Source organism: Plectrocnemia conspersa, unplaced genomic scaffold (genome assembly GCF_051122295.1).
Source record: "Plectrocnemia conspersa isolate PC_06_02 unplaced genomic scaffold, ASM5112229v1 ptg000005l, whole genome shotgun sequence".
Lineage (NCBI taxonomy): Eukaryota > Metazoa > Arthropoda > Insecta > Trichoptera > Polycentropodidae > Plectrocnemia > Plectrocnemia conspersa.
Window position 1 is genome coordinate 23,293,118 of NW_028277169.1, and position 288,358 is coordinate 23,581,475.

At 32.2% G+C, this 288,358-nt stretch overlaps 13 protein-coding genes and 3 long non-coding RNA genes across 55 annotated transcripts in view; 7 read left to right on the forward strand and 9 right to left on the reverse strand.

Annotated features, from left to right (window-relative positions):
* Window positions 1-1,305: 1,305 nt before the first annotated feature.
* Window positions 1,306-5,738, reverse strand: Tbce (Tubulin-binding cofactor E). Its single transcript, XM_088185667.1, has 7 exons — window positions 5,288-5,738; window positions 5,111-5,220; window positions 4,373-4,552; window positions 3,836-4,256; window positions 3,548-3,679; window positions 1,792-1,951; window positions 1,306-1,708 (listed from the first exon to the last, which is right to left on the reverse strand). Exons 1-7 carry the CDS (start codon window positions 5,597-5,599, stop codon window positions 1,371-1,373), a joined length of 1,653 nt encoding a protein of 550 aa, XP_088041793.1. The 5' UTR covers window positions 5,600-5,738; the 3' UTR covers window positions 1,306-1,370.
* Window positions 5,739-9,140: 3,402 nt separating this feature from the next.
* Window positions 9,141-42,222, forward strand: ena (ENAH actin regulator enabled). 11 transcript variants are annotated; one of them, XM_088186698.1, is made up of 12 exons: window positions 9,159-9,277; window positions 34,159-34,536; window positions 34,621-34,786; window positions 34,851-35,131; window positions 35,207-35,539; window positions 35,678-35,756; window positions 35,847-35,897; window positions 35,973-36,116; window positions 40,344-40,514; window positions 40,580-40,801; window positions 41,861-41,978; window positions 42,053-42,222. In XM_088186698.1, exons 1-12 carry the CDS (start codon window positions 9,273-9,275, stop codon window positions 42,079-42,081), a joined length of 1,977 nt encoding a protein of 658 aa, XP_088042824.1. In that variant the 5' UTR covers window positions 9,159-9,272; the 3' UTR covers window positions 42,082-42,222. The 11 variants fall into 11 exon arrangements, with proteins under 11 accessions (XP_088042830.1, XP_088042835.1, XP_088042824.1 ...); XM_088186699.1 differs by having other exon boundaries at window positions 34,851-35,125; XM_088186702.1 differs by lacking the exon at window positions 9,159-9,277 and adding an exon at window positions 29,930-30,068.
* Window positions 9,163-13,562, reverse strand: LOC148235211 (uncharacterized). The gene is made up of 2 exons (XR_015809706.1): window positions 12,876-13,562; window positions 9,163-11,177 (listed from the first exon to the last, which is right to left on the reverse strand). It is a non-coding gene; the product is annotated as an uncharacterized LOC148235211 (long non-coding RNA).
* A 6,201-nt stretch (window positions 42,223-48,423) lies between the features above and the next one.
* On the reverse strand, window positions 48,424-77,886 carry LOC148235212 (uncharacterized). 4 transcript variants are annotated; one of them, XR_015809708.1, is made up of 11 exons: window positions 76,119-77,886; window positions 72,450-72,550; window positions 55,226-56,624; window positions 54,967-55,159; window positions 54,716-54,895; window positions 54,405-54,531; window positions 54,020-54,333; window positions 53,726-53,958; window positions 53,239-53,344; window positions 53,017-53,083; window positions 48,424-51,084 (listed from the first exon to the last, which is right to left on the reverse strand). XR_015809708.1 is itself a non-coding variant. In XM_088186711.1 (10 exons), exons 1-10 carry the CDS (start codon window positions 77,755-77,757, stop codon window positions 50,955-50,957), a joined length of 4,422 nt encoding a protein of 1,473 aa, XP_088042837.1. In that variant the 5' UTR covers window positions 77,758-77,886; the 3' UTR covers window positions 48,424-50,954. The 4 variants fall into 4 exon arrangements, 2 of the variants coding, with proteins under 2 accessions (XP_088042837.1, XP_088042836.1); XR_015809707.1 differs by having other exon boundaries at window positions 51,037-51,084; window positions 54,396-54,531; XM_088186711.1 differs by lacking the exon at window positions 53,017-53,083.
* Window positions 51,036-52,179, forward strand: LOC148235213 (uncharacterized). Its single transcript, XR_015809709.1, has 2 exons — window positions 51,036-51,168; window positions 51,694-52,179. It is a non-coding gene; the product is annotated as an uncharacterized LOC148235213 (long non-coding RNA).
* On the forward strand, window positions 68,274-122,289 carry LOC148235214 (uncharacterized). The gene is made up of 2 exons (XR_015809710.1): window positions 68,274-73,504; window positions 122,196-122,289. It is a non-coding gene; the product is annotated as an uncharacterized LOC148235214 (long non-coding RNA).
* LOC148235215 (WD repeat-containing protein 43) lies at window positions 80,878-88,130 on the forward strand. Its single transcript, XM_088186718.1, has 9 exons — window positions 80,878-81,110; window positions 84,980-85,348; window positions 85,419-85,594; window positions 85,669-85,956; window positions 86,073-86,232; window positions 86,297-86,622; window positions 86,797-86,925; window positions 87,543-87,778; window positions 87,856-88,130. The coding sequence occupies exons 1-9, from the start codon at window positions 80,931-80,933 to the stop codon at window positions 88,020-88,022; spliced, it is 2,031 nt and encodes a 676-aa protein (XP_088042844.1). The 5' UTR covers window positions 80,878-80,930; the 3' UTR covers window positions 88,023-88,130.
* On the reverse strand, window positions 90,528-129,700 carry LOC148235216 (uncharacterized). 5 transcript variants are annotated; one of them, XM_088186715.1, is made up of 19 exons: window positions 129,646-129,700; window positions 113,218-113,945; window positions 99,175-99,270; window positions 98,993-99,096; window positions 98,778-98,927; window positions 98,418-98,547; window positions 98,098-98,333; window positions 97,819-98,011; window positions 96,952-97,081; window positions 96,764-96,876; window positions 96,019-96,039; window positions 95,613-95,858; window positions 95,074-95,284; window positions 94,916-95,003; window positions 94,392-94,604; window positions 94,266-94,320; window positions 94,108-94,205; window positions 92,152-92,228; window positions 90,528-91,512 (listed from the first exon to the last, which is right to left on the reverse strand). In XM_088186715.1, the coding sequence occupies exons 2-18, from the start codon at window positions 113,869-113,871 to the stop codon at window positions 92,201-92,203; spliced, it is 2,766 nt and encodes a 921-aa protein (XP_088042841.1). In that variant the 5' UTR covers window positions 113,872-113,945; window positions 129,646-129,700; the 3' UTR covers window positions 90,528-91,512; window positions 92,152-92,200. The 5 variants fall into 5 exon arrangements, with proteins under 5 accessions (XP_088042841.1, XP_088042838.1, XP_088042839.1 ...); XM_088186712.1 differs by lacking the exon at window positions 92,152-92,228; XM_088186713.1 differs by lacking the exon at window positions 92,152-92,228 and having other exon boundaries at window positions 129,643-129,700.
* A 4,666-nt stretch (window positions 129,701-134,366) lies between these two features.
* Window positions 134,367-159,552, reverse strand: Alk (Anaplastic lymphoma kinase). 10 transcript variants are annotated; one of them, XM_088186047.1, is made up of 26 exons: window positions 158,890-159,552; window positions 155,559-156,264; window positions 154,831-154,919; window positions 154,654-154,769; window positions 153,209-153,413; window positions 153,062-153,143; window positions 152,914-152,986; window positions 151,846-152,152; window positions 151,614-151,780; window positions 151,362-151,552; window positions 150,673-150,832; window positions 150,454-150,601; window positions 148,671-148,844; window positions 147,736-148,087; window positions 145,535-145,677; window positions 145,348-145,459; window positions 144,806-144,898; window positions 144,524-144,731; window positions 143,193-143,408; window positions 142,949-143,116; window positions 142,028-142,341; window positions 141,858-141,964; window positions 141,633-141,719; window positions 138,349-138,539; window positions 137,223-137,661; window positions 134,367-136,443 (listed from the first exon to the last, which is right to left on the reverse strand). In XM_088186047.1, exons 1-26 carry the CDS (start codon window positions 159,073-159,075, stop codon window positions 135,676-135,678), a joined length of 5,802 nt encoding a protein of 1,933 aa, XP_088042173.1. In that variant the 5' UTR covers window positions 159,076-159,552; the 3' UTR covers window positions 134,367-135,675. The 10 variants fall into 10 exon arrangements, 6 of the variants coding, with proteins under 6 accessions (XP_088042173.1, XP_088042174.1, XP_088042171.1 ...); XM_088186048.1 differs by having other exon boundaries at window positions 137,223-137,427; window positions 144,806-144,922; XM_088186045.1 differs by having other exon boundaries at window positions 144,806-144,922.
* An 8,051-nt stretch (window positions 159,553-167,603) lies between these two features.
* Window positions 167,604-176,494, forward strand: LOC148235218 (uncharacterized). Of its 8 annotated transcripts, XM_088185663.1 has the most exons (21): window positions 167,665-167,703; window positions 168,146-168,212; window positions 168,370-168,407; window positions 168,496-168,648; window positions 168,712-168,784; window positions 169,325-169,395; window positions 169,510-169,567; window positions 169,875-170,036; window positions 170,105-170,154; window positions 170,902-170,979; window positions 171,042-171,215; window positions 171,285-171,625; window positions 171,985-172,063; window positions 172,258-172,397; window positions 172,464-172,604; window positions 172,681-172,853; window positions 172,933-173,062; window positions 173,633-173,808; window positions 174,111-174,189; window positions 174,250-174,417; window positions 175,101-176,494. In XM_088185663.1, exons 3-21 carry the CDS (start codon window positions 168,391-168,393, stop codon window positions 175,256-175,258), a joined length of 2,421 nt encoding a protein of 806 aa, XP_088041789.1. In that variant the 5' UTR covers window positions 167,665-167,703; window positions 168,146-168,212; window positions 168,370-168,390; the 3' UTR covers window positions 175,259-176,494. The 8 variants fall into 8 exon arrangements, 4 of the variants coding, with proteins under 4 accessions (XP_088041787.1, XP_088041789.1, XP_088041790.1 ...); XM_088185661.1 differs by lacking the exon at window positions 168,146-168,212 and having other exon boundaries at window positions 167,604-167,703; XR_015809523.1 differs by lacking the exon at window positions 168,146-168,212 and having other exon boundaries at window positions 167,613-167,703; window positions 173,633-173,755; window positions 175,101-175,139.
* Window positions 176,495-179,099: 2,605 nt separating this feature from the next.
* Window positions 179,100-186,222, reverse strand: Arp2 (Actin-related protein 2). Of its 3 annotated transcripts, none has more exons than XM_088185808.1 (11): window positions 186,108-186,222; window positions 184,049-184,159; window positions 183,918-183,932; window positions 182,571-182,642; window positions 182,358-182,501; window positions 180,758-180,860; window positions 180,435-180,691; window positions 180,221-180,346; window positions 179,979-180,131; window positions 179,789-179,917; window positions 179,100-179,698 (listed from the first exon to the last, which is right to left on the reverse strand). In XM_088185808.1, exons 1-11 carry the CDS (start codon window positions 186,153-186,155, stop codon window positions 179,657-179,659), a joined length of 1,200 nt encoding a protein of 399 aa, XP_088041934.1. In that variant the 5' UTR covers window positions 186,156-186,222; the 3' UTR covers window positions 179,100-179,656. The 3 variants fall into 3 exon arrangements, with proteins under 3 accessions (XP_088041934.1, XP_088041936.1, XP_088041935.1); XM_088185810.1 differs by having other exon boundaries at window positions 182,850-183,932; XM_088185809.1 differs by lacking the exon at window positions 183,918-183,932.
* Window positions 186,223-192,938: 6,716 nt separating this feature from the next.
* Window positions 192,939-197,463, forward strand: LOC148235220 (uncharacterized). Its single transcript, XM_088186071.1, has 3 exons — window positions 192,939-193,123; window positions 193,183-193,682; window positions 197,458-197,463. Exons 1-3 carry the CDS (start codon window positions 193,006-193,008, stop codon window positions 197,461-197,463), a joined length of 624 nt encoding a protein of 207 aa, XP_088042197.1. The 5' UTR covers window positions 192,939-193,005.
* Window positions 197,464-198,597: 1,134 nt separating this feature from the next.
* LOC148235221 (uncharacterized) lies at window positions 198,598-206,247 on the forward strand. 2 transcript variants are annotated; one of them, XM_088185704.1, is made up of 12 exons: window positions 198,598-198,815; window positions 199,669-200,129; window positions 200,246-200,295; window positions 200,447-200,574; window positions 200,651-200,922; window positions 202,104-202,267; window positions 202,337-202,574; window positions 204,549-204,828; window positions 204,943-205,111; window positions 205,569-205,660; window positions 205,734-205,910; window positions 205,978-206,247. In XM_088185704.1, the coding sequence occupies exons 1-12, from the start codon at window positions 198,725-198,727 to the stop codon at window positions 206,109-206,111; spliced, it is 2,256 nt and encodes a 751-aa protein (XP_088041830.1). In that variant the 5' UTR covers window positions 198,598-198,724; the 3' UTR covers window positions 206,112-206,247. The 2 variants fall into 2 exon arrangements, with proteins under 2 accessions (XP_088041830.1, XP_088041831.1); XM_088185705.1 differs by lacking the exons at window positions 204,549-204,828; window positions 204,943-205,111; window positions 205,569-205,660; window positions 205,734-205,910; window positions 205,978-206,247 and adding an exon at window positions 202,896-203,153.
* On the reverse strand, window positions 206,153-207,406 carry LOC148235222 (protein YIPF2). Its single transcript, XM_088185706.1, has 4 exons — window positions 207,258-207,406; window positions 207,002-207,186; window positions 206,737-206,937; window positions 206,153-206,677 (listed from the first exon to the last, which is right to left on the reverse strand). The coding sequence occupies exons 1-4, from the start codon at window positions 207,364-207,366 to the stop codon at window positions 206,312-206,314; spliced, it is 861 nt and encodes a 286-aa protein (XP_088041832.1). The 5' UTR covers window positions 207,367-207,406; the 3' UTR covers window positions 206,153-206,311.
* Window positions 207,407-208,108: 702 nt separating this feature from the next.
* On the reverse strand, window positions 208,109-209,122 carry LOC148235223 (uncharacterized). The gene is made up of 3 exons (XM_088185841.1): window positions 208,895-209,122; window positions 208,691-208,828; window positions 208,109-208,628 (listed from the first exon to the last, which is right to left on the reverse strand). The coding sequence occupies exons 1-3, from the start codon at window positions 209,027-209,029 to the stop codon at window positions 208,548-208,550; spliced, it is 354 nt and encodes a 117-aa protein (XP_088041967.1). The 5' UTR covers window positions 209,030-209,122; the 3' UTR covers window positions 208,109-208,547.
* A 512-nt stretch (window positions 209,123-209,634) lies between these two features.
* Window positions 209,635-288,358, reverse strand: part of osp (myosin phosphatase Rho interacting protein outspread) — a 312,881-nt gene continuing 234,157 nt past the window's right edge. The window contains exons 4-18 of one of the 4 annotated variants that reach the window (XM_088186721.1): window positions 252,430-252,618; window positions 249,283-249,358; window positions 246,501-246,650; window positions 232,508-232,642; window positions 219,626-219,828; window positions 219,296-219,556; window positions 215,750-219,231; window positions 215,477-215,678; window positions 215,013-215,338; window positions 214,759-214,935; window positions 214,544-214,687; window positions 214,365-214,455; window positions 213,893-213,989; window positions 212,091-212,204; window positions 209,635-210,755 (exon numbers count right to left, since the gene is read on the reverse strand). In XM_088186721.1, coding sequence (XP_088042847.1) covers window positions 210,646-210,755; window positions 212,091-212,204; window positions 213,893-213,989; window positions 214,365-214,455; window positions 214,544-214,687; window positions 214,759-214,935; window positions 215,013-215,338; window positions 215,477-215,678; window positions 215,750-219,231; window positions 219,296-219,556; window positions 219,626-219,828; window positions 232,508-232,642; window positions 246,501-246,650; window positions 249,283-249,358; window positions 252,430-252,618 — 5,757 coding nt within the window. In that variant the 3' untranslated portion in view covers window positions 209,635-210,645. Of the gene's footprint in view, window positions 210,756-212,090; window positions 212,205-213,892; window positions 213,990-214,364; window positions 214,456-214,543; window positions 214,700-214,758; window positions 214,936-215,012; window positions 215,339-215,476; window positions 215,679-215,749; window positions 219,232-219,295; window positions 219,557-219,625; window positions 219,829-232,507; window positions 232,643-246,500; window positions 246,651-249,282; window positions 249,359-252,429; window positions 252,619-288,358 lie in introns of all 4 variants that reach the window. The other 3 variants (XM_088186720.1, XM_088186723.1, XM_088186722.1) reach the window with 3 other exon arrangements.

Sequence of the window (288,358 nt, forward strand, 5' to 3'; positions counted from 1 at the left end):
AACAATTTTAGCACTTTAAGCTGTGGTTAAGCATTCCATTTTGTAAATGAGTTGTTTCAAACTAGCATTTGACACTTCGAACACGCGTGATTGTTGACAGCTGTCTGATTTACAGTGCTGCCAACATAAGAAACTCGAATAAAACCATTCTGTAAATTCTGACCAATTAATATAAATTCTGACCATGTTGTACTTATTCTAACCGATCTAATATAAATTCTGACCCGAAAAATATGAGTAATTTTGACGTTATTCAAAACCGCTTGAAAACTCCTGCATGTATAATACCATTTTCCCTTCCATTTAATTTGGCTAATGAAGCAGTAAATAAAATGAAGTATATACCTTTGTATCTATGAAACAGTATTGGAATTGTTTGGAAACATCTAAATTAAAGTTCATATTCCCAAAATATTATATAATTAGTGGTTTAAAATAGATTTAAATCAACTCACATATTTGTCTTTACTTTTACACAATTTAAAATTGGATTAATAATAATAATACTAAATATCCAATCAACCAATCCACCCCTCGTTCCATTGTGTTCTTTACTTCACAAACCGTGAAAATACACCTTGTTATCTTTTACCCCTAAATGAAGAGCCACATTTTAATCATAAACCTAATAATTGCTTTGAACCCTCATAAACTATTTACATATAAAATAAATTCATTATATTTATATCTTTACTTTGAATGAAACAATTTTATTTGTGTAATTATATTTATTATATTTTTCAATATTAACCCAGATATGCCCAAGAAATTTTGCTATTTTCAAATTAAAAAAAAACCGCACAGCTTCACCAGACGACAAACAACACTAGACTTAACAATATTCCGGTTTTTATTGTTTAGGAGTTATTACTAAACCCTTTTAATGAGTTCATTCACGTTTTGACTCATGTAAAAGTAATAAAAACGTCACAATTGTAAAAAACAGTGGCACGATTTTAGTGTCCTACCCATAGGACAGTGGGCATATCTGGGTTAAATTGCATTGTTATAGTTTAAAATATTGTTATATAAAAATAATAAATAGTTATTAAGAATTCTTTGCATAATTTTTAAAGCAACTGATAGATGTTTTATTAAATTCCATTAATAAAATGTTATGCAATTAGATAAATGTATAAATTTAATCATTTTAGCGGATTTAAAATTAAATTAATTTCATGTGAGACAATATTATATCATATTATACATAAATTAAATTTTAATATAAAAATATCAGTTGAATTAAAAATATTCAATCACAGATCGTCTTCTTATCGTACCAACTTTTAAACCTAAATCATCATCTTTTCTGTTTTTAAAAAAAAGTGCATTTTATATAATAAAAAGCAAATGCAAACATTCAAATCAAATTACCATTTGAAAATGATTGTGTTTCCGTTTGTAATGGAATAATAGTTAAGCTCCTTCATTTGGTTTTCTAGATGAACTTGAATTTCCGAACCGTCGTCTGGATTTGTATAAATAAATAGCAAATCCGGATTGATTGAAGAATTGGCCTCCTTCGATTTGGACGCGAAGAGTCTCTTGGCGAGTGCTATTAGCTTCTGGACAGTCATAGTGGCAGGGAGCTTCTTCTTGATGATCGTTCCGGATTTTTCGTCTTTTAAAAATATCTCCAATAAATTAGAATTAATGGCCCATGATTCTTTCTTGATAATCAATAGATTTTCATCGGGTAATCCATATTCTGTTAATGTAAAAAAATCAAGTATAATACAATTATAAAGAAGCTTTTATAAAATAATTCAAGATTATAATATCAGTACTCACTCTGTATAAGCTTATAAAAGTTAGAATTTTCTAGATAAAACTCCTTCTTAGGATCTTCGGAACCGCTTTGCAATTTTTGCCAGAGAAGTCCATATTTCTTCAAATAGTCATATTCAGACCCACGTCTTATTTCTCTACTTATTTCAGAGCCGTTCAACTCCTAAAGAAAAAAATAATAACAATTACAACAAAAAAAAAAATATCACTGAAATATCGGAAATACTGGTATTCAAATATAGTAGTACAAATATATTAATTGCATTTTTTGTTACCAAACAATAGTATCTAGAATGCTTATAAATAAAGGAGAATATAGATCAATTTGTAATTTCAAATTAAATTTGTATGTGTGCTATACTTCAAACATACAAAAAGTAAACAGCTGAGCGAAACGATTTAGGATTAGGATTTTTCCACTGATTGATAAGAAATAAATGCTTTGTAGAGCGTGGTGTGAGTTGTTTAAAAAAATTTATAACAAACGCGATATTTTCACAAGAGTAGAATGTCAAACTGTAATTTGTAGGCATTCTGGAAGTCTTAGTATGGAAGTAAAGTATGTACATAAATTGGTGATTTGCTGTGCGTTTGGAAAATAAATCAAAGACACAAAGTAAATGTATGAAATAAACTAATGTTTAATGTTCAAGTTTTTATAGATATGTTTTCATATAAAATGAGTCATTATTTAAAAAAAAGGGTAGAGCACACAACTTCTTGTTATATAAAAAATGTATAGAGTAGCATTAAATATTTTTATATCTACTTTAAACATTCATTATTATTATCACGAGAGAGGTTATATGGTGACCACATGTGTCACACCAAACCGCTTCCAAAAAAGAGATAAGGGATGACTCATCAATAAGTTTGTGTTACAGGAACTCCTTTCCACAAATGCCAAGGATAACAGATTCAAGTCACGGTTGCACAATAGAACATCCAGACATGCTCTTAGCAGTACACAGGGAGCCACGCCAATACGCCTTCCTGATGGTCGACATCACTAGTGACTGTGACTGTAGCCCCAGATGCTACATAACCAGAGGATACCTGCGACCGCATAATACTGAGAGTTTTTCGAAATTTATGAGCAAATTTCTAGAGTATTAAAATCCCTTATAATAATAAGTAACTAGCTCTGCACGGGAATCAAAAAAATTATTAATAAATATCCAATTGGTTAACAAATGGTAAGATTTCTCTATAAATATACTGAATACCAATGTTGTGATAGTTAGTAAAAAATATAATATGCTGATCAATGCCCATTTGGATTTTTTAACACAATGTAATTAAAATACCACTTCATTCAAATTCAGAAAAAGTCCCATCATAAAACATTTTGTGAAGAATTTTTCATTCATTTCTTATTAAATGTAGTAAAACATTTTTCATGAAAAAAGTCGACTGTCCCTATTGCCACACAAGCGAAACACTGCCATCTTTAGTTTATGCAACCTTGACAATTGATAAAAACCTTCGGAAAATAAAATTGTCAACTTGGCAAGCTTCTCAAAAATATAATACATTTTTAAGAGTTTAAACTTTTTTTTTAAGAATGATGATAGAACATCATCATGGAATGTATTTTTTCAATAGTGATTGATATTATTATATTTCTAAGCTTTTTCGTAATACCTCTGTGGAATATTAATTATGCTACTCAATCTAGAATATTAATGTAGTTTCTAAATAAGAGTTATGACAATACTATTTTCCTTGATACATAGTAATAATTAATTTAATAACATACCTTTAACTTAGCTAATCGCGCAATGATATGCTGAGACGCAGTATCATAATCGGCCATCGATATTAGCGGATTCTTCACTATGTACAGTTTAACTAGATTTTTTAATTTGTTCAATTCACTAATGGACCTCCACTGAAACATAAAAAATATAATTAATAAATAAATTAAATCAAATAACACAAAAAACTAGACTTTTAAAATATCAATCTGAGACAAGTTCTAATTATAGAATATATCATTGTCTAAGACTGATTTTATGAATCTCGTTTATTAAGTAAATATAATTACATCACTGATTGAATTCTGCTTTAAATACAATGTTTCCAGGCTTTCGTACAATTCTGACTTTTCATCTCTATACAAATTGTTGAATGTTATATTTTTAATACCACAGTCGTTCAGACTTAAGACCTTCAATTTTTTTAAGTTTCCCAGTTGCAAGATTTCATTCCAACTTTCCAAAGGATTACCATCCAAAACAAGAGTGGTCAGACAATCAGAGTAGATTTTATCGTGGAAAGGTGACATACGTTCGATTTTATTGTACGCCAAAATGAGATCTTCCACATATTGACATGTCAACGATATTCGTTGAACTTGATTCCATTCTAAGTCACAATGAGTTATTGAGAGAGTTTTCAAATTCAGGAAATATTTCGATAAAGCTACAGATTCTTCGATTGAAGATGGAATGCTTATCTGATTCTTGCTGAAAAATATAAATATTGTCGATTAAATAATATGTGATAAATCAATCAGTCAAGAGATTAGACTAAATATTTTATGATAAAGAAAGAAAGATTGGTAAATATTAACGATCGATACCTGAGATCTAAATTAGATAACAATGGCAGTTGAGCAGCAATTTCAGCGACTGTTTTCCAATCGGAGAGCAAATTTTTTGATAAATCTAATATTGTTAATGACGGACACAATGTTGCAAGATCCCCAGCGCTCCAAATGCATCTATCGGACACGCAGGCTTCCGCTAACTTATCAAGATAACTGTAACGAATATAAGAACATATTTGTTTATTTATTATATAGCGTGATATCAATGCACATACAAATAATAACTTATAACCATAATAAAATATAAATATGATATATACAGAGGAAATAAAAGATAAAAAGGTTAACACTTATACGCGAATTTGATGCACAAACTTAGAAATGTTTAATTACAGAAAAAAATATGTGAACTCAGTGAGTAATATATTAAATCATGCCAATCTGAATGACTACAGTTTTTTATTTATTCTAATTTTTGTAATAACTTTGGTAAAATCGTTACAATTTTTGAAGTAATCACTCAAGATCTGTGATTATAAGCCAACAAATATGCATTTATAATGGAAATATCTTATTAAATCTTTTTATATAATGATAGAATATAATGATTTTCAAAAAAAATATGAAAATCATTATATTCTATTACTATCAAACATATCATGTCTGACAGTTTTACGGGCGGGATGATAAAATGATAAAATTTTGTAAAAGCTAAACCAAAATAAATCATTGCTTTCAGTATGAAAAGATTAAATTATAAGTATAAAATACCCTTGTTTTAGTTGCACAGTATCAAATCCGACCATCTCAATAAAAGGCACTTTCATTTTCTTCTTCAACTCGTCGATGCCAGCTTGATAGACTGCAGCCGTTGATTCTTCCTGTAATATAGTCAACGTATTAAACTTCTAACACACATTTTTATAGTACAGTTTATTGATATAGTACCTCCTTCTCGCCGTAATACTTCTTTATCGCTTCGGCGCAAGTGCACGAAGGTTCTAGTTTTTGTGGGCGCACAAAGGAAGCGGAGAGCGGCTCCGGCGTGCTGAAGTATCTGACGCCCCTAGCGCAACCGTCGTGTTTGCCGCGCCCCACTTCGTCCCACTGGAGCCCCAACCAGACGCCCTCCTCGCCTTGGAGGTGCCCTACGAACCTGACGGTAGCTTTGGCACCTCCCACGCGCACCCGATCGCCTACGCTCACTGAGCGCCCCGACGGATCGCGCACCTCGGGCTCCGTTTGCGGAAACGAACGCATCTTAGTGAAATTTTCAAACTTTTCGACAGGCAACGGCGCAAAAGTCAGTCATAAAGGCGCAATCGCCGGAACCGATACGAGTTTCGAAAAAAATGACAGAAACGTCAAACCGGTATCGCTTGTATTGGCCCTAACGCGATAAAATACGGACATGCTCGGAATGAGTCATCTATTCATTGTGTATTTTTTTAATAACAAATAAATATAAACGTAATATTATTTAAATAAATATAAATCAGCTAATTATTTAAATAAATATAGAAAATTATAATTTTATTTTAATTATGTCTTAATTAATAAACAAAATATTAAAAATGATCATGCCTATTCGATTTTATAAGAAGCTACTCTAACTGAGAGTTTTTTTGTTATTCCTACGCTTTGCTTTTTTTGTACTTTTTTTCCGAAATTAATTATTTTATAATTATTTAGCTCATAAGAATAATAATAATGCCCTTCTTTACAAAAATTACGTAAAAATTAAAAATTTTGCGAATACATAATTAAATTATAGAATACTACATAGTCAACTTTACTAATCCGTAGCACCAACTATTTTATTTCATAAAAAAATGATTTTGATTTTGCCTTTAGATTGGAATGCGCTGCTTCTTTCAATTACAGAACTGCTTGCCCATCGTGAACCCAAGTTTCGTTACCTGTGATCATATGTGCTAAGAAGAAGTATTTAGTAAAATAACTGCTAGAATTGATCTTTGTCCATTTATGAATATAATTATCTACTGCGTGAAAAATACAAGTTAACTATTCGGTTATAACACATTTAAAGTAGAAAATTATTGAATTTATAGTAGAAAATATGTATGTATAATAATACTTATTATTAATATTATTAATTATTAAAGCTGCATGATTTCAAATTGTTTTGCTCAAAGAATATAAATATTACTTCATTATTGTCTTAATATCAGGGAATCCATTAGATATAATTTTTAAAATGTATTTAGCTAAATTTTATATCACACCCATTGTGACTTATTTTTTAAATATAATTTTATATATTTTTTATTGTTCATAGATATTTCAAGAAATAGTAAACATTTTTTGATTGCACCAAACAGACAATTTAAGACGGAAAATAAAAACAAATCGAAGAGCTAAGGCCCACTTTAATTAATATTTAAACGACAAACCGTTGACTTTTTCTTCCGATAAAAAAGCAATTTAACGATACTTGAAGAAATCTTTCTAAAGAAATAACGATAACTACGTAAGCAGCAAAGGAACAGAATGACGTTAATATGGAAACCATTCAGAGCAAACCAGATGCTCCAGAAATGTGGCCTATGAATATATTAACTCATAAAGCAAATGTTTTGATTAAAAGATATTCATTTCAAGTAAAAATAAATAAATAATATACTGTCATAAATTATAGAATGGCGAAGTTCTTCTAAATTGCTAAATTCATTATTTTTCTAAAAACTCTGTATATTGCTATTGTTACAACATATTTAGTGACTGAAATCACTGATTGGATAAAGTTGTTTATTTAGATTAGCAACATTTTTCTTTAGCGTTGACGCGCCATGTTTATGATAATGTAATCAAAGTATATTCGTCTTGACTAGGCTATTAATAAGTTATTGAGAAAAATATATAGAAAACGAAAAACTTTGTTTGGTCGTACTAGAACGGATAAATTCAACAATAAAATATTTCTCGTCTCAATCTTTTTCTCTTAGGTAAACATCGAATAAATTATATGAAAACATTAACGGTAATTTTTTAAAAGCTGTCGAGATGATCTCAAAATTTGCCTGTGTCATGTTTGAATATATACGTAGAATCGAAAGGTTGCATATTATATGTAGACGTATTGCTATTAAGGAAAAAAATACAAAATAAGATAATAAACAATTTATTTTTAGATATGTCAGTCATATTAGATTGCACGTCAACCAAATATTGTGTTGAACATTGCTTTTTTAGTGATAATATTTTTGTCATATAATGTACCTGATTAGGTAAAACATGTATTACACTGCTAACATGTTAATGCAAATTTGTGAGATTGCCGAATCTCCACCCGAAAAAAATAAGTTTTAACAAGAAAACAATCGTACATAAACAAATATCGCCTGTACTGCAACTTTAATTCTGAATTCGCTTCCGTTAGCACTTTATCAAGAATTTCTACCCAACATCCCTGATTTAAGAACTCTTACGTGCAGGGACGTCATTTTAGCCTTTTACATGGAATCGGGGGGGGGGGGGGGCAAAAATTGGCCAGTGGTCGTTTTTTTAATATTTCGAATTCATTCAAATTTGTAGTATTTCATTAAATGACACACATTTTTCTGGCAAAATTCAAGGGGAGCAAATAATGTCCCTGCTCACGTGGAGCTTCACCGACCATTTACAGAGATGGGGAAGACCAAGAAAGCTTTTTCTCTTTACGCCGACCCTGGTCAAGTTGTTTTGGGTGGAATACATAGTTAAACCATATCTTTGGAGACAATTAGATTCTTCAGGCGCAGACAGGGCTACGAGAACATCAAGTCAATACAATAATTAGCCAGACTGTATGTAGATTCAAACAAATTGTTGCACAAAAATAATTATTTGTTACAAAATAACTTTGTATTATATAAAAATAAATATCCTGACTCCGCGGTTAGTACGCAAGAGTATATTTCGACAAAAAATCGGCTCTGGTATTGGTCATGGCTAAACAAATCAGAGTTTAAAGATTTTCTGCTAATAATAAGTCACTAGGATCTTGCTCTTCAGCTATGAAAACCTTGAAAAATCACAAAGCACCACGTTCAAAAAAACGTGGACAACCAAGCAGAGCGAGGAAAATCAGTTCGAAGTCATTGAAAGAAGCTGTTTAAGAACAATATTCAGTCCAACCAAAGAAGCAGACGGTACGTACAGAACAAAAATGAATCACGAGTTAGAAACCCTTGCACAGTAAGAAACCATCGTACGCTTCTGCAGATCTCAAAGATTGCGATGGGCTGAAAACCCTGTGAAAATCTCAGAGAAAGCGTCCAAAGGGCAGACAAAGAAGGCGATGGATGGAGTGTGTGGATGAAGACTGCAAGACACTGGGCATAATAAATTGGAAGATGGAGGTAATGTATCAGAAAGGGTGGAGGATTTTAATTGACAAGGTAAAACCCAACCACTGATTGTAGCACCGTGGTAGAAGAAGCTCTAAATAATGTATTCCTTTATAAAATATATCAGTGGATTCACTCTTTCACCCCGTGTAACGTCTCCAGATATCATGGTGAACAAGCTCCAGGTGAAATAAAATTGATTAAAAACAGCGCTGCGCACAGATGTTGCATGAAATTTTTTCCACACGGCTTAAGGGTTATTATTATAAGGAAAAAATATGAATTTATGATTGTTCTTAATAAATACACAATAACGATTAAACAATAGTAATTCTATTTCCCGCACATATGAGATATTCGACCGCACATAAGAGATAATTTGACCGCAACCCAGGTAGGCGCAGGCGTCTTTATGGCCGAGAACGGGCGCGCTTCGGCCAAACGTCAAAGATGTCGGTGTGTGTCGGCGCCGTTGGCAGCCGTGGTCCGGAGCGAGCCGCAGCCGCAGCCGCAGCCATGGCGGGCCGCGGCCGCCGCCGACATTAGAGCCCCGCCCCCCGACGACATCCAGCACGGCCGCCGTCATGACGTGAGTTTTCGCATTCGTTACGGGGGGCGCGTAGCGGCGCGCCGCGCTCGGACGCACCCCACGCGCCGCCGCCGCCGCCCCACCCCATCCACCCCCTGTCGGGGCACCGCGGCCCCCGAAAACCGCCGCCCCCGTCGATCCGCGCCCCTTCTCTCTCATCGAAGCGCGGTCGGAGCCGCCCTTCCCACTTTCGCGACTCCGATCGAGCTTTCGGAGAGCTTTCGCTTCGACGGACGACGCCGCGATCGCCCACCCGAGCCCGAATATCACCCGAATACCAAATCTATTTACCCTCGACAAACGTCAGACACATCATGTTCATCACATTTGTTCAATGCGATTCTTATACGAATCGTACGAGGATTTCGATATCGATAAAAATATTTATTTTTTTAATATAAAAAAAATGTAAATCGACCATGTACTCTATTCTGCCCCAATATTAAATTCAAATATAGTTTTATCGATTCAGTTTGTTTACATATACACGTGTTTATGAATTGCACAATATGTTTATTTATTCGCCGTTTAAAATAGTGGGCGTATGTTCTTGTTTTCGAGCTCCCGATTTGGTTGAAGAGCGGTTGAGCGGTAGAGCGGTAAACCGGCAGACCTATTATAATATAATATTTAACATTGTTTACCTTATAGATATCAGCTGTTTAAACAATTCTGTGTGAATTACTAAACGCCACGTTTCCCAAACTCCTCGTGGCCATCGAAAACTTTTAAATTTAAATAATAAAATTGCAATTATAATATTTATTGTATGTAGTAAGTGAGTGATTTCCGATTAAACTCATCAAAAGGTGGTTAAATCATATCTATTCCCATTCTTTCGTTTCCAAAAACACGTCGTCTATATTCGATCGTTTTCCATTCGTCTGAAATTTGTCTTGCTTCCTCCATTCGCATCACGAACGATCAACAAGATATACCATAATGTCGCTATTCTTATCTTATAATTTATTCGTAGCTATAACGTTAATCAACATTTTGACAATGGTATAAATAGCTGTAAAAGCACTACCAGCTACACAGCTGGTAGTGGTTTGTGCATTTGCAGATAAATAAAATCATTTAATGCAGCAGGGTAAAACTGAATGATAGAAATCACTAATTTTACAGTTTAAAAATAAATACATTTTTGTATTTTTATAATTGTTTTTTTATTTTTCTTCTACGATGTACAAGATGAATAACAGTGGTGTCAAACACACGGCCCGCTTCTCAAAGCTAGAAGTTGGTTTTACCAATATGTATACATTTTCTAAAATAATTATTAATTTAAACAATTTAAAACAATACATACTATATTTTAAAACATTGCATCAAATAATTCAATTATATGTAATTTTGTGCACCATTTTCGGTCATTGGTATGCATATTACCAATTTTATACCTTTTTCCTACCTAAAACTACAACAAAGAAAAGCCATTATTTTAACATTACTTTATAAATTATATTTTTTAATTGCATACTATTTTACGTATATTGAAATAGTTTTGTTTTACATTTCAGATAATTAATCTGGTCCATTTTAAAATGTCACCCCAAATAATATGGATTTTTATTATTATCATGCTTTAAGAATTGTTTATGGCCTAAAGAAAATATTTAATAGTTTATGGCTTCAGAAAATTGAAATCAAATTCAGAACAGAGTATGTTTTAATTATTAAAATATTTTATAATTAAGACATACTCTCAGTAGCTTTAAGAAACATGCATCAATCTAAATATAACACCCAGAAAAACCGCGAGAAAACAAATTGATAAATTTGATATCTGTACTTCAGAAACATTTAAGAAAGCGAAAACATTGTGGAAGCCAGTTTTGTTATCTCGGAACATATAGTTAAATTTTGTTAAGAATGAATGCTGAAAACTGTAGATATACTTTTTCCGTAAAAAAGTAATGCAATTCAAAATATTTCAATGTCAATAAATTATATTGCATTAAACATCAATTAAATTGCAGCTAAATTAAGAGGAAATCTTAAATTAAAATTTCAAAACTATAGTCTATTTATTTTCAAGAGTCAGTGCGCAAGAACGTTGTTTAACGCGTAATCATAACATGCTTTTAAATTTCTGCCCTGTGATTGGTCGTTCGCCGTAAGATCAATCGTTTCATTGAGAACGACCAATCACAAGGCAGAAATTTAAGAGCACATTTTGATTACGCGTTAAACAGTGTTCTTGCGTACTGACTCTTGAAAATAAATAGACTATATATGACTTTTTCAAAGGCAGTTGATATAACTACAGATTTTACTGGACTGGCGCAAGTAGTTGTATTTATTCTTGTTTGCGATAAAAATCTTATTGTGACTAAAAAACTGTTTGATGTTTACTACCACAGTTTACAAAAAAATACAATCTTTCCTTATCAAAGCTAGCGCGTGTACCAAAATCTGGAAAGTGGAAAAATGGTTTGTTCAAAATTTCTGGGAATTATTTTTTCTTTAGAAATTGGCCTCACCAACATGAAAATAGGCAATTTTCCTGCATTCTAGTCTATATTTTTTTTTAAGAAAAAAAAATCCTAAATTTCTGCTCGTTCGTTAGTAGTGGTTTCTTGTTCACAAGGTACGGTTGTCAATAGCTAATGTCCCATTTCACTTGATTTTTAAAACATAAAAATGTTTTCTGCGAACACTGATAATAAGTTTTTAAGATCCAAAAAGTTAAGCAAATAATAAAATTAACGATAAATCATTTGAAAAGTGGTTTTTAAAATTAGACGCTACCCCCTTTTGGATGATCAATTAGGTTTTTGTTTATGTAAAACGGGAGATGATTACCCTGGTTATTTTGTTTGTTGCATCGTAGTTGTAATTGGGTTAGGAAGTGTGCTGTTAAAAATTGCGGTACAGTGACTATTTAATTAAACCCAAAGAAATTTGAATATATGTTAACAAATTCGCGTTCCGACCCCGCTATTTGCTTTTGGTATAATTTTAGTGTCGTCGCACATTCAATACGATCATTTATACCAGGATTGTGATGTCGCAATTTTATATTTATTGATCGTAGTGTATTCAAACTGAATTTCAGTCAATAGGAGAGTGCAAAAAAGTATCACTTCTCAGAATTGAAAAATTCACTTCAAAAGCAATAAAATCATGACGGCGACGTCGCGTTAATGCGTCGCAAGTTTCCATAAAATAGTAACCCTTATTTTTAGAACATAAAATATATACATATATATAATCCCGAAGAAGGTACATTTTAAACGAATGACGCATATATGAGATCCCCGGCGCTAAAGAGATAAAGTATTTATACAGGTTTAACATAAACTTTTTTAGCAGTTTAGCAGTTGTCAATTATAATTTTCCTGTTCAATGCGGAAAATCGAAAAGTTTCTCTCTGTTCGTCCTACTCAATCTTTTATTAACATAAATATAATAACAACATTGCTTATTACGTGGTATATATTATATTGATATTGAACCTCATACGTGTCTCCAGGCAGACGAGGTTTTTATTTTATTTTGAAGCTTAAAATTCCTCGCTTTGTTATACGTATTTCCGTCATAGCAAAAATTAGTTTTTAATAAAAGTCGAAATTTCTTGCTACGCTTCCCAAACAATTCGCAAAGTTTCTTTCAAAAAATAAACAATTCTTAATAATAAAAAAAAACACTACATTTCTATCGAACTTAGTCGTTTTCATAAAAAATCTTTAAATACTTAAATGTACGTATATACGTGTTAAATGCATAATAAGAAGTTATCACTTGTGTTTTTTTGCAGTTACACTACTTTATGTAGGTACCGTCAATTTATCACAAAAATATGTACAATTTATCAAAACATTATCTGATCAGTTTTCTAAATTAGTCTGAAAAGCCGAAAAACAGCACGCGAAAATGTAGTTAGAATTCAATATATCAAGTTTTTTAAATCAACATTTTACATTACAACATTAACAATTTTACAGAAATAAACGTAATTTCAAAATTATCACAAAACAAATTTTTGAAATGCATTAGTCGCCTTAGAAATGGCCAGTAACAATTAAAAAATATAGACATGTATATGCCAATAAATAATGAAAATGGCGTCCAAGTCGAATATCATATCAACATTGCAAAGAAAATATGTGTAACATGATTTTAATGAGATTGTGTATGAATAACAATTATGCACCAGTGAAGACTACTACCGTGTAAATATCAACAACTAGCTTAATAATTGAATCGTATTGAAAGTAAAAAATAATATTCTCACTGCGCTGCGCAACTAAATTCGCCTATGCTAAAACATTCCAAAAAATACCAAATATAAATTAGAAAAATATATTACTTGGTTCATACTGCATAAGCTTCTAGTTTACTTTTAAAATTAGATCTTTGCGACTCGTGCCGTTATACATTTTGCACACATGCTTACATCTGGACACTTGATTTACAAAAATGGCAGTTTAAAAAAAAATTTTCAAAAATTTCGCGCTACTCGGTAAATGGACTTCAACTTTTATTCGAATAAAATGGCGGTTCTGGAGTAAAAATCGCCACTTTATACTTGCGGGCTATTAATTAAAACATGGAAAGCTGATTTGTATTTTTGGTGTGTTTTTTATTTACAAGTGCCTAGGTTATACCGTACGATATGAGGAGAGTTCATAGTTATTTTTGCAAGTTTTTCAACTGTGTTTTATATGCTTTGTGGAAGTTTAAAAATTGGTTACCAATCCAATTCAAATCCTGCTTATAACAACAAAAAACACAATTCGTCAGCTGGGCCATAGACTCACCGCGTGCCTTGTCATTCGTATTGATTTTTACATTAGAACCGTGTTACACCCCCCTGTCTCGAGTTTGGCAGCTCTAGCTATTCACCTGTCATGCACGCGTTTCTCACCTTGATACGAATTGACCTTTCGTCAAAGTGTTACAAAATAAAGCGCGTTCACGTGACCGCGCCGGTTATGTCAATACTTCCACGTGCCGCGTGCTTTGCAAACTTTGAACTTACGCTTTCTTCGTGGGTGTAGTGTTTTACACTTTTGTTGATAGTAGTGGCAAATCATCATGCCTATCAACCTCGGTGTATTTAATTCGACGTATTGTCAGTGGTGAGATTAAAATCGAGCGTTAGACGCGACTAAGTTTGTCGCGTTTGGATTAGTTATGCCGTTTAATTCGCTGTTGAAAGACAGTCGAATAGTGAGTTGTCGAATGTCGAACGATAAAAATCGAGTCGTGTGAACCGTCCATAACGATAACAATGTGTTCTCTAATAAAATAACGCACATAATAATATAAAAATACGAGTATCCGGTTGTGAACCGTTCGTCGGTTTCGGCGTACGATCATTGTACCTGCTAATTTACAGGAAGTTGTGATTGGACTTGAATATATTGTATATGTAGGAAGTCTATATCAATTATCAATATTTATTACGTCATTTTGCATATTAACGACTTGTTCAGAATGCGAAATTTATTCGATTCGATTCTGGTGGCGTGTATCGTTGTTTTTATTTAAAAACAAGCGTACCATTTAGCTCAAACAAAAAGTTCATCGATGGCTGCTTTTTCTCTTCGTATAATCGTCACTAATACTTATATCTTTTTCCATTGTATCTCCTATGCAAAGTGGAAATGTCGCTTATTCTCGTTGTAGACTTAATTTAGCAATATTAGTCTTTCTCTTCACCCCTTGATGATTTTTATCACTGACAGTGAGTCCAATATATATTTTCTCTCGTGTTTACTGGTTTTATCGAGTATGAGTAATATTGATTGTGTTATTTAAAATGAGCATTACTCGAAATCGAGAAATTTAGAGCCGACAGTAAAGAACGTGTTGCTGCAGCTTGGAGCCAAATATATTATTTACAAAGTATACGTGTTCTGGCATTTGTTCCTTGAATTTTGAACGTGCTTATTTATTATTATTAATCAGGTGCAGGTATTATCGATCGCCAGATGCATAAACGTTAGGAGAGTACGTGCTGGATACTGGTAGATAAGTAGTCTAGCTCAAAACATATAGTTGAGCTATGACATCCAGGGGTAGAGGGGACAAATTCCCGGGACCTGTTCTCCTTGAAGGGCCCGACTATGAAAAAATCATAGCAAGAATATATTTATAAAAAAAGTAAAAACCGACTTCAAATAATGAATCTGAACTAAACTACCGTTGTTTGAGATGTATGTACTAATGTATTTCAGGTAAAAGTTCCTTCAGCCCTTTTTATACACACAATAAATAAAAGGAGCGAAACATTGCCTTCAAAAGTACCCACTTTCTAGGTAGTACTTTCATAATAAACAGTATTATTCAAAGGGACAGATTGTAGTTTTTTTTAACGCGGCTCCGTTTGTATTAAAATTTGTTTGCAAATTATTGTTGACTTTATTGCTTTTTTAACGTTTAAAAAATATTAGACATGAGAGGAAATATTCAACGAATGTAAAGTAGTAGCAGTAAATTTAGGTATTCTATCTGAATTTTCAGAGGAAGAAGCAAAGAAATAACGAAAAATCAAATACAGCACCGGCTGAATTTCGATATTACACTATGTTTTAAAAATATAGATTCTTACCGATATTACTATGGACTTATAATATAAGAGGACTGACCAAAGTATATTTAAACCGAATTTTGGTCACTAGGAAAGCGCAAAAACAATTATCACTTCTCAGATGGCAAAGATTCACGTCAAAAGCAAAAAATCGTGTCGGTGCCGTTGCAGTGGAAACGCTCGGTAACGGCTTTTGACGTGAATTTTTGACTTCTGAGGAGGGATAATTGATTTTTACGTTCTCCTATTGGTCAAAATTCGGTTTAGATGTGCTTTATTCAATTCTCATTCGTATTATTGTTATAACAAGTCAATATAAACGCTTGATAATCGAGCGTTTTCACCGCGATGGTACGATTTTATTGCTTTTGACCTGGACTAAAAATTCACTATATATGACAAAGCAGCAAAGAAAACACGACTAATTATTACATTTTTTTAATAATTTTTAATACATAATTAAAATATGATTTCAGAAAATATGTCGCAACGGTGTTTTATTTTTATATTTATTTGTAGCATAGAATGGGTTAACTATTATTATGTATATTATTATTTATACAAGTAATTATATTACGATGCTAAAAAATATATAAAATGACATTTTTATCATGAGGCCCGGAATCATTGTTTTTCAAGGGCCTGGGTTCGCTCTCGGCGGGCCTGATGACAACCTTTGTTGATATGGTGATACAAAGTTATCTCAATTAAGGACAGTAAACGCAGCGCTACCGTAGCTAATCACGTAGTTCAGCCTTACAGTAAATTTCTATAGCATAATTGTTTTTTGTATAAGGTCCTGAGATCCTACAATGAATAGCTCATTCTCGTTATATTTGCGACTGTGGTGCTTCCGTCAATTTCAATGTCAAGGTGTTCCCGTAGCACAAAAGCGCACCGGCCGGCGTTCTTCGCCCCCTTCGTTAATTCATTTTTTGTTGTCTGTGCAATATGCCGTTCGCATCAGATAAAACAGTCACGCGAGGTGAGTAAGCGCCACATCTTGATGACCAGATGTTTTCATAATACATACAATATGAATTCGATCGGGTGCCGACTGACCGCAATGTCATCCGACATCCGACTCCCAGAACATGACACGCGCGTGCCTCGCTGGTCATCTTCTTCGCATATTTGTCTCGGAATCCGAGGGTTTCGTGCTGCTGCTCCTTTTGCAGCTTTTCTAAAATAACTCTTCGGACGATTTTGACTCTCGGCACGCGAAATTCCCGGCGATGGCGAATGTGTGTGATTTTCAACAGCAGACACGCGCCACATTGAGATGGTGAGTTTCCTTTTTTAACTCGTTTTTTTGAAAAAACCGTCTCGGTCGGGCAGACACGGTAGAAATTACTGTTCTTGCAATCTGGAAGGCCATAGCCAGGAGCGCTGTATACGTTGCTCAAACTTATTTTCTCTGGAAAACTATTTTTTAAACCATTTTTGTATAGTTGATTTAGACCAGGGGTCTACAACCTTCCACAGCCTTTGGAAGTTGTTTCTAGTTTATAATATTCTTCAAGGAATTCTAAATTTATGTAATAATTTCAGAGTGTTTCTTAAACTTTAGTATATATAATAATCAAGTTGCACCTAAACATTCTTTTACTTATCACGAACAGCCGTAAGGGTAGACTACTCAAAAAAAAAATGTAATCCCAGACTATTCCTAGAGAAAAAAGAAGAATACTAAATAAAACTATATTTTCTATGACACACACAAATATAAAACAAATTAATACATATACTAACACAAAGACGAAAAAATACAAAGTAACACAAATAATATTGGGGCTGTTTTATTATTATTGCAAACCATATTTATATCCGGAGTAATTGTATGCAAACGAATGTCTTATTTCTGTATTTAGTCTTTGTTGCTGCGTACAGAGAGAAAGATATTTCACAGATATACGTTGATTCAAGCGACATTAAGTATTTAACAGCTAGTGTAGCAATTCCCGGATATTTTTTTAATGCCAAAAATACATAATATCAACTTATGTATATGTTATTTTTGATAAGGAGTCAGTCGATAAAATCTGTTTTCTTTCTTTTGCTGGCAATTAAGAGGCATTACAAGATTCTTCAAAATGATTTTGAATCCAAGATGATTGTTTTTTTTGGTCAGAAAAATATTCTAGAAATGTTAAATCTGATAAATGCTTAAGCAAATTAAATTTTTATTGAGTTGCGCATTGTTTCGTCCCAGTTGTCTGACTCATAAAATCGTAACCTTTCAAATCTTTTGCAAAACTCGAGTTGAAGAGCTGTAATTTTGACCAAAGTGGGGTACGCAAATCAATTCATCAAGTAATAAAAACACAGTGGGGATCTTATTCTTTAAACTCGCGTTAAAATCTGTGATCAAAAATGATCGTTCATCAATAGTGGGATCATACAAAGACCTTCGTTTCGACTAGAAAAAAAGGATTTCCCATAAATAACACGCAGGTGCATTGAATGAATATTTCTTTGTTACGAAACGGTCACGGGAAACAATATATCACCATAAGACAAAAGCATCGTAAGGTCACAACATTCCCGTTGCATAATTCTACCTCGGAGATGTCCATCAAGCAAATGTCACTTTCTAAAGGTGTATACATATTTCGTTGCTTTAAGAAGCGAGTGCAATTGCTGGATGATCACTGCATGAGTGTGATTAATCAGCAAGCTTTGCAGCCTTCAATATACAAGGCTGGTCTACAATGAGGACCAGGTAGGTAATCGATGGAACAGATTCGGCCCGCCCGCGGAAAAGATACGGTCATGGGCGCTCACATACGCCATACGAGCACCGCAGTAGAGAGGGATCAACCTCCGCTATACTGTCGCTGCCACACCAATCAGAACTCTAAGGATCTTCCACTGACTTCATCCCTCCGCCAGCTTATCTACCACCGCTCGGAAAATAATGGCCTCGCCAATTATAGTAACTCGCAATATGTAAATTTAACTAATAAAATTCTCACTAGTTTCCACATGCGTCTTACTGGCTGCGAAGTTACACTTCAAAGGGTTAAAACCCGAAAACGCCATTTTAAACATAAAATAAACGATAGATTGCCAGTTACGATGCATTCGAATACTCGTAGAAGAATCGATAGCAAAACTTTTCAGTACAGGGGTATGCACGATTTTTTTTCTTAGTATTTAGACAATCAATAGTGAATGAAGGGGGGTTTTGCGTGTGAAAGGCTAGGAGCACCTTAGATGTGATAACTCCATTTAGTTCAAAGAAGAATTTCCCCTTTTTAATTAGTAATAAAAATCTATATCAACTTATAATAAATTGTGAGCCCAAACAGTGGCTATTTTGGGAACCTATGATTAACGGAACGTTAGAGTAAAAAAACTTGTTAATTCACCATTCTTGATTTGTTAACGATTAGTGCTAATTGGCATCGATTAGAGTGCTTATTCAATTATGAGTGAAGTATAAATACATAATTTGATTTATATTCGTTTCTAATTCGGTGTTTTGTTTGCGAGTTGCACTAATTTGAGGTTGGAGAGAGCGCTGTCACTCGCAATATTTTGTCTCGCCATAAAATATTTAGTGCTCGAATCGAACTAACTATTTAAAGCCAGCACACATTTTATACAAAGTGCGCCCATATTTAGGTCGATCGCCTTCTCCCCACAATATAAGCACAACGCACTTCCGATCCATCAAAAATTCTAGTGCGCTGCGTACCACCACCACCTACGCCACGAAAGGCCCCATTAATTAATTCAGTGGCGGCTGCACACGCAGCAGTCTCTCTCACTATGCGGGGGGATCGATTCTGGGGGGCGGTAGCTTTTTCCGAATTTTCGACGTCTGAGTCACTCACACCCCCTGCGACGACGACAGGGGGCGGCGGCTCTAAAAGTAGACGGAGATGCAAGGTGCAGCACGTGCGCGCATGTGTGTATGTGCAGTCGGCCTGCTCCACATTCGCGCTTCTCATCCTTTGTGGCTGCGAGACTTGGCCCACATTCGGATCAGAGAGAGGGGATGAGAGTCACGAAGTTGCTCCGGATGATTTACACGTACTTCGTCAAAAGCGCGAGACGGATCTGCTGAAACTTTGCGATAAGCTTAACTATTGTTCAGGTAGACGATGCTGTTTCACGTTTCGTCAAAATTATCAGAGTGGTTACTTCAAAATGTAATGCTTATCTCATTTAGATAGCATTCATATACAAATCATAAAATAGAAAAATAAAAAATAAAATATTTTTTTTTCATGCATAGCAGAGAGCAGCATTGGAAATCATAACTTTAACTATAGATACACTATAGTTAAAGGATTCGGTGATCACTGCTCACATGGCAATTGGTCACGCGGATTATTGCTCACGCGAACATTGGTCGCAAGGCAACTGCTCAAAACGAAAATTGGTCACAAATTGATTGTAAAATTAACAGGATGCAAAAGTGAATACAAAATTAATTGATTAAATAATAATGTGAAAATTACGTACTTTTTATTTTTAAATCGAAAGCATATGAAAAATTTTAATTATGAAAACGTTGTGTAAGTTGTTGATTTGTTAAACTAAATATATCAATGAACGCTGATAGATATACACATGATTAAATAATAACTGATCGCTTAAAAAATAAATAAAAGCAAATTAATGCAATGTATTTAATTATTATATAGGGAATATAATGTGAGCGATCGATTTGTGACAACTGTGAGAAGTTGCCTTGTAACCAATGTTCGTATGAGCAGTTGCATTGTGAGCAATAGTCCGTTCACCAGAATATCTTGGTGAACGGATTATTGCTCACATAGCAACTGATCACACGAAATTGCTCATACGAACATCACGCATACGGAACATTTTTTTATCATGTTCGAATTACCGCCATCGCAAAAAAATTAATAAATATACTTATAGATATTTTACATACTCGTAAAACAGTTGTTTAAAATAATTAAATAATGTGATAAATTTGACCGCGCAACCAAAACTAACATAGTTTTGGGCGCTTAAGATAAATCAATAAGTTATCTTTAGCTGACATAAAAAGTGAGTAAAGAAAGTGCCGTCGCAATTCGGCCCATATCGGTCTTTGTTCTAGGCCTTTCGGCGCTCTTACGAAAATATATCGTCGAAATATGAACATTTTCTTACAGTATTTTAATAAAAATAAATGTATACATACATGCAAATGGAATCGAATGATCAGTTCTCGTTGAACATATAGTAGCTTTGGGATGATCCGCTTTAATTATCTCTTCTACTCGCGTGCCACGTTACGGACTACCGCCGCCGCTTCATCGCGATTTGTAAATAAGTGTTTTAATTAACAATTACCATTTTATTACAACTCAAGAAGTGATTATAAACGATAAACAAACAATTAAAACAAAATGTTGTAATGCACAGTATAATTATTTATTAAGGAAATTCAAATAGAAACGACGGAATATAATTTCATAAATCCAAATCCTACTATTAGTTCCTAATCGCAGTATTATTATTTTATTAATTTATTTAGCTTAATAGCTAATCTTTACATCTAACAAATTTAGTAAACATATATAAAAATATATAAAAAATACATAACAGAAAGAAAAAATGAAAATATACAATAATAAAGTCTTAATATTATAATTTATTTCTATATGTACGAAGGTGTTTTTTTATTCCATTTATGAAACCCGTTATATTTTTGCTGTTTCGGATTTCTCTTGGAAGACTATTATATAAATCAAAACCTCCGTACATAATTCCCCTAGCCGTACTCGTTTTCTTATACTTAATTTTCTTTAAATTTTCTCTATTTCTAGTATTATATTTATGTACATCTTTATTTCTTATTAAATATTTCAAGAAATACTTAATATTTCTTATTAAGTATTTCTTGAACATTCAACCATTCTAATCTATCAATCATACTTTTACAATTAGTTAATCTATTTTTATTTAAAATTACTCTCATTGCCCTATTTTGTAATTTTTGCAACATTTGTTTATCTAATTTATTTAACATATTTAATAGTGTTGCACAATAATTAAAATGGGGCAATATTATACTATTATAAATTTTTTTTTTTGTATTTATACTTAATATATTTCTTAATCTAGATAATAAACCTATTTTTCTACTAATTTTTTTTAATATGTAATTACAATGTTCTTTAAAATTTAATTTTGTATCAACAATTACTCCTAAATATTTTATATTATCCACTATTTCTATACTAGAGTTATTTATTACTATTTTGGTACTATTATCTAACACATTTTTATAATTAATAAACATACATTTAGTTTTATTCTCATTTAATTTAAGTACATTATTCTTTAACCATATTTCTAATATACTTAATTCATTATTTAAATTATTTACAATTTCTTTAATGTTATCACCTATGCAATACATTAATGTGTCATCCGCAAATAGATGAATTTTACATTTTTTCACGTTATTAACTATATCATTAATATACAAAACAAATAACAATGGTCCCAATTTAGACCCTTGTGGTACTCCATAAGACACTAATTTCTCTTCAGAATATACATTATTTATTTTAACTTTTTGTTTTCTTTTATATAAGTAATTATTAAACCATCTTAAAACTATATCACTTATACCTATACTCTCCAATTTCTTTAACATTATTTTTCTGTCTATTGTTTCGAAGGCTCTCTTGAAATCCAAGAAAACTGCTCCAATGATTTTGTTTGTATCCTTAGCCAATAGCCAATCATTTATCACTACTTGTAATGCAGTTTCAGTGGAATGCTTTTCTCTGAATCCCGATTGTTGTTCACATATTATGTTTTGAGAAGTAATAAATTCCTTTAATTGTTTGATTACTACTTCTTCTATTATTTTTTCTATACACGGTAGCATGTTGATTGGTCTCATTTCTTCAACTTTTTTACTATTTTTTATTTTAGGTATAGGTACAATAGTAGCAATCTTTAAATTTTCAGGCATTTCTCCTAAGGAGAGTGCTTTATTTATTAAATAATTTAATTTAGTTCCTATTATTTCCCATGTTTCTTTAATTATATTTATATCTAGTTCATCAGTACTAATTCCTTTTTAAAATTTACATATTATGTTATGAATTTCATCTAATGATACTGATTTAAATTTACTAAATTTTACAATTATTGCTTTATTATTATATTGTACTAAATTACTAATCCTTGGTATTGAATTCACAATTTCTTCTATGCTCTCAATGTAATATGTATTCATTTTTTCTGCTATTATATAAGGATCTTGATATATATTTCCATTAATTTCCATTTTTATTATGTCGTTGAGTTGGATTAATTAATTGTTTTATTGATTTCCACATCTTATTTGGATCATTTTGTATTTCATCTATCAATTTTTCATACCATTTCTTTTTAGCCATTCTTAATACTTTGACTGCCATATTTCTACATTGTGTGTATGTTTTCCATTTTTCATTAAAGACTTTATATTCTATTTGTTCTGTTTTTAATATTTGAAAAATTTTGCATGACTCATCTCTTTTCTTTATAGCATTTTTAACATCATCATTAAACCACGTTTAGTATACCAATGGTTACTAATTATTATCGCTAGTTACCTTCAATAGTTATTCATGTACTTTGATGTACTCTAGAATTAAACGGATTAATTTAAATGACAGACTTAGATTTTTGATATAACTGGTTGATACAGTTGTTGTGGCACTTAGTTTGTAGTGAAAATATACCGATATCACTTAATTATATAACATTATGGTCATAATATACTTTATTATTATGTTACGTATGAGGCGTGTACGTCAGTGGTCCCTTGGCTTTCGCAGTAATTAAGTTTAAATACATGTTGCTCTTGTAAAACCGCCATTTTTAATGCACGGAATTAAATTGTAAAAAATAGGTCGTGTAGGTACATGGAAGAAACTCTGGGTAAATTTTATACCGTTTATATTTTTTTATAGAATTATTCTAAACATTGAAAGCTGCTTTCTATAAACGTAAACTGTTGTGGAAATCTTTTACCCAGTTATTTTTTTCGTAAACGATTCGTATCAAATGCGAGGATCGCGATATCGTAGGTTTCAACATATTTTAACAGCTTATACCTGTCTCAATATACACCTCAATCTGGTTTGTCCGTTATACCTCGATTGTTCAGATAATGATTTTTAACGTCTCGATTGAAATTTTGAACAATCGGCCAATGCAGGAGTCGAAAACCAGTTTTTAAATAAAATGTCATGTCATAAAACGCTTATGGTTTTATGAACTTTTTCTTGGTTAAATAAAACATACTGAAAAAATTGCGACTCTGTTAACAGATGGCAATGCGGTTTATTTGAAGAGGACATGGAGAGGTAGCGTAGATGTCGAATGTTCTCACGTGAACCTTTCTTTATTCGTCAAATTTCTGTTTCTCTCCTGCGATCCTTGCGTGCGTGAGCTCGATCGCGCATGGTTAATCACTCATCGCCGTCGCTTTCTCCCGACTTTTTGTCGTTTTTGGCCATCGCCCGAGCGGAACCGGTGCTGCACTTTTCGGATGCTGTCGTAGGTACCTACCATCTCTGCGCCGGTTCCATTGTCGCTCGGTCGCGGAAGCCGTTAGCCATATTGTTTTTCGAGCTCCGGTCGCGGCTCGTTATCGCCAGGAAATCGCCCACTCGCTCCAGCTTCCATTGTGGATGGTGTACAGCCACCAGTTCTGATATGTGTGCACTTGGTTGCGTAATCCGAGGAGTAGCTCTCTGTTGCCACCTGCTCGCTGACAGTGCACCTGGAGCGAGCGGACAAACCCGAAATTGTACCATGTGTCGTCGGACGGCTTCGGAACGCGTTGTTGCGAAACACGACAATTAGCAATTGATCTGATTGGTGACCTTAGCTTGAAATTGATACGCGCTACAAAAGTTTCCGGTATGTACGTATGTATTTATCGACCTCGTTCCAGTGGTCTCTTCTATTTCGGCAATGCGATATCTTACGAAATTGATCTGATTGTATTGAATATAATCTGATCTTGCGCTATTTTTATGGCGATGGTGCGTCTTTGAGATGTTTTTTAAGTCTGATGCGTCTCGATTCCTCGATTTTAAGCTCGTCGGTGTCGTATTTACTTTCCAATGCATTCCGGTGATTTATCTTCAACGGCAGATTTAGGCCGCCCTAACAGTTCGCTTTAATATAAATGTTACATGATCGAGATATACATCTAATGCCGAAATTTCTGAAGAATACTTACTTTATATTACTAATCTATTTAAAATAAAATAAATTTGCTTGGGGGGGAGTTACGATTATTGTCAATCGTGTGACGAAACTTGTTTCTTTACATTCTGTCGGATGGAGTTGTTTTAACTAATGACATTATAGATAGAATCACAGACCGTATACGGACCTTCCCACAGCTATTTTACTGTTATTCTATTACTTTTTTTTATGTACATTTCTTAGATCGCAATTTAAAATATATTCATCAGGAGCGGGCGGGGAGATACTTTCCCTCTCGCACGCTCGCATGTTAAGTGACGAGAGCGAATGAGAGATAAGGGCATGCGGTCCGCATGCCTTTATCTCTCACTTAATAAATAATCTTGGTGGAAGTGAATTTAAAGACGGCCGTGTTCAGGATTCTATACTCTCGAAAATTATGAGAAAACCACGTCCCTTCCAGTCCTCGATCGTCTCGCGAATGCGATGATTTGAGGTGGAAACAGACTATTTATTATTGTCTGATAAATATATATTTAGATTTAACAATGGTCGAAAAAGTCCGAGTGTATTGTATTTGGTACTGAGCTTTGTATTTAGTACTATCGCATTATTTCAGTCATTTTTTAATGTTTTTAAACGCTTAATGGATGGATGAAAAAAAACTTTGTTTTTAGAAAGTAAAAGGCAATTGGTTTTTTAATTTTTTTTAAAAAAAAAGTCCTTGCGATCAATTTCGCCGCAACGATTATGGGTGGTCCCGACAATATATCCCTGCATTTTAAATAATCTACTTAACATTAATACATTTAGATATTTTAATAAATAAATAAAATATATAACTCACATTTTTAACATTATTATGAAATATACTTACCTAATCGCGATTTCATTAGCTTAAAATATAAGAAACTTGATCGAGCTTAATATATAATGGTGTATGTGTATGTATATACACCAACACCAACATATATACTTTTTGTGGCGATTAAGCAGAACCGATATCGCCGTGTACAGTTTTAGAAATTTATAAACTTTCCGCGCGTGTACATCCCCATAAACTATAAATATCTGACTGAAAGCAGCACAGAGGATTCGACGCCGCAGGAAGTTTACTATCAGCTCTCCGCATTGCAGCCGTGCGTCACGTTTGTTTTGATGGACGTGTGTATATATTATTTTATATTTGTCGTCACTGATTAAATTGCGCATGCGCCCGAGCGGCAAGCGGAAGTGATTCACTCGCGAAAGGATTCGCGACTCCGCCGCAACCAGCTCGCGGGACTGCGACCGGTTTATCAGCTCCGTTTTTGCAACGCGCTGTGGCGAGGACTCGTTGCCTTTCGCTGATTCAATGCGCTCGAATCGCTCCGCATATGGAGCGTGCGACGTCCGGTCCATCGCTTTGTGTTGCGATCGAATCCTTCGGCTGTCCTTCCGAGGACGAATTCCTCAAGAGGAAGAGACCGTGATACCAAAAACAGCATTCAAATGCATTGTTTAAGAGCAATCGTTTATAAGCCAAAAAAATATAAAATTACCTGATTAATTGCGGCCCAATAGTTGTGATGTCACCATGTGCTTACGTTCGTTAGAATTATAATTTTGAGAGCATTACCCGTGCATTAACACGATTAATATACACTTATGAGTTTTTTTATGAGATAATTATAAGCTTAAACCAGCTCGGGTTATCCCTCAAAAATATCTATACCGAAAATATTTTTTAAAATATGTCTTTTCGGTGTAATCATATCGGAATACATTTTTACCGGTAAAAATATAATTTAATTTGCAGGTGCTAGTAAAATTATATGATTTTTAACTTTTCCATGCGATATACAAATATTACAGTGGATGTATTTTTCAGTGCAGTTATATTTTCACTAGTGATGTCCAAATACATTTTCACCAGTAGATATATAGTTTTACTAGCGAAAATATAATTTAACTTATAGGTGCTGGTGAATTTATATGCTGCACTAAAATGTCTTTAACACTTAATTTGACAGTTGCGAGAAGTCCACTTGCTATTCAAACCCAAACTTGACCTAACGAAAGTTCTAAAACTAATTCAAGTTCGTTCATGACTGTATAGTCCTCGCAGCGTATCGTATTTCAGTCCTATTTCAGCTTATCTCCTGTTGGGCCATGTCTGTGTGTTTGCACGTCTGCCCTGTCTCTTCATTGGAGACCAGCCTTAAGTATTAAAGGCTGCAAAGCTTGCTGACGAATCATAATCATGCAAAGCGATTATTCCGCCAATTGTTGCACTCGTTTCTTAGAACAACGAAATATGTATACGCATCTAGAAAGTGACATCTGCTTGATGGACATCTTTCCGAAGTCGAATGGTGCAACGGGTAAATTGTTACCTTACGCTGCTTTTTGTCTTCTGGTGATATATTATTTCCCGTGACCGTTTCGCAACAAAGAAATAATCTATTAATCGTAGAATAGCGTGTTATTTATGTGAACCCTTTTTTTGTAAACGTAACGAGGGCTTTTGTGTGGTCCCATGCGTCACATTTTGTTGTCTAATTCATGCATATGATTACGAATGATATTTTAAGAATAAGACCCCACAAAACTTTCATTATGTCAAGTCCAAAATAAAATGTAAGCCAACTCATCTCTCAGCTCAAATAAGACATACAAAGAGACGTCGCACCTCGTCTGCGTTTCGATATTACACTATGCTATAAAAATATGATAGCTATACTTACCGATATTACTATGGACTGATCAAGGGCTGATCAAAGTATTTTGAACAATAAGAGGGCGCATAAACAATTACCACTTCTCAGAAGTCAAAAATTCACGTCAAAAGCAATAAAATTGTGTCGGAGCCGTCGCAGTGGGAATGCTCGGTAATGAGCGTTCCCACGGCGACGGCACGATTTTATTGCTTTTGACATGGATTTTTGACTTCTGAGAAGGGATAATTGTTTTTTGCGCTCTCCTATTTGGCAAAATTATGTTTATATGTTCCTCATTTAATTTTTAATTTTTATTATAAGAATCGTAGTATGAACGACTCGACTACCAAGCGCTTTTGACTTGAATTTTAGTAGAGCTACACAAAGGTTTAGATTTAGAATCTAAACTTCAATTTTTTAAAACGTAAGATCTTCTATGTTATAAACAAACCTCTTTTCTTATAACCCCTATCTACCAACTTGAGTAGGCCTCCCCTTTTCTGCTATGAATTTTTAAAAATAACATCATTTTACGTTTCTTTTTGCAAATATTGAAATGAGTCAGGGATTGTAGGTAATGGGTTTATTCTTGTCATCGTGCTGGTGGCATTTCTCCAGTAATTTTGAAAAATATTTTTCTTCCCATTGACTCATATTTAGCATCAGTCTCTAACAATCTGTAAACTTTTATGAATCATATATAACGAGTTATGTTGATGATTGGCTATCTATTTTTTGCTCATTTAATCGTGGTATTTCACATTTTTAGAAAACGTTACAGCACCACCAGGAATTCATTTCTTCTGAGTGCAAATTCTTTGGAAGAGAGATTCTTCAAAAGTCATTTGAATTCGTTGTGTAGACGTGAGGCCCTCATAGTATGAAGTAAATATCTTTTTATAGCCCATGTCCACACACAGTTGGATATATTTTATCGCACGGATATCCTGTCAGATTTGTGTTATGCAAACCCTTTAATATTTTTCATGTAAATATAGCTCAGAATATAATCTAACTGAGAAGTATTGCATTAATCATTTGGAAAATACATGTTTCAGATAAATAAATAAATACACCCATATGACTTTTGGTAGTTTTTACGATAACGTAATTTGTGTGCGTGTACCTGTGCGTGTCACAAAATTTAATTTACCGATTACAACGATACTAGCTTTTTAAACTTCGAAAGTAAACAATAATAGGATTTCATTTTAATAAAACATGTATGACTATATATTTATCAGAATCTAACCGGTGGTTTCAAAACAAATGGTTATATCTTGTAAGTAATTAATATGATATTTTTTACGTCACTGTTACGGAATGCGTTGGATATTTTTCTTATTAATTTATTCCATCGATTGCCTTCTCACATACACAACAGTAGTCGATATCGATGACATGATGATACACCTGAACTATGCATGAATCATGAATTTATAACAAGTGTGTCCTACTACACAAGATCATAAGCAAACTCGAAAGAAAATGTTCGTGCTAAATTAAATAAAAAATATTTACTTAGCTAATTTTATTTAACGTGGTACATGTGTAAAGTTCTACGATATTTTGCCAACACTGGAATTTGTCTATGTTTATTTTTGCTTTGACAATAGCTTTTAGGGGATTGTTCGAAGGACCGGCGAATATAGCGGATAGCTTTTCGACTTTATAAATCCTTGTTTCCGCCGAGAAAGTAGTTGGCCGTTTTTGGCTTAATGATAATATTGACGGCCATTGCTAGTTATTGTTGAGAGCTAAAAAAACTATATAACTTTCCGAAACCTTATATATGAATGTTTCGCGTGCAAAGTGTCGTTTTCACCCAAGCATATTATAGTGAAAGTTATTTATATGTAATTTTTGCTTTCATGGATAAAAGTTTACCTTTCGAACGATTGATTTTGAATGCGTATGCAATAATAGAGCAATAACACTAATTAATAATTGTTATGTCTTCATTTCGTGGTTAACTCGCATCATCTTTGGTATGCGGGTTCAATTAATCGGGTCTACGAAGAGATTTCTTCTCAAGTCGATCGAAACGAATGCGAATCCGGCGATGACTCCCTCTGGAAGTTTTCCCTTTTCTATCTCTCACGCACCACTCATCGAATTTTCCGATGACGCCATCGTTGATTAGGATTCCTTGTTTTTTGTGTTTACTTTTGTGTCACCGAGCATGCAGATAATGCACTGCCACAGGAATGCCTCAGTTTGAATCAACACTGCTGTCGACTGGTCGTGTTTTGGTTTTGATCTGAACTCGAGATATGGAGTTTTGTTCAAATATTGACCGAGACGTCGAGCTATTGATTCGTTCGACTTGTTGATATGCATAACGTTTGTTCAACGCGAAGTGGTATTGAGTTTTATTTAATTTTCTGTAAATATGGTGATTCAATTATTCAGCTTGGCATTATTTGTTTGAAATATTCTCGATTTTCTGTTGTATGTTATATTTTTATCAAAAAAAAAAATTTTGCTTTGTGAAGCAATACAGTTTTTGATATATTTTATATGTTTATATATGTATATATATACAGATAAATCAGTGCGGTGTTTAATAAGTTATCTTGTACTTTTTATTCTTTTTTTGAAGCTCAAAGAAAGAGTTATTTTGGCAATGAATTGCGCAGTATGATTAATCATGTGCTTAACTTTATTTTGTTCTGAGGTGATTAGCCCCTTAGATGATTTACTAAATACATCTTTATTTATTGGGCACTAAAATAGAAGTTATTTTAAATTCTCTGATTTGTGTATAATCCTTACTCCTAGTTTCTAAAGATTTGTTTCTTAGTGTGCCTAGTAAATAATATTTGTAAATAAATCGCTATTTCCTTATATAAAGGTATCTGAATTATTTAGATTTTTTCTGTCAAGAGTCAATCGCATTATTTAGCCATTTTGGGGAAACTACGTACTAATAATCGTACTTATTTGATCCTCTCAACTTTTTTAAGTTGAGAGGATCAACACAGTGGCGTGGCTAGGGTATGTGCCGCATAGGGCGATCCTTAAAATTGCCGCCCCCCCCCCCCATACATTTTTTGCAGGGTCATAAAATCATTATTTCTTAAAATAATAAATTGGTTATTATTAAGCTATTGTTATTCGTGGATTTATATATGTTTTAGTGCATTCAGAGTTAAGAACCACACTAGACGATCCCATCGCGAATATGCCGCCCCCAAGCAAGTGCCGCCCGGGGCGCCCCCTCCGCCCCTCCATAGCTACGCCACTGGATCAACATTTTTAGATTTGATGAAGCGTTTTTGCAACAATATTTGTTTTGTTATTATACGCAAATATACAAACGATTGCTTTTACCTGATCTTGTAGAAAAGGCAATTTTGTTTATTAGATATGTATTGTTTTTACCGCAGATTGATCGGTTGGAATAATCGTAAAAAAAGTTGTATTCAATCGCGAGATATTTAGACAGCGAACATCTAAAGCGCATAAAATGTCTAATTCAACCCGTCAGTTAAACAAAACGTGGCGCTTCTCAAACCTTGTATCGCTTATTATAACAGCCGGCCGATGTTGATGCTTCAAAAAATTCCTGCCTTATCATAGCGGACGACGCTGCTAACCGCTGCTGCTGCTAGCCAACACGGTGGCCACAAAACAAAAGCAATATATCAATTACTGAGCGGTTGTTTTCACAACCTGCGACACCCGAGCCTATGCAGAAACGCAGTTTATAAATGTAAAGCGTTTGCTCAGCTGCTCGTTTGCCTTTTAAGAGAAAGGCGTTATCGCGGATTACCTGGAAGCCTACGTAGGCTTCTATAATAAAAGTACGTCATTGTTTCATGTCACGATTTTTCTGGGAATAGACTGCAGATGTGCTTAAAAGTCGATGCTGTGATTTTTTTATAAATGGCTAATAGTTTAAAAACTGATCGTTCTCAAACGTGCGTTTATGAGTGGGATTGGTTACATCGAGAGCTTATGCTCCCACGCTCCTCCGCTTGTCTCTTCTTCACAAAAGCGTTATTTGTATAGCAGATAAAGAGCATAACCGATGTCTATATCTCGATTTTAACTGTACTTCTTTGTATATCTACAATTTTTAAAAAGCATATATGTACATACATGAACATATGTAATATATGCGTCTATAAAGATATACTTTGTGCTATGTTTAATTTGGAATTAAATAAATCATTGCCATAATAAAAAAATGTGTTTCAAGTTTTTTTATGTCATCAAATTTACGAAGAAAGCTTATCTTCAGATTAAATACTCGCTGATAAAATATCTTGTGTTAATAATTGATCAGTTTTTTTTCTTTCGATTGTTGCGTAAGTTTTTTTAGAATTGTGATTCAACGTTGTATAACATTTGATTATGTGGTTCTTGTAATTTTTAGTGCAAGCTAGCATCAATGGCGTATAATGTATGTATAAGATGTACATACATTATAATTACCATCTGTGCAATTTTATTTATAAACAAAGCGTTTATGTAGCACACGTGGTCATGTTTTATTAATGTGTAGACTAGAAAAAAGCAGAAAAATATCAGTATTCTGAAAACTCCACAAATTGAATTGTATCTCAATTTTTTTGGCAGTTAAAGAAAATCACATAAAAATGTTACTGATTAAATATATTTACATAATCTCAGGTTATCCCATAAGTCTGGTTTTAAATGAACAAAAAATTAAAACGTGTATAATAATTTTGCTGAATTATATATTCACTCTTTTTCTACAATTATTCTCCACTTGCTAATCAATATTTTTTATGTCTGATTTGAAAAATAATGTATTTTTGGAAGCAATGAATTCTTGTAAAATATTTTTTCTACCTAAAACTGTTCCAGGGATCTAAATAGATGATAGTCGTTTGTAGCAATGTCTGAAGAATACGGTGAGTGAGAAAGGCATTCCCAAGAAAGTCCATTGTTTTTTCTATCGTTTTCATGGATATTGAGGATGAGCGCTGTCTTAGTGTAAAATTAACTTTCTTTAATTCATAAGCGGAGGTATTTTTACGGTCTGAATCGATTTTAAACGAATTAGACATGATTTTATTGCTTTTGACGTGAATTTTTGACTTCTGAGAAGTGATAATTGTTTTTGCGCTCTCCTATTGACCAAAATTCGGTTTGAATATACTTGGACCAATGCTCTTATATCAAAAATGATTTGAATATACTCCGATAAATACTCTTATATATATGGAACAATATGCGGGTGTAACGCCTGTTTGTGCTTCTTCTTCCGTTTATTTCCCCCTGAGAGATAAATTGGCTTAATTTGTATTTTAGACTTGACCTAATGAAAGTTCTAAAACTATAACTAGGTTAGAATTTCATAGACATTTTAGAGCAGCATATAATTTCACTAGCGCCTATCAATTGAATTATATTTTCGCTAGTAGAAATATATATCTTCTGGTGAAAATGTATTTGGACTTCACTGAAATATACACATTCACTGTAACATTTATACATTGCATGTGAATAAATAATGATAATATTATTACGTATAGAGAGTTGAAATCATATAATTTTACAAGCACTTGCCAGATAAATTATATTTTCTCTGGTGAAAATGTATTCCGATATGATTTTACTGAAGTTACGTTATTCCCGAGAATTTACATTTTAGAATCAGGGACGTCATTCAAGCTGTTTCAGGGGGGGGGGCAAAAGTTGGCCAGTCAGTGATTGTTTTTTTTTTAATTTTTCGATTTCATTAAATTACATGCATTTTTCTGGCCAAGTTTGAGGGGGGGGGGCAAATGCCCCCTCTTGCCCCTCCCCAGATAACGTCCCTGTTTAAACCCGGTTTTTGTCGGCAAAAATACTGCCGTAGGCTATTAGAAAACTGATGTTTGCCTAAAATAAAGAGTAATCACAGTTTACTTGAGTATATATGTATGTATGTTCATATCAAAAATTGCGAACTCGACCGCAATCGAAGTGTTAACCGCGCCAGCATTGTTTCATAACAATTATACGTATGTATTTCGATGGCCCAAAACAATGTAATGTCGCACAACAGTCCGTGACGCTTTTTCACAGCAAAAAATCATCGCTCGTTTTCGTGGGACCGGCGGACTGCGCGGCCTATGCGTCGACGTCGCAAATCGGCGCGAAAGTGGTCACTGTACGCGCGGTCATCGCGCCGAACGGTCGCGCCGTATGGTCGCGCGCTCGTCTCGCTCCTCGGGTGCACCGTTGTTTTACGCTGTCGTCCGTTGTTTCGATCGTGCGCGGCGTCGCCTGTGATTCTTCGCAACCCTTTCGCTATCGATACTAGCGGCCCTAGTAGGACCTTCGTCTCAACCGCCGTTTCCTATCTGCGGCTCGCGTTATCGGCGCGGTTGCGATAACCCCGTCGCATTAAACCACCACCGTCGGTTTGTCGCCTCAGGTGCGCTCTGATTAGTCAAAGTCGGCCTTCCAATAACGTCAGTTTCGCTCCCCTCCAGTGATAACACTAAAAAGCGCTATGACTGCACGCCGTTCTGTGCTTTAAACTACTGCACCATGTACTCTACGCCGGAGCCCGACCCGGGCCCCAATCTCGGCGAACTCGAGGCCATGCTCGCCAGCGTCCAGCTGGAGATCCAGCAGGAGATCGAAAGCGTCAATCTGAGCGAGAACGATCTGCTCGGGAGGTTCGGACGGCGCTATAGCCAGCCCGCCAGGCTCTCCATCCCCGACGGAACCGAACTCCGGAGGGGCTCCGCCGGCTATGCCAACCCTCAATCGCCTCGCAAACAGCCGACTCTTTCCGGCTCCAAGAGTAGCTTGAACGGCGAAGGATCCCCCGACGCTCAGAATCAGTGGAAAGACTATTGGGCGAAGTAAAACATTGACATTCTAAAGCAGACGTCAATTGTCGTTGACAATATCGATACTGATCCGCTCTTGTTTTTACTCTGTTACAGTGAACAATCCATAAGTAGTGCTCGCGCGTCGGTGATGGTGTACGACGACGCGCTCAAGAAATGGGTACCTTCGGGGACTTCTTCGGGTCTCAGCAAGGTGCACATCTATCATCACACGCAGCACAACACGTTCAGAGTCGTCGGTCGGAAGCTACAAGATCATGAGGTACGAATAATCGAAATTTATTTCCGACTCGACAAACTCACTATTTTTTTATATCAAATTTCAGGTGGTCATAAATTGTGGAATTGTACGCGGATTAAAGTACAACCAGGCAACGGCCACATTCCACCAATGGCGGGACTCGCGGCAAGTGTACGGCTTGAACTTCTCCTGCCGAGAAGACGCAGACGGCTTCGCGAGAGCGATGATGCACTCACTGGAGGTGTTGGCGAACAGAGCGGGAGCGCCCGCGGGACCGCCGCAGGCTCCTCCCGCACCGGCCGTCGTCAACGGACACGCTCCGCAGCCGCCGATGATGCCTCATTACGACGAGGATATGGGGTATAGGTAAATTTTTAAAAATCGTAAAATACGAAGGGCGTTCCATAACGTCGAACGTTAACATTGATCGTCGCATTGCAGAACGATGACCAGAGAAGACGCCGCCATTCTCCAACAGCAACACCTCCACCAGCAGCAGCAGAATCAACTGCACAATCAGATTCAGCAGCAGCAGCAGCAGAATCAGATGCTGCAGCAACAGCAGCAGCAGAACCAGCTGCACGCGCAGATCCAACAGCAGCAGAGTCAGCTGCAGAGCCAGCTCAACTCGCATCTGCAACAGCAGCAGAGTCAGCTGCATCAGCAGATGCAGCCCCAACCGCCGCAACCTCCCCCGCACGCCAATCAAAACCTGAACCACTCGATGACCATGCAGCAACAACACAATACGCATACGCATCATCGTACGAGCAGGTCCGTCGATCACATTAGTGTTTATAATAACTTTTATCGTAAAAAGATTAATTTTTTACGATAGTCAATAAAATTATTTTCCCGTTTTGTTTTAAATTTACGTAGAGAATAATGTTTGCTTCTTTATGCGTGCTTCAGTGCTCCGATGGCGGCTGCCATGTCTTTACCGCCGGCGCCGCCTCCAGTCCCGCCGCATCAAAATTTACCTCACGCGAACGTTAGTAAAATCTACATTCTATCATATCGGTGTTGTGATGTGAACTTGCACATTTCATTTTATGTTATTCACGAATAAAATCCTTTTCAGGCTCCTGCGCCTCCACCCACTCCTCCAGCCGCACCACCTCAACCACTGCACGTAAGATAATGACTTATTTTAATTATTTTTTTATTATTTCATTTTTTGTGCTAAATTAATTTTGGTTCGTTCTAGTGTGGAGCGCCCCCGCCTCCTCCACCGCCGTCTGGCATAGTGGGTCCTCCGCCACCTCCTCAGCCTCCACCGGCGCCGACGCCCCCCGATCCCGGCTCGCTCGCAGCGCAGTTGCAACACGCAAGACTTAAAAAGCAGAATAAGGTATTATTTTTTGTTTATAAAGTGCTATATATGTAAACCGAAGCTTGCCTATAAAAAAATATTGATGATTTCCACTGTACTAGTTCATTGAACATTTATTTTTAAATAACTCTTCGTTGATTTTTCAACTGGTACAAATCAAAGATTGTCCGATTGTCAATTACATCATTTAGGATTTTGACAAGAAAAAGTACTAACTAAATAAATTATTTGAGATCTACTCCTTCATTCAAACAACTAGTTAATGACTGTGAATTTAGTGCTTTAATTATTACTCGCATTCTGTTCCAGTTTTATTGTATTCTTAACAATTGATTTAAAAAGCCGAGCAGGTCAAACCACCAAATGCACAGCATAATTTTTACATCTAAACAAAATTAATTTTCTTACATATATAATATATATTATCCTTAATAAAATCCTACTTATCTCAGATGATATTATTTTATTAAAACGACATAATTTCTTATCAGAGCATTCAATGCGAAGAACCTAGATAACCACCTTATTTCAGTCAGAGGCCTAAATGATATAATGTCAATATCTAAAATTTCAGACAATTCTTTAAGAGTTTCAGTTCTTGCAGATGACCTGCTGAACATTATATATTGTCCGTAAAAGTCTTTGATTATAGGCACCCGTTTTCAAGTGTCCTCTATTCCTAAATCTTCTTTGTGAGCTACACAGTGCTGTTTACTCAAGTGTATTATTTTATAACATTACAGAAGCTCTTGTCAGAAGTAAACATGATCATTTTTTGTAAATGAATGTTATTTTCAATATACATTTTGTTTATTTTGTTATTATCACATTTAACCAATTAATTAATATCAACAAATCTTGTTTTGAAATACATTTCGGACACTGGTCAATATTAGTTTGTGCAATGAAATGCAGATGCTCCAATTTAATCCATAATCTCCGCATTTATAACCGTGTTTACGCATACAACAAATATTATACCGACAGCGAATGCTGCGAATTACGTCATTCGTATCACTGCGATAAATAATAATATCTCCAATTTTAACGTTTACAATTCGATGTGACGATGGTATTTCAGTTGCAATTGATTTAGTAAAGCTTTCAATACAACTTGTTTTTTCTTCTTGAGGAATTTGACGGACAATTAAATTTATTTCGTGATCGTTTTGACATCTGAAGATAAAATTAAATTATATTAGGTTGATGCATAAGTAACGTCGTATTTTTTTTAAGAAAACAAAAGTTAATATTTTTAGATAAAATTAATTAAAGTAATCAACTACATATTTTTCATTACTGCTAATGACTGTCTCCCATCTTTCTGTCAACTTTTTGATCCTATTAGAATAAAAACTTGTAAGTTTCGATGCAAGGAATGAATTTAGTGCTGTTTTTACCTCATCTATTGTATTATTTTTTTTCTATTTAAATAATTTTGTAGAGATAAAAAGTGAAAATCAGAAGAAGCTAAGTCAGGAGAATAAGGTGGATCCTTTAAAACATCCCAATTGAGCTCCTTAAATTTATGCTGTGTCATCATCGCAGAATGAGGCCGCGCATTGTCATGATGAAAGATACCCTTGCGATTGCTAAGTTCAGGTCGTTTTCTTACGAATGCCGAGTTTAATTTTTGCAGCTGTTCACAATATCTATCAGCATTAATTGTTTGGTTAGGTTGCAATAACTCGTAATAAGTAATACCCTTCATATCCCACCAAACACAAAGCATTATTTTTTTAATGATGTTCTGCCTTTGGAGTGGTTATTGGGACTTGTCCTGGCTTGACCCAGTGTCGCTTCCTAGTTTTATTGTTATAGACAACCAATTTTTCATCCCCAGTCACTATTGCAAAAAAGTTCATGCTTTTGTCTCGCACACAAAGAAACACATGTGGCAACTCGGTCCAGCAGGTTTGCGGGTGACAAGTTGTGCGGGACCCAAACGTTGTACTTGGAAACCATTCCACTGTGATTCTGATGCCTCACCACCGTAGATTGAATTATACCCATCTTCATTGTGATGTCCCTGGTATTTTGACGGAGATTAGTTTCAAGTATGTCATTCAGAACATCATTATCGGTAGTTGAAGGGCGCCCCACTCTTTCTTCATCAGCTGTTGATAAATTCCCAGATCTGAATTTAGCAAACCATCGTTGACTGTTTCGAACATCGATAGCACCTCTGCCGTACACATCACATATGTTTTTGGTTGCCAATGTTGCATTATGGCCTTTAAAAAAAATAAAAGTAAAAAATGTCGAATATGGACTTTTTTCTCTGACATTTTAAAAAAATCACAAGGGCTCTGTATAAGGGCCCATACGCACTGTCGGCTAGCCGCCCGGCGACTGTACTTTATATGGTTTTAAATGGGTGCATACGCACGCAGGCGCCGAGTCGCCGGAGCGTCAGGCGCGATCCTGCGCAGAGGTGATGCACAGGCGACTTGCCTGTCGCGGCAACCTACAAAAGCATGGGTTTAGATGAGTGCATTCGCACGAGGAGCGACTTTCGAGGCGACTTATACATCATTCACAAAAAATGGCTTCGACACAGAAACGCTCATCGTAGAAATTGAATCCCGAATCGTTTACAATAATTTTATATGAATATTGATAACGAAAAAAAAATATTGTGAAATAATATGTATAATTATTTTATATTATTTCTTGCTTCTCAATTTAAATTAATTTTATTATCATAATACAGATACATTTATAATTGCATTTGGGAAACAAAAAGCGTTTCATACAGGGAAATTCAATATTATATTGAAAATAAAATAATATTTTTTTCTCTTTAAAATTAATATTGCAATTTCTTCGCGAATGTACTACCCGACCTCGAGTCGCTCGGCTTAGCCGCCTAGCCTAGCTACCTGCGTTTTTGAGCCGGCGGTCCCTAGTCGCCGGCGGCTAGCCGACAGTGCGTATGGGCCCTAACTCAACCGCTGACGATAGACTAAAAAAATGTTAGAAGAAACCCTCCTTTATATAATACAATTACAACATTAAGCACAGATATTAAAACAGTTGGTTAAAAAAAATATATGATAGTCGATGTAAAAATACGACGCTACATATGCATCAACCTAATATAATGATATTTTATTTATTTTTAATAAATCTTCCGCTGTAACCTGATAGGCGTAAGCCCAATGCGTTACAACGGGGTAAATCTGTACCAATTGAGTAAGTCAATCAGATATAATGAATATCTACAAGTAAGTAATAACCATCGGACTGAAAGTCTGGAAATCAGTGCCATCTATATTAATAATTATTTATTATTGTGTAATATAATTTAAAAAATTGTTTTCTGAAAAATTTCAAAATTTGCTGTATAATTAAATATAAAAGTTAGTTTAAAATTGAATTGTTTTAAAATATTTCCAATAAAGGGAATTTCAAATTTATTGTCTCGTCGACGATGCACTCGTCTTAAGAGGTTAAACAACGTATTTAAAATATAAATTTTACACCCTATAATAATCTTAGAAAAACAGAATAAAAACAAGCTTTTCGAAATTGAAATATACAAGGTGCGAAATTTCAGAAATCAGTCCTTTTGGGCCTAATAATATGGAAAAGTGCTTTACAATACAATTAGGATCCTATCTAAATACCTAACCACTCTAACTCAGACCAAATTACTACCTACTTGAGTTGAACGGGACATAGCATGATGTTTAAAAAAATTGAAAGCTTTAATACTTAAATAAAAAAAACCTCGATTTATAATAATGGTGATGAGAACTGTCATGCTTTCTCAAATATTAACATTTTTTTATTTTATAAAATATTGAAATACAATAGTAAATTGAAATGGTAAACATTGACCCAAGTTCACTGTGCGGCCACTCTTGCGCATAGCTTAGAGGGAACATTGATCATGACTTATTGAAGTGATAAAGCTAATCACTAATAATTACTGATATTCTGGGATTCTATTCACATTTAAATGTCAGTCCTTCGTAACCAACCTCATTCTTTTGCACAGTTTTAATGTATTCAAATTCTTCGCCAACGTTTTTCAGTGAATTAAATAAATGCTAGCTTCTTTGTTCAATGTTTTATCGATCAAAATTTATGTGTATTATCCTTTGAATTGAGAAATTGATTTTATTGACCTACCATAATTAGCGCCACACATAATGTTAGTTTTTCATGCAAGGGCTTGCCGCAAGAATCAAATAGATATTTTTTTATTGTATTGTACTAATAATGGTTATATTTTCGTAGCAAAATCTTCCCCAAGAAAATAGCGGTTCTTCCACGTCGTCTGGTGGCAGTGTAGGTAGCGGTATGAAAGCGACCACGCCGACACCGGCTCCCCCGACGCCCATGCATTCGATGTTGGATGAGATGGCTCGAACTTTAGCAAGAAGACGCGCCCAAGTCGACCGTAGTGAGGTATGCACAGAATTGTCTTATATATTTAAAAAAAAATATGTTTAATATTTGTTCATAATTTTCAGATTGGTTTGGAAAACAACGGAGAGCCTTTGAAGAGCTGGGAGAAATCTGCAACTCTTCCGCATAGATTGGGTGCTGGCACGGGAGGCGGTGCAGGTTCAACCCCTCCTCCGCCCCCAGCTCCGCCGTCGAACAACGGCAGCACGCCGTCGAGTAGTGACGGTCTTTCCCCTAAGTCTGCACGAAGGCGGTTCGGATCAGCCAGTGAAGAGACTATTCTTAAGGTGTGTATTTTATTATTTTAGTCCTTTAGTAAAGTTACAATTAAATCGGCGGAATAGGGTATGGTATATTCCTTACAACCAAAATTACTTTGAAGAGTACATATTTTGCTATAACTTTGAATTATATACAGCAGAACTTTAATATTGTATATTTAGATAATAGTAAATCGTCTGAATATGTATGTAAATATCATGGTTTTATTCTTACTTTACTCACTTCTTGATGCTAAATTTTAAATCGAATCTTAAGAATCTAAACCTTTTATACTACTTATATCTGTGTATGCCTTTCATTCTGCACATGACTTTGCTTACTAATAACGTTTTCACTGTAAATTGTCTATTCACAAATAAAGTCATATGTTAATAATACATTCTTAAATTAACCAGACTAAATCCGTTTTATCACTCCGATGTAGATTTTGCCAACAGAGTAAGTCGTCTATACAGTGTTAACATTGTAACATTAGTGACCCGAAAGTAAACTAAAATTTGTAAACTTGTGTATTTATATACACAGTAGACCCCCCAATAACACGGTAAATTGAGGACGTGCTATTTAGATGCTCTTTACTTTATGTGAGCGAGAAAGAGAGGATATCTCACCACATACGCATGATTCGTACGTATGTATTGCAAAAAATTGTATGAGTATTTTCTAGTCCCCCAACTATACGCACCCAAATAGCACATCCCCAATTTACCGTGTTATTGGGGGGTCTACTGTATATACTTTATGACTAGAACAGCATTTTCAAAATGTGGTTTTGTAAAGTTATCGTTTTGGAGCATCGTTTTTTATTTAAAAATTGAATAATACACACTTTGACAATGTTACTTGATCTTGATATCTCATGTCAAATGGTAGAGATAAAAGATAGAACCATATACAAAGTGATTGTTTGCGTCAGTAAAAGTTCAATAGGAAGATATCAATAGTAATAAGTTGTTCAATATTGTACAAAATATTAAGTGTCTTTAAACATAAAGTTCTATGTCATAAAGATTTTTTAATATTAAATTCGTGTCAGTGTTAACATAACTTCTTATTTTTCACAGGTAAATGGTGCTGGTGATGGATTATGTGTCGGTCCAGGAGAATGGGAATCGTTTAAGCAGGAAGTCTTAAAAGAAGTTCGATCTCAAGTCATGTCAATGAAACAGGATATAATTGATGGTAAGTCGCTGTTGCTTTTTGTGTTATTTCTTCAATATATTTTGATTATAATTTTGCGTTTTCACCTCTTTCAGCTATCAAAATGGAACTGGCACGGAGGTAATCGCCGTAGTTAAATCATATCTTCTCTGTCTGAATACGAAAACGAAGTGAAATTGAGGCGGCGAGAAGGCGATCGTTCCTCGCCGCCATAATGGTGACAAGTGTTTCCATTTTATTTACGCATTTCCCGAAGGAACGCGAAACGCCCATATATATATATACTAATATATATACACATATAAAGTAAACATAAGACTTTTTTTTATACTTAGCAATATTTTGGTTGCTATTCGATTGTGAGAACGTATATATATGTGAAAATATATATATTAGAATTTATATATATAAATATATATAAATTAGCAGTATTTACGTACAGTGTGTTTAAAAAAAAGTGTTTTTCGTAAGTGCTATATAAATATATACAGTTTACGTATTGTATGTAACGTATTGTTAATCAGACGATGCATTTATTAATTTTATCTGAGTGCAGTATTTTTTTATAAAAAATAATAAGTTTCTTTTTGTGATTTTGACGAAACGAATTTTCAGTGATTTTATGATTTTTTAAATAACACGTAACGACGAGACAATACGTTTTTTTTACGAATGATTCGCATCTAATCGGAGCGATCAGACTGATGATGGTTTTACGATTGAAGACGTCTTCGAATCTCGTCCGTGTCGGGATTGATATTTTTTATTTTGAAACGAATATATACTTATATAAATATGAAATACTTATCGTGCGTAATGCCTATATATATATACACATAACCGCGTATATTGTTACAGTAACGATTGAATACTTAACTACTTATTGTATAAATTATTTATCTATAAAACACGATCGGTGTACTTTTATGCATTTGGTGGATTTTTCGATGCTAAGTTTTGTCTTAGGATGTGTAGAATCTTAGTTATATTTTTTATTAATTGAGTCGTGAAAGAGGTTAATAATATATTTTCTGTTACTCAACTATAACGTGTTTCACAGTATATCTCGATTATTGAATTTAAAATAAAGTGTAGAAACCACTACTCGATTCATTTCCTAAAAATGCATTTGTCTTGAGATTTGAGACACCACCTTCGAAGGTAAAGATAATTGTATATCTTTTATTTAATCTATTTAGGGTTTTTACTGCATTTTACATTTTATTTTATTTTTTGCAATTTGGGATGTCACATGATGTTTTGATATATTTTTATAGACTTTGTCACTATTGTAATAATAATATATAAACTTAAAATCTCAGTGACATATCATCATCGTTATTTCTTAATATCTCACCTTCTGTAATCATAACAGTTTTTAAACTACCGAGTATTATTTCGACAGTATGACCGATTGAAGGAGCAAATGTGTCATCCTATTTTTTTTTTATTATTTATATATTTAATTGATAAATTACTAGTTATATATTTTATTGATAGTTATTGTATGTGATACGAAATTTAAAATTCACCAAAGAAAGTTAATGTGTGGGGAAAGAAATCCACCATTTGATAAAAGTTATTAATAAATAAAACGACATTAAAGTATATATAAATAAAATAATAATTATGTATGAAAGTGTGAACAAAAAGGTGGATAAACGATTTTCCGCTATTGAGTATTAAGGCTTAAATTTATATTATATATATAAATATATTCCAGTGTTGGGTAAAAAATTTTATATCGTAATCATTAAGCGATTAAGTTATCGTAAATGAAGGATAGCAATTAAGTTATTATAATTTTAAAAGTTTTCGATAAAATTTGCATTTTGTGTGAAATTGATTTTTGAAATTTTATATCAAAAAAACATTGTGTATGTATTTTTTTTACACTTCGCTATTTATTACAGTGTAAATAGTTTATTTTTAATTATTATTTACGTATGTGTAGGTACGTATGTAACCTTTATCCAGTCATTATAATATCGTAGACATTTTTATTAATAACATTTACAATATTTAGGGAGTATGTTAAAAAAACACGACCATAAATATCAAAAATATTTTATTTAACGTGCGATGTGCAGAATGGACATAAAAATGGAAATAGCCATATTGAAAGTAAAGAATGACTTGCGATAAAAAGTTTGAGGCAGGGTTTACCATTGATATTGAACTTAGACATGCATTCTCCTATTTCATTTTTTAACGATTTTGTACATTATTGTGTCCATTCGGCATATTGTTATGATACGTATGTATTAATATACATTTAATCTGTGATGGATTCTTTTAACCCGTTGTGCAGTATTTTTCCCACCCCGACATTTATTCCATCGATACGTGTACATTGACTGATTAAAAATAATTGTTCGGATTTGATTGGTTTTTGAAGACATTGCCGAAAGCACAAAAAAAAACGTAAAGGTTAAGCGTAATTAAGCCGCGTCCGTACTGCGAACGCCTTCCAGCTCTCGCTCAATACACAAACATGGCCTTATCGGTTTATATACATATATATTATGTCTATATAAATAATATATATACATATTATACAATCAATAGAAAATTAACGAACAAGTAACTTTGAGTCTTTGTATCAAATCACTGTATGAGCGAATGCGATCGGAACTGGAATGGCAATTCTCCAAAGTATTGTGTGAGAATTGTCATTCCTGCACCGATTGTTGCCTCTTCTCTGTATGATTTATATATTTCAAAATATGTGTACGACTTAAGGTTTGATCCGTTGGTATGATGTGAAGAGTCTAATATCAAAGACGAACAAGTCATTGTTTAACTTGTAAAACATTCAATATATTGTTACTGAATATTAAATATTATCAAGGTAGCTAGAGTTTTTTTTATTTGTAAAATTTTTTATTACTAATGGTAAAACATATGCATTTATTTTTCAGTATGATATGAAAATCATTATTTTCTTATTTGATAGTACCGCATTTGAAACATTCGCAGATATCACATTGATCTTTGCGTGGTTTATGAACAGAAACTTTTTAAGCCTTTCAATTGCTTTTTTACTGTACGCCCCATTTGAATTGCTTTAATGACTCATATGCAGCAAATGTGACTTTTCGTTATTGATGTTTGACTTTTCATGGAGTTAAACTGGTGACTGTTTGTTCAATGATCTCATATGTGTGTGGCTTATCCCCCGATTTTCGAAAGCATTGTGGCGTCAGTTCCTAACCTATAAATATTATTTGTATCGCATCGAGCGCGACGGAGCAAACCGACTTGTGGACGCTTAGTGTTCATCGTGATAAGCATTGGGAAATAATATTCAAGTAGCGACGTAATGCTTATATTGTAATAATGATCATTTATATATATACATATAAACATAATGTAAACCCTACTTAATAAAATATGTAATCTACATATAAGTCTTGTAATAAATTGTATCTCAATAAGTATTTATTCTACGTATTAAGTATTAGAAAGTAATTTTTTAATGGAAAAAATTGAATAAAAACTACTCTCAATATATATGTGTTGAATTGATAAACCGTTTTTACATTGTGGATGTCATTGACGCTACTTCAATGAAGTATGTACCGTTGTTTTGTATTTTTTTATTGGCGGTGCTCCCTCGTTGGGGAAGATTTTCCAATACCAAAGCGGTATGACGACAAGTAGCTTCCGTAGTCGTGTATTTTTTATAGTGACGACGGGATGATCCCGTATTCCATTTTTTTATGTTCGTCGGATGTAAATGTAAGATATGTGCAACAACTGTACCTTTTTTTACAATTTGAATGCTTCTTCCATGTTGTAAATAAAATATATAAAAAGTGATCATGTTTATCATTCGTATCATATGTTGATTGATGAATAACTAAAATGTTTCTGCTTGAATCCTACTTACATACTCCTTGGTAGCCAATTTTCCTAATATACTACACAATCTAATAAGGTGCATATATATTTATATTAAAATATAATGAATTCAAGTAATCAAAAACATTTCAAATTACCCAAAAAATGATGTTTTTGGGTTTCTAACCGTGTGGGGTGTGCTTTCGCAGCCAGTAAGACGCAGGTGGAAAGTAGTGAGAATTTTATTAGATTAAATTACATATTACGACAGACTATGAATGGCGAGATGTTTTCTCCGAACAGTGGTGGAGAAGATGGTGCAGGGATGTTGTCGGTGGAAGATCTCAGAGGTCTTTTGGGTGGCATGCTCGTATGATGGAGTCGATCCCTCTGGTGCGAGCATCCGGGCGTGGGCGGACGGGCGTATGCTAGTTTCTTCGAGTGTGCCGATGTCTGCCAGATGATTGCCTTCTCCTCATTGGAATCCAGGCTTAAGTATTCAGGGCTGCAAAGCTTGCTCACCAATCACAATCATGTAGCGATCATCCAGCCAGTCGCTGCACTTGCTTCTTAGAATAACGGAATAAGTATACGCCTTTTGAAAGTGACATTTGCTTGATGGATATCTACAAGGTCGAAGAATTGTGTAACGGAACGTTATGGCCTTACGTTGCTATTTGTTTTCCGGTGATATATTGTTTCCAGTGACCGTTTCGTAACATAGAAATATTCATTCAATGCACCAGAGAATCCTTGCGTGTTATTTATGAGGGAACCCTTTAGTTCTAGTAGAAACGAAAGCCTTTGTGTAACTGCACTATTATTAAATAATCACTTTTGATCACAGTAATTACGCGAGTTTCAAGAATATGGTCCCCAACAAACGAAAGCCTGTGTGGTCCCCATAATTTATGCATAATTTCATCGAATATTAAGTACAATCCTTTATAATACTTGTTTTTTGAGGCACATAATTTTTAAAATCAAGTTTAGCTTGTTACGGCATTTGTTTTTAGCTAAGTTATAAGAAAATATTTCTGTGAACCATAGGGGTGTGACTTTGTAGCCAGTAAGACTCAGGGTGGAATATTTTTAAATATGTTGCGACATAGGATAAATGGGGAGATGTTTTCTCCGAGCGGTGCTGGAGAAGCTGGCGGAAGGATGATGTTAGTGGACGATCCTCAGTTCTGATTTGTGTGGCAGCGTTAGTATATTCTCCGAGCGGTGGTGGAGAAGCTGGCGGCGGGATGTTTGAGTCCATGATCGTATGTTGTCCGCGGATGGCAGGTATCTGCTGGTCTCCCTGACCAATCGCAATTATGCAGCGAACATCCAGCCAATCGCTGCAGCCGCTTCTTAGAACGGCAAAATAGGTATACGTCTTTAGAAAGCGACGTTCGCTTGATGGGCGTTGTCCAAGGTCATATTACATTGCAACGGGAATCTTGTGGATCCGGTGATTTAGTATATATCCATGACCGTTTTGCGACAAAGAAATATTCTCTCAATGACGGGGAATATTTACAGTAAGAACAAAATGTTATTGTGTTATTTATGTGGTAGTAACGAGGGCTTTTGTGTGGTCTAAATCCTTTATGCTGTTGTCTTGTTTCCTTGTTAATGGATGATCATTTTGGTCACGGTAAATTAACACGAGTTTTGAGAATAAGACCCTTTCAAACGTAGCATCTGTGTGTGGTCGCTATTAAGATTAATTATTTTCTTTATGAAATAAAGTTATTTCAATGACATTAGAAATCTGCAAAACGACAATGGTTTGGATTAATAATATTCATTATAAAATCGGTTTTTCAAAATACTCAGAATTGCATAAAATAGCCATGCACTCTTTAAAATTATACTGTTTTATCTTAAGATTCAAAATATATCTAAGAAAAACGCACTAATTGTTCGAACTATCCTTTGTAATTATCTTACAGCCACCTTTAATTTTAAAATTTCACGAAGAGTTGGAGTTAAAAACCAAGGCGATTGTCTCAATTTGCCTCATCTCCCATCCGTCCAAGTTTCTCGAAGAACCATTAAAAAAGATGCGACACTCGGTCACATCACTAAATACTTGCCAATCATGGCGAATTTAAACTCGCTAATTCAATATCGCCGTCCGATTCTGACATCTGTATTTTCCTGTATACACTTTGATAAATTATACTGTAGACGCACCATTAACCCAGTAATTTGGCGACGTGCTATTTGAACACCTGTTATTTATGTGTGAGAGAGCTAAAGGGAGGTTATCTCACCCCACGCGCCTAATTCGTACCTACATATTGCAAAAAATTGTATTTGAGTATTTGCAACTGCATTCCCCCAAATTTATCGTGTTATTGGGGGGTCTACTATATATCTTTTACAATAAAATGGTATCAAACAGCTCTACCGGCGTTTTAATGGCTGCAGAACTAACATTACTTGTCCACCAACCCAAAATCATATAAAATATTCTCACTTCTGTTCTGGCATAAGATGACAGTGAAAGGTTTTCTTTAAAATTTAAGTAAAAAATTAAATTAACATTATCACCACAGACCCATGTTTTGTCAATAAAAATAATAATCATTAAAGGTAGAAAGGATATGAATATCAAATAAAAACTTACTCTGATTATATTTTTTTATTTGAAAACATCAAAAAACTGACAATATACAATTTTTAAAATAGGTCATACGAATTAACAATATTTATATATATGTGTATATATATATGTATATATATTATTGCGTATTTTGCAAATACACAACAAAATATCATAAATTGTCAAACTCCGTGATCCAAGGTTAATTTCAAAATTGGCTTCACCCGAACGCCTCTTCTTCGGATCGATACGTGTAAAAAATTACGACTCTATTTTACTAAACAATAGTGATCAGTCTTAACAACGTTTATAAGATCACTAACAAATTGTATTCGTTCAATATTACATCAGTATAAACTTTGACAACACATATAAATAATAAACTATTGCAGTCGTCGGTTTACGAGATCCTTTTAACAACTCTCCGATAAACGAATTTAACCTAAAATTTCAACGATGGAATGTAACCATTTTAACAATTGGTTTGACACTCAAACTTTTTTTATAACACAGGAGAGGCTAAGCCGCAAAGTTAAATTGATACGAGAGATATTAAAAAAAAGTCTCATAAACAAATGCATCTATCTTTGCTAAGTAAAGATGTACTATAATATAAATGCAATTGCTTACATTATCACCCCTGGATACTTAAATTTTTATACCCCTCATATTATGCAGAAACAATGATCTCATTCGGTTCTAAATCGTCGACATTAATACTTAATCTATTCATATTATAAACACTATCGATACAAATAAGTAAAGCACCATCTGTACATTAAAGAAATCAACAAATAAACAATTTTGGCATGCAACGGTACAATATATTTCAGATATACGCATATATCATCCAACGTTTGGTCATACAAATGTTTCTTCCATTAATCAATAAATTTCCCAAACTGATGATTTGCGAATAACAATAATAAATACATTAGATATTGATATTTTAATATGACTAGGCGCATTTATGTTATCTGATTTGTACGATAAGTACGCACATTCAAGCGGCTATAAAACATTCAAACAATGAATATTAAATGCAGTTTGGGAAACATCAAATTGTACGTATGTATTTAATAAAAGCATGCTATTTAATATTTGATTATAATACACGTAAGCGAGTTGACACGTAAATTATAAACATGGTGAATTGGGATAAGTTAATCAATCTACAATTCTAACATATATTTGATTTAAGCAAACCTGATATAGTTAACTATTTCATTTGACTGTCCTTAATGGGCAAGTTTGTTATAGTTTCAGTGGTAAAATACAGATCACAATTTATTGAATTATATATCTTACCCCAGTTCATTTTTGTTGCCTGTATTACATCACCTCCATACTTTTAACTTAACCATACATTAAATTAACAATCGATAAAAATAATAAATTACAAATAAATATATAGGTACTATAATGAAGATTGCACAATATTCGTTTCAATATTTATACATATATATTTTTAAGAGTATTATTCATATATCTTAGAGGATACTTTATAAAAAGAGATACAAGGGTGTGCCGTGACTAATCGTAAATTGTAGCGTTACACGATTCAAGATCACAGGGCGACTCACATCGGTTTTGAAACGTAACGGGACTATAAGACGACGGATATATACAGTTGGCATCTCGCGGAACAATATTTCCAATCACTTAACATAAATACTCGATAATATCACAAGTTATTACATTATATTTATATGTACATATACTTTTATGTATGTAGTATACGTGCGTAAATGTAAATCGGTGATTTGTATAAAAAATATTTTTTTATATGTGTCATGAGACGGCGAGAGGAACGTAAGTCAATGCTTTAATAGCACGAATGGCAGGATGTTGTAAAAATGTTTAAATAATTTAACTAAGACAGACATATTAAATTATGACGTAATCTCAATGTTTAGTTTTATAAGAGAGATCGTAACAATTGAGCAAGTGTAAAACGAAGCTTCTATAATTATCGATTATGAAAAAGATCATGACTGTCAGAATCTGATAAATACATAATGCTAGAGTCTTTGAGTTTTAAAATGCTTAATTAAGTTCTGAGTACGCACAACAATAAACATGTGTTGTGTTTACTCAGAACTACATAATATTATTTTTTATGCAATAAAATAATAGTTATGGATTGAGAATATGTACAAATGACGCAATCATGCGTCATTTGTAATTTTAATTTGATGAAACTTAAGCTATTAATTTGAAACCTTCGAAACCTGGCAAAAAGATAAGGAAACCAATCATTGCAGATTTAACAAGAACACTAAATATAAAAATTGAAAGAGAAATTTTGAAACTCATCGACTCTAAATAAACTTAAAAGAATCACAAAGACGGTATACACAACGCTTCAAACACTTCGCCAACTGTATATAAACTTCATTTAAGCGTCATAAACTTACACATATCGCTATCACTAAACAATTAAAAAAGCACACAAATATCCATATATACATAAATACGTAAAAATAAACCTCTATATACACATTTCGACTATGTATGTATATATTTATATATATATAATTTATATATCGCAGCTATTAAAATTCGTTATCGCTGGAAATGTCCTGGTAGAACGCCTCAGCTGTGCTCTTCTCCACCGGATGGATAACCAGCTTGTTGTTTTGCGTCATGGGACCGTGGAAGGATTGCGATCGCAACACCGAGTTGCTGTAATATAGAAGAAAGAAGATCGATTAGATATACTGTGAAGATCAATATCACACCTGAAAGAAACGGAGCACGACTCCATAAGTAAAATATTTAATTACAAAACGTATTTTTAACATACATATATACATGAACAGAAACCATTATACAATAATATGTAATCACATTAAAAAAAGCAAAAAAAAAGCTGAAGGGGAAGATACGGAAGACAAGAAATAAGGTATATATATATATATATATTGGAGTAAGCTTTTAAAATTGGACTGAATGTGAATGGATGTGTTTTTTGTTTAGTGTAATTGATTATAAAAATAGTAATAATTCCTCTAAACTAGTTTAAAGGAATTATAAACATTGTCGCTCTTCAAAAGCGACTTGACTTGATGATTGGTAATAGAGAATTTCTATGACAAAATATACAGATGAAATGCGAGTGTTTCATGTGCTTGTGTTAGTGATAATATTACTGTACAAATTTTCATCTCTTTGCCATAAAGATATGATCCGATTACATATAAAATCATACATTGATTTTAGATATTATCGATTAATTTTTCTTCTAAAAATGTTGTTTAAATAAAATATTTTTTTATTTCATTTTTATTATAGATTATGATACCAGATAAAAAATACACTGAGACAACTGCATATGCCACGGCAATGCTAGATAAGGAGTGACTCATCTATGTATCATTAAAATATCAGAAGTTTTAGTTCTGAGATCTTCTCCTTTACGCCATGACAGGCAATAACGGATTCAAGCAAGTCATTGCCAAAGACGGATATGGAGAAAGGGAATCACGGAGAGGGCCTACGCCCTTAGAGGCAATATTAGAATATGAAGTAGAAATCATGATGACACAGAAGACAATATTCTATGCGAAAACGGAGAAATCAACAACTTTAAAAATCGGAAACTACAGCTAAAGAAGTTTCAGAGTGATGCAAGTACATAAAGAATGTACTGCTTTTATTGTCATGTTATTTTCAACTTACAATAATGATTTTATAAATTGTTATTTACATATAAATGTGTATTGTAATTGATGAAATACGGTATATATTTATTAAATGTAACGTAATAACCTAAACAAATATTCTGATTAAAGGCGTCAGCTTTGGAAAACCTTACGCTCTTGTGTCATTGCAACATAAAATTGAAAATGAGAGAAGTATACCATTATAGTTATATTAAAAGACTGTTCTTGTTGCTTATTTATTGACATTGCAAGGGCAAGAAGAATTGGTAATCAAATTTGCTTAGACCAAAAAAGCAATCACGATGCACAATTTTGGTGGTTACAAATTCCTCAGCAGCATAATAGTCAATTTACACTGTAATTTTATATGTATGTCGATTTATATTATCTTTGAAGCAAAAATATTGTTGCACAGTGTAATCAGAGGCGTTCCAGAGATTTCTGTTACTACAAAAAAAACACTAAAAAAATTACTTAAAATGTCGAACACATATATAACTTATATTTACATTTTATTAAAATATATTCATTAAAAAATCGAAATATTTATCTATTGTAGTGATTCTTCCATGTTAATGAAATTTCTTACTGAGCAACTTAATATCTATAAAACGATCAACGTATATTATAATATAGTCTCTGATTCGCCTCTGATAGTAATATAAATATACAGAATAATTTAAAAACAAAACCAAGGAACAACATGATACATATATTAAGAAAAAAACAAACAACACTATTATACATGTAAATAAGAAGATGATGCTTCAGCCGTAATATATATATATATATGCATATGTAGAGACAAATCCGACGGCGATAGCTGTTACAAGTGATGGTTACAATGATTGTGGTGACGACAGTGATAGGTATATATATATAAATATATTCATATTATATATTTTATATAATGTGCACTAGCGCCGTCCGTAAACTTTTCAACATAACTTACGGCTGTTTATCTGACGCAGCTAGACGATCGACAGTCGACCCTCGACTCGTCCCGACGATGTCACAGTCTGAATCGTGAAGAACATAAAAACATGAACCCTTTTATTGTTGTTAATCGTTACAGCTTATGAGACCGATGAATTTGTTGTGTCATTTACCGCAACCGTTTTTCTTATGATGACCAGTGATTAGGTAATTTTTTTTATAATCAAAGTGCACATACCTGGGACTCTTGTTATTTGCTGGCTTTTGCTTGGCTTGAGCTGCCGCTTTGCGAGGGTCATAGGATGCTCTCCTCTTCCACTTCTCTAACTCTCGGTTCTTTTGCTCTGTTAATTTAAAATAAAAAAACATTTATAGTTTAGAAAAGTGGAAATAATAAATAATAGGGCTGTTCAAAAATCGTTAATAATTAATAATAATAATAATAAATATTTTTTAATTAAATATTATTTTACAGGCAATTAATTGATTTTTTGCACTAATTGGTTAAATAAATTAATCGGTGAAAACCAAGAAAAAAATTACGAATATATTCGAATACTTCATTCATTATTTATTCAATATTCGAATAGTTGAAAACTACTAATAATTGAGAACCCTAATTGGAACATCTTTACAATAAGAAATATTGAAAAATAATTTTGATTATTGAATATCTGATTCTTAACCGTTCGTATTTTATGGATCACTCGATTGTGTTGACTTACCTATCTCAATCTGCTTCGCAGCAATCTTTTTCGCTTGATGTCGATGATCTTGCACAGGCAGTACGCCAACGTACGTTTTAGTGGGGTCTCGCCTTAAGAAATTCTTACTAGTAGACGATTCACTCTTAAATCGGCTGATATCCATGTACCGAGGCTGGATCTTTTTAGATGAACCGTTATTATCTTTAGACGCTGAGCACGTCGAAGATGACATCGAAAAATCACCGCTATGCCTGAAGTAATATGAAATGCATTAAGACTAATTTATAAACTCAAACCTTTGATTTTAAATACCTTTGTTGTGGTGGAACCGATCTGCTTTTCGTTCTCGGAACTACGTTCACGACCGGCTCCGTGTCGGATTCTCCATCCGAATCCGATAAGGGTTCATTATTGACTCTTTCGTCACTGTAAATGGACGAGTTCCGCCGTGATCCGCTTCCATTGGTGGTCGAGTTCGTAGTGGTATCACTATCCAGCACAAAAGTTCTTCTTTTATCTGCCTCCGTTAAAGAATCACAGATTAACTGATGGTGTTCCGCATCGATGAGATAAGTCTTCCTCTTATCAGCTAGCTGCACTTTTTTAGGATCGACATTTTGACTAATCTGAAAGCAAAAAAGACATGAATCAACCGTTCTTCCAAACAAAACTATTCTTCAAATCTTACCAAACAAACCTGTAACTTTGTGATGAAATCTGTAGGGAGTTTGATATAGTTTCCTTGAATCAATCGCTTAGTTCTTTTAGTGACGTCGGGAGCGTTCTTCAGAGCGATTTCAGATTCTACGTCGGCTCCGGAAACCCTGAAATAAAAATATTTATTAAGAAGCAGAATTATATTTCAACCTCTATGTTGATTTAAAGAATATCTTTAATGAGCTGATGACACATCAAGAAGAAGCTTCAATTAGATACATAGCATTTAAAGAAAAATAATTAAAACGTAACTTGAAAGCAGTACTAACTGAATTAGAAGATCAAACTTACATTTTTAGAATCGGCGCGTTCGCCGATCCTTCAGCAGGAAGTGTACAAATCAGCTGGTCTTCAAAATCGTCCGTATCTGAGCTGCCTTCATTCTGGATCTGCTGCAAGAGATACATTCGTTCGTCGATTGGTGTACCGGTACAATTGAACGATTTGGAACGATGAACGGGCGAAGAGTTGCTGCAATCGGAACAAAAAAATATTAAGAATTCTTGAAGTAGTATCAACCGAGACGTTTGTATGATTCATACCTAGGCGAATTCATTTCTTCGACCTTGACTTGAGGAGTTAAGTTAGGGTCGACGTTCTTGGTTTTTCCCTGAGTTTTCTTCTTAGCTTCTTGTGCGGCTTTCATCGGATCATATGAAGCTCGTTTCTTCCAATTTGAAAATTCAACTTCTTTATTCATCACGTTCATGTTGATCTTAGACGGTTTCTTCTTATCTTAAAATTTATTATTAAGCTCATTAGTATCAGCTCATTACATATAAGTTTAATTAATTAAATTACCCTTTTCGTTAGATTTTGGCAGAAAATCTTTAGCAGCCGACGAAGATCTCGTCAGCCGATTAGTGATGCTCTGCTTCACGGTCTCCGTTATCTTCTTATTCTTCGGATTTGGATGAATATTTGGGACTTGAACTTGGCACACGTCCGGTCTCACATCAGAAACTCTTCCGACAGAAGGACCGATGCTCCGCGAATCTCTCGAATGAGCTCTCGCAGGCTTTTTACCTAGATCGTTACTGAATTTCCTCTTCATCTCGGGGGTTCCTGGACATCTAGGTGAGCTTTGACTGATGTTTTGTTGGGACCTAGCATCGGGAGATTCGAGTCTCGCTCGTCTTAGAGCGAAAGCTCTATTACATCGAGCTCCAACTAAAAGTTCATTCATGTTACTCTTCCTAACTCTCTTCTCGTAATCCGAGTAAAAACCGCCTGTTGATATGTTATCGGAGTCCTCAGATAAACAATCGACTTCCGGCGTATTGTGACAGGAGGTTTGCATTTTGCTTCTTGTCTTTCCGGACAATGATATCCTAGATAAAGGAGATCCCATTGCAACGTTGTTCTTGTTGACGACGTTGAAAGAGCTCGATCTTCTGATCGGAGAGCTTTGAGTGTCTTGCTGCTTGACATTGTGATTTTGGATATTTTTTAAAGTATCGCTAAAGCCTCTGTGATGGCTCAATTTGATATTCTGCAGTCTTTGGTTGCTAGGCGACAAAACATTCCTAGTTTGATCAATCATTCTTTGTCCGTTGATATTGTTGATGGATGTTCTGTGCGCCGCTCTCCTATCGTTCAACTCTTCGAAGATGTTCTTAGTGTTGGACTGGAGATTCAAGCTTTGCGTCATGTTGGCGTTGTTAAAATCGTCCTGTAATTTCCTATCGTCATAACTATGATGCCTAGAATGTGACCTGCCATTTAAACGTGACAGATCATGATCCGAACGTTGCTTCTTAATCAAGTCTTCGATCCGCAATCTGTTCAGCATCTCTTCGTTATTTTTGGCGAACTTACTGGCGAGGATCGGCGAGTAATAGTCTCCGTAACTAGGAGATAGATTCGATTCAGTGTCCAGTGACTTCGAAGCTCCCAAATTGGCGAGGAGCAGCTTGTGTGCGGAAGACATTCCATAGTTTCCAGTTATGAGGTAATTACCGGGATTTCTTAACGGAGAGTTTTCGGCCGAATTAGTCTTTCTGTGTAAGCGGTAGTTTAACGAATTGGACCGGCTCAGCTGAGACACTGGTAGTTTAGATATTTTATCATGGAATATATTGTGGTCCATCGATGCCAACGGTGACGATTTGGCATTTTGTAGCTTGGCCTGCAGGCTCGATATGACGTTCTGAGTGTTTTGCAAGTACGACTCCGTGTCCGGAGTAGATGTGAGGATGTCCTGAAAGAAAAAAACATTCGTTAAAATCTTTAATATGTTTAATTGCCGAAAATTAACTCGGATCATTAACTTTTCAGATGGGGTACGAGCGTAGCGAGTGAAAATTTGGTATCTTTAGAATTAAAAGGTACGTGAGCACATTTAATGTTATTTAAGTGAAACTCGGATTAAAAAAAAACGCAAAATAAATCACAAAATATAATTTATATTTTTATTTGCATGAAACGAACATCAGGGCTAGCCAACTTCATTATCATAATTTTGAAACAGTATTTCCCAAATGTGATAATTAACTTTGAAATGGATATGAATATGTTATGTAAAACGAACATGCTCAAAATTATGTTTGGATTTCACTGAATTTGTAAACACAATTTAATTTAATACACAACAATGCTAATGAGATATATTAATATTATAAGAACTATTTTGAAAGTAATTCTGTTTCATATTTCATTCACAAAACATTATAAAATATTTAATTTTGATTTTCAAAAGTTTTAATCAACATTTTTAAACCATTCACAACCTAAAATTATTAAAATGATATTGAGTTTTATGAACAAACTTTAACCATAACAGAGATTCTCAAACATCTTTGCTTCCTAATATTTTCTAATTAGTAAAGGCTCTCAAAATTACTTTTTTCAACATAAATTTATTTTTTCTTAAATAAGGAAATAAACCCCAGACTAGATAAGTAATATTAAAATCTTTTAAAGATAAATATTTAGCATAAAAAACTTTATTTATCTAAATCACTTACAACCGTTGTTTTACGTTTTAAAATGTAAAACATGTGTGCATCAATTTCCCCACGGACGTGTTTATCCGCGTGTTATGGTTTCGTGTGAAAAATACATTTTAATGAGATTCACCTGAGATGAAATAGCCTGCAAGTAGTAAATTAATATTGAAAGGTTTTCTTGGGTCATAGTATATTTTTTTATACGCATATAAGATTTTTTATTTGACTTATTTTTTATTTTTATAAGATTTTGCTTTATAATGTAATTTACTTATTATATATGATTTTATATTTTCAGTACTTATACCGCTAACCTATTTATTATGTTTATATAACATTTATCAAAAGTTTTTAAAGATTATTAATAAATGGCGAACTCACTAAAAAAATACTTATATTGCATTTGAAGCTTCTTCGTAAACACCAATGCTTTGTATTCGTCCATATTATAAATAGCATCAATATGCAAAATTTTAGCTTATCTTAAAAATTGAAGTGCTTAACCCCACCGTCTGAAAACCGCTGGTCATCCTTTCATGCACACCCTCGCACGCTACCCACTCCTTTCAAAGGGTGCGGCTGTTTTAGCGATTAATTATGATTATCCTCACGGCCTTTCGCTCAAACACGAAAATTGGGCAATGCACATAGTAAATCTGAGTAGCATTGACGTCACGCAATGATGAGAAAGCTGAAGAAAGCGCTAACATATAAAAGGCGTAGTGAGAATATGTATATAAATTTTATTTGTAACTTAAAACATTAATAGTGGTCGGACTAGCATATGGATATTTATGATACATACAACATGATAGGCGATAGCACAACACAATCAACAACTACTAAGCAAGTAGTAAGACACCAGACTGAAATCAAAATTTGTAAATCAGTAGCATATGTTTTATTAATTATAAACTATTATTATAGCTTAGAATCAATATATGTCATTATGCACGACTTGAATCGATTTTAATTTAATTTTTCATCTGTGAGATAATGAAAATCTAGGAACACCTAATCTGTGATGATCGATCGGAATTATAATTATATAAAAATCTCTAATTTCGATCCTCAATATATTATATAAAGTTAAAAGCACTACGGTCCATTTAGGATTTGAACTAGTTCCTATTCCACGTGGGGCACGTGGAGGTATATATCCTCCCTTGAATTTGTCCAGAAATATGCATCTCATTTAATTAAATATTGATGCTATGAATCTTATTGAAATAGAAATATTAAACAAATCTGAAATGACGTTTCTGATTATAAACCAGAAATTCTCGAACTATTCCTTAAAAGAAATAAAAAATACAGTCTCAAATCTATCCCGAAAATATTTTTTAAAATATGCCATTTCAGTGAAATCATATCGACTGGTCAACTTTTGCCCCCCCCCCTGATAAAATCTAAAATGACGCGCAATTATCTAAATCACTTGCTCCCGCTGTGTTATGTTTTAAAATGAAAAACATGTGTTCATAAATTTCCCTTTCCCTGTTATGGTTAATTATAAATTATTATGTGTAAAATAAGTTACAACCAATAGATGTCACTGCAGCTGGGGCCGTTTTTTTTATAATATAACATTTAATGAACATATAAATAAAAATTCGAGTGCCGCTGCCGGGGCTCGAACCTGCAACCTCAGAGTTACTAGTCTGAAACGTTACGGACTACGCTATTCCGTTACGCTAGAGCTAAATATATTATGATAATAAACATGTATCAGATGTCATAAGTATGATTATGTATTAATGATCCGTAGAAGAGCTTGGAATTATAGTGGTAGCTAATGACAAGACCTATCCCAAGTCGACGCGCCAGTTTCCAAGCGCTGCTCTTCTAGACATAGTCTATTTTCGATCTTCAAAAATGGGATAAGGTCATCGTCGTTTCCAGAGCACCGCTCCAGAACCGCTGCTGTCTTTGTTATAAATAATAAAGGAGCACGCGTCGTTACACGCGAAAGAGCACAAATTTCACCTGTCCACCTACTTGACTATCTGTGTGTGCAACGACGCACGCGCCAAGGAAGTTAGGCAAGTGGATGGACATTTTTTTTAGATCTAGGCGATGAGATTTATTTTTTATCTGATGACATGAAAACATTGGTTAAATCACCGTTAGCAAAGCTGAATGCGAAGTATCATTACTGAGAAATTTTTGATCCAATCTCCTATAGATCATCAAATAGCTAACCTTAACGAACATTAAAAAATGTCTACATAGTTAAACATTATATAAAATAAAATTGTACGGTTAAATTAATTGCGCAATGAAAATGGTTTTGTAATATCTAATATCAACCTGATTGTAAAAATTACGTTTCAGAAATGTTTGTAATGATTCAATATTTTAAATTTGTATCTCTTTCTAAATATTTTATTTCAGCAACTATTTTAACTGATTATATTGTCGCTACACTTAGATAATAAGTGCACCTGAGTATCTTTAAATATATGTTTCGATAAGCTGTGATAAGATAAGTACGTAAATTGCATTTAAAAATGTAATTCCACGACTTCTTGGCCGCTTTAAATTTTGACTTGTTCCACTCTTTTTCTTTTTCAAGAATATAACTAGACATGGTTTTAGATCTCTTCAATGATTCATACTTGGAGCATTCTTCTCCACCACCAGCTCAAAGACATGAATAGAAACTAAGAAAAGCATGTTTACAGACGCATCTAATTGAATCCATGTTAATAGAAAGCTTCCGTTGATTCGTAAAATAGATAATCAAGAGTTACTACTAGTTAGCGCTAAGGAAAACTTGCCATCTATCGCAACCCAACATTGTATCTTAATAATAAATAAAGTGCGTTTTCTCTTGAGCCCATCCAGCATAGCCGACTTTTCGGTTCGCCGGTCTCAAATGGTGTGTGTACACCATAAGCATCCATACTCGTGGAAGTAATTGGAGAACGGTATTTGCGTTTTAAACGTTCACGCTCGGCTCCCATTGCCAACATGCCGCGATCGATCAACAAAAAGCCGCACTCGACATATTCGCACGTGGACCTAGATGATCTAACAAAATTACGCCGTTATAACGAGTCGTTAAAGAAAGGGAAAAGAGCATCGAATCCCGGAGACGTTGCGGTGGTCGCTACAATGAATCATCAAGTCGAAAATAAATTGCAGACAAGAGAGAGTAGCGCGGAACGATTTGGAAGTAGTTTTGGATTATTTTTTTAGATTGAGAAAATCGTGAGGAGATTTTTGGAATTGTGCGCCAATGTCTAGAGAAGCGAGCTTATTTTTAGGGGTGAAACAAGACGATTTGTCTAGGAATAGAAGATTTTTTCTTGAGTCGAATGGAAAATTTAAAAATGCTGGATAGTTTTTAGTAAAATATTTGCGGCGTTTAATTAAATATGTGCACGCAGTACTGTCGTGCAAAATATGTTTAATTATTTCATAAAGAAATTGTATTTTTTTCTTCTTAAGTAAATGGCACGACAGATAAATTTGTCTTTTTTCTTCAATCTTAAAATACAGTTTAAAAGTGTAGACGACATGGCAGTGATTTAAAATATACTTAAAATTCCGTTTTGAAATATGGCTTTACTGAGATTTATAGTGTATGTAACAATTAAGCAACAAAATGTAACTTACAAATCAGTGAGTTGCTAGAGAAATAAAAATGTGGCGACCAACCACAATCGTCATGCCTGCACTACACTCTCTGGAAGTTGGCCAAGGTTGGCCAAGGACGGAGAATATAGTGGGTTACTTCGGTCGAGTTCGGTTCTGCCCGCTCTAAAATCTCTCTGAAATTGTCCGAGGGTACCGAGAACGGGAGGTAAAGTGGGGGTAATTCAGTCGACTTGGCGAGCTTCGAGCGCTTCTAAACATTGTCGGCAAAAGGATCGGAGTCAAAGGGACCGAAGTCGGAGCTGCTCTTTCGAGCGCGAGCGATGAGATACTTCCCCTTTCGCTCTCTCGCGTGTTAAGTGACGACAGTGAGAGAGATAATGATATGGTGTTTCGCAAACTGAGATAGAACGAGTTACTCGGTTCAATTTCAGTATGCGCGTAGGCGTCCTATGGTTAACACGCACGTCGAGCGCTGCATAGTTATAATACCACATGCTTATCGGGGACTTCAACAGACTCTTACTGACATTTTTGAATATTTTAGGGCACCAAAAGGGATTAATTATATTTTTGACAGTATATTCTTCTAACAGATATCGTTATTATATTTTTTTTCATATAAAATTAATAATTAAAAAATAATTAGTGGTACTTGATTTTGTTAAAAAAAATCGTTTCGAATATCCTTATGTATTTTCCTAGATCAGTTTATATAAATGTCACACCATAACGAATTCTTATTTAGAATCGATGGCGACAAATTCTAGGATAGTCACAGATCGTATTCTGAAGTATAATTTTTATGCCTTATGGCATTTTGCAAAAGCCGAAAAAGTTTTCATAAATATTGTATTGGTGAGTGCCCACACAAACTTTTATAATTATCAGTAGCGTAATTTTAATAATATGACAATTTAAAAATTGCGATTATTTGGCACATTTTGCGATCGCGCGCAAATATGCCAGCTGTACGTGACAGAAGCCGCCGTCCGGACGGCATATGAAATTTGCGGCAGTGTGGTCGCTTACTCGAAGTCGAAGGTCTCGACCGACTTCAGTTGTAACTTCGGTTCGGACCACTTTCAGAGAGTGTAGTGCAAGCATCAGAAATTATAACATTTAAAAAGACTCATTATATATATACTAAAAAGGAGTCTTCGTCAGAATAATTATGTTAGTAATCCATTTAATGTTATTATTTGCCACTACATATTTTTGAAAAGCGACACTTTCATGTCTTAACCCATTCACCGCGACCGATTTTTTGCGAGCCATTTCGAAATTTATTAATATGGATGTGTAACTATTCATGTTATATTTTTTTAATATTATGGTTCAATAAATTCAAGTATTTTACAGCCTTAAATTATACTAAGTAACCATATTATTATGCTCAAATGTTTATGGCACCTTTATGTGTCCAATGAATATTGGCGATTTTTTTGATGACTTCTTTAGAAGCCATCCGCGGTGAAAGGGTTAAATAAAACCAAAGCAACAACTCCAACTTAAAGAGGATCTGTGATGTGAAGTCAAAATTTGAGTACAAAAACATATGTGTGTTGTCTTTCCATATGTTGGGTTGCGAAAGAAATATGTTTTTAAATTTTATGTCGGTGGCATAAATAGTTGGAACCCACTACTTTACGGTATTAAAAAACTGGAGCGATATATTTATCATTCTCATTTATTATGGGTTCAAATTTTTCTAAAATTAAATATTAAATAAATAGGTTTAATTGTGTAGAACAATTTTTTTTTTATAAATAAATATCTAAACGTAGCGGAATATTTTCACTAAAAATTAATATTGCTGATATGAAAAAAGGTACGTCATTTGTGGGGGAGGGGGATTTGTTCACCTTGAATTTGGCCAGAAAAATCCATGTAATCATTAAACTAAATACTATGAATCTTAATGAAATAGAAATATTAAAAAAATGCTGAAATGACGACATTAATTCTAAGCCAAAAATTTTCGGGTTATTCCTTAAAGAAAATGTAAAAAAACAGTCGAATCTATCCCAAAAATGTAATTTCAATGAAATCATATCGGAATACATTTTCACAGGTAGATATATATTTTTACCAGTGAAAATATAATTTATCTGCAAGGTGTTATTAAATTAGTTATATAAATATGAATATTACTTCATTTGAAATCATATAAGATTATATGATTTCAACTAAATTAATATAATTTTTTATTTTTTAGTAATATAATATATACATTTACTTACTTATCATTATTTATTTACATGTATAAATGTTATAGTGAAGTCGAAATACATTTTCACCAGTAGATATATATTTCTACTAGCGAAAATATAACTGATTTGATCTAGCGAAATTATATGCTACTCTAAAAGGTTTATGAAACGCAATTTGACAGTTGTAAAACGTACATATGCTATTCAAACCCAAACCCTACCTACAAGAATCAACCAAACTCAACATGATTTACAGTTTTAGGTCAAGTTCAAAATACAAAGTAAACCAACTCATCCCTTAGGGGAAAATATGAGAAAGAATAATGACAAACATCGCATATTGCTCCATAGTTAGTCTGAATTTCGATTTAAAAATATGATAGCTATTTTTACTAATATTACTATGGACTTTTGATATGAGAGTATTGGTTAAAATGTATCAAAACCGAATTTTAGTCAATAGGAGGGCGCAAAAAACAATTATCCCTTCTTAGAAGTCAAAAATCCACGTCAAAAGCAATAAAATCGTGTCGGCACCGTTGCAGTGGGAACGCTCGGTAACGAGCGTTCCCACTGCGACGGTGCAGACACGATTTTATTGCTTTTGACGTGGATTTTTGACTTCTAAGAAGGGATAATTGTTTTTTTGAGCTCTCCTATTGGGCAAAATTCGGTTTATATGTTCCTCTTTTAATTTGTAATATTATCATAAGAATCGTAGTATGAACGCTAGATTATCGAGCGTACCCACTATGACGGCGACAATATGATTTTATTGTTTTTGACGTGAATTTTTGACTTCTGAGAAGTGATAATTGTTTTTTGAGTTCTGCTATTGGTCTAAATTCTGTTTTAGATATGATTCATTCGATTCTTACTTATTGTAAGTTGTAATAATGTTATAAAATATCTTAATATAAACCACAGATAAACTAGTGTCTCCACTATGACGGCGACGGCACGATTTTATTGCTTTTGACGTGGATTCTAAACAGGGACACCCTAGAATTTGGCCAGAAAAATGTCATTAATGATATACTATGAATCTTAATGAAATGGAAATATTAAAAAAACGACCACTGAATGGCCAACTTTTGCAACCCCCCCCCCCCCCTGTATGAAAATCTCTCTTATACAATTTAAAAAATAAGAACATCGATTACAATACATAATACAATATTATGTTGTGCAGCGGCAATTTGTATGATTTTTTCTCAAGCAAAACTAAGTTTTAAGCATGGAATTTTCTTTACAAAGTACATAGTTGTTTAACCCTTTGGATGCGTTAATCAAAAATAAATATTAAATTGTTTTTTTTTTTAAAAATGCAAATTTCTGTATTTAAATGTTCCAATTTTTATTTATTTGAAATTATTCAGTAAAAAAAGATTTTTTTATAAAAATCATTTTTTAATACTGATTTTTGCGTAAAGAGATAAAAAAATAAATCGGGTCACGCGTTTAAAAGGTTAAAATAATAATATTGGCATGATAAAATAGGCAATGCAAATATATCATTTTTATTTTTTTTTCTCTAAAATAAAATGATGAAGAATGCAATTTTTATGTATTTTCTATGACACCTGCTTATATGTTTGAATTGACAGTAATATTAGTTTTCGCGGAACACAGGTTGAAAATACTTAAGCTAGAACATCTTTTCTTCTGGTCTTTTCTGAGCCTTCAAAACTTGTATATAAATATTTTTAAAGAAAATGTCCGATAAGCTACAAAAACGAACTCAAAAAGACACGCTCTAATAGCAACTAACCATTAAAGTCCATTATACTGAAATATTGTTTTTACCTCAATTACAATCCGACATGACCACAAAACACTTGGGTCATTAACGCACCGATAGATTATCTAAAAACATTTTTTTATTCAAGATTTAAAAACTGTATCAATTACAACAGAGATGAGGGAAAGTCGATCTTTTATGCAATTTCTAAAAAAAATCGACAGCACAATTATGATTACACTAGAAACGTTTTACTACATACATTTTTTTAATTTGGCGCTTTTTATGTCGTCATTCAGAAAAGCGTAAAAACGGCGTTCCACCAATTGGATTCGCTCAAATTCTTACGAAAATAAGATTTTTCTAGATCTCTACAAGTGTAGAAAGTAAACAAAAATTGGTATAGCTATACGTTCCATTGCTTTCGATGTTTATCATATACTTCTGGAACGCATTAGCTTTATCTTGAATCTTATACATATATACTCATTTTCGAATTGAAATTCCATCAAGTCTTCCAAGAATAAATCAATCAGAAGTTGTTAAAGTTGTACATATGTATGTACTATATATTTCTATACAATTGAGATTGAAAATCGCTCTACAAGAACCACACTATAGTTTGTTTTGGAACAAACATGACCTACAAAGTGGTATTATTCTAGCATTCTCTTTCTGCTTCCTGTCTTGTTTTTAATTTAATTGCTGCGATTAGCACAAGTGATGTAATACAGATGCGAATACTGGAGATTTGCTTTTTGAGTCTCTTCAAAACGATTACAATAGTCATTCTGCTGAGACTCATCGAATATATTATTTAAGAACAATCAATCCAACCTTGATCCTTTGATTCGTTAATTAATCCGATTTTCATGGAAATTTAGGTAAATTATTAGTCTACAGCAGCGGTTTTAAAAATCGTACCATATCAAAAAATCTTGCTATTCACAAATCCACATATGTATATAATAAATATTAAATTCCTTACTTCTTGATTTGATATATTGTGGTAAATAAAAATGTAGATATTGATAAAATTATTAATTAAAATTTTATGATAAATAATTTATTTTTAATTTTTGATTCCCAAATATGTTAGTTAACTGCGATGGGGAGCTTTCAACGACTAATATATACAATTAAATGTCCATATTTGGCTAGACGGTTATGTAGATATATGCGGTGAAATATGTACATGGCATGCCTATTGAGTTAACGCGTTCTTAACAACTTAAACGCCAGCGACTGATTATTTTATATCAATTTAACGGACTATTTACAATTATTTTTTATTATTAAAAATTATTGTACTAACTTAATTTATAAGTAAACCAAGTATATTATATTTATTTTTAGAAAAAGATACTGACGCGTGAAGAGAAATAACAGGCGACTCATTAAAAAGTCACTGGCATTTAAAGGGTTAATATCCATTGTATAAACGGCACAATAGACCAGAGGTGTAAGTCGGTCGTTAATACCTGAAGGACCTAAGCTCGAATCTCATATGGATCATGTCTGTAAAATTGGAATTAGTAATCAAATATAATTCCGATCGATCATTACAGATTAGGTTTTCATAGTTCTTTTATTATTAAAATAAAATCGAGTTCCAGCGACTTACGGACTACGCTATTCCAGATTTAATTTCAGTATGGAGTCTCACTACTTACTTAGTAGTTATTGATTGTGTTTACTTCGTTACAGCGCATTAGGCCTGCCGTGTTTCAAACAAAGCATTACAATAAATAAGCAAATAATAATAAAATCGCGGAAATATGTTGTTTAAAATAGTTGTGGAGCTACTGGTCTAAAACGTGACATTGTTAAAAGATTATCATAATACTTTTGCATGCGTTTATTATTCAATGGCGAGCCATGAGCTCTCTATTACAGAAAGATGATACCAAAACCGTTCATATACCATTATCAGGTAGCTCATTGATTTTTTCATCATGTTATTAGTGAGTTGCAAGATTCTAATAACATAGAAGATTCATTCAATAGTATTCAGAAAATAAAATCCTAGGTCATGGCCTCCTTCTAGTATAATAACTAATAGTCGCGAGTCGTAGTATTTTAGGAGGAGTCGGAATCGTAAAAAATCGACCGACTTTGACTCTTTTTTATAATTTTCTTTAACACGTTGAAGAGCATTTATTTTTAAGAGTTATATAAACGCTGACTTATTAGAAGTAATTATTTTTTAAGATATAATTCATTTTAAATCACGGATGGAAAAGATTAAATTTAGATTTAAGATGGGATTTAGTCAACCTGACAAAATAAAACCAAAAAAATTTATTTATTTATTTTATAAACATTTTATTTTACTTAACATATATTATGAATATTTTTTTATTAAATTAATTTTTTATACTTACTTTTTTCATACATATATCTACCTATGTAAATTAGGTATACGTGGCTTTTTTTGCTTAATGAATTTTTGAAATCCTTTGATTTTTCTTATAATTTGAAAATTGTCGAGATTATTTTTATTGATTTATTAAAATAATATTATTAAAATTGTTAAAATTTTAAACGACTCCACAACCCTGTTAATTACAGAACCCTTAAATTCCTGTGGCGACGCTTAATTGACTCCCACATCCTTTTATGTGCGGCTTGTCACGTCACAATAAATTATGTAGTGATACTCTGAGGCATACGCAGTCCTTGATGCGACTGGTTTCCGCCACCAAACAAGGCCTGTTTTGCAATTTTTTGGTGGAAAACGACCTTAGACGGCCTCCCTTCCCACCTGAGTCATCGCGCCGCAAGTTCGTGATGTCACTATCGTGATTCATTCGCCGAGTGACCTCTAACCGAAGAAGATTCCAAACCGCTGGATAATCACCCAGCACCACTCTCTCTCGCTTGGGGATCGTCGACCCATTGTTGGTGTCAACGAGTTAACACGTCTATTTAGTGTGGAGCATCCTGACCTTTAGAACAATGGACGAATGATCTTGTTATGATTCGAATCTAGATTTTCAGTAGTAAAAATCGAGTTGCCTTTCTCGTATACGTACATATATACAAAAGTTTAGGCTTACAATACAGGTTGTCACTCTTAAGATTATCTCGAGAGTGGCAACTTTTTTATTTATTATTTTTTCCTACGTTTAGGTAAGAAATATTATTGTAGAGGGTATTGATTAGTTTTGAACTTTATTTATTATATGTTGATCTAGTCCCTTGCTTCATTTTCATGGATTCCTTCCGTTCTTACATTGTTTCAAGTTCATCTTCGGGCACGCTAAAACTGTTATGTCATAACTGTGAATATAAACTTCTTACATAGAGCATGAGAAATTGTATGCAGGTTGTTTTTTTAGATTCAATTTTTTCTTCTTCTTTATATGTTGTCTTTTGACAAAATTTCTTCACCTTTTTGATCATAATCACCTGTTCATAACAGCTTTAGTGCAATAACAATGCCTCTGATGTCATAGCTTTGAGTTTTGCTTCTACGGGAATGTCATTCTTAAAGATCATACATATTGTTGAACTTTGCGTTTATTTTTATATATATTTTAAATGATTATTATTCGTTTTGAAATCACGTACAATTTGTGCAACTACAATAGATGCGTGTTGTTCTTACAGCCTTGTCTGCGTCACGTAGTCTTAAAAGATCAGGTCAAACTCCTGGATTACGGACTTGCATGAACCAAATTTGACATGAATAGATCGTTTTGGTTGATACTCGACGCAGCTTCGCTTGTCGTGTGACCCAAGTCAATATGATCGACTAAAGGCGAGGTGCTTCGCTCTTTCCTATTCTTGACAGTGTCAAATGCGATTCTTTGTGGGCGATAACAGCTACCATTAAATTCTTTGTTCTGTGGTCACCATACAGTTGTTTTCGCCAATGTTTTTTAGCGTTGATACACTATTTTTTTAGGTCTTAAATGCGTAAATTTATTTAATAATAATACAATAAATAACCACCATGTAGTTATTTTGATTTACTATAAATTTCAAATATTTATGGTAAGGTAGTATTGGTATGTGATATTTGAATGTATATCAGCTCATGTTTTAAATGTAATGTGTGGATGGGGAGCAACTTACTTTTTGCCTGGGACACTAAATAAGCTAGTGCCGGCCCTGCTTTATTTATATACATTATATATCAAAATAGGTAGATTCTACGCGTTCCGTTAATTACCATCAGCGAACAAGACGGGTAGATACTATCTGACTCATCGGTTGAGTGTTGAAATTATATTTTGTCGGTTAAGGATCATAAAATAATTTAAGTTTAAAGGGTGAAATACATTGCGATCTTGGTTCAGTTTGGCATGGTGTATTTATAGGAATTGGCGCTCTGACCTAAACAAGCCACGGCGCACCTCAGACAAGTGATATCATCATATCCAAACACACAATGCATCACCTGCAGACGGCGACAATAGGTAAGCGACAGGTGTAACCATTGTGGAGCGAAATAGGGGAACGCAACAATGGCGTCAGACACGAACGCCTCTGTTTGTGTGCGCTGCTGGTGATCTGGTGATTCACACTTGTCTCGAGCGAGGGTTTTATGGCATGCGGGAAGTTCAAGTTTGAACGTTGATTGTTTCATGACAGCGGCGTGGCATATGATTATAGGAACGTTTACTAACTGTCTGAACAGGTTCAGATTTAGATGAAGCGACATATGCAGAACAACAGGAATGTCGGAAAGCTTCTGACATAAATATACATTCATATTAGATTCTGGCGATCATGTACTATTTTCACAAGTCTTTATAAACAATAGTTTAAAACGATAAAAACGCGATGGAACGATAAGGCAAGATTTATGCGGTAGTTTAACTACATAATTAACGTTCCAAAGATCACATACGTTGATTCGTTCAGAGGACGATGGTATCAATGATGTATGAACATCCTCAAAAATTAATCGTGTGAACTATAATATTTGACACTCATGGGATCGGCTGATTTAGGCGAGAATTCAAGGGGCAAAGTAAAAAGCAATATACAAAGTAATCAGAGAGGTGTTTACATACTTTTTTGTTGTTGTATTTTTAATGCATGCAATTATATTTTTAATTAAACATTCTTAAACGGCAATAAAGTGGTCATTGTGCGCTAAGTTTCACCATAGAAATTGACTATGTTAAGAGAAATTGCGGCATTTTTTTAATCTCCATATGCGCGGGCAAACTTTCGGAATATTTTTGAGTTGAAAGAAAAATTCTGCTAAGGCAAAACCATTTTTTTACTTCAATCACTACCCATATTTGCGAGTCAACTTTTATGATATTTAAAGAGTGTAAAACGACACATTATATATTAATAACTGGTTGCACCCGTAGTGTTTTGGGTACATCGAAACACAGCTGCTCTTATCAACAACAATAACAAGTGTCCACAATTGACAGATGGATGCATCGTCGTTAGTTATATAGATAATACCTTATCATCCAGCAAACACGTCATTGACATCAAACATCGCCGGCATGATTCGATTTAATTAGAAAGTAACTAATATGTCAGTTTTTATAGATATTAGCAAACAATGCTTTCTAATACGCACACGATTGTTTTTTTTATCTTCTAGAATGGAATTAGGCTTGTCGATTTTGGTTTACAGTATAAATTTGCTCTTGGCTGTGCTTCCCATCCGTCAAGATCTTCCAATTGAGGAAAGACGAAAGCCAACAGAGCGAGGCGGACGCAATTTCACTAAATTTTTGACGCGCTCCAATGAATCATCAATGTCGGCACGTGGGCTGTAATGATTTATAGATCTGTACATGTACGTCGATTACGATAATTATTGATTGTGCGCCTTATGATTAGTCATCAGCCATAAACTAAGATTTGGAAGTGATTTTCTTATTATCTTAATACGAGCTAATTTACTTTTGAGTATTATGAAAGAGAAAATACTTTAATCCAATTGCAGATGAAGATCTAAAAGCTATCAGCAGAGGTGTATTAAATCGTTTCTAACTAGTCACGTAAGTGGCAGATATGTTTATATGCAATTAACTCAAATCGGACGTATACCATTATTCTGAAGAAAAAAAACATTTTGTCGTATTCGTCACTGATGATGACATAAATGGGTTTGACAAAGTTGCAATGTCTCATCGGAATATATTATTTTATCATCTTTAATGTCAAATACATTCAGAGAAGTCACCGATTATTGGCCTTTTTTACCAATAAGACATAAATGTCAAGATCAGAATGCTTCCATGATTGGAAGCAAATAATTGTGGGTACATTGCGGTCAATGGTACTTCTCTCTCGATTGTTGGTAGCAATTTACCGCTTTAGCCGCTGTGACACATCAGAATTAGCATGATAAATCACAAAGAGCCATTATTTTCTAAGCGGAGCAAGGCTGATCTATAGATCGGTGATTCGTACGCAATTACGTACGCAATTTTCACTCATCCGCCATCTGCGAGAGCCTTTCTAATTTTATCCAGCCGTGGAGATACGGTTTCGACGGGGTCATTGCGAATTTCTCTCTACACTGCTTCCAGAGTAGTGGTTCTGAATTTAAAACGATAAAACCTTTTGTGACATATATAAAAAAAATTCAAAGTAAAAAGGTGTAGCTAGAATTATTATTACTTTTGCCATAATTAAATCAGATAGACATTGAACATTATGCTTTTTTTCACAAAGAAAAAATCTGCAAAATTCATCGCTATTCAACAATAAAAAATATGATTAATTATGGTAAACAATGCAACACAAAAAGACTATATTTTCCAATAAGTATTTGTATCTTAGTAATGTGTATGTTACAGTGAATGTGTATTTTTCAGTGAATATAATAATATAAAAATAGAATTTCACTAACTAGGCAAATGTATCAAATAATTGATTTATGATTTCACTGGGCAATATTAGTTATTTCACATTTTGGCATTAACAGGTGATGTGTCGCCCTACTAATATGTTTTGAAAATATAATTTACCTAATGGAAGTTGAAAAAACTATATTTAGTTTTAGAACTTTCACTGGGGTCAAATCGGGTTTGGGTTTGAACAGTAAATGGAGGTATCAAATTGAGTTTTAACGACAGTATCATTGTTAATCATAAAAATATTATCATTTTTTTTAGCACAAAGTTTAATTAGTTGATTTATATATGTATAACATAAATTTAAGTTCTGATTTACAATCGGTAATTATTTTTATTTTAGCACTTGTAGTTTCGAACCCGTAACTTCAAAGTTACTAGTCTGAGACGTTACGGACTACGCTATTCCGTCCTTTTTTTTTGGGGTGGGAGGGGTCTGACTTCTGTAGGGTATTAAGCGAAGCATCACTTCGCTTCTTACTTGAAACAAACGATAAATGAGTCGAGCTCGCACCAAGCGGAGCTACGTCTAATCGACTGAGACGAATCTTAAAGGCACGAGAAAGCAGCAGCTTTTACACAAACTTAAAGATAATAACGCCGCGCATTTTAAAACTTAAGGTTTGATTTGAACTTGTTCTAAGCAATCGATATTATAAAAGGTTTTTCAAATTTCCTTACCGGTACTGTAGCTCTCTGTCGCGCTAGGGTGCTCATCGGGCTCGGTATCTTGGTGGGGCTGTCGCAGGGCGAAGTTATGCTCTTCGACGGACTGGTGATACCTAAAACAGACGTGTATTTGCGTTCAAGTGGTCCTTAAAGCGATTTGGCGTGCCAATCTAATGGAATACACTCCTGCTTCACATCATCCTCGAGTACTTTTACTTGTGAGGTGAAAGACTTGCCGGACGACGGTCGTTGACTGGCGGAACGCCCTCTTCCTTTTCGCCACCAAGATCGCATTACCATGTAATTAATCCACGTGACAAAAAGACATTCCGCCCTAACGATCTACCCGGGCAATACGCAGAAGTCGATTATGTTCGTAAAGCATATAATTTGCCGTATCCTTAATTGGAAGCAATCAAAAGTTTACAGGAATTCTGATTTTGATGGGTATGCGGTCTTTTAAACTACCATCGATCATTTCAGAGTTTATATTACTATATAACAATGAATAATATTCATACAACGCTCTCGCTGTAATACATATTTTTAATTAATTACTCATTAAAATTCTGTCCTGTTATACGCACTCGACATATTCTTCTCATAACTTTCATCTTTATTGCATAAATTCATGTACTTTCACTTCCTCACGCACACTCACATTAGTTAATAGTGATTAAATTTAATAAGACGTATTAAAATAAATATTAACCACTAATAAGGCACGGTCTTTTGCTTATACTTAATTGTAGTATTCATTCAAAGTATTAACAGCTACCAATAAACAACTTGGAATCTACATATACTAATTTCTAAAATAAATAATAATTATAACACAAGGATTCCCTAATGTAATATGCTACATACACCATTATCTCATTTTGAAAGTATGTGAAAGAGTCATGCTTAGTCATTCTAATGGCATTGTTCGATTTTAGACTTTTGAAAGATCATAGTTAATTCAGATAATTTTGCATAAAATATTTACTTTTACCACCTGATTTAATATTTATTTATTTATACCAGCACAATAGACGAATGGTATGACTCAATTGACAATATTTTTAGTAATTTATTCAAAAGTGACGATCTCTCATTTTTATTAAAATTGACTCAATGCGACTCAATAAGTGATAAAATGTTTGTTAATTTATAAGTTCAAAATTAGCTTCAAATTTTTCTCACAAAAAAATATGATTGACTTACTTTTTCACAAAGTAAATATGAGTCATTCAAAAACAAATGCGGTAATCTGTCAATTTTACCGAAATCAAGTTACAATATTTGTGATAATTTCTTGGATTAAAATAGTGCAATAAAATCCTCCCCTAAAAATATCACTTTATCTTTGGCTCTAGACATAGTTCATATGAGTCAGTCAAAAGAAAAAATGTATTTGCCATTTCTAAAAAGTCCTGTATATTTGTTTCGAAATTAAAGTCAGAAAAATGCATGTCATTTAATTAAATACTATGAATCTTAATAAAATACATATATTAAAAAAACTGAAATGACGACCTTGATTCTAAACCAGAAATTCTCGGTTTATCCCCCAAAGAAAATCTAAAAAAAGGTCCGAAAATATTTTTTAAAATGTGTCATTTCAGTGAAATCATTTTTACCGGTAGATTTATATATTTTGACCAATGATAATTTAATTTATCTGGCAGTTGTTAGTAAAATTATTTAATTTCAACTTTTCCATTTGAAGTAGTATAAACATTTACACACTTATCATTATTTATTTACACGCGATGTATAAATGTTAAAGTAGATATGTATTTTTTGGTGAAATTATATTTTCACTAGTGAAGTCCAAATACATTTCTACTAGCAAAAACATAATTCAACTGATTATATGCTGCTCTAAAATATCTATTAAACTAAATTTGACAGTTGCGAAACGTCCGTTTGCTGTTCAAACGCAAACCTTATACAGTGAAAGTTTCAAAGCTAATTATAGTTATAGAACTCTCATTGCGTCAAGTCTAAAATAAAAATTAGGCTAACTCATCTCTCAGGCGAAAATTAGCGGATGTAAAAATACAGACAGGCGTTACATTTCGCATATTGCTCTATAGACATGAGTGTTTATCAAAGTATATTCAAACCATTTCTGATATAAGAGCATCGGTCAAAGCATATTTAAATCGAATTTTGATCAATAGGAGGGCGCAAAAACAATTATCACTTCTCAGAAGTAAAAAATTAACGTCAAAAGCAATAAAATCGATAATTGTTTTTTGCGCTCTATTGGGCAAAATTCGGTTTATATGTTCTTCATTTAGTTTACAATATTCTCATAAGAGTCGAAGTATGGACGCTTGATTACTGAGCGTACCCACTACGACGGCGACGGTACGATTTTATTGCTTTTGGCATTGATTTTTGGCTTCTAAGCAGGGATAATTATTTTTTACGCTCTCCTATTGGTCAAAATTTGGTTTAGATATTCTTCATTCGATTCTCACTTATCGTAAGTCGAAATATTGGTATAAAAGTAAAAAAAAATAAAGGAGCATTATTCTGCGACGGCACGATTTTATTGCTTTTGACGTGAATTTTTGACTTTTATTATTATAACAAGTCTTAATATGCTAGATAACAGAGCACTTTCACTGCGACGGCATGATTTTATTGCTTTTTTAATTTGGACAGAAAAATGCATGTCATTTAATGTACTACTATGAATCTTAACCCTTTAAGTCAATCTTTCACTGTTTTGTAGTACCCCAGATAGTTATATATTTACATATATAACTAAAAAAAATAAAAAAATACATAAATATATTTTTTTTAATTTTATGATGATAAATTATTTTTAGAGAAAATAATACCAATAAATTAAAGAGTACGAAAAAAAGAACATAACAAAAAATATTTTGTATTTATTTTATAAAAAATATGGAGAGCCTCTGAATTGATATAAGAAATTTCCACAAAAGCCGAATAATACGTAAAAAATATGTAATATAAAATAACGTAATTTAATAGTAGAAAACTATTAAAACATTCAAATCGCTTATTTTTTTCTATAATTGACTATTAATGCAACATAGAAAAATAAATAAACAGAAATAATTATGAAAAAATATATAAAATAAACTCACTCCCAGATATATACTAACAAACTAACAAATCTATATAAATTAGCTCACTACTCAAAGGGTTAATGAAATGGTAACATTAAAAAAAAACTTTTAAAGCTGAAATGACGTTTCTGTAGGTTACAGAAAATGGTAAATGATTTAAAAATACATTGAAAAGTATTTATGTAAACTAACGAAACAGCTTAAATCAGCGCGAAATTGTATATGTGAAAAAAATTGCTGCACATTATTATTACATAACAAAGAAGCAAAATAAAGATTAAGTGACCCAAATCGCATGAATGAAATATATACATACATATACAAATATTGCGAATGAATAGGCACATTGTTGCTGACTGCTTAATATTATCATATCAATCATATCAAATTATTACTAGAAAATGTGAATTTTTCGTTACTTTTATATTGTCCATTCATTCCACTTATGCAAGTAACCATTCTATGCTAGTATTCATTACATATAGTATTGAATTTCAATTCCATAATCCTATTTCTTTGATATGTATCGAATATCAAGAATTGAAGCGGTGTGTATTCCATCGATTCGCCTACATTAATTATTGTATACCTTTGACTAAAATCGAATGTCTAGGACTGATCGGAGGTAGTCCCGCCAGCATGTTATCTCCGCCGGCCATAGCCGTTTCCTTGTTGTGTTTTTTGACACTCTCTGCCCATTCTTGTATCCAACTTTTATCACCTTGACACCGATTCAGACTCAAATGAGACAGTTTACCGACCAAAATCTGCTCCGGAGTCTGATAACTGTTCTTCGCGTTATCCTGGGACGGAGTGAAGCAATCGTTCGACACGTTCTGGCAAACTAGATTATCTCTAGGAATACGATGAACGTATTCGCTCGAATCGATATTTGACTTAGTCAAACTATTCTTTCTGGACAACTTTTTAGACGATATGTCCGATTTGGTATATTTTTGATTGACGGAGCATAAGACGCCAGAGGCCGTGACGGAAGTGAACGATCCGACGTCCAGCGAATTCTCCGGCGTCTTGGGTTTCTGGAACGTCTTCTCGCTGATGTTTTTCACCCTAGATTTGATCTTATCTAAATACGTCTTGGCGGATTTGACCGATTTGAGCGGTTCTATCGATTCAGTCGGAGATTCATAGCAACACGATATCTCTAAAACGTTCTTATCGGTCGATACTTTTCTGATGGGATCCGGAATTGACTTGGCTAATAACAATTCTTCTCTAATGTTGCTGCCGAACGAACTTCTCGGTTCTTTCGTGATGACTAAATCGGATTTTTTGATTTTGTTCAGAGCTTCTTTGATGGGCTCGTCGAATTCCCGCAGGCCGAATACGTCGTCGATGTTCATCTTGGCTTTTTGTTCTTCCGTATAGTTATCGGCTTCGATGGTGTACGTTCCGGCTTCGCTGACGGTGGACGACGGCGATGCGTTTCCGTCGTCTATGTTGAGATCTGATCTTAGAGGTATTCTTAAAGGCGTTCCAGGCGTTAATAGCGTATTGTCCGGAGTTAATAAATCTAATTCCGGACTCGAAGTATCGGCTATCATCGGTATATCGTCTAGATTGCGATCCGAAAAACTTTTTATATGATAGCTCGAAATGGAATTGAAGGAAGGATTATCGGGCGTGACTCGGTTCAAAGAGGCGGTGTGCGTTTGTTTCAACGGCAGATTTAAAGCTTGTCTCGACGGTAGTACGTCGCTTCTGGACATGATGCTATCTACTATGGGACTTTTTGATTTTTTCAGCATGAAAGACGTGATCGCATCCGGTGATCGTTTTTCGACGGTGGGCGTGTTGGCCGGAGGATCGTTGCTGAAGTTCTTCTTTCTGAACGAGTCTCTATCGCCTCCGGGCGGTGAGAAAAATTCGCCTTTGGGCGTCCGGTCCTTTTGTTTGGACGGAGCGAAGAACGAGTCTTCTTGGTCCGAAGAGAAGTAGCCTTCCGAGTGATATCCTCGCGTTTTACGGGGCAGTTTAGCGCTCATAGGCGGTTTTCTCTGCGGGGCCGGAGACGGTCTTTGCCAGCTGGCCGACATGGACTGGACCCTCTGGTGTCTGGCTAGGGATTTCTTGACTAAATTTTCGTATCTCTGAGTGTCCACGACTTTGCCGTCGTTGAAGTCTATGGTGAAGGCCATCGCCGGAAGAGGCTTCGGAGACTCCGGGTCCGAAGGGGCTCCGCCCTCGGGGCTATTTTTTTCATCCATGGCTCGGGGTTCGGGGACCGTCACGCGAGCATCGTATCGGCGAACGCGACGAGAAAAAACGCGACGAGGCGGCGGCGGGCCCTCGGGCCGCGGCGCTCGCCTCCGCCCTGACAGCGGCTGACGACAACTGTCGACCGAACGCGAACGGAGGGTGGTCTCAACCGACGAAAACACGGCCATTCGTTCGTTCTTTGTTTACGTCCGGCTCTTGTGTAAAAATTTACTTTTATTTGGAGAAAATACAGATTTCATGCAATTTTCTAATAGGAATCCAAGTGGAAAAATAAATGAATCTCTTTTTGCTACTTAATTTTTTAAATTATGCCACTTGTTTTTTCGATATACAAAATTCATCGGCTGAACAATATAGAATACAAATTGTCAATTTTATCGACCTACAGTGCAAATTGTTCGCTTAGTAGGACGATAAAATTGGCCGTAATCATTCCGTAGATTTCGATACACAGTTCGTATAGTAATGTTATTTCTGTAAAACAATTGTACAATTTTAACGCCCTGAACAGTTCTTAAGCGATGTGTTGTTGCAAAATAACATTTAATACTTTGACAATTCGTGATTATTGACAGCTGTCTGATTTACAGTACTGATAACATAGAAAACTCAATTTATATCATTCTGTAGTTTTATAACATAATAATTGTGAATAATGTTCCTAAAAATTGGAAAAAAAAGCTTAAATTTTAAACATATATTTGATTATTTCGATATTTTCAACCTTGAAGGTGTATTGTAGTGCAATGAACGTCACAACTTCCACTTTTTATACAAAACTCACGCACGCTGAACTAACAAAATCATGCTGTAGTAGATGACAACCAGTTACTGTGCCATTATATATTATTTTTTTGTTTATTTTGTAAGAAATGAACCGAAATATTTATTTTTACAGCCGATTTTTGTCTATGTGACATAAACAAAAAACCTTGAAATGATCATTGCCGCTTCAACAAGAACATGCGAGACAATGAATATTCTCACCCGCTCGTATCGTTTCTCTCTCGCATACATTTATATACGTAAACAATGCATTCACAAAAATAATGCCGATGCACTATTGCAGTACGAATTTTTAATGTATCAGTTAACAGCAAACTGTCTTTGGATTCGGTACTCTCACAATTTTTCATTGTGACTTTTTGAAAATTTAAAATGAACTACGAATCTTATTCTTCTACTTCGTTAGAAAGATATAGTCTTGTTGGTATGAAACCAAAGAAAACTGCCCAAAAGAAGTTTGCTTGACATTATGTTATTATAATTTGTTTGGATGATTTCATTCTTATTAGCTAAAATTTGTTTTTTATTCATTTTAAGATATAATTCCGCATCTATAAATATAGATTTACCAATATCATACGTGATGGAGTATTCCCTCCCAAATGCGATTTCATCAATTCAATTGCCATCGAATGTTCTCAAATAATTCGATGAAACCTTCATTATATAAAAAAAACACCAGTTAGCATTTAATACAGGATTGGCAAACAAAAACACCAATTTCTTTAAACAACAGGACTTTATTTCGATGAAAAATAATTTAAATATAAGTGAATCTTATATGATTAAACTATCATATATCATTTCGAACAGAATTTCTAAATGTCAAGTATAATACCGAATGGGATTAGATTTAGTAAAACCCTCAATTTTAGATGCTATCGATGTAGGTTTTGGTGAACCTTTCCTATCTTGCCCTTTCGGCTTCTATAGCTTCACGGCACTTTAAAACTCTTTTGCTTGACATTGAAAGTCAATTAATCGATAATTTCTAATATTTACCCTTCAAATTATGCCTAGAATTATGCTTAGGATTGACGAACTACCTAGTAATTAATGATAAAATAATGCATCTGATGTGTGAACTGTGAAGAGGATATTGATTGACTCCTTTACATCAGACACGAACCTGACGTCCCGCCTTGATATATAACATATAACTACATATAACATACAAAAAATAAAAAAATAAAAAAATTCTAAAGGCTTGGGCACACAGAGAGCGATCTGTCGCGGCGGGAAGCGATATCTGACCGCGGCAATAGGCGATCTGGTTGTATTATGCGATGTTGCATCAGTTCTGTCAGACAGAACTGATGCAACATCGCATAATACAACCAGATCGCCTGTCGCCGCGGTCAGATATCACTTCCCGCCGCGATAGATCGCTCTCTGTGTGCCCGAGCCTTAAATGTCTAACAAATATGGGCATTTTATTACTTTATGCATTTGACATACAGCTCTATGACAAATAAAACACGATACAAGCGTAATTTTATTACCAGAACAAAAGTTACACGCACGTCTTCGTTCAATATTACGAGAACTACTGGGCGAAGACGATGTACAAAGATTTTCGGGGGCAAAAGACGAATAATTCTATCGCTGACTTTTGCGGTTTATGCAAATAAACATTTTCCTGTGGTTCAATTACAGTTTTTTTTTACTAAATCTACAAATAAGATGCGTATGAAATACGTTCGATAGCATCGGTCGTAGATTCAGCACTCAGAATATTTATTGATCCATATCTTTAAGGCATCAACGAATGGCCACCGCCTTGTCGCCCATACACAATATTATTCACGAGTCATTTTGTTTCCTAGATCAGCTCCGCCTTTTTTCTGTTATAAAAAATAATAAAATAAGTAAGAAATAAATCATTTTATAATAGACATTGAGCTAAAGGAATAAATGTGAAAAAATTGTGCTAATATTTCATTTTGTACCGTTATATTTTTCTGTCATGTCCTTGACGACTCTCATCCCTTGATTGACATCTCTTTTATTATTGATCTTGCCCGTATATACTTGGAAATTTAAAATGTAAGATGTTTCATCATCGGCAGCTTCCCAAATTCTAAACGGACAATTACCGTAATGGGTATGCTGCCATCCTTTCGTCAACTGTGATATCTTTCTCGGGGCAAAAATAGTTATGCGCTTATGCATCTCGCTCGCACACGTACAAGCGAATCCGTGCGAGAAAAAAGGGGACTCACCCATATCTAACAAAGCGATATAGCACGGGCGCGTGAAAATGAAATTTATTTAAAATATTCGTTAGATCCGAATATTACGAGTAACGTGTGTGCGAGTTTATTGGCGAGTGGTAACACTGCGAGGCGCGAGGGTTTAGTGTCAACTCGCGACCATGTGCGATTCGGGCCGCTTTTCGTCTTGCGGTGCGCGCTTTTGCGCAGTCACAGGCGGCAGAGCGAGCATATGGGACGCCAGTCGGGGTGACGCCTCGGCCCCCCTGCACTCCCTCACTCCGGAGGCTCACTTAGCTGCGCCGCTCGCTTGCTTCACGTGGCTCGCGCTCAGCCCACAGGTTACCTTTTCGCTATTTCTTACCTCTAAATAACTCATTTAAATTCGATACGACTACTACTGCGTCGAATCGTCGTGTTCGAACGTTTCATTTACAAAAGAGTCGACTTCTTATTTGGGGTTATGTGTTGTTTTGATTACAAGGTTATGACGTTTGAAGCATGTGAATCGATACTTCCAACTACTACTTCATGCGATCGAGTTTCTTTTACTTTATAAGAGCGTCAGGTTTATGTACGTTTTCACATTGCTTGATAATGCTGTTTTTGCCAATAACAGCTATAAAATTATGTGAATTTATAAAATGTTAATAATCTAATCTGTAACATTCAAGTGACATCTAAAATATACTCATATTTCCCAAAAGTATGTTTTGTGAATCATTAATAAAATGTAAACCAATTCATATTTTTTTACTGTGACCCATGGAGAGATGTAAAAAGTTAAACTAACAGACAAAGGAATAGAGATCTGATACTTGGAAACTCAGACTCTGCAATAAAACAATTTATACTTCTTTGGACCTCAAACAACGACCACAATGTGGCCCTTGACTGCAAAGAATATGTCCAGAGTCTAAATATTTAACCTGCGTGTTTTCTTTGAAACAAAGACCCCTTTTTTGCACAATTGACTTGAACATAGGACATAGGTGGATAATAGGACGTATTAACAAGATATTTTAATATAAAAATAAACAAACCATTGCAATTACATTGTATCATACACCAACAGTCATTGTGTAGTAAAATTATTGAACTAAATTGTATAAGGCCCACTGTAGTAACACTAGTAAATTACATTAAAACAAATTAAATTATCTCATCGGGAGTTTCTTGAATCAAATAATGTCAAAAATATTGTGATTTATTTTATCAAAGTGAAGTACGCTGGCTTAATCCCGGAAAAATGTACGGTTTTTCAATTTTGAGATGAAATTGTAATATTTATGATCGAAACAAATTAACCTGTACTAGAACTTTCTGAATTTAGTTGGTGTGGGGATCTTACATTTTCAGCTGATATCAATAAACAAATAAATTTCCATAATTTAAAACTACAAGGAAAAGAAAAACTTGTCTATGAACTTTATTTTGACATAATCATTTCAATTAAAATTAGAATTTTTCAAAAATCAATTATATTAAAATAACATAATTTTCAATGTTATAAAACTTAATGGGAAAATAACTATTTTTCGAATAATTTTTCTTCTAAGCTTTGTTGATAATATTGCTTTTTTACAAAAATAATACTTTTTTTACTATTCGTTCGACGTAGCTGTTGATGTAAATATGCAATTAAATGATGTCTTAAAAAATATTTTTAGTTTTTCTGATTTATGATCTATTATATATAAATATTAACCCTTTGGGCACATTCAAAATTTTTTTACGCAACATCTATGCGTGACCCTGTTTTAATGAAATAAGAATTGAGTTTTTTTATACATAAACTTATCCTGTTACTTCGTAAAAGATAATGTACATGTCAATTTATATATAAAGTTTTTTTTCAATTCATGAAAGTTAGAATATGTTATGAACGTTCAGTGTAAATTGTAAAACACGTTCTGCCACACAAAAGACAGATTTACTCGCACGCTCCATATAATTCTATGATGAATCGACGACAGCGCTGCGGTGGCGAGAATTGAAAATACCTATAATTCTTTGAAAATATTTTATTTTGATATATCTACAAATGTTTTTGAGCAAACCTCAAGAGATGTCGCTCGATCAAGGTTTTAATATTTCGTTCAAGCAATTTTCAACCTTAAAATATATGAAAAAATTGTTATATAAGGTTCAAAAGTTGATGACGGCTAGAAACGTCATCGGCGCCTGGGGCATGTTGCGGTGAAAGGGTTAATATGCGTATTTTTAATAACATTTAATTAACTTATTCTTAGATTTAATTATATTAATGTATTATTCGAATACATATATACACAATGTATGTATGTATTCGAATTTTTTAAATAAAATATAGCAAAATATGTATTTTTCTTACATTGGCTCGAATATTATTTTTAAATTTCTATTTGGCCCTTGGCCTAAAATATTTGGCCCTCTGGTGTACATGATACAATCGATCGCCCGAATTTCTAATAAATTTTGAAATTTTTTCACTTTATAAAAAATGACTGGCCCCGGTTATTTACATCGGCTGGTCCCCCCTATCGTCAGGCCTGACCCCATCTAACCCATATCATTTATTTTATTCTCACTAGAAGAAACTATATTCTTCAATGCAAAACAATCCAGCTTTTGTATTGATTGGCCTATTTCAGGCATGGCGAACCTTTTTGGGTTCGCGTGCCAAAAATCCTCCAAAAAAAAAAATATTATTCCTCGATTGTGTGGCGTGCCCAAGGAGTAAAAAAATTACCAAGATAGAAAAAATAAATAATTATTTTTTTAAAACGATTCTCGTTTATCTTAGAAAACATTTGATAATTAATAAAATTAAATAAATTAATAATTCACGGGTTATTTAATCAAGATTTTAATTTTTAAATTTCAAATTAAAAAATATTTTTGAACTTGGAAATCGTTCGCGTGCAATCCAAATTCTCAAACGTGCCACCTCGGGCACGCGTGCCCTAGGTTCGCCATGCCTGGCCTATTTCATGCCTATTAGACACGTTTCTTCAGTCAATAATGGTCTTTTTTGGCAACTGAATACACTCCCTTTCCTATGGCTCATATAAGGGTTGTCCATATTTATTTCTTTATCAAATGATTCACAAATGCTCACTAGTAAAATCCACTACAGTTTTACGCCTATTAAGTAAGCACATTTGTAGTATCACTCAATCTTCACCAAGAGTTGTTATTTTCATATTTATTTAAAAGTCTTTCTACTGATGTTTTATAACATACAGAATAGAAATTGTCTTATAGATCATAGTTTCTTAACCGGTGGTCCGCCAAGATTTTTGGATGGGCCGCAAGTAATAAAATTAATTTCACATCTGCTCTGTATTTGCATAGGGCTATTTAAAAATCGTTCTCAAGAGCCCTATAAGGTTTTTATTATTTCGATAAACATTCGAATTTTATGGATTTTTAAATTATATTTCTTATTACTGACTGTTTTAATATACTTAAATATGGTTTTATCAGCATACTGTGTTGCAAAATTAATTGTTTTGAATAAAAAATCAATTATATACAATTTATTATTTTATTCCAATGTTGATGGTCCGCAAAACATTTTTTTATTTTTTTGGTGATCTGTGGATGTAAAAAGGTTAAGAAACTATGTTATAGATAACCTAATTGACAATTAACAACAATATCGAATTTTTCATTCAAAACTAAATTTGGACGTTTTGGCATTGTAATAGTTATAAATATTTTCGCCACAAAGTCTGACGAATAATTGCCTATGTAATTGCTCAAATACGATAAAGACACCTTTAAATAAGTAATAGAAATTCCGAGAAATCCAACCAAGGATTACAAGGATATATTTTAATTCTTATGATTTCGAAAAGTGATGCGATTTTTGAGTGCTACTGTAAATTATCTAAAAATATGCAGAAACAATAATGAATGGTTGACAATTGCTTATAAAAAGAGAAACAGAATTACTAACACGCAATAAAAATTTTCAAAAAGCTTCAATTTTAATGAAATGCAGGATATACTTAAAAATAAATATAGCCATATAGTAAAAAAATTGCCTTCCCATCGTTTGTGTTACTATGATGAAAAGAATTGGGTCAAACCCAATATAATTTTTATTTCTTACCTATATTATCATTATATTTTGTTGGATCGAATTTATGAATATTACATACAACTAATCAGCAAAAAAATGATTTGACGTAGAGCTAAATTAGTAAAGAATTTTTTTTTTCAGGCGAATCAGAAATGGAAGAGCAGGAAACGCAAGTCTTCGATCAATGGCGATGTGGACAATCACGAAGAGCCAACAGAAGATACGCACATAGCGTTTGGCACATCTACGGGTAAAATTCTTCTCTATTCTCTCGCTCAGGCGAAGGTAGAAACAATTTTGGAAGGCCGATCTTCGGCGAAAGGAGAACCTAAAATAACATCGCTAGATTGGAACAGAAAGTACGGATTGTACAGTTGTTCGGCAGATTCGACCATCAGAGAGTGGAACATAATGGACAATGAAGTCAAGAGCAAGTTTAACATGAACAAGCTTTACAAAAATACGCAATCGTCTAAAACGACGGCGATTAAACTAATGCCCGACATTAAGGTATATATCTACATAAAAATTCAAGTATATAATATTATATATAATAATTATCTTTTTAATTATATTTTAGAGTAATGAATTAAGTAAGAGGAAATTGCTATTAACAGCCGCTTGTCAGTTAAGATTATGGGATCTCGAAACGCAGACAATATTGAGAACAATGACCGGACACGCCAACGATATTTGTTACTTAGACATTGTCGGTTTTTCAGATGAGAGTAAAATATATGCAATTTCAGGATCTAAGTTAGTTTTTATTTACGATATAAACATATATTTATGTATTATATATATATTCATTTTTGTTATATATTTTTCAGAAACGATAGAATATTAAGTCTTTGGAATATAAGCATAGACGAAGACGAATTCGATAACATCATAGATGATGACTCAGACGTTAGCCGATCCAAAAGGAAATCTTTGACTAAGTCGAGCAAGAAATCTAATGATAAAGAAGTAATACAGAATGCGGCTTGTAACTTTTTAATGGAAGATATACCGAGACAGGCTTCGACGAAATGCAGTAGTGAAGGTTTAAACACTGTAAAATTATGCGTTGTGACGAGGAGTGGCGTAGTTCATTATTACGAACATACTTTAAATGGGTAATAATTTTATTATTATGTTTGAGAATTTAAAGCACGTAATGCAAAATTTGATTCAAATCAATTGAATACTTTTTAGTAATGTCTATAAAAATGTTATTTTATAATAATTTTAGATTGATGACTAAACCTTTAAAACCGATAACTACTGTACAAATTGTGACCGAAGAAAAAGATGGTGCTGCCGAACCAGTCTCTATAAACTCCAGCAAATTAACCAACGATTCAATATTAGTAGGATATTCACTAGGAATGGGAATGATCTTCGAAAAAGTGGTTAGTGTTTTATCACATTAGTATTTATTAGATTATACTTTTTATCATATAATTTTTATTATAGACTCCAAACTTGGCCGATAAACTCAACGTTCTCATCCGAATGAAGAAACAGACTTCAAAAAAAGAAATTGTTAAACAAGCCGCAGAAATGACGACTAAAATAAAACGATCAGATAACGATTCTTCAGTTGTGTTTTTACCGTCGAATCTTAGTCACGGAGATAATGAAGAAACGCTGAAGAGATCCATAAGCGGAAAGCAGGTGGATGTGCCTATGGAGTCGAGATTGGCAAATTTAAGTTTGGCTCAACCTGGCAGCAAGCAGACGACTGATAGCAATAATATGGCACAGCTTTTGGTTCAAGCTCTTCATTCAAAAGACAATAAGTGTGTATTTTTTTTATTAATTATTTACATTCTGGTTGTTCTAAGAAAGTATTACACAACAATGCCTCTCATATCTTAATAAAATATTTTCGTTATACTAAATACATTCTTATTTTAACCAGAGTATATACATATAAAACTTTTATACATGTTTTTATTTTGTTAAATTGACAGACTTCTACAAACAGTATTTGAATGCAAGGATCCTGAAGTTGCTTATAATTCATTGAATAGGCTACCGATTCAATATGTCTCGCCTTTATTAGATCACATATTAGTAATGTTAGCTGGGAAGACTAATAGGTAAGTTTTCCTCATTTTTTAATTACACTATAATAATATTTTACCAAGTTTACATTTGATTTAAGCGGTTTTAAAATTATTACCTTGAAGAAATGAATATCCTTACTTTTAATGAGACAAAAACTGAATGATAAATTTTAGAATTATATTTTCAAAGTGTGATTTGAGAAATAAATGCTTTGTTTATGGTAAATTTTTTGCAATATTTCGAAACAGATAAAAATATCTAAACATCTTTGCTAAATAACGTTTACTAGCACACCAAATATACTAAAGCTATTCGAAACATTTTTAGATTTAGAATTGACAAATATATATCAAACAATATTTTTTTCAAATAATGGGATGTCAAATCTGTTTGGACATCAATGAATCCTAACGGAATAACAAAATACTACAAACTAGTAATCTGGATATCATACGTCAAAGAGATCTTGTGGTGTCTGTGGAAGATCTGCCAGAGTATTTTGTAAAACAAGTGTTTAAAAGAAAAGAAACAATGATATCTTAAAGCAACTATTAATAAAATCATCATATTATATATTTAGGTCAAAAAAGTGTAAAATTGGAGTGTTAAATAAATTTAAAACGTTTAATATTATTTTATTGGATTTTAGGTGTCGTTCAGCATGCGTTTGGGCCGAAGCTTTATGTAAAGCGAAGAGTTCTTCTCTATTGGCATTAGGCTCATCAGCTAGTGGCAAAATTAAGGCACTTAGATTGGCGCTGTCAGCTAGACTGCCTCAACTGCCCCATCTACTCGGATTGAGAGCTCGTCTCGTTCTTTCTTTGCACCGATCATTAGAATCTGCGAACGTCAGTATAATTCAAACGCCTTTATTAGATTATAGAGGTAGGCATTTGCATAAAAGAAAACAAATTAACTATATACAATTATGATTCGTATTATATTACATTATTATTATTTAGATTCATCTTCCGATGATGAAGAGATGGAAATGGGAGATGAGATGGATGACGCTATTTTGAATAACGCAGACGATGATTCAGCTTCGTGGAACGAGGACGACGATGATTCAAAACAGTCTGATCAGGATATGAGCGAGAACGAAGATAATGTCAGTCATAGTGAATAATATCAAATGGGATTCGTGACTGTAAATAATGTAATAAATTTTATGATGTGCATACAAAACAATCCAGATCTATGCATTTAAACGGAGAATAAATCATATTTTATGTTTTATCTGCTTTTACCTTTATTCAACACTAAAAAATAATAGTATTCATAATTTTTTGAATTCGCTTATTCGCATTTACAAAATATAAATTTTTTAAACATTATTATATATATTTTGAAACCTCTTGAAGCATTATATAAAGTTGCTATATTGCCAAACAAAAGAATGTGCAGTGGAAATGGTCAAATTGATTTGTGGACTAATAAGTCCAGTCAAATAAAGGCTAAATCTCGGAATGAAAGATAGAAATCTGAAATATTGCATAAACTTTTGTTTTGACGTTTTGAAGACGGACGGACTGAAGAGTCTCATAAGATCGAGTGTCTGCTAGTCAAGATGTCAAAGGTCATGAAAATCGTATTTTTGCAAATATCTCGCTTCCTATAAGTCGCATGTCATTAGTTGTCTTACAATATTTATAGAGCATATAATTTTCTACATGATTGGTGAAATTGAACTATTCATATGATTAACGGTTTTTAAGATATAGCGCGGAGAGCGGGAAGCGTGCATTCGTTTATGGGATAACGCTATATAAACTACTGCGGTAAAAAATTGCTTCCGTATTTTCATGCAAGTGGTTGCTTTCTTTGTACCAAATCGACACATTTATGCCTTCAAAATATGACTTAATTGAAAGAAACAATGGATAAAAAGCATACAAAAGGCGGTATGAGCGTCAACACATATGGTCATATAGAAATAAATACAGTTAAAGTAAAACATAATAAATAAATACTATGAGATTTTTCTGAGGAACGCTACCATTTATAATTTGATTAAAAACATTTTATTATTTTTAAACTCACTACTTTTTTATGCAATAATGTAAATTAAATATAATAGATATGTAAAATGTTTTAGACCACTAAAACACTGCTCGGGATAGATTCAAACTCATTATAATTGCTTTTATTCATCCTGTTATTACAAATTTATCTTATTACAATATTTTTAGTCTCATGTCTTCACCTATTGCAGTAGCACGTTGCTGTTTAACTTAACTTTCAACTTAAAATATTACTTTTAGGTTAAATTGATTTTATGATAAATTAAATATTTTATTGTGAAGAACTATTTATTCATTATGCCAAAAATTAGGTGGCACTCTGGTAACACTGACGTGACGGCGGCGAATGGTAACACCCTAGTGGATCTCTCATTAGCCGATCGGTGAAGCAGACAATTAATTTATTGTTTTAATTATTGCAAAAAGTGTTTTTTCTTAATTCCTGCAATCACAATAGCGTTGAAGCATATGCTAAAAAATTATATATAAATTTTGTGATGCATGAAACGGTTTTGTACAGATTTTTTGTCATAATCTACCAGGAGTGCATATGAGTGAGAAGGTAGCTAACAATTAATTTATTATTTTAATTATTAGGAAAACTATTTTTTTTCAATTTCTGCAAATTATGCACCTAGTCGCGTCAAAGCATATTCAGAAAGAAAAAACGCTTCAAACTATCGTTTTTGTACGGGTTTTTTGTCATAATCTACCAGGAGTATAGATTAGGTGAGGAGGTAGTGGAGCTTATATTATATTTAATTGTTAATAGCTATCTGCTATGGAATAATAGTATCTATTTACACATACATAAAGCCTATTATTGCATAACCGCAGCTCTCAACGGTTCCGAACAATCAGAAAAAAGAATTTAATTATTTTATATTTCCATGGAGACGCATGATCTTAGAAAAAGGTTACTATGTACATACACTATCAAATGCGTGTATAATGTTATTTTTTTAAGTTTAAGAGCTTACAATGTGTAATCTTAAAATATAATTGAAATAATTCATATAAAATAAAAAGATGGTCGATAACGCAATGATATCTGTTGATAAAAGTATTTTCCATTAATTTACCGATTTAATATAATTATTCGAATTGCAAATAAGCCAGGTATGTGTTAACCGTAAACATGTTATACATATTTAGTATTATGTACGAGGATTGAATGTTAACGTGGATCAAACTACCTAAACGCAAATAAAACGTATTTTTTATCTTGCGATATTCAGGGATTTGTCATAGCGATCGCGTAACAATGATTATGACGCAGGCGGTTATTTAACTGAATAAGTTTGGTTCCATTTCGGCGTAAAGTCATCTTATTAATCGCTTATAGCTTCTGAAAAATAATTATGAACAATAAAAACTATGCACAATAATTATAACCCAAGCACAATATTCCCACAGAGAACTGATAATGATATGACATAATTTTAAAATTAATTTTATAATCGTCATAAAATATCAGTCTAAATAACTTTTTATGCTTAAATTTTGTGTATGTACCGGTATTAATAATTCATCTTTATCTCATACTAAAATAGCAATCCAAAAGGATTGTTAACTAAAAAGTTTTTAATATTTTTTAAATAAAAGAATAATATTTTTTTGTGTTTTATTAAAAATAATTTGTTATGAACATAATAAATATTTTTTACAATAAATCTTATTTTCTATGTATAACAAATTAAATAAATAAATAAAAATGAAAAACAAATAATAAATTATGATCAATGGTATAATTATAATAATGTGTATAAAAATCGCAATGATTAGATGAACATTAATCTTTTTAGATAAATAAAATAAAATAGTGCGCATAGAATGTGCTATACTATATAACATTTGAGGCTTTTGATTGTGATCACTTTTTTTCTTACTCGGCAGCGAAATTCCATAAGCATTAATAAGTATTATTGTATGTTAATCTTTATAAAATCCCTTTATATAATATAGGTATTATATGTATATATTTTTTTAACCTTTTGTTGATTTTTATAAACACGTATTAAAAATTTATGTAAAAATTTGCGCGTAAAATGTGTATAATATATATATATATTATTATTATTATTATTATATTTAAACATTGATTTATTGTATATATTCGACAGACGTTTTTGGTTCATTATTAATCCAGTTGTTAATAACCATAAAATTAATTATAAAACTCTTTGTGTTCGATATAATTTATAATAAAAATTATAAAACATGTTAAAAAACGGGTGTTTGTATGTGTGTTTATATTAAAAAAAAAGACACGAATTATTCCTATGGACGGGTAAATTACCGAAATTTGTATCATTATAACATTTATAAACGAGGAATTTTTAGGTTAATTTCATTCGTATCTATTCGTTATTATTATTACGTGAACATTGAAAAATATTACAAGACAAAAGTTATAGAACCAATAAGGTTCTAAATAATATTTGGTATTCAATTTTTTTGCTTAATGCGAATTTTAAGCAATATGATTTAGCTAAACGGCCAATTTCTAAGCAATTGCTCTCTCAATGGTATTGATGTTGAATGAATTACAACATTCTTATGTTCTTGTCAGTAAACGGTGATGTGATGTATTGTCTGAAATCATAGAAATCCAAATATTAGTTACTATTTTTAATAATGGGAAACAATTAAAAGTTTTCTTTTAAACTGAAACAACACTTCAAAGTAAAAGGAAGAGAATTGTACCTTGTGACAATACAATTTCAGTTGTGAATTAATTTTTTTATTATTCAATATTTGATCTACTGAACATTTAAAAGGTTTACAAGGATATGGTAAATCAAAGATATATTCACTGAATCTGTGTTTCAAACCAAAATCCAACATTCATCAGAAAGTTCTGATGGAAATTTTTTTTCTATTTTTTTCTCGTTCCTTACCATAGAAGTTTAAATTAAAATTTCTATTACTAACCATGACCACAGTTTTACTGTAATGCTTATTATTGTTGTTAAAGTGTAATTATCTAATAGTAAACCAATTTTTCAATCATTAACTGCGCAATAACTTATCTATAAAGTAGCATTCTGTAAAATCAAAACTAAAAACAAGGTACAACTCTTTGCTAAACACAAAAATATAAAGGTACACACAAATTAATAAGGATAGTTTATTATCATTATTAACACAATTTAACGGCAAACAAAGCTTTTAAATCATAACAAAACACTATTAAATAATATCAAAGCGACATCTTATAGTCATATAAAGTACCTCCACCAATTAGGAATGCAAGACTTCCCCATCCCTTTACTTCTGGCCATCATTCGTTCAATACCGGTAGCATAGACCTGAGGATACAAGTGGTTGTTATTAGACGTGCAAATAGATAAACACAGGGTGCTTATAAAGATAAGAATTTCGAAAAGGATTTGATTTGATTAAAGATCAGAAACAGCGCTAAGCTGCAATAGCTTATACAAAGTCAACAGATGAACATATTCTTTTTTTCGTTTGAGGATAATGTATGATGTGTATGATCAAACGGCTAAAGATGTATCTACTGAATTATTACAAAAAATGCTATACTTTGGAACTGAATGCACGTTTATTATTTTTTTAATAAGTAAAAATACCTTGTCGTCCGAATATATTGGTCCGAAAAAGACCTGGCAAACCCAAGATAAAAAAATAAATTATGTATTTTAAAAGAATACAAAAGCAGATCTTAAAGCTTAACAATAATACATGAAAATGATTGTGAATGAATGAAAGGATTATAATGTTTAGGTAATTAGTTATTCATAGATATATTCGCCTATTGACTTTAAATCGATGATTATAAATATTGTATTTATTTAATTTATATATTAGATGTTAACTATTTATTTTATTATTAAATTATATGATTTTACATTAGCAAAAAAATTGTGAATTACATGTGATTTTTTAAGTGTATAAAATAACCTAATTGGAGGCTTGGGAAAAATTGAAAATATACTCAAATGGAAATTTTGAGAAAAACATAAACATGTCCAATAAATGACGAGCTTTTTGGGATTACTTTTTAATCAATGTATTACAAATAAAAAATATAATTTACCCCTGGAGCTCATTAAAAATAATTGTCTAATGCCAATTCTGGCAATATTAGAAAAAAATTCTGATTTTGGCAACCAAAGGGTTTAACTAACATGTTTTTGTCATATATATTTTTTTCATTATCGATAATGACTTCAGCAGAAGAAGCAATGTTATATTTCATTAATTAGGTAAGACATTAATTTATCTACGTTGAAACTTATTTTGGCACAAAGATATCATAAAAATATTTACGGTTATGTCATGCATTCCCTTCCTAAAAATATCATAAGCTACATGTTTTTTAAATTTAAGATCGTTGTAACATTTTAGAATGATTTTTATAGGTAAATTCAGTTTTTTCCTCTATTTCCCAAGTATTTTTCCCTCACCTCCGAAATCCCATTATCTTTGAAACTCTAAATCTAATTTACTATATTGCTGCACTAGAAATATATCTATGGTTTAGAAAGTTGTGTTTGGATGTGAAGGTAAAGGAGTTGAAAGATAAATAAATATATAATATAAAACACGCACATAAAACATATTAATTAGTTTCATAAGGTTAGGTTTTAAAATATATTTGTTTACTACTCTCATATTAAAATTATAAAAATAAAACATCTAAATTTAAATAACTCATAAAAATATGTTTCATGAATAATGCATGAAAGCTAGAGCAATTTATTTTCTTAAGTAAATAAAGTAATTTAAATTACTAAGTTCTAAACAGTGTAATACTATTTTTTTGTGCAATTATTCTACATATAACTAGATAGGCTTAGCTGAATTATATATTAAAAATAGCTAAAATTTTACAATTCAGCTAAGCCTAATCTGCTTAAATTTAAGAATAATTTAATTATATCAATATTTTGATAAGGTAAAAAATAGCAAGAGAGTAATTTAAATTTTGAAGAAAAATTAGGATATGTGGTAACTGAAAAGTACCTAGAACCTAAACTTGAAGTTTATAATAGAGTAAGAAAGCGATAGCACCACTGAGCGAAGCGACAATTGCAATTTTAGCTCTTGGAGTTTTATGGGAGTAGATCCTAGATTCTTAAATAGTAAAAATATTACAGATCAAGGATGTACCCGTTCGTATACTATAAAAAATAAAATAAAAATCCTACAACTGATACTTACAATTCTATAGTATGTATAGTGGAATTTGGACAGTTATCTATGACCCTGATGTGGCAGTGTTTGTGACATTTCATCAGACAATCTCGGCACTCGTAGCCCTAAATTAAAAACAATTATATGAGTAACATGAAAATGTTGTTTAATTCCAATTTATTTACCTGCTTGCCGATCCTTCTTGCGATGTTCTTATTGCACACCTGGCAGACGAGAGTTCTACAAAATTGATAATATATCATGAAGTCGAAAGTAATAAGTTACTCTATTTAATAATCTTGTGTTTTTACCCAGAAAGATGTTTCGCTACAAACGTGTGGTCATTGAAGATGTGCAGTTTTACGCCTTTACGTCGCCACCGAGACCGTTGCGCTATCGATAAAGGCACCAAAAAGTGTTTTTTAACACCGTTGTCTGTTGTTTCTAAAACTAACGTTGATGATTCGTGAAGATATGTCCGTGTCGACGCGCCCGACACAGCTGACATTTCACTGATTGATGATCTGTAACATAAATAATTATTTATTAGAATGTGTGAGCTATAATTACTATCTTTTTTATGTATTTACTTAGCTAATATAGCTAATTTTTACACTGAACATACCTACATATAATACATAATATAAACAAACAGAAAATAAAAAAAGACTCAATATTATAATTTATTTCTAAATACACACCTTTGTACTTAATTCCCCTGGCCGTACTCGTTTTCTTGAACTTAACTATCCTTAAATTGTCTCTATTTCTAGTATTAAATCTATGTACATCTTATTAAAATAATTAAAATAATTTATCATAACTATATATCTACCTTCGAGATGCTCTGGATTCATCGCCAGACTGAGCCGGTGATCCAGGGGCTGAGGGTTTTCCCATAGACATTCTGGATGGTGAAGGCACTAATAAAAAAACATTTTTAATAATTAGTAATAATAATGTTTTAAGTATTACAATCTATTTTTTTTGTACCTGTGTTGTTTTGACGATCGGCGCTGACGCTCCTATAATTAAACTGATCTTCGCTTCCACTATCTTGTATATCTACGGATTTTGCTCTCGTTCGTGACCTACCGAGTCTTTTCTTTATTGTACCGAAGAAATCTTTGTGCTTCTTCTGTCGCGGCACCCTTTCCGGTGGTTGTCCATTTGTTTCTGCCGGCGCCATTGCGTGATCGCCAGGCTGTAAGAAATAAAATTATTCGTAAATCACAGTATCACTTTTCTATCGATCATTAAGTTACAAAACCCCATAAAAATCAAGTTCAATAGTTATATTGAATTTTTATCAACCTCTAAATCATCTGCAGATGAATTATTTTCAACAATTGTTTTTTTATAGAATCTACAGAATCATTTATAATCAAGTAGTACAATTAGATTTATTGCTTTGTAGTACTTGTTTTTTGTAGTATTATGTTTGGCAACTCAATGACTCTTTTTACTATACTTATTATCAACATATTAACAAAGGTATTTTGTTAGAAAATCTAAATAAAACATGCTCTTACCTCTTTCTGACTTAAATTACTATTCCCGTTCTGACTCTCGTATTTCTTTTCCTGCTCCTCTTTAACTTTATTCCCGTTAGCTTTATTTTCTGTCCCATTTTCGGACTCAACCGGTGACGCTCCATTACTGTTCTCGTTTTCTTTAATTTGTTCTAAACAATTGTCCTCATTGCGACCGTCGATTCCGTCCATTTCGGATTCTGTCTTTTCGACTTCTATAAAATTGCCAGATTCCGTCATTTCAACCTTTATACGGCAACGGTGTCACATCGTCAGTAATTAGTAATAATATTGCGATCCAAATATTACACCATGCAGCAATGATAATGGAGAAAATGATGCGATTAGAAAGATAAATCACTATAAATACAGTAACATGTTATTTCTACGTGTAAACCATAATTACCTTTAGTAGTTGCTTAGGCGTCTATATAGATCGATTTGTTCGAAAAACAAATGAAAAAAATACAATATTAGTTAATTAAAAAAACACACTGTTAATGAAAACTTGAACTAAATAAAACAATTATGTACATTGGCCGAGAAGTATAAACGCAGGCATTTTATTTTTTAGATCTAATTTATTTATTTACTGCAAATCTTTCGTTGCAAGATGACAGATGACATTAGACCAATATGTTACAACAGGGTATACACAATTAACAACTAATACTAAGACTCCAACTGAAATCAGTGACATAAACAACTATTACAGCGAACAATCAATAAATATCACTATGCTCGATTTTATCTTAATTATTCATCACGAAATTCATCTGTGAAATTAGTAAAATTTAAGAAAGCCTAATCACTAATTCTAGTCTCACACACGATAGAAATTGAAATTGAATAACACTAGGGTCTTTATGGGATTCGAACTCAGGTGTTTCAGACTAAGCACTGTAATATGATAACACTCCGTTTCAGTCCTCAGGCGAGTGGTATCGACCATTTAGGCTGATGTTATCTCTATGTAATCATTTTTGTATCTACATAATATTGTTTTATTAATCGTCTGAAGAAGTAGATGATTAAGAGAATATCGTTAAACCGTCACTTTTATACAGCTCGGCTAATATTAAAATTTTATTGGTATTTCAACCATTATAAATGTTAATTCAAAGTTACTAATAATTATATTGAGCACTCACCCTTTGAACACTGTGTATAATTAATGTAGATTTATTAGCTTGCATAGTTGGACTTCTTTCTAATTCTTTTAGAGCCGACTCTTTTATTTGTGCTGAACCATTCATAGTTACATCTAAAATATATTTAAAAAAAACATTAATTATGTTATTGAATTGGTATATTCATAATATATAAAATAATAAAATACCATTTTGTTTGTACATAGTCCTAGTCGTAGTCAAAGTTTGCCCGGTCGGAGATACGGTTTTGAGAGTTTCTTTGACTTTGAACGGACGACCCTCAGTCAACGGTATGTCTGCTCCTTCGATGAACAAGAACTGTAATTATAGAAATCGTTATAAAATAGTTAATACTGAAGAAAACTGGAAATTTATTTATAAAACAGCTTTATTATCTGACTATATTCCTAGCTATTTCGAATCTTTCAACACTTGCCGATAGACAGTGCTTTTTTGATTAATTATTTTCATCTGTTTGTACAAATACGTATTGTGGATGCTCCGATTGTGTCATTGTGATACAAAAATCGTTATTATCTTATTTAAAATCATAAATTTGTAGTAATATATAATTACGAATTCACTTTCGGTATTTTAAAAATTCACAATAAAACAATTAAGCCTAAAACTTTACATTAAATTATTAAAATATTAACAATGTATAATATTTGTTTAAAATCACGATGCTCAAATTTGACAGTTGCGAAGCGTCCATCTGCTGTTCAAACCCAAACCTAACCTAAATAAATATAATAGCGGTATAACGGTTAATTTGTTTAGGTTGGGTTTGGGTTTGGACAGCAAATGGACGTCTCGCAATTGTTAAATTTGAGCGTGGCGCCGTGATAATTAACAAGTACCATATTTTATCTTAACCAATTATCAAAAATGATTTTTATTTTTATGTCAAAACAAAAGTGTTGAAAAATAATTTTAGATATGATTTGAATTATCTCGACTTTGTGTCAAAAAAAGTACAAAATTATTGTTGTGTCGTGGTTATATAATTAACTAACTTCTAATGTATTTAATATTATTTTAGGAAAATTACTAACCTCAACAGTGAGTATTCCAGTAACGGGGTCGTCTTGTAAAGGCCTCGATTGCAAACTGATCAATTGTCTCTGAGATGGATTTATCAACAGTTCTTCAACGCCTACTATACCCAATCCTAAGAAAATAGGATGTGCGCTACTACCTTTGTCGTATATTTCAAATAGTAGTTCGGCTGTATGCGGAGATAGATCACTGTAAATAATTACATCATGAAAAACCTATGCATTATTGGGAAGTAATTTAGAGGTTTAAAAAGTTATCAACACTAATTTACTTACAATAGGAAATGTTCATCCCAGTAAGGACTGTTAGTGTCCTTTTTAATGCTCGTTTGGTATCTTTGCGCTGGTTCGTCCATCTCGACCACACAGTATGCATTTTTAGGCTCAGTTGAAGCGGCACCGCCTAATTTCTGAGCTGACACAACTTTAACCAACAGTCGTTTATCACCGGCCAACAGCTGCTCTTCTAAGTTTTGAGTCGGCGTGGACGTGTAAAGAGGATTCTGACTTCCCTATAATAAAGTCCTGGATTGCTTATTTATTATTTCTAAGACTTAACGACCGATTGGAGGTCTCGATCAAGGTTGAATGTTTACCATGGAATCATAATGCAACGGCAGCAGTCTGGACGGCGTTTCGGATAATCTCCTGAGCCGCGGACAAGTCGGATAATGAGCGAGAGTGAATTCTACTTGGGTGTTGCGTAAGGCACTCACAACAATATCACTGAAAAAGAGATTATGTAAAGCAGTTCATAAGTAAGAAGAACTTAATTATTATTATCATCATTTAATTTTAGTTTTTAAGTATCATTTAATTTTAATATTTTATGATTTTTTTTGTGTATTGTAATAATGCTATGTATTGTTTTCTGACCATCCTGACACATTGGGGTAACCTGTTGGGTTACTATGGTTTTAATTTAATTTAAATAAATAGATAAATTATAAGCTCACTTTATCATTTCTTGTAATTGTTGTTCGTCTGGATTGCTTCTTAATGGTCCAACGGCAGCTAGTCCTACTTTTACATCGGGCCATCCGTCACACTTGAACTCGCCAGTAAGTTTTTCAGTTATGCACAGAACTCGTAATCGAGCACGAAATCTAAAGTAAGGATAACATATTATAAATCTTTTTATTCGGGTAATTGATAAAATTCTTTTTCATACCTGTTAACATTGATTCTGTAGTGCAAAACTTCAACTTTCTCTTCCTTCTGCCTGAAAGCTTTCAATTGAAGAGCCGGAGTAGCTTCACAATCGCATGTAATCGTCTAAAATTATGATTATGGATGTATAACGTAGAATTTAAACTAAACTATTGCATTATATATGTGAGAATTGATACGTACAACATCGTCTTTCGAGTCGCATTCACAGAAAACGTTGGACAGCTTCGGTACTGGACTTTCGTGTAAAACTCTCACGAATTCTATACCGACACCATGCTGAAAAGAGAAATAATGTTTTTTTAATTATATTCATGAAGAAAAACATTACTAATATTAGTAATATCTATATATAAAGTATGCTTCATATAAATGGCGATATACACATAAATAATTAAATTGTAGCCTTATTGAGATGTATATTTTCAATGGAAGGTCAGCGTGTTTTCTTTTCAATATCTTAATGTCTATATTCAATAAGAGTTCTATTCTTTTATTATTAAATAATATGTTTATCACAAATTAACATATGTTTAATACTTGACTAATTTACTTTAAGATTTGGAATATAAATTGAGTTGATACTAATTATCTTGAATTAGATTATTTTTAATTGTGTTACAGATTTCATATCCTGAACCTGTATCTCATTCGTCCCGTAAGCTATGAAAGTGTACATCTTGTAAGATCTAGCTAAAATATGTAAAAAATCTAGGTTAAAAAAGAGCATGTATTATAATTGATACTATCAGATAATTAATTGATGTATTGTTAAAATAAATAAACGCGTTGTTTATTTATCAATCATTAGAGTTGTCAGAAGTTGAAAATTTTAAAAGAGAATTTTCCTTAAAAATATACATTAAATAATAGCGCAGCTACAAAATAAAAATATGAGGGGTAGAGGTCGTAAGCTAAAATTTTGGTTGCATAAATTGAAAGCTAAACAAAGGGCGTCAATGAAAATTTTAGTTGCGTGCTCAAAAAATGAAAAAGAGGGCATCTTCTCTTTAAAAGAGATACTCCAGCAGCACTGAATGTAAACAAGAAAAAAATCTACTATATATTTAAGTTAAATTTAAACACAAATTTGCACGTTGTTCAGTAAAAATCTTGTTTATGTAATTCAATATTAATTTTATTTAAATTAAAAAATGGCAATAAATTTATGAAAAATTGTTTTTATTATGAAAACATTTAACAACGAAATACTATGATTTTTAAAAATATTTATCCATGACCCAAATTTTAAGTTTTAATTTATGTATTCAATTTTAAAATAATGTATATTTTATTTAAATTGCATGAATATGTATTGTATATTGTTTTACTGTCCGACAATTTAAACAATTTCTCACCGTCTCTTGCCTCAAAGATAATATAACTCAATTCAAATGTAAAATTTCAGAATTTAGTCAAGGACGCCATTTCAACATTTTCCGGGGAGGGAGGGAGGGAAGCAAAAGCCGGCCAGTCAGTTTTTTTATTATTTAGATTTTATTAAAATTCATAATATTTCATTAAATGACATGGTTAATTTTATGGGGGAGAAACCCCCCCATCCCTGTTTAGAATCCACGCCAAAAGCAATAAAATCGTGCCGTCGCCGTTCATATTAATATTTTTATAACAATATTATAACACCTATGTATGTAAGTAGTGAACCACCAGACTGAAATCAAAGTCTGTAAATCAGTGTACATATAATTTATTAATTATATAACAGCTTACAACCAACATATGTCACTACGCACGGCATAGTTCGATTTAATTTATAATTATTTATCACGATATTCATCCGTGAGATTGGATAAATCTAGGAAAACCTAATCCGTGACTATTGCAATTATACAATAATCACTAATTCCGATCTCCAAGACACATTAAAAAACACTAGAGTTGGTCATGGAATTCGAACCTAGGTCTTTCAGATATTAGTCACCGACCTATACCATTGGTCTATCGTACATTCACTATGTGACCTTTATATATGTCAAGCTTACTTTATTGTGTTATAATATTTTTCTTTTTCTAAAAGATATTTACAATAACTGAAAAATGCGTAGTGTAGTTGCAACGAAACTAAATGTTTTAAAAAAGGAAATCCCTGTGTTATCAACATCTAATCAGCAAGGACTACTCTGTAAGTCTGGAATAATCATCTGAACAACCAACAAATTCACAACATTAGAACTCATTACACGGTGCGAAAACTGAGTGTGAAGAGCTATAAATCCGCCGGAAAGCCTAACTGCTACTGCCATATATTTAACGTAACTGGCAATAAAACTCCGATACGTCAACATGTCAGCGGTATTGCACAATGGATCAAAACATCACCGCCTTGACATTGTTACAAACAATGGCCGGAAAACGATTCAAACGAAATCGAGTGAGCCATTGCATTGACCTTAGGGGGAGGATCGCAGCAGTGGCGCACACTGCGGCAAATAACGACAATTCAGCCAAGAAATATCCTCTGGCCAAGAATCTATTTTGGCAACATTTCGATTCGTTCGATCGATTGCTGTGTGTGAACTCAGTCACATCATATAGTGACCCTGGTCTGCGGATGGGGCTAACCTCGCTCCTCATAAAACGTGCGCCCTGGACTTATGCCAAAAAGTCTGATGACTTAAGCGGCCAAACAGCTGTTAATGACGCGCTTTATACTACATTTTAGAAAGTAAAATGAAAATTATATCGTCCAAAGATGTGGGGGATGATGACGCGAATTGAGTCATTGGATATAAATCCAAACTGATCTTGAAAATAAAATGACGATGTACCAGTGAGGTCATTGTACAAAAAGAATGTCTGTCCGAACTGATGTCATCTTGCAATGAAGGTGACGTGCGTATCGAAGGCACGTACAAGTGCAATTGGATACAGATTTTCTATAATAATCGCCTGTCCGTATTTTACCTCAAAACTCGAGATCGATTTAGCTGTTATTTATAAGTTATATATACATTAAAAAATAGTTTCTTGTCACTAAAATGTATTTTTACCAAAATAAATACAAACTTTTTGTATATTCGATTTAATATATGCACTATATAGAATGTAAGATTACGATGAGATCATTATGTAAAAAAAGAGTAATTCCGTATCAAATAACGAATCTGATGTCATTCCTATCGTCATTGAATATAATAAGGTGCTAAGTCCGTTTATGTCAGTCAATTAATATATGTGCAATCTTTGATAAGTAAATTTATTTTCTTTTTAAGACACTTAAGCAACCAGTTTTGTGTTTTACAGACTTTTATTATTTACTATAATATTATAGTATAAACAGCTTAATTTGAACTTTCTTGGCCAAAATTATAAACAATATCTCATAATAAGACACAACAGGCTAAACTTCCATATATAATAAGCTATCGGACAATTTACTATTTACATTACAAAAATATATATAAATATAAGATTAGTAAATGCTTGCATATACTTAAACTTATATAATCTAATCGGCAAATTGATTTTTTTAATCCACTTAATTCATATAGTAATTGGATGTTATATTTTTTTGATAATTATGTACCGGTGGATAAAATTTCTACAACCTTGTATTCTGATTGTTTCGTTGAATGCCTTTTATTAAATTTATATGGATTATATGATTACATAGTTAGGTGCTGTCATGTAACAGCGTTACGTTAAAAAACGTTTGTGAAACCTTGGAGGTTCTTAAAAGCTCGTTTTTAATCCCATTACGGACATGTGTTTTAAATTGAAAATAAAACTATTATTCACCAGTTATAAAACGGAAGCTTTTATCGTTGTGTTATTTTGTAACAATGTTCACAGAGTGACACTAATTGCCATTTGGTTCTAAAATAAACATGGCTGAAAAATTATTTATAAAATCTGTTGTTTGGGTGATTTAATATTCAATAATAAACAATACTATACAACGAAACTATTGTATATATATAAAAATGTTACAGTGAATATATATTTTTTATTGAAGGTATGTTTCAGTGAAATCATATCTGAATACATTTTTACCGGTAGATACATATTTATATTAGCAAAAATATAATTTATCTCTAAATTTGATTGTTAAACCCAAATTTTCCATTTGCTGTTTAAATCCAAACATAACCTAACCTAATAAAAGTTCAAAAACTCTAGTTTATTTCAGAATTCTTAGACTTTTTTGTATCAGTACGTTTTCAATTTAGCAAATTTATTTGACTCATTTTTTACATTATATTCGGCTTTTATGGATTTTGTTTTATATCAATTCTTCATTCGATTCTCACTCATTGTAAGTCCTAATATGAACGTTTCTACTGCGCCGGCGACGGCACGAATTCATTGCTTTTTACGTGAATTCTAAACAGGGAACTCTAGAATTTGGTCATAAAATGTAAATATTAAAAAATGACCAACTTTTATCACCCCTGGATAAATCTGAAATGACGTCCCTGGACCACAATGGTTTTGATTATAAAAGGCTCCCGGGCGGCATATTCTTGCTTCATCAATGGGGATGTACATTGAATATTTATATATGCTGAGTTTAACAGTAGGGTCGTTGGTCTAAATAAGCATTATCTGAAGAAATGTATAAGATTCGAAGACTCAACTTGGGCCATATCGGATTAGAGATCTGAGCTTTTTTTGATACTTTTTATTTTATTGCACTGAAGAATGACAGTTCTTCATGGTGTATTATAAAAAAGGCTTGCTATTAAACGATAATCGATTACGGCGTTAACTATCGTTTAAGTTAAATCAAGATATTAGTAGTAGCTGATAACACAATATGATCTTTTGAATTGTAGTTTATTTTTCACACTGTGCCTTAGCTAGATTTTATGATAAAACATTAAGTGTAGTTGTTTATATTCTATACCAGAATCGACAATGAACTTAAAGACTTTTCGTACCAAAGCAAGAGCAATTATTTACTGCGCTAACAAACCGCATAATCCAAAGATAACTGCTTCCGTCCGACTTCTTATCGCCTCAGTTCAGATAACGAAAGTAACTTATTTCACTTCAATTCTGACAAAATTTACAAAGCCCACCTCTTGACCTTCAATCTTTAAATTTAGAATTCAGAGTCTGGTTCGTCTCGCACGAGCGGCGATGCAAATTGCATCCGATGGACCAAGAAAAATACTACCAAAACTTTTTGGGAGCGGAGTCTATGGACCGAGACCGTTTTCAGATCATCGACTACCGTTATCGTCTTGTACTAGTATATCAAATAGGATGTGCGGTTGAACGAACTCCAAAATCGATAGGATATCCAGTAGTGGGGTGTGAATAATTAACGCGGTGGGGGAGAATGCGTCAGAAATTGCATAGAGCATGTAGAAAATGTGAAAATAGGGACTCCTTGTTTGTTAAATTCCAGGAAAATAGGGTGGTAGACTGATATCGATTCGGCGGTGAAATGCGTTTTGGAATACTGTTTTTTTGTTCAAGAAAAGTGAGATTGTATAATCTATAGGGTGTTTTATAATCGTTCGCCTGGAAAACTCTTCACTATATTTTGAAAGAGTTTTTGTTAATACATATGTATCGTGGCATTAAAGACCCCAAGGCAGGAATATGTTTACTGTCATTTTATATCAAAAATGAGTGAAGTTCTGTGGGACATTTCATATTTGACTAAAGACGTTTATAAATTTACACATAAATAATGTGTTTTAGTAACCATGCATCTTATCTAATAAAAAATAACAATTTTATTAACTATGTTTTTGTTAAAATAAAAAAAACATACACATATAAATCATTTGTGACTCTAACGCCAACATTTTTTTATAATTTATAAGATAAACTACAACTTATTATGTCTTTTTTAATAAAGTTATTTTATTATAGATATTACTTGCAAGCAATCAAAATATTTCATTGCACTGCATCTAAGACATTAATCAATTCTTACTACGAAACAAATACATAAGCAGGAAGGCAGTTGTTTATATTATAGATATACTACATATATATTAAATTTAATTGACAGATGATTTTTATTTTTAGACGACTCATATACGAAACATGTGATACGCAATTAATGTTAAAATCCAATTTATTAAATGTGATACGCAATTAATGTTAAAATCTAATTTATTAAATGTTATTTTGTTAATTAATGCACAGCCTACACGAAAACATTTAATGTATATTATTATAATACATGTGTATATATTATTTGCGGTATTTCATCTTTATAATACAATTTGTTTAAATATTTAAATATACTTATATATACACTTAAAAGCCAGCGACTCACCGATACGTCATTCGTTAATTATTATTTTTTACAAATTATTTTTTTAAAACAAGTTAACAAATTATTTCGAAATTATATTTTTTTTAATTATTGCAGATTATTGTACTAGCTTCATTTATCAATAAACATAGTATTTTATATTTATTTTTAGAAAGAGATACTGACCCGTGAAAAGAAATAAAAAATGACTCACTAAAAAGTCGCTGGCATGTAAAGGGTTAAAAGTGTGATTCCTATTTAACAAATTTATATATTTTTATCTCAGAGAAATAGTGACACACTTGATGTTAAAACGATATAAAAATGTATATTTTTTGTCAAAAAATAACTGTAGACTATAATCACTACAATACTAAAATATAACCACTACAATAACAAAAATATTTTTTGTAACGATCTTGATACTATTAAGTTTACTTTTGTTACTTATACTTATAAAAATTGAAAAAAAAATGTTGAAAATAACATTTAGCCGATTTTTTTTTAAATAAAATAATCAATATCTAAAACACGAGACCTAATTTTCTTATTACAAAAATCGAATCCCAGGATTGCAGACGATTTACTATACATATTAATCCTAGGATTAGTAAACATAATTCAAATTTTTTTAAATTAATTATTTAATTATTTTTTAATTTATTATTAATATTAATTTTATGTAAAGAATCTCATTTACAATTTTTAAATGTTTGATACACCTCCACTTGTCACGTGCGGGATATCCGGATGCTCACATGTACTAAATAAGCCTTTAACCCTTTCACCGCGACTGATATTTTAGCGCGCTATTTCAAAATTTGCTAATATGTGGTGAGCATAAGTAATTTAAATATTATTTCAATACTAAAAGTGTTTTTCAACCATATATTATACAAAAAAAATATTACAAGGCGTAAAGGTTATGACACCTTTAGGTGCCCAATACATACTGGCGATTTTCTTGATAACTTCTATATGTGTCATTCGCGGTCAAAGTGTTAATGGTGCAATTATAACAATGCCTGAGATATGAAATTTATATTTAAAAATAGTTTAGATTATGGGAAATATTAATTAAGAAAATGAGAGCTCAATAATGATAAAAAACTAAGTTTCGATTTACTTTCTTAAAATTGTAATATTTTACCATTTTTTTAAATTTTTGAATATCTGCCATTTTAAAATACTATGGCGGATCAGGTTGGCTAAAAATCTAAGCCGAGATATGCATGTTTAAGGTTAATTTGTCAGAAGTGTTCTGAAAACTACGACATTTAACATGGTCAAAAAATCGTTATATTACACATACTACATGATCCAAAAAAATAATTTTATTTCAATTTCTATTAAATTGCTTTTTTTACTGCCATTTTTAAACAAGATTTATATATTATTTTTATAAAAGTTTTATGGAAATCTGATTTAAAAATCGTTATATTCCAAATTGATAACAATTAATAATTAAAAAAAAATAAAAATAGGGTCTATTAGTAATGGTTGTAGAAACTGTATTGATTTTTTTATTGCGCCATCTGCAATATGTAATATTTATTTTTATAGAAATCTAACAGAAAACTATACATAAAAAAATATTTATTTAATATTATGAACACAATAAAATTTAGTTTATACCATTGTATGGTAATAATGGCGATTATTTATAAACTACGTTAAGTTTTTAACTGAATAGTTTTTCTTCAAACTTAAACACAATTAGTTACAAGTACAACATACTAATCTTAACTTCCTCAATTTAGGAACATATAGATACGTATATAATGATAATTAAAAAAAACGCTTATAAATTAGTTTAATGATTTTAAACTATTAAATGGACTGATAACATAAACTTGAGATGATTTTTCAATCATACCATATCTAATACGGAAACTGTGTCGAATCATGCCAAACCTCAATTAAGAATAAGAAACATAAAAGTTAAAGAGACACAAATTACCAAGTTTCACATGGAAGGTAATTTTCCATTTGAGTAATTTTTACATTATTGTATGGTACGTTGCGGTTATGCGTTCTCATGTTAAAAACACTTTTATTGAAAGAAGAGTTTCTTTTGACGGTGAAAATCTTTTGCAATCTGAGTCACGATTTTTTTTGAAAACCTTGAGCTTATGCGGTAATATAATATGACCCTGAAATTGACTGAATATATTTTATTTAAATTTTATCTCAGTATTTCGTTTGTATTCTAGTCACGAAAGATCGATAAGCGTTTATCTGGAACAAAACAAGAAAAAAACGCTTATCCATAAGGCAACGACCGCCATTTTTGGATCTCTTCCAAAAGAGAAGTTAGCCAAGCAAAAACAGCGTGAATAACCGAAAATGTTGGTAGATAATTGCACCATTAATTATTGTACTTAAAAAAAATATGTACGTAACCATCGAGGTACATCGGAGTGGTATAATTTGAGATAACTGTATTCCAACAACGCACCGTGAAATGACCATCAGATCCATCTCCGTAACGCCGTTTGGTAGATAGACTTATGTTTTGTAGTATATACTGTCTGATGGGAGTATTTGAAACGGACGATTAACCGAAGATCTTATGCAGTTTCACGAATCGGTTCCATTGCTTCTATTATAATTGAGATGGGGGAGAATCTGATTATTCTATGATAGATGATGATTCCATTAAGAAGATTACGAGTAAGTTAGAACTATCCCGAAATGAAGTCGACTCAGCAGCAAAGTTTAACAGCACTAAGAATAATAAGTTTTGTTCAGAAACTTTCAATAATAATTTAAGATAATATATGATGTTTTAAAATGAGACGACTAGAAATAATATGATTTTAAAAAATATGTCAATCTCAATTTTCAACAAAAATGCCTCCTCAAGAGCCAAAACTCAAAATAGATGATGCAATCATATCACTTTTGAAGTATAATTGGCAACCTTTTCAGGTTTATATACTGTAATTTACTCAAAGAGCAAGTTACTTTTATGATATAATATTAAAAATATAACATATCTATGTATGTATATCATATTTAAATTTAGAGAAAATGTTTAGAGTCTAATTTAACCAATTTTAAGAATATTTTTGCATACATGTCATTTTAACTAACGAAAATATAGAGGTTCGATTTTGGGCAAAAAATATTAAACTATGACAGTTAATTTCTGTACAATACATAGCTTTACTATGTATTTTTTTTCGCTATAAAAGAAAATTGTTCATCGACTAGTCGTAAGCCGATCGTTGCTGTCAAGTGTTTAAGAAGATTACCACCAAAGAGCTTATGTGGCAGAGAAGTTTGTTTAACGAGGCATAAGCGCGACATTAGGATGAAAATCATCTCGCGTTCGAGACAGTGCTGCTAAAATAGCGCTTTACAATAACTTGCTATGGGTTATATGCCACATATCCTCAAACTGATAATTACCTTTATAAAAAAAAATCGTGCTTGGTGTACTTGCTGACTTACCAAGCATGTTTGTATATAGTATATTTGCTTAAGAAAAAAGTATGCAATAAATCTCTACAGCGTCGAAAGAATTGGAATAGAACACCCAAATTATCTAGAGTGGGATTTAATAAAACACAAATACTTACTGTTTCGACTGGTCTCTATTAATTTTATGATAACAGCTGTTTTACTTCAAGATGTCGAGTGCGTGACGAGCTAACAAGGCGCATTTAATGTAATGAAATCAAATAATAGTAAGACACAAAATAGCCATTTCGTGTTAGGTTACTAATATATTTTAATACAATTGCCAAAACTGAAGCAACGCTAGCAACGCCGAGGAGGAGCGGCAACTCACCGTGTGCTAGAGCGGTAACTACAAGAGCTTCGGGTTAACGTCTATGTCTCGTCTCCTAATCGACTTAACTAATACTAAACTGTGTAGGGCCAATATAGTTGGAGAAACTGGAGCTACGCTGGCAACAATGAGGCGGATCGGCAGTGGAGGGACTGGGTCATTTGGCGCGTTTCCCCGGTGGGTACGAAATTAAAAACATAACATTGTACCATGTAATAATTTAACCAGAAAATAAAAATGCAGTGCCTAAAATGTATCTTTGCAAACGCTATAACTACTATGTATTATACAAGTCACAGAAAAATGTGCTTGTACTGTGTATTTTATAGAGGCAATTTATTTTTTCATTAGCGAATTAATTCGCATAATTTACAGCATTGAATTATTTCCACGGTTAACAATATTTCAAAGAGAATCGAATGAACAGGATAAGGAAAAGCATAATTTTATATCCTTTGCGATTCGCAATGTGACAACTTGAAAGGACGGATTAAGCCCAGGCATTTTCATGAAAATCGGCCACCTACGCATAAAACATTGTAATGTTGAAAAATCTAATTTATTTACTATAACCCCCTCAAACCTAAATTTTTTTTTTCATGGAAAAATCTTTTTGTTAAATTATTTTATTAAGTACATTAAAGAGGCATGAAAAATATTATTTTTTCTTAGAATTTTTTTTATTTAGTACATTAAAAGGGCATGAAAAATATTTTTTTGTATTTTGAAATAATTTGGGGTATTTAAAAATAATATGGTGTATACTGCGATGTACAAAAGGTCCCAGTAAAAAAAAATCAAAAATGGCTTCAAAAACAAGCAATAAATTATTGTACATTGCAATGTGCAAGGAGGTTAAAGCACATTTTTTGGGTATTTAATTGTTTTGTTTAATTAAATTAATGTAAATTCTTATAAAGCGCAAATGCGACGAATGTATTTCGGCTCATAATGGTCTTTGGCCTAAGCTTTTCGGGGCCCCGATTTTTTTACGTGCCGAAAGGGCTCTACAAATATCTTTGCTATGTATAAATTATGAATGCATTCTTTGAATCACCAAATACATGTAACAATTCCGTGACAAACTAAATAAAAAGTACCAATGAAACTAATATTTAAGAACCACAGATTGACTAATATACCGGCGATAATATTGCATTCTGAATAAATAATAACCACTCATCAATAGTCACCATATGATTAGAATTTTGATAAAAAAAAACAAGTATTCAAATATTGACTTTACCCATTATTTGCCCACTTTAATTTATATATTTTTCATTTACGTATACAAATAAGACAAAATAACATATTTTTAAGCATAATAAAAATATTTAGTCAAGTATATAACACGGTAGCTATTATAGAAACGGTAAGTCAACTGAAACTACATATACATTTGTCATATCCACGTATTATATTTTATTGATATTAATTTAGACCGCAAATTAAAAACATTAAACTTCTATTTCTGAATACCTACTTATTACATTATTCGCATAGTTATAGTACAATATTACATAAAATCACGCACTAGACAAACTATTTTAGAAAAAAGAAACATTTTATTATCGAACGTTTTGTCTACAGTCGAACACAGAAGCTTGCTTTGAAAATAACGAGATCCAGATTTAGAACGAGTACCCGAGTTCCCGAGGATGTCTCGTGGGAAAGGTTAATTCTGGTGCACACACATCGAAACAAAAGGAACGCACCGCTCTTAATTGCCACGCTAAAAACTTTGGCTTGCATTCGATATGAAAAAATCGATTCGAATTGGCGCGCGGGATGCGCTGTTTTTTTCAGCGGATGTCTCTTAACAACAAAATTTTAGACCATGCCCACTAAATCGAAAAGGGGACATTAAAAAACTGCACGCTACAGTGTTATTAAATAACGATTAGGTAACTAAAAATATGCTAAAATAATATATCAAAGTGGTCACGCTTATTTGACATATTTTTTCGCGTGCGAAAAACGCTATCGTAATGAGTATTACGAATGCATATTATGTGTTATGCTTTTATGTTTACCTATTGTAAAAATAACGAAAACAATATAATATATTATACATCTATACAACAGGAAATGTTGCATCCACTTATATCATATTAATAGATATAATGAATTGCGCATTAAATACTTAAAGGAGGAAAAGAACAAAATTACATTTTGTTTTATTTATCTATATTACATATTTTTATAATCAATTGTGCGTAATAAATATTACATATTTTTATAATCAATTGTGCGTAATAAGTGTAGGGATAATATGGATATCAAACCATATTTATAAGGTATTATTTATCGTAAGTAGTGTATCATAGAAATATTTTTTATATAATTTAAACATCTATGGCCGATTTTGATTTAAAATGTCAAAAAATTATACATGTTTTATATCATTGATGAATTTTAAAATTAAAAACATTGAACAAGTTTTTGCAATAATTAATATGTTTATTATATTACAAACAATTGGGGGGGGGGTTTGTGTGAAGGGGAAGGGGGGGTAATAAAAACACGTCGAACATAAAATTTGACGATTCTTTTATAAGCACTGAATTATAAAGCACTTAAAATGACTTTATGAGCTATAGCGTGACAGTGCCACAATTATCGACACAATTTTAACAAAATTGAAAAAAAACCGAGGACGTTTAACGTTCATATTTTATGCGACAACTGTATAAAGATTATAGTTTTATGTTCGTGATTGTAATGACTATAATTATAACGATTCACATATAATAAACGTTGTTATGTTGGCAACCCTGCTTTTTCTTTGACGAGGAAAAAATCGTCACGAATGCTAATCTGCGGCCGTATCATTATTTATGTTTCTATAAAATTAATATTGAATGCGATAACAACGTTTTGCGACTTGCAACAGTGTTGTCACAAATTGTTTTGTACTGTGTACCATAAAAATGACGGTTTGTTATTCAATGATTAATCGACCGTAAGCGGCCGAAATGCGACCATGTACTTGTTGAACATCTGTTTGTTGATGAATAATTAAGCGATTCAAAACATGTACACATTTCGCAACTTTTATACAAAATTTAATGAATACGTTTGACATCTGTTTTTTATATTAGCAAGCAGTATTCAATTATAAAGTTAAGTGTATTTATAAATTTACCCCCACTGAAAATGGCCGAGGAAATAGTTGTCATGACTTGATTATTATATGTAAGAGAATTGTGTTTCTTGTTGTTGTAAACAAATAAGTCCGTTTAATTATATTTAATTTTAATGAGAGTAAATATTATCTTTAATGTTATCAATTTAGATTTAATCAACGCATAGATATAGATCACATTTGATCAAATAGTCAAGATTTTTGTCATAAAGATAATATTTGTATGTAAAATTATATGGTTATATTAAAATAAAGTGTCGTCGATTGTGTCTTAATATCGTCGATTTATTAAGTTTTATTTAGCTCAAAAAGGAATATTGCAGAATATTCTAAGGGGCATTTCTATGATTGATTATAATATGTTATAAAACTCATTCAAAGATGAGTTTTCGGTTGCACAATTTTTTTTCATAGAACCTTTTCCATTACTGGTGTACACTGAGTTTACATGTCAACTTATTATGTAAATATCCCTTGTAACATGTAGACTAAAATTACATATTCTAGGCATTCCTCTGCGATACAATTACATATTAAATTAGGTAAATACTATTTAGAAGTATCAAAGATTAATATTCTGTCCGATATAGTTTTAAAACAGATACAAAGTTTTCAACTTGTTTTTGTAAATAAATATTTGAAATCAGCGCACAACTTACATATAAATCTTTGTGAAAAAACATATGGTAAGAAGTGTATTCCATCGAAATAATGCAACAATGTCAAAAGTAACTGACTACAACAAAACAGGGTAATTCGTAAGTGTTAAAAATTTAAGAATTTAGTTCTAATAAAGTGAGAAAATCCTAGTCATCGTGTTGTTTTTTGAGCTAATGGGCGTGTTTTCTTTAAATATTTAACATGACTCTTGAGTGAGCACGAGATTATTTTAAGAACGAATTAACGAAATTTCATGTAAACTAAGATCTGAAATCTGCATCGGCGATAGAACGAGACACATTGACCGAAACGGAAAGAGAGAGGGAGAGAGTTATGTGCTCCGTCATTTGAATATAAATAGATATTTTGATTTTCAGCGATTCTCACCTCTTCGACTGATTTCTTGGAGTACTCGTTCATGGCCAAGATCCAGAGCTGGAGCAGATCGTTCACAACCACCAAATCACTGTACAACCACTGGAAGAGCGAGCTGGCCCACCTAGCCGCCACGGGGTCTGCTCCCACGCAGCTAGGTGGAACGGCTGCTCCAGCTTTCCTGGTCGGTTGGACTTCGGGTCCAGGAGACATCCTGGAGAGTCGCTTCCTGGCGGGAGGCGTGGCTGACACTCCTCCTCCCATGGATTTCGGTGCCATCGGCGGTTTGGAAATGGGCAGACTGAGTAGAGGTCCAGCCTTAGCTTTGGCCAAAGGGTCTGCAAGGATAGGCGCCGCTTCGATCGCCGGCGCTGGAGCGGCATCTGTAGCTTCGACTTTCTTGGCAATCGCCGCTGCCGGCTCCGCCGCTTTGGACTTGGACGCCTTGTACTTGCCATAGGCCCACTTGATAATGAAGACGGTAAACAGAACGAATATGATCCAGAAGAAGATGAACATGGCGAGCTGGTCCATGGCTGCGTCGGCATAGGAGTAGTCGAAGCTGCAGATGAGGTCGTCTACAGCTTCAGCTAGGTCCGCCATGCCGTTCCATGTTTGGGTCCAAGCGTTGGACAGCGACTGGCCAACGCCGGCCGTGGCTGCCATGACGAAGGAATCCCTTTAAGACGGCCGCGACAAAAGCGATCCTCTCGTTCTACCGCTACCGAGACGATCAATTCCTGAAAAATAATCACAATCAGTTTTGCATCTAGACTGTAACGTGACTAAACTTAGAATTTTAGATTAAGTCTGCGAGACCCGTGTGCCGCAATGTGACCCGCAGGTCACTTGTCAACGGCGTCTGCATGATAAAATCGTTAGATTAGATCATCGTCGTCTGTTGAGGAAAAAAGACCATTTTTCTTTTTTTAATTTTTCGAGGAGAACGAGCTAGAGTGACACTTGTCAGATCCGCCGAGAAGCTGAACAGAGTTACTCCCGTGAGCGGGAACGTTTCGTCAAACTAAAAATACACTGCTTCTGGTTTGTAGTCGGTGCCCTGGAAACTTAAACTAAGGCAAGCCAAATAGCTCTGAAACTAGACACAGTGGCGACCACACACGCTTTAACTCTTAATATATTAAAGAAAAAATAGAAATTTAGAACACATGAAATCTCTTCATGGTAGAGATAAAATTTCTAGAAGCTCTTCAGTCAATACATTAAGTGTTCTAAAGTAACATTTTAAGATTATTATGAATTGGTATTATTATTATAATAATTGTTAAGTATTAAAAGTTATAAATAAGTATAAAAAGCATAAAAAAATTAGCATTAGAAATAAAATTTGTTTTTTACTACTGTTATTTTTAGTTTAAAAAAATATTCACATAGAAACTGAATATTTTAAAACTAAATATAAATAAAATATCTGGTTTGAGGATTAATTGACGAAATGCGTTGATTTTGTTCGGTTTATTATCACGGCGCCACGCTAAAATGTAACAGTTGTGAAACGTTTATTTGCTGTTAAAACCCAAACCTAACATAAAAAAATATAATAACGGTAAAATGGCCCTAAAAAGAATGCAAAAGTTTAGGCTCTTAATTGAAAAGACGTGGAAATAGTTTCAAGCGCACGTTTATTTTTTATTTATTTATTCTAATTGTGGAAGTATAAATGCAGGCATTTGTTGTAAATCATTTATCACAAACATAAACCCAATGAGTTGAAGCGGTGTATACAAAAACAACCAGACTGAAATCAAAGTTAATAAACACTATATTTGTACGACATAGCATGATTTCATTTTTCTTATTCATACGCAAGATTAGGACAATCTAGGAAAACTTCAGTGGCAATCGATCAAAATTATAATTATTTATTAATCACTAATTCCGATCTCTCAGGCACAATAAAAAACATAATATTAATAAGAAATAGCTGTATTTTTTATAATATTTTTTTAATAAAATAAATTCATGTCTTACTTAATTCTTTCAAAGATTGATTAAAGTTATTTTTACTGAAATTACAGAACCGAAAGTTAAATTATATTTAAGTCAAAAACATATTTACTATTTATTTATGTTAATGATAATTGACCCCATAGAAAAACGCAGTTAAAATATTTATTTGCTGATTTATACTGTAGCTGTTTTCAGGCATTATGAGTATGTTCTTTATAACACAATTCATTCAATAGTCAGTTAACATGTTTTTGACTTTTTTTAATGTTTTATAAGGTTTACGTTGTTTTTTTTCATTATTTACATAAATTAGTGTAGTTTTTTTATGAATTTTGGAAAAGTTTAATATTTTGGACGAAGATAATTGGGGAGATTTAAGGTTCAGCTTTTAAGTAGACCATAGTTTTATTTAAATAATATGGAGATTTATGAATTAAAAAATAAAATTTTATTATGAACGGCAAAATTAGCTTTAGCACGTTTTTGAACAAAATAGAAATATAATACAAAGAAAAATTATCAGTTTATTAAAAAAATTATGCGGTGAGCCCAATTACTCGTCGTTTTTTTTTCAGGAATATATGAATAAAACGCTAAATTTTTATGCTGCGTTTATAATTGTATATATACATATTTTGTATAAAAATTACCATTTTTACGTCAAATACTCATTAAAATGTGTTACGTTATATTTGTAGTCTATCAGTCAATAAATTTTAAAGTTCCGCCACTAAGAAGTTTTCAAGTATAGAGTAAATCATTATGAGTTTCTTAATTTTCGTTTTTTCAACTATTTGAATATCGAAAGTATGCGTAAAGTTATGAAGGAGCAAAAAATACAGTCTAAATAATGAACACAGCTTCATACTTACATATGTTAACAATAAAAAGTAGCAATACTATTTAGTTTATTAAAAAAATCAATATAACTTTAAATATGTAAATATGAAGTTTCATTTTAATTATAACTACTACCGAAAAGACTCATTTAGTTGTTGTAGATGTTGGCTCTATTGTTAGCAATCTATTGTACCAACTATGTATGATTATAGTAGCAGGCTTAAAATTAAACATTACTCATAATGATATACAAGAAATAAAAAAGAAATACAAGGCATTGAGAAAGTCCACAGATGCATTATAAAAGCTCGGAAATATGATTCATTTTTGGAATTTCGGCAATTAAATAATGTTTTTTTTTCGTTATTTTGTATGTGCATGTTTGTCGGCGTTTTAACCGTAATGAATAATATATATATAAATGTAATAAAAATAATTTCTCAAAAGAAAAAGACGGAAAATTTGACTGACTGCATTGTAAAAATTGTGTTTTTATATATTTTTGAACTTGAATAATTTAATTAATAGTTAAAAACGTGCGAATATATTCGATATTCATATAATAGGAATCGGTGTCTCTAATCGCAGTCCTCAAAAATTTAGCTAACCTGCTCTATATAGACTCAAGTTAATCACCTTAGCATATAGCTTTTGATTGTATTATGAAGGAAGAGAGACAATGGTTATAATCAAGTCAAGAAAATCACCCAGTACTTAATTCAATATTTGAAAAAAAAAGACTTACTAACATAATAAACCATGATTAAGTATTTAGAGTAGAAAATAAAGGAATGGAAGAATGACCATTGCCTTGTCAATAAAAACTTTTCTTCTTCTGGCTGTATACTAACAATTCAATCAAGTAATGTATGAATATAAACTTATTTGAAGTCTATAATGCAATAGAACCTCACATCAACTTCCCACGTACCAACACTTAAAGATTACTCATCTCATATATAATGTACTTGCAAAATTACACCCACAATTTTTTCGTCTTCTACCGTGCCAATTACTCCATTACAAATTGTGAATTGAGTGAATAAAGTATGAACGGATCATCATTAAAGGCAATCATATAAGAGTATCTCAGAATGAATGAAAGATATTATCATTTTTATTTATGTTGCATGATTTAGGCTAGATCAATAATAAAAATGAATTCTTGTGTATATGAAAGTGCATGTTGGAGCACTAATTCTCTAATTATAAATATAATTCCTTATTGTATCTGATTTAGGCTATAAGAAACAACCGAAAAACTGAGCCGGTGCAATTTTAAACTGTAATGAGAGTAGCAGTGGATACAAGTTCTCCTGTATTAAACACCAATAAAAATGAAAGTAAGCACCCATATACATTTTGGGGAAAAAATCAAACTATTTACTGTCCAGCAATAATTTTTCATTAAATATTATTTAATAAATTGTGTTTTTATTTTCAGTAATGCTGACGCAATTTGTCCAAAACTAATTACTTAGCAAGTTTATATAAAAAGTACGTTTTTACGGCGTAATATATTGCTTTCCATATTCTCGCCGCGTTTGCGTATGGGGAATAAATTCCAAAATGAGGTCAGAGCCAGCAGGGAACTACTGACCCGCAGAACGGGTCAATGCGCCAATTTTACCCTTGATTTTTTTCACTGTTCCTTTGTCGTATGCGGCATTTCGTAAGCTTTTCGGATTCTGCGTCTCTGACCTCACCCCTTACTACTCAATGAATAGGAATATTATAATTCGATTTTTTGAATTACATAGATAATACGACAGTTTCTGGTATTTGATGTCTCATATGTTTCACGTGTTTTAAAGTGTGACTCACAAAGGAACTCTTTATTTGCTTATTAATGGGTGTTGCTTAGGCGCGTTTTATTGCTGCAATTGTGATATCAGCAATATATCGATTTGATGATTAAGTTTTAATATGAATTCATAAATAGCGTTTTGTACATGATAAGAAATGGAATTCAAGCAGAAGTACTTCTGTATGTCATCCTGCATTATTGAACAAAAGTGCTAACAAACAAATCCTCGAGAGAAATCGCAACCAAGAACGACGATTTTTTTTTTTGAAAACCACGAACTTTAATCATCGCAACCGAAACTTATTATAAATTATTGTACAATAGGTATTGTTTCGTTTAAACATAGTTAATGTATGTTTGAGCGTTTTTTTTGTCGTCATCGGAAAGCGACAACAATGATTTCGTTTATAAATAGTAAGTCGAGAGAAATACTTATACTTCATTACTGCGCCTATTTGCTTAAATAAGTAGTTTAGTCATTCGTGCATGCGTCCGCTAGTAAACGTAAAAAAAAGATTGACACTTGCTCACCTAGGAACGTTAAAGGGAAAGATCAGCAAAAAGTAGAAATCAGAGAGATCAACATAAGACTCTCCTTGACATACACACGCGTATTTCGAAAAGCATCATCAAGGACTACAACAAGTAATTTAATTCTATAACTAATCTGTCACTGCTTTATATTATAGGCTAGAATATCGTAGCCCATAAAGTTTTCCATTTTATTAGGTATATAATTATAAAATGTATATACAATATATGTATATCACGCTATCGTGTTCGATTATGGTAAGGTGACACGTTTTTTAAACATTTTTTATATGAATAAAAAATAAACCAGAAAATAAATTATATAGTTAGCAAGTGTATGGTCAGCTTTATACATTTAACGCATACACAAAACAATGCTATGCACAATTTAATATATGCGTGTCAATGACAGTCTTTAAATCAGCGATTAATTAATATATAATTATTACGCAATTATATTAGCTGATTATTAATTATTAATATTAAAAATAATTGAATATCATGAATATATATTTTTTTCTGATATTTATTTTTTAAATTAAACATAATTCCTCTATTTTGATTTTAAAAGATGTGGATCAGTGGCGCCATCTTTTAAAGTCTAGTGTCAGTGGCGCCACTTGTGCTGTAGTGGTTAAGAAAGTAAACATCAACAGACACGTTCAATTATAGAGCACTCCTGTTCGCACGACAAACCGGTGGTTTTGCCCTGCAAACTGTACAATTCTTGCTTTTGTGGTTATTGCGGTTATTATTTTGTTTAGTATTTGCAGTATTGAGATGTCAGTAATTAAAACGGCATTTGTGATATTTTTTTATATAATAAAATTAAGATATCATAATGAGCTAATTGAATATTAATGTTTATCATTTTCTATTTATAAAACTTTCCCGTCCCCCTCTCTCTTTTTAGATCGAGATTGTAATCGTACACGCGGTGCGTTACAACCGCACATCACTGGCTGATCTCACGCGATTTGGCAACTTACCCCAGGATCGTTAAAATTGCGCTTAAACATCAGATTCTAGGTCTTATCGGCTCAGGCTAAGGTGCAAAAATACTTTTACTAGCGGAAAAAAGCAAGACAAGGAAGTTTTATGGTTGGCAAAGTAGGGACGTTGGACTTCACCATAATTCTCAAGAGTATATGTCAAAACACTGTCACATTGAATCGCTTTTTTTAAACATTCAGACTTGACATAGAACTATGACTTCACTTCCAGCTTGGAACAATGAAAGTTCAGCCGAAGTTGCACCAAGCAGAGCTATGCCGAATCGACCGAAACGACCCATATAGGCCAAGGAAGCAGCAACTTCTCTAGTCTCAAAAGTTCATCCGATGTACGATACGACTTGTAAACTAAGAGAACGGAATACATTAATTATTATACAAATTCTACGGGCAATTTCAAAACTGTGTGATTTTAAATATATTTATATAAAATAAATGCGCGCACTTTTATGTTATACACAATGATAATAAAATATATAATAATGGAAATATGTGAGATTATGTTATGCATACCCTTCCTAAAAATATAGTAGTTACTTATATGGAAATATAAATTTTAGTTATTTTTACTGATCATTAAACATAATGATTCAGCTGTAGCTTTAAAATTAACTCATAAATTCTTGTCATAAAATATCGATCCCAAACATAATATTTTGTATTATTGCTACGAATTTTAAAAATGGATTCGCAAATATCTAAATATTTCTATATAACATTTATGTACAACTTTTAAGATTTGCAGTAAATTTAGTTAAGAAAACAAGGTTAATATTACCGCGCAACAGTGGCGTAGCTAGGGTATGTGCCGCCCAGGGCGATCCTTAAAATTGCCGCCCCCCCCTCCCCCATACATTTTTTGCAGGGTCATAAAATCAGCATTTCTTAAAATAATAAATTGGTTATTATTAAGATCTTGTTATTCGTGGATTTATATATTTTTTAGCGCATTCAGGGTTAAGAACCACACTAGACGATCCCATCGCGAATATGCCGCTCCCAAGCAAGTGCCGCCCGGGGCGGCCCGCCCCCTCCGCCCCACCATAGCTACGCCACTGCCGCGCAACGAGAAATTTAACGGTATTATATTTTGACCCACACGCGTTAAAATTTGTTGATATTTCCTCATATAGATTACCTTAACCCTTCTCATGCCGCAGTATTTTTATATGGTTAATAATACATGCCGCACACGGCCAAAAAAATGATTAATATTGAATTCATGCATATAATTATATTTTACTCACATACATTTACATAAGTTTCCATTTCAGAATATTAGAGCGTTTGCATATTGACATATATTGACGATTTTATGTTATGTCAACCCTAATGCCATATTTAGTGTGGTTTTGAACCACATTATTTTTAATACTAAAGAGAAGTCTCTACATTTAAAAAACGGATGCCAGCGACCCAGAGGCATTCATGTTGTCGTTTGTATGCGGACACTGGCGTCCTTGCGGCATTCAAACGGTCAAAGAAAAAAGGGAGGCTGAATTATTTTAGTAATGCGTAAATTTGGAACACAATGTATTTGAACTTGACCGCTCTGCGCAAACTTTTTTGAATATTTAAATTTAATATTGTTATTTTATTTAAAAACATAATTGATATTTAACGGAAATTTTTTTTTTAATAATTAATTAATTTAATTAATAGTTGTAAAATAAAAAAATTATGATTATTTAAAAAAAAAGTATTAAAACATTAACCATCTACAAACTTATGATTTTAAAATCTAATGTGAATAATAAAGGTTGGCGATCACTATTCGCGATTGATTATCCCACGAATTTGCGAGCAGAACCGCACACATTGCCAATTAAAACAGAGGTCGCGCGGTTTTCGGTCCATTCTGTTACAATTATAACTCTAAATATTATTGTCTTGTTTCTTGGTTTTTAAAAATGAGTCGATATTTTTATAAAAAAATATGCTACTACTACTTTTATATACCTCATACATATCTACTAAATATTATACGTAGAATGCATTGCTAGAGGCGAACAGGTGATATTTAACCATTTATTATATATACACGTAGATGAGTCTTTCAGGCAACACCTGGCAATCCCTGACATGCATTCACTATATTAAATGTTAACCAGTTAACGGGAACTCCTTTAGTCTGTTCTAATGTTATATTATGCTTTATGTGTATTGCAAATGGAGCAAAACGAATTGGCATATCTACTCTGTGACGATTGTGTCGCTTCCTTGTCGATATGACAAGAGTGACCTATATTCCCTATAATTAAATACTATAATGTGAAACGTTTGACGTGTGTGAAGTTTTATATATTTTATTAGTTAAATAAAACGACGAGTTAACCTGAATTTAAAATTCCAAGGTTCTAAATTTGATATTGCGCTGTTTAAAAATATACCAGTAAGCACTTTCGGTTTCTGCGCTTTGACCTTAGTTATTGTAAGAGCAAAAAACTTATTGTCGTTTTACTTTCACTGACGTAATCGAGTTACGCAACGGAAGATCAAAAACCGGATTTGCGACGTATGAGCGAAACTGTATAGATGTCATGGCATGAGAAAGTGTGGTTAAGTGTGGTTAATCAGAGTAATCTTATTTGCAAATCAATTTTCCTAATTGTATAAATAATAAAATGTTTTACTCAAATATGAATGGAATATATAATAAATATTTAATCGTTAATATAATTATACTGTATAAAAATTTTGTTATTTTACTTAAATACGTTGTTGAACTATTATACATTTTCTAGCACATATAGATATTTATTTTAGATGGTTTGCGACGTTGCGACATAAGAGTGATCGTGAATGAAGCATTCATCTCAGCACAATAGACCAGTGTTCAGTTATGGGTTTGAATCTTATATAGATTAAATTTCTATCATGTCTGGGAGATTGGAATAAATGATTATTATATAATTATAATTTTGACCAACCGTCACATATTCTGTTTTCCTAGATTTTCCTAACCTAATCTAACGGATGAATATCGTGATGAATAATTAAAATAAATCTACAGATCTGTAATAATAGTTTGATAGACTTTGATTTCAGTCTGGTGTCTCGCTACCTACTTAGTAGTTGTTGATTGTGCTCAGTCCGATTTAACTGAAATAAATATATTTTTATTACATGTTTTTAATTAAATTTTTCGATGTAACCTGACAGGCGTAAGCCTAATGCGTTGCAACGAGGTAAATCTGTACCAGCTGATTAAGTCAACAATCAGGTATAATAAATACCTACAAGTATTAACCACCAGACTGAAAGTCTGGGAATCGGTGACATCTATAATAATAATTTATTATGTGTAATATAATTTATAACCAATATATGTCACTGCAGCTGGGGTCGGGTTTTTAATAAATAAAAATTCGAGTGCCGCTTGCTGGGGCTCGAGCTCGCAACCTCAGAGTTATTAGTCTGAGACGTTACGGACTACGCTATTCCGTCCTATGTTCTGCGACGTAGCGATAGAGTGCTCGTGATTGGAACATTCATCTCTCAAGTAAATTTATTTATTGGCATGGCTAAGAATCTAAACCGCTTGATTTAAAGTTTGTATATAATAAAAAGTTACAGGTAATCGTTTAACTAACAACACTCGGAAGTACCATTATATAAAACTATTTGATGTATTTATAAATATACTATAGCGAGCTCCGAAATTGACTCATAGCATCGACGTTATTTTGCCCAAGATAAAAGTAATCGCCATGAGAATTTTCCGGTCATACTACGCAACGTCGAGTATTTTTACTGTTTTCTGAGAAACCTTGGAAGTTACTGAGTGTGCCAGGTTTGAGTGATCGATTCATTCGAAACTTTTATTTTGGAACATTATATAAAAGAGATGTAGACAAATCTCAACTTCGTGTTATACAAAGCACAACATATAATAAACACGTATGTATTATATATAAGTTAACAATCCGCTGTAAATAACATTCGATTAGCTTACCTCTTATATGCTATATTTATATATAAGCACAAGTTTTTATTTAATACTGCACTAATGGGACTACATTAAATTAATTAGTAGCCTACGTTTTATGAAAATCGAGTAACCTTTACGTTAACATACCGTATACTTATCACAAGTATTATGCGCTCAATTGCGCATAATCGATCGTTGGAAAAAAAATAACAAAGAAAAGTAAACAGACAATAAAAAAAATACGATAGTCTGTCTATGAACAGTGTTTGCGTAGTGCAAATAATGGGGACTTAATGGCAAAAAGGTGAGATCTTATCGCATAAAAGAAACTTTAAACAGACTTTCAAGGTAATTAGCACCACTCGTGGAGTGTAATTAGCCTTTAGAGTTTAAAACACGGACAATGGGCAAAGATCGCATCGACGAATTGATTGTACAATCTAATTAGTCAGCACTGGTTAAAGTTTGATTCGAAACGAATACAATCTAGCATACTTGCGAGACGAAATTGTCACAAATTTAGAGATCGTGCAGTCGTCACAATATACACAAATTACAATTATACTTCGATGCGAATTTTCATCACAAAATTTTTGCATGATTAGTTAATTAACTAATTCACTTGTTAGTTAACTCCCTAATGATCTATTACTGCCCTTATACATATAATATATGCCTATAGAAAATTCAGAAAATGAATCATAGAAACTGTGTATAATTAATGTAAAAGGTATGTTTTGATAACATCTAACAAATTAATCTAAAAAATATAGTTGTTATAAGTGAGTAGTATATGGCTGACGGTAATCATGTCAAGCGATACCCAATATGACCCACAAAGTCATGGTTCATTTGGGTCCATAGTGTGACTGGTTAGTTATATTTAGATGTGTCTTAACCTGTGAACGATGGAGTAAGTGCGTGTTTATTTTTGTTAATAAAACACACATATATAAATAATTAATCGTTGAGAAACACCAATTATTGGTTCAATTTAATCAATTACAAAGAAATTAAAAGTTAAATAGAAAATTGCAAAGACGTAGGATGTTGAAGGACCAATTAAGACAATAATATGTAGATTGTTTCTCGACCTTTAAATAAACGTAGATTTAAACCAATAATTTTTTTTCGTAAACAATTCACACATTGTTATGTATCGTAAAATGGTTAAATTGACTATTTAATTCTTATGAATGCATTACATCCTAAGAATACAATAGCTAAATATAGATTAAAATTCATATAAAATTATGGTTTATTGTTTCTTCTGCCCAAAAGGAGAAAAAAGCAAGAAAAAGACACGAGAAATGTGCGAAAAGCCAATCGTTGTCATTGCCACTGATAATCTTAACCCTTTATATTCCATTGTCTACATGTATTGGATATGTTTTTTACTGGCAGCTCCTATGTCCATAAAATCTGGACATTTGTTTCTCAAGGGATTTAAAACTAAAAATTTTGTGAATAAAATAAATAATAAAACTAAATAAATAAAACGTATATTTAATATTTAATTTATTATACAATATAATAAATGAAGAGATTGCTTAAACAATTATTTTAAAATATAATAATATTGAATTAATATCAATTAAATTCCATTCAATTATAAAAATTAAATTTCAATAAAAAAAATAAAAATAGTAATAAATAAATAAATTAAATTGAAAATAATAGTTCATATTTTTTAAATTAATATAATATTATTTATACTAAAAATATATAAAATTATTTCATATAATATATAGTAGATTGATATAATATAGAAAAAATAGATTTTTTATTCATCAAAATGACTTGGACTTAAGGCAACACTTTTTTAAAATACTTTGGAATATAAAGGGTTAAAGAAAAAATGATAGGCGTTTAACGATCGATTAACTTTATGATTTTTTCAAGTATCCATAACTTTGTTACGATACAGAAAGCCAAAGATTAAGTCATTAGAAATTCTGAGTAGACACGTGATTTCAATGACGTTAGAATTACGAAACTCATTCAAAGGCATACATAACTGAATAATAAATAAAGGATCGTTACAAAAGTAAATTATAAGTAAATTCTAAAATAAAATACTTTACAAATATATGTTCAAGATAATAAGTACAAGTAAATTAATATTAGTTAAATCATAAAAAAATTATTTTCCTAGATTATTTATTAATAGAGAAAACATCCTCTTTTTGTATTGAAGTGATATTTTTTTCCTTGTTTATCGAAATTTTATTTTGTTCTCATTTTTTTCAATGAGCATTTTTATTGTTTAGTACAGAATAGTGCAGTCCGTAACGTTTCAGACTCAGTGGCGTACCGAAGGGGGGGGGGGTTATCAATGGTCCAGCCCCCCCTAAAATATCCAAAAAATAATTATATTTAATAAAACATATTTGCTCATTTGATAAAAGTATATCATAATGTAATTTAGATAAGAAAGTTTTTATTTAAAAAAGCCCTTGACAAAATCTTGGCTGCGCCACTGTTTAGACCAGCAGCTTTGAGTTTGCACCCCGGCAGCGGCACTCAATTTTTTATTTATAAAAAATGCGCTATTAATAATAACCGGTTCCAGCTGTAGTGACATATATTGATTATAAATTATATTATACATATTTCTTTATAATTAATAATATAAAATTGCCGATTCAAAGACTATTAGTTTAGTGGTTAATACTTATGTAGTAGATAGATATTCATTATGTTCGATTGATTTATCCAGTTGGTACAGATTTACCCCGTTGTAACGCATTGGGCTTACGCCTGTCAGGTTACAACGGAAGATTTAATAAAAAAAAAAAATAACTAAAGTACAAATGTTTTCTTTTCATATTTTCTACTTTTAAAATAAAATAACAACTGACGTATTTAACTAAAATTATATATCTGTAGAGGATTCTACAAAATTTCTTAGTAGAACTATTGAGCAACTATTGAACAAAGGTGCTGCATTTATAATCAACGTTCACGGACAATTATGTATTATAATCGTTTAACACGCCTGTTATATACATATAAGCATTCGTCATGATGAAAAGTCGATTCTCAGTTACAGGCCGATTATATGTGAACAATTCTTAACAATTTTGGAAGGCATGGGACGCTCTGGCATAAATAAAATAAATTTATTTTGGAAATAACTAAAAATTATATTTTTGCCTAATTATGTGTTACTATGATTAATTAAAAAGTCATAATTTAAACACAAAATTAAAAAAATGCTCACATTTACACAACGCAATACAAATTACGAATTGAAATAAATCGGTACAGTGACCATAGTGTCTATTCATAGAGCGATTATTGAAAGAAATGAACGATGAGCACTCGATAAACTGTTCCGTTTGAAAGGTGATGTCATTTATTCCTTGCGTCACCTTCACAATGCGCGTCCGCTAAAAAGGTGTAAAAAGAGTCACGGCCAGTAAAACAACCAATTATGTCAAAATAAGAAACTTGAGAAGGAAAGTAATATTTAAAACCGAGTCAAAATAATGACAACAGTAAGATATAATTAGTACGCATGCTGATAATTGCTACCATTGTCTCACCCCCCTACTTTAATAATAAATATAATATCATTTTATCATAAAATGCACGTTATTGATTAATTATTGTTATTGTTATATTTAATAATATGGCGTAGTAAAATGCACTTAGATCAACAGTTATTTTACACCATGTCGGTTTGTGTTAGCCGCAAAATTGCCGTTTTATAGTATTTGTTTTTTTAATAATTGGTCAGTATTTTAATTAACAAGCTATACGTATAAATATAATTAAAAACCTATAAATAAAATCAATGTGAATTATGTTATAACTCATATCATAAAAATTATTAAATTGCAATAATAAAAAGACCTTTATATTATAGCAAAATTACAGCAGATTAGATTATATGTACATCAATACATGAGCATAAACCATTACGTACAGTTTTTCTACACTTTATATGCTTAGTAGAAAAAAAAATAAAAAAAAATCTTAAAATATAACTAATAGTAAAAAAAAACAAATTGTAAATCAAATCATTATTTTATGTAATGAACGGTCTGAATCTGTCATAGTTTTGTCAAAATAACGACCGGAATTTTAATCGCCTAAATTCATGTCCGAATACATATATACCTACATACCAGTGACTATAAACACGAGCACGTGTAACGGCTGAATCGCTCGCCATCAACCGTACATGCGGTTGACGTTTTGAATCTACCGCATGTATGGACGGCACTCCACGGATACATACATATATTTTTTACTTCCTACTGTAAAATAATTTTAAAGTGGCATTTTGCATGACTGATGGCTTTGGAAGCAAAACCATTAGAGATGAATTCAAACCCTACTAGAAATATGATATTTGACTGAGTTAGAAATATCGGTCAATTAAGTTGAACTAATAAGAAAGATTCCAGCTTTAAAAAGTAAATATTAAAGACGGTACATCTACCGTCGTTAATATTACTATTTATCGATAAGCGTCGCAAAACGAAGATTCTCGTCTCCCGCATACAGTGTTAAAAAACACAGTTATAATGTAGTGCCCTAATGTAAATATGTATATGCTATGAAGGTCGACGTTAAATGAACTAATAGGTAGTGTTAAAAATAAAATCGAAATTTGATCCAAAATACAATATATTGTTGACAAAGAAAATAAAATTAAAATATATTCACTGAAAAAGTAAGTCGCACATGATGTACTTTTTATTACAAAATATATTTGTAAGTAATACATGTTTATTTCGATAATATACAACTAATGGATCAGTATATTTAATATTAGGAAGATAATACAGAATAGTTTTAAGGCAAAAATGCAAAATAGTCCTATTGGTTTTTTTACCTACATATTGGTTTATTTATTACCACATTTCTAAGAAATCAACCCCGAGTTAAAATACGCTCTGACCGATCAAACAAAACACTGACCTAATAAACAAGTAAAAGTCGTTTTATAACCGTTCCCCTTTCGGACTGCAAAAATAACCTCGATTCGGTATTTTCGTCGCAAGTTATTCACATCGCATAATTAATTCGAGCGTCCAAAACACAAAAAATAATTTTCAGTCGTGGCCTACGGTTAAAAATATTTTCATATACACGCGCTAATAGATTGCACAGATGTACGAACAAAATCTTATGTAATAAAATAAATAAATATTATATGATTGACTGAATCGAAAGAGCGCCCATTGTTTGCCTACATTACGTTTACACATGTATATAAATATTATAAGCGTTGTTAAGTTTAAAAGCTAGACGTAAACAAATAATATGTTATTAAATATTAATAGTACATTTATATTTTGTTTAGATAAAAAGTTTTGTAAAAATATAATAATAATTATAACTGAGGCTCCCACTATCAACTAACGGTATTAAAAAAATATTAATTTAAAACAATTCTTTGTATATTTTATATAAAATAACCAACTATTATTGAGAGATTAATTAAGAATTTGTTCCGGAAAATTTGGATTGGTTTCGAGACATTGAAAAACATAAAATTAACACCTGCGGATGAAATTTTTTTCAATACAACTTTTAGTCGGAATTATGTATGAAATTATTTATAATTTTTGAACTTCGCTCCAGCATTTAATTGCAAAATAAGGGATATCCATCGTTTATATTAGGGAGAAGGCCACACGATAAGGCGATAAAAATAAAATAACTTCTTAATGATTTTATTATAAATTTTACAAGCACTATTATTTTTCAGTTTAAATTAAATCTAAGTTTTATTTAAATAAAATTTGCATTATATTCGGAAGGGGAAAGAACTACGCAATATCAAAAATAATTCAGAACCTTCTACAATGTTACATTTATTTTTATTAATCATAAATAAATGTTTGATTAATTATAAATCGAAATAACTTGATTATGGATCGTAAGCAGTTTTAAATCTAAACAACGCATTCGACCGTAAAAACTGTAAAACTTTTTAAAAACGAAAAGAAATGGCCGATTTTTTTAGTTTTAAGACATTTATTATTATTTCTATCGAACCTTTGTCAAATGTCATGGCCGGCAAATCGATCGTTAAGATCGATTCCAAATGGCGCGCGACATTGTTGACAACGATAACAAAATCCATTTTGACGTTTAGCGCTATCGATGTGATCGCGAAAAAAATTCGCCATTTTTAGATTTGATGGAAATCAAACAAAGCGTTTTTGACAGATATTCAATACTTAATAGTTTCGAATAGCCGACTTCAAAATGGCGGGAAATTGGCAAAAACATATTCAATTTTGTGCATGACTTTATTTTAAACGAGGATAAATTTTTATGGAAAAATATGGGTTTCGTATTGTTAAGCGTTAAAATGAACATACAACCTTGCGTGAGGCTCTCCGCCACAGAACCGGACGGGAGTCGCGCTGAGGCGCCACTGCCATTGAGCCGCAATGTGCGAACGAAGAGTGGAGGCAGCGGAGGTGGGGAGGATCGATACCTGACGTGGTGTACTCCCTCGCTCCATGGGGCGAAACTGCAATGTTGCGACTTTTTATGTGTGCAAAAATATCGATATGATATTTTTATACTAGATTTTTAGTATGATAACAAAAGAGAGTTTAATTAAATTGTTTCCCCATTCTGTATAAATTTAAAAATAAATATCATCTTATTGGTCCAATGATACTATTGAACTAAAAAATAAATTACAAATACCGTCCGAGGACATATGACTCGATTGTCAGTTAATAAAAAGAAATGTTTTACTTCGAATGAAATTACTAAAAAGGAATGAAAGTGACCTTTCTTCTATTCATTATTCATTCTTTCTTCTTTCGTTAAGAACTATATACCCCTTTAAGAATTTACTAAGTAGTAAAACAAATACAACTTAACAATTGTAATAACAATGTAACGATACTGTGTTTACTGACATTTATTTTATGTGCATATAGATAACCGAACGTTTATATTACAAAACGATTTTTATTGTTTTTACCGTGAATTTTTGACTAGAGAATTGAAAATTGTTGTGTCCTCTGTCGTAAAATTGTCCCGTGCCCGTTACACGTCATTAAAATTACATGTCATTTAATGAAATACTATGAATCTCAAAGATATCGAAATATTAAAAAACGATCATGGACTGGGCAATTTTTGTCAGCTCCCCACGGGAAAAGATAAAATGGCGCCTCTGCCCGTCATAGTGTGAACAATCGGTTAGGCTGAACATATGTATAATATTTTTTAACGAGGAAGTAACGTTTACTGCGCTGACCCGACTGTTCTGCCGTTTTAATAAACCTTTTCGATTTGTTTATTTTTCTTTGCAGTTTTAAATTAAAATTATAAGGAACAGTAGCACTTAAAAATCTCACTTTACGGTCAAATTAATCGCGTCATTAACACGAAGTATACGGTTTCTCGATGTTTTTCCAAACAACTGTGCCGTAACATGAAAATATATGAGCGGTGGAGGGGAAATTAGAACCTTCCCCTCATCACTCTTTGTCAATGTTTTGTTTTTGACTCTGGAAAATACATTAATAACTTAATACGTAAGCTGGAAAGTTTCGATTTAAAAAGCTTCCTGTCATTGCGGCTCTTAGACTAATATTTAACTTACTTGAGGACTATTAATAAATAATATGTGTTATTTGCTTTTTTATGCGTATGTCTTTGAAAATATAAAACATACATACATATTTACTATTTTATGATTACAGAGAGAGATATATTTAAAGATATTTCAAATCTTCCATTTTAAGAAATTCTTTAAATACCATTTAACTGAAGATATTACAGAATGATTAAGCTTTAGTATTGGAATAACCTACAGTTATTAAAAAAATAATTAAGATGAATCTACATAAAAAAATGTAATTTATAGCATTTAAATATCATTGCTAATATAATATATACAGGTCAATTTCCAAATATCTCTGAACAATGATTATTTTATTTCTCATGTTCATACATTTGGATCTCCAATTATTTTATTATTTGTATATGCCTTCTATTGTAAAAACATATTTTTAAAGTTAATTATAAATTTTAATTAAAATTTTTGGAAAAAAATATAAAAAAAGCTATGAAAATGTTACCTTATCAGACTTTTATTATTATTTTATAATTATTTCCCATAATACTAAATATTATAAAAAATAGCTAAGTTTACAACCATTTTATGCCAAGTTGGATATAAAAAAATTTAAATAGATTTTTTATACATCACAAAATATATTTTAATATTTATTATAGTGAAAAAAGATAAAATTTTGGTTGGTAAATGATAATATACTATATTATTTTAACTTTTTTTTTATTTAATAATGACGGTACAATATCATCATATTTACTTAATTTACATAGGAGTTTTTTTTGTGTTGTTTCTTCATATTTTTCTCTTTTTGAATATTTAACATACAAACGTGTCCTTAAAATAAAATCTTACGATTAATTAAAGCATTTTCAATGTGGGTAGCATTTCATGTAGCCACATATCAGTAAATCCACATATTCTTTTTAAATGTTAACAATACATATAATATAATACATATACATATATAGTATAATGGGGTGGGTGTGATCTAAAACTGCAAAATTACAGTAATTTATTTCAAATTAATCGTACAACATATATATTATATAAAATATTTATAGTTAGATTTACATACATAGTATACGTTAACATTTATCGATAATACTTTTTTACATGTACATATATAATATTTACTTTTTTTTATAGATAAGAATATATTTACTAAAATAAAAAATATTTTCATTCTATATAATTTAATATAAATAAATCTTTATTTAGAGAGTCATATATAAAACGCTTAGATAGCACCGAACCCATTGTACTGTATACATATGTAATCCTAATATATAACATTTACTTAAATTATTGTGCTTAGTACTTTTCATTTCAATATTATCATCCAAAGCATGTCGGATTAAAAAAATATATATTTATTCGTATCAATGTATTGGAAACTATTTTATAGGATTTTCGATAGTAAAATATTAAAAATATCAATCAACTTAATTTTACATTTGTTGGTATGCTTTGGATGATTTATGGAAATTTATATGTCGTGTTGTTTTTGTACAGTTTCACTGTATTAAATAAAATGTTACATTTTCAACATTGCATCTAATAAATTATTATACATCCATAACATATAATATTATAACAAAATGTATAACAAAAACTGGAAGACCTTATTCAATTATTTTCTATTACAATCTTGTTTGATTTACATAAATTATTCCATCCAATAGACATATGTATATTTACAAAACTAAATGTTGAAAAATGTATAATTTTATTTAATTAAAAATGTATGATCATACAATGCACTTTCGATTATTTAACTGATTGATTATCACATACAATGTATATTGATTACTGTATTGCATAAAAGTTTAGATTGATTATAAAATCATGAAAAAATAAATAACTTTATAGGATGCAAATCTATATTTATATCTACTTATGCATATTCTTGTAATAGTTGGACAACGGAAAGGAGACAATGGCTGAAAGATTTGTAATTTACATGAGTCAGAGGACAGCAAGATTCAGAACTGGTTGATAACATGGAATGTTAGAGCCAACGAGCCCGAATCAGCTCAAATAACATCCCATACTAGCAGAATAAATTGTCCACCTGTAAAGTTAAATAACGAACAACAGACGGGAACAAATTTTTGCCATACAAAACTACTTTACAGTCAATGTGGACATATGAAATACAAATCTGGGTTACAGTCAAATATGAAAAAATTGAATTAATCCAAAGATTTAAGTCAAAAACAATGAGAAGCATAAAACTGAAGGGCTGGGGAATTGCTGACTTTTAGAGAGGAAATATTAATATACAGTCAATGAATTGTATATTATGGCTAGGTTTATTCTTTGTAAAAAATAAAAACAGTATGTGTTGCATATCCGTAATAAGAATAAACTGTGTAAATAAACAAAAAGTTAGTAAGTAAACAATTTTTATGGAGTCTCTTTTCCGTGCCTATAATTGGTTACTTCTAGTGATTACGGATAATCGGTAGCGCATTGTACAACAAGTCCTATTTTATACGTATTAAAATAAAATATTTGTATATTATGTAAATATATAATAGTATATTTTTCCATGCGTATAAAATATACCCATAATTTATCATTAAATAAAAATATTTATCATTAAAATTTTCTCTACTCTTTTAAACAATAATATCACAAACCTAAACGATAACAAAATATAAATAAACAAATTAAGCTCCTATTAGGTTTTTTATCATTAAATGTTCACAAATTCCATCTTTACAAATCACATGCAATCAATGTGCAAATACACTGCAAATGGCGTAAAATGAAGCCATTTTATGTAATTTTTTTTAGTATTTTACCCTGTTTCACACTACCATTATGTCAAACAAATAATTAATTATATTTATTATATAATAATGTATTATATACTTTGCATATATCATTTTTTTTATCATTACGTATAGTTTTACAGCTATCAATATAAATATTCAGTTATATAGATAACGCACATACACACACAGAGCCCTGGTTTGCTGTTTCACACACTCCGTACTGCAAACTTTGTCGGTGTTATCATCACATCAATTTTATTTTCACTAATCGTTTGGATGAAATGTATTGGATATTATTTTTTCTAAAAACATGTTACAACACATACACAACCATATAGCGAAATAGAATGGTTGCATATTATTCAAGTTGATTTTCGAATACTGATATCGGATTAAAACAATGCGAACGTGATACACCTATATAAGTTATGCTAGTTACTATGTATGGAATGGATATTAATGTATAAACTTTCATCAAAAACAGTGACATTCTCATGTGGACTTCGCATTGTTTTAATATTGTAGATTATCTACTCGTTGAATTATGGTCACTTGTATTATACATACAATTGAACACGTGTGTGGGAAAAGGGCACAAGTCTAAAAAGCTATTTCGACATATTCGGGATATACTATTGATATTGATTCCTACGTTAAACATAACTAGGTATATTTCATATGTATTTTAAGTTCACCGATGTTTAAAATGGTTTAAATTACATTTTTTACTAAAATAAATTCATAATATAATACATAGACCATTTTATTTGTACGTACAAGTCTATTCAGAATAATATGGAGTTGATCGCAAAAAACTTAATACTCTTTTACAATTAAACTGCATATTTTTGGAATGTGATTCAGTACATTTTAAGGGGGTAAAATAATCATACATTCAGAACATACAGAGCGTAAAACTGCACCATGGAACGTCTTACAAAGTATACTATTAATATAATATGAATGTATCTCCAAGCTAAATCAAACTTTGTTTAGTTACTCTTTAGGACCCTGCTAAAACATAGGCACTCTTTTATATTATATTGAATGCCATCCATTACAAATCAGTTGTACTTTAGGACTCTAGAACCCCGAGGAAGTATAGTCATATATAATACAATATGAATCAAGCATGTTCACTGACATCATGACATCAGTTCCACTGAAAACCCTGAGGAAAACATTATCACCCCTTGATATAAATGTAAATTATTTGATGTGCCATTCATACCAGAATTTGCTCAGTAGCACTCTAGAATCCTGATAAAAATAAAGTCACCCCCATTTGCATACATTGTTATTCTTTGGGCTATACGCAAAATTACAACCCTCATTAAGGAAGAAACATTGTACGCAATTAAAAAAAATACGATATTTGTGTCGTTTTCTAAAGAACCGCTTTTAGATCTATGTATGTAATATATTAAAACATAAATTGCTCTCTTAAAGCTTACATTGGTTTATGTCCCTTTTTCACACATGGATTCAATATCCCAATTCAATGTTCCTATTGATCACTACTTTAATACACAAAAAGTAGTTGAAATCCTAGTCAGAAATTGAATTCACAGTACAATAGATCAATGGTCTGAGCCATTGTTGGTAAATTGAAAGGTTGTGAGTTTACCTCCCAAATAAACCCAATGTTTTTCAATTTACTATCGTTTCTGGGAGATCAGAGTTATTAATATAATTATAATTCTGATCATTCAACTCAGATTAGGCTTTCCTAGATTTTCTTAATCTGAGCTAGATCACCATGTAAGTGTATGTTATTAAGTTATCTAATGATGATATATTATATTTTAGCATTGAATCGAGGAGTTGTATAAATACAAGTGTCCATAGTTAGCCGGTTAAATACTGTTAATGTAAGCGAGTTGAAATGATGAAGTTGATGATATAATGTTTTTTTAAAGATGCAAACATCTAATTGGACATGTATTGCTCTGGCAAAAAACTAACTTTTATTTATCACTGTTTTTTGATGATAAAGGGTACATAACTATTTTATCGAGCACCATCACTGTTCAGCAGCTTATCTCTGAATCGTTATTCAGAAAGCCTCCGGTGCTGCTGTTTTGTTTTTTCACTTTCTTTGTAGTTTCATCTTGTAAGTTTATTTCTGTGTAGTTATTTTGCTTCGAACTAGGATTAAGCCGACTGATGATGTTGATTCCACTATTGTTACTAGACGACGAAGAGCCGTTATCACTGTCCGCATACGGCAAGTCTGTGAGAGGACCATTCATCAAACTGTTAGAGCTAGCGCTGTTCTTTAATCTCGTTTCTCCCTGTTGATTTTGATTTTGATTCTCGTTGCCGACGTCATTTGGAAGTTCTTTACCCGGCGGTGAGGCCAAATCATGTATTATGGCCTTTTTTGGATCTATTTGTATCTTCCTGTTCTCGGAATTCTTCGATAGCTTATTCGGAGTTAGAACGTTAACGTACGGCGGAAGTATGTTCATGTTGTTCAAATTAACAGAACCGCTGTTTTTCTTAAGTGCGTTCAAGTTCTGCTCTAATTGCGCGGCATCCAAACACAACGGCCGTTGTTTTACAAAGTTGACCGAGCCGGTTGGAAGATTGATTTTCTTGTAGTTGTTCATTCTTTCATACTTTGGAGATGAATTTGGATGCTGCGTCATTTCTAATTCTGGTGTTTTGTGGTTGATTTCAACTTTGATTTGGTTCACTATTCCGTTGGAGTTCAGCGAACGGCTTAAAGAGTTATCTGGCGGTTGAAGAGAAGTTGGAGTCTGCTGCGGCGTGTCTATGCTGATAAGTTTATCGACCTGAAATATGAGAATAGTTATGTTAGATACTATTTTACAGGACATGAAAGTAAAACTGGGACATATGACGATCCTAATGCTATGTATGTATGTCAAAATTTGTCTTTCTGTTTGTTTGTCTCAATAATAACTGATGAATAGAAAAATAAAATTTATAGAACTTTTAAATCAATGCAACTTTCTTTGAAAGGTAATTTGAATATTTATAAAGTATTTTCAACAAAAAATAAAAATAAAAATTTGCTCCTATGTAAAAGTCATTGAAATGAATTTTTTGATTAAAGAGGTGATGCCAGTTGCAGCATGCTCATTTTATTAAGATATCAGTAATTCAGGTGAGTTCTTAAATTTCCTAAAACGAATTGAATTACATCTTAAACTCACCATCTAGGTTGGTAGCATTTTTATGCTACTGAGGAATTACGGTTCAGTAAAACTGTTTTGTATTTAAAAGCAAGAATGTGTTTATTCTCAGACTTTTATTAAATTTTAATATCTTCACCCGGCTTTAATTCCCAATTCGTTTTGCCTTCATCATGAGAATAAATAAATCACAATGGCAGTTATTCAACGTGACAGGAAATAATTAGAGAGATGAATGGTTTTCTTATAGTCAATATTATGATGGCTACGTGTAAATAGTATATTAATTACTTGGTCTTATAAGAAAAGATCTTTTAAACAAATGTATATCCATAAGTACCATGATATCTTAGTAGATATTATTAACAACATTAATACTTAAATTGAAGATGATTCTATAATAATAAAAATATTACCATTGGACCCACCGACAAAGCCGCCAGATCGTTGTGCACCATCCCGATGTTGTTTTGCTTAATAGCTGGTTTCTTCTCTATGAACGAAGTCGTCTCCCACTCTTTAATGTCGTTGTCATCGTCTTCGTCACCGATGCTGTCCTCCCGTGCCGACTCCATCGACGCTAAAAGTCTATCAGTAGACTTGGACGGCTGGAATTTCGAACTATGCGGATAATTCACAGATGATGGATTATCGAGCATCGTTGTTAGTGGAGCCGTGCTGCGCGTCGTCAGGGCTATGTTCCCGTATTCAGGGGGAGGTTTGAAGGTTTGCTTTTGCAGCGACGTGTTGTTAATGGTGGTTTGGTCATGGAAAGTGTTAGTCGGAATCGATTTTAACGGAGGCGATGGTCCCTCTTCGTTGTTATGTGACGATGATAGTAGACGATCCGAGGAACTGTATTGCAAACAATACGTTTTCATAATTAGTAGTCGGCATTATTATGAGTGATTTAATTAAAATTATCGTTAACCAATCGTTATGGTAAAATTTATATTTTATTCAAATCATCATAGAATAACTAATTAAATTAAATATCTTTACAGAAAACTTCTCATTCTATTTAACTTTAATCTAAAGATTGAATCGAGAAGTTGAAATTATGTGCAGAAAAGGGGTTCATGAGATATCGGTGTATTCAATTTTTCTGTGATATGGTTTTTATCTAAATGTTTTGAAAATTGAGTCATTCCATATTTTATTTAAATTTTAAACTTAAGCCTTTTCACCACACATGCATTCAATGATATATTTTTATTTAAGTTACCATATTTCACCTATATTATATATTAAATAATAGGCAAAGAATACTCATAATGATTATATGTAGGTCAATGGGAAGCTGCGTAGCTAATTTATTTATCTTTTCAAGCCATCTATATAAAACAATTCTATAGCGTAGTAATAGATACATATATAATATTTGTTATTTTACTAAATAAAATAACTATACAGCTTCTATAGTTATAGATCTAATCTAACTGGCATATCAATGTTTTATATTATAACTATCCTTCATATAATTGTATACACCAATGATATGTATAATTACACAAATAAAAGAAATAGGAAGACAGATCTCACCTAGAGTGGGAAGGCAGCATTCCGTCTAAGATTTCAGGATGCGAGGGATCAGGTTCACTACTGGACTGTCCAGTCAGGACATTCGGCTCTCCCGAAACGGTCGGGGTGTCTGCGCAGTTCGTGATGTTCGCGAACGGCAACAGCGGTACCAAGTAGTCCGAGGCTTGGGTCGCAATCATGCCACACGCTTGCTAAAGGTCGAAAAGAGGTATTGAGGGCGGGGGGTGGCAAACGGATGCTAATGAACAATCGACAAAGAAAGAGAGTAGTAGTATTATCATAATCTTCGATTACTTTGCTTTGAAGTCATTTTTGAAAAGCTTAATAGTGACAATTCACCATGAAAACCCGACTATATTTTCTATATATGTAGTATTATGGTTCGTTAAATTTTATATTTTGAGCCCCGGATCTAATATAATACATTATTCTGAGATTATAAAGTATAAAGTTAATCTGCATCAATATTTTATGGTTGAAATGTTACTTTAAAATAAAAATTAAGTATTGTATATTAATCAAATATATTGAGATTGCCTCTGTAGTGATCGAAGTAAGCTTCAAGATTAACACTTTGTTTCAGCCCTCGGACGAGTGCCATAAGTCATTTTTAGTTTGAATGTATATATGATTATGCAATGTAACATTTGATTGAATATATCATTTTAAAGCTTCAGATAGCTGTTTTTCTCAACATATACATACAAATTTGTCAAAAATAGTGGGATACAATAATAAATGTGTTATATTTAAACATTTTATCGACTAGTGGGAATTTTTTTATGCACATATTATATTTTAACGATAATCTTTTAAACATCTCATTGCATAGAGCCATGCTATTATTAATATATTTACAACATCCAGAAAAGTATTTGTCAACCAAATATGATAAAGATTTATCTTATTTTTTATATAATCAAATTGCGGTGAAAGCGCATCTTACCTGAATGATGTTTTAAGTTTTTACTAATTGTGTATGGACTAAACCACTATTTATCTATCTTTTTTAGATTTTAGAAGTATTAAGTCGTTTAAATACAAGCTATTTCATTATATACTTAGCATTAAACAAGACTAAATTTTAAAATAAACATTTATCCCAGAATATTTAACAAATTTTACTAGTGAGTATATTTTAGTTATAACTATTTTTTTTTAAAAACTAATGTCAGGATCATCGGCAATAGTTGCATAGAATTTAGTTCTAAAAGTTTCATTAAAATAAACAAACTAATGTGTGTGTTCTGATTTGGAGTAAAAGAGTTGGAATTTTTTTATCAACGTGACAAACAAACGATTATACATATACGAGCAGACATAAATTAACGGTTTTCCGGTCAATTATGAAAAACCGTTGGACCTTGCTTTAACAAATATCTCTGGCGTGCAGACACAAATATCCTTGAATTGTGTGTTTAAGACAATGATAACAACGTCAAATGTACTGATTTCGAATCTACCAGTACGTCGTTACTATCAGGTAATAACAAAAAGTCTGGTTCCGCCTCAAATCATAGGCATTGGTCAGGAGATTGGAAACTGGAAGGGACGTTGAACTTCCCCAACTCCTTTAAGTGTATATAAGCCACAAAACTACAGAATTACCACTTCCTTTTCGACTTATAATAACAAGTCTTTCCGAACTCGTACCAAGCAAAGCTATGCCATATTTTCAATAGTTCAACTTAATTTTCTTAGAATTCAGAATTTGAATACGGTTGTGGTCAGAAATTATATTAAATGGTTGGAATGTATATTAAATGGTTAACATTTAAATTGGACTAGTCAGAATTAGTATTAAATGGTAAGAACTATTTTGACAGATGGTCAAAATCATTTTTTTCAGTTCGCAAAAGGTGTTTTAGGGGCAACTTGTTTGGTTGGGCTCGCAACACTGTCAGATGTCAACACAACAAGCCAAGCGTGAACTCCACCACCGCTCTGTCGTTATTCCCGCTTCGTTCGTCGTTCTGAATACCTTCACGTCCGACATACAATTAAATAGATTCGCTGAGAGTTATTCATGGGTGTTAAATGTTCTGACGAACGCTCGCTTGCTACCTCTCGTTCGAACTTAACCTGACCAACATTTTTGGTGCAAGCGAAGAATTTTATAAGATATTTCTAAAATAAATAATTTATTGCCCGTTTATATTTAAAAATGTTATAATATTTTTTTAATTCACATGACCGTCCTATATTTTTATTCTGATCGTATGCTATTTTTATTATAACTATTTAGTATTTATTCTGACCCTGAATAATATAATTATGACCAGGCTGTTAATAAAATTCTAATCGAGATTTGATTTTTATTCTGACCTAAAGTAGATTTAAATTCTGACCATTTAAGTAACAAATTTATGGCAAAATTTAACGAAGAGCATTGTCTTGTTGGAATTAGATTATGGACCATATTGTATATATTTTCAAAAATAAATCCATTAGAATGAATTTTAATATTGAGATTTATTCATGTGTCAATCGTATATGAACACAATTCTTACCTCTGCTGCTGCTTTATAACCTAATACCATAACGCTTCAAAACCCCATATTTGACTTAAGTGGAACACAATCAGTAAGATATTCTTTTCCAGCTCCGTGATGCACATACACACCACCAATAATCTCAAAAACTTTTTGTATTGAATGATCAATTGAATTCTAAATCTAAAATTATATAAAGTTAAATTTGTAGAACAAATGGCTTCCACCCAACCTTAACGTGTCTAGTCTAGGTATTGCTGCGCCTATTTTAGTCTTATTTTTTTATAATATGTTTTCAATTAATCATATATTTAAATTTATGTTCAGTATAATCAATTGAAATAGCGTTGTTAAAGCAGATATTCTTAGCAATGTAAATTTGAACTGTTTGGTGGAAAATGTTGAACGTTTGCCAATACCGTCTATCATTAACTAATCTTGGTTTACATAAAATACTGTTATGAAAACTATATTGTTACGTTACAGATGGATATTTTATTTTTACAACTCTCTTTCTCACCTCCGTTAAAATAAGTATTTTATATAAAATATAACTGAATTAAAGTACAAGACAATAACAATTCAACCAAATGCTTGTTGAACGAGAGCATAATTAAAATAAATTACAGTACAGGAAATTTGAAAAGATTGCCTTTACTATATTTTGCATATTTACATTTGGCTGAACTGCTATCAAGGGAATCTATTAGGGTTTTATTGCATGTTAAAAAAATAGTATTAAATGGAGAAAAATATGTATATAATAAATTTAAATGTATACAATGAACATACTTGGATTGACTGGCTCTGATCGACTTCCCTCGTCAATGGCAAAGCTCTGGTAAAGCATGGTAAAGGAGCTCCCATGAGTTCCGGATCCTAGAGTAGAGAAAAGTGTTATATATCATAATATCAAAAAAATCTAAATATTTGTATAACATTTATATATATAAATATATATTTATACAAAATTATATAATATAACTACATAATTTATATATAAAATAGTAAAATTACCTGTATACAATGCGACATCCTTTCAAACAGTTGCGAAAAACTGGGTCTATCTTGCGGTGAAGGATTCCAACAGTCGCACATTATTCTATATATTTCTAATGGACAGCCTATAAATTTTCATTAAGATTAGTATCTGTGCTACTTTGTGTATATTTATATATATTTTTTACCATGCGGTATATCTAGTCTGCCACCACTGGTGACCATTTGCATCACTTCTCTATTGGCACATCCAGTGTATGGCATGATTCCTAGCGAGAACACTTCCCAAAGAAGAACTCCAAAAGACCAAACGTCTGTTTTAGACGTAAAGATTCCATCTAAGAACGCCTCAGGTGGCATCCATTTTATTGGAAGCATAGCTTTTCCACCTTTTCTATAGTAATCGGCTCTGTAAATGTCCCGAGCCATTCCAAAATCTGCTATTTTAACGACCCTCCCTGGTCCTTTCGACGTCAATAAGCAATTCCTAGCAGCGATATCCCTGTAATTTATTTTTTATTTTTTATAAATCTAGCTTTCAAAGTTTGTCTTTCTGGTTGTCTTTAAAACACACATAATTTTTATTTTTTCTGTACTATATTTTGTATTCAGCGAGTAATTTAAATCATTGTAAATGTCGATGATAGAAATTTCTCCATTTAAGAGATGATGTTAGCTGTAGAACGTTCATTTAACTCAATTGTGAAGATAATGGATAATATAAAAGCTACTGGTTCTCTATTTGAATTACAAATTTCCTGTATTTAATTAGATTATTAGAGCACAATCAACCTTCAAGGTTGGTATTACCATTATGCTGCTGATAATTTTTAGGTCCAGTAAAACTAGTTATGAAGGCATGTGATTGAGGAATGATCCTGAGAGTGTGTGTATTCCAAGTATCCTGTTGATTCCTAGCTTAAAGCGGCTCAAATTGCCATGAATGTAACAGGATTTTATTTGAAAGATGAGTGCTTTTCTCATGGTCAGTTATATTTCACACTAAGAACAAAAAATGGACGAAGCTAGGTAGGTTAACGCTAGTTTATTATAATTATAAATTTAGAAATACCTACAATTAAACTTAGATAAAGCAGAATTTACAGTACCTGTGAATGAATCTTTTCGTTTCCATATATCTACAACCTTTGGCAACATCTAATGCGCACAATACAAGATCTTTCATTCCTAAACTACTGCTCCTCTCCGGTTTTGGACGATTCTCTCTTAAGAAATTCTTTAGATCACCACCAGCCAAGAGTTCTAGTACAATGAATCTGAAATATTTTATTTTAAAAAAGATAATTAATACATATTTGAGCCTGAAAATGATTTTAATGATCAATGAAATACCTTGGATGTCTATCAAAACATACACCTATGAGATGAACTATATTTGGATGGTTGAATTTAGCCATGATGGCTGCTTCCATCAAGAAATCCGTTTCGGACTGTCCCGTGGACATTTCGGGTAACGTTTTTACCGCAACGGGCATTTCTATAGCATCTCCGTCGCGATGCCTGTATAAACCTTGATACACTTCACCAAAAGCACCTTGACCTAAAGCTCTATATGAGGTTAAGTTTTATTTTGTCATTAAAAGTTTCTTTTAATTCAGTTTCCAAAAAGTAAAGAATACCGAAAGCTATTTTCTAATTGCAAGTTTTATAATCACTGTTTTTTGACTATAACTTTTAATGATTCAGAACAGATTATATTCTAAAGTTGCAGTTCTGTAAGGATCACATGTAATATCTAGAATAAAAATCAGACATTGTACATATCTACACTCACTTTTGAGTAAAATGCATAAAAATATATGTATTTAATATATTTAAAATAACATAGAATTGTTTCGAAGCATTAAATATATCTGCATCGAAAGTAAAGTAGAAGTTTAAAATAATTGTAAAAATGCAGGTGTGTCCAAAAAAAGTTATTTCAAACTTAAATACAAACAGCCAGCTTTTAATTTTGTGATTGGTAGTTCATCAAGATACCACTAGTTGTTATTTCGATTATTTTATATTTAGATTTATTAAAATAAGACTGATATTTTGCTCTATGTTTCTCCATGTTCAACATTTTTGTACACATTATATATAATTTTAAAATCTAATGCTTAGAATACTATTATATGATTTTTAATTAAATTTAATACATATGTAAAAATATTTATTAACATAATGAAATATAAATGAATTTTATGGGTAAAAATGGGCAATGTCTTATTTGCATTGTATTCAAAAGTAAATATGATGTCTATATATTGATTTTAGATGGTATATATCATTATGTTAGTTCTAAATTCATGTATTAAATTCTCTCTTTTCCTCATTCAGATTCCTTGAACTCCGATACATCTTCACTTTTACTCAAATCAAGAAAACGTTATATCTATATGCTTCTAGATGGTGTATATAATCATGTTAGTTCTAAATTCATATATTACATTTTCTCTTTGCCTCATTTAAATTTCTTAAACTTCAATATATATTCACTTCAATCACATCATAAGTATGAATCAAATATATTTTGTAAATCAGAATGTAATACTTAATAATGTTAATGTTTTTAGAAGTAGAGTGTTGAATATTAAATATCTTCTTAGTTCAATCTATAATTCTATTTTGTATCAGAAAGTATCTTTCGGTCTTACGTGTAGTTTATAAAATAATATTACTTGACTAATCGTAAACTATCTCTGGCCACTTGAGGGAGTTGACGTACGTCAACTCCACCAGCGAGCACAGCATCACAACCATAATTTGGATTGAAACTCGTCAAAGCGCTATCGTCAGCAGTGCTGCGGAGCCGACTCAATCGCAAATCTTGTTCAAGAAGAGCCTTGTGTCGGATCGCAGCTTGCTTACGAACTTGATATCGGTTATCTATTAAATAACGTATCATTTATGAATATTTGTACACATTTGTAGTATTTGCAATCAAGTTACAACACACTCACATAACATGGTGAATATAATGGCGATAATAGCCACTAGTAAAATTACCACAACACCGAAGAACCCGATTATGTAGCGATAAGATATGCCCCAATCTTCAAAAACAGTCGTAGGCGGCCCTAGAATTAGTTGTAATTAATCTGTACTTTTCTGTTATAATTGAAGGGTGGAAAGCATTTAGGGTCTAAGTGTAATTTTCAACTTTTTTTTTGGGTATGTGTCGATATCAAAAAAACAAAATATTTTTTGAATGATGATATCTCACAAGCATGTAATGAACAAAATCAGTAAAATAACTTTAATCACTATTTTAATGAAAATAATACTATAAAATAAGTTGAATTTTTGAGATATCTTTCAATACATTGATGCCACAAATAAAAAAACATATTTCAAGTGGTGTATAACATATAAAGCAAAATTGTGTTTGAAAATGCAAAATAAAAAAATAAAAAAGCAAAAAAAAATAACATTAAAATAAAGCAACCCCCACCCTTAGACCCCGTATAATTTCCATCCTTCAATCCTTTACATCAATACGTACATTCACAAGTGGTTTGGTTTATACCAGTAGCGACCCATCCTTGGGGACATATGCATTTTGTTTTAGAACGATACTCATCAAGCGCTACGCATCTGTAGTCACATCCGCATCCCTATAATTTTTACTGGGTTGTAAATTATTGTTTATTTAATATAAATGTATTTAATTAAAATTAGTAAATGATCACCTCGATAGCTGGAATTATGATAACTTGTCCAGGGCCCGAATGCATGGCTGCAAAAATCTCAGTAAAACCTGGTACTACGCGACCAAGATCCACAAATGAATATCCGCCTTCTCCGTTGGTTAAATTTTGTATGATGTCACCACCTTGTGTATAAACAATATAATCATAGTTAGTTACCATGCTCATTAGTATTAAATATTTGTCAATATTGATTTATTAATATTAATAATAGTGAGTGAATTTCAAGTTTTTCTTATTTTACTTTTGAGTAAATTGAATCAAATATATGCATCTCTAATAAGTAGTAATATTACAACAATTCAGTGAACGAGTCAAATTAAAACTTTATAAATTCTAAATATTAAGTCATTGTATATATTACAAGTTGGGCACCATCACATGCCCGTTAAGCAGTGATATGTGTTAAATATTCAAATTATTGGGATCCAATCTGTCAAATATACAAAGGATTATTGCAGATAATTTTCACGCGTTTTTATTCTACGTGTTAATTACTGAAACTAATTTATTGCGTTAAAACAGGAATGGGTGTATACTTTTGGAAATGTAAATGAATTAAATAAAATTTGCAGAAAATTAATCGATTTTCTTGTATATTAATTTTTCTTGTATATAATTTTTTTTTGTCAAAATGTAAAAAAATCTGTATTGTAAGCAATCAGACTAAATAGTCTGATTGCTTACAATACAGATTTTTTTACATTTTGGCAAAAAAAATTATTACAGAATTTACATATTATTCAAAAACTACCCATGGATCTTTGGTTGAAAACAGGAAATTATACGAAAGAAAGGTCAAATACTTTTACTGATACGTCTACATCGAAGAAGAAAATAATCCAAAAACTGTGATTTCTTCAAAATCGAATATTAAAGAACAAGTGTCATCTATGAACAGACCAAAACGGAAGTACGATGAAAGTTATTTAAATTTTGGATTTACGTATATTGGCAATTCAGATGCTCCTGATGCAATGTATGTTTTGTGTTAAAAATACTCGCAAACAATTCTTTGGCTCCAGCTAAACTTCGCAGGCACTTCGATACGGCACACTCTGATTACAAAGGAAAAGACATGCAATTTTTTAGGAGACAACGTGACTCACTAGAAAAGTCTAAATTTCAAATGATTACAATGGCTAAAACTGAAAATAAAAATGCAACAGAAGCTTCTTTTCGCGTGAGTTATAGTATTGCACTTAATGGTGATGCTCATACAATTGGAGAGACACTCATTAAGCCATGTGCGAAAGACATGGTGTCATGTGTTCTTAATGAGCAGGCTACTAAAAAAATTTATGCAATACAATTTTCAAATAATACTGTTTCACGACGCATTAAAGATATTTCTACTAGCATAGAGAAAGAGTTAATTCGTCCACTTGGACTTTGCAGTGAATATGCATTGCAAATGGATGAATCTACAGATGTCGCAGGACTAGCTGTGCTATTGGTATTTGTTCGTTACACATATGATAAAAGTATTAAAGATGATTTACTCACGTGTGCATATCTACATGGAAAACTGTATTAATGCTTACATTACAAAACAAGAGATATTAATTTATTATTATCTAGCTAAGTTTTAAACCTATTCATAAATGATATATAATATTTAGATTTATCATTAAATATCTAAATTTTAATTCTAACGTTAAATAATATAATTTTTTTTTCTGGAAATATTTAGTCAAGTTGTACACCTATTTTCAAATGAATTGAAAATGTTAAATAGTTTTTTATAGAATGAACCATTTTGACTCTCATTGAAAATCCTAAATAATAATGTCTAATTTGAACCATTCAATTTTAAAATATATTTTTTAAAATCAGAACGAAGCAAAAATAATATTTAAAACCCAAAAAGTTGAGGGTTACGTATTCGCACACTCTCTAACTTGACAGCTAGTATATATATAATATATATATTATTGCCAGGTCTTTGAAGCAATTAAAATGCTAAGGATAGAAAGACTTAAAATTATACAAACACAAACGCAATGGACACCTAAGTTGTGTGTCACCATTTCTCAATATATTATTATGAAAAGGTCTTCATTTAACTCGTTCTTTAAGTATAATTAACTATTCATCACATAGCTTCAATCTCTATTATCACGTTTATACTATTTTTATTATCAAAATGTGATTTTATAACTATAAAATAATTAAGAACACACCTGCCCATCCCCCTCCAGCGCCGCCTTTAGTGCAACCACCACCGCCGCCTCCGAAGCCACCAGCACCAGGATCACCACTTCCACTACACGCACGGCCACCAACACCACCTTCCATGGCTGCTTGGCCGCGAACTTCTTCATGTCCAGCCGTCACTAGTCCCAATGCTGGTAACCAGCCACCACCAGCACCTGGAGTAGTGTTCGGCTTGCCGTACATGTGGCCAGTTCTAGGTTTCCTATGAAGTGGAGGAACCCCTCTACCATGCTGTGATCCGCCGAGTGGAGCTCGGCCTGCTCCAAGACCACCACCACCACCGGCCACCATGATAGGAGTATAGTTTTGCTTATTCAACTGAAAATATTAAAAGTGGAGGAACGTATATTCATGATAGTCCAAAATAAGGCGATAAGAATATTATGGGCGAGCAAATGCATTTTTCGAGATAATCGACTACAGAATAATAAAAATTAAAGTATTAAGGGCCAACTAAAATTATCAGTCTAACCTAACGACCGTTCGTTAAGTTCATTTCAAGTTCATAAAAAAACTGCATTTTTACTGTAATTTAATATGTCACTTAAATCATATTACTTGAAAAATCGATGTCATTATTTCTACCTTTTATGATATATTAACCACATTTCTGTATTTTTATGAACATTTATCAATCTCTAACTTACTTTAAAAGTTACGAAATAATTATAATCTAGACCCCAAAACTTATTGATTTTGGTCTAAAATGTGTAGAAACTGATTAGTTTTACAGATTTTTTCAATAATATAAACGACGACATTTAAACAATGTTAACTTAATAAGAAAAATATAAAAAGATACATATGATAAAAAGTTTAAAATTATTGTATCATATCAATCGTGACATATGAGAAATAAATAATATTTGTGTTTTTGGCAACACTGTATTTGTTATCATACCATGAAGAGATAAGTGGCACCGCCTCCTCCTCCACCACCGTCTTGAATCACTGTATTTTTTATCTCATGTGTTTTGCTGTGGTAAAACGGTGTAGTATCTGAGGTTGTTTCTGGATTCTCGATGCTTGTGCTGTTCGGAGGTTTACAATTAGATTCGGAGTAAACAGATAAAGTCTGCAATAAAGTAAAATTATTATTATTATTATTAAAAGCATTACAAAGATATTCTTTGAGAAAATGATGTATTGTTTTATTAATTTTAGGTTGTTTTGATTTTCAGATAAATAAAATCGAACTAATTTGCGTAAATTCTAATTGTACGAAGATCACTAGATTAAGATTTTCGCTGGCGGATGAATGTTCAAGAGTTTTTCAGGGATTTTCGAGAAAATAGTCTTATTTATACAGTTGCTCCAATTTGAGTATACTATCTTGGCAGCATTATAAATCAGACAGCTGTAAATAATCACGCGTGTTCAAAGTGTCAAATGTTAGTCTGCAACAACACATTTACGAAATGGATCGCTTAACCACCGTTCAACGCGTTGTTCTATTTATGAGGGTTCTTCTTGAAACTTGCGCACCTAATCACTGTAACCACGACAATAATAAGGAAGAACGTGACAAAAGAGTGTAACTGAACGGATTACACAATATACCTCTTTACGTGCAGGGGAAAAAGATAACAAATAAATAACTCGTTGTAATTACCCTCCGATGCAGAGAAAAAATATTTATTTGTTGCGCAACGGTCAATAATATATCACCGAACGACAAAAAACATAGTGTCACAATATCCCGTTGCACAATTCGACCTGCGAAAAATTTCGATCAGGCAAATATCACTTTCTAGAGGCGTGGACATATTTTTTTGGTCGAATTACCAAGTGCAAGAATTGGGTGAATAGTCACTGCATGGTTATGATTCGCCAGAGAGTTTTCTTTTTACGATACTAGCTCCTCGCCGTACCTTACGCGCAGATACGGCGACAGAGGAACGAGACCTGGTCAGAGAGGAACGTCCCAGCTAGATTGGAGCATCACCAGATTACATCCTTAGAGGACCATTTACTTGACGTCAACCCTCCGCCAGCTTCTCCACCAGCGCTCAGAAAATAGTTTGGTTAAATATATGTAATATTATAAAATAAACAAAATTGTATGAACTGTGTTTCAAAAGTTATGAAAAGATATCTTACCGAGCGAACAATTCACAGCGTAGTGAAACAATTTGAAAAGACTGAAGGAGTTGGAGATAAGGTAAGGCCTGTGCATCATTATAATGCCCGTTCAACCTTGAATACTGCTGCTGTAAGTAAAAGTATAGCCAAAGACCCGGAATTGTCGATTCGTCGGCGTTCGCAGCTTTTGGGCTTATCTTATACCTCCCTTTGGCGTATTTTGCATCTGGATTTGCATTTACACCCGTATAAAATTCAGACAGCTAAAATTTACGCAGATTGGGTGTTAGAGTAGCATGAAGTTAAAGATTTTTACCTCTCTGGGTATGTTAATAAGCAAAATTGCCACAAATAGGACAAGGGAAATCCTCATACGATTCACGAGAGAGCATTACATGCCCAAAAAAGTGCGCATTGTGGTCAGTCGGCATCACTGGGTTTGACTTTTATAAAAATGATAAAGGTCGGACTGTAACAGTCAACGGTGAGCGCTATAGGTGCATGTGGTATCTTTCAAGGAAAGGCTGTATTGTTATTTGAATTATGTACATAACAAGAGGAATGACACAGTTCATTGAGGAATTAAATGTAGATTGTAATACCTTTATACATGCGCTGCTTCCTTGCTGTCCAACTAACGCGAAAATAATTTGACCTTTCTTCAGTTCCAATAATGCATGTGCAGAAGCACCCCTGGAGGATCCAGTGCCTCCAGAACCTAAACCTCCACCAGCACCATGCACAATAATCCTAAAAGAAAAATGTTTTTATTTTTTAATTTCGTTAAAGAAAAAATGCTTTTCTTCTTTAAAAATACTGACGTATAGTATCCTTCACTTGGCACCGTCCAAGATTGAATTCCATTTAGTTTTTTATCATTTAACACCTTCACGACTGTGCTCGTGTTTTTATAGCTTGTATCGCAATCTACTTGATTAGGACCATGTTGTCCTGTGGATCCACAAGTTGATAGTTCATAATCTGAAAATAATATAAAAGTTTAAATTAAATAACAAAATCGATAGTTAAAAATAATACACTGGAATATGCAATTGCCCTATATATGTCATTAATGGATAACGAGAGGTTGAGGAGCCCCCTAAGAGGTGAAGTATTATTTTGACAATCAGCATAGGTTACAAGCAGTCTACGATTACTAATATAAATTAATAATAATCGAGTTAGATCATCTGATCAATCGAAGTCTAGCATTTTTTTACTAATAACACATGACAAAAATTGTCTAAGCCTTTTTTAAAATCAGTATATACGACATTCCCGCATCAAGAGATTTTGTCACTGATTTGACGAAAGATAGATTAGTGACAGTGGAACGGGAGGGACCAAAACCATGTTGTTGTTGATGATGATGTAACTATATCACTGTGATTGATTTATAGTTTTGATACGCAATTTGTCTCATTTTTTATGAATAGATCTTTTGTAGATTTACAAAAATCCTAAAACAATAACGTCTTGAATAAAAATACATGATTCTAATTATACTTACATGTTTTATTTATGAAATCCTTAAATGGTTTAGTGTTTAGACCACTATAAATCGGATCCCAATAGTTATAGTCTCCTAAGTCTTGTTTTGGAATGTTTATACCAAAACACTCCGGAGCCATTGAAAAGTCATCTATGGCCACATCAGAATAGATTCTTATACCTCTTCTGGTTTCAAATTGTAAGTAATATCTGAAAATATACACACGTGTTAGTAAAATAGCCTTAATAAGTAAACCAATTAAAACTATACCTTGTTGTGATGTTTGGTAGAATAACATCGGCTCTGACCCATTCAGATCCTCTATTTTTTGAAGACCACCAGATCAACGAAGATGAGTTTTCTTTGTCTTTCAGCTCGATGAGCAAGAGTGATATTGATCCGGTGTTTTTGCCATATTGATGAAAATAGAATCGAATCTAGATAGATATTAAAAATATATCAATGTATATATGTTTATAATATTATTAACTAACTGTCTTACCATGCAAGAGTTGTAATATCTTGAAGTAGCATCTCCGTGAACTTTTGGCGGAGGATTGAACACCACACTGTCCATGTTGGCATTGGTTGCAAATCCTACAGCATTGTCCAGTTTAAACTGAGCCATATTGACATACATGTAACGTCCGATGCAAATTTGAGAAGAAAGCGCTGAGGGAACTCCCTCCATTGTTGAAATTGAGGATATCACGTCTGGGATGGATCTACCCAGACAGGTGTGGTCCGTTTCGGGTCCTGTGTGCTCTGTAGGTGTAGACCCGGAGTGGTTCTCCCATTTGAATTTCAAACTAAATTAAAAGAGAAAGTAAATCAATATACTTAAGTTAAAATAAAAGCTTCAAATATTGCAATTATGAATTCAGGTGTATGAATAAAAATATATTTTAAAATCCAAATTGATTAATATAGTGAAAGGTCTTTAATATTGAAATATGTGTCGTAAAATTGATGAGTATTCCCGCAAAATATTAGTGCTTATTTTATAAAAATAAAAATATTTACTTGCCACAAATAAGTTCTGAATTTACCTCCTCTGCTTTTCTATTTTTATTATAAAATAAATAAGCAGAAGGTACATGACATATTTAGTAAACTTACAAAGAAAATATGTTTATTCAAATAAAAAAATATCCTAATAAAATGTCATAGTTCACTTGCCAAAAGCAAGATCTAAATTCCTACGCCTACCTCTTGCAAAAACATATAAAAAATAAATCACAATAAAACATGGGAATAAGAAAAAGTATATAAGAATAATAATAATATTAGCATTACCCATAAGGAAATCACAATTTTAATATATTTCATTTAAAAAAAAAAATTTCATATATATTATATGTATTGAAAATGTTATAAGAGATTTGTAAACATATATTTCTATTGGAACGTCAGTTAAAACATATAGGGTCGGTGAATGAGAAAAATATTTTTTGCGACGCTAGTGAGGCGTAGTAAAAAAATATGATAATGTTCTAAAAACTGCCTTTTCGAAACGCCTTATATAAAAATAATTTTCCTACTCATAAATTATAATGTACAAATAACTCACCCTCTAGAAGGTAAATTTTCCCATCCGCACCATCCATCTTCAAAAGAGCATCTCGAACCAAACGGCATTTTATCTAAAATAAGCACATGTAAATCTATTTCCACTGCTCATGGTGTAAGCAAACGTTTGATATTTTTAATATAAATACCACAATCCTGCACTTCGTCTTCGCCTAGATCGCAATCTTGAAGAATATCGCACACTCTCGATGAATTTATGCAAGCCGGCATCTGTTCACGAACAAATTGCGTCATTACTTATAACTTGCCTCATCTACTTAGCTTACGTTACGTACCTTATTTATCAAACACTTCAACTGTCCCGGAAAACAGTCTTTAACCGTGGAGTATTCCGGAAAGCATCCGGCCATTCTGATGTTATCAATTGCGATGTGTGCGCCGGGAAATGTGGGCGATGTCATCAAAATGCCGGGAAGTACTTCTAAGACTATCCTAAACTCTTGCTGGACTCGGCCCACTGAAAACGAATGCTCGGACCACCTATAATAAAGCAATAATCGATTAGTAGAAAAAAGGAAAGGATCAAATAAGCAGTTCAACAAGATGCTACTAAAAATGGAAGTGCACACACATCTCGTTAGATATAATCAAACAAAAACAGTTATACATCATTAACTGTTGACGTCAGATTCGCTTGCTTTGTGTGTTCGCGAACGCCACGTTACGACGTACCGGCAGCGAAATCTGGCGTTTGTTGCTAGTCGGTGTCGATCGCTTTGACGAGGCGCTCGGAACACACCAAACTCACAATTCAATAAGCACTATACAAGTATACACGCTTTTGGATTCCGATACACAACAGTAAACATTTATAAGGATAAGATGATGCACGTCAAGGATGCAATCGCACACCAATGCTGTTTAATGATGCGAAGGAACGTCTTCGAAAACTGAAATGACTGTTCAAGTTAAGTGAATCTTTAATTTTTAATTTGTATGCAAGTAAACAGTATAACTCAAACAAAAGAATATATTTATATAATATTTTGGATTAAACAAAAAATAATATGAATATTATTATAAAAGGCAACGTATCAGAGTATCAATAACGATAGATGTGGGTTGGAAACAAATAGATGACACAAAAAGATATATTATAGAATCACGACAAAGGATTTATCTTTGACTTTATAAGTTGTGTATGTGTATAAATATAATAAATGCTATAAGAAATAAAGTCAGATTAAGCTGAAAGTTACGGTAGTTGAACTAATTTTTTTCAGATCTTAGGTCAAGCCTAATTGTAATGATGGATGGCCAAAAGTGCAATGAAATAAATTAAGAGATCAGAGGATTAATTGTGTCTATATGAAAATAAATAAAGTAATTCAAGATATGAATGAAGATATCAAAGTATCACCAAACTCGTGTAGTTAGTGATCCAGTCAGATTAAGAATATATAGCGTATATATTTTACTACAAATTTGAATTTTCTTTCGTCAGCACTTCCATTAATAACTTCCAACTAAATTAAGAAAGTTCATCTGAACTTGCAGCAAGTGAAGCTACTCCGCACATCAAAGACCGAGAAATCGGTCGATTCCCTCTTCACGTCACGTTCGAAATCCAGAGAGTATCCCGATTTTCGGAGAGCATCGCGTGTATACAATACGTGTACATATATAAACATGCACCTAAGTGTGACAAAGTATCGGGAGAAATGGAGGGACATCGCCAGACGGACATGAGATATGATAAAGATTAGGAAATAAATAATACCGTTCATTGTTGTTTCCAAGGATCTCGCTAAGCACCCAAGGTGCGCCATTGGTTGGTTCAGTGACTACCTTGAAACTAGCATTTTGCATGTTGGATTGATGAAGCCACAGTGCCACCTAAAATTATGCACAAGATTAGTACAATAAACTATATAATAAAATCAAAAGTTTGCTATACCTTGCAGTTCTCCATTATTCCATAGTACGTCGGACTTCTGACTGTCATTATTTCAGTTTTCGAATTGACGAAGAGATATAGGAAATGACCTGAAACAGAAAAATTCAATAATGTTCGATTACTAAAGGGAGAAATTGGCGCTGGGGAGCGTAATTGGATTTCCTTCTCAATGAAACTGGCAATAACCTGTTGGCACCTTGTGAATGCAAAAAGATATATTTTAAGATCGCTTCGCTGTATATTTATTTGTAGCAGATGTGTTTATATCAAGCAATATATTAACGGTAGTATTTACAATTCAACCTCGTAACCATAATGTTTGCCGAAGTTGTAAAGAAGCGTGTACACCTCTCTCAAATTAACAAATGATTAAAATGTAACTATGACACACCTCCTTCACGAGCTGCTACTGCTAACTTTTGTCTAATGAATTTGAGACAATTTGATAAGTCTATCTATATAAGAATATTTTACTTTTAAGTTTGTATGTCTTACTCAAAACTCGCAAATGAATTTTTTCACAGGAGGTTCTACTTAGAATTATAAGGTTAATAAGAATATTATGTATATAGGTACTTAGATAATTATTTAAATAATAATAATATGTGACGATTTTCTGCTGCAATATAATACGGATGACTTTGAAGACATTGCATATATGCATGTTTTATAAGTAAGGCTGTGTTTATTCCTATTTTTCTTTAAGGCATATGAAAAGCTAGTTGTACCTTTTGTTGAATTATCGGCGTCCATCGTTGGACCTTTCATTATTAGGTCTGCAGAGTTGTTTAGCGCCACGATATCATCAGGAGTCAAAACTTCAAAGGTGGTGTTCCAGTGCCAAGTGCACGGCGTTTCGAAGTCGCAGTATTTCCCTGAGACTTCCACGGAGTTAGAGGAACCCACCGAGTTGGAGGTGCTGCCGTAAAAAGGATCGCTCAGCTTGGTGTTCAACTGCCTAATCTTATCGTTGTAGCTGATCTTGGAATAGTCGTACTGGCCGTGCCCACTGTAAGGACTAGCGAAGTCTCCAATGTGATCCGGGTCGTCCAAGGAGTTCTGGTGCTGGTCGTTCTGTATCCTCTGGCCGTCCTGGTGCCGCCTCGAATTGAGCTCCCTTAGAGAGCTTCCCTGCCTTCTGCCTTGATTATCGACCCTCCTGCCTGCCACGGAGGAGTTCCTCAAGAATATGTTGTAGGGGTACAGCTCCTGGTTTTCGAAGCCCCTCTCGCGGTTGACGCTCTTCAAGTACTTCTGATCCGTAATAGTCATGTCGGATACCTCGAAGTGGCGCTTGGTGTTGTATAGATCGTAGTCATAGCCCCTCTTGTTGCGTATCTGAAGAGAGCGTTTTTTGCGAGGCCGTAAGCGCTGAGGGTTTCTACTTTGGAGGCTGTTTTGCAGCGATTCATCTCCAGCGCCCACAGCGAAAGACTGGAAGAAAATAAAAACATATAAAATAAAATCAAGTATAAAACAATGAATAAATTTTGCGCTAAAAACAATGAGATTTGTTTTTTAAAATAGAAGATAGCACACAAAATACAAATGACATGAAGAATCTCATTAATAAAATTTCGATCTCGATACATTATGTCTAGTAAGAAGTTACTCATTATTTTTTAATGAGTAACTGAATAAATATTGTCACAAATATTGAATTACTTGATTAGTAAAGAAGAATCACAGAATAGAGAATACTCATCTCCTGAATACATATGAAGATATCTGCAATGAATAACTTTACACATTTCATAAGAGGTCATAAATTTCGTACTCAAGGCGAGATTCAATAAGTTAATCGCAGTTCATGGCCTTATTTGTTTATTATTGTGCTTGCATCTCTATAGTTAAAGTGGTTCCAATCGCAAATTTGATTAAAGAATAATGAATATGGATAAGAAAAGCAATAGAGAGCAATTGTTGGAATAATAGAGGAGATTTTCAATAAGTTCAGAAACAAACTGAACCCAATACAGATAAAACATCTTTGACTAATAATTTAGTCAGATTTTAAATTTAATTTTGCAGTTTGTGATTGAAGATGTGAAACATTGAAACTGTACAGAGTCACTATTTGTTTAGTATTCAGTAAGGAAAATATTAATTTAAACATAATAAGTTGTGGAAAAATTGGAAAAAGAAGACACTGAGGTAGAATAGATAAAATATGACTGAAGAATAGTTTAATGAAAGGAAATTAATATGAACGTGAATGGCTGTAGAGAGTAGTTGCGGAGAAGGGCAAGATTAAAGAGCTGATAAATTTATTAAAGTTTTTTCTAAAATATTTAATCTTAAATTCTTAAACAAAGACATTTTAATATCGATAGCATACTTTCGCTTATAAACTTTATATTAAAAAAATAAAACATGATTAGATTTGGGTCATTTATAAAGACTTATTTAAATACAGTGTTTCTTCTCAAAAATTATTTCTCGAGAATTTCTCGATAAAAATGGCCATTCAATAATTCTTATTTCTCGAGAAATTTGTTGATATCTCGAAAAAATTTTATTAAAAAAAATTTTTTGTTAAAAATATTTTAATATCGCTGTATTTTTACTGCAACATAAAAAAGGGAGGGTCCGTGCCATGTTTTTAAAAATATGCCTGCTTTCTTGGAAGCTTTTAATAGAGATCGGAAGTATTTGAATACTAAAAAAATGTTTACAATTTTATCAACTACTCTAATCGGTCTTATATTAGCTTTGGTAAACCATTAACCACATTAACACTGCTCCGTGTGGGAATCGGCATATTATAAAAAAATATGGGAGCTCTCCTGTCGGCGAACTTGAATCTCGTTTTTTATTTTGATTTGGTTCGAAATATGGAAAATGTATAGTAATCTCTATTCATCAATTCTATATAGAAATCTACAATAATATATGTGATTGTATTATCAAAATTTCTGGAGAATTCTTGAGAAAATAGAGAATGGAAAATGTGAATTCTCATTTCTCGAGAAATGAAAAACATCAAGAAACCAGAACAAAATTAACTCCAAGAATAGTGACAGTGTCGTGTGATCAGATTTGAGACGTAGTAATAAATTTGCTGATATATGGCAATGGATATTTCGTGAAGTTAGTCGCGGTCGATGGCTGAAGGTGTGAATCACTATTGGACTAGTGTTATTCTTTAATTAGTAAATAAGGTAAGAAGTAAGCGGTAGATATTTAGTGTAGAGATCAGATATGATGAACGAAAAACTTTTTCTAATGGATTTTGATAATAAATATTAAAATGGTAAATATTAAAAAATCAAACATAATCATCACTAAGACATTTATAAAGGCTAAGCCGGCTTTTGTATTAAACTGAGTTTTGAAACCTACTTAAATACATATAGACTCTAAGAGTTCCGACTGAAAAATATTATACATGAGTCTCATAAATAAATATACAGAGATATTGTAATGAATAGTTCGTAAAGTTAATCCTAGTTGATGGTTGAAGGTGTGAGTTACTATTGAACTATTATTGTTCTTCAATCAATAAATTAAGTTAGGAGCAAGAACTATGAGAAAGAAAAGATAATTCAGTTCGTACACAACAACTTTAGCTAGTAATATAGTCACTATTTAGAGCTTCTGCAGAAAATATTATTTGACTCAAATTGACTGTGTGAATAGTGACACTAGAGAGTAAGTAATGAATCTTATATATAAATATGCAGATATATTTATAGTTCGCGAATTTTATAGTCAAAGGTAAGATTCAATAAGCTTATCGCAGTTTATGTATGAAGGTATAAACTATGTGAGTAATATTGCTCACATAAATTAGTAAATAAAGTAAGTGGCACAGATTGCAAAAAATGAAGGCTGTATATAGATCACAGTAAAGAAAAGAGGCTATTGAGCCGATAATAATTATAGAAAGATTTTCTTTATGTGTTATGTCTAGAAATAAAAATTGTATTGACTTTTTGAAGCTAGTTTGGGCTCCAGGACTATTGAAGTTTCCAAGGGAGAGAATCGGAATTGTAATTCATTTTGGATGATCATGATGAGTGTAGCAAAGTGAGGACTGAAAGCGTCGACGTCGGATACCTCGAAGTGGCGCTTGGTGTCGTAGAGGTCGTAGTCGTATTCCCTCTTGCTCTGCAGCTGCCTTCTGCGCCTCCACGGCCGCAGAGCGTCTCCGCTGCCGATGAGACTGTCCTCATCTCCGGCGCCCACCGCGAAAGACACAGCGATAAACATACAGCAGAATGTGAGTGTTTTAGCGAACGCCATTTGGGGCTCACTGGTTCGTCTCGAGCAGCATCGCCTCGGACGTGTTCAGCGGCAATACGGCCTGGGCTCTTCGAGGTCGGCCCACGGGCGCGGGTCCAGATCTCTCGCCATCACTGGAGCGAGATTTTCCAGCGGCGGCGCGTGGGCGTTTTTCCCGGCGGCGGAAAAGCGTCGGATCGGTATAAGGTCCCACCTTATGTATATACGCGCACGATCCGGCGTATATGTAAGTGGGTCTGAGAGTGCGCAGAGAGGGCGCTCGGCGGGATTCTGCGGAACTAGCCGGCCCGGACCGGAATAACAATCCGCGGCGGCCTACGTCGCCGTCTCGGCACGAGATACATCACAAATCATGGCGCACATCCTAGCCGACTGCATCCACCGAAAAGACGAAAATAATCCATATAGTCGGACGCGAGGCGGACGACGCAGCGGTCGCGCACCTTTTCTCTTCCCAACCGGCGCTTTTCCGATACCGACGTGGTGGCGCACCGGGAAAATCAATACTGGATACTGCTATCCGAGTCAAAAAGTATTAGATTAGAACATCAATTCGAAAAAAAGAAAGATTATCTCATGAAAAACGAGGAACTAGTCGCAAATTACTATAAAAGCTAGTTTTTAAAGAAAAAACCAAGATCTTGGTTTTTGATCTCTGACTACTGTTTGGCTTTGGATCCTAAGATCAAGGTTCAAGTTGTGCTTAGGTCCAAACCCTGATGTCAATTCCTAATTTCATGTAAGTGAATGTTCTGGGATTTTCTTTCCAAAATATCCGAAGGAGGGGGTACTTTGCTATTGCTTCATTTGAGTCAACCAATATGGATCAATGGAAGATGTACTTTAAATTGCAACAGAATGGCAAATTATATAATTATATAAATTTTAGTTTTATTTGCAATTACGCCCTACGGCAAATTAATTTAATTATATAAATTTTATTTAATTATTACTTATATTTTACATGTTATACATAGTGATTCTCGAGATTGAGAAATTTATTATTTAATAAATCTTGTGGATCTCGAGAATTAGAGAATTGCTATTTTTAGAAGTTATAGATTGTCTATAGAATTGCTTCGTAGAAGTTTATCTCTTTTATCAGTGTCCGAAAATGCTCATCACATATTTTGTTCATCTTTGAAGGATCGAGTGTTGTAATTAGGGATTGCAATAATACCGGTATATCCGAGAGAAAAACAGAAATTAGTGTCCATTAATTCAAAATCGAACAGAATGCTTTATTGCTAAGTTTATGCTGTAATATATTTTCGAATGTTGATGCATGCTTGCGAATTTCGCAAAAAATCTATGGTTTCAAGAGTCGGAAGATTTTCTTAAAATATATTGAATGAAGGTGTAGAGTACGCTCGGAATAAGGATTCCGGTTTGTTATTGTGTGCGTGAACTGTGTGGCTCAAAACAATTTCGCTCAGAATATTTAATTTTTTTATTTTAAAAGAAAATATATGTTTATTTAACTTACATACATCTGAGCTAAGTTGGAAATTTCAACGGACAATTAAAAATATATTATACAATCGAAGAAACCAGACATTGATGTCATTAATTAAATATTTGCAAAATTCAAAATCTTTCACTAGTCAAAAAAATAATGAAGTCTAGCTATTCTTCAAAAGCAAAAAGATATAAAATGGGGAAAGAAATTATTCGCAAATTGTTTAATGGCTCGACGACTCTATTAAATCATTAGAATCCATTGAATAAATTAAAAAAATATCATTGGCGCAACGATAAGAATAATAACTTTTTTAGCCTTACAGAGAATAGTGTTAAAAAACCAACAACGTACGGATTAATGGAAAAATAATTAAAATATTTTAATCCACGGGTAAGAGAACGAATAACTTACAGTGTATGTTTGAAGCCTTGATATCAATTAACCCAGATATGCTCAAGAAATTTTGTTCTCTTAAAATTTCATTTATAAATAAAAAAAACAGTGGCACGAGTTTAGTGACCTACCCATGGGACAGTGGGCATATCTGGGTTAAATCAATATCAACACAAAATTATTTAAAATAAATCACTAGAGAAGATCGAACTTCTGTGCCACACTGCACTTTAATGACGAATACCAGCGTTGACGAATCAGCGACTGTCCTTAAAAGAGAAAGCGAGACAACGAAGTACACGCTACATCGCTTCTCCTTCTCATATACATGTACACAGACACAATAACAAACCGGCATCCTTATCCCGAGCGTACTTCTAGTAACATATGTCGTGTTCATATTTTTTTAAATATAATAAACAAGCAGGTTGAATTTTGACTTTAGTTGCCAACATTTATGCATATTTAATATCATATTTAAAATAAAAAATAAAACTATTTAGCAGAACTTAAGTCGAATTTGTAGCTCTTGTATTGAATTTCTAATTCTTGATTCAAGTTAAATCTGATATGTAAATTATACAAATCGTTGTATAGAATATGCAAAATACTCGTGCTAGTTTATTGAAATGTTACGATTGCTATCAATTTTGCAGCCACTGCAGCGATTGTGACTGTTGATCTTCGTTCAAATGCAATGGAATACAACTTTGCGATTTATTTCATTTTTATACAATTGCATTTATGTTCAGCAAACATATACGTATTACTAATTTAGTAACAAGTTTCATTTTGTGTTTTCAGGAATTTAATAAATCATTGACTAGATATTATTCATGAATTTGTCAGTCAACGTAGCTGAAAATTTCCGTTGAAACGGACACAAAACGGTTGCCGACTCCTGCCATTCCAGAGACGGCAGCGCTCTGGTGGGAAGCTGCGTAACCACCCTATATACGGACCAAAATAATCGTTATTTTCCGGGAGCCACAGGTTTGTCCCTGCGTACAGGGGGGAACGGGTTGCCAAACAACGCACCTTGCCATATACAAAATTACCATCTGCGTTTCGCACAGATGTCGCCGCAATTTTCCCGGCGCGACTTTTAAAAAAACTTATTAAAAAAGTAATTAACTCGGCTATTCAATTTAGAGCATCAATTTAATAGCCTGCAATTCATGAAAGTGAAACATTAACATTTTGAAGAGATTATTTCAAAATAATTATGATTTGACAAAAATTCTTTAAATATTTTCTTTAGATATTTCACAGAATTCAGTGAATGTTTTATGGTATATTTTACATTTTCAGTTATAAAAAATTGCATTATATAATATTATTAATTCAAGTATTTATTTTTTGGAACACAATTTAAGTACGTATAATGAATGGTTAAAAAACCAATGTTAAGTATGTGAAATATATTCCTTGTTTCAAGAGACGATGCCAGTTGCAGCATACCCATTTTACTCAATTGATATGTTTTTTAATTAAAAAAAATATTTTAAATACTAGGGTTAATTTAAAAAATATATATTTATTTAACTAAATTAAATTATAATTAAAATGAATAAATAAAATTACATATTATATGCATATAAAATGTGCAAAACAGTTTTAAAGTTTGATGAAAGATGTTAATGGCTATAAAGCATTTCATTATTTTAGCACCTTCGCGACTCGAATATCCAATGGTGAACATCTGGTGTAACTTTGACTTTTACCGATTCTAAGAAAAAATTTCGGGCATTCAAATCAGCATTTTTTTGCCTGCTATTTGTTGTTTTCACACATTCAACTTAGTTATTCGTAGATATATATTTTTAAATGTATTCAGTTTAAGAACCACACTACACGAACGTTCCTTCCATCGCGAAAATGCCGCCCCCAACCAAGTGCCGTCCAGGGTGGTTCTCCCCGTCCACTTTTTCTAGCTTTTGTAAACGAACAAAAATGTCTAAGATGACTCTTTTTTAGCGCATTTTTTAAAATTTAATTTTAAAAACATGAATTGGTTCGCGAGCCGTCAGTTGGATAGCGCTGCGATAGAATATACTATTCATTAAATTGTGAATGCATCCTAAAGTTTATGATAGTTGGATATTTTAGCATACCTTGTTTTATTTTTATTAATATAATTTGCAAAAAATATCCATATTATTTAATAATTTAAGGAGAGGGACACTAGCAAGATTTAATTCGTCCCTGACTGAAATAGGGAAAAACATATTGAAAATTATCTTGTAACTTGTGACGCAACATGTGAGCTTTAAATAACTTTTTTGATAATTACAATTATATAGTATAACTAATACATATGTTGCGCACATGTGATTTTTTAAACGCTCTTGATTCTTTTCGTTATTGACTTATATTACAATGAATCATAATATCATATCAGCGTTCTTACTAACATATTTTTTTTATATATTTCTACAAGGCTAATAGCAATGATTTATGAGTAATCATAATAACATCTCCGCACAAGTTACGCCCTACTTCTAATAAATAGCATTATGTAAAAGTAAGGATTAAATAACCGAATCATAGAAATGACCCATATAAAAATATTTACATACACCATTGTACAAAGAAGTAATGCTGAAAGAATAAAAAATTAAGCATTGCATTTAATTTAAGAAATGTGATTATAAAAAAATATTAACTTACAAATTATTTTTATTTTCGCAGCAGTTTTGAAAATACGCATGATTTGTGCAATCCTATAGATTCTATATTTAATAGTATAGAATCTATATTGTGTCGCGTTTCCTCCAAGTCGTCTGCGAGAATTGGGTTGAACTCTTGGATTTCCGAGTTCGTTGCTGGACCAGGTAGGCTATACATAATGTGAAAAGTGACTGATTCTTCGTTGTCTTTAGTGTCGTCTTAGTCGGTACTCGGTTAGATTGAACTCTTGAGAAAGGTGCCTCGCCCTTTCCCACTCCCTACGTGGAAACAAAGTATGTTATTGTTTATTACATATCTATCAATAATGTAAAGACAATTTGACGATTTGGCGACGCTATCACTGGGTATTCGGGTACATGTTCCAGGCAGATTCTACCGAACGTTTGCATTTGTATGGGCAGTGCATTCTTCAGTTCAGGCCCACTTAAATTGTATATATGCGAATGGTCCTAATTCGCAATAATATCCGATCAGCACATGTGCTTTTATAATGCCGACGTGGCAAATGTTTTTAAAGTCTCAATTAATTTAATTATGCTTTTACCAAGTAATTTAATCTCATCCTTAGGGGTTGGTTTCAACAATTTCGTACTGACTGAATAATATTGAAGCAACAAGTGAATTAGACAGTATCGTTTGAATGAAACAAAAAAATCATAAATGGTCGGTAATTTTGTGACAAATGGCCATATCAAAAAACAAATGTCAAAAAAACGCATATTACCGCTCTCTGTTTAAATATGATTATGTTGGGGAATAATATAAAGCAATACTGCTAAATGATACTGGCAACACGAAGTAACCGCGTATGACTAAATCCAGGGCCGGCTCTGGCGAGTGCGGGGCCCTACGCAAGAATAAAGCCCAAACCCTCCCCCTCATTCAAAAAAATATTATGTAACGAATACGAATTTACTGAATAATTTATAAAACACACTAATATAGTATTTTAATTCAAAATAAAATTTCAAATAATTTGATAAGACATTTTGATTCTCCAAAATCACAAGAATTGCATATATCAGGTTGTCTCATAAGTTTGCGTTTTTTAATGTGCGTGTTAAATGAGTTAAACATTAAAGCGTGTAATATTTTACTTAATTAAATATTTCCATCTTTTTCTACAATTATTCTCCACATGTAAATCATTTTTTTTATATCTGATTCAAAAAATAATATATTTTTGGAAGCAATAATTTCTTTTATATCGTTTTTTATATCCGTTTTTGTAAAATATTTTTTTCCACCTAAAAACGGTTGCAAGGATCTAAATAGACGATAGTTGTTTGAAGCAATGTCTGAAGAATTCTGTATGTAAGAAAGGAGTTCCCTAAAAAATCCATTGATTTTTTATCATCTTGGATACAAGAGGGCGAGCGCTGTCTTGGTGTAAAATTAACCTTCTTTAATTCATAAGCGAAGGTCTTTTTACGGTCTGAGTCGCATTTAAACGAATTAGCTGAGCACACACGTGCTATCGTAACTGTCTGCATATATAATCCAATATCTCATAATTAATTATGTTCTTCATATCTTACCAAATATATAACATTATCTTATTGGGGTGTAATCCTGTTTACGCAGTTTGAATTGGGGGTTGATTTGGCATACAACCAAGTCAAGGATCCGCTTATCATCTTCAGTTACAATTCGACTAGTATCTGTTCTAGAATTATTAATTATTGGCATATTGACATTTTTAATTTCTGTGATGTAGGCGACACGTTGAGATTTTTTGCTAGCTTCTATATAGTTAAGCTCGGACTTGCTTTAATGGCAGCACTAGCATCCTCACTAATAACCCCTAAAGAATACCCGCCTTTACGTAGATATTCAATGTCAAAATTTCCGGAAGGAAATTTTTAGAACCACAATTGATACTTTCTAAATTTAATGGCATCCCTGCCCATTGCAAAACAAATGTATTTAACTGCTATTGTCGCATAATTATCGAGTTGAAACTCATATAGCTTAACAGAGATTATTTTATCTCCACTGGCACTATTGATTTAGGGTTGAAAATATCAAAACAAAAATATACCGTCACTAATTATCACCATTGATACGACTACTGTTAATAAACACCGAAAGAATAGTGAAATTATAAAAAATTACACATTTTTGCAACTGTAAGAAAAAAACGTAGACTAGTGCGACCACCTGATGAATCATGCAAAGTAACTATACTACAAAAATACTAATAAAATCATTTGTTATTTTCAATATCAGTCATAATTTTTAGTTCTATATATTATACTATGTATATAGCGTCTAATAAATCTGAAAATTATTAAATTTTAATAAATTTATTCCTCGGTAAAAATATTGATAACTTTAAAAAGGGGCTCAACAAAAAAAGTTTTCGAACCACTACTAACAATCAACGTATGTTGAAATTTGAAACGTCTGTTATTTCTGAAACATGGATTGTCAGAAGAAAACACAAGAGCGAACATGTGCGTCTTAATGGGCCATAGTTTTGTGTATTTTTTAAATTTATTGCGACGCAGACAAACGTTACGGAATGATTAATAGAAACGACACATTCAAGTTGTTCTGGCCCTTGTTTATTTCAGAAAATGAGTTCCAAGAGCCTCGCAAAATTGACGATAGAGTTTTGGTGGAGCGCGAAGCCGGTTCTGTCTAATTAAACTTTACAAAGTACACAAAGTCTGAGACGGCAAAACCGACCCCAAAATTTTCACAATCTTGATTTTATGTGTTTTAATAACAATGAAATTTCGTTATATAAATTGTAATTTTATATTTTGTGATAAAAATAATATTATTTTCTGTTTTAATTAAAATGTTACTTATATGCATCGGTTGCGTATGATTAAAGCCGGTCCTTCCTAAATCATCCGATCAAGTCCTACTAAGAGTAGTTCTGTCGATTTGTGGTTGAGCAGTATTGGAGCGTCCATTGGGAGCAGGACCAGCCCGAGGGGCGGGCTATACGGGCAATTAGTCCAAAGGGGGGGTTCCGTTTACACCGTACGCATTTAATTATATTTAACACAGTATCGATATCTCCTCGATTCATAGGAAAAAATCAGAGAATCAATTTGAACAAAATTTTCTAAATGATTATTCTTAGCACCTGCAGCAATTTATTCTCTCAAACAAAAATTTTCAATTTTTAAATTCAAATCTAATTTTTTCTCAAAATTGAAAGGAAGCAAAAATGTTTACATATTATGTATATAAATATATTAAATACATTTATAGTATTTTACAATATATAAACTTCATACACGTGTAATAGTACTTCAGTTTTTGAAATTTACAAATAAGTATATCCAAAGAAAATTTTTACCTTTTCAGCTTCTTAAATTATAAGTAAGAAATTTTATTTATTGTGATTCTCGATCGGTTCTTGGTGGTGCTAAATGAAGTTATGTGTTATGATTTTATACATATGGCGATCGGCAAATTAGCCATTAAACATATAAATATTTGAGGTATTACGTGTTTTATAAATATTGCCTTATCTATCATACTCACCAGACATTTATTGTTTATGCATTTTGACAACTTCTTACAGGGTCAGGTCTTCAACAACTAAGCTATATTTAGAGATTATATTATTTCTTTAGTAGAAATCTAGAATGATCTATCAACGAAGCATAAGTCAATTAGGAGAGAAAAATGTATGTGAAATTGAATGTCATGTATGTATTTCTCTGTTTACAATAGAAATTTTATATTCTAAAGAGGATATGATTCATAAGATTATTTGGATCCGGACAGGTTTCTCTCATTATCAGAATATGCGTTTCACCAAATATAAATGACATATTTTATAACAATTAGCTAATAATTTTGAGAAAGTAATAATTGTTACATATTTATTTTAGTCGTCTAGTAAAAAAATAACAAATTTGTATTATTAGTAGATTTTTGAATAATTAAAAAAGTATTATTTCAGATAATATAATTTATTTAAATGGAATTTTTGTAATGTGATAATGGACAATAAAAATGGTGCTTCGACACTTGTTGATTTCTTCCAGTGGCAGCACTGAACCTTTTCTCCTCGGCGTTTGGGCGCCGTTGCTTGACTTTTGTCGCTCTTCGCTTCGGTACGTACATTTGGTTTAAAGTTAACATTGTTTATTTTTCAATTCGTTTTTTAAGATCCGCGGCTTAAAGAATCTCACCTACAAACCTACCTAAGCGTGGTTTCAGTTTTCATCGAACGAATTTGAAATTTATTTCGAACGATCGCCATTTGTAATTTATGTACGCTACCGGTGAATAGTTATTAGTATGTACTTGTGGTAGTAAGGTCATAGCGGAAATAAATGTTTTATATTTCTTCCTAAACTGGTATATAGCTTAGATGAAAATAAACATAACCTCAAAAAAAAAGTTTTATAAAATGAACCGAATAGTCATTCTTATCGTTAGAAATATGTCCTTTCCAATAGTCATTCTTATGTTAGAAATATAGGGGGAAATATGAGCCACATATTTCCCCCTATTTCAAAATTATAAAAGCGCGCAAGTTCGTTTTCTCAGTAGCTGGAGGTCTGGAGGTGCGACGTTGCTGTTGAATCATTCCGGCAAAGGAATTAACCGCCTCGTACACGTAACGTTTTTAATATTCAAAAGTTATCATTATTTGTCATGATTTTTAATTTAATATATTACATTTATCATTACAAGAAAATATTGAGTTGCTTTTTGGAATGTTAAAAATGATATTTGTTATTAAGTTCAATTGTAATAATTCAATCCTGTTTCAGGATATCTAGTTTTATTTTAAAATGGATACTGTTCTACCGTAAGTGTTATATGAACTTATATTTATTATTATTTATATTTATTCAATAAATATTTTACATTAATAATTTAATCTATATTATTTACAGTAGCAATCAATTATATATATCGCAGTTTAAAGAAGAAATAACTGAGAAAGATTTAAAAGAAATTTTCGAAACTCAAGGCAACATCATAAGTTTTCAGAAACGCTTAAGCAAAACAAATCAGGTGTATGCACTATGCACTTACGAAAGTATAAGGTACATGGAGATAACAAGTGCACTTAATGAAGTAATTTATATTTAATTACGTTGTATTTTTAGCGAAGCAGCTGCTGCCTTACAAAATTTGGGTAAGAACGGACCGATACGTATGAGGATTAAATTTGCGAATAAGGTATGCTCATTCTGTCAGATTTCATTTAATTTATCCTCATGATGGCTATTAATTATTTATTTATTTTTAATTACGGTTTACCACTTACAATCAATAACATACATGTTCTTAAAAAGCCGATTAATTCAATTTTCAAATAAATTTATGTGTAAAACCAAAAATTGATTAGTTAAAATAAAGTCCATGTGACAATTTAATTTCCTCTTTTATATATTATAATAAAAATTGTCATTTGACATTACATACCTTAAGGTTATGTTGAATATCGATTATAATAATGATTACATTTAAATATATTCTTATTATGTTGTATTTCCTCAAAAACTACATTTAATTTTATAAAAAAAAATCCAAAATTTCTTCATATTTGATATATACAATAGTAGTACGATCTAATATAAAAAAAATAGTTCCGCCGACTTATGTAGACCATGTTATACATATTGGAAATGAAGGATCTTTGTCATTTCTTATTTAATACCCATACCACCATATCCTACTATGATATCGTTAAAAATATAGTACAGACTATTATTTCAGATGCTAAATAATGAAAACACGCCAAGAGGGCATAACAAAGATAAAGAGAAAAACTATTCAGGTGACTCCAGGTAAATATATAAATATATAGTTGATTTGTCAATTAGAACCAAAATTTAATGACATCTCAATCGAATTTTTGTACTTAATGTATTTAGTATATATTTTCGTTTGTTATTTTACAGGCCGCCAAGCTTGTTTAGAAATATATATAAGGAGGGCGCTCAAGCTGATTCAGTTGTAGTAAGCTGTCAATTTATTATGTATAATATTAAACCTAAAATGAATCATGCTACCAAAGTAGATTTTCTGAAAATTTATCAACTGAATAAAACAAAGTAGTTGATTTGTATCCATTGTGTTCGATGTAGAAATATTTTATAGTTATATATATATATATAAGGGATTTTCAATTATTTTTCCCAGTTTGAAAAAATACAATATAAATTGTTAGTTTGTTCATTTTGACAGACAAAGGCATAGTTATGTGAAAAACTTTTAATCAATAATAATAAGTAGTTAATCTATATTACATGTATTCATATTTTAGGAGGAAAAACATTCGAGTAAAACAACCGAAAAACAGAACGTAGCGAAAAAGAGCTCTTCTGAAAATAGGAATTCAGATAAGATGGAATCTAACTGTTGCGTAAAAGATATGATGAAAACAGAACGCGATGTTGAACTCATGCAAAAGTTCATTGATATGGAGGTAAATTTTATATTCAAACCTATTATTAATAAAGTTACTATGTACTACTAAATATTGTATGTTTTCAGATTGCTCAGCGGCTCATTATTAAATCAGAGCTAGATACTCTCGTTTTTAAGTAATATCATTTAAATAATATTCCGTCTTGGCCGAAATGGTAGGGCACTTAAATAATAATGCGTTATTTTCAATATAGTACAGATTCTGGTTGGTTGATTGCAAACCAATCAAAAACCCTCAATCCTTTTGATGCAAACTAACCTCTGATTTTTCTTGAAGATTACAAGAAAATGACATGGACCGCTGTCTTGTTGAAATCAATCATTTGAATGAACAGTAAAAATAAGAACTGCCGCTTTATTTAACAATAATTATAAATTATTTTCTAAATATTAAATTATACAAAAAAGAGTTAGTTAAAATTTATCTCAGTGCTAGTGCTCATTCTTCAAGTGTCCGGTCTTGATGTTGCTGAACTTATTCCTGTTTTTTTTTAAGTCATGGTTTATTTTTGTGATTAATCTTTTGACCGCACACCATCTCGCATTTTGCTAATATGCAGTGCGCACCTATTTCTTAAATTATATAAAATAACCATTTGTCATCCACGGTCAAAAGGCTAAATGCACTTTACAAGCCAGAACGTATGATGCAAAACCCCGCTTTTAACGCTTTCGGACACCGGCATAAAAAATTAATTCCTTGACCAATCTAGTAAATTATAATAATTTTTTGACTTTCACTTTATCTTGGTTTTAACCTATCAAATTTAATAATTTATTATTTTAAGCGATAACTGTTAGGGCCAAGACTATACGTTTATTTATATTGTGCTCAATTATAATTTCTGTGTATGTACTTACAGAAATCAGGAAACTATAGTACCTGAAGTTATAAAACATGAAAATGATTACGTACCTAAAAAATCTTTAGATAAAGAACTGTAAGTCTTTGTAAGATATAAAAATTAAATTGTAAAAATTTAGTACTTCATGTATATTATAGTTTTTCAGCACAATCGACAGTAGAAGAAACTTTTCAGTTAATTCTACAATACGAGTTATATGACAACAAATGGGTGGGCGCAGTAATTACCAGTGACACCAAAGAGATGTACTATATACTGTGCAACGAATTTATACAGAGTTGTGCTGATGCTTCCGACGGTGTTAAGAAACCGTAAATTCAGTTTGAATAATATTTCTTACGATTTTATGTAGCAAATGTCTATTTTGTTATAAATTCTAGGGTGCTCGAATCTGAAATGGCAGCTGTCGAATTGGTAAAGAATGAATGGTACAGAGCTTATATGTTGCCGAATAAATCATGGGCGTTAATCGACGACGGTCGAATTTTGAGCCCATCGGAAGTGAGTAACGTCATCAAATGCCCCGAGAAATATATGCATATCCCCGCATTCTGTTGCATTTTGCGCTGTAAAGTATCCTTGAAGCACTCCAGTAAGCAATTGGAATGCAACGTCTTGTGGAATGATACTGTTAAAAATATTGTGGTGGTAAGCATAAAAACCAATGGTCAAACCATTCATGCCATTTTGGAGGCGTGGGACCCGGTCGTCGAATATCAAAGTGAGTGTTGAGTTAATATGCTATATCAGGACATTTGTGCATATTTATTTTTCTTTTCCTTCATATTGCTAATATTCAGGCTGTATTTCCAATGAAATTGAATTCGTTGCAAGATCTTCAATAATCTATTCTAATGCTAAGTTATCAGTCAAATATAATTCAATAAAACGAATTTTAAATTATTGAATTGTCATTCCAAATAATTATAACTATTATTTATGGCTCTGTTGTTTGTAATGCTTGAAAGGAGTTTTTTTTATCTTTATTTTGATAAATATGCACAAATTTATGTACTGACCTTAAAATATAATATTAAGATTCAAAATTAATACTAAGATTCGATGTATTTTGTGCTTTAGATGTTTTGAATGAATCAGAAGTGGTTAAACCCGATGACAATAATTGTACAGAACCAAAGTCCGTTACAAGAAGCAACAGGTATAGATTTATAGTAAAGTTTAAAAGATTGTCGGGAAAACTATGGTTAATATTTTACGTTACAAGGAAAGAGGCGGTTCTTTTATATTAAAAGTTTTAGTCCTCATTTTCTCGGTAATCTATTAAACAAGCTTTGAAAACTAAATAGTAATGTATATAAATACGTGTATTTATCATTGATCTGTTTCTACTAGATTGGTTCTTGTAAGCAAAGACTGCGTGAAACTTGTCCATTTTGAAAATTGTGACAATATCTATCTACGATTAGCCGATAATAAATCAAATAGGGTATACAATAAAAATATTAGCATTGTATGTGACCACGGAGAGACCGGTTAGATTTGCACTATTCCATGTTTTAATTCTGTAACATCTCTTATAAATTATGAATCGATTACAGCTCCGAGCTTGAAGAGTGCGCCAAAACGGGGCGATATTGTGTTGTGTGAGGGAATCCATGAAGATGAAGATTACTATAGAGCCGTCATAATAGGTTCGAATACCGAAGATGATACGTACCAAATGACGTATTTAGATCATGGTGAGACTGAATGAATGAGAATATCTCACGTGTATCATAAATTAAAAAATGTCATGATGAAATATTGTCATTTCAGGAAGAACTGTCAAGAGGGGATTAGGCAATTTGAAAGAATGCGATGTTTCAGTGCAAAACTTACCTAAACTCATCACTAAAGTGAAGTTGGAGGGTATGGAAGGAGTCGCGCCCAATATGAGAGTCTTAGATTATGTGCAAGAACTAATAGAATGTGAGATGCATTTTGTGTGTGTAAGTATTTTAATATTAGTATGACGTTAAGTAATAAAAATATCTGTATTTTGGAAATCTGGTGTGTTTTCTTTTTCAGACGTTCAAAGGTTCAGATCATCGTAACGTTGGTGTTCAACTTCGTTCAAAGATAGACAATGTATCTGTCAATGATCATATAAAATCTTTGATGGCGCCAATTACCGAGCGCCTCGTAGGTACAATCACCGGTAAGCAATCGACGAGCTTTTGCTCATCGTATACAACCTTTGCCAAAATAGTGCAACTCCTTAATGAACGTGTTATAGGCAATGTAATATTGTACATGAACATGATTCCTACCCCTGCCGCTTCACAAGTGCGTAATCCGACTAGCAGTTAAAACTATTATACTCTATTTGCGTTAACACAGTCAGTTCGAGAGCTATCCATTTCGTCATTATTCATAATTGAGAAAGAGATAGCAAATTTGGGTTTACCCCCCTACTATTAGCTCTAAATAAAGCACACAATATACTTAATATTGCTTCTGTTTATATTTTAAACAAATTTATAGAAATTAATTTTTTTCTATATTTTTTATATTCATCAATCAATCGGAGTATATCCATATCGTGTGCTTTAACGAATAATATTGAAATGGATAGCTCTTGAACTGACTGTGTTAACACAAATCGAGTATAGTCAAATTATGTAACATTTTAAGTCTACCCCACTTTTATGGTCTAGGTTGTACTCAACATACATACACATACATAAAATCCCCCTTGTGCTAAGCTCAATCATTTTTTACTTTTAAGATCAGCCTGTGCTACTAGCAAACTCGATTGATACTATACCTCTCGAAAAGGTGGACACATCTGTAATACGCCCCCAATTAATTGTTACCGATATATCACAGTTAATGGATAAACATATAATGTGTACGTTAAACGATTCAAAAATGCAGCGTAATTATGCTGCTTTGTTTACAGAGGTTTTTATACATATATTTTTTCAAATGCATATTCTTAGGCTTTATGTAGGATACATAGTAATTTTAGCATTAGTAGTTCATTTTATTTAAGGTAAGCTTTTTTTATTTTAATATTTCGTTAAAATTCTATTCAGCTGCATGTGCTCATAACGATTGGGTTCATCAATGGGCAGGTTTATTTTAAAATTTAATAGATGTAGTATGATTGCTAGTTTTTTACACACTAAACATTATAACGACACTAAACATTAACTTAGTTTAGTTAGTAATATATTTTTATATAATTCATTTTAAACTTTCAGATGAATAATTATTGTAAAACGCAAAAGGACCATTATTTGCCGCGAGTGGAAGAAATTTGCTTGGCTCTGTTTGAAGAAGGTATTACCGTTTTTTTAATTGTGTTTTTACATTCTATGAAAATAATATTGTTTGTTTTAGATAATAATTACTATAGAGCTGTGGTACAAGCGTGTTGCAAAGATCAGTTAGCAGTGCTGTTCATCGATTACGGCAATACCGCTGTGGTGAACATTAAAAATGTCAGAAAGATACTGTCTGAATTCGTCATGAGTGTTCCACAAATGGCTAATCCGTGCTATTTAACCGGTGAATAGTTTTGTTTTGACATTTTCTGTTTGAATTTAAAAGCATGTTTATAGAGAAGACAGGGAAAAAATTATGCACCTAGTTTTAGCTTTTGTTCTGACACACTAGATACGTGTGTGTGAATCTTTAAATTACCTGTGGTATGACTGTTTTTTAGTAAATGCATTTATAGATAAAGATGGAAATTTCTAGTGCTCTTGACACACTAGGCTTGGGAATTATTTCTAGAAATAAATACAGTTTGCAATAGCGCCTTATAGATAAACTATATTTTCGGGTTTGTATACCGTCTTATGAAAGATATTGATGTGGAATATCGAGTTGTAAAAATAGTGAGCCACTCTGGTTTGTGGAGTGAATTGTGACTTATACGTTTTGGATGAATGAGAGTGAAGGTTAATTTGGACCAATAGCTGTACTATTAAACACCGTCTTTATCAAATCTAACGAATTAAGTGTATATCTCTTAGATGGCGGCCATCCTATAATAACAAGGATGTGTATAGCTATGTATTTGGTGCACAAGACACATTGTTGACTTGAAGATCATAAATAAGTAAAGGTGTTGCTTAGTTTTTGCTGCGGTAATTAACGATAGTGTTAGGGCCCCTCAGTATTTTGCAAGTTAAAGCAGATTTTGAAACTCATTATTGTAAAGTATTAACAATATAACTTTATTTTAGGATTGCCGGACAAGATGCAAGCTAGTACTTTGCCAAAAATTAAAGAATATTTCAAGGAAAAGAAAAGTGCAATACACGTGACTTCCATCGAGTGCATCAATAACGTATACCACATACACGTTCCAGCTTTACTCAGTTATTTAACAGACCTTCCGTGAATGTGTTATTTTGGTCAAAATAATGGTCTTTTTGCTATACAAATAATTTAGTATTTAAGTTGTATTTTTGTTTACAAGCCCATGTAATATTTTTTTTACAGTGGCTTACTTTTCAGCCCAATTTTTTAGACAAGAGCCATTAACTTGGTTAATATTTTTTTTATTATTCTTTTATTTAATTTTTTGAGAAAAAAGAATCCTATTTTCTTATTTTTTTAAACTTGTTTGTCAGTTTATGATATATTATTAATTCTGTAATATAAAATCTTCTTTAATACATTCCATTTCTTTGTGCACTCTTCTGTGTTTGATATGGTACTTCTCTAAAATTATTACCTCGACTAAAGAAATCTTACTGTTCTATTTCCACTTATTTTATGATATTTTTTCCAATTCCCTTCTATATCTGATTAATAAGTTAAACTTAAACAATCTTGTAATTATAGCATTTTAATTAATCAACTACCAATAAGTAATATCAATTTGATGGTTTATGATTTATAATTGTTTTTTAGTTGATATTGTAATAATTTATAAAATGTATTAGTATTTTTTTGTAATAAGTTTAGGTTAATGTTTTGCCATTGAATTTTTTCTCTAAAATATCCCTGCGGGTTTAGTAATTTTCCATTTTAATATCCATACGTCAACAGTCGGCTCCGAAAAGGAGTACATATAATAAAATCTATAAACCGAACACATGCATCCTGTGTCATCCACTCCACAGAGGTACTTGTTTTAAGAAGTACCATTTAATAGAGAGCTATTAACCAAATTTATGTAAAAAAATTGTTTGGTTTTATAAAATAGAGTTGTGATTTACAGATTCTGCAGTAAATAGTGAATAATTTAAATCTGATGTAAATTTAAGGCGCTAGAAATATTTTAGTAAAACACCATTATGTGCGTGAAAATTCATCTACTTTTATGTAAAAGCGCTCGTGCACAATCGGCCTGTTTTAAGTATTAAAAAAGGGAGAATTAAATTTGTAAAGCATCCGACAATTTCACTTCCTAGAATGCTTGATTTTTTATATAAAAATTGTCAAGTGTAAGAGTTTGTCATTTGTATATTTTTTTATATAAAGACTTTCTCAAATTTAATTATAATATGTCGACACTTATGTAGTTTAAGGTTATGTTGAATCTCGATTTTAATAATGACTAGATTCAAATTTATTCTTATGTTGTATTTCCTCAAAAAATTTGCAATAAATTATAAATATTAGTTTCTTATTCATAAGTTATTATTTCCTGTCGTATTTCTTCACTGAAGGTCACGATTTTTCCTCATTGAATTTCCTATGCTTGTCTTTTATTTCTTAACTGCTTAAAGCTTACGTTCAAATTGAAGTAGTTGTAGACTTGCTTTGGTTACAGAATCATCCTCTACATTTCTGTACATTTTTAACAATTCAACAGTAAAAAAAGCGATAATGTCGAAAGGAGTTAACATATTATTTAATTTTTGATGTAATTTTGCAGAGCCTCAGATTTTTTGGGCAATTAGAGGGTATGTATCTTATGTGTTAAGACAGTGGTCGGCAAACTTATTAGCCAAAGAGCCAAATATGTTCATTACAACGAGAGCCAAATCTATTTATTAATTTAGCAAACCTCTATTATAATTTTCCAAATCAACACAAAGGCCATATTTCCTTATTTTTTTAATCCGGCGCGTCTTGCGTGAATGCCCGTGGATATTTGTGCCAGAGCCGCTTGCGGCTCCGGAGCCGCACTTTGCCGACCTCTGTGTTAAGATAATAATTTTATTCTTTCTTGAAAAATTTATATTTTATTTCAAGAAGATGTAAATGTATTTTGTGTAATCAGAATTTTTATCACGAATACTTATTAATTTATTGAATGAAAATTATTTTCACAGATTTGTTGAGAACCGCTAGTTACGGTTTTAACGCGTTTAAGGGATACTTACAATGACTTCTATACCCTGGGTTGTGGAGTCATTGGAAATTTTCTCAACTCCGAATTTAAAAATTTCGATAAGATAATCTTTAAATATAATTTTTTTTTATTTATTTATTTTCATGTAAATATAACAACAAAGAAGAAAGAACAAAAAATAATTATAAAATTTCTCAGGATTAGTGCCGCGCCATTTTACAGCTGTGGCCAATTGAAAGTTGACATGGCAGTTCTTTTAAGTATTTTGATTATTTTATCAACTTTGATGCATTTTTTTTTACGAGTTTTTGAATTTATAATAGATAAATATAATTATTAAATTTCTTTTTCCGTTAATACTGTAAATATCTTTAAAAAAATACAGATATTGTAAAATTAGGAAGGTATAATTGCGTCAATTCTGGGTTAGGTGCATTTTTTTCGTCGTCCCAGCAAGTGCATAATGGCAAACCTCCAACTCGATACGTGCGCGCGACCTTTTTTTTGGTTCTATATTCATAGAAAGCAATATCGAGGACATTTAAAAATTAAAAGCTTGTAAATAAAACACTTTTATAACATCTTAACAAAATTATTTTGGCGTAATTTCGCCTTTCTTTTTAACTAAATTCTTGTATTCTACTCGGCATCTATAAATACAGATTTTCAATTATTTTAAGATCAATCTCCTCTTTCTATACTTCCATGATGTTTTTTCAGCTCGGCTGAATATTTGATTTTTTTTTCTTAGTTGTTGTTTTATGATTGCTCATAAATTTTCAATTGAGTTCAGGTCGGGGCTGTTTCCTGGCCATATTAATAATGTGATTCCTATTAACTCTGAGTTGTGTAATCTATAGATAAAGGATTAATTTAATGGAGGTTTGAATGTAAAAACTATAATTGGATTCACAGAATGGGCACGGTGGCATGGCGCAGAATCATCTTGAAAAATGGGCTCAGTAGTATGTCGTTTTTTACAACCAATTTATATGTTTTTGCATTAATTTTGCATACAGAGCTCAATCCATAAGCACCCCCAGATTATCACATAGGGTTAGTGCTTGATGAATCGATTAATGCATAAGGGAGGAAATCTCTCGCTTTTTCTACGGAGCATGGTCGCTTACCATCTGCTCCAAACATTAAATTTGGATTCGTCGGAGAAAGCCACTCTTCTCCAATCTTCGACGGTCCAATGGCGATGAGCTTTTTTACCCATTCAAGGCGATTCTTTTTCATTTTCTGAAAGGGTTAAAAGGGAGTCAGTCGGTCGATTTCTTACAACTCCAACTCCACTTAAAATGCTCCGACTCCACAGCCCTGGGTACACTACAAATACTCGATTACGTCTGGTTATTGCAGGAATCCAAGCCCAAACCATTTATAGACTATGTGTTCCTTTAGGAATTAGATAGTCGTATATACCCTTTTTGGTATTATTATCCAAAAGGATTTCTAAGGATTAGAGTAGATTCTAATATTAATTTTAGTTTTTATTATTCATGTGGTTCTCGCACACGAACATGAGTCATGTTTGCAATATATTATCCAACCCTGACGCACACAAGTGCATGGTGTTTAATAAACTTGCCCAATTTTAAATTTTGGTGCCTTTTTTGACAATCAAGAAATCTTACTTTCTTGACCTTTTGAGGTGAAACAAAGATGTGCAATGATATGTTAATCCAGCTTTTAGATCTTACCAAGACACCATGAAGGAGCACAAGAGAGCCAGATATATCTGGCTCTTAATTGAGACGTCATCATTGAATAAGGAATCAGATACATTTTTAATGGATTGTAGGATATTTGCTTAACTTTTTTCTGAACCTATATTTTTTTATTATGTAATTCGTCGATATTTAGATAGATTACCCAAAAAGGGGTAAATTATCTAGAATACGCTTACTGACTAAAGGTAAACGAAATCAGATGAAAAGTTCTCAAGCTTTTTATTCAACAATTGCATGCTCTTGTAACATTGAAGTTTTTTTTAAATTATAGCAATCCATAAATTATTGCTAGTACTGCAATTGCAAATCTTTCGTCCAGTCGCTATCGACCGACGGAATGTAAATTTCAATTTAGACTATTTAAGTAGTTAAAAACCAGTAAACAGCATCACATTAGTTAATATTTATATTTAAAAACAAATTTAATCATTATTTATTGAAACGATATTGCGGCTAATATTTTCGTTACAGTAAATTTACAATATTATTTATTCATATAATATAAAATAAAGATAATAAAAAATAAACGACAAGGATCCTGTCGAAAACAAATTAAAAAAAAATATCTAGTATCGCATACACATTTTGTACTAGCTATTTTTTCAAACACTGCTCTCGTTTCACTGACACTCGTTTTTGCGCACAATAAATCCATTCGTTGATCATATACAGTTCACAATAATACATTTGGCTATTATCGATAAAATTAAAAGTCAACTCTTAGCTAAAATTATGGTTTCTCTCATAATGGTCGAGATTAACTAGCCCGCGGGCCCAACTTCCGCAGACAGTTCAATCCCTGAAACAATTAAAAATGTGTCATTCAAAGTGTACCGTTCTTTAATTTTCTTCTTATATTGTATATCATTAATTGTATAATAGACCGTACTAGTTCATTATACTCGGCTTTCGACAACCAGAACGAGTCTCTGTCTTTCATGACTTCGGCGAGAACGGCACCGCCGATGAACACCATATCCTTGCGCCGTGGCGGATCTTCAATCCTTATTTTGAATTTCTGCAATAATTTCAATGATAGTAAAATATATAACTTTAAAATTAAGCTATAGTTTTCTTACCGCGAGCTTATCTGTGTCGTTTTTCAATACTCGTTCGAGATAGAGCTGTTTGATTTCTCGTTCGAGCCGAGACGGCAGTCCTGGATACATGGTCGATCCACCAGATAATACAATGTGTTTGTATAATTCATTGCGAATATCAATATCAGCAGCCTAAGCAAAAAAAAATTAATAAGTGAAAGAACTAAATATTGAATAACTTATAGGGTAGTGAAAGCTTTATATATAAGATAATTATATACCTGGATTGTCGAAAATACCAATTCGGCAATGCCTTGACCTTCAACGTTGATTAGATGCGGTTGGAATAATGCTTCCGGAGCTTCAAACCGCTCACCTCCTACTTTGATGACCCGTCCATCAGGTAACTATAATAAAAATTGATATTCATTAACGTCAGACTTTGAACTTATTTCATGACAGATCAAGAGTTGTAGTGAATTTGATAGAACTTACCACGTAAGGCTCTACAAGAACAGTAGTCTCCAGTGCCAACTTCTGCTCCTGTTCTATGTTATATCCGATGTAACAAAGCTTCTCCTTCATCATGCGCACCGTTTCAAAGTCAGCCGAGTGATTGAATGCGTAGCCGCGGAGCAACAGCAGCTTGATTAAATAACGGGTGATATCTCTGCCAGCTATGTCTAACCGTCTCGTCAGATGGGGAAGAGAGAATTCTTCATAAACAGGGCATATGTGCGTTACTCCGTCGCCTGTGTGATATATAATAAAATGAAGCGTTACACAATGATATTCATAATAGTATTAAAAATATATACCTGAATCGACGACAACTCCAGATAACAATCCTTGGGCGTATAATGTTAACACAGCTTGGATAGCGATGTAAGCACTGTCAAAACCATATTTTTCAAACATGGTCTGAAAGGTGAAGTATGATAATGTATTAGTATTACATACATTATATAAAATGGTACATACATTGCTTAAATGCTTAATAAAATAATAACTTTTTCTATTGGATCACTGGAGATCCATTTATTGATTAACACTAGATTTACGGGTTTCTGATTTGATTTGTATCAGACAGGATTTTTTACAACATTTTATATTTGAATAATGCAAATATATTAACACTATTTTTATTTTTGTAAATCTGTTCACTATATACATACAGTAGACCCCCCAATAACACGGTAAATTGGGGATGTGCTATTTGGGTGTGTGTAGCTGGGGGACTAGAAAATACTCATACAATTTTTTGCAATACGTACACATAAATCAGGCATGTGTGGTGAGATATCCTCCCTTTGGCTCGCTCACACAAAGTAATGGGCATCTAATCTAATTTAGTTATTGGGGGGTATACTGTATTTTTAATAACACCCTTCAAATTGATGGGTTTATGCCCGTAAACCGAGTGTTAATATTGGCTAAAAAAATAAAATATCTCATAAAAATAGTTTTTTGCTTTGAAACAAGTTTAGAATTATAAGTCGATTGGCGTTTATAAAACTTGCAATATAGTTAAAGCCGGTATTTGCTTTGTATCAACAACTAAGAATTGAATTTTTGTCACGATATAGAATTCTTGAGCACCCCTAGCAAAATAAAATATGTCACTTTTTTGCAAAATGGCGGCAAATTTAAAAACTAAAACACTCATAACTCCGTTGGATAAAATCCTACATAAAAATTCGCTATATAAAAAAAGTTTAGAAGCTATATCTGCATCGAAATAAAATATAAAAAAATAGTTTTTTGCTTCAAAACAAGCTATATATTAGATTGATCGGACCCCCATACAAGCATGCGACTTGCAACATTTTCTCTACTCTTTCATTTTCCTGGAGCTTAACTAGGAATTTTCTTTTTTAAAAATGTATCCCAAATGCTTTATTGGATGGTCGTGCATAATTCAAACCTCAGATCATATTTCATCTCCACGTTTGACTATGATATACACAGTGTTGCTAAACCTGATTGCCTTCTATTGTATTTTTCTATATAATTGTGGACTTTAAGCGGTGGTTCGATTCAGTTATCCGGAATTACAATGAATTATATCCACCTTCATTTCCATCACATGTACTCGGTAAATAATAAAAAAAACATGCAACTTGAATCCTCCAAACTTGATAATAAAACTGCGATCCTTTTTTAATCGAAGTAAAAAATGTGGCAAACTCGTTTGTATAATTTTTATTCACACTAATTGCAAACATCATGTCTTAGTAAACCACATCAATGAGATAAAGAATAGCTGGAAAATCATAATCTGTGGTGATTAATCGAAATAATTACTATATTAATTTAAGTCTGATCAACGATAGAAATTTAAGCATAATGAAGTTCATTTTGAATTTAAAGCCACATTTTAATTGATGTCAAGATTTTTGTAAAATAAAAAATATATACCTCAATCATTTTTTCTCTATTCTTCGTCGGATTCATGGGTGGCTCCGTAAGCAAAATTTTGGTCTCGGTTGGGTTAATGTCCATTTTGCTTGGACCGAACGTATAATCCCACACGTGGCACATGTCTTCCCAATTTCTTACCACCTAGAAACAATTTATAAATCATTAGCCCGGAACGTTATCATTAGAACTTGACACTGATTACAAACTTACTCCGTTCTCCATGGGATAATTGACCTCCAGCATCGACCTCAACTTTGAAGCCTCATCTCCGACCATCAAATCCTACATACGTTCAAAGTTAAACATTAGATTACATTTAAAACAATAGTACAATATATACTATAACGTATTTATTACAATATAAGGATAAGATAAAAACTATGGATCTGATCATTAATGAGCGCGGTATGACGACTGAAACTACGTCTAATAGGATATGATTGTACGGTGCGCTAAGTTATAAAAAAACTCAAGTCATCGTCAACTCACCATTATCGGTTCAGATGTAGTTTCCTATTTAGTTAGGCAGCATGCATTATGATAAATCAATGTCAATGTAAAAAAATCAAACATCGGAGAACCATTCGCATAAATTAATGTATGTACACGGTGCGACACAAAAGTCTATGCATTGCATTTATTTGAGTAAGAAGTTCAATTATCAAACTAGTCATTAAATATCAACCAAACTTCATCTGAAATATATTAACAGATAATATTTAGAAGCTGGTGTCCAATTGCTTTTTATTTTACTTAAATGATTTTGTAAAAGTTTCGTTTCGCCTAGACTTTTATTTTATAGCTTATTATACAATAAAAAATATGAGGTGTTCATATTTAAAATGGTAGATCATGGAAATTTTGTATCACACCTTGTATATTTAAAAAAATGTTATTGAGTAGTTTATCAACGTGTCAGACATGTTATGGGTACGTTAATTAAACATTTTGGTGAATATTTCATTCCTGGTATAAGTAGTTGAAAATTATATATACACGTGGTCCATAAGTCACTTTACAATTTAAAAAATATTTTACACTTTTAAATTTATTTATTTAATTCAATCCAGAAGACTTGATTTCTTCGTTAAAATTGAAAAAACACTACTTATTTTACCTCTAAGGCCATTAAAACCTCACCGCTCCTGGCTTTTAATGATGCAGATATTGTAAACAAGATGTTCAAAAATTTAAACGGACTAAAAACATCAATATGGTAGTTATTGAAGCAATACCTCTGACTATATTGAATGTCCTTGTGTTTAGATTATTGGATTTATATGTAAATATTTAAAAAAAAAACAAGAAGATAATCAATTTGTGTAAGGTGAAATGACTTATGGACCATCCTTTACATATGCATGTATGAAAACGTATTAGGTGTTCAAAATATTAACAGCGTAAAATAAGACTGTGGTCGGATATATCCGTTTGTGACGTTGGTAAGTGATAAAGTGGATATAATGATAAAGGGTCATAGCCGTGTTTAAAAGTTTTAAAAATCGACATGCGTTTGAATGCTCACACCAACGCAATAAAATAGACAAATCCACTTACTCCAACGCACAATTCCTGTAAAAAAATTGATATACGTGAATATTTTACTAACCATGGTAATTTTTTTGTATTACATATTACATTATCTTAAATTTATTGTATTTTAATGCTATAAACAATGTATGGTTAACCTTGATGTCTATGTCTCCGATTTTGTTCTCTGCTCTTATTATAGGCCTGCCGACCATCGACGGGAAGATGTGTGCCGGAAAGTTGCTTCCCGCATATCCACATTTTACAAACTGAAATAATAAAATAACAAATTAGATTTTTTTTACTCGTAACATGAAAAATGTAGTTACATACACATATTTAAATAAGGAATAAATATAATAAATACGCATATCCAAGTATAATGCTTGGCATTAACCATTAATGAAATAATGAACATTTTATTTATAGTTTTAACCACTATAATGATAGCAACTCGCGTAAAATTAAAAAAATTCAATATGTAAAGATTATTGTATTATCAATATTTATCAGCGAACCCATTTTTCAATTTTTATGGCGTGTGAAGTGAAATAACAGGCGACTCACCAACGAGTCACTGGCGATTAAAGGGTTAAAATTAACTCACTAGTATTATTTTTTTATTGTAATATTTTTCATTATTTATTGAAGATAGTGACTTGAACACTATGTATATAGTTTAGGTGTAGTGATTTCCGTTGCTTTGTACCTATTATAATAGATAACATAATTAAGGTGCTTAACTTTTTTCATTTCTACAATTACTGTTTTTTCTTAATATAATTAGGTTTTTATTAATATCCTAAAATAAAGCATACTGCAGAAAAAGATTGATAATTTATATTTATTTTTTATTCTTTTTACGCATTTTAAAAATATAACGCAAAGAATTGTTGCATTTCCTTGTTTTCAAACTAAATACAATACATAAAAAATGGAAAAAAGTTTGATTTGCTGATTTTGTTAAATTAACAAAATAGTTTAAAAAACCTAACCTCAAATTTTGTATGAGTGCCTAGTCCCCTATAACGTAGTATTCCTATAACAAAGTCCCAATCTCTATGCTATAGGGGGATCGACTGTAATGCTATTATAAGAAAAATATCATCATCTTTAATAAAAAGGCATTGAAAGAGTTGAACTAAAAATATCAGAAGAATGACAAGAGTCATAGATTTATTGGTACTTTTCGGGATTAAATTTATTCTTAAAAAAATATTTATGTATTTATTTATACATTTTATTTATTTATAAATGACACTTCTTAAATAGATTCGTTGCAGAGTTATTCATGGGGTGTTCACTGTTCTGACCAACGCTCACTCGATGCCGCTTGTTCGCACCTAGCCTGAGCAAGCTTTGGTCAAAAGAAGTTCTATCAGGAATTGTACGGCTTCTGTTTTGGTATGATGCAGTTTGAGCACGTTTATTTTCAGTGAAAATATAATTGTATATAAATTAATAAAATGTATAAAAAGGGATAACAGTGAAAGTATTGATTTATATAGAGCATTTACAAGAAAGCAAAAGACTACTAGTGAATTATTGATATTTAAACAGACATTTCTACAATTTTGAATGTTGCATTAAAAAATATGGATCGAAGCGGGTTGACAGAACTTTCGACAAAAATCAGTAAATTCTTGATAGTGAAGCAATTGTCAATTATAACAGAGGATCTGCTCTCTATATTATATACAAATTTCCAAAATCACATAACTGGATGATAATCCAGACTTAAATTTGGTGAATTAATTTGACCGCTAATGGAAAAATACCTTATATATTCACAATGTTTTTACACTATGAATTGCGATCCTAGCATAGATGCACATTTAAAGCTCGATTGTACCTCTTTTTATATCCGATTTCGAGAATGTTCCAAATTGTATTCGTAAATATTTAGAACATTGTGATCCAAAAATATTACACATAATCGAGAAATGTGCATCGTATGAATGACACATGTCAGTTCCTACACAAATTTTAATCTTCGACTTTAATAAATTATTTAAAATGAATTATTGCACAACATTCACTTTAATCAATACTTTAACTTTAGCCGTTCATATGTATATATACATATAAATAAAATATGACGGTTGTACGTACGTTTGACAACGACTTTAAGGCTTGGTGTTTGCTATCTAAGATTAGAGCGAAATTTGGATATGGGTGAAACGGAATGATAGAGAAAATAATATTGAGAGAGCTCACCCCCGTTCCATTGTCACATACGATGACCTTCCTGCCTTGGCTGTCCATTTTTCGCCCACGATCTTGGAAAGACTTGACTGATCTAACCGGCGACCGCCCCTTGCTGACACACACTGACGTTTCAGCTGCGCGCTGAATAGGTTATTATGTCAATGTGACATAAGGAGCATTTTCCTATGAGCTGTCGATTGACACGCCTATGTGTTTTTAATACCTTAACACCAATTTTATTGACCACGCTCGATTTATTTAATTCGATAATTAATATATCTTGTCGGTATATAAATATAAGAAAATATTATAATCACATTTAAAAATATTAATATAAAAATAAATAAGAGGATATTATAATAATATCAACAATAACTTCCTGATGTGAAATAATTTTAATATTAACTGCTTTGAGTGGCTTTACTGCTGCAAAACAAGCACCGATGAATTAAAAACATTCTAAAAATAAAAATGTGACATTATCAGGGACGTCATCCCAGATTTTTCTAAGGGGGGGGGGGGGTATTGATCAGTAAGTGGCGTTTTTTTTTAATTTCCATTTCATAGTATTTCATTACATGACATGCATTTTTCTGCCCTCTCCAAATGACGGCCCTGCATATGGGACGTTGCCGGTCTAAGGGTGAAGTTGACATTTGTCATTTTTTTATTTATATCCTCTTCACGTAATTACGCTGATATAAAACTGTCAAATCCAAAAACACGTTTGCTTGTGTAAAAGCTTTATTGTAACGACGACCGGAGCCGACTGCTGTCAAATCGGGGACATTCCCGAACGCTGTATGACGGCGTTCGGGAACGCATACAAAGGCGAAACACGTCAACAAACGTTGAAATCGACGGTTTGTGTATTCATTTGCTATCTTACGTGCACGCGGTTAACGTCTGGAGATGGCTGTCAATCTAGAAATGGATTCAATTAAAAACTCAAATCACCAAATCAAATTTGTTTGGAACAAAATTTAAAGACGCAAAGATTTTAGAATTCAACGTAAACGTAATAGAAGGATTTTATATCTATAGTTGCTATACTATTTTAAGTATACAAGTTGAGGTTATTTACAAAAGGGAAAATATTGTTAAAACGATAATCCAAATAAGTTCAACTTTGATAAATAATAGCGATTGCTCCAGGCTTATTAAAAGATATCAAATATTTGTAGTCGTATGTCCCCTACCGCATAGCAAATATTTTGATAATATTATTTTGAGACAATCTAGATCACAAAATGTATTATTTTATGTTGAGGAACATGAAGATAGTGTTGATTACGACTGAAAATTCAATAATTTTCAATTAAATACATTTTATTATTAGGTTCTTAATTTTTGTTGTTATATCTTTGAATAAACAAAATTAAAAAATGTTTTTTTTTCTTTTGTATAATTCATCCAATTAATTAAATGCAAAATTGTAATTTAAAAATTTATTTATGATAATATATGTTTATCGCCAGTATGCTGGGGGTGACTTCACCGTGCAAGTTCGTGCAAGTTCGTGCTAGTTGGCCCAAAACTAAAAGCTATAAACTCGTTTTTCTTAAATAGTCAAATGTCGACCGTTTTACGTACCAACAACGCCTCATATTTTAAATTACCAAGTGTGTTATTAAATATCTTTAGTTAAACAATAATAATAAAGAGGAAATAATTGAAACTTAAAATGGTATTCTTGAAACCCTTAGTTTTTATAAAATATATATTTACAATTTTGTGCTATTTATACGTATTTTATTTAAAGAATTTTAAGAAATTGAGTGAATTAAAATATTAAAATATTAACTTGTTAACATTTACAATAAAATAAATCTCATTAATAATTAATTATACGTAAATTTTCTAACTAATCTCATACAATTATGTATTATTAATTTTTATTGTGTTTTTTAATTATTAAAAACTACCTAACACTTCGGCAACTCGATAAACATTATTTCATAAATTTCGGTTTGTAAAAATGTTCGCTATTGAAGCCATCTCTAATTATTTTCACTTAAAAAATCATTCAAAAACGAATGCGTTTTTATAGGATAATATTAAATAATGCATATACTAAAAAATACAAATAATTATTTGCTTAAAACTTTAAATTATTTTTCAATAATGTGCTTTATGAGCTTATACATTAAGCAACACTGCTGATAATTAAAGATATTAGCAGGGCTACGAAATGGCGACGTTTGTTACTGTTCTTTCAAAAATAACAATTAAGTGTTTCCACTTTTTCAGGCGCGTGGGCGTGGTTTCGGATTTGGCAGTGGTAAAGTGGAGGGGGGTATGCAAGGATCTAGTTGTCCACAAGAAAAGTCTCATTGTCACAGTGAGCGCTCTCGGGAAAGGACCACTGAAGTGACCACTGTTGTTAACAACTTGTACGTTTTTTGAGTTTTCAAAATGGTTAAAAAAGTGGATAGGCGTACGATCAAATCAACAAAGACCAAGAAAAGCAGAAATACCAAAAAAGTTGATATACTAGTTGGCTATCCGAGCGTTTGGAGTCTATGGAATAAAATCATGGGTAAGAAATATATAAATTTTAATCACTCTTCTATGTTAAAAGTAACAGTGAGGAGTAATTTAATATTTTGGGTTTTTTATATATTTATACACTTTTTACATTTTTATTTTTCAATTTGATCTATAAACTTTTTCTTTTGATAAAGTATCCAATAAACATTGCCAAGAAGAGCATATAATCCTCCCGTTTTAACAATTATGTATGTGCCATTTTGATAGATTATCATTTTCTATCTTATTGATAGCTGGAAGATACATCTCGTGAATAATTTTAGGTTACTTTATTTTTTAAATCTCCAAAATCACATTGAATCAACTACAGTATTGCTTCTATAATTATAACTTTTTTTTTAATTTGCGATGCATTTGAAAAATGGGACGAACGTATGTTAAGCCGCTAATGCTTTATCATTTCTAAAACGATGTACATAAGTATGTAGCAAGAAATATTTTACATTGCACATTGTCATTTTTACAGAAAAAGAAAATGATGAAGAAGTCGCTGGTGGAAATTTAGTCATGGAAAGTCAAGCCTGCGAAGCAGTTCAACTACCCAATGTGTCTCTTTCAAAAGATGATGAAGCAACTACTGATCAAACCGAAATCACGAAGAGCCAAGCATATGAAATGGAAGAAGATGTGATTCAGTTATCTAATAAGACTGTCTTAGAAGATGCTCATAGTTATTCTCAAAACTATGTAATAATGGATAATCAAGAATGTGAAATGGAAGAAGAGGTTCAGATGTCCAACATAACTCAAAAGACTACTGAAGAAAATTCGCCTATTGAAAGTCAAAAAATACAGGTGATCATGAAAGAGATGGTCCAAAAGCCTGAAGTAACTCTTTTAGAAAAATCTCAAAATTTAACAATGAAAAGTCAAGCATACGAAACCACGGAATATATGGTGCAATCATCAGATGTAACGAGTACTGAAGACAATTTGCTAATGGAAACTCCGCCCATAAATACGATCATAAATGAGATGGTTCAAGTGCCCCAAAAAAATATCTCAGATTTGTCTTCGCTTAGCGGATGTTCGGCTTCTAAGAAATATTATGCATTCAATAATCTGAATGTGAACTATAGCGACTCGTGGAAACGGAGAGCAAGCTTAGAGAACAGATTCGCTTGCAGTCGAGTCAAACGCCAAAACCGCCGTAAACTTTCAAAAGAGCTCAAACATGAGAAAAGAGTTAAGAATGTGCTCAAAGAGATGAACGATCTGCAAATTGATAACGGCAGGTTGAAAGTAGAAAACAGGCAGTATAAGCAGAAGATTATAGAGAGATCCGGCGAAACGTCTATATTGTATATTCATCTGAGAGACGCCAAATCTCGGGTTTCGATGTTGCAGCGAAATTTGATGAAGAGGCAAGAAAGTGCGCAGAGAGAATGGAGCAACATAATGAAAGAGGTAAACATAGTTTTTCATTAGAGGCATCAAATAAAGTTATCAAATTTAACTGGTATTTTTTTCTAGATAAAAACAATAACACATAAATAAAAAAAAATGGTTATTGAAGAGGATAAACATTCGCCGGATAAAGACTTAAATTAAGAAAAAAAGCTTATACGTATTTTAAAATATTTTATATTATTCAAGATTTTATTGTCAATAGTAGTAATGTTAAACTTTAATTTTTGGTGGTTTATTCGAAAGAAAAAAGTTTTAACCTAACTTTGAATTTTTGTTTATGCTATTAAATATTGTATAAACATAAATATATGTGTAATAAATTTAATATTTAAAATAAATGAACTGTTGTTATTTTACTCATCGTCGCACTACGACGAGCGACGGTACACAAGAACGCCTGTCAATCACGATTTTGATATACGTATGTATTGGCAAATTGTAAATAATTTTTTTTTTTGATAAAATGGTTATAAAATATTTTTTTTTCAATATAGTTAATTTATAAAAATATTTTAATACTGTTTCTTATACATACGTAGATTTATCGTAATTAAAGTTAATATCATTATCTGGCAAATCAACACTAAATTAAGTACATCAATTAGATAGCACATAGATTTTTGTTACATTGCCGTTTTAATGCTATATATAATTACTGTTTATTTTAAATTAATTTAATTATCTTATTTCAGTACAAATCATATATAAAACTGAAGCTTTAGAATCTAAAAGCATCTTACATATAATTTAAAAAAATAGAATAGTATAACATAGATAAATGATGAATTTAATTTTAATTAATTTTATCATTATTTATTTATTATTGTGCAACAATAGTATTTTAAAAATCATTTTGCTCACTTCGTACTAACGTCTGATTCTTTTCATTTTTTTTCTGAATAGAAATCGCAAGAGTAATTGCAAGAAATGCCATATCTGCGTCCGAAATCATCTTGACAGATCGGCAGGTACTAGAATCAGATTTATCAACCGTCCCGGATATCCCGGGATTGTATCAGAGATAAAAAACAGATTCGATACGACTTCCTTCGATGACGCAACAAACCGAATGAGTCATAGCGATTGACACAGTATCAATCGAAACCGTCAATCACGTAACGATTGATCGATCGCGATTGATCGTCTCCGGGATCCTTAACATACCTTTAAATACAAAACCAAATCTTGAACGTGTTATATAAAAATATTGTCTATAATATACTAAATTCACATTTATAAATGTGTACTTAAATTTATAAAATATGTTTGTAAACATACATATTATTTTTAAGAAAAATGTGTAAATGTGTAAAAATGTGTGTAATTAGGCCAAGTTAGGCTATGGTATAATGTACCCTTTTTTGTCCACTACTGTTGGGTTTTAAGGCCAAAAGAGAGTGACCGTAACAAAAATAGACACCGGAAAAGCTGGTAACAGTTTTGCATAAACTTAAATATAAAATACTACACATATATGTATGTAGGTAGAAAGCTGCCTCCCTCTCTATTGCGGTGCTCGTATGGTGGGGTTGATCCCTCTTTAGCGAGAGCGTCCATGACAGTATATTGTCCGCGGGCGGGCGGGCGTTTGCTGGTCTCTTCGAGTATTTGTCTGAGTCTGCCAGGTGTCTGCTGGAGTTTGTCATGTGACTGCCGGTGTCTTTGCAAAGCTTGCTCACCAATCACCATCATGCAGCGATCATTTATCCAATCGTTGCAATCGTTTCTCAGAATAACGAAATAAGTATACGCCTTTAGAAAGTGGCATTTGCATCTCCGAGGTTGAATTGTGTAACGGGAGTATTGTTGCCTTACGGGGCTATTTGTCTTCCGCTTATATATTGTTCCCCATGACTGTTTTGTAACAAAGAAATATTCATTCAATGCACCGGAGAATCCTTGCGTGTTATTTATTTATGGGGGAACTATTTAGTTCTAGTATTTGTGTGCGATCGCACTATTGTCTTGTTTGTCCTTATTGATGAATAATCACTTTTGGTCCGAGTAATTTGGCGAGTTTCAGGAATAAGATCCCCACACTGTGTGGCCCCCACAAAATAAATAGAAATAAAATAAAATTTATTACATTTTTATGTTATTTATGTATGTAGGATATAACAAAATTTGAGGACACGTTAACTATCGTAGTTTTAATAATGTCGTTATGAAATATGGTATAAAAAGAGTTATTGTAAATATATCGATTAAGATTTAGCCAGCCTTGGTGGCTATTAAAAAAACTAAAAAATCGTAACTTTGTTTATAAAAATTTAAAGAGAAATGCAAGGAAATAAAAAGAGTTTAAAAATACAAATTAAAATTAAAATAATTTATATTTTTTTAAAAATGGCTACATAAAAATATTAAAAAATTGCAAATTGCTTTAAAAAATCATAGAAAAAAGTATAGAACGACAATAAAAAGATAACTAGTTTAAAATAAACATTTTAATCTTACGATATTGAAAAGGGAAGCAATTAAAATTTGCATTAAATATAAGCCGCATAAAAAGAGACTAATTTAATGCTTATTTAAATAAAAATCGACAGCATTTTTTGGTATCAATTTTTATATTAATAATTCCTTTTTATTAATATAGATTACAATTATAATTATAATCTACAGCCCATCAATACAGCTTTAATTAAATTAAATATGTTACATAGTATATCATAATCAATAATTCAAAGCCACTAAAATATTTTTTTAGTATGTTTATAAAAAATATATTATATATATATATAAAAAAATATTTACGTAGTTCTTATATTTGCCTTAAAAATCTTGTTGCGCTGTATAATCAACTCCCACCTATAGTCACAAATTTAATAATGGGGTAATATTCTAGGACTCACCTGTTCCATTGGGCTTGTGTCCGTGTACGGCTAAACACCTGTAGAGCGTAGACTTTTGCTTGTTACCTATTTATTTATATAATATTAACAATATGGATAAACGCAGTTGCAAAGTTATTAATCCTAAAACCTTGATGAAGAGAAAGAGTATTGATTTAATTTGCGATTTTCCGACTTCTTGGACTTTGTGGGACGCTAAGAAAATCAGAGGTAAAGAATAGTTTATTTACGTAACATTAATTATTATTAATTATTATTACATTTTATAGAAGAAGAAGAATGGGGAGAACATCCTGACTCTGGAACTCTACGCGAGGCTGTCGAAGTATGCGAAAGGGTTGAAGAAACGGCTCAGCTAACCAATCAGAGTATCATTTCTGAAAACAGCACGTCTAGCGGAGCTGCATCTACTAAGTTTCAAAATTTAAACGTACACTACAATGAATTAAGGAGTGCAAAGGCAGTTTTCAGGAACAGATTGACATGGAATCGGGTCAAAGCTCACATTCGTATTAAATCTCGAAAGGAAAATAAAGACGATGAGCAAATGAATAAATTGTTTAAAGAGTTGGATAGTTTGAAGATCGAAAATGAAAAGTTGAAAGCTATAAATAAATCTTTCAAGGAAAAATATGTCGTAAAGACGTGTGATATGCATTTATTGAGAATTGAATTGAATGATACACAATCGAGAGCGGCATTGTTACAGAGAGATATAAAGAACCATGAGGATATCAATAGGAGGGAATGTATAAGAAAATTGAAAATGGTGAGATTTTTTTCTATAAATTAAAATTATTATAATAATAAAGATGATATATAACGATTTTTTTTTTGTTATTTTTCAGATGAGGAAAATATTAAGAAAGAAAAAAAATACAACGACTGAAACTGAAGCAGCTGAATCAAAAACATTGGTAAGATCTTGAACTTATTCGGAAAACTTTTATGTATTGTATATTATTTATATAAATTAATTATATATTTTTGTGTATGTATTGTATATAAAAAAGGCAATGTAACATATATTTTAGGTTTTAGTTAGTTACTTATTTTTTAAGCTATTGTCTATGAATATGTTTCTAATATAATATTTGACTTGTAATTTAAAAAAATCTGTACTGTAAAATGAATATTATTAATTGAAAACAATGTATTTTATTTCCTCTATATATAATATTAGATATTGGACCTGATCAAAGAATGTTAATATTCTTTTAATTTAAATTCAGATAGATTTATGTAATAAAAGATGCGATGAATTAATAAATTATTATTATGTATAATAAAATATTCATAGTAAATATGTATATATTTATTATATTCATAACTATTAGTTATGAATATAATAAATATACACATATAATAATAAAATAAATCTATATAATTTAAAAAAAATATTTAATTAAATATATTAGGGTAAAAATACATTAAAAGAATTAATTAAATGCTATTGGTTCGAGTCTTGACTAAATAATATATTATACAATAATTAAAATAGTTCTCTACTTTATCGACATTTGACTATTATTATTTATTTAAAGTACATAAAGTGCTTAATAAAATAATAATAACTATTCGTATGCGTCTGTGTTTATATAAAATACAACAATATTTTCGGGCAGTTCATATTACTTATGTAATTATGTATTCTCAATATATATTATATTCCATTGATAGTGAATGTAAAAAATGTTTATTTTATATTTAATTTATGTTCTTTCCGTTGATTTTTCATCGGATACCATACTACATATGTATGTATATAATATTTATTAAGTGTTGTGTATTATATAATATTTATACTACAATGAAATATATGTTGTATCTATACGATTCATAACATTTGTTAAATTCTAAGAAAAACAATGAAATTGAAAACCACTTCTAGCTAATCTCATAAATTTGCATTTCTGATTATTGAAACAGAGAGTAAATTTTAAAATAAAATAAGGGTGTCGACTCGATGAATAATGCATTGACTCATCGTTAAGTAAAAACACTTTTTCTTTCAAATATTCTCTGATCTTTTATACATGAACTTAAGATATAGTAAATGAAATCAAATATATGTTTGTAATAGATTAAAAATGTAATAAAAATAGAAAATAATTCTGAATCTATTATATAAAATATTTTGGATCAGTTGATATTTTTAGCTTATAAATGTGTATTGTTAAGAGTAATGGTAATGGTAGTTCCATGGGTAAAGAATATAAAAATGTTTATTTTATACATTTATGTACTTTGGTTACCATATTACATATATAATATTTATAACATCCGTGTTGTGTGTTTAATCCATTTTAATATTGTTCAATTCTTAGAAAAACAATAAGCTTAAAAGTCACTTGCATTTCTGCTTATTGAAATAGAAAGTGTATGTTGAAAGCGAACAAGGGGTTGCGATTCTTATCGTATAATCGCACTTTTATCGGTATCGCTTTTTTTCTTAAAAGCTTTTAACAATAGCGATTGATGACCCATTTTAAAGTCAAACAACTTTTTCTTTCAAATAGATCCTAGTTTTTTGCCTTGAACTTATAATACAATTAATAAAATAATATCAAATATGAATTTGTGATTAATTATACATGTAATAAAAATAGAAAAAAAGTGAGTCCAAAATTGAAAAATGGTTACAATAACACTCAAGTGAACTACTGAAAAATGAAGGACAAAATCTAAATAGGTACATGCATAAATTAATCACCAAAGATTAAAAAAGGTGCAGAAACACATTGCAAAAACTATAGGATAATTACTATTCTAAAAGTGGTCTATATAATACATACATGTATTAGGCACAAACAGCTTAAAGATTTTGAGTGAGTATCATGTGGTTTCAGGCAAAATTACACATGAGATAAACCTTGAAGAAAGCATATGAATATAATATACGACTCTACCACCTATTTATATATTTCAAATAAGCGTTCAATTGCTTGAATAGTGAAATGAAGATATGGGTAATTCCAGTAAAATACTAATAGGAATTACACTATTGGAATCAAAAGCAGTGGTATATGTTGAAAATGAACTCTCTGAGTGTTTTGAAATTAAATCTGGTGTTAGGCAAGAAGACGCATTATTTAATATAGCGTTGAAGGCGATAATCCGCAAACTCAATATCAAGGGTCGAATTGATTCTAATACAATCTGAATGTGAGCATGTGGATGATATAGTAATTTCGAGTAGAATGAATCTGTAAAATAAGCAGAAGTTTTTGGTATACAAATTAACGAAACCATAACCATCAGGAAGCGAAGAGTAGCGGATGCGATACAAATCTAACATAAATATAAAATGGGCAAATTCACATATCTAGGTTCAATCCTAAGCCACCAAATCAATATTAAATAAGAGATTAAGACGCGGTAATAATGATACCATACTAGTAAAGATCTGCTGAGGCTTAGGATACTGAGGAATAGGTACAAATATCAACTGTATAAATCTGCGAGGCATGATATTTGTCTCAGGCTGGTGGTTTTCAAACAAAAAATCCTAAGGAAGATATATGGACCTACAAGACAAACATTAATTAATGAATAAACAAAGACTAGGATGGGTAGGTTACCTCGAATAGATGGACGAAAGCCGTCACCAGAAATTAATAATGAAATGGTTCACGAATTGAAAGAGTTCAAGGGGCAGAAAAAATTATAATTGGACCATGATAATATGAGTTGGTTATTGAAGGCGAATAAAAAGCTCTCGAAGCCAAGAAGAAATGATCAATTATATTAATTAAAAGTCAGTACATTTACTTTTAAAATAGTACAAAAACAGTCACAACGAATCAAATAGTGTAAATATAAAAATCTATAATATATTTAAATAATGTAATAGCTATCGATTTAATCAATTAATTTGTTGTGAGGGTGTATAGATATATTGTATATACATTAGATATATACAATAAGTATCGACTATAACAAGTATCATTGTATCACTCAACATATTAAAAATATTTTAATCATGCAAAACTAACAGTATCACGAGTAAACAAGTAGCTTATTATGAATATACTTTATCTATAAATCATTAAATATATTTTGAAATCATTATTAATCATTGACATGTCTGTAAAAATGAGTAACTATGTTGTCACTACTGATATAGTACATTATTGATTTATTTTTATTAGTATATGCTTAAATTTTAATGATTTTTTAATTCTTGGTCTATATTTTTTATATTTAAAATAATAATGGAAGAGTCGTATATATATTATATTTGTAAAATATAGTAGATCGAAGAAGCGAATTTTAACCCTTTGCACTCGTGATGTGCGTTTTACGAACTAGAATATTGGGTGATATTATTTAAATTACTACTACTTAATAACTTGATAATTTCTCCATTTACATAATTACTTAAAGTTGTATTTTTTAATATACTATCTGTATTTATACGGAAGAAAAGTTGGCAAGAAATTGATATTGACAATGCTTTCGATATTTGTAAACTAACTAAAATCAGAATATATCTTTTACACTCTTATACTTAATCTCTAACAATTATTTTATGAAAACAACAGGGCTAATAACTATCAATGTTATTAGCCCTATTATGCTGCTGAGTTATAAGTAACGCTTTAGTTTTTTTTATTTAAATGAATAAATACTGATATATGCAATCTATGTTTTTTATAGCTGAATTATTTTTTTCTGACGTAATATATATTTATTAATTGTAAATCTTGCTATAAAATATGACAGGCGTTAGCCCAATGCGTTACAATGGGGTTAACACAAGTAAGTTCTGATACAATAGACTAAAATAACAGCCTGTGAATAAGTGATATGTATTTTAATAACTAAAAACTATTATTACAGCTAACAAGCTAGTTTTTTAAATTGTTTATTACAATATTGTTACCAACATTGCATTTTTTAATTATATTGAGCATTTATATGTTGTGTACAGATAATCATTTTGTATATGCCATCTTCGTTTTAAAAAATAAGTTTTGTAAAAATCAAGATTTTTAATTAGGATAAATGCGCTATGATTATTTTAGGTTTTTGGCACAAAAATGATTTCCTAGTCATTTCAAAAATTATTCCAGAAAGCTGTATTGAAAATGGGAGAAAAACAGTGTCAATAATAGGATAGAAAAAACAGGTGCAGTAATTGCTTTATTATAAAAAGCATTAATACACAGTTAAGAATATATGATGAGGAAAATAAAAACTCACGCGAAACACAGCTTCTAAGATGACATGGTAATTTTCGGGATGGTGCAGCTCATAAGAAAATAAGTCCTTCAGACTTATTTTCAATGACCAATTATGACATATACATTCATCAATGAAATAAATTAAATGTTAAAAACAAGGAACATCATTTTCCTGGAGGTAGTGTTTAAGTAAATCCGAAATCCATCCAGTCTTTTATACAAAAAATAATAGAAAACCCTAATATGTGTATTTGTAAAATAATTTAAATTAAGCTATTGATCGTAAAGCAGCGGTTCTTAAATATTTTTTTGTGGCAATATATCAATATGTTTATTTTATATATCTAATTATATTTCTTACTTTTTTTGATTCGGTTAACTAAGCCAACCGCAAAATCTGCAAAGCGCTAATGATATAGTAACCCCCACTCTTACGCCCAGCGCAGGAGTGGGGGTTACTAGGTCTTCGAGGGCCTCGCTGCGCTATAAGAAAAGCGCATTCTGTCCGCGTCTTCGCTCCTATGAAGACCTAGTGCCTCCTGAGCTTTGTTAACCCACGGATTGTGAAAGTGGACTATTTAGTGTGAACAGTTTTTGTGTGTGGTCTTGTTCTTCAATTAACATCATGTTTTCCAAGCATTTTACCTTGGCCACTATAAAGAAGGCTGAGAAGGACCAGAAAAAACTAACGAGGAAGATTTTGCTGAGCAGCAGAGGTAAAATTTTCATTTTATTTATAATAAAATTATGTATTTACTAACAATATATATGTAAATATAGTTCTATACATTTGGGCGGTCATGTGTACACATAATAATTTAATTTTTAATGCTTGATATGTACATTAGGGTTGAGTTGTAACATGCGTTGCTCTTTCATTGACATAAACTAAAGTTAAATTTAGTTTTAGACTTAATAATAAACATTTTTAAATTATCTTAACTATATTCCCCAGCAACGAAATAGCCCGCTGGTCGTTTTTTTAATGATTTTTCTGCTTCACTTGTGTTTTAAATACTTTGGATACATTTAAGATTGTTATTGTGTACTATAAATAATAAATAAAGATTATATTTGCATTTTTTGGGGTTCGAAAAGTTGAAAACACCTGATATAGACAGACATACATTTATAATTCTATAACTATTTTAAAAAATCGCAAGAAACAGATTTAATTTTGACATTTATAAATTTTATATTTATGCTATAAAAAATATTTATAAAAAAAATCCGCCGCCATTTGAACAGTACAATTTTCTTGTTTTTCATTTATTATTCATTACTTAAAATTCCAGTGTATTTAAACTTTTCCTAAAAAAACAAGGGCGCATTTGCTTAGATTTATATTTGAAGATTTTAAAATTTATTGGATAAATCAACAGTAATATACAAATCTGTACTTACCCTTTATCAGTAGCTTATCTTATAGGTTTCTCGAAAACCCCAGTTCAAGATAAGCATCCTTATTGTTTTAATTTACTTTCCCTTTCTCTTTTCCAAATATATTATTTCTTAACAAGATAACAGCATAAATTATTAATACATTTAATTGAATGTTTCTATTTACAGATGATTGGGAAACAGAACCTGATGAAAACTTTTTGATTATGGCTTCTCGAGCATGCGAAATGGCTGAAAAGGAGCTGATTTCAATACCCAGTCAAGTCGACCCACAACCATCAACATCCATTGTTGATTCAATTGCTGAATCGTTAAATAATATGAATCCTTTTATCGACGAATCAGCTAAAGAAAATAGATTTGCAGTAGTGAATCGTATCAAACGCCATAATATCGTAACAGCTCCAAACGAGAGTAAAAACAAGGCGATATACGCTTCTAGTGCTAAAATGCAAACGTTGCTTAAGGAGTTGGAAGGATTGAAGATTGAGAACGAGAAACTGAGAATTGAAACTGATGCGATCATGGACAGGATTGCGAGTACAGATGGAGAAGCTTCGTTTTTGAAAAACCACGTAAAAACAATGGAAACAGAGATGATGGTGCTGAGGGTCGCTCAAAAAGATTTGGTATGAAATTATATGTATTTATATGACTTATTACTAACCCACATTATACATACAAAAATTATAATATTTAAACAATTAAGCTTACACTAGTAATGTAATGTTTTATTTTAATTTAGAACAACAATGGAGAGATCATAATTGATCAACGTGAATCGAGAAGATTTGGGTAAGATTTAAGATGATGTTTTGGTAGATAATTTGATTCAATATTTAAATGAAGGAATCATAGCATATTTCATAGATAAAATAATCATTATTTACCAAAGCATACAAAGCACATTATAAATATATTTACAATATTGTTTTAATGATTTCAGTCAACGACTTAAAAACGTCCAAGTCAGAAAACAAGAACCAGCTTCATCTTCTTTGCTATACAAAGCAATGAGCTGTTATAAAAAAAGACCACTAAGGATGCGATGTATGCCGCACCCTAAACAAAATCGTATGCAAAATACTCATGTTAAAATAATATATACTGTATTAATATGATATAAATTAATTTATCATTAAATCCGCAGCTTTTCCCTTGAAATTTGCCATCGACTCATCTATATTCATCTCTTCGACGCATGAAGTGCCGTTTAAAATCAGTAAACCATCAACGCAGAATGAAAACTTTGCATATTTATTAGCTAGGAAGAGAATGCTGAAAAGTATCGGCGCTTGGGTCAATTGCAGAATAGGCAAGAAGTCCATGACGTTGAGGTCAATCTATCCTGATTTAAGAACGTTGATGGCAGTTCCAGGAGAAAAACTGACGTTCGATAATTATATTTATCATTTTACTCAGGTAAATATATTATAATTGATATTTCTGTCCTAAGAATGATAACAAATTTATTTATTTAATATGTTTTTTTTTTATAAATCTATATTTAAACCCATCAATGAGTAATATCGGATTTGACTTGCTACTTGTATTATTTTAGTCTATCTAGATTGAGTGTTTCAATTAGATGTGTTCGATAATTTAAATATGTTTTACCTTTTTATATCGTTAATGTTTCTTTATAAAGATTAAGATATTGTAATTTTATATAAAACTAATTGATTTTCAATAATGAATACTCGATAATATGATTCATGCAATGTATTGAAGGGACAAATTAATTTTTTTGGATCTAGATTATTGGGCTAAGATAGATTACATTTTTTGTAGAAAAAGATGTTTCTTAAATGTTTATATTGTTTGACTGCTTTTTTGCCTAAATATTGGATAATGTGATACATGTATGTATATGTTTAATTGCTTTAAAGATATGTTTTAGGCTGGTTTCACACGTGCCGGATGGATTTGCCCAGCACCGGGCCGGCGAATCCATCCGGCATGTGTGAAACCGGCCTTAGGCTCTTGATTATAAGTAAACTTACATTTTCAACATTGCTACAATAATATGCGCAGTATTCAACACTTTAACAAAGCAATACACGCTTTAACAAAGCAATACATTTTATATGACTATTGGATAATATGATAAATTAAATTAACTAACTTGACTTCCGGTTCCGTAGTATAGCTCTAAACTATTTATAATTCTTAGTTATTAGCAGTCATGCGTAACTAAAATAGCAAAAAAATCATTAAAATTGATTTTTTATGCATAGAACATATTGAATTAAATATAAAAATTAATTTTATTAAAAATGTTATCACAAGTCATCATTTTTGTTGTTATAGTGATGTATTTGTTATATTAGTAACAATTGTTTGTTTTCAGCATAATTCAATTCCACTGAATTAGCAATTTTATAAAGCTACTTGTGACAATGCAATTAAAATTCATTATTATATACCCTAAATCTCAAGATTTTTAATTGAATTCGATATGTTTTGTACTATATAATCAAGTTAAAAATATTTAATCAAAGAATCATCATATTAAAATGACAATATCTAAAAAAAATATAATAAACGTTAATAATCTTATCTTTGACGAAGTATAAATAATGAATCAAAATCTATTTTTACAGATCATATTCGTATCCAACCAACTTTTATTAAATCTTTATAAGAATCTGACTGAATTGACAGTGAAAGCTTCGCTTTGCACTCCCCAAGATGTGAGCAAAGACCACTTTCAGTATTCAAGCAAGAAGCATCCGTTGATGACTGAATGTCATTTGTTCGACCAAAGGTATAATAATTTACTTTACCTAATTCTAATCTTAATCATTATGTTTATTAATTAAAACTTTTATTGCAGTTGTTGGTATGAAAATGAACAAGCAGTTGAGGTTAGAAGAGTCTTGGCGGTCATGGGTGCACTTTGCGACAATGTTAAAGGCTTTGCCGATGTATTGCTACAGCAGAAAAGAATAACTGGAATGCCAAGATTATTGCATATGATGAAATCGTTCTGTAACTACGCACTGGACGATGAAGTGCACGAATTGGACATCTTGACCATCTTTACCAATATATGCCAAAAAATTGGTCAAATTGTATGTATTCATTAATTTAATTCATCTTATTTATGTGACTCACACCTGTATAAACCCAATTGATTTTTTAAAGAACATATCATAATCATATATGTTTGATATATAAATGTGAAATATGATACCTAAATTTAAGGGTCTACATAGTTTTTCTTTGTTACATATTGTCGATTTTATTTAAAAAAATAAACTTATTTGGTTTTATTGTATTGTATTTATAGTTAGATCTTTGTCACAAAAATAAGATTATTATCAAATTCTACTGCAATTGCTTATTATACATAGAATATATCTAATTTATTTAAACTGAGTTTTGCACTCTAGATCAGTGCTCCGCAATCTTTTCTCACCCATGGCACACCAAAGCTCTTCCCAGTATTATGCGGCACACCACAAGCAAAAATATAATGTGTACACACTCTATTATCAAAAAACATATATTATTTATAATATTAGCTGTCAGTCCTTACTGTCGTGAGGTACCATAGCTTTTATGATTTATTAAAATATACACAAAAATGGAAACAGTTATATTCTTGTTACAATATGAATAAATAAAAATGATTGCTTTATATTTAAAAATGTTATTGTTTTTTTTTACATTGAAAAATAAGCAAAGTTTGATTCACCTATGAAAAAGTTGAGTGGCACTCAAATTAACAACGATGATAAAGTTGAAAATTTAAACGATTTTTAAATTATAGATTGTGTTGTGACTAGGGATTCCAATCCCGGGCCAAAATTTTGATCCCGGGATTTCGGTATTGCAATTAGTCGATCCCGGGATCCCGGGACCAGTCCCGGGATATTTTTCATGTTATTTTATCGATAAAAATAATTTAAAATGAATAATACAATATATTTTTACATCTGTTTTTTATAACGTACAATGTATAAAGTACGTATAATTTTAGTCTTGGACTTAAAATAGAAAATATTATAATAAAAATAAAAAAGGGAAGGTCTTATATATTTATTTGAGAAGAAAAAAATGAGCTTTTGACAATGTATGTACATATTATGTACATTCATACACAATTAATTGAAAACATTATTTTGAATAAAACTCACGAAGTAACATCAAAGCATCAAGTGTTTTATCATTTAGCCTTGATCTGATTTTGGTTCCTAAGCAGCCTGCTGCTGAAAAAGCACGTTCAGACTCACAGCCTCAAAGATTCACAGATGACACGTGCAACTCGCGCAAGTTTGTACACGAAATATAACGATGTTGTCGATAATAATTCGATTGTGCTTGATAAATCAACCAATCCGAAAAATTCGGGATTATGTTTTATAATCCCGGGACTCATCGGGTATTGAAAATCGTCCGGGATCCCGGGATTCGGGATCCCGGGATTGGAATCCCTAGTTGTGACACATAGTATCTATCACTTTGTAGTACACTAATTGTTTCATTAAAGAATAGAGTTTCACAGTAGAAAAGTCAAATTTTTACAGTTGGTTCAGTAAACTCTACTTTGATTGATTGATTATACTTTTATCCAAAACTGCGTAAGTCAATTATATAGCTGGATTTTTTTTATAGATATATAATGCTATATACTATTTTTTAACGGCAATGTGGTTCTTGGACTAAATGTGCTTTGGATTCAATATTTCCTTATGTTTATATGTTCAACGTCAACACTTAGTCATAAGAAAATTGTAAATGCAAAATAGTATGAAGCATCATTATAATGTAGAGCAATAAACTCAACCCCTATATTAATAAATTATGTACTGTGTATAATCTATTAAAATAATGCAAAATAATTTGGAAAACACTAATATTATAGTTTTATACAAGAATGGATTTATGTGATGTTGTGTCAGAAAACTTGAACAGTATAATTCTACTTTTTAAGGGAAATATTTGTATTCAATTTAATGTTGGTTAATTAAAAACGATCACGGTTTTACTTAAAGCACTATTTTATACATATTGATTAACTTAATTATTGTTTTTATCTACAGGGAAGCTCTCATTTATACGTCGGATTATTGACTTCCATGTGTCACTTGGTATTCTCTTTAATCAAGAATGTTACAACTCCGAATGTCATCTACGAAAAGGTGTATAAATTTATGAAGGCGGTTCTTCTACTAAAACCTCACGCTATGAACATTGAAGATATCACGAGTATCATGCACGCGTTGGAGAAGTGCGACTTATTCTTGAAATTGATGTGTATAAACCTTCCGAGTGGAAATTTGAAACTGGATTACCGCGATGGAGCTACTTTGTATACTGAAGGTAATTTTTGTTAATATATATATATATACTGACGCACAGAGAAATCACTACTATATCTATATGATAATATATGACAACTATAGAAGAATATTAATAGATTTATTATTTTTACAGATAGCTGCTTATTACAATTGTTGTGTAATAATATTGAAATATGGTCGCAGCATTATATCGATGTAGAGCATATGGAAGCACTATTTATAATGACTCAAAACCTGATGGATTTTTATCAGCAATGCAATCGACGTGAAATCAATTGGTCGCAAAGTCACGAGGAACACAAGTATGTATATTTTTATTGAATCATACATGAATTAAAAAATCAACGGAGTACTAAAAAGTTTTGCTTAATTTTTAATATATAATTTCGAAGAGTACTTAAAATTTTCTTTTTATTTAGCGTTGATCTAACTGAGATCGATTTTTCAGTAATATAATAAGAACGTCAATTTGAGAAAGTGTCTTTAAAATGTCGTATTTTTTATTTATATCTTGCTCACGTGCAGTTAACATGTTCTTCAATTGCTGTACATTTTCTAGTCATATTATAAAAATAGTATTCATTAAAAAACAGTTTTGAAAAATATCAGTTAGCATGTTTTTGTTGCATGCCTCAGGATCTTAATGTGTAGATATCTATAAAATATTACAAATAAAACAGTTAGTAAATGAATTTAGCCAATATTTATATGTTAGTTCATGCGTTACACATAGATTTGATGTTTTATATTGTTTTATAGATGCTTCTGTTCGATAAAATTCAAACAGTGTCTCTGCCTTTGTCTGCGTAGATGTGCCGAACTTTACGAAACACATTATTCGAGTTTGAAGGGTAAATACAATTCAAATAAATCTGATTTAAATTCACAATTGCTTTTTTATCTGATTTTTATATTCATTTTTAGGTATGAATGTGATTGGAAGATTTAACATAACGTTGAGGGCTGGGATTATAATATTGAACATGCAAATGTTCAAGAACGTAGAGTCTCTCATGCAGCTTGGTGATTACGAAGAGCATTTACAAATGTACATTCTCCTTTCTAAGAAAATGTCAAAGGAACTGAAGCTTAACATTCTTAGTAAATATCTTTTTATTAACATAATATGTCTAATTTAATTCTGTATTAATTGATTGTATTTTTATAGAGAAATCTCTTAATGACTTACACAAATTCTTCTTACCGGAAAATCGTGCCACAGCATTACAGATGAATCAATCATACGAAACTGATGATGATTGGGAGAAACGCTTTAAAAACTTCTACATAAGCGATCATTAAATAAATATAGTTGTATATATGCATGTAATAAAATAGGTTAATTGGAATGAAACGTTTATTAACTCGTACATGGACATGGATTTGTGCCAATATTTGGCTTATTACTTTATAAATACACTTAAGATGATACAATAAACATCGAGTCTCATTACTTTAACAATAATAATATGCAAATAACATCAAATATAGATTTAAAACATTTAAGATTTATGACTAGCGACGATAGTGTTATTGACCGTTAAGTTAACAGGTGCAACAGACGGCACAACAGTAGGTACAATTGCACCATGAGCCGATGAATGGAAAAAGTATAGCATGAATCCGGCGGCGAGTAAGAAATGGAACGCTAATATACACACACTGACGATGACAAAATACTTGGATTTTCTCAAAGCTGGTAACAAGATATAAATTAAAACGAGTCCTGAAAGTAGAGCTGCCATCGTAACGATCAACCATTGCAACCAAAACACTTGAATCATCAACAAAATCGATACCGGAATGAAGATGAATAAGGAATAGCCATAAATGCAGAATAGTGATATCATACTCGGCGAAGACTTATTCTAAAAAAGAATAAATTAAGTTATTGTTAATAAATAATATAAATTAATAAAATACGTACATCTTCATCGACTGCTTCTAGAGAACTTTCGTTTGATGTCCATTTTAAAATACCCCATAGCAATATAGGCACGATCCACGTGTAACACATAATAGCCGTAGCCGCGTAAGAAACCAGGTGGAAATCATACTTCCAAATGAAACTCGGGGTTGAGTTTTGCAGATAACTTGCAATGTTTCCGCTTATGGCAATCGTAAATATCTGTAATTATCAATATGTTTTAATTAGAAGGCAACAGTGATGTATACGTAACATTAAAATTTACAAGAGTGGTCGATATCCAAAAGGGTCCGTATAAGTCCGGCTTGGTCCTAATAACTTGGTCAAAGTACGAGATCGAAGCTCTCTTCGGAATGATCGAAGACGATATTCTCTGTAGAACGTCGTCGGTATTGACGTCAAAGTACTTTTGATAGTATTCGATCGTCCAAAAGTTGTGATTTTTGTTATCTGAAAGCAAATTTATGTCGTTGAGGATGGGCGTACGTGGCAATGAATGACGCAAATGAAAAGTCGGTCACCTGGGGGCTGCTCGGGGGGCGGATCCACCGACGGAGGAGTGCCTAGGTCTAGCTGCGCACCCGTGTACTCTTCAAAATCCAAAAGGTCAGCGGAATGAATTTGCGACATTTCGCTTGCTGACAGCCAGCTGTCAAACTTTAACGTTCTTGGCCATAATACTACAATTACTGACAAGTAATATTCTAATAGAAAATAAATAACAAATATGCGCTCGGGGAAAAAAAATAAATGGGGAATTTATTTGCAATTTAAAATCATGTCTTTAACAATAAAAATCCTAGCTAACAAGTACTAAAAATTTTTTTTAAAGAAATTGTTTTTATGATAATACGTAATATTCATTAATTGATATAGTTATTTTTCAATCATAATGTAATTAGTATAAAAAAAAATTTAATTAATATGTAACTACATATTTATATTGAATTAAAATATATTTTTAATTTTAAATATTGAATATTACCTTAATAAATACATTTCAAAAGAATAAATAATATATTTTCTATTTTTTTAATTCTTATATAAATGTGTCCCTTATACAAGGAAAAATATTTTTTTATGAAATCTGATATGCATACCCTCTAAATTTATTTTATTTTATCATAATTACTTATTAGTGAAATATCAATTCCCTAAGATAACGTTAAGCCATGCCGAATCGACGACAAAGAAAAAATCGGTGCTTCGCACTTCTCCTCTAAAAGGACAATTAGGGGTGGATCGTAAAGGATAGAGCGCCTAAAATATTTCGAAAAATATGTTATACTTTTTTTAATATTTTATATAACTCTCAACCATTGATTCTCTATCGAATAAATTGTACTTCAGTGAAGTAAATAATACAATCGTAAAGCAATCAGTTTTTTGTAATAATTATTTTGTGAAAAATGTGCTTCATCTTGCCTACATTTACAAATAGTATGAAATTTACTAGTGTACTGAACTTAATGAACATTTAATATATAACACTATCGATAGCAGCGACGCATTTGTATATAGTATTTACGTTTTAAAAAATGAAGCATAATATAAATATAACAAATAAGATTTTGCCAATAAAAAAGTTAAGCTATAGGTTACTTATTTATTTTATAAAAAACGGTTAATATATTATGTCACAATATTGAAATTAAGCAATGAAAATTAAATATTCGTACAAACAATGGTCAACAGATGCAATAAACATTACACAGTCTTAAGAATCAGATAATTTATATAATGTTAAATATTGTATTAAACTCAATTGAATGAATTGCATTTTAATATATATGCTTAATTTAAATACAGCACTAATTCTTATGTCGCCCAGATTTTTGTATGAAACAGCCTTTGAACGAATGTAACCGAACATCTATTTCGCCTTCTTCCAACTACAATAAAAACAATTTATTGTAATCATTGTATTGACTTAATCATATTTTAGCTTACAAACCTGATCCATTTGATATATTTCACGGTAGCATGATGGTGAAATACATTCTCTGACGCACCGAACACCTGAGATTCCGCTCGCTTGAGAACACATCCTGCTCTGCTCACAAGCAGACTCAAATTCTCTAAAGGTCATTTCCTGAAATGATTACACGTAAATATACAAATACACAACTATCAGTGTTCTACAACATTGCATATTTACATTCTTGGCCGTTTCCTTATATTGATATTCTGGAAAACTGAAAACAACGTGTGATTTTTCTTTATTTGCAAACGTTTCACTGTGATATGTGATAGTGAGCACTATTAACAAGTTTATAGATATTATTCGAATCATTTTAATGCAAAATATAAGAAGATGTTAATACAATTGCACCCAAAGATAACCTCTAAAAGCAACCCTTCAAAATAAGGGTAGTTCTCAATATGTGAAGCAAAAATAAAATTTATTTAATTATGAGTTTAAGTTTATTTTAGCAATAATTATACAATATATCATATATTGCTGTTATTAGAGAGAGAGAAATTACTAATATTAAAATTTATCAGTGTTTAATGACTCTTTTTTATTAAGTTCTTAGCCACTAACTGCTGTGTCTATTGCAGTGGGGCTATGACTAAAATGATATATTGATAGAAAACTCTTGATTTGAACTATATTATACCTTTTTATCTTTTATGTAGTGTTTCATGATAATTTATTACATGAAAATACTTTATTTAAATATGAAAGAAACATTTATTCATTTAATTATTAAAATAAATGAATTTGTTGTATTACACATATGAAAAATTAAATATATATGTAGGCTGACACAGCTTGGCAAACTCTGGAAAATTTATTTTCAGCGACTGGGTCGGTAAAGCAGAGAACTGAATTACCTTTAGGGAGAAAAAGTAATGTTGATGTTTCAAGATTGTTTTCGCAATAAAACAATATTATATTTTAAGACTTTCCTTTATTAAAAAATACCATAATTGCCCATAAACAAAATGGTGTACATATACAATATACAGGCATAATGTGACATACGATAATAATACAAAAAAATCAAATTAATATTTTAATAAAGAATTTCGGACACACGCGCACACATTTGTTAAAACACAAATAATGTTATACTATTTGCATCTATACAATACATATAAAATAAAAACTATGTACACAATCATATTCAATACATATGGTTTTGTAAAAATTAGTCAAATTACAATGTAACGTGAACGGTGTCCTTTAAATAGAAATAATACATTAATTCTTGAAATATATTTAATACGCATTAACAATGTGAATAATCTATACACAACAATGTGACTATATAAATCTGAGTAAATACAAATATTTTTTGGAGTAAAAAATGTATTGGGCGTAACACTAAGGTAAGGCTAAACTTCTATAAGAATAAAAACGATAAAACCCGTCATAAAAAATAACAATTTTTTCAATGTAATATTATTGTACTACTCGAAATTCATAATATATTATTATTATATGCATATCTGAAATATTTTTATAGGTGATAACACACAAATGGTGGTGAAATATAAATAATGCCCCGAGTGGATGTATGTGATGAATATTGTAAAGAGAGCTTGTAAATTGTTCGGATCTTGTTAAACCTAAGGGAGCGTGCTGATGGTTAGATTATAAAAAACATACAACTTAAAGCTAAAGGCGGTATTATTTGGTAACACAAGTGATCAAACCTATTTCCAATAATAAAAATGATAAAAACCATGCAATAATATATAATATGTATATAAAACTTATTAATTACACTAAATTGTGAAACAAAAAATACATTTAAACACCTTAAAGAGTACATGTAACTTTATACTGGTTATGTACGTATACAATATATAAATTTATTATATATATATATATAATTTAAAGAATAAATCACTTTGGCCAGTTTTCATCTCTTTACGGTGAAAATGATTTTCTTTCGGACGCTAAAGCTCGAACCGTTTCTTGCGCTCAGCTACTATCCCAGCGAGGGGAGAGATAGAGACACGCGCCAACGATGCTGAACAACGAGGAGCACTTAGGAATCCTTTCAGTTCTAAAAATAAAAAAAAACATTAATAAAACATGAGAGTATAAAGTATAGAAAAAAAATATTATTGATTATAAATATATTATACAGGATCTAAGAATAATCTAGAAATATAAATATAGTAATATACTCGCACAATAGATGTAGGTAATTAAAACCTTAAAGACCCGGATTCAAATTCTGTATGGATTCTAGTATTTTTCAATTTTTATCGTGTCTGGGAGATTAGATTAGATGATTATTATGTAATTATATTCAGATTATGTCTTCCTAGATTTTCCTAATCTCACGGATGAATATCATGGTGATATATACATTTACATACTTTATTTATTTACATGCGATATACAAATGTTACAGTGAATGTTTCTATTTTCAGTAAAATTTTATTTTCACTAGTGAAGTTCAAATACATTTTCATCAGTAGATATATATTTCTACATGTGAAAATATAATTTAACTAATACACGCATGTGAAATTATATGCTAAACCTAGCCTATACGAATTAACCAAACCCAACTTGACCTACTCAAAGTTCTAAAACTAATTATAGTTTTAGAACTTTACGGGAAAATAAGAGGAAGAAGAAGTAAGTTTGTCTGCACTTCGATATAACACTGCTTTAAAAATGTAATAGCTATTCTTACCGATTTTACTACGTACTTCTGATATGAGAGTATTGGTCAAAGTATATTTAAACCGAATTTTGGTCAATAGGGGGGCGAAAAACAATTATCACTTCTCAGAAGTCAAAAATTCACGTCAAAAGCAATAAAATCGTGTCAGCGTCGTTGCAGTGGGAACGCTCGGTAACGGCGACGGCACGATTTTATTACTTTTGACGTGGATTTTCAACTTCTGAGAAGTGATAATTGTTTTTTGCGCTCTCCTATTGGTCAAAATTCGGTTTAGATATGGTTCATTTGATTCTCATATTGTTATAAAAAGTCGTAATATGAATACGGGATAACTGAGCGTTTCTACTGTGACGGCGACAGCTCGATTTTATTGCTTTTGACGTGGGTTCTAATCCTTGAATTTGCCCAGAAAAATGTATGTCATTTAATAAAATACTATGAATCTTAATGAGATGGAAATATTGAAAAAACGACCATTGACTGGCCAACTTTTACCCCCTTCTCCTGGAAAAAGCTGAAATGACATACCTTAAGTATTTATTTTAATGCACATATCTCGAAAAATAATTACAATTTTGCTTTCAGTCTGGTGTCTCACAACTTACTTAGTAGTTGTTAATTATATTTACCTTGTTATAACGCATTGAATTAACGTCTGTCATCTTGCAATGGTAAAGTTAAAATAATTAAATAAATAAATACCTGCACTGGAGACAGCCGAAGGTTTCTTGTGCTTTCTGTCTTTGCAAACTGAATCTTGGTTTTGCGAACTACGGATTTTGCTGGTTCCAGAGTCAACAGGTTCGACCGTGTTTTCTGAAATAGATAGGTGAATATTTTAGCGTAACGTTTATTATATACTATTATTTTAATTATGCAATACATACAAGTTAACAAAAGTGCAAAGGACAAATACTAAAATGGCTGTTTATAGAATAATGGTCAATTTATATTGAACAATACAAACAAAATGGTTATGATTAATGTCTGACAATATCACTGTAGAAGTTTTTATTTGTTGTATGACACAGATAAGGTATTTTAATTTATTATTAAAACTATACGCTGTTTTTTGGTATAGTTTTTCAAGTGAGATCTCGTTTTTTTGGTATCTATCTATTCTTTTTAATAAACTTTTTTTAGGTAGCAGTAAATTTAGTTAAAAAATATGTACGAGACATTGCCCAAAAAAGACGTTGGTATCTTATATTAGAAAGCTTGTTGTATTGCTTGTTTTGGCACTGGATTTTATCTTCCATTCTCTTTCATTCCAAGAATTAAAAAATCTCGCAATTTAATGAGCTGCATATGAAATATTTTTCGATTTCGTTGTTAAGAAATTTATGATTTTTAATGCAATTGGTTTAGCTCATATCGAACATGCAATAATTAGTTGAAAAAAAAATCATTAAGAAAATATATTAAACTGCTTGAAATTAAATAATATTTTTTGTTAGGTTAAGAGCTTCTGATTTTTTAATATTCTGATAGAAATCCTAACGACGAAAAATAAAAATAGCATACTTAATACCCTTAGGGGCTAGAATCAATACCAAATAATATATTCAAAAAGTCTTTTCATATATTTCATTTACTTTTTAAAAAATCAGGTTTAAGAAGTACGTTATTTTAAATGCAGATTTGTGACAAGAAAAATTGTGTCAAACACATAAAAAATACAAATAAATAAGCTTATTAAATTTTCTATAGGTTTTTGACTGCACAAAACATAGTTTCAATCTTACTATAACGTATGTTTTCATCAAACAAAGATATGTCCAATATTTAAATTAAAATGAAATGTTATGAAGTATTTATTAATAATTAATTGACTTATAGAATGTATTTAGTTTGTGTAATATTTTTCTTGTATAAAGGTGGTACTGGGGTTACACAAAATATTTTGCAAATAATTTTAAATAATTTTATATTTTCAAATGTCTAAAAGCTTATTATACCCATTGATTTAATACTCCCAAAAAATTACCAATAGTACATAATTAATTTTAAAACATATTAATCACATCCTAAACATTCATGAATATACAATATATGAAATTGAGTTTTTCTATTATTATTAATCTTAACCGTTTTAATATTGTAATAAAATTGTTCATTTTAAAACAACCATATGTTAATGGAACAGATTGCTGAAAACATTTTTAATCATCATTCAAATTATAATATATACAGTCATAGTGTTTTATTTCAGCTTATTCTGATTCCATCATTCATTCAATGAAATTATACATATATAGTGAATCAGCCACTCAAAATTAATTGACATCAATTCAGCCACGTTAAACTGTGATGTAAGCATATTAAGTTAGGACATGTTAACCATAAAATTATACATACTGTGAATGTCAACGATTAACACCATTAAAAATAACATAAATAAATACATAAACATTAGTAAATTGCAAAACAAAGGTGATCGTTAAAGCTTCCAAAACCTCTTTTGTTAACAGTGATAGATGAAGATTAATGTTGATTGTTTTTACCTGTTGATAGAGATTTTTGAGACACGGACGCCAGTTGTCTGACGTGATCCAATAAATGGGCATTCTGTGCAGAAAGTCCTTCCGTCCCTTGCCCATGCTATTAGTATAATAATATCGAGCTCTATTTACATCGACACTTGACATGATACCAAAGACAATGATTCTCTCAGATTTGCAAGCTCAAGAAATTATTGATAATAAAACAAGCCGATGATGTTATTATTTTTATGATTTTCATGAAAATCTTGGAGAGAAGCATTGATGTATTATAGTTAAAAGAGAAAGATAGATTTATAATGTAATTTGAAGCATGCAAATATAATTTTCAATTCCCATAATCGGTGATTCGACTGAGATGAACAAATCGCTTGAAAGATTCAATCGTATCATCGATAAAGTTAAGATAGAATGTATTTATAAGTTGTATGAAATTACACCATAAGTATTCAGATTAAAATATATGATTACTCACAGGAGATGAGTCTCTCAATCCAACTAATGAAATTGAATCCAAACTGGTGTACTCGTTCAATTCCGGCACGTGCATCCGTAGTTGTTTATTCCTGAAATATAAATAGCTATTAGTATATTATATTCATAAGTATAACATGGTGAAGATAAGCAAGTAATGATAAAAAAAATATTATATACCTAGCATCAAGTTGCATATGAGCTTCTTTCAACTGCTGCGTCAGCTGAGATAGTTTCTCTTCTAAAGCCGCCGATTCAACACACTTTACGGAGTACTTTTCGGACAGTGATAAAATTTCATGTTTTATTTCTTCCATTTCCTCTCTATAACAAAAACTTCATACATTTATTTAAATTTTACCACATGTATTGGCACTTAAAAATGTAGCACATACTGGTGTCGTGCATGTTGTTGTGTATTTGAATCAGAATTATACTGGATTCTTGTAGTGTACTCTTTCTTGAACTTTGTAACTTCCTTTTGAACTTCATTTTCATGAGCTTTCCGCATAGCATCTAAAGCTGCTAGAGTCGCTTGCGTTTCTTCAGCTAGCGCTTGTTCTTTATCAACCCTGTTAACACATTAAATTTACATTTAGATTTTATAAAATACAATATATTATATAGAATATATTAATGAATATCTAACCTCAATTGCTCACGTTCAACTCTATGCTTATCTTCGAGCTCTTGTATTACACGACGATGAGAATTCTCCATAGCGAGCAGTCCCTTTTCACATAGTGCCCTCAACTGTTCTATTTCCTTTTGATATCGCTGACGTATCGTTTCGACTTGTGGATCTGCGCTCGTCTGCTTATGGTAAGCTAACCTTAACTGTTCAATCTGCTGAGAATATTCTATATCCTGCGTTTTCATTCTCTTCTCAAGATTTTTTGCATGATCTAGCAACTTAGATTGCTCTTGTTCGTATTGTGATTGACGGTTTTGGCATTCTTTCTTATGATCCGAATACTGTTAACAAAAAATAAATGTTTTAAAAATAATTGACAATATCTAACAAATATAGAAAAATACTAAAATATAAATCGAGTTATTTTATCTTATACTACGACGTAATTAAAGCAATAAGTAATATGTTTAATAAATTACTTGTTGTCTCAAAGAAGTCGCTTCGTTTTCATTGCATTGTGCTAAACGTTGAGCCACTCGGTGTTGTTGTTGCAGAGAAGCTACAAGCTCTTCGGCAGCCCTTGCTCGTGCCCTTGCAAGCTCACTAGTGCGTTTTCCTTCAACGACACGATCCTGCTCCAATTTCAAGGCGGTCATTGTCTCATCGTGCTCTTCTCTAAGCCTAAAATAAAAATATTGTAAAATAAATTCAATGAAATACATTTTAAATATTTAGATCATCGTTAACTTTACTTGTTAAGAGCGCTTTGAAGCCTCAGACAGCTTTGACAAGGTATATGACTCGACAACGATTCCACGTTCTTTTTTAAAGATTCGCACAATTCAATAATGCCATGAATCTGATTACAATTCTCAGATCCCAATTGTGCCTGGTCCTGAATGGCGTCCACGTCATCGATGTTCATTTGTAGATGCAAATGTTTGATGATGAGCGCCACTTGATTCAACAAATCGGTTATCTTTAAAAGATCATCTTTGTTATCAGAATACTCTTCTGCAAATAACGCCCTACATTCATTCGAGAAGTGCTGGAAGAGATAAATAAATTCGGCTTCTTGTGTGGGATCACTGTCTAAAGAAGCGACGACGTTCTCTGAATCCTTTTCCCATATACTTCTCTCTTGCGTTGACTTTTCGCTATCAGTACTTTGCGAAGCATCTTCATAACCTCCCGTGCATAAATAAATCTTGGCGTCTATCAAAGCTTTGTGAGCGATGATATCAGCTAATTGATGCAACAATTGTTGACTGTCTAAAGAAGATCGTTCTTCTTTAGTCGGTGGTCTCATTCGTACTGTTGAAAGACAATCTTGATAGCACGCTGATATGTCAGAGATGGCTTCTTTCATTTCATGCGTTAGCCTTTGATGAGCGATCTGGAACCATTTTTCTAGCGTCGCTTGCTGACTAGCCACTAATGTGAACCTTCCCTTTTGCTCTTCATCCAATTGGTTCTCATATATTTGTGCGCAACGCATGAACACGTGAGAAATCTCCGAATTTATCAATTCAGTATTGACCACGTCTTGAGCCTTCCTCCAAGCTTCTTGTATCCTGATATTCTCCAGCTTCGCCCTGCGTTGATCGAACGATAATCCTGTATCAGTTTGGAAAGTTAGAGCTTCTAAGATTAATGCTTTGGTTAAATCAACAAGTTTCTCCGATTTGTATTGATTAATGCTAGTGTTTAATTCCTTTTGTGATGTTTTCAGTAATTCTATTTCCCTTAACTGATATATATTTTGTGACTGATGTAATGATTTGTCTATTGAACTATTTACAAGGTTGATTTTCCTAGATAAGATTCTAGCTAGGTAATCCATGGAGGTTTTGAAGAGTGTCTGCCTTTTGATCTGCGAACCGTTTATTTTTGATTGTAAAGAAACAACCAATTGACTAGTTTCTTCCACTTCTGATTTGATCAAGCGTTTGACGATATCGTTGCCGTTGGCGTTCGCTATAGCATCGTTGATTCTGCCTATCAAAACTGCTTCATAAGCTAGTTTCTCAGCTAAAAACTCTAAATTCTTCCTTTGATTCAACTCGCCGGCTTCCAACAACTTACATTTCTTCTTGTTGATATCTAAGAGCTTCGACCTCAGCTGTTGTTCCAATTGATGTACAACGTTAAGCACTGTATCGTCAGAACAGCCTTCGTATATACTATCAAAAGGCAAAACACACTTATCGGTGCATTCTTGTAAAGTTTTGCTCACATCCGAAAGGCATCTTTCAATTGATTTCAGACTGAAAGCTTTCCTATCCAAAACAGGCGATGGCGATCTACGATTTCTCGCTGCTCTTATTGTCGTAACTTGACACAAACATTCGCTGACTTTATTCCTTGAAGAAATCACCACATTTTCTAGACTTTGTAGCCTATCTAATAAATGTTTATGTGGAGTTGTAGAAGAATCGGCGTTCTCGCTTCCGACAGGACTCTCACTGACTGTTTGAATCAATGATTCGCATGAAGTAGTTAGATCTTTCTTGGTATCGAGCGCATTGCCTACTTTAGTTTCTAGCGAACTGAGTCTAATTAATAATTTCATCGGTTCTGAACTGGTTGCGCTGTCCAGAGATTTTCTTCTTAATCTTGCAGACATCCTTTTCAACGATTTACTTTCTGAATCTTTAGTTGGAGATTTTTCTTTCGTAGGCGACGGAGGTTTCGACGGAGACTTAATAACAGGCGCACCGGATAATTTACCCGTCTCTATCGTCGTTATCTTATTCTCCAGCTCCGTCAATTTCTCCTCGACTTCTTTGCCTATTGAGAACGACTCTCTGCCTTTCAACGACAAGCTTCTCCTTTTATCGCGAGCTTCAGACTTTTGAAGCTTGTGTTTCAACGATCTCACTTGCTTATCCGAAGCTAATAACTTTTGCGTCAAATCTTGAATTCGGTCGGCCATCATATTAATTTGCGAATCATTATTCGTTTCCGTGATCATCTTATCTCTCTGAAGACTATAGTTCCTCAGTTCCAATTCGTCGTAAAGACTGTGAGATTCTTTGAGTTCCCGCTTCATTGTTTTAATTTCTTGTATTGCCTTTTCAAATCTGCTCTTTAATTCATCATACTCTTCGATTATTTGATCTTTGTTCATCGATTCAAGAGTTTGGTCGAGGTTAATATTGGCTAAGTCTCTCAAAGATTCAACGCTTCTACCCTTGCTCCTAGAAAGAGATACACTACTGCACCTTCCTTCTAATTCTTTGACTCTCGAGAAAAGCGATTCGTTCTCTTGCACGCTCTTTGTTAATCTTTCGCTTAATTGCGTTAGTTCTGCTTGTAAGCATACAATAGTTTCTTGTCCTTTGATTAGTTGTCTATTGAGTAGCTCGCAATGTTCCGTAGATTCTTTCAAGAAAGTCTCTGTTTCTGATATTTTCCTTTCCCATAAATATTTATCTTGATTGAACAACTTCTTCAGCATTTCCAGGTTTTCTGCTTCTTTCGTCCTCCTGTTCAACTCTTCTTCAGTTTTTTGGAGCAGAGAAGACAGCTCGTCGATTTTCTTTTCTTTCAGTATATACTCAGTCTTTACTTGTCTCAAGCGCAACAGTTCCTTCTCAGCTGAGTTCAAATCGTTCTGTGCAACTTTGAGTCTATTTCTCAAATCTTCGTTTTCAATGAGTTGCTTATCGTTCGTTAAGTTATAAGACGGTGATTTTCTCATAAGATCATACTTGCGGGATTTATCTTTGTGTTTGGTCGGGTCGATTATTAGCGATCGCTCTTGGGGACTCTCGGGATCTTCTATATCGGAAGGCGTTGTTTCATCAGACTGAGGAGACGAAGGAGAAGAGTTTTGTATATTGCGGGACTTCACCTTGTCTTTGACTCGCGAGATGGGATTTCGGTTCAAGATTGGCGACGGTGGTAGATGAGAGATGGTATCGCCCCAATCGACGCTATCTCTTCTTCCGCCTTCCGAAGCAGTTTTATATTCTTCATCCGAAGAGAACATGATAGATCTTGACGTCATTGGAGTGAGTGGAATATTAGGCGATAGTGGTATGATAGCAGATTCCGAACTGGGTACACTGTCTTGTCTTTCTAAAATGACTGACTTTTCTGGATACATTTTATCAGAGCATTCGACCGTTGGAGGATCTGACAGTCCAGCTGTGCGACGAATCGCCGTCATCCATTCGGTTCTGATGTTTGGTCTTACCGCAGACAGTATATGTTGCCTATTGTCCCACGTCTAAAAAATATAATAAATAAATATTGGAATGACTTGTTAATTTATGAATATGATGCTACAATACCTTGATGAGAAATCCATATGGTCTTGCGGCTGGTGCATCACAAACGGCTGCAACTCCACTCAAGTCAATCACTCCATCCAAAATGCCACAGTCTTCAGCCCTTGGATCTCTATAATATAGCAAAGCAGCTCCGCGTAAAACGAACCAATGTCTAGCTGTACCTCGAACGAGCCATCCTTTACGCATCCTCAATAGCTCTTCAGCTGGTAGTTCAACTCTAGCGGCACTTCCCCGAACACATCCATCTGGATCTCCGCGCATCTGTAAAATAAAATCATTAGTACAAGGACAAAGGGAAGTAATAAATATTAGAGAGTAATAAATACATACATATTTATCAGGCATATTGCCATCTATGTCGTCGGCTGCAATGACGGGAGTGTCTTCCTTTGTAGGTAGCTCGCAAGATGGCTCTCTGTTAGTGACGCTCCTTTCTCGGGGTCTAGTCAACGATGCGGCTATGTCTTTCAACTTTTCTTCGCGCTTGGACTCTTGCTCGTATTCCTCCAGTAGAATTCTATGGTTCACCGTTTCTGGAATATAAAAATAGACGTTAATCGTAAATTAGCATTTACTTAGAATTTAGTACTATTATTTAGTATTTTGAACATCTTTACATCTAGTGAATTTCAAATGATACATGAATATTTATTAATTATAAATCTTCAAAACAATGTGACAATGGGGTAAAATAAAAATATTAAAAAAACTAAAATGACGTTATCTAAAACTAAATCTAAAACTAAAATGAAAATTTTGGGTTATCCCTTAAAGAAAATCTCATAAAAACAGGCTCGAATCTAACACAAAAATATTTTTTTAAATATGTAATTTCAGTGAAATCATATCGGAATACATTTTCATCAGTAGATAAATATTTTTACTAGTAAAATGATATGATTTCAACTTTTCGATCTAATATACATATATAATTACAGGGTTCACCACTACCACCTGTAAATGCATCAGCGTACATTGGAAATTACAAAGCCGAGCAGTTCGAAAAACAGATCGAAAAGCTTATCGTGATTACGTCGACTGCAAGTGTCATTCTTATGCAGCCAAATTTTAAGGGATTAGTATGGATAAAAGCCCAATAGCCATTGGAGATTTTATGAATGTGTTATTACCATATAACAAAGGACAGCACTTTAACAAAAAGACAGATATCACACTTGTTCAAATATTTAATAACGCCCCAAATCTGTCCAGATGCGGTTGCAACATGTTTAAACGTGCATACTTCCAGTTCGTCGTAATTGACCGTGGCGAGCACTAAGCCTTCCTCGGGTTGGCCATGTGCATAAAAACGGATACATCAGCAAGAACTTAAGCCAAAGCTTTTCAACTTGCACTCACTGAGTTCGTACGAACTGAAATCAAGTAGAACCACCGACCATCGACAGACGGAGTAGATATAGAAAGCAGCCGCTTTCCTCTTCCTGTTGCAAAATGCTCCATACATAGACAATTCTAGGTCTTCAGCCACACTTTCACCTGCAGCAGCAATATTCTATGCTGAACGGGCACCACGATGATGCACATGCCTTACCCTATCCCCAATTCTTCTAGTCTCTTCAAATGTTTTCACTACATTGCGAATTGTTCGCTTAGTAGGACGATGAAATTGATCACAATCTTACTGTAAATTTAGATACAAAGTTCGTACCAAATTGTTATTTCTGTAGAATAATTGAACAATATGATATTGCAAACGAACGCCTGATTTACAGTGTTGCTATCATATGAAACTCGAATTGGATCAACCTGTATAAAAATAAACATCCTAGGACATATTAATCACTAATTCCGATCTCCTAAACTAATACGATACCTCCTTTAGTTTATGCGACTCTGGCGATCGGTAAACAGTTGAGTCGTCCAGGCTTAAAAATGATGTATTCGCCTTTCATGGAGTATTATTATTAGATTGACACTCTTCCTTTTGGACAAGTCGTTGCACTTTGTGGTCAGTACGGCTATAATTACACCTCAGCGCACGAACGGAGATTACGTCCAAAATGAAGATGGTACAGAGAAAAAATTGCCACAAATTACACTTGATACTCAGTCTATCAGAAGTACACGCATTTTGTGGGTTGTTCTCTCTTTACTTAATTGTATGAATCAAAAGCTCAACGAACTCAGCTTTGTTTTCTTTACATTAGATATTATTCTTTGAAGTTAGATTGCATTTACAAGCAGTGCAGTGGTTTTATAAACGCGGCTCTCTTACCAACCGCATTGGGACTGTCCTACATCTTTACGATGCCATCAAAGAGGGCAGTAAAGAGAATCGGGCTATAAAAAATAAACTAAAATTGCACATCAGCGCTAAAGCGATGATATCGTATTATTGGCGATAAGGCATGAACGGCAGGTCGTTATGAGGAATTTACGAGTTCGCTCCGAGAGAATGTTGACTCTGGAGTCCTTGCAAGACCGAGCGAAGATCATTTTTTATCGACGTCTAAAAATAGCGACGCCTCGGGCGAGGAAGAAAAAAAGAAGCAATTTGGGAAGCCGCATCGCAACTAGCTATGCTACTAGCGCTTGCACATACATTTTAAGGAAAACTCTGGATCTCTAGATGGGTGGGAAGAAAAATGTTCGAGGTGTCCCTTCTTCTTGACCCCGGTGGTCGTTCACCGCGAATTCGATCCAGAACCGAGAAATAATTATGGTAGCCATGGCCGGCAGCGACTGGCACTCTCGCCAACCTCAAAGTGGGCGCCTACGCCATAATCATAGGGAACCACTGGCGTGCGGCAAGAAACACGAAACTAATTGTGGGTACGTGCCCCGCTCCGAGACCAGACGCCTTCTTTTGGGCCAATTTGTTCCAAAATATTCCACACAACCAAAAGTCATCAACCGCTACTGGACTTTGAAATGCGATTTTATGCAATATATTTTTGGAAAAATAATTTTTTTGAAACCCATAAGGTACATTTACATTTATTCAATGTAAAATTATTTTTTATACACATACAGGTGATCCAATTCGAGTTTCATATGTTGGCAGCACAGTAAAGCAGACAGCTGTCAACAATCACGCGCGTTTAAAGTGTCAAATGTTAGCATGCAACAATGCATTTACGAAATGTATTTAACAAAAAATCGATTGAATTGCAGCTGGATGGAAAACAATAAGTTGCTAGGTTGCTGAACCTCTAACCTGTTCAATATTTAACGACCAGCTACATAAAAATGTATAGTAGGAAATAAGATGAAAAATAACAAATACAATCCACTGATCTTAATAATTAAAGGCGTATAAAATATGATGCATAGCATCTGTATTGATACTTGAACTCGCTTTTGACAATACTTCATTTATAATTTTGACACATAAGTGTTCATCCGAACTCAAAAATAAGTGAAACAACGCCGACCATTAAGACAAAAAAGACAGAGAAATCAGCCGCTTCTCTCTTCATGTCAAATCTGGTCCAGCTACGACTTGGAATCAATAGTTTAACTTGACTTAAAGCTGTGTATGAACTGACTCAAAACTGACTTTAAAAAACAATAATGATTTATCAGAAATAAATTTTGTATTCTATAAAAAAATACACACTGATATACAGAGTAGTTTTTTATATAATATATACATGAAATTTATGACAGAAGCAAAATAATATAACAGTACACTATTCTATGAAATGTACAATATTATTAATCAGGATTTGTAGTATTACAATGAGTCATCATCCTCAGGATAAAAATAGAAGAAATAAAGATTAATATCTGAATGTATAGACTGAAGAATTGATTAAAAATACCACTTTAATTAATCTCGAGATAAAGATCGTGTCGAACGATGTTTTAAAAATAGCGCAAAAGGTTATGCGTGTACGAGGTAAATCGTTAATCGAGCGTCAAAAGAAGTACAGTTTTGCATATTGTGCAAATTTACGATTTTGTCCACCCATAATTGGCATTCAATTAAACCGAGCCGCATATCCCTTTAGCTCGTGGATAATTAATTGGGCGTTTAATTCTTAGCAGGATAGCGAATCGATAATGGCGCAAATCGATCAGCAGGATATTAATTTATCCTTGCTGTGTGAGACTCGAAGGTGTCGCTTTAATAGCATATGACTAAGATATCCTAGTACATATACAAATTATAAATTAATACTAGTAATATTTTCATACAACCGACAAGATTCTAGAAACTCTAGAAATGATATTTATAATTGATGCGTTCCAAGCCTTCCAAAATTATTATTAATAAATAAATTAACACCTGTGAGTAGAAAGCTAATAATTACCATACAATAAAGTACAAAATAGTCAGTCCAAATGCATCATTTAAATGATTGCTCATGAATATTTAAATATTTAAATATCATATTAAGTAACCTAGTTATATTGGTATACTCCCACTCGAGCACAATTTCCGGAAAAGTAAAAATTTCGGACCTTATTTCGTAACGTTCTCACCCACTAACAAACGGTCTACTGTGTTATAGAAAGCGAAAATCGACGTGGGAGTATAATGTACATACTACACAAGAAGAACAAAAAAAAGCACTAATATCCGAGAGACGTTTATCGGATGCTAATTGATCTAGAAATCGAAGCGGCCCCAAGATTGCAAAACTATCTTTTAATCGTACAATCATTATCTCGCCAGTGAATGCGTATTAATTAGCACCATCTAGTCTCACGTGCAAATTGTACCGAAGAAAGCTACTTCAGTAGCTGAACAACTGAAGATTAAAACACTCGCAAGTTGATAATAATAAGGTTGTCTTTGTCGGTGGTCGCTCTTGGATTACAAGTTATTATTGGTAATACGATCTAGGATATGTTGGTCGAAAGGCGGAAGAAGATTAGTTTCTACGATCTACAGTATAAATGTTTTTGATTAAACGCATTTAAAGAGTTGGAAGATAGAAATTGATGTCTTCATCAATCTATCAGAAGTGAATCTGGCAGAAAAAGTTTTTAACGAGATGTAAGCACATACATCCAGGACTAACAAGGAATTGATGGTACATGAATTGTGGAAACTTAGGTAAATCATTAACAAAATAGTTGATAGCTATTATAGGTACATATGTAGTAAAGATAATATATATTATGTAGTATATTATATTATATACAATATATTATTGACCATAAAATCTTATTCATTATCAATTCAGAAGCTCTCAATATGTTTATGAAACTCAATTTGACAGTTGCGAAACGTCCATTTTCTATTTAAACTCAAACATAACTTACATAAATTAATTAAAACCAACTTATGAAAATTATAAATCTAATTATAATTTTAGAGCTTTCATTAGGTCCAAAATATAAAATAAGCGAACTTATATCTCAGGGAAAAATAAGCGGAAAAAGAAGTACAGACAGATGTCGCATCTCGCATATTGCTCTATAGCTAGTCTGCTCTTTGATATTACACTATGTTTTAAAAATAATAGCTATATTACTACGGACTTCTGATATGAGAGTATTGGTCAAAGTATATTCAAACCGAATTTTGGTCAATAGGAGGGCGTAAAAACAATTATCACTTCTCAGAAGGCAAAAATTCATGGCAAAAGCAATAAAATCGTGTCGGAGCGCGTGGGAACGCTCGGTAACGAGCGTTCCCACTGCGACGGCAACGACACGGTTTAATTGCTTTTACGTGGATTTTTGACTTTTGAGAAGTGATAATTGATTTTTGCGCTCTCTTATTAGGGAAAATTCGGTTTATATGTTCCTAATTTAATTTGTAATGTTATTATGAAAGTCGTAGTATGAATGCTAGAAATGAGCGTACCCACTACGATGGCGACGGTACGATTTTATTGCTTTTGACGTGGATTTTGGTCTTCTGAGAAAGGATAATTCTTTTTTGCGCTCTCCTATTAGTCAATAGTTGGTTTAGATATGCTTCCATCGATTATCAATTATTGTAAGTTGTAATTTTGTTATAGAAAGTCTTATTATGAACGCTAGATAACCGGGCGATTCTACCGTGACAGCACGATTTTATGGTTTTTGACGTGGATTTTTAATAGGGACAATTTCGGGGGCAGGTGGAGGAATTTGCCTTCACTTGAATTTGATCAGAAAAATTTATGTCATTTAATGAAATAACATGGATCTAAATTATATCGATTTTTTTAAAAAACTACCAACTTTTGCTCACCTTGCAAAAATCTGAAAATACGACCTTGGACCGTTGCAAATAAATATGAGACAAGTACTTGCTAAAAGCTTGTAAAACTTATTGCTTTATTTATTTGTGATTTTTAGGAATGAAACTTTTAAACGATTTATTAACATTTGCCAAATACAAAAATATGCGTTGCAAATCTATGCAGACAGGAACTTGACCCACAATCCATAGAAATAACATCATTGGCAACTCTATTAATGTTTTAATCATCGTATTAGATTTCTATTATGCCTCCACTACACTCTCTGGAAGTTGGCCAAGGTTGGCCAAGGACGGAGAATATAGTGGGTTACTTCGTGGTTACTTCGATCGAGCTCGGTTCTGCCCGCTCTAAAATCTCTCGAAAGTTGTCCGAGGTTACCGAGAACGTGAGGTAAAGTGGGGGTAATTCAGTCGACTTTGCCAGCTTCGAGCGCTTCCGAACACTGTCGGCAAAAGTACCGGAGTCAATGGGTCCGAAGTTGGAGCTGCTCTTTCGAGCGCGAGCGGTGAGGTACTTCCCCTTTAGCTCTCTCGCGTGTTAAGTGATGAGAGTGAAAGAGATAATGATATGGTGGTTCGCAAACTGACATAGAACGAGCAACTCGGTTCAATTTCAGTATGCGTGTAGACGTCCTATGGTCAACACGCATGTCACGTGGTCAAGTTATAATACCACATGCTTATCGGGGACTTCAACATACTCTTACTGACAACTTTAAATATTTTATGGCACCAAAAGGGATTAATTATATTTTTGATAGTATATTCTTCTAACAGATATCGTTATTATATTTTTTTTCATATAAAATTAAATAATTAAAAAATAATTAGTGGTACTTGATTTTGTTAAAAAAAATCGTTTCGAATATCCTTATGTATTTTCCTACATTGGTTTATATAAATGTCACACCATAACGAATTCTTACTTAGAATTGATGGCGACAAATTCTAGGATAGTCACAGATGTGGTGTTCGTATTCTGAAGTATAATTTTTATGCCTTATGGCATTTTGCAAAAGCCGACAAAGATTTTGCGTAAATTGAATATTTACGACCGAAAAGTTTTCACTGATATTGTATTGGTGAGTGCCCAAACAAACTTTTATAATTATCAGTAGCGTAATTTTAATAATATGACAATTTAAAAATTGCGATTATTTGGCACTTTTAAGATAGCGCGCAAATATGCCGACTGTACGTGACAGAAGCCGCCGTCCGGACGGCATATGAAATTTGCGACAGTGTGGTCGCTTACTCGAAGTCTTAAATCTCGGCCGACTTTAGTTGTAACTTCGGTTCGGACAACTTCCAGAGGGTGTAGTGCAGGCATTAGAATATTAAAAATATTCTATTAGCACTAAGAATATACTAAAGTCTGAAATTGACATATAATTACCATTTCGCTTCCGATTTAGAATAGACAAGTTAAATCGAACGTGCACTAGACAGAGCTACGCTAAGTAAATGTAATATGTATAAAAATACGATGCCATCGAAATTAGCGTGTAATTTTATATATGTGATAAAATTGTTGTACAGTGTACTTTATTTACGATATATACATCGTTCAATTAACTGGCTGAGCACTCGATCAGATATTAATTGATCCAAGATACAAGGTGTTAAAGGGTTGCTATAATGAATAGGAGCAAGTCTTCACGTTCGCGAATCGAACCGAATACTTTTCGCTTATTATCCAATGTCATTACCATTAAGCCATCACACGCGGGTCGTAAGTTATCACACGTCACGACTAACGCGGCCGCATTTCTGCCTCCTTCTTCGTTCTAAAAGTCTTTTGCTTTCATCAATCAACTTTGAATAGTACCGGTAGGCCGACCACACCGATCGTGGAATAACTAAACGCAACAAACAATACTACTGTCAACTCAGTTCTTGCTATGTAGGTACTCAAAAGTGGGTCACATGGTGGTGAGCCTGTGCTCAATTACTAAAAGATGGCAATCGTTCGGATCATTACCGGAGAATGCGGCCCTGGACGCGTGCAGTTGGAAAAAGTCTTTACTTTGACCATATGAAGCAGATTGCTATCGTCTCTTCGACGAAATCGGCGCTAGAAGGCCGAGCGTGATTGAACGCCATTATATATCAGTATATAAAAAAGAATACGATACCATTCGAGAGTTTGGTCAGATTTTTATTTAGGGTCGAATAAAAGGTGTACCCCGGGGCGTGGGATGCGCCATCCACATTCTTGAATACTCTAAAAACGTATTAAATGTCCTTTGGAAATCCTTGGAATGCTCGGACGCGTAGGAGATGCTCTTTGGAAGGCATCCATAAAATTCTACGATCTTGAAGGAATCGAGGCAGGGAATTTCCCATCATTAGGTAATATAAAAAATGTTGAGTACTAGGTTGATGCATCAAGTCCAGCTATAGTTCCACCACTATGTATTCTCGCTTTGAAGCTACTCAAAATTATCATCTCTAGCAAAGAAATTAGTTCAGAGTTAAAAAGTCAATCGCGTTTGTTGCATCGAGACTACGGAAAGTATGTCAAGGAAGTGGGACTATAGTTCTACGAAAAGTTCGATTATTTGGTCCGACAAATCTGTTTTGAGATAAATTTTAAACAATGTCTATGTTTGTCAAAGAGTTAGTTAAGCATATTGATGAAAGCTTTATAGCTTATTATTTAATGGCAGCAGCAGGGTAGGAATCATGTGCCAGTAGTAATAATAATACGGTCCATGCGAATATCCGATTCCATCAAGACAATGCTCCTTGTATATTGATAAATCAGAGGTTAATATAACTCTAAAGAATTGATAGTTTTAGACAGGTGGAGACATTTGCCCTTTCTTGAATTTAGCCAGAAAAAATGTCATTTAATTAAATACTATGAATCTAAACAAAATAGAAATATTATATAAAACAAAACTAAACCAGAAATTTTCTGGTTATCATTAAATATCTATTGATCAGGGACGTCATTTCAGCTTTTTAAAAAAATCAGAATTAAGATCAGCTGCGATTGAATTAATTCAGAAAAAATTATGGTTGTTTTTTTGTTTTGTTGTTTTTGAGATAAGCGTTTAACGTTAATAAAGGGTGGGCCTTTCCAACATTTTGTTTCGTTCTACGAATTTCGGGCATAGTAGACACGGCGGATAAATATTCTACTCACAAATGTTTTTCGAAGGCGTAACAGCATTTTTTTAGTAGAAGCGTCTCATTGTTTCGCATTTCGAAACAAAAACATCAAGATCATAAATATAATCACTCAGGTATATTGAGAATAAAAACGATTACACGTATTGCTCAAGTATATAAATTGTTTCATTTTAAGATTTTTTAAATTTCATTATTGAACTGATTAAAATATATTTTTTTAAACTTAAACAACAAATAAGAAACATAAAACGAACTTCACAAAAATTGCGAAGCATACCTGTTTTTGAGATAAGCGTTAAACGATAATAAAGGGAGGGCCTATCTAAGATTTTGTTTCATTTAAAGAACGAATTCTGCGAATTCGGTCATAGTAAACACCGCCACAAACATTATATTCACAAATGTTATTCAAAAGTATTTAAAAGCACTTTTTTTAGAAGGAGCGTCTCACTGTCTCGCATTTCAAAACAAAATAAAGTCGCATCAAGATCATAAATTTTGGAGCAGCACTAGTTAATCGGGTATATTGATAATAAAAACGATTACATGTGTTGCTCAAGTATATAAATTGTTTTGTTTTAAGATTTTTTGCAAATTTCATTATTAAACTGATTGAAATATTTTTTTTAGTCTTTGATAGACTGGACAACTTTTGCCTCCCCTTGAAAAAAGCTGAAATGACGTCCCTGGTTTTAGATCGAAGTTCACAAGATATTTCAAATAGCTGCAGGATTTTTTTAAATGTAATAGAGATAGAGCCAGCTTTAATTAAAGACGATTTTTTAATAATTTTAAGTCTATGGAACAACACTAAGATAGAGAGATCAAATAGTCTTATTTTGAGGAGTTCATAAAGAAAGTGTGTCACGATTCTGATTAATGAAGAAATGATCCTTATTATGAAATCCTTATCATAGTCTAAATCCGACATTCTCAGACACATTTGCGAGTCATGTACATGCATATGTAAAATGAAAACATTCAGAGGTCTGAATTCTTGGAAAGATATCGATAGACGAAGGCAATTAATCGCCGTTTCACGTTGCATTCCGTCGGCTCACTTTGAAACTGTGCGAAGGATAAGAACATTCGACCTCCATACGAGCACTTTTCCATACGAATATCTCGTGTGAAATTAATTGCGTGCGAGAGAAGCGAAAGAAAGAAGAAAAAAGCAGTAGAAATCGAGGAGGCGACATTGAGATTCCTACGACGCGTATCATAGAGAATGCGGCGAAAAAACGAACAATTGTCGATGTGAGAATTATTGATGTGAAGGTAAAAGTGACATATTTTTGGTTTCAAGAAACCTATAAACACATGTAGATCATAATCAGCTTCAGTCATTTTTCTGGAAGATCCAGATCTATTTTAACTAATTTTTTTTCAATTCTAGTGAATCTTTGGATTAACATTTTTTGTCCAAGGGTTGATTTTGGTTGTAGTATTATTTATTTCTAAGGAAGTCTACATTTTAAAAATCGCTTATTAATAATGTTATCGTATGTATAGTTTTAGATTTTTGCTAGTCTTTAGTTAAGGCCGATTTTATTTATATTTTTCAGTTACTAGACATTATCTAATTTATATGTAAAGTTATTCTGCAAAGTTATTAAAACTGAATCATAATTTAAAAGGGATGATTAAACAATTATTAAATTCACATATTTACACTGAACCGCTGCTTAATTCGCCATCTCCTTAAATAGATTCAAAGCAAAAAAGAATATGGAAGATAAATTAGGTATGGACTTCAACAACGTCAAAGCTCGTCGTTCTATCAAACGCGTGGGCGAGAAGATTATCAGGGTTGCCATATTGTGTTTTTTTATTATCTTCTTAGCGATAAAGTCGCTTCGAATCTTTTTCTGAAATTTACGACATGTCTTTGAGACACACGTATACATTATTTGAGTCGGATCTGGTTAAGTGCTGACGTAAGATTGGAAAACGCAGATTGGATAGTCGTGATCTTAGGGTTCGCGATCGATAGCCTGCGGAATTTATGACACTTTGAGTGATTGGTTCGTTTCATATAAGTTGATGATCTCTACTTTATTTACATACTTACATACACACTTAAGAGGGGAGGTAAATAATTTTCCGATATTTTATAGTCGCATTGGAAACAAAATAAACGGTTGAACGTTGAACAGCGCTGCAGATTTTTTAAGAACTTCTGATCGTAAACTAAACGTGTTATCCACTTTATTGATCATTCAACTTTGGTTTATTGTGAAAATATTACATTTTCTCGATAATGATAAGAATTGCAGTAAAAGCGTGATTGCGATCAGCACTAAAATAAATAACATAAGCGGTACATTAAAACATTAAAACAAAATGATTTGTGTCATAAAAATAAAAATCTTCCGTTCGTACGCAGCATAACATGCGGTAGCCCAATGCTTTACAACGGGGTAAACACAATCAGCTGTAAATGAGTGACTATTTTATTCTTATGAACTATTAGTCTACTATAACAACCTAGCTCCATTTTATTTTAATTATTCATCACGATATTTATCAGATAGATAAGGAAAACCAATGAAAACCTATCTAGCTGGGGCCGGCTTTTTATAATAGCGTATTTTTTATAAATACAATTTCAGGTGCCGCTGCTGGGGCTCGAACCAGCAACCTCAGAGTTACTAGTCTGAGACATTACAGACTACGCTATTGAGTCCAAGCTGGTATCTTAATTTTAGAAATTGCAGAGACAATTATTAAATATTTTGCAGATAAACTGCCTCATGATTGCGCCAGTACAAAAATTGTAGATATTTTATTCATACATATATATTTTATTCATTAAATTCTATTTGCCTAATATTTTTTAAATATTAAATTCTTAAGCTATGGTTTAACATACAAAACAAATACAATAACATTTATTTGTAACGAATACCGAAATAACGAAATTGTCAGTATAACAAAGCTTCAATTTATCCCCGAAAAACTTTCATACAAAATGTTTTTATTGTAACGACGACTGATCTCAGTATAACGAAATATTTTGATCCGAACTTAAGAATGACTACAACTTGACACACTATTTCTCCCAATTCAGTTTGTCCTAGACTTTCAAGGTATTTCGCCGACCCTCAAACTTTTTTTTTCGAATTTTTTCTTCGGTTTCGTGAGCTTCGCTATACTGAGATTTCACTGTATATATAAACTAAGTCGTGAAATAAAAGTACAGTGGAACCTCGACTTACGAGTGACTTGAATTACGAGTTTATCGAGATACGAGCAAATTAAAAATTGACTCGACATACGAGCAAGAAAACGTGTTGTGTAACTTTATCATGAATATTATAAATTATTTTTAATTAAAACCACTTTTTAATTAAAATATTGTATTTTTATATCGGGTGAGGAGAGAGCTACCGAAAGAAGGGGGAAATATATTAATTAAAAGCTCGATTCGCGTCTTTGAGAAAAATCATTAAAATATAAATAGAGAGCCTCATAAGGTATGCTGTCATTAATAGGAGCGATTCGCCATTCACCAACAATTCGTCTTTGGCCGGCCGCCCCTGCTACTTCATCCGCAGATAGCCCAAAGCCAAACTTTCGACTTTGCAAGATCGGGCGCATATTTAGAGCCCTCTTAAACTACAGCATCTACAGAGTGAGACCTTCCTTTGAATCCAATAAAGTTGACATAACCGCAGATTTAAAAGAATATCTTATACTTGCTGTTTTTATATTAAAACACAAAGAAGAGGAGAAAAAAGTGATTAGTTAAGAATTTATTTATTGTTTATTGGTCTTAGTTTTAAAGGAGTTTTCAAATTTAATGCAGCTTGAAGAGTTCTAAGGGTCGCGGGAGATTAAAGACTACTTCTATGAATACTTATGATTGATAATCTTACATTACAAAGAAAATGATTAAAAAAACATACCGTCTTGAGAGTTGGTCTCCCAAGCAGGTCTCCTACGTTCTCTGCCAGCTCCTCTCCTAGACCTAGCCTTGTCTTCACTGTTGATCTTGTCTCTTGTTGGCGGAGAAGCGGAAGATACAGGTTGATCGGTGTACACTGAAACAAAATTTCAAGTTAAAACTCATTGCTACATACTTATGAATGATAGCTATTCGAAACGGAAATGGACGATTCCTAGGAGCGTGTTGCGAATCCACACACGTCATGTTGCATCCACGTATCGTTTATAACGAAGTGCGCTCACAATAAATAAACGCTAATAACGTGTGTTTATTAACAATAAATATCGCGTGCTCGGACCTTAGTTTTAATTACGGACCATGGAAATGATAATGATACCCTGTCACCGTGACAAACTGCTAACTTCTGGTCGGTCGACTTGCACCATCCAACAACAATTAATAACAACCACTTAGCGAATGCGATTTTCAGAGCTAGGACTGTTTTTTTGAGGTAGTACATTCCTCACCAGCTAGTGGGCGATGCATAATTCTTGTCGGTCGAAAAAAGCGAAGGAAATGAATCAATTATTGATTTTGAGTAACAGTGGGCGCTCGTGTAATTCAGACCTTAACTAGACTTGTTCACGGATACATTGATAAAACAAAGACAGATTGTGAAATTATACATGATTAGAAATTAGTTGCAAAGGTGTTTATTTTGCAAGCTATCACTATGTTATACATATTTGAAAAACATTGGTTTATGTTCTACAAACTAGCAATAAACAATAACCATTAGCTTAATCTAAACTATATTTTATTAGTCAATAATGCTTTAACGGGGAGTTATAAATTAAAATTTACGAGTATATGCAAAGATTAAGGACCATTGATGTGATTTTTATCTTCTCGTACGGAAATGGTCGTTTCGCATAATAATTTTAAGAGCTGTGACATTTGATAATATAACTAAAATATATCGTAAAAAGTAGTAGACATTTTTAATATTTTTTTTATGTAAATAATAAAAAATATAAATAAATGATTTTACAATCTTTAAGCAATTTTTTGCACTATTTTTTTTGTATCAAGAATAATAAAAAAAAACATTACTAACAAATTAAAAATTAAGATATAAAAGATTAATACTTGTTTTACGATTAAAATTATTGTTATGAAAGATTTATTAGTATTTCAACGCTCAATTATCGAAACTAAATAATTTACACCAATACAATTTAAAGGTTTAACTATCAAACAATGCATTGAGTTCTGATCCTGATCCAGTTAGATCAAGATATAATTAAAGTGGGTAGTAAGTTACACTTTTTTCAACTTTACCTCTTCTATACGATGAAATAAAGCCCCGGTAACGTTTTATAGCATCGCCTTAATGCAAAACCGTTCCGGAGTTAATTTATGTACCGCAGTTTGTGACTCATGCCCCTTTTATTGACCCGGTGTCAATGGGTTTACAACTTTGAAAGCTCATAAAGGAGCGGACAAATTGAGATAATTAATAGGCCGATCCTTTGTCCGATTTTATGGCTCTTATCCTCGTTAGAGATACTAACGACTAGGTGGGTCCACACACAAGGAGATCGTTGAATGCGGAGAGATTGATGCGCGACAGGGTCAAGATGCAAAGGTCACGGAGGTATTAGCAAGCTATTAAGGCTTTCAATAAGATCGTCGTGTGGGTTTTAATCCGGTCGATACCATGGCACAATGCTGGAAGATATGGAGACATTCTTCACCATCGATGATCCTCATTCAATTGTATGGCGAGTCTCGGTATAATGCCGGATTGCCACCGCGGAGATCCTAGAACAGGGTTGAAAAACCTTGTATGGAAAATTTTCAATGTTTTATATTTAAGTAAAAATGCATTTGATGTATTATATTATTTGATAAAAAGTATAAATTAAAACATAAATAAATAAATTGATTACTTTTGGGCAAAGTTATGTTTACTTAAAATATACGATACGTTTAACTTATGATGGATTATTGTATTAAATATTTCTTTCATAATATTACTGAAACACAGGATCACAAAAGTTTTACATTTATTTACACACTCATTGAATCATTGTGTAATTATTTGTTATAGTTTTCAACACTTGTGCCTATCTAGGAATATAGGTTGCCCGCCTCTGTCCTAGGTTAATAACGTGTAGATATAAACACGTTCTCTCCGTACAGGATCTAGATTTCCATGTGGGAGTAGATCACAGGCCGCCATTTGCTAACATCTGGGCGCCCTGTCGATGTTATCTAAATAAAAATATCTTTAGATTCGATTTATGTCTTGGGCAACGCTCGGGGATTTCAGTTACTCACTTCGAATAATAACAACATGGCTCGGATCAAAGTTTAAGAGTCGTTTCCATGACACCCATAGACACCCATGGCCTAGGGGCGTGATGATTTCGTTTGGCAATAGAATAAAAATATTTCTTATTGATGATTTATAATCCTTGTCGCTTTGGTGAAACACTCCCTATTGTGCGAGAGAATCGTAGGCGAGTTATGAAAGCAAAACTATGGGATACTATTGAATAAAAGTTTTTTTACAACTTTTCTTTCAACTATATGTATACTTAAATTAATGAATTACTAAATCAAGAAAATTTTATATAAATATTTTTTTTATTTATTATCACTACTATTTTTCTTGAGTTTTATTATACTATCACTATATCACTACTATTTTTAATATGCACTATTTTTCTTGAGTAATCTTTCTCAAATGTAACGTATTATTTGATTTTACATGAATTTAGGGTTAATATCAGTTAATAACAGTAAATAGCGTTGAATCATAAAATTATTTAATTGGTTCAAATATTTTTCTGATGTGTATTTTAGTTTACCGGTTAATACCGGTATTGACATTATTATTTTAATCGATTGTCCGAAAAAAATATCCAAGTATCGCTCGCAAGACTCACCATGTTTATTAATAAGCAAAACTTAATATCGTCTAGTACAACCTATCCTTAGTTGGTAGCAAAAAAATAACATTGCATTATTTTCTAATGAAAAAAGTTTTTTTTATATTTTTATTGGAAAATAATGCAAAGCTAAAAATGAAATTAATAATAAAAACATATTTTTTTTATTTAAATAGAACTATTGAGATTTACTAAAAATTTAGTAAATTTTATATTTAGTAAGATATGACTGAATGAAGATAAAAATGTACAAATAGTAGAAAGAATGTCGTGTATGACATACATACTTTTGTTTTCATTTCGCCAGCCAACCCTATCATAAAAAAAGGCGTGATCATTTCTCTGTTACATAACAGAAATTTTGGGAACTACTAGATACTGTTAGATTTGCTTGATATATAGACAATATTTTATTTTTATGACGTCGTGCATATTCAAAAATATCGATCATGTTTAACTAAATTTTTAAAATTTGCGCCGAAATATCAGACGGTCGGATTTTTTGAATACGTAGGATGGGCCGATATTTCGGCGCTCTTGTACTAAAAGGAATAATATGATTCTACTTTGATATCCTACCCTGATTGATCTACTACTTAGGTTAATCCCCTACAATGAGCATCATTTGCTTTCCAGCAATATGGGCATTATCGTTTTCTTAGTTCTAAGCCAATTATATATCGCTTGCAACATATATGACGTACGGATTTAAAAAAATAAATAAAAAAATATTTTCGTTACTACCGGTATTTAATTTTGTAATGGCTGTAGTACCAAAGGTCAATTTTTGCCCGAATACCGGTATTGGTATTGGGACAATATGTTATTAGTGTGTAATTTTTTTTTATAAATTAAGTGTCTTATCTCTGTTTTGAAACACTAAGCTTAGACACACCCAGAGTTTATTTAAAATACTTTAATTATCTCAGCTACTTGTATATGATATTATAAGCAAAGTTTTATATACCAATAAAAATACAATACAATACGTATATACTAATTTTAATTACAAGTGCATATTATTATTATTATCACTTAAAAAGATTTATTTTACCGCATAATTATACATATTAATCAGGTTATTTAAAATCTGTGGCAAAAATATGATTCATTTATAGAAAAAAATTATGCATTATTTTATCCCGGTTTCAATAGCAAAAAAAAATTTAAATTCTAAAGCTTTACGTACAAATTAATATATTATGAATTATAGTCTACTATAATAAACTATACAAATAAATACGACAAGGATCCTTTGCTATTTAACATGTACTCCGAACCAATATTTCAAGAAGCTTTTGATAAATGTGATCTTGGGACACTCGTTAACAGTAACCCAATAAATAATACCAGATTTGCGCATGATACAGTAATATTCCTTGCAGATAATACCAGCGACTTTCAAACACAACGAGGCTGAAGATGAATTATTAATTGCAAAAAAAATCACTTTCTACACTAAATGTAACTAATTTTCAAAAATGAATCAATAAACATCGTCACACAGTACAGATATATTTGGGTACGTGGGTGAATGAAAAATGGGACTCATTTCAAGAAGAAATAGCAAGAATGAGACCTCTATTCTCAAACCGTGACCTTAGATTTCAGCTGAGAATGTACAAAGATTGTATATTTGCCATTTTCTTGTACAAAGTGGAGCCACGGACCTTAAATCAATCATTTATCTGAGAAATAAAGACCTTTGAAAACTATCTGGATATATAGACGAATGCTCAAAATTTCATGGGTGGATGGAATTATGAATATGAATGAGAATATGTCCTTCGATGTATGAAAAAAATTATATATCTGTCATATTATAGAGAAGTAATGGCCAACTTGTTCAGGATTGCGATCGACAATATTTTTTTCTGAAACTCTGCGATTGACTTATTTTTATTTTATGAATTGAATGGATTTTTTTATGGAGTACTATACACTATTTTAATATTTTTAGTACAAAATTTATTATATTATGGTAGAATAAAAAATATACATAAGCAAGGAATATTTAATGCAAAGATTGTACATTCATTTCTTCTGCCAAAATTAGAAAAGCAGGAAAATAATTGGTTGATGATAACCATAAAGAATCTTCCGTGTGACTATTCGTCAAACTCAACTGATTTTTATGTTTTATGTTTTTAAGATACAAAAACAGATACGACATCTCGTCAACACTTTGCTGCTTGATCGAAATCACAGCCAACAATAATACAACTCGACACGCCAACGAAGACTCCGAGTTCCAAGACTCCATTTCTCTATATATGTGGTAATATATATATATATATATATATATATATATATATATATATATATATATATATATATATATATATATATATATATATATATATATATATATATACATATATATACACATATATATATATATATATATATATATATATATATATATATATATATATATATATATATATATATATATATATATATATATATATATATAAATATATATATGTTAATAACTATTACCAGATTTCCCGGCGTCTATTTGGCTATAAAGTCACACTTCTTCTGCCTCAAAACCAAATAAGCGTAAAATAAGCGGAAGAAGTATAGGCAGATGTCGCATCTCATGGCAGCGTAATTTAAGAGAATGATTTGGGTGAAATTTCACTTTAAAATTTAAATCGCTAATATCATTTAAACGAAGATTTCAGCTGAAATCTGCGATGAGAAAATTTGTGACGAGAATCGATGTAACTGCTGTTAATATTTCACATCTGTCACTAATTCGTGTTCTATATCTGATCGTTTTCAACTGACGGTCCTCACTTTCGTACGATTCCAGTGAAAGTTCAAGATTGGTTTTCAGACGTGTGATTTATGAGAGACGATCTCGTTCTCGGGCAATTTGATCTCTGCCATGTAATGACAAGCATTAAGGGTCGTAGTTGGCAATTTCGCCATGGGTAAAACGCACTTGTGTAAATTGTGAACGTGCAAACACCATTAGGAATCGGCTGGCGGACGATCATGATTATCCATCGGCGATGGCAAAAGTAGATTCCCAGACGGTGGAACAAAAGAAGAATAATGAGAAGAGGATAACGAGAGGGCATTGACGAAATCAAGGCCAGACGCATCAATCAGTATAAGCTCTACAAGTTGAATGTAAGATGTTTGATATTATAGTTATTAAACAGGAACTGAATGAGATTTTTTCAGATTCTAAAAGTATCCTAGCATTAAATAAAACTTCAAAGAAATCCGTACACCATCAATTAGACCCTTGAAAGCGATACCCGATTTGAATTAAGGACGACATAAATCACGAGACCAAAAGCATTGCTCTCTTCTGGAATCGCATCGGACAGTCTGGGAATCCAGGCACTGGTCTAGGAATAAACATCGAGCGGGCGAAGGGAATGCGACTCGCATCATAATCGCATTTCGGTTAACGAGACGTGTGTTTGGTGCAAAGGGGTAGGCTGATATAGAACAGAACTAGTTCTCGGAGGAGAATAAATCATTGCGGTCTAGGAGTACGTCGCCTAGACATGTGTATCGTCGCTTTCCGTGATTGATGGCTCAGCCGCGTGGTTAACGCTCGAATAAATTATTCATCAGCTCCATTGTAATCGATACCCGTTTTGAGCACGGCAATATATATCATATTAAAAATAAATAACGCATGAATTATGCGAATTCTGTAATAGGAATGAAATATGGGAGGCAGTCCTACGCGACTCTGAGAAACTTCTTACGTATAGAGTGTTTATAAAGTATATTTTCTAGCAGTAGTAATAATGCACATTAGCTTACTGGAAATAGTAATTAATATTAAAATTATTTAATAAGAAGGATGTTAAGCTTTTCATTATTAATTTTATATTCACGGCCGCTCCTTACTGTCATCGATGAGTTGAAACAACATCAATTTTGAAGGTTCTGAAGAGATTGCCGATGGGTTTGCTAAATATTTTCAAATCGTATACAATGACGACGGGTCACATTTACGCCACACTCTCTGGAAGTTGGCCAAGGTTGGCCAAGGACGGAGAATATAGAGGGTTACTTCGGTCGAGTTCGGTTCTGTCCGCTCTAAAATCTCTCCGAGGTTACTGAGAACGGGAGGTAAAGTGGGGGTAATTCAGTCGACTTGGCCAGCTTCGAGCGCTTCCGAACATTGTCGGCAAACGGACGGAAGTCAAAGAAACCGAAGTCGGAGCTGCTCTTTCGAGCGCGAGCGGTGAGATACTTCCTCTTTCGCTCTCTCGCGTGTTAAGTGACGAGAGTGAGAGAGATAATGATATGGTTTTTCGCAAACTGAGATAGAACGAGTAGCTCGGTTCAATTTCAGTATGCGCGTAGGCGTCCTATGGTTAACACGCACGTCAAGCGCTGCATCGTAGTCACGTGGTCAAGTTATAATACCACATGCTTATCGGGGACTTCAACAGACTCTTACTGACATCTTTGAATATTTTATGGCACCAAAAGGGATTAATTATATTTTTGATAGTATATTCTTCTAACAGATATCGTTATTATATTTTTTTTTCATATAAAATTAAATAATTAAAACATAATTAGTGTTACTTGATTTTGTTAAAAAAAATGGTTTCGAATATCCTTATGTATTTTCCTAGATCGGTTTATATAAATGTCACACCATAACGAATTCTTATTTAGAATCGATGGCGACAAATTCTAGGATAGTCACAGATGTGGTGTTCGTTTTCTGAAGTATCATTTTTATGCCTTATGGCATTTTGCAAAAGCCGACAAAGATTTTGCGTAAATTAAATATTTACGACCGAAAAGTTTTCACTGATATTGTATTGGTGAGTGCCCACACAAACTTTTATAATTATCAGTAGCGTAATTTTAATTATTTGGCACATTTTTCGATCGCGTGCAAATATGCCAGCTGTACATGACAGCAGCCGCCGTCCGGACTGCATATGATATTTGTGGCAGTGTGGCCGCTACTCGGAAGTCGGCGACCTCGGCTGACTTCAGTTGAACTTCGGTTCGGACAACTTCCAGAGGGTATAGTGCAAGCATAATATTTATCACGTAAGATTAAACAAATCTAGGAATATATTATTTGTGATGATCGGTTGAAAATATAATTATATAATAATCACTCAGATACGGATCCATATAGGATTTGAACCCTTGTCATTTAAATATTAATCACTGACGTATACAACTAATCTATCGTTGCTTATATTTAAAATACATACTATACAATGTATTATTTAAATCAAAGTTAATGTTGACCAAACCCTAACAGCAGTTTAAATATATAATTTATTATATAGATGTGAGTTTTAAGTGCCATATATATTATAGTTTACGCCAGAAAACTGGTAAGATAGCTATTAAAAGTATAACGATAGTAACATATACTAAATTGATCCATATGAAATTTTGAAACATGAAGCTATAAAGTATAGTATAGATGTGAATTTTATGTACCATGTATATTATAGTTTACGCCAGAAAACTGGCAATATAGCTATTAAAAGTTTAAAGATAGTAAGAAACCCCTGAATTGATTGGTATGAAATTTTGAAACATGAAGCTGTGCCAATTTGTCCGAAAGGAGCAAAACATTGCCTAAAGAAGAATCGCAAGTTTCGAAACGAGATCTCATCACCCACCTTTTTTGGAAACGTTCACCTCACGATTCTAACCGTCCCATTGAGTGCCATTGACGTTTGACTCTGAATAAAAACATCTGCTCCTAACCACTGACGTCATAATTACACACCAAAGTGTGCCGTCTAATCAAAAAGCAATTTTGACAATTGCAATCGTACAACAGTTAAAAAAACTTGATCTACAAAACGCGGATTACAGTTAGTCGTTAATTAAAGAGCAGAAGAAACCGACGAAAAAGAAGACCACTTACGAAGTGTCTAAAAACAAACATTGATGAAATCATATCTCATTGTAATGTTATGTATAAAAGAATACGTACAAATACTCCAAATCCGTGAAATAGCAAAGTTCAAAGCGAACGTGAAACGATAACGTAGACAGATAACGTTTTCAATGAAACAAATATAATACAAAAAAATATAAATTGTAAGCATACTTTAACATGTAATATTAATATATGAACATTATCGTGACTATAAAATCATGTTCCATTGGGTCAAAGGTGATTATTGATTTAATTTTATAAACGTATAAGACACAAAGCAATCGTTTAATATAGCATTTCAAGGCGAATCTATCAATAAGTATTTTTTTATTGCGTGAAATATAATAGGTGTAATTTATTGGGGGTACCGGAAAGAAATGCATTTATGATTTGGATATAAATAATATACATCATTGGAATCAATAAAAGTTTTTCATATAACATGATCGATTCACATTGTTCATAAAAAATAAGCTAACGCTGTTCTTAAGAGTTAGACAACACACAGAGTGTTACAACTGTTATTTTTTGTCGCACATTTGTTATTAAACGAACGGTAAAATTGATGTACGATATAAAAAATGAATCTCGAATCAAAGATGACCTAATAACCCAATGTTAGATGCGCAAATCAATAGTTAGATAACTGTCGTCCGTGGTTAAGACATGAATAAGCACTAAGTGCAATAAAAGCATTTCATATTTTATGGATTCTATATCCGTTAATAATAATCAATATTCCTTAAAAGTAGTTATAATTGATATATATTAATATCAGTGCTTATGGTATTTACAAATTATCATAGGCCAGGGTTTAAACAATCAGTCATGAATTTTATCTTTATTACATACATTGTAATTTTATCAAAATAAGACACGCACAATTAAGATAATTGAATTCTCAGTTCCTCGTTGCGACGAAATTAATCGTGAAGGATAAAAAGTTCTCATTAAACTAATTGCGTATCTGAGCAAACATTAAACTATATATATTAATAGTCGCATAAAAACCATAAACAAAGGCTAAGGTCAGTGCACATGTCCGCCGAACTAGTGCATTAAAACAGGTATGACGTATAAAATTACGAAGTTGCCAAATTTTACTGATTTAGAATCACCAATACAAAAATATAGCATAACAAGATCTTTATGAGACAATAGCAAAAAGTCTGGTTCCACTCCAAATCAGCGATATTGGACGTTGCACTTTTAGAATACTGCCGTACTAAATCTCTTATTTAATATAACTCTTTCAGACACTGAGAGGAATTTCCCTTCCGATCCAAACTCGCACAAAGCGTAAAATCGATCAAAACGAGCATTAAAAGCCCGAGAAAGCAAATATTAATAAGGTCTAGTTAAGCAGTCACTCGGATACCAAGAGTTCAATTCTTTATTTGACTTAGAAAAAATTTGTTTGCAAATTATTGTTGACTTTATTGCTTTTTGAATGTTTAAAAAATATTACACATGAAAGAAAATATTCAAGGAATGTAAATTAGAAGCAGTAAATTAAGATATTCGATCTAAATATTCAGATCAGAATATCTAAGGATGAAGCAAAGACATAACGAAAAATCAACAACAGCATCAGTTGAATTATAAAAAATTAACGTTTTTATAGTTTGTATTGTCGGTAATTTGACAACTAGATATAATGCAGTAAAATAAATAAATAATACATTAAGTTTCAGTGCTTATTCCTAAAAGAAAATCTAGAAAACACAGTATTTTTTTAAATATATCATTTCAGTAAAATCATATCGGAATACGTTTTCACCAGTAGGTATATATTTTTACCAGTGAAAATACAAATTATTTGGCAAGTGATGGTAAAATTATATGATTTCAACTTTTCTTTATGTAGTAATATCTATATTTGCATACTTATCATTATTTATTTATATCCGGTGTACAAATGTTATAGCGAATGTGTTTTTTGGTAAAGTTATATTTTCACTGGTTAAGTCCAAATACATTTTCACCAGTAGATATATATTTATACTAGCGAAAATATAATTTAATTGATAGACGTTAATATACTGCTCTAAAATGGCTATGAAACTAATTTGACAGTTGGAAAAAGAGCATTTGCTGTTCAAACTCAAACCGAACCAAATGAAAGTTCTAAAACTAATTATAGTTTTAGAACTTTTATTGACATTCACAATTGGATAGCATACTCAAAATTCAAGGTATCAGAATTTTAAGAGCCGTACAACTTGGACCGCTAAGTTCGTACAAACTTAAACCAAGAGGAGGCTGATCAAACTTCAGATCATGGAATATTGTAATGCCTGCACTACACTCTCTGGAAGTTGTCCGAACAAAAGTTACAACTGAAGTCGGCCGAGACCTACGACTTTGATTAAGCGACCACACTGTCGCAAATTTCATATGCCGTCCGGACGGCGGTCATGAATGATGTCCGGATGGCGGCTTCTGTCACGTACAGTCGGCATATTTGCGCGCGTTCGAAAAATGTGTCAAATAATTGCAATTTTTAAATTGTCATATTATTAAAATTACGCTAATAATAATTATAAAAGTTTGTTTGGGCACTCACCAATACAATATCAGTGAAAACTTTTCGGTCGTAAGTATTCAATTTACGCAAAATCTTTGTCGGCTTTTGCAGAATGCCATAAGGCATAAAAATGATACTTCAGAATACGAACACCACATCTGTGACTATCCTAGAATTTGTCGCCATCGATTCTAAATAATAATTCGATATAGTGTGACATTTATATAAACCGATCTAGGAAAATACATAAGGATATTTGAAAAGAATTTTTTAACAAAATCAAGTACCACTAATTATTTTATTTTATATGAAAAAAATATAATAACGATATCTGTTAGAAGAATATACTATCAAAAATATAATTAATTCTTTTTGGTGCCCTAAAATATTCAAAGATGTTCGTAAGAGTCTTTTGAAGTCCCCGATAAGCATGTGGTATTATAACTTGACCACGATGGCCAACTTCCAGAGAGTGTAGTGCAGGCATAAAAGCCGCCGCTTCCCTCTTCGCATCTCCTGGTCCAGTCCGACGTCCGGAATCCAGAGTTAAACATACTTTGAAGACGCTTTGAACCCACAGAAAACTAACAAATGCAAACTGTACGCGACGACCTCAATTGTTGCACAAAAATATATGGTATTTGCGATCATGTGTCACCTTTCTTTATCTATGGCCAAATTAATGACAAAGAGAAACATGTAGCGTGAAAATTGAAAATGGAAGGTTAAAAAGCGTAGTCTTTCCAGTAGTATTTAAAAAATGCATGCAATCTTAAGATTAGGTAAGGTTGAAGTTATTAGCAGTTATTTTATATGTTTCTAAGCTATATGAATGATTTTTGTGGAACAAGATAAGACTAAAAATAATTATATTAGTGCTGTAGTGCATTGTACCTAGTTAATAGAATACATTTTGAAATATATCTAAATTTCTACGATTTATCGCACACCCCTTGATCTTGCGATCTCGAGTCTTGCGCGAGAGGATTACACGAGTCGTTTTGTCGATCGTACAGCATAGATAAATCGCCTCTCATTGTCGCCGGACCAGCTGGGATGCTGTTCGATTATTCATGCATCTCATTACGCGTTTAATTCACACGGCGACTTATCGCCAGCTTTGATCTGCGAGCTGCATTTAAATGCAAATCGATAGCATTGATTGATCTATCAAGCGATAATTTGCCTCGGCGGACGACACGTGGAAAACACCCGAGACAGGAAAAGCTGATTGGAAAACATAAATTTTCCGCAGACCTCATATGGTTATGGTGCGACGTTAATGATGTGTTGAGCGACAATGTAATGAAGAATATAAATTAATCGAAACATGATTATTATATTATTATAATTAAATTTGATTGAAAAAGATTTTGATGATATGAATATATCCAACTAAATATTTATCTGATTTTTTATATAGTGCTATTTGGAGCGATTATTTGTTGAATGTAAAAACAATAAATTTTATAGATATATAAATATATTAGATTAGCTATAACTAATTTTATTTGTATTGCGGAATTAAGAAACTTATTGAACGCTCATACGTGATCATGTCGATATAAAAATAGCTAAATTATAGATTTCACAAAACACGATGCAAAGTTGCACAAACGATGCTTTGCGATAAAACGCTCACAATGGCTAATCGCCCTCATATTGTTGCAAGATTTTCAATTAGCATTAAGAAAATGATAATCATCGTATTACGGGTGTAGAATTATCGTTTGTTTGCTTTGTGAATTAGTCACGGTTTGCCTGTCGAAATATTTTCATGCATCTTTAGAAATACAATAAGCTGGATGTTTATATGCAGAAGTAGAAAAGTTGAAGATTTGTATACATTGAAATAGATATACGAATAATTATTAATATACCTAAAAGTACTTTATATAAATATAATATTCATTAATGTATTTAAAATTTTGTATACACATAAAAGTGTCACTTATTAAAAATCACAGCAATTTTTTGACATAAAATTAAGATAACTCTATTTATATGGTAGCAAAAAAATGTGTTTCTCACTTAACTGGTGGTTTTCTTTGTTATGCAAAATCTAATAGAGAAAATTACTTTTAATTTTTATTATAAAATTCAATGTTTTATTGCCGTTTATATAAATAAAATGTTTTAAATGATTCACAAAAGCACTGAAATATGTAAAACGGATACAGCTCGTTTCCTCTAAAATCTACATTTAGAAACAATACAAAACGGATGTTCATCTGCGGCCGTGAGGTTAAAAAATGGTAACCAACATCCTACATGTCACAGTTTTATGATAAACGAGTGTGAACGATACACTAATTCATCTTTTGTTCGATTCTGTAAGGTCAAGAGCGCCACACAATCAAGAAGTTACTAGCTCAACTTCCGTCACATGGGACTGGTTATTCTAACTAAGAATCTAGAAATCATTTCACGTCTGTTTGATTGACTCGGTGTATAGCGAGAAGAATCTTTAATTGATAGTCATGCCAAGAACAACAAGAAAAAAATTGCGTAAAATTTTTAGACATCGACCCGTCAAGATAGTAGTTAATTAGAGTGAATTATACATCCTGTCTGATTTGCTCTCGTTGTACGAAACGGAATAAATTAGTGATTCTCTCACCTTTGGCGTCCGGAGTAGCCACTGGCTGAGTCGGTGTTATCGGAGGTTGAGCTGGTGGCGTTGAATCTGGAAGTTGAGGCCTGGCAGGAGTGCTCCAACCTCCAGCGTGGCAGCTATTGTGGCGAGGTCTTGAGGCACTTCCTCCTCCGTCTATACAATAATAATAAACATGATTAAAAGAAGAGGTAATATAATATTTATATGATACGCTTACTAATATAATTTAATGATTGAGAAAAGCTATTATATTTAGAAACGTAGACAAGCCTTGCCATTGTATATAAAGTAATAAAAGTAGTAATATAAAATGGAAAGCGAGCATTTAATACTTGGACTTTAACCTTAATTTTATTAAATACATTTCGGATCTTTGCTCTAAAGAGCCTAAACATATGTAAACAAATATTTTACAATACACATCTTTAAAAATCATAAGTAAAAAAATAAACGATTTAAAAATATTGTTATTTTCCCGTCACAAAACTAACGTCTTAACTATCGTAGACTAAGATAAAAACAAGCTAAAATTTAAATATAAGCCAGAGCACATATGGCTTTAAAAGCAGAAGCACACATTTTAATCTTTACTTAATAAATCATAGTTTAAGCTTCAATCCTTTTCTCCTTTCTAGTTTTATTCTAGTTTTTTCCATCAATTATTTACTAAAGGGTTAAAAAACTATTACAATGTTTTTTTTATTTGAATGTATTTTTAATATTTAATAAATATTCTATAAAAAAAATATAGAATAAAAATCAGTGAGCAGTTGAGCTAAATTTGTATGTAAATCTTAACTTTAGAACACTTCGCTGCGATGTTTTTTTAAAAGTACAAATTTTCACTATAACCGGGATTTCCCTTAACTCTCAAATTTGCTTACACGTGACTACTCTTCTGTCATCTGACAAGCGCTCGCTGCGCGCAGTTCGGTGCAATTAAATAAACAGTGAAATATGTTATAACCACAGCATTTTTCTTAAAGTGTTAATGAAAGATGATTAAAAGTGATGTAGCACTTGGAATTATAGACAATATAATCTAAACTATAAATTATGAGTGTGCCAGTAAGTGTTTGGTTATATGAATATTACGTTTATTCTATCAAAATTACTATTGACTTTCTAGGATCAAATATTAAAAGACAAACAGCAGTGATTTAGATTAAAGGTATACATACCAAAGTTAATTAAACATATTACAATGGTAATAATAATGAAAAATCCCATATTAGTGTAAACAAAAAGTTACATTTTACCCACTATATAGTATCGTTTACAGTTAATTTTCAGAAGCAATGATATATCTAATAACATTTACGTATGGCAAACAATTAAAATATGACATATTGGGACAATTTTGAAGCAGATGAAGAGATGCCAATCTACGTGTTTAATCGTTGTCGTTTAAATTTATTTTATGGCTTATATTAGTAGTAATAATGTGTTTAATGTTTAACTCTCGATAGGGGTCTTATTGTTTTTAATTATTTTTCAGAAGCAATGATGGAAGAATTTGATGACCTATATGGCTACAACGTAGAATTGGTATATATAAACAAAGAGTGAATCTTCTCATGTTGAAGTCACTGTCAGCAAGTATTATCTTTTTATAAAGAACATACTACATAAGTTTGATGTAACTGAATATTTTGAATTCGGCTATTCCGAAAGAGGAATGATGGCACAGAACAAAAATAGATTAAAAACCATGACGTATACATATTTTGTCATATCTGAATAAAAAATAAGCCACTCTTAGATATTTTGACTATCTATTATTCCAGGTATGCAATCACATATTTATAATCATTGTAAAATATCGTCTATTAGATAACATCCAAGAAACAACACATATGTATATTGCAAGTCATCGCTCGATCTAGGTGAATTTTTTTGCTGCAATAATGGTTTTAATTTATTTTGTTGTAACCAAACTTCTTTAGCTAAACAACCAACTGCATCACAAATATTGTCACGCGATCGTCGTGAAAGATAGTATCCCCAAATATCAATAGATAAAAAAATACGTTTTATTAGCATTTATATGACATTAACCTCAATCTTCATACGTAGTAAGTATATATTATATGTTCACGTTTAAAACGTACCTGGTTTAGTCAAATCTAACGTATATGTGCATTAAATCGGAAGCAATGATAATATTTATGTATTATAAAAGGAAAAACTCACTTTTCGGCCTCGGAGCCCGTCGACGGGAATTTAAAATTTGAAGATTTCATTACGAATATTGTTTTATGATTGTTTATCTAGTTTAATCAATGTATTCTTCTAATCCTCAACACATTATGTATATATTTAATTTTCATAGTTATAACACATCTAGTTAATTTGCAATCCGATTATTTATATTCAGTCAAATCAAACAAAGCACATAACGAATTAATGAAAATTATGTTTATAAATAATAATTATTTAAAACTGTTGCCACGTTAATATCGGCCATCTTGTTTTATATTTGAATGCTTATTTTTCATTGGTCGACAACAAAAGAATACATTAGCGGAGGCTCAAAAATCATCGTATCAACTCTATTTTTATTTTTATTAATTATAATTAAATATATTTCCTTTGTTTACGTGTATTATTATATATATAGTTCATATAGCGATACGATTTACAGAGTAGAAAACTAAGCATAGAATATTTCATTTTTAAATATGTACGTCCGGAAGCGGCTTAGAACAATTATTATTTTTTGACTAAATCACTTGATTGTTTTAGATGTCATGAAAAATTTCGAGTTAATTTTTAAGATACTCACTTCTGATCGCTGTGCCGTTCTGCATCAAACTGTTGGGCTGTCCTCCTGGGAAGGTCGCGTTACGCTTATGACGTCCCTAGAACAAAAAAGACAAAGGATCAGGATATTGTTACCGGTGTCAATTGGCATCATCCAAAGCATGACGGCAAAACAAACTGGTACACAAACAAACCGCCGGCGGGTGCATCGCAGATAGCAAAGCAAAGTAGATAGAGATAGGTACGCCGAGTTAAACTTGACCCACCTGCTGCATTGACCAAGCTGACCTTATTGTGTTAGACTTTCATCGCGATACATTCCTAAATGAAAACAATAGAGACCATATGCAATATTATTTATGGTCAACGGGAATTGGGTCGACGAAAACTATAAGCGGACCTTTCGTCGTGGGGTCAGATGCATTAACATCCATTAATATTGAGGTCTGCACAATGCAAACGGTAATAGAGACATTTTGAATTACATTAATTTTAAATCTTCTATCCAGCATTTTAGTATACTTAACTATAAACATACTCACCAATTTATTCTACACTTTATACTAAATGTATATGTGGGTTCTTTTAAAGCTTTCCTTCATTTTTGTTCATTCCATTTATAAATCATTAGAAGCAAAAATATATTATGTAGTGTAATGAGACAGAAGTGTTCCTTGTAGTAGGTAAAGTCGTGGCGTCGGCTACACTGTACATCCACCAACACGTGCAAACGTCGAACGGGCAATCGTCCACCTGGTTGCACGTCGTGATTCATCCCGTCGCCTTCTCATATTTCACATCATCGGCGCGCGACAGAACAATGTGCAAATGAACACACCGATGATTAATGCCCAGCCATACAAAGCCACACTCTCTACACTACACCGACACAAATAACGAACGCCCCGAAGGACGCTTTTATTGTTCTCTATCTCGAATGCAAATTATATGGCTTAAATAATGGCTTGGAATAGTTTTTCAAACATACATAAAATTTTATAGTATACAAGTTTGGGAAACGCTGGCTCAGAAATACAAAGCCATAGATTGATGGTTCGTTGATTGTAATTTTCAGCTTCGTATATGGTAATGCTTTATAACGGCGCATTGGAAATGTCTCTAAAAGCTCTGGCTTATCAATCGGCAAATCAATATGTAATACACAATGAATAACGAAAGTCATAGAAAGCTATCGATGACTTTTTTTTGAAATGCCGTTAAATGACCGACGCTTAGCACTTTGAACTCTTATAAAATACAGAAAGATACTTACTATATGAATAAACACGTATTTGGGCAGAGACTTAAAAAATTATAAGTATTATATATATATTTATAAAGCCCAGAACTTTTCATTAAATTAAACATATATACTTATGTATATACTATGAAGCACCTACTATTGCTTTTGCCTTAAAAAATTGACATAATAAAAAAGTATTGAAAGCAGATATTTAAATAAAAATATACAATTTATATTCACTTGATATAATTATAAGTTTTAACTCTTGATCAATCAGCGTACATCAAAAAATTAAAGCAGAGCACTTTTAAAAGCTCTCATTAAAATGAGCATAAGAAATAATTTTATTTACGCATTAAGAGCGAAATAAATCAACCCATCATCTTGAAGATCCGCCAATGACTCTTTTCTTACTATCCAGTGCAGACCGTGCGATACAATAGACGGATAAAAGTAGCATCACATTAGCTAACCTCAAACTTATTATCATATAACAAAAAACATTATTTTGTGATCCAAAACAACAAGTAAAGTTGCCAGATCTCACACTTCACCGTTCCAAACCTGTTAAAATAATAGGTTGTCTACCTGCAACATGTTAACCAATGCATCCAATTACATCTCTAAATCGGCATAAATGACGGTGACAGAAAAAAAGTGGGCGAGCACTAAGGCCCCCTCCAAGACTGTTTGTGTAAAAACGAATATACAGCGCCTAAATCAGCTCCTGTAGAAATCATCAAGACGTTTAACTTGAGCGTCGTAAAAAAAATGAAAATTTATGTTTAAAAAGAGCTAGAAAAAATATTCAGTATTTTGCAAAATATATGCTTATAAATATTACTATATGTAATTTATCGTTTTGATTATTTTTGCAAGCATTATATAATACTTTTATTTGTTATAGTACATTTTATAATTTTTATGTAATTCATCATTTTGCTGTAGTTCCTATTTTGACGCTTAATAATTTTAATAATAAAATGTAATACCATAAAACAGTCATATAAATAAATTACTACAACAAATAAAAACTATAGATATTGTATTTGTTACATTTAAATTAAAGTAGGGTTAATTAATTTTGCCTGCTTTTAATGGGTAATTTAATTAAAAAGTCGATAGTTTTATTAAATGTTAAATTACATAGATAAATGGTTAGTTGTTATATTAAATGGCTGTTAAATTTTAAGGGCTAGTTATATTTACTGATAATATTATAAAATTGCTCATGAAAAAATGATTGAGAGCTATTTTTATATAAAAATTGTATTGTGAATTTAAGTTTTAAGAAATAAAAATAAATTTGGCGTTGTACCAATGGCGGATAATAGTCGTAATCGCTTTACTGAGAGTTTTTCAAAAGTTAATGATCAAAGGATCAGCTTTTAATAGCTTTCATTAAAAGTAGAGTTTAAAGGTGGAGTTAGATCCTAATGCAATTGGTTATTATTTAGCTTTGTCTACTATTCGTACAAGCTTCTTCGTAGGACTATTATAAAATATGTGACATTCGGTCACATAAAGAATTTAAAGCAACCAAATCTCAAAAACGAATCTCCCATCATTCACTCCATCACCAATCGAATCATCGACGACTACAACGTCGACACTCACATATATTTTGTACAATAAACTTACCAGCGTTTAACTGACTATACATAAAAAGTCACACCACTCGCCTAATAATCTAAACTTTTAGTTATAAGAAACATATTTATTTATTTAAAGTTAAAACAACCGCTTTTAGACAAGATATAGGGAAAATCATATTACAATTTTATATGTAAACTAAGAGACTTTAATTTGTAGCAAATATATTGTCAATAAATATCTGAGTAACTATTTTAATTTATTAATTTTTTTTCTAGTAATGCAAATAATTGAAGTTAGAAACAATAGTAAAAAAATATCATAATATCATACCTTGCTTCTAGGAAACACGGAAAGTACATCACTCCACCATCGCGCCTCCTCCCTACAGTTTCCCTTGACGAACGTCACTCTATCAGGATCAGTGATGGCCAAACTGTGAGAATGACCGGTCACTTCATCGGCTTCTTGGACCTCCAGAACATTGGTCATATCGATGCATGCTTGAGGTACGGTATCAGGCTGCAATAAAAAATAAATCATGTTATTATTTATGATAAAAAAATAAATAAAATTAATTATAATCCACAAAATCGATAAAAGGTCGCTCGCGTCTGATAAGTATCTACAATTGCGTTTCGAGTCTAAGTAAAAAAAAGCTTAAGGTCAAACACACCACAAAAGTTTTCACTCTCACGCACGCAGCTCGACATTTGAAATTTGGGATTTGCATCTAGCCGAGACAATGGCGCACGTTTGACCCCCTAATTATTATCTCATTCATAATTGTCGTGATGCAACGGACCTCATTGTGTTTCCAATATGAGATGGATGATGCAAGTCAATTTTTCAACTTCACTTTTGCGGGTCAACGAGACACCGACCTCTGAGTAAGAATTTAGATTTTTCAAACACCTGCTGAAGATCACTCATAATATAGCGCTTTGTACTTGTAACGCATATCGTGCTCATAGTCGCAATATAAATTAAAGACGAAAACAAAATCGTTTAGTTCTAATATGATGTTTTACTGCTGTACACATATTTATATGCATGTGCGTGCCGCATGGTGTCGTCGTGCAGCGAAGATATATATTAAAATAATTTAAAGTTTTAGACTATTGATATTAATTATTAGTTTTAGCGCAGTTTTTTATAAATATATAGTATTTATTTATCAAAACCATATTACACAACATTTCTATTGTTTATATAACAATTTTGCATATGCACATCTCGGCGGTCACGCGTAACACAACACCTGACCTGTGACTTAACCAAAGTCATGACACGAAGCCGCCCCCTAATGGCGGCTTCGCACGCGATAGCGGCTTTTGATTCATCACATCATCGTCAAGAGCCAGTGCCGTGACTTCTTGCACTCCTCCGTTACATAATGGCTCCTCTTCCTAGTCGGTCTCTAGATCGTACGTGCCCCGAGCCCAAATGTCAGAGGGGGACGGTTCGCACGATAAATCCAATAATTGGACACACGACACTGAGTTTTGATGGATCACCAATACTGGGTTTGGCAGAAATTTTCATTAAACAAGATCGGTAGATTAAGGCGATCTGGCTAACTCTTACTTTTTTCGGTCGTGGAGTGTGTTATTAGCGACCGGTGAAAGTTGAGGCCTATTAACCAATTTGGTGTGTCTGTTATATTTTTTACGTGCTTCGTGAATATAATACGATAATTACTACGTGTCGGTTGAGTAGTGTTTAATATGTTTATTAAAAATTGTGAAAAATTACTAGTAATTTGACTTTTAAAAAACGTTATTTTGCTGTATTTTGCCACTTTACATGTAATACCATAAACCAGTCATGTAAATAAATTAAAACAACAAATAAAACATTGTAGATACTAAGATAAAAATGAAAAAATCATCGTATAGTTTTACATATGAAGTTAAAAATGATAAAAATAATTATGGAAAAACGGCCTGTACTTTTTAGGTAAGTAATTTAGTCTGTAATTGCAAATTAACAATCAATAATTTAATGTAAAAATCGATAGTTTTAGTAAATGTTAAATTTCATGAATAAATAGTCAGTTGTTATAATAAATAGCTATTCAATATTATATTTAATAATAACATTATAAAATTGCTCAAAAAAAAAAGGATTGTATAGCTTATACAAAAATTTTATATAGCCGAATTAGGCGTTAAATAGGCCGAAGGGTTAAAAACATATTGTGAATTTTAATTACATTAAATATGCTAGAAGTAACTATAGAAGATAAAAGCTTTTGATAAAATGATTATACTTTGAATAACAGTATTTTAAAAACTAAATATCCAAATACCAATCAATGATTTAAGGGCAAAATTAAATTGTTATATATTATTGGCTTACAACCATTAATATTTTATTTCGAATACTTATTTTTATACAGCTTTATATTTGTTCTGATTATTTATGGTCATACCCGTTATAAAAGTTGTTATAACCAACAGAGGTTTGGCTCAAGCCGAACGGGAAACTTCCGCTCGGTCGTCATTATACCACTGGCTTCCGTACTGCGTAGACGCGGTGATGAACATACGTATAATGTAATGTAGAAGTAAAATACAACTAGTAAAGTCAGATTTATCTCGGCCAAATCTTTCCATGCTAAGAACGCATGAGTAAGAAAGAAAAATGACGATTTATTTTCGAGGGAAGAAGTTAACCTATAATATTGGGTTACACAATGTTTTCTACAATTATTTTTTCAACATAAGTAAATTTGAGCGATATAATCTTGTGAAGCTATCATTTTCTTTTTTAAGGATTGACGCAACCTAGAACGCTAGCAATTGTTTAATTGCTTGAAAGTCTTACAACAAAGATTTTAGTTACGCATGATTCTTCCAAATAGGTCAAAGATTCGGGAAGAGTAGGATCGGTGATCTTCTCCCCTTTTTCCAAACGTATATAAAATCACTTAAGCATATACTTGGCATCTCATGAGACTTACACCCTGAACTTTAATTCAGTGGAGCTCACGCTGAATTATCACAAGCGAACCTTAAAATTCTACGGTATTAAAATAAATTACAGGTGATTTTATCTCACATTACTTTTGGGCACTTTTATCTTAACAGACTAACCTGACAATCACTTCTAATCGCTCTGAATCACGTGCACGTCCAACAGTGTCATATTTCAAGTGCATAATGACACGCGGGTCATCGCGGGTCGTTCGTTGTCATTACGTGTTCTATATGAGCGTCGTGAAAGTTGTTGCGTCGTAACCCCGGGGAACCGACCACCGAGGCCTTCCAACCCGAGAACCTTCGTCCGACAACCGCTAATTACAGACTCTCATCTCCGCGGCCCACGGCGTGAGAGCGCGAATAATTTAAAGTGCTTTCACTTTCCTTTGAACGCGGCCGACCGCTAATATTTCGGATTGGTTAGCCCGAAAACGCGTCCGAGCACGTTAAAGGCGGGGTCCACTTTAATCATATGATGGGCAGCACTATAGATCATCTAGTATTTTTGGCAACGCATAAAAGTCGTTGAATCTCATTTACAAAACAAGCGCTCCATTGTTTTAATGCAGAGAGCATAGAGGCACTATTTACGTACAAGGACCGCCCACCACCAAGTTGAGAATAAATTCAAATATGACGCGGTGTACGACAAGGATGAGCCTTATCACCTTTACTATTTAACATGTACTACGAATAAATATTTCAAGAAGCTGTAGATAAACCAATAAATACTATTATATGTGTGGATGATATAGTAATACTTAGATACTTCAGCGACCTCCAAACATTGGTAAAAAGTTAACGTGGCAAATACCACGCATGGTCTGAAGATGAATTAATAATTGCAACAAAAATATAACTTCCAACACCAAACGTAGTTATCAACAATTAGCACAATTAAGATACATATGTGAATGAGAAATTGGACTCGATTGAAGAAGTAAGAGTTTGAGAATAAAATTGCAACCGTGACATAAGACTTGCGCGTGACTCATAATATACGGAGTGAAGATATGGACTTTAAATTAAGAATGAATTCGATAAGTGAAACCTTTGAGATGTGAATCTATTCAAAATTTCCTGGATGGATAGGTTAATAAATATTGAAGTCCTCCGACGTATGGCAAAAGAACGAGAAGTGCTGCAGAACATCGATACAAGAAAGCTTCAATATCTGGGCCATAATATGAGAGGACCAAAATATAAAATTAATCATTCGTTTGGGTGTAATTTCATTGAAATATTACGTTCAGCAGTAATCGCCAATATGATTCGGGAGACGTTACAAGAATAAATCACACACAACTTTGTGTAGTGAATAGTATATAAAATAGTTATACGCCTATATGATATTTCCAAATTATAATAGAGATTCTTTAAATGAATAAAATTGTTAATATATTTATCAAAATTTAATTAAAAAATGGTAATCCACGCGATTGAATCTTTTTCGAGTTATTTTGGGAACGATTTTAATTAAAAAAGAAACCGGCCTATCTCTCATCCGATCGGAAGGATGACACAATGGACACACGGGCGTAAATTTATTATAAACGAGTGGAAACGAAAGGTTCCGAGTCGAATCGTCGTCGTAAGGAATTAATCATCGGCGGACCGCCAAAGGAGAATATTCCGGTTCCCCGTGCCACCTGTTGTGCAACACTGTCCTGTCAATATTTCCAAGAGAGAACAAGATTTCGCGACCGCCGGCTTTTACTTTCGGGCTTTTCGGGCAATTAACGCCGACAGATTGCCCTTTTATCTTTGACCACGCGAACACATAAATTCTTGCGATTTCGGACGTTCAATTGAAAGATGCAATCTTATGTTTTGGGCAGGTGGTCCTTGTGAAAGGATATGTATGTAGTACAGTTGAATGTTGTTAATTCGGAAAAAGTACAAATTTAAAATCTGGCATTAAAATACTGACTAAGTTCTTCCCTTTATCAGAACTTAAAATAATTGACAGTCTTTTAGAATAATTATCGATAGAATAATCTTGTATAAAATAAATGGCAAAAAAGATTAAAAAAATAAATCCTTGGAGTATTTATGAGTTTTCATGGAAATGATTTCATATTTTTTTTTACCAAGTGCGAGTACAGGATGAAAATAAAGTAATACCGTCTGACAGATGGTAAAATAACATAGAGCAATGCTTATTAGGGAGTTGTCCAATATTCAAGGAATTAGGTAAATTAGGTGGTACACAAAAAGTTACGTTCTTATTGTGTATATTCCCTATCAGCAGCTCTAATATGTACACCATAACAACAAAATCATATTCCAGTACACCACGTAGGAATTCTGTAGAAAGTAAAGATGGAAAATATTGTATTTAATTTCCTTCATGTACGGGTATCTAGTTTATTTTTGACTTGTTATATTAATAGTGAGTCAGTTGCATTATTCGCTAATGAGACTAAATACTTATGCTCAATCGTATAGTCACGTGCACTAGATGATTATACAAGACATCACAAGATAAATCCCAAACATCTTATGTTTTATATATGTCCTCTTAAAATAGAAGACACAAATCAGTTCCCACTTCTCTACAATAAAGCGACTTGTTATCGATTTAGTAATTTAATTTAAATGTTCTTTTTATTTTAGAATAGGTCATGGAATGACATTTTTAATGCTTAATTACGACCACAAACATAGCTTTTTTTATTCAAATTAAGTTTTTTTTACAATATTTACGGAATCTATTTTAAGGAATAGCTTAGTCATAGGCGAGATGTAAAATTTTGGAATTACAAATAATTTTATTATTGACATATCAAGTTGAAGAAAAAATGCGTTGCTGTGTTTAAAAAAAAACACCGTATGAGACCACTTAAATCGTCTTGAGAGTAGACAATGCGCGTAGCCGTTTTCAATCTGCCTTATCGGCCAACAGCAACTTATATTCGTAGAAATTCGCCACCCTTCTCTGATTAATCGTCTCACAGAAAAGTATGAATAAATAAATACTAGGACCCTGGCACTCAGCCATAACTTCACTTAGTTAGTCTGAGGACTTATTCTTCACCACATTGACACAGACTTAGACATCCATATCGGAGTTAAAGGCACCCAAATTTTAGCTTTGACCGCAACGCAAAAAGGCCATTCAATTTCGGACCAACAAAGATCGTAGAAACTGCCGTTTCTCTTCCTTCATCTACTAGTCCAGCTCGACGCTTGGAATCCAGAGCAACCTACTACGCCTACTGCCTTATATATGCCTAAAATATGCTTCTAATGCTTCACAACTGTCAAATTGAGTTTCAATTCAATTTGACAGTTACATATACCTATTTACCAGTAGATATATATATATATATATATATATATATATATATATATATATATATATATATATATATATATATATATATATACACACATATATATATATATATATATATATATATGTATATATATATATATATATATATATATATATATATATATATATATGTATATATATATATATATATATATATATATATATATATATATATATATATATATATATATATATATATATATATATTGCTACTATTGCTACTAATATTGCTACTAAATCGTGTCGGCGCCGTCGCAGTGTGAACGCTCGGTAACGAGCGTTCCCACTGCGACTTTAAAAAAATAATTTTGGACATAATAAGAAAAGTATATATTAAAAGTTGAATCGACTAAATTAAGGAAATGAATTTTAAATACATATATTAAATCCTTATATTAGTTTAGTATATAAGCATAATCAGAGCTTTTCAAACCTTATATGGATTTTTAGCATATAAAAACCAATACGTGATCGATTTGTAATATTATTAACTCAGCGGTTGGTCTTACGTTAGTCACGCCGTAATATTTTTTTAATTATGTATGTGTACATAATACGAAAATATATGCACATATGGTTCAAATCAAAATTATTACACGTTCGATACAGTTATCAGCCTGTTATATGACTCATTTAAATTGCGCATAAAAAATTGTATTTTCGACGTATATATATATTGCTCATACCATTCAAATTTTAGACGTTAAAATTTGGGTGACACAGCTAGTAAACAATAAGCGGGTTTAATCTTAAGATAAGAGCCATTGAAATAGTTTTGTAAATGCTATTATTATTGTTCCTATGTGTTTATACTGATTTACGGCGGTCCATTAGAGCTATCGATTCGGCGATCAGAGTTGAAATAATTATAATCAATCGAGTCGTGATAACACAATAAAGCGGCGTAAAGCGCGGCTCACACGTTCGATTTTTACGACACACGAGGAAAAAAGTAATAATTAAAATTTTACGATTTAATTGCCCAATCAGCGTGTCGTAAACGCGGGTTCGATTTAGCGCCGCATAAACAACTATCGAGGATTGCTAATAAAAAAGTACATATCATTTTTAGGCTTCACATTGCAAAGATTGGAGTTATAATATGATTTAGCAGCAATATAATAATTTAAATAAAAATACAATTAGCGTAACCATAAGTGTTTAATGCAATATATTAAAGTGCGTTATAGCGGGTTTTGAAGCACAACGATTCGGACAACAATGTTTTATTTAAATTTCTCAACATTTCGATGGACCAATTTTAAAATCCCTAACCAATTACCTTGAGATTCGCATCGAATGCATTTTTTTGGTCGCAGCCGCAACGAATTTCCGACTGAATAAGTGCACGCGCCGAGAATGCGGCCCGATGCATTTTTTGCGGCCCGCGGGCCGGTTTTTGACTCGGAACGGAACTTTGGTTCCGGTCGGTTGATGAAAGCGCACGCGATCGTTGAACTTTTTGGCACATTGTGTATACACATTATTATGACCGGTCGGTATTGTTCGACCGGCAGCGAAAGTATCGTTTTGTTCCACTCGTTGTTTCAATGTAAATTTTTCCCACAACACTTACGAAATATGCAATAGAAAAACGTCACTTCAATACAGTATTTCATTCATCCCTTAAAATAATACAAAAGCAAATCAATACAAATTTATTGCTAAGTAAAATATTATGGATTTAACCGACTTAAATTATTCATATAATTAAAATTGTTTCAAGCGTGTGTGGGTTGTTTTATGTCAATCTGCATTCAACACTATAAAGATCGATCCGATTTAGAATTCAACGAAAAGTGCGGTACGTGGGAGTTCAATCTGTCTAATTGTGTCTAATTGAGTTTAATTGCGACTAATGAGTTTAATGTTTGCGAACAGTCGCCAAATTGGCAAAGTTTAACGATAATTTTATACATTTATTCAATATATTGCTATAATAAACGATTAGCTCTAATGTTATGATTAGAATTGATCCATATCAACTTAATGTTCAATATAAATTGCAAGCAATGATATTATACATATACTATATTTAATTATTAACATTTATCTTAGAATATTTATAATAGGGAATAAATTATAAGTAGAGTTAGCAAATACTCATTATTTGCAACTATTAGAATAGTAAACGATAATATATTAGAATATATTCATAAAGTTATGGAGAATCGAAAAATATAGTTTAAGTAATTAATACAAGTTATAAAAGTAATCCGAACATTATTTTTACCTAAAAGAAAATAGAGCATTAAGTATTTAAAACTTAAAATCAGTTAATAATAATCAGTACAATAATATCGTTTAGTTCCATATATAATAATAATCAAGTAATAAAAATAATTATTTTTGCTGCTGAAAATATGATTATTTGGAAATTTTAACCAGAAATTGTAACATACATAAATAATTACGTCAGACAGACTTCAAATTGAACATTATTGGTATGGAGATATAAGATAAATACTGTACCAAAAAGTCTACAAAAATTGTTTTTTTTTTATAATTACTTTGTTTGTCGACTATTTGTTATAAATAACATAAAGAAAAAGGCACAATTCACGTAAATAAGAATAGAACTTATATTTTTGGAAAAACATACTCATCATGTATTAATGATAAGTATATCGAACGTATATCCGTATCGAGTGCTTTAGAGCTAATAGTAGGGGTGTAAACCTAAACTTGCCATCTCTTTCCCAATCATGAATAATGATGAAATGGATAGCTCTCGAACTGACTGTGGTAACGCAAATAGAGTATAGTTCTTAATTTAAATGTTATTTTACAATTAATCTATAAAATAGCATCAATATGAATTAATAATCTCATCTAAATTAATTATTTATAATAAATGTATATTTTTAGTGATATATGATTTGATACAATTATTGTTAATAAATATTAATATTTTATTTATAATATATTAGTAAGCATTTGAATGCGCCAGAACAATAAACATGCATAATTGTATCATCAATATTTTTTTATAAATTCTTTAAGTTTCAATAAACATTCTTTAAATTTAATTTCTGTTTCTTAGCATATAAATAATACTAATAATATCATTTTCCCTTAGCACATTACAGCCCACGGACGCACATATGTGTCATTTTTAATTTGAATAACATTATTTTTATACATATATAATATTATCTTGTGGGGCTGTTTATACATGGCCAAAACTTGGCGTTACTCTGGTAAAACTAGCGTGACGGTGGCGGAAGGCAGTAAACTATTTTGATGGGCCTCGATGGAAAGAGAACGGCCGGTGTTGCCTTACCGTTCATTCGTAAAAAAATAAATAACATGTAAACTAAACTATATTCCAATAAAATACTACTGCAGCAGCTCAATTGTGCAAAACAGCTGTGTCTAATTGCCAACCGACACCATCTTGAGATTAGGAAAATCATTAATCCCGATTCTTTCAGACATAATAGAAGTTAATTAATGTGGGATTCAAACCTACGTCTCTTATTGTAAGAACATATTAGCAAAAATAATTATCTAAATATTTAAGCATATGTATGGACTTACACGGTTAAAAAAAACATTTTTTTTAAATGCTACTACACGTGTAGGGCGTGATTTAAATATCGAAAATCTTTGTATTATAGTATGGCATGTGGCGCGGTACGCTGTGGAGTGCGTATTCCGTGACGTGGCGCATGCCGCAGCGGCGGACTCATATATTAAACCAGTCTTATGTCTAAAATGATATGTTTTTATTTCCTCATAAAAGCGATTAAACCATAAAACTTAATTATTCACACTAACCTCGGCCGCGTTAATCGTCATTGAAAAAAAATCGCAGCATCCGAGTGAAGATTATATTCGCGACTAATTAATACTCGTCTCCTTTCAGGGCTTTCTGGTTATTAAATTAAAATTTTAATCGAAGCCAGCGCGCCCTTATCTGCATATTTGCATACAATCGGCCGGTCATGCTTGGCGTCCATGTTAATTATTTAATTTAGCGCATCCTGAGACGCAACGCATGATGCCTATCTCCAGTTGCCCGTGAGATAAGTGATTGTCTTTGAGATAAACGCTAAAAGCTTCGTTTGACGCGTGACCGGAGCGAAAGGGTTAACCCTCTGAGGTTAAACGCGTGGCTCTTTCGAGTCATACCATTTTTTCAACGATAGAAATACTTTCACAGGATATGTCTTTTTTGTTTTTCATATAGCTAAAGTAGAGCGACGAAAGTTGATTTCTGTAACAAATCGATATCGATACATATAAAAAATACACGCAGCGCATATTTAATGGCGATATTTTCTCCGGATATACAAGAAAACCGATGGATTGAATCGATTTCAATTTATCGGCAATTTCGTGGCGGAGCAAACGTGCCGCAATTTCCTATTCGAGGCGTTATAAAAGAGCCACGTTGGACAATCAATTTACATTATTTTGTGTCCGATATTGATGTTTTCTGATAGATGTAAAATATTAAAAAAAAAGTATATACAAGACATTACCATAATACAAATAATTGTAGTTTTTTAATATAAACTTAGAGTTTTTGTTCTTTTCAATTCTTTGGATTAAATAACCCTTCTTAATGTTCTATAATATATCAAACAATGAAAATGAGTTTCTGTCAACTTTTACGATAGCAACAAGAGTCGTAAACTATTAACTTTGTACATTTATGTACTTTATAAACCATAAATTAAGGCAATAACTTGGGTAAGGCACTTATTTTAAACTATCAGTTTTAAATCAATATTGTAATTTTATGGTACTATATTAGATTATACAATGTAAAAATTGTAAAATGATACTATTTATAAGATACCTGTTAATTTATTACTTTAATATAAATAGTTAATTATTTAGTTATTTTATAGTTTATTCATTTTTATGGTCTAATGCCTGAACTACACTCTTTGGAAGTTGGCCAAGGTTGGCCAAGGACGGAGAATATATGGGTTACTTCGGTCAAGTTCGGTTCTGTCCGCTCTAAAATCTCTCGAAAGTTGTCCGAGGTTACCGAGAACGGAAGGTAAAGTGGGGGTAATTCAGTCGACTTGGACAGCTTCGAGCGCTTCTAAACATTGTCGGCATATTTTCTGAGTCAAAAGGACAGAAGTCGGAGCTGCTCTTTCGAGCGCCAGCGGTGAGATACTTCCCCTTTAGTTCTCTCGCGTGTTTTAACTGACGAGAGTGAGAGAGATAATGATATGGTGTAATGATTTTTCGCAAACTGAGATAGAACGAGTAACTCGGTTCCAATTCAGTATGCGTATAACTTATACCTGAAATACATCAGTATATCGGTTAATTTTAAACAACTGTAGTTTAGTTCAGTTTCTAAGCTATGATTTCGGCCCCTCAAGGATAACGCGCCCCGGGAATTTACTTTATTTAATTTAATATTAACTCCTAATATAGTTCCAAATTGATTCCTTTCATACTAAAATATGCTACTACTACTTTATACTGAAAGTCTTGACTAGAGTTGTTACTATATGAGTTTAATAAGGAAGTGATTTAGGTATTGCATTATGCACCGGATGTATTGATAGTAGCGTATACATATTTTTACTACATCCCTGATATATCAAATGTAATCGAATCGCATTCGCTTTTCCTTATTTTTTTATATTTATTATTATTATAGGGAATTGTCGGTTATGTAACACATCACTAATGACTTCCTCCGGAGAAATCTCACTTGCGCTGCGGCAAATTGGAGTCATATTACGTCTCCGGCTAATATTTTTTCTCATTAGTGATACGTGGATATGAGATGCGTGATTCTTATACTCCGGACGCGAAAACCAGTGCTGGCGCGTGACTTTGTCATTAACATAATACTTTCGAACTACCCTATAAATAAGTATAGGCCATATCGGGAAGGTTGGCGTGTTTTCCATTCTCTGCAACTTCCGGATAATATTTTAGATATAGAAAAGTACCATAGAAGTTGTATTGATGGTTCAATTACTACTACTTAAAGACACATTTCAAATTTCCCAAACTAATTGGCCAAAGAATATTTTTTTCAGTCAATTCCATAAATCCACAGTAAAACTAATGCTGCTAAATAATTTGTTTCAATCAAAATTGTGCAATGTAATGCGATTAGTTTTGATTTTGAATACATAACATGCGATTAAGCCAACTAAACTAAATCAAACATTCAAAGCAGATTCAATTTTCCATTCGCCTTTGCCAAAATAATACAGTTTCACTTCCGCTGGTTACCTAAAATGGCTTCGCGGTCATAGTCTTGGCCACCCCTGGTCTATGGCCTCCCACCCGCTCTCTAGATTAGGTTGTTGCGGATCCAGCTCGGTTATTTATCGTTCTCATATTTCTCTCGGTGCATGGTAATCTCGTGTTACCCACCTGCAAGAGAGCCGAGAACATTAGACGGGGCTCTCGGAGGGCGTGTATCGATTTGCCGATACACGGGGCCGATTATCAATTTGTCCGGCTGACCCTGGTGTGCTATGACGACCAGGGCCGCAATCGACACAGATTGGATCCATTACTGTATAAGGAATAACAAATTAGAATATGTAAATTGTGTGGAGCCGTTAACGGCTTGCCGCCGAGATTCCTTGGATAATAATAATTATTATCAAGTATGCTTATTGTATTTTTTGCTCCCCAAAATCGTTAATCTTTCTTTCTCAAAATGTGCTATATTTCTTCTATGTTTCAGAAACTATATTGTTTGAGGACTTCTCAAACTTACTGAAACAAAATACTCACTGTGAGCATCTTCATACTTGAATAACGGAAAAAAACGATCGGAACATATGGATGGGGATGACAGCTAAATTAGTGTTTTGTGCAGCCAAGGACCAGAAGGGGTACTTGAAACTAATCAATTACGCGGTCACCAAAGTCTGGAATCAGACATGACACTAAAAGAGAAATAAGAAACCCGTGAAATATATTATTCTCACATACAGTATACACTTATGGAAATGTTAAAGAAAAATGACATTTTGTTTATGGCGCTTTTAACGCGTAATATTTAACACGTTTTTTTTCTCATGGTCAATGCGTCAATTTCAATGAGAGATTTGAACCAATCAATACTTGACCCCACTGAAATTTTTATGAATATGGAAGAGCTTAGTGACAAAATTAAAGATACATCGAATTAAACATATTCTTAAATATTCGACGAAATCAAACTCGATTGCTCAGATTCATTATAAAACGGCACGAGAGAAGCTAATATTAATAAAATAAGTTGCCAATCATAATACAGCATTTTGTCGCTGAGATTTAGGAAATCATTTTTTAACTTATGAATGAAAATAATATGAGGAATAGAAGAACATGTTATAAAATATAAATTCTTAAAATTAACGTTAATTTACAATGACCAAAATGATCATCCATCAACATGAAAACAAGACAGTAACTTAAAGGAATAGGACCACACAATAGCCCTCGTTACGACCAGAAAAATCACATAAATAAAGTGTTCTTTCTGAAAATATTCTCCGTCAATAGTTCTTTGTTGCGAAACGGTCACAGATATAATAAATCACCGAATCCACAAGATTCTCGTTGCAGTATATGATTTTGGACAATGCCCATCAAGCAAATGTCGCTTTCTAAAGGCGTATACGTATTTCGCTATTCTAAGAAACGAGTGCATCTATCGGCTGGATGATCGCTGCATGATTGTGATCGGTCAGCAAGCTTTTCAGCCCTAGACTCCGATGAGTCACAAACAGCCACTCGAAGACCAGCATATGCTTGTCGCTCGCGGATAACACACTGACCTAAGCGCTCACATCCCGAGAGAAACTCCTCCATACGAGCGCCACCGTAGCAGATAGGGATCATCCTCCTCCATACTGTCGCTGCCACGCTCCCTACAAGACCTTTGAGAATCTCCCACAGATATCATCCCTGCGCCAGCTTCTCCACCATCGCTCGGAGAAAACATTTCGCCATTTATCGTCTGTTGATTTTGTAATATAATCTAATAAAACTCTAGATTCCACCTTGTATCTCAATAGCTAAGAAGTCACTCTAGGTTAGGGTTCTCAAACTTTAAAAATTAAATTTTTAAACAGTCAGATTTTTACATTAATGATGAACAGATGTTTTTTATGCTTTTTCTTATCATCATTCATATAATTATTTTAATTCAATAATTTATTAATTAATGATCCTAATCTATAAGATAAACGGTAGCAGAGGAGTTCGTGAATAAATTTAAGCTATTTTTAGAAGATGTGAAATAAGCTGGTACAGAAAATATTAATTTCACCTAAATGTTAATTTTATATATTTGTTGGATAATTCGGTTAGACTTAAGCTTATTAATATTATATAGTAATATTTTACCCCAAGTTTTGAAAATAAATTCATATAAAATATATTTTTTTTAATTTATTAAGAAACTGTACTAAGGTTATATTATAAGAAAATAAATAATACATAATCTATTTTGCACTATCTTAAATTCATTGAATAAAAATCTTTTCTTGTTCAATAATTTATCACATTGATATTAGAACACACTTGATATCTGATTATGTCTGAAGGATTTACTGTTCCGTTTGGATAATGCTATGTATTTTTGTTGAAAGCTAAGTATGCAAGTAATTTATTGCGCTATGACCGAATTTGAATATTCAATTAGCATCAGAAGCATAGTTCGATGGATGATTTATGAAGTGTAGCTATGTCGGACGTAATAAAATACACCCACTGTGTACGAGTGAGTGGTACTATATTTTATATTTGTTCATACATATACGTAAAAACATATTAAATAATAACAGTAATAAAATAAATTCCTTTATTGTAGCCTTACGTTGAAAGCATAATCATATAAGGATCGTTAATAAAACGCAATAGAGGGAGAGTCGTAAAAGTTATAGCGTAAAAACGTTGAGGCTTGTAACAAAGATATATGAAATATATTAACAGTATCTTTATCATAAAGACACGTAACGGAAACGAGTCAATTATTATTAAAATCCAAACTCGAATGGCAAGTGAGCATGCAAACATGCACCAGATCATGCTAGGGTCTTAGGGTCACTAGGGTAATTGTTATCGTGTTAACAAGCGGTGAATAAGTGTAGCTCGTTAAGATCATGTAACTCAATTAAAGCACACATAAACGCATAATTATTAAGGAAAATTCAGGAAACGAAGCACTTTTCCAATTCGAGAACATTGTGTGGTTAGTTGTTGTAAAGAATATTCTACAGAACAAATAATATTTTTCACTGGATAAATATGTTTCATCATTTATTTATTCATTAACATGTATTGTTTATAGCAGTTCATAGTCATTAAAAATATGTTTTAAAATACGCAATGAACCATATCAAACAATGAAGATGATCAACGATAGTTTCATTATTGCACAAGTCACGAAGCATCGATGTGGTCCAATCATCAAAAAAGACCTTGACGAATCAAACATCATCATCAGCGCAAATTGCATCGGAACACATCTCGAATTGATTTAAAGTATGCAATTTCTAGGTCTCGGCATCCTAAACAGTCACGTTATTTATTGAGTTGCAACCATTTTGCTAAATCGACGTCGGGGGAGAAGCGACACAAAAGACCTTTGCCACCAAAGCAATCCGATCTTAACTAATGAACTTACGATGTTCCCATGCTTGGGAATTATGCCAAGGCGAAGCAGAGAACAATCGCTGGTGATACCTAATAAGTTCTTCTTCGGATAGTTACTTTCAACTCTTCCGTATTCATTTAGGAAGAATCCATGTAACGCATGGAGTTGTAACGTAACCAGAAGAATAAGAAACTTGTATTTCATGCTCATGGCATTTATGGAATGAAGCGAAAAAATGATTCAAAAGAACAGTGAAAGTGCATTAATGAACTGAGACCATTTTGAGACGTCTGTCAAAGACAAAGACTGCGGAAGATTGGCCACTCACCGCATTCCTTGTGCTCAATTACCTGAACCTAAGAATGTGGTATGGTAAATATTATACAAACATAGAGTGTATGTGTTTATCTGTCCATTTTTAGATTATTCAGGATTAACCCTCGCGTGCATTTGTGCGTCGGAAACGTTTGTATTTGTAACACTTAGACACTAGGAGTAATCATCATTATTGTAATGTGGCCTATACACAGTTGCATGGTCACGATATCATGCAACAAAGACTCGAAAGAATCAACATGGCAATGTACTAATTATGCCGTTCCAAGAAAAAAATAATGTGTGTAATGACGATCCTATGGAGATTGAATAATCAAATTTAGGATAATGTTACGTAATTACGTAATTTCGTGACTGGCGATTATAATTTGTTCGGCTTAGGAACTTGATTAGATGAGATGATGTTTTTATATTGTACATTACTTATAAAATGATTCAATTATGTCATTATAATATAGTTAGCATTATTATCAATAAATATGTATATTAAAATCTTGTGGCAGATTCTATTTATTTATTATGACTGTAGATATACAATGGCGATCTTAATTGTCAAAATTGGATCAAATCGACTTAATATATTTATTAAAATATATAAAACTTGATCTAATTAAATGACTATAGATACTATGATACTTATATGAACCACTTATAAGTTTAAGCTATTGTTGTCTTCATGAAAAATACACTTTGTTTAAAAAAATTCAATAAGTTATGGATTGACATAGAATAACTATTTTTTGCGTTGCTCGTGACGACATGTTGGTTACATTATCACGGTGAGCAAAAATCCGATGCGGCGATATGGAAGCGAAAAAAAAACCATAATTGCATTATTCGATTTAATTGGCGATCTCGCCTTGAAGATGCTGAAGAAGATGACTCTCGGCGATTATCTCACGTCTTTTCTCTCTCCGACGAAATCGAAAGGATTCCACCGACGGAACGTGTATGGGCAATAACAATAAATCCGACGTATGAACAATCTGAGCAAGCGTGTGTTGTGTGGGTATATATGGGGGGCATATTATGGCTCTCGGGCGGGTTTAACGGCCGGATATTTGAGCGTTAAACCTTAATTATGACAAATAAAAATTTGCATAAATACAAATTGAATTGCGAATGATGCACGCAATAATATGATGGCACGTGTTCGATATGGCATTGGCGAATTTTATAGTCTTTGAGCAAATTACTATGATCAACGTTGGTGAACAAATATGAGGTATCGATTGTTTTTTCATGAGAATCATATTGATTTCTACTTTTTATTAAAAATGCACAAAGAAATAACAAAATTTAAAATAGCAAATACTATTATTAAATATTGTCTGATTTGTAAATAGCACAGATCGAAAATGTCATTATGCAAAAAATTATTGAATATATAATTTTATTACAAAAAGGTAGCGAGTTTTTTCAGTACGGTTTTTCGTTCGCCACTAAGACAGGTCAAAAACGATCTTTTAGAGAATATACACGAATGCACAGGCTATCTTTTCTCAAGGCGGTGCATATATTAATCCATTATAATTTAAGATACGTACTTTTCTGCTTTATTTGTTAAACGGTTTCCCACGGTGTCCTATTTACGAAGAAACCCACAGATCAGTTGTGGTATATAACTTTAAAGTTTAGTTGTCAAGAAATAAGTAGATTTTTATGGTTGTTTTTGAAAAAAATAATATTCGTAAATAGCAGAAGAAGTGGTAAGAACAGAATTTTCAGAAGAACAAACAATAGAATAAAACCGTTTTAGAGTGACTCTAAGAAACGTCGTTTTCCTATTTAGCGAACAGTCGAAACATTTCAATTAGCAACTTTATTTTTAAAGAGCACCAAATTATATATTTTTTATACAACAGTGTAGTTTGTCTATATTTAATACATATTTAAAAAGTAACAGAAACCCTACTTTTTTCATCACTCATTTTGCTAGTCAAAAAAATTAAATAATAAAAAAACAGTGGATTTAAACCTGAAGAGATAAATATTCTTGAATATTTATATCTATAGAATAAAAATTTCCTGATTTATTATTATTGTGATTTTTGACTACCAAAATGAGTGATGAAAAAAGCAGCATATTCTAAAGCTTTTGTCTTTGGCCGGACAACCCCATTATTTAAAGATAAATAATTTAGTTTCATTTAGATAAAAATAATTTAGTTAAATCATTTATTTGACTAAAATTAATTTATTGTTCGTTAACAATGTAGATAAGATGACGCTAAGTTTTAGATTTCGCATTTAAAATATACATCAGAGACTGCCACCTTTAGAGCTGCATTCACGGAGTGAAACCCTTCTTATAAGATGTGCCAGAAATCTTCACAAAACCAATGCATTTTGCTAGTCACAGTTTAATGGTGCGTCGTCGAGAATCAATCATAAAATCAATATCTTTATGATTTACTAGTTTTATTTTTTCATTTTAGATACAAATATGTATCAAAATTATTATTTTAATTAAATAAAACGTTCTGTTAAAATTGTAACAAAGCTGTGGCGACCACACACAGTTTGTCTTAAAACTTGCGTAATTTACTGTGACCAAAATGGAAACAACACAATATCGTAAAGGATGGTCCACACACATAAGCCCTCGTTACGACCAGAAAAAATGCATAAATAACACGAGTTTTGTTCTTACAGTAAGTATTCTCCGTCATTGAAAGAATATTCATATGTTGCGAAACGTCACGGATATAATAAATTACCGGATCCACAAGATTGCCGTTGAAATGTAATACGACCTTGGACAATGCCCATCAAGCGAACATATTTCGCCGTTCTAAGAAACGATTATAGCGGTCAGCAAGCTTTGTAGCCCTGTATACTTAAGCCTGGACTCCGATGAGGAGAATGCAGGCATGAGCAGCTACTCTTAAGAGACCAACAGACGCCCGCCGCTCGCGGACAACATGGGCACTCACATCCCGAGAGAAACTTCTCTATACCGAGCACCATCGTAGCAGAGAGGGATCAACTTCCGCTATACACTCGCTGCCACGCCACCTACTAGACCTCTGAGGACAATTCAATTTTTTAATGCGGTAAAATACCATTAGTATATGCATGATATTTCATTTTATTTTATTATAATAATAATCTTCCATTGTACCCTTATAGGCGTAAGCCCAATGCGTTACAACAGGGTAAATCTAAATCAATCAGACCTAACAGCTAAGCTTTTTAGTCTAGGAAATGGTGTATATAATTAATTATAAATTATTAACACTTTGCACATGAGCTGTTTGTTTTTTTATTAAAAGTGCATTTTTATAAATAAAAAATCGAGTCTGCTGCTGTGGCTTGAACCCGCGGCCTCTGGATTAACAGTCTCGACCTTACGGTTTACGCTATTCCAACCTTATGAGAGACTTAGAGAGAGTTCTTAGCTTCCAAGTTCTTGTTCAGGATTACTAGGTAATACAGAATCATTTGCTTAGACGCTATATCGATACAGTATAACTGTTTAAATATTGACTATGTTGTTAACATGCATGCTCCGTTTTGTACTATCGAGTGATTCTCCAGATAATTCCAATAGGTATACAAGATCCGCAAATTATCCCTAGCTTCGTGTAATTTGAATTGATTACCGACAACCCGGCGAGCTAACCATTTCAGCGCCATATACGTACCATTGAACGGCTTAAAAACACGGTGATCGAACTGGAAACCGATTGAATAATCCAAATACCCAACGGACTTGCCATAAAATCGCTTGTCGCCACACTTGGCAAGCGGCTTACCAGTCCGATGGGCAATTTCGCCATTCTTTGCATGCGCTTTTCCGCAGTGCGTTTATCGCGTTCCTTTTGCGCCGTTTTGCGCAATCTTTGCGAAATTGCCATTCCTATACCAGCAGCCGGCAGCCGCGGATGGTGGACGTCTTCATCTGGGCTTTTCTAGGCGGAAGAATGTCCGTCGGCCATATAAGAGCCAGGCCAAGGAATGTTTTGTACGCAAATTGCGGCCCTTGACAAGCCATCTCGGAAAGATATGCGGAAACCAGTCCCATTTGCGAAAATAATACAACGATAGACTCTAAGCTACTAAGCACTCTCGTTACCTTTCGTTTCAAAGTGCTTCCACGCTTGGTGTTGTGTGCCTATCTATGCATAACGTATCTATAATAGTCGGTTGTACGTGATGTAACGAGAGTAACAAGAGCGATAATGCGAATTGAGACACTTTGGCGCTATTGTGTCGCTAGAGCTCAATTGAGGTATTGTTCCATAAGTATGATGCACTATTTATATCTAGTGGTATGCCTGTATCACTACAAAATAATAGACTCAGATTAAGTTAATATCATTAAAACATATATGTATGATGTAGATCTATTTAACTTACTCCTTTCAACATTCATCCCTTAAATTTAGAGATTAAATATAATATTTCATATCGTTTAGATGCGATATAATATGAAAAAGTTGAATCTGCAAAGTGGAAATTGAACCTATGATATATTAAGCAATGATTACCATTAACTTATTGTATATGGAATAGCATAAATAAATTGTTAAGTAGTCTTAAATAGGGAAATTTATTATTATTCTTTATTTATAAATACCACTATTAGGATTTTGCTATAAAGATAATATACATTAAATTATACGCTGATTTTCGTTATAGATGGCACGTGCACTTGCTTACAAACTAAATACATAAAAAAATCGGAAAAATATTTGATGTGCTAATTTTGTTAAATTCACAAACTACAGTTGAAAGAACCTAACCTCAAATTTTGTATGGGTTCCTAGTCCCCTATAACGTAGTATTCCTATAACGAAGTCCCAATCTCTAGGCTATAGGAAGGGGTGGGGGGTCGACTGTAAAGTAAAAACTTTTTTTTTTGTATATTCTCAAAGCAAAATTGTTAAAAGACAATACATGTATACAACAATGTTAGAAAATATGATCTTAAGAATGTAGTAAGACCAAATTATTTTGTACCAAAAATTGTTGTACATTGAAATCTGAATATTTGAACAAAAAAATCTGCTTGCAGCTTATATTTACAATTTACTCAATATTATTAGATCTGAAATATATCTAAAATTCAAGTACCAAGACGAACAATTTGTAAAGTACAATTACATTTTAAAAGTGCTTGTGCATTTTAAAAATGGTTTGTAACCAAAATATAAGGAGCCTACCTCGCCTACTGCATATAGTAAACAAGTTTTGAAGTAAAGTCTGTCCTAAAATAATTAATGCTAATAAAAGCATTGTTTTCTATTTGATATTTTGATATTTAAAAAAAAAAAATAAGGATCTTCTAAGCGTAAAAATATTATTTATTTTAAATGAGATTATGATTAAAAATGCTCTATTTTATCTATGTAACTATGAAAGATCAATGTTCATTTTAAATTGATCGTAAATATATTGATTGATTTTAAATTAAAACATCAAAGTACCACTGTCAACATTTAATGAACATTTACCAGTTCCCCATGAAACGGACGTCCTCGTAACTTTTCCCACCGGACAAATCCTTTGACTCCTTTTAGAGTCATCATTAACGCGACGGTCAGCGCCTTCGCCGCTTGAAGGCTCTATTCAAATGACGTCACACAGGAGAAGGCGATAAATTAAACCGGCCAACACAAAGATGCATAGGTGATGCACATACACACATAGGATTATTAAGATATCAGATTGCTGCTGGAGCGTGTGTCTCGATAACGGGTTAAGCGACGCAACAAGGATCTGTTAACTGTAAGACAGATAGGAATCTGGCGGAGGATCGTTCTCGCTAAATCAACACAACTATAGCGCTAGCATTCTAATTAGAGGAGCAGCGGCTTTCAACACATTGTTAAAGTCGACTCTACAATGGGACCGCGCTGACAGGTGACCGGCAATCAATAGACTCTACATCTGTAAGGGTTGCACCAATAATGCTATAAAGTATCTATGGGTCTTTGACGTGAAAGGTAATCGCGAAGAATATTAATCAATTTTAACACAATAAAAGGTGAAGTTCGAATTGACAGATATTAATCTAGGCGTGGAACGTGCTACTAGATTTGGTTGTACAATAAAACTAAAATCATAAATAGAATCTGATATATTTTGAAAATTTATTAGTCAAAGAAAGCCAATCAATGACAAAATAATTTTGTCTGATTAATTTGAGATTTTTCAGGTATTATTTATGGTGTTTTAATAAGAGATTGATACAATTGAATTTGAGATCCAAATTCAAAGGGTGTACGACAAGGCTGCATCCTTGTCGCCTCGTTAATGATATTTAACATCTATCGAAACAAATTTGATTGCCAGAATAGATCTGGAATTGGCTGAATTGGAATATCGAGTGGTATGAGCTCGCGAGAGCCCTTCGGTGCATAGTTGTTTACATTGTTTACATGCACATTGCACATTGGCGGCTAGATGCTCGCGTGGGCAAGCCACTTGATGTGTAATTGTTACTCGGTGGGCGTTTTATGAATTGAATTCATATTGCCGCAGCTGTCTTAATCGCTGTTTATGTATTTATTGGTTCGCTTATCGCGCCGATTTACCGTTCGGCAACGGATGTTATTTACATTCTGTTTACAGCGGGCGAACGAGGTGTGTAATGGCAGATACGATCTATCGACGGGTGGTGCGTTTAAAAGTAGCCCCGGAAGCGAATCCGATTAATATACATATTTCAGCTATTCTAGTATTGGTGTTATTTAAATGGATATTGAACGATCGAGTGAACACCAGTGAACCAAATTATCCACAAAAATTGGTAAAAAAAAACATAAAATAATCATTTTTTTATCTCTATATGATGCACCGTCGATGAGTGACACCTTCCATTCCAGAATATAAGAAACACCCCTAGATCATTAAAATTTCTAGATTTTGCATGGTGGACTATAGAGACGTTTTTCGACGCATCTTTCGTCACCTTGACGAAAAACGAGATGTTTGACATCTGATCCGTATAAATACATTTTACTTTAATCAGAGAACGTCACTCTTTCTCAATCAAAAACGAACCAAGTTTTGTGGCAATTGATATATTTTTTGCGTGCTCGACGCATTTCTTCAGTAAGTTTATGAAATGATTCGCAAAAAATACTAGTAAAATCTACAGTAACTTAAAATGAAAATAAATTATTTTTATTATTAAAAATGCTTCATCCTATTTTTTTTAAATAAATAAAAATATATGCAAAATTCTTTATTATGTTGATAATTTTATAGCTCTCAGTTGAACCGTAAAAATAAATCGCTTATTTATCTACGATAAATTTAATATTATTTTTTTGCTAATGATTATAAAACGTAAACGTCTATAATATCAAGTTACTAACACACTATAGAATTTTTATTGTTAACTAGCGTTACTTTTCCTTTTATATAAATCTGTTTCAATGCAAAAATATGTCGTAAAAATAACAAATACATAGACGATATATTTAATGTTTGATTCTACTCTGTTTTAACTAACGGTTAATTTTAACTAGCGTTTAAAATTCGAATTACACCATAAACACAAAAGTGGAACACGTTGAAATATAATACTTATTAATAAGTATTAATTCATTTCAATTCAAGCGAAGCGTGGCTTCTTTAAGAGTTAGCCATAACTTTTTACTGTTTGCTATTTTAAACTACCGTAGAAACACTTCCGCGTCTATGAGAATAAGCACATCGTTCAGGATCTTCCAATATAAAACAGGGTTCTTTCGCTAATCCGGAATGTGTTGCCAATTAAATTCGCGCAAATCGCCATATCAATTGACTTTGGTTTAAGCAGTAAAATTCACAGTTACGCGAACTCGACCTAAGAAAATTTATACACCCGGCAAATGAATTTATGATCGAGATGCATCGACTTTCGGTGTTCGCTTCGAGTTACGAAACTCACTGCTCTATTCGTATAGTAGACATACGATAATAATAATAAATACGTACACACGTGAACGAGAAATCTCGGATTTGTATTGAATGCATGATATATAATACACAATGGGACCTGTCCGGTTATATAATATTAATACAATGAATCCCGTTTTGTGACCTCAAAATATTGCGCTTGCATAATAGAGGAATCAGTTAATAAAAATACTCAAGCGTTCACAACGCAAGTATGTTGCAAAATATTATTATATTAACATAGTAACGTAGTTTTTCTTTAATATATACATATTACTTTTGTAAACATCGAGAATATTATTTTATGTTAATGTTCAAGATATACATTATGTAACTAATTTATAGCTAAATTTTAGGTTTTTAAAGTAAAAATAGTAACTTTTTTTACTATAAGCAAATAATTATCTAGAATTACAAAAGAATTCAATTGTCTTTATGTATAGATTTAAATCAGTAAATAACTTTAGATGTAGAAAAATCTAATTACAGTAAAACATTTTATATATTGCTATAATTATAAAAAATATATAATTTTGCGTTACAATATTAAGATTTTTCATAAAAATTTTAATATTATATAATATACTATTTTTGTCTAATTAAACAATCAAAATTATAATAATAAAAAGCTTAAAATAGTACGTCCAAACAGCATTAAAGTATTTATTTAATTTTTTTCTAAGTCTAAGTTTAAAAAATATTGTCAACGATATCTAAGAATAAGATTTTATTAAAAAAAAAATCAAAGAGAAATGTATAATTATACATATAAATCATGTTTATATTGAACTATTTATTAAGACAAAGATAATTTTTGTTATTTAAATATAGTAATTTGTGAAGAATATTTTAATATTGAAAAAATGATTTTCTAACTATTTTTATACAAAAAATACGTTTTATACTTTATTGCTTCACAACTATAATTTGGAACATAAAAAGGAGCTATAAATATGTATAATCGTATATTAATGATATAATGGAAAAAAATACTTTTTAAATAATAAATAATAAATAAGATGGTTTAATAATTACTTATATAAAAGAAAACAAAAAGTTAAAATAAATAATGTATATTCTGAAGAGAAATTAGTGTCTTATGGAGTACCACAAGGGTCTAAATTGAGACCATTGTTATTTGTTTTATATATTAATGATATAGTTAATAACGTGAAAAAATGTAAAATTCATCTATTTGCGGATGACACATTAATGTATTGCATAGGTGATAACATTAAAGAAATTGTAAATAATTTAAATAATGAATTAAGTATATTAGAAATATGGTTAAAGAATAATGTACTTAAATTAAATGAGAATAAAACTAAATGTATGTTTATTAATTATAAAAATGTGTTAGATAATAGTACCAAAATAGTAATAAATAACTCTAGTATAGAAATAGTGGATAATATAAAATATTTAGGAGTAATTGTTGATACAAAATTAAATTTTAAAGAACATTGTAATTACATATTAAAAAAAATTAGTAGAAAAATAGGTTTATTATCTAGATTAAGAAATATATTAAGTATAAATACAAAAAAAATAATTTACAATAGTATAATATTGCCCCATTTTAATTATTGTGCAACACTATTAAATATGTTAAATAAATTAGATAAACAAATGTTGCAAAAATTACAAAATAGGGCAATGAGAGTAATCTTAAATAAAAATAGATTAAATAATTGTAAAAGTATGATTGATAGATTAGAATGGTTGAATGTTCAAGAAATATTGAGTATGAATGTTTTAGTATTTATATATAAGTTAGAAAATAATATGTTACCAAAATATTTTAATAAGTATTTAATAAGAAATAAAGATGTACATAAATATAATACTAGAAATAGAGAAAATTTAAAGATAATTAAGTATAAGAAAACGAGTACGGCTAGGGGAATTATGTACGGAGGTTTTGATTTATATAATAGTCTTCCAAGAGAAATCCGAAACAGCAAAAATATAACGGGTTTCATAAATGGAATAAAAAAACACCTTCGTACATATAGAAATAAATTATAATATTAAGACTTTATTATTGTATATTTTTATTTTTTATTTCTGTTATGTATTTTTTATATATTTTTATATGTGTTTACTAAATTTGTTAGATGTAAAGATTAGCTATTAAGCTAAATAAATTAATAAAATAAATAATAAAATAATAAATATTAACTACACATTTTCTTAAAAAAATAACTAAGACTATTATGACTTAATTTTAAAAATTCATAATAAATAATAATTAAAATTTAGAGCCCAATAATAAATATAATAAATATATAATTTCTATATCAATCGTTAACATATATATAATTTTGCTTTTTGAGTATTTTATTAAAATAAAATTAAAAAAGAACGATGAATTTTTAAGATTTTTTACTAAAATTAAAATAGGCAATATCTAAAAAATAAAAAATAGAGTAAAGAAAGGTGATTTTTTGAAGCCAAAGAAATTTTATTTAATATAAAAATATTGAAGGTATGTAAAAAATAATAGTATTTTTATATAAATAGAGTTACCTCAATCAATCCGGATAATAAATCTTTATTAAAAAATCGTAGTCAAGTTTAATCCTAGCGAAAAATCATACAGTGGTACCTCGACTTACGAACCACTCTACATTAAAACTGTTTTCATATCTCATTTGACCTCAACATGCGAACTTAGTTTCGAGACATGAACCGCGATGCACTGCGCTTGCGCACGCGCCGAAACTATTTATCTTAGTGATGATTGTCTGAAATACGACATAGAGGGTGGTGCTGGTGTGTGTAACGCACGCTGCACGTGAAAATTTGCTTTTTGTATATATATTTCGTTCTTTATGTAATCAATGAGGTGTAATGGGAAATTGGGTTTCGAGATACGAACCATAGTAAGAAACGAATTAAGTTCGTAAGTCGAGGTACTACGGTATAAATAAATATATAAAAAAATGTAGTGTTTTCATAAAGATTATAATACTCAAAATTGTGTTTTTGTAATAATAATTTATAACTATAATTTAGAGCACGAAAAAAAGTTTCAAAACATATATTTTTGTATTTTAATTAATCATAAAAATGTTATAATAATACAATTTTAGTAATTTGTCAAACTAAAAATTAATTTAAAAAAATATGTATTTGACAAATACAAATGAAATATATAATTAAAAGTATCTAAAAATAAAATTTAATTAAAAACAACTAAAGACTGAGTTGAAATTTGCGTATAATATTACACAGAAATCGTATTTTTATTTACATTATTTATTTTCAAAGTGAGATTTTTAATTATAAACATCGACGGTACATCATTTTTTTTCCAGGTATTCTATACGCAAATCGAGTTTTCTCAGCTTGAATAGATTTATAAATAACTAGGTTATTTAATTTTAATGGTAAATGGTAAAAAATGTAAACAAGTATGATTTATGTTAAATGGTAAATATTTTATTATCCATTACAATTCTTTATAGTTTAGAGCTCAAAGCTTAAAATTAACTAGGTAGTAAACTTTTGTATGTTGTTATTAAGATGTTAAAATTTTATTTTAACAAACAATAAAAATTAAATTTAAAAAGAGAGACCTATTATTCTGATATCAACGATAAGATAAATATTTATGCCTCCTTAATGATATTTAACATCTACAGAATGCAGTGAAACAAGATAGATACAAAGACACCGAAGGTTTTCACAACTCAAGCGTCTCTAATTTCAAATCATCGAACAATCTTAATGGGGAGTTTAAACGACGGTTTACATCCAATTTGCAGTAGATAAGATATACTCGATTTGCTTTCTCGCATTATCTCTCTAAACTGAACGGTCGGTTATCAATCCATTTCTCGTTTCGATCTCCGACTCCACTTGACTTCTCGTTCTGACATGACTTAACGTTTTCGCAATCCCTCTAATCATCTGTAATGAATTTCGTCGACGGGCCCTATGAAGTTACATTAAACACACACTCCACCGCCAAGAGACTATTAGCCAAGAACACTAGCATTTATCTTCATTTATCCGACTAGGATCGGAGCACCTACGCAGCTGAGCTACGCTAGCTATTATGCCTTTCTTCTTATAATATAATAGTGAAAAAGAAAAATTAATAGTAATAAAAAAAAAAAATTTAAACAACGCTATTCCTTTGAACATGTCATTGTAATATTGTTTGTTTTTACTCCAATGGGAAAATTTCACTCATCATAGGACTATGAACTTTTTGTCGCGTGCGCGGTTAGATTACGGCATCGACTGTTATAATGTTCTCCTATTGTTTTGGGCCATTATGCACTGCACAATGAGGGTAAAAGCATCTATTGAAGTGATTCAATGGTGAAAAAAAATAAAAAAGGTTTTCAATAGTTGTGTTCTTTGTCAACAGATATAATAATATACATTCATTTCTGTACCGACAAAAAAGTTTATATAATATAATATGATGAAAAATATAATATATAGCAAATCGCTCATTCATTATATAATGTATAGAAAGCGATATGTGCTAAATTAATCTCATATAAAATATTACAAACAGGTCCACAATAAATGTCTCATTATAAACAATGTTGCATTTTCCACATCAGCTGAGATAAATGAAGCGAGTCAAACGAACGAGAATTCGTTTTAATAATATATGTATACATATATATAATGTATATTATAAAATATGCAAAAGGCAAGATTTATACTTGAATCAACCAACGTTTTAATAAAAGGATCGATCGATCATTTGACGAATGATCCACGCGAGAGCAAATGTTGACAACTGCTGATTTATTAACGTGATTCTAGAATGGCAATAAAAATACACTGAAATTAAATAAAATAATAAAGGTATTATACATGTATTGAGTTTCATGAATTATTTATCTTTGTGTTTATGAATAATTTTAATCATATTTTTTTACACAAAAAAGAACACGGCTTTTAATTAATATTATTAATATACCAATATCACCCACTGAGAAACAACACTTTATTATTTTATGAATATTTTAGTGCGACTTTTATGATTTTGGGAATTTTATTAATAATTTTTGAAACGATGTGGGCAAAATTAGCAAATCATAAAAGCATATAAATTAGATAATATACATACGTATGTAGGTATACACATATATGTGTCTATATTTTATTTGTGTGACGCATTTAAGAGTACCCTAATATCTATATTTATGTGAGTAATATATTTATCTACTAGGTTAAAAATAAATTAATAATACGTAAATAAAATTAAAATCACAATTTTTACTATATTATTTTATAAATAACATACAATTTCCACAGATATAAAATATCTTAAGGTATATGAAAATATACAGCAAATAATATAATAAAATAAAAAAAAAAGTCGATTTTCTATTTGATTTTTTTCTGCTAAATTTATCAACCATTTAAAAATATTTTTGCACATGATTAAAACATATTATGATATGCATTATATGTACATACATTAACGTATCTGTGTGGCAAAAATATTTACATATAGTAAAGTGCATTCTGCAATAGCCTATTACAGAATATTATGTGAGAAATATATATATATATATTTTAAATTAGCTGTGTTAAGATAATGCTGTCGTGTAAATTACATTATTTATAGTTTATGTCGTATTTTAAAATAATAACAATATTAAAATTCTAAGCATAATAAATCCGAATATTAATATTTCATGTAAATTTAGCAATAAATAACTCTCGACCTCCATTCATTACATTTAGCAAGAGTATCGTCTATCAGACGCCCAATAAACTCAGATTCTTCTTTCTCCATAATAACTAATTTATTTTTTTCTCCACTCCAAAAATATTTACGACTGTGACCTATTATGTCACGGGGAGACCTCACGGAGATGATTACACGTCTGTTTTATTATCCGTCTTAAAAAATGTAAATTTCGTACGTAATAACAAGGAAACGTTCTTTACGACCCGCTCCGTGACTTACTCTACGATTCGCCACATTAGACCGGTTTTTTCTAAGAGTATATATAATATATTATTTTTAAATCATTCAAATATAATATATGACCAATCCCTAAACTGTACATTTTACAGAGAAGCTTATTTCAATTTTAATTGGCTAATTCAATATCAAAAGTTTATAGCTCAGTATAGAAATATATACATATGTATATATGATTTTTTTTAATAATAAACTATTTATTTTTATTTATATTACAATTAACGCTTAATATATTGTATAAAAGTTTTATATGTTATTAATAAAGCTTGGTATAATGAGGAACGATAGATGTAATCTCTAGAAGCGGCGGCAATAAGTCATAATATAATTCTACGCGCGCAGGTGGACTGGTCCATGGGTGACCATTAATACTAATCGTCGGTGGACAGACGTGAAAAATAGCGAAAAGCATCCTGTGATATTGAGTCATTGGTATGATCTTTAATATTAAAAAATAATACATGCAAAATCCATAAAAAAAATAAATGCATATAAGACAAATCACTATATAGTTCGTATTATAAAATCTATATATATATATATATATACTACTCCTATTAAAACTACATTTCAGTAAATAATTTATTGCAAAACATAATCTTTAATGCGATTTACGCTATAAATTGTATTATATGTTCATTGTGACGATTTTATAACTTGTTAACGTTTTCCGGTCGCAAAATTTAACGACTCAATTTTGCGATACCTCTATGTCTTTTTTAACGCGAAATCAACTTTTAATTACATTTTAATGTCACTGCGAATCCGTATAAATATAATATGATATATACTATTAGTAATTGGATTACATATTTAGTTAGGCAGCCGTATAAAGAAAGCTTAGGCTTTGCGCCCTCTGCTTATGTAAAACCGCAAAGGTCAAAGAGATTTTTATTTATTTATTATATAACATGATAAAATATAACCAATATATTAAACCGCAATAATAAAAATAAATCGTTACTGGAAATATAACACTTAACGCTCTTTATGTCGCAGATTTTATTTTACGATCAAATAAATGGTTGTAATAAATATTATAATAATTTTGAAAAGTACGATTTACTGTGACGTACAACTTCTAACTTTATATAGTGGCGCAGTCAAGAGTAGCCCCGGAGCTTGCGACAAGTGTAATTACGTGTCGTTTTATTTTATTACTTAAAACCCGTGTTTGCTAGATACTCTCCAATGAACGGTTCTTCTTTGAAGTTAACCGTCGAAATTTTTGTTTGAACACGTATCTCTGGAGTTTAACGAGCTAGTCAGAGTTCAAAGACAAATCTTGAGTTTTGTTGCAATAAAAGTAAACAAAACAGTCTTAGAAACACGTACTATATAAATAAAAGGTATTTTTCGATTTTAATACAAAAGGGATTTAATGGTAAATTGATCGATTATATTTTTTGAATTCATTACGATTTTTTAGCTCCAGATTAAATTATTAATTTAATTAGTTGAATAACTTTGTTATACATATTGCCTAGTATTTTAATTTAAATATTTAATTTAATAGTAGCGGATTTTATAATTTTTAGCTTAATGCATTCATTTCATAGCATTTTTGTCAAACATAATTTGATTTGTAATATATTTATATTAGGTATTTTGTGTTGAGACAACCCGGGAATTCCCGGATTTTACACCATCTGAAGTCCCACGAATTAAAAAACAGTAACTAAAGCCTTTGATTTTCCATTGAAAAAGTTGTCTTAAATTGACATAATTATAAAATCTCCTCACTAAAAATGTTTGCTGTGCTGAAGTCAAAAATTGAAGAAAAATTAAATATGCAAAAAGTCAGACTATGTTTCAAATAAAAACTATTTTTGAATAATGGAAAAGAATTATTAATAGAACGCCTTTTTTAAATTATATAGATAGCTTAGAATCGGATATTGAAATAATTAATAAAGAGAATATTATTGACAATTTAATAAATATGACGTTGACAGTCGAAATAGTATATTTTAAGGTTTGAGAACTCTAGGGGGGTGTGACTTCGTAGCCAGTGAGACACGAGGCGGAATCTAGTAAGAGTTTTATTAGATTATATAATAATTGCGACAGACGATAAATGGCGAGCGGTAGTGGAGAAACTGGCGCATGGATGATGTCCGTGGGGGGTCCTCAAAAGTATTTTAGGTGGCGTGTCAGAGACAGTATAGCGGAGAATGATCCTTCTCTGCTACCGTGGTACTCGTACGGAGGAGTCCCTCTCAGGATGTGAGCGCCCGCGACAGCTGGTCGCTTAGAGTGGCTGCTTGTGACTGCCATGTGACCATCGTAGTCCAGGCTTACAAAGTTTGCTGATCAATCACAAACATGCATCTGTGATTTACTTGATGGGCATTGTCAAAGGTGGTACACTGCAACGGGAATCTTGTGGATCCAGCGATTTATTACATCCGTGACCGTTTCGCAACAAATAAATATTCTTTCAATACATCGGAGAATCCTTGCGTATTATTTATGATTTTTTCTGGTCGTTACGAGGGCTTGTGTGGTCCAAATCCTTTACGCTATTGTCTTGTTTCCTTGATGATGGATGATTATCTTGGTCACAGTAAATTAACACGAGTTTTGAAAATAAGACCCTTAACAAACGTGGGTATCTATGTGGTTTATTTAATCCCGTGGTCGTTTCGCAACAAAGAAATATTCTTTCAATGTCGGAGAATATTTACAGTAAGAACACTTGCGTGTTATTTTTTCTGGTCGTAACGAGGGCTTGCGGGTGGTCGCTATAATACAAGCAACTAATAGACCATTAAAATAATAAATATAAGCAACAATATTAATTTAAGATCATAGAACTAACCGAAGAACGGAATTAAAATCTAAATCTTTGCGCAAAACTAAGCCAACATCAACTGAAAGCAGCAAGAATATTTACTATAACAGCTTTAATGAATATATCAAACTTTTAGGATATTTCTGTTTAACAAACCAATTATAGTTTATTTGTACATTTAGAGCAACGAGTAAAGAGCATCTAGCTCTATGGTATATTTGGCTTCTATAGAATAGGATAAATAGGCGGTCAAAAAGGCTAGAATCAATTGTATTGGATGCTATTATAATGGTGATAAAGTAGTCAGAGCAATCAGAGGAACTTCATTAGGCTTTAATTACTTTACATAGTTTTAGGTTTAGTTTCATAATAATGCTAGTGTGTGTAGTTCATGATCTTTACATCGAGTACCATCTATTTACATATTATTCCAGTTTTAAAGACACAGCCAAGGTCAAGGGTAGTAGTAGTAGCAGCATCACCACCGATTTCGTTTTCAACGTTGAGAAATTCCTCCAGGTAATTGCGCCGCCCATCGAATCGCCCATAAATTCGTTCGTTTTCATCCGCAACACTCAGTAATTACAATGCTGTCTCTCGTCAGTCCACTTTGGGAGTAATCTATGCGTGGATTAACGAAATATCCGCCATGTACGCGGCAATTATTTACACTCGAAATTATTGGTTCGATCTTAGTAATGGTGATCGGTCGCGATGGCTTCCTGTCCGTCGGTCGGCGGCGACAACAAGCCATTAACGGGTTTGAGGCTTTAATAACACCCTGTCTTCCAGCGAGGTGCCCATTATCTAACAAATAAGGCTCTGGAACTATGGAGAGCGAAATATGCTCTCGATCCGTTTAGTATCTTATCGGAGATCAGTTACAGGCGTGAATTTGCCGTTATCAAATCCGACATCGCTACAAGTGTCTACAGCGGGTCAAACGATCCAGTGCTATTTCCTAATTGGTCCAAATGCCATTACTGTCACGGGGTCACCTCGTGATGGACCGTGACCCCTGACCGACAGGTGTGGAAATCACAATCTCATCCGTGTGCTCGATTGTGCAAATACGATGCTACTACGACAGGCTCATTGTGCAATAAATAGCTTGCAACATTGAGATATACTATCTTCCGGTTCAAGGATTGCACCAATTATGTGCAATCCTTGAATCCTTGCATAAATAGGTGCTCCTCCACATACTAGCTAAGTGCGAAATAACATTAAAAAATACCAGCCGCGGGCAAAGGGTTATAGTAACATAGTTATTTGTCCTCTATGTAAAATTGACAATTGTGAGATTAAGTAATTTGCATTGAAGCCATCAATATGTATTGTAGTTTTACACGTATTTTCGTATATCCACTTAAGAAAAGGGTCATCAAACTCGTCATATACTGCATATTATATAAGTTGTACGCGCATGCAGATGAAGCGGTACAAAATGCGTTTTAACGCCCTATGCATATTCATATATGCGTGCATTTATCTCCGAGGACTATAAAAAAGGTGGCACTAGAGTTGCATCACAAGTACTAAATTGTCATTGGAGTCGCGTTCGCTTGATGAATGATTCTGGGTATAAAAACGGGACGACACCTCTGCGCCGTAATTATTAGCATAAGAATGAAAAATAATGGTTGCCGTTTTCTGGTTGTAATTATGTGTGATTCGGCACACAAGGTACCGTGGCGCCCGCACGCTAATAAAGTCCCGGCAGAAAAAATCGGCGCCGATAAAAAAATCCAAGATTTTAAAAGGTCGTTAAAGTCGTAACAAGTATTACGAACACTGGATCGTAATCATGAAATAAATAAATAATTAAAAAATAATGATGGGTATGTTTTTTATCTACTGTCAATTTATTTTGTTTAATTTAATAGAAAAAAATAATATAAGAGAGATATTAGGAAAGTACAGATGCTTTACCGCTCTTTTGCATAAAGTACAGTTCTGGATAATTCTCGACAATGTTTATAAAGAACGAACGGATTAGGAATTGATACGACCATTTAAAATACACAAGGCAAGCTCAACTTTGCTGTGACTGAGACACGTCGCACGAACCCCAGTGAAAACAGTAGTGTTTATAATCAAGTAAAAACAATTTAAACTGTCATTTTTTTTAATGATATATATATAATAAATTGATTTATGATTAATATTATAAATTTATATGGATCTGCTCCACAGCTTCTAAGACAATTGATTGTATTTCTATAAAACATAGGTATGTACAGTCCGTCCAAGATATGAACGCTCATTGTTAAAGTATTGGTGAGAAAATATAATAGGGTGACCATGTGAAATTAGAAGTGCAATTAATTTTTACTTTTTTAATTTAATTTGTTGAGGAAAGTGTAAACTATCACTTTCTTACTTATTTTCTTTATTTATATACATATTTAACTCAAAAACATGAGAGCATTTTGGTATCACTCTCCAGATTGAATATCTGTTCAATATAGTATTTTTTAAAATACCAATAGTATATTACAGGAATTGTTTTATTGATTACAAAATACCACAACATGACAATAATTTATAATAAAAATATAACACCCTACCCTTAAAACAGCCCTGATTTAGTATTGGTAACGTTCTCCTATCGGTGTAAACAAATTCGCGGAAAACTGTGTATGTATGCATGCATACGTACACGCACCCTTATTTCCAACACAATGATGATGAGCGTTAACATCTTGGATGGACTATATATAGTGTATTTTTTCAGTTAAAAATATACAATAGCGCATTTAAGACTCGCCCTGAATTTTTCAATATAAAAATATAAATTGCGTCACTATTCATAATCACGTCTTAGCCATAAACTCACTGTATACGTACATAGAGATAATATAAGATTATATACCAGAGATAATATTTACACACATCCATACGCGTGTCACGTATACTTAGAGTCTCTCGACGTTTATTATAAATTATATAATGAAAAAAAACCACACACACACAACTGAGAAAATTACACAGGAAGCTGGATAAGATCTCTAATCGATCACATTAAACCAACACCCACAATGCAATTAATATATTTTCAATTCGTTCAAACAAACACGGCTTCTGTTTGTATTTCCGTATTTGTACTAACAGGGTGTACAAGAAAAAAATCTTAAATACAAAAAAATTCGTACGAGCTGCATAACTAAGCGATAGTAATCTTTATGTAAATAAGACGATCGGATCAGCATCACGTCGGATTGGGAGTGCGCATTATAGCGGATTATGTTAATAAAATATCACGCATGCGCGTTTTATATTTATTTATACTCTTGCGCGGTATTAAGAGATGTCGAACATGTTCGACGAAAAAAAGGAATTGGTATTTTTACTGAAGTTTCAATAT

What these genes read in the sequence shown, in the direction of transcription:
- ena (XM_088186698.1), top strand. An exon ending in GGAAGCTACAAGATCATGAG is followed by an intron (nt 34,787 to 34,850) that starts GTACGAATAATC and finishes ATCAAATTTCAG; the next exon opens with GTGGTCATAAATTGTGGAAT. An exon ending in AAAATTTACCTCACGCGAAC is followed by an intron (nt 35,757 to 35,846) that starts GTTAGTAAAATC and finishes AATCCTTTTCAG; the next exon opens with GCTCCTGCGCCTCCACCCAC.
- Tbce (XM_088185667.1), bottom strand. Translation starts at nt 5,599, where the DNA reads ATGCGTTCGTTTCCGCAAACGGAGCCCGAGGTGCGCGATCCGTCGGGG. An exon ending in TTATCTAATTTAGATCTCAG is followed by an intron (nt 4,257 to 4,372) that starts GTATCGATCGTT and finishes TATATTTTTCAG; the next exon opens with CAAGAATCAGATAAGCATTC. An exon ending in AGCAGAATTCAATCAGTGAT is followed by an intron (nt 3,680 to 3,835) that starts GTAATTATATTT and finishes TTTATGTTTCAG; the next exon opens with TGGAGGTCCATTAGTGAATT.
- LOC148235221 (XM_088185704.1), top strand. Translation starts at nt 198,725, where the DNA reads ATGTTTTCCAAGCATTTTACCTTGGCCACTATAAAGAAGGCTGAGAAG. An exon ending in CGTGAATCGAGAAGATTTGG is followed by an intron (nt 200,296 to 200,446) that starts GTAAGATTTAAG and finishes TAATGATTTCAG; the next exon opens with TCAACGACTTAAAAACGTCC. An exon ending in ATATTTATCATTTTACTCAG is followed by an intron (nt 200,923 to 202,103) that starts GTAAATATATTA and finishes CTATTTTTACAG; the next exon opens with ATCATATTCGTATCCAACCA.
- LOC148235218 (XM_088185661.1), top strand. An exon ending in TGCACTTACGAAAGTATAAG is followed by an intron (nt 168,649 to 168,711) that starts GTACATGGAGAT and finishes TTGTATTTTTAG; the next exon opens with CGAAGCAGCTGCTGCCTTAC. An exon ending in AATGACGTATTTAGATCATG is followed by an intron (nt 172,605 to 172,680) that starts GTGAGACTGAAT and finishes TTGTCATTTCAG; the next exon opens with GAAGAACTGTCAAGAGGGGA.
- LOC148235215 (XM_088186718.1), top strand. Translation starts at nt 80,931, where the DNA reads ATGTGCGATTCGGGCCGCTTTTCGTCTTGCGGTGCGCGCTTTTGCGCA. An exon ending in GGCTCGCGCTCAGCCCACAG is followed by an intron (nt 81,111 to 84,979) that starts GTTACCTTTTCG and finishes TTTTTTTTTCAG; the next exon opens with GCGAATCAGAAATGGAAGAG. An exon ending in GAATGATCTTCGAAAAAGTG is followed by an intron (nt 86,233 to 86,296) that starts GTTAGTGTTTTA and finishes TTTTTATTATAG; the next exon opens with ACTCCAAACTTGGCCGATAA.
- LOC148235212 (XM_088186710.1), bottom strand. Translation starts at nt 77,757, where the DNA reads ATGGATGAAAAAAATAGCCCCGAGGGCGGAGCCCCTTCGGACCCGGAG. An exon ending in GACAGAGAGCTACAGTACCG is followed by an intron (nt 56,625 to 72,449) that starts GTAAGGAAATTT and finishes TTTTTCTTTCAG; the next exon opens with GACATCCTCACATCTACTCC. An exon ending in TCGGTTCCACCACAACAAAG is followed by an intron (nt 53,959 to 54,019) that starts GTATTTAAAATC and finishes ATATTACTTCAG; the next exon opens with GCATAGCGGTGATTTTTCGA.
- Alk (XM_088186045.1), bottom strand. Translation starts at nt 159,075, where the DNA reads ATGGCGTTCGCTAAAACACTCACATTCTGCTGTATGTTTATCGCTGTG. An exon ending in GGATGTCGCATTGTATACAG is followed by an intron (nt 141,720 to 141,857) that starts GTAATTTTACTA and finishes TCTCTACTCTAG; the next exon opens with GATCCGGAACTCATGGGAGC. An exon ending in ATGCTGCCTTCCCACTCTAG is followed by an intron (nt 137,662 to 138,348) that starts GTGAGATCTGTC and finishes TTTGCAATACAG; the next exon opens with TTCCTCGGATCGTCTACTAT.
- LOC148235222 (XM_088185706.1), bottom strand. Translation starts at nt 207,366, where the DNA reads ATGTCGCAAATTCATTCCGCTGACCTTTTGGATTTTGAAGAGTACACG. An exon ending in GCCCCCCGAGCAGCCCCCAG is followed by an intron (nt 207,187 to 207,257) that starts GTGACCGACTTT and finishes ATTTGCTTTCAG; the next exon opens with ATAACAAAAATCACAACTTT. An exon ending in TTTGGATATCGACCACTCTT is followed by an intron (nt 206,938 to 207,001) that starts GTAAATTTTAAT and finishes TGATAATTACAG; the next exon opens with ATATTTACGATTGCCATAAG.
- LOC148235220 (XM_088186071.1), top strand. Translation starts at nt 193,006, where the DNA reads ATGGATAAACGCAGTTGCAAAGTTATTAATCCTAAAACCTTGATGAAG. An exon ending in GGACGCTAAGAAAATCAGAG is followed by an intron (nt 193,124 to 193,182) that starts GTAAAGAATAGT and finishes TACATTTTATAG; the next exon opens with AAGAAGAAGAATGGGGAGAA.
- LOC148235216 (XM_088186712.1), bottom strand. Translation starts at nt 113,871, where the DNA reads ATGGCAGCCACGGCCGGCGTTGGCCAGTCGCTGTCCAACGCTTGGACC. An exon ending in TGGGATGAACATTTCCTATT is followed by an intron (nt 98,012 to 98,097) that starts GTAAGTAAATTA and finishes AATTATTTACAG; the next exon opens with TGATCTATCTCCGCATACAG. An exon ending in GAATCCAGAGCATCTCGAAG is followed by an intron (nt 94,605 to 94,915) that starts GTAGATATATAG and finishes TTTATGTTACAG; the next exon opens with ATCATCAATCAGTGAAATGT.
- LOC148235223 (XM_088185841.1), bottom strand. Translation starts at nt 209,029, where the DNA reads ATGATTCGAATAATATCTATAAACTTGTTAATAGTGCTCACTATCACA. An exon ending in ATAAGGAAACGGCCAAGAAT is followed by an intron (nt 208,829 to 208,894) that starts GTAAATATGCAA and finishes TAATCATTTCAG; the next exon opens with GAAATGACCTTTAGAGAATT. An exon ending in AAATATATCAAATGGATCAG is followed by an intron (nt 208,629 to 208,690) that starts GTTTGTAAGCTA and finishes TTTTTATTGTAG; the next exon opens with TTGGAAGAAGGCGAAATAGA.
- Arp2 (XM_088185808.1), bottom strand. Translation starts at nt 186,155, where the DNA reads ATGGACAGCCAAGGCAGGAAGGTCATCGTATGTGACAATGGAACGGGG. An exon ending in ATTATCCCATGGAGAACGGA is followed by an intron (nt 182,502 to 182,570) that starts GTAAGTTTGTAA and finishes AATTGTTTCTAG; the next exon opens with GTGGTAAGAAATTGGGAAGA. An exon ending in TGGTATTTTCGACAATCCAG is followed by an intron (nt 180,132 to 180,220) that starts GTATATAATTAT and finishes TTTTTTGCTTAG; the next exon opens with GCTGCTGATATTGATATTCG.